The following is a 288,358-nucleotide window of genomic DNA, read 5'->3' as shown; positions in this document are numbered from 1 at the left end:
CAAATCCCGCCTGGTACGTTCGCAAATTGATACTACGACGAATACCGTAAACAATTGGTGGAGACCCTGCCATTGGACGATGAGAGGTTGCATATCACTCAGCACTCGGTTCGTCCCAAAGTCAATAAGAAGAAGTTGGAGAAAAAACGCCCGTACAAACACAACAGACTCAACATCTACAGCCATCATATCACAAACACCACAAACTCAACACCCACAACTGTCAAACACGAACTCAACATTCACAACATAAACATTACAATAACGAAGTATCCAATCAAACTGAATTAAAACTGTCGCGACGGTGAGCGTTAACGAAAAAAAGCCAATCCAAACCCAACCCAACCGCAAATAAATCCGTTAACGCCCACCGTCACACGGTGGTTTTGCCAACCCTTTGTCCCCTCGGAGAGGTCAAAACTATTAATATACTCTTCCGCTTAAGCTGAGCTTATAATTTTCAATAAACCGCAATGTGTATCGGTGGTTCTGTGGTAGAACACTCGCCTGTCATGCAGGAGGGCTCGGGTTCGAAACCCGCCCGATGCGATCGCAAAATTATTAAAAACCGTATATCGTGAACATTTGGCGGAAACCCTGTCATTTGGACGTTGAGACGGTTACCGTAACCTTTAGCACTTGCTCCGTCCCATAAGTCATAAATTCATCACGTACAATCGCAATTCGCAAAAGAAAATTATACTACACCCAATGACAAAAAAAGGGCTCTTTTGGAAAAACCATTTCCCTAATTCCCAGAATCTGCTTTGCTCCGTAAATGCGAACGCAGACAGACCGACAGACACGGTCATTGTAATACCCCTACTAGGTTACATAGCCCCCTCGGAGGGGTAAGAAATGAAACTTATAAAAATTACAAAGTGACACGTTTAAGAAATTAAAAATCAATATTTTCAATTGTCTACTCCAAAGATTTAGTTATGACTACAAATTTTCTCCAAAAAAGTATAAATTCAACTCACGAAAGTTTTTAAAATTTAAAGAATTAACTTTAATTATATTGTTTGAAGGGACTTTTTACCTTTTCCGTTATTGCTATACTTCTATCCTTACGGTGTTATATGAATAAGGCTTTTAACAAGCTAGTTTCAAGAACCACAACGCCAGCTATCGGCCCTTTATGCCACGCGAGCCAACAGCTCCCTACACCCACTATCTCGTCTTATTTTTTATTTTGTTGTCTTCCCCTAGAGGTTAAAGAAATAATGGAACTGTGATCTGTGTCGTCTGCCGCCGCCGCTCCCGGTGCGAGTAGGAATAGTAGGTATGAAGAGGCAGAGGATTCTTCATCGACCGGAGGCTTCGCGAGAGAGAGTGAGAAAGAGACATAAAGGACGAAATTTCGTTGGAAGAGTCATTACTCTGAACGTTTTACGGGCGGGGGGGGGGGAGACAATTTCAGAATTTTCCCTTCCGATGGCAGCAGGTGCTAAAGCGTCTAACCAATGAAAACTGTACACAAGAAAATAGATGACTTTTGACGGGTTGCGTTCTCCTTATGTGAGGTGCTGTGTTTGTTGCTCCTAGCTCTAAGTTTCCTTTGTTTGCATGTTGGTCACATGGTCCAAGTCAGGAATCCGCGGGAAGTGTGTTATTCAATATTCATTAACAATGAACAGGAATCCATACCTCTACTTGGAATGCTTATCGCGGCAGATTTTCTTCTCGATGTGGCTGACTGTTTTTTTGACGTCACTATGTTAACTTAACAAACAACAACGTGAGAGGGGATTTTTTCTCTCGTAGGCGGGGCCAAAGCCGTCAGAGTGATCTTACCAATAACGTGTAAATTTAAGGTTTCTGATTAGAGCTCGACGGAACAGATAAATTAACCCCAAAATTTTAGATTAATCATACAAATTTCGGTTGACCGTTTATTTATGGATATTGTTCGCGGTTATAAAACTATTTAATATGCAATACATAAGTTTTAATTCGAATAAATTTCGGTTATGGATAAAAAAAATAAAACGGATATTTCTTATCCAAATTTACTTATGATTATATTGTCCTGTTTAAATGGTACACGGACAACGAAATAATATTATCACCTTTTTACTGAACTTGTTTCCCAACCGCGCGTGTGTAGGATACGTTAAAGTAAAGTAAATGAAAACTTCACGCTCTCAAATATTTGCCAGTGGACAGTGAAGTGTAACCTATGGCGAAAGTGCAGTAATCCTAATTTAATTTAACACGTGAAAAATCATAATAAACTTAGGCTTTCACGTGGCGTCATTACTGTAGTGGGAACTGCGGAAGTCTGCCGCATTCTCTCTTTCTCAGCCTTTGACCAAATTTCGCCGAGACGTTGGCTTATAAACGAGTCGATACCTCACCCTTCGAACTAATTAAGGTAAATATTTGGCTCGTCAGCTATCCTGTCAACGCTTTTCAAAAATATCTATTAAAATTGGGAAATTAATCATTTCTAGGACGTGGTTCGCGTATAAAACTTTTAATTATCCTCGACATTTTCGCGATCCAGCAGCCAATTCTTTAATGAAGGTGTTTTATCATTAGGGCAGGCAAACATGTTATACAAATCCTTCCGTTTGGCGTTGTAAGGCAGCGCCACGGGTGGACTTTCTTTGAACTATATCATGCCTTATTTTCAGCCTTTCCCCTTACACTGGTTGAAGGGGTTTCCCCCGAGTTTTTCGGTTTCCCTTTATAATAAAAACTTGTCGAGGTTAACGGTAACAGTTATTGTAGGAAGCTGTTGACTCGCGCGACATGAAGGGCTTGCCACCACCCGCCTACGCATTTTAAACCGTTTACCTGAATTAATGGCTTTAAAAGTCGCTCGATGAATTAGGCCTAAGGTGTTTATTATTATTGTTATTGAGTGCAGATTCCCTAAATACTTATTTTCTTTGAGGCTATCGACGCAAGTGCTACATATGATACTCCTTTGTTAACTCCCAATAATCCCGCCCCCTGTGCACTTTTTGAGGTCGATGGAAATGAAGTCTCGGAATTAATTAAGAGCTTACCTATCTCGTCAAGCCCGGGTAGCGATGGTTTTGCTCCTAAGCCCATAAAACGGGCTATAGATTTGCTAATAACCCCTCTTGTTTTCTTAATTAACTTATCGTTTAAGACTGGTGTCTATCCTGATCGTCTCAAAACTGCCTTAATTACAACAATTTTTAAAAAGGGTGATATAAATGACCCGGGGAATTATCGCCCAATTTCGGTTCTTTCATTTTTACCACTCCGAGGTGTGTGTGTGCGTGTGTGTGTGCGTGTGCGTGTGCGTGTGCGTGTGCGTGTGCGTGTGCGTGTGCGTGTGCGTGTGCGTGTGCGTGTGCGTGTGCGTGTGCGTGTGCGTGTGCGTGTGCGTGTGCGTGTGCGTGTGCGTGTGCGTGTGCGTGTGCGTGTGCGTGTGCGTGTGCGTGTGCGTGTGCGTGTGCGTGTGCGTGTGCGTGTGCGTGTGCGTGTGCGTGTGCGTGTGCGTGTGCGTGTGCGTGTGCGTGTGCGTGTGCGTGTGCGTGTGCGTGTGCGTGTGCGTGTGCGTGTGCGTGTGCGTGTGCGTGTGCGTGTGCGTGTGCGTGTGCGTGTGCGTGTGCGTGTGCGTGTGCGTGTGCGTGTGCGTGTGCGTGTGCGTGTGCGTGTGCGTGTGCGTGTGTGTGTGTGTGTGATTAAAGACTAATGCAAGAGAATGCTTTACCACAGAACCACTGACACGTATAGCACTAACTAAATTTCTCCTTTACGCTATTATGAACTTATTAATGTCAAATATTTCTATAATGTTGTTAACATTTATGAATTTCATTACAATTAAAAAATCAATTAATTTTTAACGTCTTTTTGTAATAAAAAAAACGTTTAGAGGATATTTAAGGAAACCTTTAAGGAAAACTTTTATGGAAAATTAAAGACAATTTATTTTATTTTTAATAATAAATATTCTGCTGGTCGGGACTCTGGAATCCAAACGTGAGCCTTTGCTTCTTGTGTTTTTTTGTTTAATCATATTGTCGTATTTAATATAAATTAATAAAAAGTATGAATTAATATAAAAAGTCAGAAATTTGTTAATCCGGTGTTTAATGCAATTTGGCTTGCACTACTCTCCCAATGGAATTCAAAAAAAGTTATTTTAGCTTGCCCAACTTGTCACTTTTTCAAGTCGTATTTTGTCAGTGAAAATGTCGTCGATTGTTTTCGCGCCAACGCTATTTATACGTTTTCGGTGACGCTCTACAATTTTCTCATTGACAATTTTCTTATAGCACCTAGCGGTTAAAATTTAAATTTTCAAAAAACGTGAAACTATTTTTAGATTTAGATGTAATTTTGGTAGAAAGTGTCCCCCGGCACGTATAATGTACAGTACAAATTTCAACTTTCTAGAAAACATAGTTTTTGAAACAAATCACTTTTTCGAGCAAAAAAACACCCTGTATAATATGATTTACGACCTTATTAAAGAATGTCTTATTCATGCTGTCAGAAAAACAATTAAGGAGCTAGTATTAGCGATTTTTTTAATGTGTAATATTATTATATTTTTTATTGTTGTTGTTCTTTTTTGTTGATTTATCCATTAACTATTATTTTAAATAAGTACTGCCTGCCAGGGCTATAAGTCGCTTGATGACTTGGCCCTTAACTCTCAATATTGTATACCTTTTTTGGGCCGCAAATTATAATTTTTTTATTAACTTAATTTTAAAAAAGTAGTAATTTTAGGGGATTAGTAACGTTTTTCTTAAAAATAGTTTTGTCGTGTATCCGCTGACACCACTTTCTAGGCGCGCACCTGCCCCATTCTGAGCATTGACGGTGGGCCTTCGGTAATTGTACCTAGCGGCATCGTAATTAGTGAAATCGTATCAACTTAAATAGTAACAAAAATGAGAACAGGTTTGAAGTATACTTTAAAATTCCCCGTATTGGCGCCTGGAGGCGCCGCGCACTCACTTCGCTCAAGCGCTGGGGCACGCGGTGCCTCCCCAGCCCCATACTAAAAAAACGATGGGCCATCTATAACGCGACCTACAGGACAGTACCGAGCCTTACGCATCAAGTATTTCATTTTAAATTATCAAAAACAACCAAAACCGTGAAAAGGCCTAAAAAAGTGCAAGCTTTTCAATTAAATTAAAACCTGAAATAAGCGTTTGTGGCCCAAAAATACAAAACACCTAGAAAATGAACAAAAACTTAAATTGATTTTATAAACTACCGGAATATCACGTGGAAATTATTAGGACACCGAAACTGTGGTGTCGCCGAACACACGACGGAAATTAGTAGAACGAAACACGTGAAAATGCCCAAAAATGTGAAATTCTTTAATTTAAATAAAAAAATAAAATAATCATTTGCGGTCAAAATACAAAATACCCTCGGCATCTACGTGACAAGGTCTATCAGGTGCAACCAAAATGAATATAAAATTCAATGAAGCTGCTGTAGTTCACTTCACCCATATTTTCTATGATTATCCGAATTTGTAAGTTTTGTAAGTCTACAGGATGACAAAATTGGCTAGATCTAGGCATTTTTGAAGGTTTTGTAAAAAAATTATTATTTTACCGGTAGGTGGCAGGCAAACGTTTCTATGATACGTCTGTAGAACACACTCTAAAAGGCTAGAATACACTTGGCTCGGTCGAAAAAGGATTATATTTCATTAAGATATTAAGTCACAAAGACAATGATGGTACAACCTAAAAAACCGCTAAAAAGAGTGTGCCAGTTAAATTTTTTTGGTTTCTGAAATATAAATGGATATCCGTTAGGCCTAATTTATTTTTGCATCCACGTATTATTATGCACCTAATTAATACCAGCCTTAAACAAACACTCCTAGTTTTAACGTAGCACAAAATTTTGACGTGGTTTGGGAATGTGTTTGCATGAGTCTATAATTATTAGGTGTGTCAGTTATTTGATATACTTACTGTTGATATACTTATTGAAGTGACCCAGAGCTGACGTCATATTTAAAAATATAAACTTAGGCAAAGACCGATAATTAGGCTTTTCTTCTGGTTGAGTCACGGTAAAAAAACCTTCCCCACGCCCTAATGGAAAATTCGAAACTTTTAGCACACGTTTGTAAAGGAATATAACTGGAGCGAATCGTCCTACAGGAAAGCTATTAATTTGTTCCGTGAATTTAAGGACGCTTATAAAGCCTTTTCACACAAGGCGACATTTTTTAAAACATGGGTCAACACGGGTACCAAATCGAAAGCTCCTAGCGAAGCATTTGCACTACGTGCTGAGCATACAAACGCTTTTAATTGACAATGATTCGATATTCGTTGCTTTTATGACCGATGCTTAAAGGGGAACGGTCAAGCTTGCGCGCGTCCGCCACGACATCTGGTGAGAAGTCGGTGAGACAGAAAAACCACGTAAAAGCGCGCGCTGCTGAAGACGCAAAAGATTTGTTTTGCACGCGATTTTAAAAGTTAGGATAGTTCGCAAATCACTCATACGGGGTTAGGGGCGCTGGCGGCAGCCCCTAAGATGGCGACGAAAATTCAAACCCAAACACCTGGCGTTATTTTTCGTTTCAACTTTTTGGGCCAAAAGCTATTTTTTCAAGACAAAAAAGGTACGGGTTAGTATATTGGCCGTTCCTCTTTAATTCCAAATATGTAAATGTATTAATTTACATAAACATCCTTTATTAGTAATATTAATTTTCCTATCCTGCTGATGTTATTCGTTTCTCTCGTCCGCTGATTGGTCAAAATTAGTTTCGGAACAAAAATGGTTCAGGTTCAAAATAAAACAACTGATTTTCTAAGACTCTAAATACTAAAATATGGATTATTCCTAGGACATGATAAATAATATTGGAATTTTACTTACTGTTAGTATAAGTAACATAATAACAATAAGTATGACAATTAACGAGATTTACAACCAAACTGATTTTCATAGTTATTGCGTAATCAAGAGGTTTTCTCAGCACAGAGCCCTCTAGTGTCTAAAATACGCGAGACTTCCGCTAAGCCGAAATATCTGGTTTCCGATAGATAGGCGGAATATTAGGCTAAAATGATAAAAATTAAAAAAGTTTTTCTCGGCGCCACGAGCTCATGTTTTTTATCACGCGTGATTCACACGCGGGCTTCAAAACAAAGCCAAAGCCCCTCGCGACTCCAGAACGTGCTCTCCGATATTAGGCTTAAATGTTTATCAAAACGTAGTCATCCAAAACGTTAAGTCGCGAGTCCAAGTCACAGCTTGAAGAGAGTATCAGTGCCGAAAAAAGGTTCGGTTAGAAAATTAAAGTAATAGGAAGTATCATACTTATTGTCATTATGTTACTTATGCTGTTAGTAAGGCGTAGTTGTGGCGCGGGGTATTCTTCCGCGTTTTGGCGGGAAATACACTTCTGATAATATTAATTATTATAATTTAAAACGTTATTAAATAATTACGTTAACTTTTTTCATAAAAATGCTTTAAGCATGGGATATCATTAACGCTTAGTGGTAATTGTAAGCAAAAATATTTTTAATTGACTGTCAAATTTGCGCTAATTCCTTAGTTTATTAACGCGCTTAATATTTATAATTTATTTAGCCACCAACCTCTTACTCATTGTAACCCGGCCACCTGTTTAAGGCATAAAAAGTCGCTAAATGACTTGGGCCTAAGGTGGTGCCTTGGTAATTAGCCTAGCTGATTATTGATTATTAATAATTGAAATAAAATTAATTGAATAAAATTATTAATTTTGTTTAATTATTATTGAGCGATATTTTCTAATTAAAATCAAACGTTGTCTGAAAGCCAAAATCCTGTAACTGTTTATATGCCATTTTGAGTTAAGCATTTGAAGAGCAGGGACTATACCAGCTAAATATCTTAGAGAATATTTGTGATAAGAGACTGGTTTTCACTAGTGGCATCACTATATCAGAATCGGTAAACCAATACTTGCGGACCCTAAGAGAGCCGTTATTAGAAGTGGGTGGGGTGGCGGAGTAGTTAGCGCTTTCGCCTCGCAGCGAGAGGAGCCGGGTTCGATCTCAATTTGTGGCACTGGGTTAAAACTGGGAACTACTCCTTCCGCGTTGAGTTTGCAAATTATCTCCCCACTGGTTATAGGGTTTTCAGGGCCGTAGCTAGAGAAAATGGCGCCAGGGGCGATCTACAATTTTGGCGCCCCCTAATATAATAATATGGACCAATTTTGGCGCACCTATACCACTGGTTAAATTGGTTTTTCCCCGAGCTCTTCGGTTTCCCCTTCCATAAAAACTTGATAACGGTAATAGTTAATGTAGGGAGCTGTTGGCTGGCGTGGCATGAAGGGCTTGCCACCACCCTGCTACGCATTATAACCAGGCCACCTGTTTATAAGTCGCTAGATGACTTGGACCTGAGGTGGTGCCAAGGGTATTAGCCTAGATAATTATTATTATTACTGGATAAACGTCGGTACAGGTTTCAAACCCGGGCTCCCAGGCTGCAGAATTCATCGTAGACTTTAAATAAAAAGCAAGTAACTAATGTTACGTGGTTTTTACTTTCAAACGCCCAAAATGTCCATCTAATATTCGCCGTCTAGGCGTTTCTCCTCACACGTTTTAGAGTACGCGCTTAATTTCATTATTTATAGTAAAGGGCCATAATTAAAAACGCGAAGAATTCAGGCGCCTAAGTGGTTCGCTGCATATTCGTGGAAATACGTGCTATCACGGACGTTCGTGGGATTAAACAAAGCATTTCCATACGCTTCAGTGAATTTAAAGGGCCGGATTAAGTTTCTTCGTAGAACCACCCCAACCCGAAAAATAATAATAGAAAAGAAATGAAGATGGCGTTAATAGACAGGGCTAAACGTGTACGATTGTAGACGTACTATTATAAGGCGCAGACTGTTTATCCTGCAAGTTTTATCCGACGCGTTTTGTAGCGCTGCCTTAATTCTAAATGCACTGGCAAAAATAATTTAGGCTGTAACTGCATATTTGTCAGCCCCGTTCTTTTCTATGTTATTTCTAGCTTCTAAACGACAAGGTCACAGGCGTTTGGTACGGGAAAGGAAGAGAAAAATCCCTCGGTTGCCATGGCGACCGCATCTGTCGTCGGTGGGGCGATAGGTGGCGCTGTTGATAAGTAGCGCGTAATAGCTTTTCCTCTCGACCGAACTCTTGTCTCGTTTATTTGTTAAGTCGGCGACGAATCGAAAAGAAGAAGAAGGATCATGGAATGGGATGTAACCAAGCCAAGGCCTAAATGCTTTTCGAATTCTTAGGCCTAACGTTCACCCACAGACCCGCTGACCCCGCGTTCGGAGCCGAGGGTTAAACAATAATTACGGGCCCGATGAAAACCATTATTAGCGGAGATCGCTATACGCTTTAATGCGGATAAACCCGTGAGCAAGATACAGAGATTGGGCGCAAGCCCTTCGAGATCAGGCCCAGATGAAACAATAAAACCCCGGGGGCCCAGTTAAAATCGTTATTAGCGGAAACAACGATTTCTGGGATACAATCTTGCCCAGATGCAAGAATCGGGCCCCGGGCCCCAGTAAAACAATCATCCCGGGTTTCATGAAAACCATTATTACCTGTGATAACTTTTCGATTTCGTGGAAAACCTGTAAACAAATTTTAGATTTTGGTGAGAAACCCGTAAGAAGGACATCTTAGTTGCAAGCAGGGGCACCAGAATCGGGGCCCGGGCCCAAGTAAAACAATAATCCCGGGCCCAATTAAATCAATCATCCCGGGCTGAAGTAAAACAATAATCCCGGGCTGAAGTAAGACTATAATCCCGGGCCCAAGTAAAACAATAATCAAGGGCCCAAGTAAAACAATAATACCGGGCCCAAGTAAAACAATAATCAAGGGCCCAAGTAAAACTATAATCCCGGTCTGAAGTAAAACTATAATCCCTGTCCCAAGTAAAACAATAATCCCTGTCCCAAGTAAAACAATAATCAAGGGCCCAACTAAAACAATAATCAAGGGCCCAACTAAAACAATAATCCTGGCCCCAATTAAAACAATAATCAAGGGACCAAGTAAAACAATAATCAAGGGCCCAAGTAAAACTATAATCCCGGTCTGAAGTAAAACTATAATCCCTGTCCCAAGTAAAACAATAATCCCTGTCCCAAGTAAAACAATAATCAAGGGCCCAACTAAAACAATAATCAAGGGCCCAACTAAAACAATAATCCTGGCCCCAATTAAAACAATAATCAAGGGACCAAGTAAAACAATAATCAAGGGCCCAAGTAAAACTATAATCCCGGGTCCCAGTAAAACTATAACCAAGGGCCTGATAACCGTACGATTTCGGAGAGAAGTCCGGAAAAAAGATGCTTTGCTCGTTCAAACCCGGGCTCCACTCGTAATTTGTAGTGGGCCTATCACTATCGAGATTGGTGCCAAATGATTCAGAATGAACTTTAGCCGGTCTCTTATCTCAGCCATCGGGTCGCTTTGGATTGGTCGGAAGTGGAGACTCGATCAAAAGGCCAAATAAATGGCGGAGTCGCGTGTCCGGTGGCACTCCGTTATTTTCTTGAGTCTAGTGTCAACAGAAGGAATTGCGACGGAAACCCTCCTTTGAATTCCTAATCACGACGGCCGAACCAGGAGCCCACCGTTTTCCACCTCGAACAGTCTCCCTCATTTCAAGATTGATCCCGTTTTCTCTTTGTCTATTTAGACAACGGTGATTACCTGGAATCAAGGTCACCATTGCGTTATATGTATCAGAGCGGGCCCTAGGTCGAATGTATTTTCAACGACATTCGAATAAATCCCGTACACTTGAAATTAGGGATGCACCGATATATCGGCCTATTTTTCTAATATCGGTATCGGCCAATATCGGCTTAAACGAAGTCGATATTGCTCAATACCGGTATTGATAAAAACAATTCCGAAAAACATTTCAAAAAAAGAAAATTATCGCCAGATTTCAGAAGCTAGATCATACCTTTTTTTTGGACAGGATGTTACGATTGCAAACAAAGAAAAAACAACGATATGCTCTTGCAAACTTTTTTTCGTGAAAACTTTTAATAAAATGGTATGACAGTGTACTGAACAATCTTTTACAATGATTTTATCATATACACTACTGGTTTGATAGATATATCGTCCGATATTACCGCCGATATATTGGCTGTACCCATATCGGTGCATCCATACTGGAAATCAATTTGAAAACCCTGAACTCTGAGCGAAAATCAGGTCCAAAATCTCAAAATCAGCCTACAAAACCGGAAATCAAATCACCAAGAATATTGTGCTCTGAATTTCTGAAATTCTGTGTTAGTGGCGAGCCAGATTTCCTGTACGGTTCTGATTAACCCAAAATAGGGCGAAACCGGTCTATCGTTGGTAATTCTGGAAATTTGATTTAATTTTTAATTCGTTTAATAAGTTTTTTAATTTCTTTCAATTTTTTCAGGGTTTGGCTTTTTTTGCCATTCTGATTTCTGAAATCCCGTACCAAAAATTTTAAAATGTTGGACCCCTTAATTTTCATTTCGATTGCTTATCTTTCTTCAGTTCTTGGAGAATTTATAAAGATCCTTTTAAATTCGAGTATAGTTACGTAAATAAAAGCCAAAAGGTCCAAACTTGAACGAAAAATCGAACGAGCCAGCGAAGATTCGTGTTTCAAGCAATTACCGAACCCAATCCCATTCGACCGAAAAACCCGCACTTCGCCGGGTTTAGGATTCGGTTTTATCCGTTTCAGTATCTGTCAGAACAGCATGCAGTGTTACCTAACCTAACCTAACCTAACCTAACCTAACCTAACCTAACCTAACCTAACCTAACCTAACCTAACCTAACCTAACCTAACCTAACCTACATGTAACCTAAAATATATTAAAACGCTTCCATAAAAAATCAAAAGGAGTAGAAAGAAAAACTATTGTTTTGCGGTCGCTCAATTGTGAATATTGCGTCGGTCGATTAGATACAAAACCCGCCTTTGGGCTAATTTCATTAAAAACATTGGCGGTATTCGGTCGAATGGGATTCGGCGCAATGGGAAGATACCAATTTTACACATATAATTATTTGTTATTATAGGTAGAAGAAATTCCAAATGCATTTAATATTTATTTCTGAAGGTTTTTATAATGTTTTTCTTTATACGAACCATTCCTACTTTAAATCGATATTTGCCTAGAAATAATCACGTCTGTATTTATGTCTTTTACGTTACCCGTGTGAAAAAAATGAATTGGGACCGTCTGTTGGAATTGGAAGTACGCTCCTAAACCTATCTGTTTCCCCGGCTGCCAGCTAAGCTTAACGATTATTTAGTTTTGTAAATTGATACGAATCACCAGGGAATTTTACCGACCCGAGTGGAAACATTATTTCAAATATTGACCAAGAGATAAAAATCCTTTTTATGTGCTGTCTAGAAAAATGTTCAAATTTAACGAATACATTAACTGATATAATTATAACCAATTGTAATTCATACAACTATTTTTTAAAAGTTAAATAAAAGTATACGTATAAATATGCACCACTAAAACATCATTTTTAAAAAACACACCAGTTTAGATACTTTATCTGTGCCTATAGTCGATTATTATTAGCCAATAATCAATTATAGTACATCAGGATCGCTTTAAAATGTGTTGTTGTATTTTCAATACTACAAAAGTCTCACCAGAAACGATGTTTTAGTTTAAGTTTCGATTATGTACAAATATTTTGTCCAAGAAGACATTTTGGTTTTATTTTCGTAGTGTTTTGGTAAGAAAATGTACAAATTTAGATTTAATAGTAGCAACTTTAGTCAAAAAATAATAAACCATAAAACTAGTGTTGTAAGTAGGAAAGTTGACATAGGCCTTTTTTCCGGAAAACTTTCCGTACTTTTCCGCAAAAAATAAAAAATGATTTCATTTCATGATTTGTCTAATATATTGTTTCCAAATTGAAATAAAGCGGCATTTTGCCTAATTTTTTCGAATCTAAAAGTAAAACTAAACCTCTAGTTTAAACTGATTAACAATGTAATACTATTAATGGTTTGTAGTATGTTTACTGGTATTAGACATTTTATATCGATAAAAAGATAAACACATTAAAAACCCTTAAAAAGTAATTTATGTTTCAATTTATTATTTTTCCGATTTTCGGAAAATTTTCCACAATTCGGAATATTTTCCGGAAAATATGATAAAACCTTAAAAAACCACTTAGATTAAACCATGGTTTAAACCTTGGATTAACCACAGTGTGGTTTAAACAAGCCAACTCAGCCTGGAAAAAAATAAAATAAACACTTAGACTAATATCTCGAAGACGAAGTCGCGGTTGGAACGCCACCTGGTGCGATTACCATAAAAACTAAGCGCGCGTAACAATAAAACTAGGCGTTTCGGGTGGCCATATTAGGTTCGCGTAAAATGAGGCCAGCCAGTCGCGTAAAAACAATGAAAGGAAATAAGAAAAGTTGGCGCGTATTAGGAAGCGCTGGTATCCATCGAGTCGGATCTGGCGCAACCGAGAAACCACGCGATGAGGCTGGAGAGTTCCCTAATACGATGCGCAATAAAGAATCGAGAATCAGATCCTCGCTCCGAGAAAATGGCACGATGGTAATAAGGACGCCAAGAAGAAAGGGAAGTCATTCCCGTAAACCACCAGACGAGGAAACGTCTCGAAGAACTTCTTTCGCCTGGAAGTATCCGGAAGCTGGACATTTTGAATACGCGGACGTCATCGTACACCAACGACTCGACAAACGAAATTTACTTAATCGACTGGTAACACTGCGCGGTTGGGTTCGAAAGGCCGGAAATAAAATGTTAACCGCTAGCCCGGCACTCTCGCGCAAGCCGCCGTTCTAATAACCCGAAAATATAATCCAGCCTAAAGGTTTCTGCTATAAAACCATACGAATAGGAGTGGCCGATAAATAATAATAAGAGAATCCTAGTTTTGGAAACCCAATCTCGAGCAACGGAAGAGCCACGTTTGTGGTTTGGCCATTGGCCTCGTCGCCCGAAAATGGATGGAGGTACTTCAGTTTGCTAATGCAAATATTAAGCGACGCTAGCGCCCTCTTTTATTAGCAGAGAGCAGCGTATAACTAGGCGCGAGGAGGGGGCGCGAACGGGGCGCGGAAAGAGCTAGAAACGAATGAATAATCTTCACCCTTCAAACGGAACAATGCCACCGCGGACAAACTCATTTTGGAATGTCGAGCACGAGTCGCCTGTGATGGAAATGTAATTACTCAGTGGCGAATTTTAAACGAGTCAGATTTCGCGATATTCAAATGGAGACTGTGACATCTAGGGACAATTGATTTAATCTTCGCCTGATTTCTACGCGTGCGTAAAAATCTACCATAAATTATAAAATGATGGCAGAAAAATGCAATCCGAAATTTAATTTCGACGTTAGAAGTGTATTATATTTGGAATAAATTAAAGATTAATCTCAAGAGATAGGAAACGTAATAACTTTTAAATCTACACGCAGACGATTTTAAATTCGAGTATCTTTTTATAATACGGGTCTATGAAATAACAATCTGGAAAATGGTTTTTGGGAATTCGTACCAAAAGCTATAGACTAGGACTTTCCGCAAACGGGTAATTGAAATCGCTAGCTACGGCTTACAGAAAAAGATATATACGTAATCAATTGGAAGCGAGGTTTTAAAGCTGAAAGGTTTAAATCGAAAAATCTGAAAAGTTCGGAAGAATTTCGCGTCTAGCTGTTTTAGGCAGTCAGTTTCCCCCGAGTTATTCAGAAGGGATTTTACGCATCCAATCATTTTAAACTTTGCCAGGATATTGAAGAAGAATAGCATACACTCTTTACATACTGCGGAAGATGGCCAAAAAAGAGCGTACGTTTGTTTACCCGATCAGGCGTGCGTGCGACGCTCATACTCGTCGAAATTCAATCTTTGAGGCTTCCAGAAAGGACGGGTACTGGCGGGGAAGACCAGAAAGAAGAAGAGCACTAGACAAAAAGAGAGGTCCCTATTTTCAAAATCACCGCCAAATCTTCCCTTCCCGCCAGAGTCCTTTTTGAAAAATCCGTGTCCCACTTTTACCTGTTTTGAAATAACAAGAATTTTTTTCCCATCAAAGCTATTCCCCGAAATATTTTTGTTATCCGTAATAATAGATTGCCAAACAAAATTGAACTAGGGGATATTATTTTAACAATGCAATCGAGAGTTTATTTCTACTGACGTCAGTTTTTAAGCCCTTCAAAAAGATATAAATAAGTATGATATCGATAATACAGCTCTGCTCCTGGTAATCCTAATTGAATTCTTGGTGAAATTGGAAACTTATCGTTTTATATTTAATTGGACATTTTCCTCCGTCGTTGAGCCAGATGACAATAATGAAAATAATTATCTCTATCCTTATAACTTCAAAAGCTGTTTTAAATGAAGTGTCGGCTCAGTATGAAGTGCTAGAATAGACAGTGGAGGTGGAGCTGCTCAAGCCACAGTCTTTTCTAAAATCGGGTGCCATTATTGGTGAAGGATTTTCGAAAATGTCATGTTCCGATAAAATTTTATACGGTAGCTTTTGATCATATTTCTTATATGAGAAAATAACATTGATTAAAGTCCCCTTGGTAGTTTCGTGTTATCCCAAAATTTGTCACTTTTAATTATCAGAGTAGCTTTCTGGCGCGAGCTCGGCTGTTGACATCTCGTTTTTTAAGCTCAATAGAAGACTCGAATTTGTTTCTCGTTGACACGGCGCCCGTGGTTTCTGTTTCAGATCGCGTTGGCAAGCTTGGGGTTTGATCAATAGCGTTATTGGACATTGGTATTGTTATGGTGTTCGTGAGATGGTTGAAGTTTTTATTAGCTTGTTGGGTTGCATTTTCTGGATTTTTAAATTAAAAGTTTCAATAGTTGATTTTATAAAATGTCTTTACGCTTGCCCAACTTGTTGAATGTTGCCCTGGAATAGTTCAGCCAATGCCTAAGAATGAGTTCATAAACTCTTTTGTGGGAGAGGCGGGGAGGCAACATTTCAACAAGATGACCAAAGTTATTTTATAAAAGAACCCATAAATTGGTTGTTGATGATAACTATTAAATTAAAGAACAATTTCTATCGGGAATGTGTAAGTCTTTGTTGAGTATTGCTATTTCCGGTCCTTTAACGTTGACAATTGTCCTACGAATTTAAATTAAATTTCAATTGGGCATTGTTTGATGCCAGTTTTCTCGGACTTATCCCGTTCTCTAACTTCCGCGTCGTATGTTGATCTTGATGGAAATGGTGATAATGTGGTAATGTTTCATGCTACCTAAGTATTTTTTCGAGCTTTTCCGAAGCGCTCTAAGGTCGCACCTCCAAGTATTCCTTCTCCGTCGTTCTAACTCCGCGGCCAAATCTGATAATGCGATCGGGTCCCGAGCGAAAGCGCTCGTTGCTTTGGGTTGCGAAATATCCAAAGGTTACATTCCCATTATGACGGTCCGCGTGTTGCTCTCAGTTCCTCAATTCTGGAATGCCAGAATTGGAACAGAAATTAAAGTGGGCGCTCTAATCACGCTACTCGGGAACCTCAACACTAAAATGGGTTTGCGTAATGCGAATAGAATGGTTGTCACAGATAGTAAAATGCACGTCGCGGAGATATCATCTGGCCCAACAAAAGGATAAATAGTATTCATTCCCAGAATAGATCTCGCATCATCAGATACAAAAGTGCCATTGCTGTTAAAAAAGTGAAAATTCCCAATTAGAGTCACATTTGCCATGACCATTAACAAGACTCACTGTCAAACTCTCAAACACGTGGATATTTACCGGAACCATGCAGTGTTTTCGCACGGATAGGGGGGCCTCGGCTTCGAAATAAATGTTTTTTCGATTTCAAGTCAAAAAGTAAGGTCTGAATTTTATTTAGGGGCCCCAAATTCTACTTGGCACAGGGCCCCCAATAGTGTTAATCCGGCTCTGCACACGGTTAATTGTACTTTGCATTTTTCCAGGTAACTTCCATTAAAAACTTAACAACAAAGAATTCTCGAGGGGTCAGCCATTCACCAAAAATGTGTACGGGATTTTGAAATCCGGGATTTCACGCTGGATTTCGAATTCTTAACTTTTGTCCCGAATTTCGAGATTTATCGTCGGATTTCGAGTATTCTCGTTGGATTTCGCGATTTCGCAAATTTTTTATTTCTTGTCGGATTTTGGGTATTTCTTGCCGGATTTCGAGATTTCCCGATAAACTTTGGTAGAGCTGATTTCAAAATATCACGTGAACCATGACGTAGTAGCTTCATTTGAACAAGTCGCGCGGGCATATCGATCTTTATTAAAAGGCGATTGTCATTAGGCGTCCCACTAATCAGTGTTTATTTCTGTTACATACAAAAGAGAGGAAATGTCTTAAGGGCGTTTAGGCCAATTGGAGTTCTCGTTGAAGAAGAATCCGCCGTTTTATTCTTCCACTTTAATTAGAATTTATTCGCCTGACCGACTGACGCGGATGACTAATTATTCTACTCTTCAACGGTTTTGTTTCGCGATTGTTACGAAGGATTTCCGTAGTTTAGTACGCAATGCTACCAATAGATGGCAGACTTGGTCCAGACGAGATGATTTTAGTTTCTGGAGTGTGCTTCTATTTGTCAGTGTTTTGAAAAGAACTGGGATCGTCAAAGGATTATAGTACATTTTTGTCTTCCTTAAAAGGTTTTTTGGATACGCTGAAGATTATTTCGTTTCGTTCTTTTAGTTGGAATAGATCAAAGGGAATTAGCGAAAGGTAACAAAGGAGGGCAAGAACAGAGACTGCATTTTTTCGGGCTACTCTCTGACGGCGGATATTTGACGAGGTTCCAGGAAATCGGTAATTACCACCATGTTTTCGATTGGGTCGAATCCTTTTTGGCTAGATACAATGACGTTATTTGTTAGATAGGATTATTTCGAGCAGTTAAAATCGAATCGAAGCAACGCTATACTCCGTTGCAACCTCAGAGGCTCAGAACGATGGACCAATGAATTAATGCATTTTTATTAACTCTTACGAATCCCTTTAAAATAAGGGAGGAGCGGTTCAATTTTCAAAGCTCACGAGTTACAGATTCCACTTCAGATTTTACTACAAAAAACCTATTTACAAAACCAATCACATCTTTACGAAGAGGGAAAACATTGCTATGAATATATGATGAATGTTATGCGTAGGAATGAAAGACGTCAACGATTAAAAGTACACTATAAGGCAAATTTATTGTTAAAATATTTTAATTGTTAAAACACTTCAACTAAAAAAGCCGTTTTCAAACGCAGATACAAGTCTAATGACACCGGCTACGTGCAGTTCAAGCGAAGAAATAATCCAGGGTAGACACATTATTGAGCGCGATACAAAAGTTATAAGAGGGAAACATAAATATACAAATCTACTGGTTTGGTGTTACAAAGTAAATACTTGCTATAAGTATTATGGTAGGAGGCATTTCCAAAATTTAACCATATCCGGACTAGGTCCAAAATCTCTGTTTAACATCGTCATTTTAAATTTATTTATATTAAATGACTCTATAATGTCAAGATAAATCCCAATTTTAGATTTAAATAAGAGGTCTACTTCCTCCCAAGCGATTGAGTGTGTTGGGTTTTGTTTAATACGCTGAGCTAGGGCTGACTGTTCAAATTTGTTGTTTTTTACATCTATTTTGTGTACATTGCATATATGATGAATTAATGAAAATATATTTTCTGTTTGTATACACAAATCTCTTTTATAACAATTATTGGGTCCACGAGATAATTTGATGAATAAATGAATATTTATGTTCCCTTTGTAACAGAAACCATAAATATTCGCTGGTAAATACGCAAGCCACTAGAGGATGTTTTTCAAAAATTCCGAAATCTTACAGGATATTTGGCCAACAGTAAAAAATATTAATTTTTTCATGTTTCTTTATATCATAAATTTATTCCTTATAGTTGAACTTTTGTTCGTAGTTTTTTTTAATAAAGTATGGCTTAAAATAATATTAGAAGTAATTTCCTTTTGAATAGTTTGTATATCGGTGAATTCTAATAAAGAAATTGTTGTTGAATATTAAAAATATGAACGTAAATGCGGATAATAAGATTTCTGTTCAAAAGTAATAGGCCTTTCTATAAAGTAACATTGGCCTTCTTGTTGCTGCTGCGTTACGGGTGACGTAACGATGACGTTTTACTACGAAAATCTCTGGACGTAAGAGTAAATTCGACGAAGTACCCTGTTTTTGAGCATATACTGAACTGAACTTCTACGTATTTCGTGACGAATGAGCTACATAAAAACCAGTTCAGCAAGCAGAACTTATTTTATAGAAAGGCCGATAACGGTAGTGTTGTTAATTTTCCGGAAATATAAAATGCGGAAAAGTTTCCGCAAATCGGAAAAATAAAAAATTGAAACATAAATTACTTTTTAAGGGTTTTAAATGTTTTTAACTTTTTATCGGTATAAAATGTCTAATATCAGTAAACATACTACAAAACATTAATACTACTAGTAGAGATCGGGGATGGTTAACTTCTATTCAATAGATAAAGCTTTCAAAATTATTCGTAAAACGTTTTGATCAAGTAATTTATATTCCTGTATTATCCGATTAATTTTTTTGATAAATTTGTAAAATTAATCGGAAAAACGACGTTTTTTTCGATAAATAGCTCAATTTTGACGAATAATACATGTTTTTTAATTATTTTCCGAAATATTAACCGGTAAATTTCTTTGTTTACATTTTTCCCGAAAAAAATCAATTTAATCATGGATAATGATTAACCGTCACCGACGTCTAACTACTAGTGTTACATTTCTGATCAGTTTAAACTAGTCTAGAAGTTTAGTTTTACTTTTAGATTCGACAAAATGAGGCGAAAATGCCGCTTTATTTAAATTTGCAAACAATATATTAGACTAATCATGGAATGAAACCTTTTTTTTAGATAAATACGGAAAATTTTCCGGAAAAAACGCCTCGATCTAGAGGTCGGGGATGGTTAACTTTTATTCAATAAATAAAGCTCTCAAAAGTATTCGTAAAACGTTTTGATCAAGTAATTTATATTTCTGTATTATCCGATTAATTTTTTGATAAATTTGTAAAATTAATCGGAAAAACGACGTTTTTTTCGATAAAAAGCTCAAATTTTACGAATAATACATGTTTTTTAATCATTTTCCGAAATATTAACCGGTAAATTTCTTTGTTTACATTTTTTTCCAGAAAAAAATCAATTTAAACATGGATAATGATTAACCGTCCCCGACCTCTACCTCGATCAGTTTCCGTAAAATGTACAACACTAGATAACGCAACTGTTAAATTCGAAATAAGTATTGTTACCTTTTACTTAAATTGTAATGAAATATTCTCCTTTTTAGGGTGGCAGCTGGGTGTAGTTGTAGTTTGAAAAGGAGGCAGCTATCATTAGGGCTTTGATCGCTTCGACGGAAAGCGAAACAGCTTATCGACTAGTCTAATTGGGTAATCCCCCGCTAGGTGTTGACTTTCCCAAAAATCAGCCGTATTCCCGGGAGCAGTTTACGAAGCGGGTAAGACGATGCTATCGAAGAGCTAATTACCAGAACGAAAAGGCCTTGACCAGAGATAGGCTTTATTTCCCGCCTTAAACTAATTGGCAATTGGAAACCAGTTCCATCCGACAGGGCCGTCTTTACATACTGTTGGGCCCCTGGCACTTTAAATTTTGGGGGCCCCCTCGAGTGGCGTAAAAATGGGGGGGGGGGTTAATGTACCCCCTTAATTTTTAGGAATAGCATCATCACTCCTCGTTGAATAGTAAAAAGTGGTGGGGGCCGCCAAATTCACCTTCGAAACTGCACCCCATGAATCTAGAAATTTCCTAAAATATTCGCCTCTGGGAACGTTCGGTGTATACAGTGATTTCAGTATCACGTGGCACAACGTCACCTAGAAAAAATCCCGCCCAAAATGGCGGCTATAGCCAAAGCTACGAATAAAATATATTCGTATATTATATACTCTATAAAATAAAACAACATCTTCTAAAACAACTTATCTATAATTTTTACATTAAAAATATGTTTAGTAATATTTATCTCGGTCACTTTATCTGATTTTACTTATTTAAAAAAAAAACAGAAGTTTTCAAATTAATCAGCCTAAGCTCCAGAGAAGGGGCAAATGTGTATATCTCTTCTAACTTGGTGCCGAATTTTCGTTACAGAAAATTTTCTGTACTCCGAATTTTTCCACCGGCTATCGGCTAATAATTTACAGCAAATTTTCCAACATCGAGCTTACCTATAGCTAGCCCTATACCCCATTATACAGTTTAATTAAACGCAGGCGGCAGACAGTGAGACTGAAACGATGGCATAGGCCTAACAAGCAACAAAGTCGGCCTAGCACCTAGGAATTGAAATAAATAACTGTAAAAAAGTTAAAAACAAAAATAATTCTTATAAACTTTTATATTTAAAAATTAATTACCATTCATGAAACGCATCGGAGAAAAACAATTATCCCATAGTGCTCAAACTATGTAAAAATATTTGTGTATGATAGCAGACGTTACCGACTTAAGTTATTACCATTGAATTGGGAATAATACTGACAACTCAATGGTTATTACATTCTTTTGGAAGTTTATAAAAACAAACTCTCGAAATCCCACGACCACACAAATCGGTTCCATAATCAGCGTGGGAAATAAGGCGGTGGCAGTGGGAAAATGAACAGTTTAAAAATTGCCCGGACCAGTTTATTAATTAAATCGGAGGGGGGTTAGTGGTTCAACCACGGACTGTAAATTTTAGAGGACCGGTATTCCCGAGGTATTTTACGCCCCGTTCACCGATCAGGCTGACGGGAGTCGCTCAAGGTCATAAAAAAAAACTAAAGCGCGTGTCTTTCGGTCGGCCAGATTTCCAGATAACATGCGGGGGGGGGGTCTATCTCCATGCTTGGTACAAATGACCTTGACGGACTCTCTCTCTCTAGTTCGAAGTGATTGATGCTCGGGGAAACCAAAATTCTACAGGAGAAGGCTACGCTTTACTCGTCCTCTAAAATTTACAGTCCATGGTTCACTGGACCACTTAATTAATCCGAGGTAAATATTTTGAAATTGGTAGCTCCGAATGTTATATTATTAGTCTTTGGATTTGAAGGTCTCTGTAATGGCGGCTGGGGCATGTTACTACATTCCAATTCGAATTAACTAGGACTGTGCGAGTAGTGGTTTTAGGCAATCGAGTCGGGTATCTAGTACGATTTTTTTTCCATAGAATATTCGAGTCGATTAATATTGAAGTGGGATATAAAAGACTAGTATACTAGCCTACTAGCCTAATTATAGTAATTAAAAGTAAAATAACAATATACATTTTTTTAAATTATTAATGTACCGTCGGTTCGTATATTGCTTAGGAAGTTAAGACGCCAGCCGACATCCGAAACTAAAACCGCGCAGGCGCAGTACGTATAAAAAACCGTGATCCATCCCCAAGTTCATTCGAGGTATTTGTTGTTTGTACGTCTTGTAGGTACCGTTTATTATTTTTACCCCAAAAAGTTGCCAAAACCATCTCTGAACTTACAGCAGCTTAATCGAGTTATCGGGTACCCGACGATGCAATTTTTGGTATTCGATAATCGACGAGTATTTTCCAATTACTTATTCGAGGTCCAGTTCGAGTACTCGACTTAACAAAAATTCCGAGTAATCGATGATGTTCGAGTACTCGCACAGCCCTAGAATTCAAGCTATTAAAAACGGTTAAGAGTTAAAACACGCTATTCTAATGTAGCAGACGACGTGCACTGGTCGTGGTCCAGTTAATATATTCTTGGCCAGGTGGGTCACTGCTCCACTTTAAAAAAAATCCTTATTTCCCACCCTGTCCATAATGCTATTAAACTTACTTAGAGAAACGTTTCAGTTGAACAGCTAATTCAAATCATTTTGGCCTACTAATATATAAAAATAGGCTGTGTCCGAAAAACTGTTAGTGATGGAAAACAAATTATCGAGGGTAGAAATCAGCTTAGACTAAAAATGCGGCAACGTTGTCCGCCCGTCGTCATAAAATGTCTGAGTGAAATACAAAAATAGGGTGAAGACTTAAGTTTTTACATTCTTTTGGAAATTTATAAAAACCAACTCTTGAAATCCCACGACCACACAAAGCAGTTCCATAATGCTATTAAAATTACTTAGAGAAACGTTTCAGTTGAACAGCTAATAGGCCCTTCAATAAAACATCTTCAAGGAAATCGCCAAGAAGTAATGTATCCGAGAGTCAGGACCCGAAAGATATTGTTTATATAGTGCTTGTTGAAATAATGGAAACTTTTCACCTGTATGGTATGCAACAAGTGTTTCCTTTTAGCCAGCCTAAGCCAGCTAGCTTTTTTTATACATATTAGGGCTTAGAAAAACCCGATATGCTGTTTACAGGTGAAAAGTTTTCATTATTTCAACAAGCACCAAATAAACAGTAACTTTCAGATCCTGGATCTCGGATATATTACTTCTTGGCAATTTCCTTGAAGATGTTTTATTGAAGCGCCCATTCAAACCACTATGGCACTCTAATATATAAAAAGGCTGTGTCCGAAAAACTGTTGGTGATGGAAAACCAATTATCGAGGGTAGAAATCAACTTAGATTTAAAATGCGGCGACGTTGTCTGCCCGTCATAATAAAACGTTTGAGTGAAACACAAAAATAGGGCGAAGATATACCTTCGTTTAGTCATAACTTCAAAGATAAATTTTTAATACTGAATGGTTTGTATTAGGCCCAAGGGAAAGACGGCACTGCCATCCGACCCTAACAGTGGACCGATCTTTAAAGGAAGCGTAAAACTGGAAGTGTGATGGACTGAATATCTATGCCAGGAGTGCCCAAATTTCCAGGATTAAAGATGGCAATTTTGAAGGTAGAGATTGCCATTTTCAAGGTCGACATTGATAGGTTTTAAGCAGCCATTTATTATTGGAAGATTTTTAGTATGTTTTCGAAATTAAAATTTTCAAGGTCTAGAGCAAAGTTTTGAAAGTTGAGATCATAGTTTTGAAAGTCTAGATCACAGTTTTGAAAGTTGAGATAATAGTTTTGAAAGTTCAGATCAGTTTGAAAGTCGAGATCACAGTTTTCAAGGTCGATATCACACTTTTCAATGTCGAGATGGACATTGACTAAAGATCACTCATGTTGGCCTCCTGTCCTAAGAGGACTTACAGCTCTGGCTAAAAAAAACGCTTAATAAGGGGAAAAGGATAGCAATTTAAAATTTTAGTTCATTCCAGAAAAACGTAGTGTCGCCACAATCGATTTCTGATGACCTTCCGTAACGGTAGTTTCTGTAACCTAGGAGCAACAGCACAACACACAAGGAGAACGCAATCCGTCAAAAGTCGGGCATTTTCTCGCGTACAGTTTTCATCATAGCTGCACGCCCCGTGTTGGACTCGGGCTCGTCTCAAAGTTTTTACAGAAATGTTTAAGTGCTCGTCTCGGGCTCAATTTAAGGGAACATATTGTACAGGCTCAGCTCAGACTCAGTTAAAATGACAATATTACTTAAAAATTATATTTTTATCAAAAAGAAAACGGTAGAAAGCAGAGCCAATCTGAGGCCCGTGGCGACAGTTACTCGCGAGCCCTTTAGTTAGCCTCTCCCGTCCAGCTTCCAGGTTAACATGATTTGGCACACCCACGCCTTGTAAACATTGTCCAAGTTATCCCCCTTGAGCCTTTAGAGCGTTTTCAATCCGTCTGATTTGAACCACCCTGTTGTCTCTTTGATGGGCCCCTATCAGTCCTTCGTGGGCGATTTACAGCACTGCCCCGGGGATTTTGCCCCCTCCTGCACGGTCTTGATGAGTCACAGTATTTTTAGATATAACAGGATACGTGGATTACGTGACAAATAAATTTTAAGCTTTAAGTCTTTGTTTTGTGCCCTACGGAATTTTAACTATTGTATAGTATCCTCCAATCCAGGGACGGAGATCCCGTGGGGGCTCCGGGGCCAGTGTCCCCAAAGAGAAAAAAGTAGGCACATAGCCCCCACTGAAAAATATTTGTGCGGAAAGCCCCAAGACCAATTTTAAATTATTGTTTTTAATTTATTAAAATGTATTAATTTGCTACTAAAGAAGGGTACATAAAAATAAATAAACATAAGTTTTAGTCCTATGAAATGTTTAACCCAAAATTTATCCGTCGCGTACACAGCTTTATCAAAATATTTTAATTATCCGAAGACAACGACTTTGAATTAACTATAAATGAATTCATTGACGTTTCAGATTACAGAAAAACATTTTTATAGAAATTAAACATTAATATTACCTATACAAAAAATTATATTAAAAAATCAGCCGCTGCTCCAATCGCTTTTTGTTCCCCTTTGGGTACCCTGGTTTGTGTAAAAAATACCAATACTTAATTAATCCGATCATATGAAAACTGCCATGTCTAACACTTTTCCTCCAAATTAAGAGACTAACTAAATCTACTTTATGCGTTATAACATAAAATAACATCTGCACTAACATTATAAGGTTAAAATATAAAAAGTACCTTTGTAGAGTTTGCTTAGAAAAATAAATGTACCTCCAAAAAACCCAGGCCTCTGCTGCCTCTTAGGTTACAAAATAAACACGGCAGAAGCGTACATAATTTGCCCGTCGGACGCACGAAAGCTCGGAACAATCGCGAAATGCGCGGTTAAAAACGAACTTTTCAAAAATAAACGTGGGTCACGTGGGTGCAAAGGTCCCATGACTCGCATCATCGACTTAACAGCCAATAGAATTCGGTCCAGTCAATTATTTTTTAGGGGGGACTACTATTGATGAGACGCGGAATAATCCGCGACCGGTCTCAGCTCGTATTTAGTCACTTGAGCTCGTCTCGGGCTCGTATCATTAACAACTCTTACGATAAGTCTCTACTCGGGCTCTTTTTTATACTATTTTTGGCACTCAGACTCAGTCTCGTCTCAAAACAATTAAGGGTCTCGTCTCAGCTCCTAAATTAGACAATATATTTCTTGGTCTCGTCTCGTGCTCAAAATGTTATACGTTTTTTTGAATGGTCTCACCCGAGGCTCGAGATTTAATGAAATTTAGAAGGGACTCGTCTCGGGCTCAAAAATTAATACGAATATTTAAGGACTCGGTCTCAAACTCACAAATTGGCTCAAAATTGAGACGAGCCCGTGCAGCTATGGTTTTCATTGGTTAGACGCTTTAGCGCCTGCTGCCGTCGGAAGGGGAAAATTCGGAAATTGTCTTCCCCTCCGCCCGTAAAACGTGCAGTGTAAAGGTTCGTCCAATGAAATTTGTACCCAACACTGTGTTAGCGTGTTTAAAGGCTAGCTGCGTTCTCCTTGCGTTTGTTGCTCATATAGCTGTAAGGCTCATTCAGAGGCTGGAATCAACTCCACCAAATTTCGATATTCCCTTTAATAAGCAATATTATAATTAACCTATTTTGTAGTAGCAGAGGCAGTTTTCTTCACCGGTTAAAATGCGAAATCCTGGGAACTCTTATCCCCCGATGGTAGAATGATACTGTTCAATATTCATAGTAGAAAATAATACCGTTTTGGCGTCAATTGAACCTTTGTATTTCGACGCCTCCACACTCCACTTGGACGGTTTCACTTTTGAATTCATTTAAAACGGCGCACGTTGACATATTAGTAGTTTGTGGCTCGCGCGATTTCGCACGCTCGTTGAAAATGAAAAAAGAAGCGCAGGCTCAAATACTTTAAGCATACGTAACATAATTACTCATAAGTATGCCACTAGCTCTATTTCTTCACTAACGGTTTGTTTCACAGATATTGCGTCATCCGTACCCTACGTAATATTTGATGTCATATTTGGAGTCATCGAATCTCAAATGCCGATTATGTCGTCGTATAAATAGCTCTACTTCTGATAAACCGACGGCCATTATTTTAGTAAACAAACCGGTTTGAACAACCAAGGCTTAGGGGCTAAAATGAACTAAAATATACTGTCAACTGCTGTTAATACAATTAATGTAATTAATTTGCAAATTATTGAAGTTCTCGGAGACTCAGGTTCTAAAAAAAATTTCCATTGTCAAATAAAAAAAGCAGGTTTACTGGAAAAAATAGTTGAAATTCAGGTTGAGCTTTTCTGGGGCATCTACAAGGTTGGAGTCTTTGCAGATTCTTTTGAGCCTAGGCCTAACTCTTCTACGCTTAGTATGGGTTTTAATAACGCTGGTGGAACATCCCACTTCGACTACTGGTTCCATTTTCGGAAAGCGATCACTGAACCGAACCGTATTGGTGATTTTCCTCATCAACTACTCATTATTTAACTTCAACCGCACAAACCGAGCAAGTTTATGATTTTCCATAAAGCTACATTGGGCTGACTAAAATTCCGACACACAAAATTTCTTCTGAATTTAGAGGTTTTCCATTGGCTTAAATACGTATGTTAGTAGCCAATAGTGTAACTCCCAAAAATACAAGAATGAATAAAAAGGTTAAAATCTAACGTAGTCCACCTTTTACTGGTTCGTGGTGAAATAAACCGTTAGTGAAGATTTTTGAATGGAATAAAGGTACAGTGGCATACTTATGGGTAATTATGTTACATGCGCTTTAAGCAAAGGTCTAGGCCAAATTTTTGACGATCACATACCCGTTATTAAGAGGTAAGTATTCAACATCTGCACCTCCTAGTGGCCACATCCTCAACTAGACAACGCCGTTAACATGGGGACCTTATGATAGGCTTATGGTAACAATGATAATCGTCGTTAAAGTGTGAATAGGGAAAGTCAAATAAAGGATAAACTAATATCATTAAAAAGGTAATTATTATCACGGCCTCCGTAGATTGAACAAAGTTCCATAGTACATAGAAAGTCTATTATGAAGGACAAAACAGGTACTCGTAAAATATCCGTTCACTTGTTGAATAAATTTCCGCAAGGCTGCCTGTAAGAGCATGGTTCTCCATTTTTACCGCCCGTTAGCTTAGCAGACGACAGCCATTCGAGGTGGGATTTCGGGTGGGCGGTAAGACCCCCTTTTTGTTTTAAACTCAATTAGCTCCCGCTGCGCGAGGGGGTACTAGTATTAGGTTGGCACTTATCAATTATCCCCAACAGAGGGCAGCACGGTCTCCTCTTTCATCCCTTTAAAGAGACTGTGGATGAGCCTATAGACGAGCCTCCAGACAGCCAGATTTTAATTAGAGAAAGATTGTTTCGGTCCTAAAAGGGATAAAAAAATTAGTAAAAAGGGTCGTTTACCAGCAGAAAGACTGGCTAATACTCTTTTTATACGAGGCTTATATAAGCTGGTTTGGTCAAGGACAGAAGATACATGTTGTCAGAATTTATAGCCCGGTGTACCGGTAAGAAAAGAACCACACCACCGGAGGCCTATCATCAGAATGCCCTACGCCAGCGTCCACAAGCCCGGACAGGTGACAAAACCAGCATGGGTAGCAGAACCCCACTACTGATGGTCGCACCCTCGACGCAAGCCGCTCAACCCAGCAGAAGGTGCAACAATGGGACGACCAGCCCGCCACTTCGCACACAGCAGTGGGATAGAGAACGGATGCTCTAGCAACTCCGGCCGACACCCCACCTACAAAGGCAGGGAGCCAAGCCCTTTGGAGAGAGCTCCTAAAGGGGAACGGCGGGCACACAGCAGCCCGCATAACCCGGCACAGCTGGCACCGGAGATCCCGGTGGGAGCCCAAAAGGCCGGGAGATGGGTCCGCCGTGCCCTCATACGGAGGCCCGCAGCCCCACAGCAGGCTACTCAATCCGCCGAGGCGGCCAGTTTGCCCGGCCCCTCTCCATTAGCCTGGGCCGAAGCCCAGTATCCAGCCCACACCTGACCGAAGTCGGAGGTTGGAGATAGGACCCTTTGGACGGAGCTAACATCTCCCAGTGCGCCACCACCCTTACGGGTTACAAGAGCCGGACCCCGACTCCCCGGTAAAGCCACCAGTTATTGCACACTCCGACCCCTTGAGGGCCGGACAGAAGATACAGGGACAAAATTTCGATTTTAAACGTCTTCATGTTCACCTAGGAGCAACAAACACAAGGAGAACACAGCTATAGCCTTTAAACACGCTAACGAAGGGTTGTGTACGAAATTAATTGAACGAGCGTCACGAGCCTTTACACTGAACGTTTTGAGGGCGGGGGGAAGAATTTTACCCCTTCTGACGGCAGCAGGTGCTAAAGCGTCTAGCCAATGAAAAACGTACGCAAGAAAATCCACGACTTTTGACGAGTTGCGTTATCCTTGAGTGGGGTGTTGCGTTTGTTGCTCCTAGATATTCACGGGGAGTTAGATGTAAACAAACCGCGGCCATTGTTAAGACGTGTTTCACCATGGACAGTATTATTGTAGTTAGTTTTTACCATTTTGATGTTAAATTAAAAATAAAACTACGAGCGTAAATAAAAAAATGCCCATTTGTTTTGAACACTTAAGCCTCGTCAAGAACCGCTAAAATTAGGTGACCGCCATTTTTTTGGCTTACAACTAACTCTCCTTGCGTTTAGGTCGTTTTAGGTGATATATTCCAACAGAGGCCGCCAATACACTTTCTCGTCCCTGTATCTACTGTCCTTTGTTTGGTCTCCGTTTATTAGACCACCGTTAACTTTTTATACTGAAATATAATATTATATGGAAAATCGAATTTTGGGTTACTACACTCGTTTTATAAGCCTCGTATGAAATTGCGTCGTGCCAGATAGTGAAAATTAAGTTACTAAATTAAGATTGAAAAGTGTCGATAAATTTTATATTTATCGGAATAATTAGCGTGAAGCTTGGTCGAAGTTATATTTGGGATGAATAAAAAAAATTATAACTTCTAAATCTCGATGGACCTATTAAAAAAATTATGACTAAATTCAAAACTAGAATTATAAAAGTTATAATTTTTAAACGATCTTTAATTCTTCTGAAATTATCGTACGACCAGAAAATTGTCTCGGAATTATCGGCGAGTACGATAATTATCGTCTTTTGGCGCCCTCTATATAATACTGAAAAGTATCATACGCTCTCGCAGAATTATTGAAAATAAGATTACTATATAGTGCGACCAAATTATTAGCTTTAAATTATCGGCGAATACGTTAATTATTGTCGTTTTCCGATCGTACATTATCGTAGATTATCGTACAATATCGTACATCATTGTATAGTATCGTACATTATCCAAAGTTCTTACCAAATTATCGAAAATATTATTATTGTCGTTTTCCGATCGTACATTATCGTAGATTATCGTAATTTATCGTAGTTTATCGTGCATTGTCGTATATGATCGTACTTTTTGTACATCATTGTCAGGGTCGGGTGCGTAACTAAAATTTTCTGACTATTTCAAAAAAAAAACCAAATTTTGGAGTAAAAAAAATTGGGGTGGCAGGGGCCCGAGAACGCTTACCTGGGACCCGAAAATCCTAGCGCCGGGCCTGATCATTGTACATTGTCATATATCATCGTACATTGTCGTGCATCATTGTACATTATCGTACATTGTCGTGCATCATTGTACATTGTCGTGCATCATTGTACATTATCGTACATTGTCGTGCATCATTGTACATTATCGTACATTGTCGTGCATCATTGTACATTATCGTACATTGTCGTGCATCATTGTACATTATCGTACATTGTCGTGCATCATTGTACATTATCGTACATTGTCGTGCATAATTGTACATTGTCGTGCATCATTGTACATTATCGTACATTGTCGTGATTAACGTACATTATCCAACGTTCTTACCAAATTATCGAAAATATTGAAATGTTTATGATCTAGATGGCGTTAGTGTAGTAGGAGTTGTGCTAGATATGAAGAGGGGAGAACATGGCATTCGGGAACAGGCAGGCGTGGCAAGCACTACCATTCATCGATCATGTATATATATATATATATATATCATATCATCCATAAATAGTTAATGTTAGAACAATGACCTGTTTATTATTACAGGGTCCTATCTCCAACCTCCGACTTCGGTCAGGTGTGGGCTGGATACTGGGCTTCGGCCCAGGCTAATGGAGAGGGGCCGGGCAAACTGGCCGCCTCGGCGGATTGGGTTGCCGGCTGTGGGGCTGCGGGCCTCCGTATGATTGCACGGCGGTCCCAACTCCCGGCCTTTTGGATCACACCGGGATCTCCGGTGCCAGCTGTGCCGGGTTATGCGGGCTGCTGTGTGCCTGCCGTTCCCCTTTAGGCGCTCTCTCCAAAGGGCTTGGCTCCCTGCCTCTGTAGGTGGGGTGTCAGCATCCACTCTCAATCCCACTGCTGTGTGAGAAGTGGCGGGCTGATCGTCCCATTGTTGCACCTTCTGCTGGGTTGAGCGGCTTGCGTCGAGGGTGCGACCATCAGTAGTGGGGTTCTGCTACCCATGCTGGTTTTGTCACCTGTCCGGGCTTGTGGACGCTGGCGTAGGGCATTCTGATGATAGGCCTCCGGTGGTGTGGTTTTTTGTTACCGGTACACCGGGCTATAAATTCTGACTACGTCTTTATTATTACTAACAAACACAATTTACATGTATGTAGTGCGACCTACAATTTAAAGGACAACGCAAGTGACCATGCAGGCGGGGAACTATGTTTTCTTCAACAAGCCGTAAGTAGGTTTTCCAAGGATGATTTTATACAGCGCGAAAGCCTTATTCTCCTTGGTGTAGCCACGTGGCGCAATTTCGCTCTCATTGGCGAATTTTTCGATTTTCTTCGCTGAGTTAGCTCGCAATCAATGAACCCAGGAATTTAGGCCTAGCTTAATTTATTTATTATGGAGAAAAGAACTGGGTTAGTTTCCGAGAGCTGAACTTTGATATTTTCGATTTAACAATGTTTTGGAATAAAATTATTTGTGAATTGAATATTTTTAATAATGAAAGTTGAAACATTAGGCCTTAGACGCTGTAAATCTCTGCCGCTAGCCTCACATTGGATTAAGAAAATTCAACACCACACACACTCCTATATCCCGTCTCCCTTAACAATTTCCCTATCATTATACCCCGACAGAATATTTATCTTTTTTTACTACATTTATTTTGTAGAAGTTTAGGATCCGATTTATCGGTAAGCACGGAGACTTCACTTTCCTCGGCGATTTTCGCGACTAAAGAATGCATGGATTTTGCGTAAAAGCCGCGAGAGGCGCATTTATACAAAATAAATTCGGCAAATATGGTTCTGCTTTTTTTACAGAGGGAAAAGCTATGGCAGATAGCGCATGCGCAGTCGTTCTTTTTATCTATAAGATAATTTACCCCCCTGCATGGTCACTTGCGTTGCCCTTTAACTCGAAATAATCGACGAGTTCAATAATTATCGAACGTCTAGCAAGGCTGCATAATATTATCGCGCATCACACACGGCGCAAGTTGATACCATCTACTCTACATCGTAATCGATTAAAAATCGATTAATCATGAAAAATTTAAACCCGTAAGTGCGTAAGAAAGGCTTTTCCAGGAAAACCCGCGAAAGTAAAATATCCACTAGGTAAAAAAGGAAATTTGAAAATCCAAAATGATAGAGGTGCGTATTAGTATCGAGAAACGAAAGCTTTTAGGCAAAATTGAGCAAAGTGGAAATATTATCGCGGATATTTTCCGATAACGGAACGTTTCTAATGAGACACATTTTCGGGTATCTCTGATAAGGGGAACTAGGCATCCAACGCCATCTATGAATATTCAAAAGCGAAAGATTTATATTCTAAGAGGGGTAATCTATCACTGGACTCTCAAATTCGACCTTCTAAGGCTTCCCAGGACTCTCATCCTGTTTAAAATGTCCACCAGAAACGCTTTAGTCTGTCCAATCACCATTAGGAGTAAAAACCTCGATAGGAAAGTGACCAGTTTAATGATGTTTGCTCATAGTTTCTTATTAAAAGATATCGTCAGGTTTCGCCGTGATTTCGTATACGTTACGAAGTTGCGGATAACTGTCGTAGCTTTTGGGAGGCGGTATTTATTAAATAGCGACTTTGAAGTTTTGAAATCAAAGAAACCGACTTTAAAGGTACATTAAGAAGAGCGTATGTTTCCTAGGCACTCTTTCATTAATAAAGACATTTTGAAAGTAAAGTCAGTAAGTTAATAAATCATAATTAGTTAAATATATTTGGTTTTAAGAAGAACGATTAGTTATTTTAAGGATGACTGATTTTAAAAGTATAGAATACGGTTGATTAATTAACAAATGAGTTAATTAAAGGATGCTAATTGAAGAACGAAGCTTCCGCGTTGGGCGAGGGTCTAACGTAGTTTTACGACGAAAAATCACATTTGAAAACTGAATTATTCACGCTCAATCTGATTAAAATTAAAGTCAATACTTTTACGAACGGGTACTTTATTTAAAAACATCAAAGGAAATATTTTTCTTTAGTCCGTCCAGGGCTATTTAACTTTAGGAGGAAGGACTACCGAAGCTCTCGGATGACGGCCATAAGTCAGACTTTATTTTTCCAAATTCCCCTATTTTTTGTTATTGCGCGGAAGCCTAATCTAGGTTAAATATTGAATAAATATAGCAATAGTATTTTATATAGTTATTTACTGAATTAAATAAATTTTATTATTTTTTTTAATAATTTATCTACCATACCATTATTTACTATTTTTTACGAGCTTTGGTTTATCCGCCATAGAGGGCGTTGTTGAAAAATCAGTATATGATCCCCCCACTTCACTCGTTTAGGAGTGAGAAAGTATGACATATTGTTGGGAAGACGATTCAATTTATAGCATAGCGTCGTAATTCAACCGCCTAAACGTTGAATAACCCTGGTTCATCTGTAGAATGGTTTTAATTAAAACTTAATACTAGTTGTTTGACAAATATCGATAACAGATAAAATACGTGAATAGGTAGAATATTCCACAATGAAAAGTGATAAAAAAGGTCAACCCTAAACAAAATTGAAGAAATTGAAAAACTTACAAATAACTCGTACCAATAAGGTACTCGAGCAAACATAAAGACGCGAATCTCGGACCAAATTGATAAAATGAAAATTAAAATAAAATAGCCAGAAATTTCAACGATTGACCGATTTCGTCCTATTTGGGACTCATCAATACCGTGCGGGAAATCTGGCTCGCGACTATGGAGTACGAGTAATTGACGCGCAGCGCCTCTATGAGCGAGCTCGCGCGTAACTTGGTTAAAAATAAACTACAATTCCCGTTGACGCTAATGAAAATGTAGCAATTAAAAAATCGGTTTTAGAAAAATATTTGATTAACATTTTTCCATAATAAATGAATTTAAAAGAGACCCAAAAAGCCTTAAAGGGGAACGGCCAAGCTTTTCCAAATATGGCCTTATTTCCGTATCAAAAGATTAACAAGACGTTCATAATACTAACACGTACCTTTTTTGTCTTGAAAAAATAGATTTTGGCCCAAAAAGTTGAAACGAAAAATAACGCCAGGTGTTTGGGTTTGAATTCACGTATTTCGTTATTTGTTTCGTGTTACAATTAGCGTTCGCCATCATTTAACGATAGTAATCGGGTTTTTCCGTTTCAAAATACGCGATAGATTAAACCGAGGCTTAAGACTGGGCAAGATTCACCGCCTTAAAATTTTCGTCTACTTTAAAGATACATTGTGAACGGACCAATGGATGAAAAGTTATGAAACTAGCTTTTAAATAAACCTGAAACTTATTTCAAGTCATATTTATAATTCACTGATGACAAAATTCGCGAAAAGTATTAATATCGTTCCCAATTACAACCAACTTTCTAAAATCTCATTTTGCTTTCTAATACGCGCGTTGACAACGCAAACTTTACCTAGATACGGCCAACTTCGATCACGCGTACCGCGCTTTAGCGGCCCCGTAAATCGCCTGAATTTACCGTGTATATATTTTCCCACCAGGCTTTCGCTACGACCAAAATTTAACGTTAGTCAGATAGGAAAAATCCACAAAAAACAATTATTTTTAAATAAATTTTGAAAAACATTGAATTAAACCGAATGTAGGTTAATATTTAACTATTAGTATAATATGTTTTTCATGATTCTAATTTTTTAACGGTGTTTATAAATTATAAAAGAGTTAAACATAAACCAAGAACATCCTCTAGATGCTGCGCGCAACATAATATTATTGTTTAATACTTGAAACTCATGTAAATAAATAAATAAAACAAAAAGTGAAAAGAAGATTCACTGTAACTTTAGGGTAAATATATTATTTTAACATTTTTTATTAAATAATATTAAGTTAAAATACATTAAAAGCGCAATAAATTATAATTTTAGGTTTCAACAAGTTTTAAGCTTTCATCTTTTTAAACCTAGAAGCATGGAGAAAGCACGTGACTGATACTGCGTTCAGTCAATAGGAGCGGACATCTCCATAGAAGAGGAGGGGTTCAAAAATCAAGTGGCTCTGCCGAACGGCAGAGCCACGAACTTAGTCTAAGCGGACGAATTTTCGTTAAAATTGTTTTTTCTCCCTAATGCTTTTCCAACGGGAATTTGTTTTCCTAACTGTGTTGCAATTCGGAGACTTTTTAATAATTTTAGTGTTTGTACTCAACTTTGAATTTTTCATATGATTTTTAGTAAGTTTCCAGGTTTTATTTAAGACTACTTTCATAATTTTCCCGTAATTATTTCGCTCGTAATCTACTTTGAAAATTTTCGTCGATTTTAAAAGTAGATTACGAGCGAAATAATTAAGGGAAAATTATGAAAGTAGTCTTAAATAAAACCTGGAAACTTACTAAAAATCATATGAAAAATTCAAAGTTGAGTACAAACACTAAAATTATTAAAAAGTCTCCGAATTGCAACACAGTTAGGAAAACAAATATATATATATATATATAAAGATTTGTTAATATTAAAGATTTATAAATTTTAAGAAAGTGGAAAACCGAAGAAAAAACATTTTTCCGCGATTTCGCTTGTATTCCCCGCCTTTCGCGATAGTAGGTTTTTGGTCGTATGTAGCGCCCCTATCGGGATTATTCATACACGCACACTAACATTAGATGCGAGGCGATTGACGGGGCCGCTAAAGTGCGGTACGCGTGATCGAAGTTGGCCGTGACCTAGACGAGCCGCTGTTCGATTATCGACATGGCGCGGGAAAAATATTATTTTTGAATGTTATAAAGCGATAAACGATTTTCAAGACGATTTTATATTACATTTAAGTTCATATAAACGGGAAAAATTGTCAGTGGAATATTTCTTATATCATTTGGTAGGTTAATTAACGTGTAATTATCACCCACTTTACATTAATTTCAATGGGGCGGGGACATTATTTTAACCAAGTTACGCACGATCTCGCCACGAGAGGCACTGCGTGTCATTTTTGTTTGAAACCGACAAAGCTTATTACACCGAAAAGAGAAACTAAGCCTAAACATTAAAAATTTCAAACGCGTCGCATAGCAACGGAAAGCCGAATAGTGGTAGAGAAGATAATATCCGAAATGTTAACTTCACAAATATCGTGGAAGATGGCACCATAAATTGCATTGAACAGGTCACATAGGGCGAGTTGGTGGTTTATTAGTTCTACCAAAAGCGATGTCACTTTTGGTTCTACCATAAGTAACATAAGAGGAATTAGTATGACACTTCCTATCGTTTTATTGCTAATTTTCTTACCGACACTGACACTCTCTCCCAGCTCAAAATTGGACTAGCAACTAACTGAATAGTAAATTATCGTCATTTCACCTAGGACGTAATTAGACACTAGAGGCCTCTGTTCTGTGATTGCGCAATAACTCTGTTAATCAGTTGGGTGAGAATGGTTTCTAATTGTCATACTTCTATTATGTTATTTATGGTTCTACGGATATCAACCGTTCTCCGAGGATATCCAGAGATCCTACACATAACTGACGAGCCCCAAAATTCTATATACTAAAATTCCCGCCTTGATGGAAGGACCAAATATTTATCCCAAATTCCTTCTATCTGTTCGTACTCCCAACCACCCTCCCAGAAAGTCCGCCCCTGATTGCGGAAAGACAGATAATTCCTATATACCCTCGCTTTAGCTCTAAGAATTATTAAAATATTAAAAATTATAGGAATAAAAATGAGGTTATGTTTTCTTTGGGGACATTCAGAAATTACGTAATGCACTTTATAGTGGGGGCGCGGGTTCGTACGCGATTAACCAAGCCACTGGTAATTGGCAACAAAAGTCACTAATTGACTTAGGCATTTTTCGTTCCTTGGGTATTAGCTTTCGCCTTACAGCAAGAGGAGCCTGTCCAAGCTTGTGACCCTGGGTGAAAACTCGGAGCAACTCCTCCCGTGTAGAGTTTGCAAGTTGTCTCTTCACTGGTTAAAGGCGTTTTCCCCTGAGCTCTTGCCGAGATTAACGGTAAAAGTGAGTGCGGGGAGCTGTTGGCTAGCGTGGCATGAATGGCTAGATGACTTGATTCAATGAATAGCCAATGTATTAGCCTAGCTGATTATTATTATTTAATAATTATAATAGGGGTTTATTGTACTTGAAATACAAAGACCATGTGTCTTGTGCAATAATAAAATGAAAGTAAAATTAATCAAAAAACTTCATTTATCAATTAAAATAATCAATCAAAACTTCAAAGAACTGCATTTAAATTTAGATAAACACTCAAATTTAAGGAATGACATTTAAATTTCAGAATAATTACAATGAGATTTTAACATGTGACAAACATAGAGTTATTTCATTTGACTTTCAATAACCAAATGTTCAGAAGGAGAGGTCGCTGAAATGTTACTTCATACATTAAAATTATCAATAATTTTAATTAACATATAATACTAGATTTATTTATATTCGTACGTTAGTCTGATAATTTGTTAGAAGCTCTAATAGTTTTATCGATGTAAAACAATATAAAAATGTCATTGGTTATTTGGTTTATGGCACTATTATAATAAGTCAGTTACAATAACCGCAACATAGTACCCTCGGAGGGGTTTTACAATCACCGTGTCTGTCGGTGTGGTGTGTGTCGGTCTGTTCCAAGGCGCCCTATTTTTGTTGTCATTGGGTGTAGTATTATTTTCTTTTGCGATTTGTGATTGTACGTGACGCGTTTTATACTAGTGTGACGGATCGAGTGCTGAGGGTAAGTTACGTTAAACTTCTCAACGTCCAAAAGGCTGGGTTTCCACCAAATTTTCACGGTAGCAGTCTTAATGGGAATTTGCGATCGCAGAAGGCGGGTTTCGAACTCGAGCCCTCCTGCATGACACGGGGCGTTCTACCACAGAACCATGATACATTTTTAACATTTTTCAATTAATTAATTATTCTAATTTTAATATAAAATGCGATCGAGGCTAGGAATCAAACCGCGGTTGTATTGTTAGCAGACGGATGTTTTACCGCTGAGCCACCAACTCTAATCTTCTCTATCATTCAATGATAATAAGGAAGGTTTATTTTTTTAGTTAAAAATATTTAATTGGTCGGGAATTAAACCGGGAGCGCGGTTTTAGGACTTTGATATTCTCTGATATTCTGCCGACGAGCCATTGATCCCTTTTACACTGTATAATAAATTTGTAATATATAAATCAATAACGTTTTCGTAACTCTTTAATCATCAGTAGGTGTATTTTTTTCCTGTCGAATATTTTTAAATGTTATTTTTTTAGGCGTGTATTCTTCCGCGAAATGGTTCATTTTTGGAAGAACCTTTCATTTGTATACGTCATCGTCTGATGTTTATACGGTTTGAGTATATCTACGTCAAGAATTCGTAATTTATTTTTGGGGTTGGTTTGACGTTTATTGATATACGAGCTGTCGTTTAGTCTTAAATATTTAGTCAAGTGGCTTTTTTGTGCTTTGTTATTGGTATAAATTGATGATGCACTATATACATTTTTACTTCTCCGAGGGGACTGTCCCATAGGAGGGGTTTTACAATTACCGTGTCTGTCTGTCTGTGGGTCCGTCTGTCTGGGCTGCGAACGCGTACGCATTTTCGGGTCAAAGTGTAATCACTGCGTTCGCAGTTTCTTGGAACTAGGGAAAAGCTTTTTCCAAAAGAGCCCTCTTTTTGTCATTGGGTGTAGGCTAAATCAATTTTTTTTCAATTTGCGTTAGTATCGGGCGGGATTCCAACTACAGCCCTTCTGCACGACAGGTGAGTATTCTACCACAGAACCACGGATTCATGTCTCGCTTCACTGAAAATTAGAAACTCTACCGAGGAGAGGTATATTTTGGCTTGCCAACTTGTTATTACTAGAGTGAGTCTGTAAAGTCAATTTTTTTGCTTTAATTAATATGTAAACGGCCCCTGGTAAGGATTCCCTTTTAAATAGAAAATTGTATTTGCATTCAAGTCGGATCTGAAGAGTTTATTTTCTTAGAAATGTTTTCATACCTGAAGCGCGAATAAAATAAAGCGTAAAGGCTAACTCGTGTAAGATTTCTAGAGTTATTAAAATTTTCCATCAAAGGCCAGAAGTCCAAAACGCGCTATGACTATAAATCACGTTTTATGGCGGAGATAAGAGTAAATAGCTAAAGCTTAGGAAATGGACAAATTCCGCGAAACGCCTGTGCCCGGGACATTAACAAAAGCCTTTGGTCTTCCGTAGAGTTAAGCCTAGTTTTCATTTCGCGTGATGCGCCAGAAAACGTTTGCGGTAGAATTTCGTTTCGCGGAAAATACGCTAGGAATTTTCGCAAAAGAATTTAAAGTTTTTTTTGGCGCAGGCTGAGCTGTAAGATCTAAGCCTTACTTTATAGCATTGATGAACCAATCGGCGATCTTGACCTTGAAAATGATGATCTACAACTCCAAAATGTTTGTCTTGAAAATACATGGTGTTTCAAAAGGTTAAGCAAAAATTGTAAAGAGTTGTAAGGGGTGAGTGGAGAAGTATGCCTGTTTTCCCATTTTCCTACGATGAGTGAAAAGAGCGCCAGAGAGCTTCAAAGTGTGGCCTACTAGACCCTGGAAGTAGGCTGCAACAAGTGCAAAACCAAGCAGCAGGGACTTTAAATACTGTTTAAGTTTACCTTTTTACGCTGGTTACCTCGATTTGTTTTCAAAGTCCTTTTTTACCTATCACATGAACCCAAAACTTAATGTTCGCATTTCCCTGCTGCTTGGTTTTGCGCTTGTTGCAGCCTACTTCCAGGGGCTAGTAGGCCACACTTTGAAGCTCTCTCGTCGTAGGAAAATGGGGAAAAACAGGCATACTTCTCAACTCAACCCCTACAACTCCTTAACATTTTTGCATAAGCTTTCGAAACACCCTGTATATTAAAATCCAACAATAAAAATTATTGATATAAATAGGGAGATTTTGACATTGAAAATGGTGATCATGAACTTCAAAATAGTGATCATGACGTTGAAAATGGTGATCATGAACTTCAAAATAGTGATCATGACATTGAAAATGGTGATCATGAACTTCAAAATAGTGATCATGACATTGAAAATGGTGATCATGATCTTCAAAATAGTGATCATGACATTGAAAATGGTGATCATGATCTTCAAAATAGTGATCATGACATTGAAAATGATGACCATGAACTTCAAAATAGTGATCATGACATTGAAAATGCTGATAATGAACTTCAAAATAGTGATCATGACATTGAAAATGCTGATAATGAACTTCAAAATAGTGATCATGACATTGAAAATGGTGATCATTATCTTCAAAATAGTGATCATGACATTGAAAATGATGACCATGAACTTCAAAAAAGTGATCATGACATTGAAAATGCTGATAATGAACTTCAAAATAGTGATCATGACATTGAAAATGCTGATAATGAACTTCAAAATAGTGATCATGACATTGAAAATGCTGATAATGAACTTCAAAATAGTGATCATGACATTGAAAATGCTGATAATGAACTTCAAAATAGTGATCATGACATTGAAAATTGTGATTATTACTTTCGAAATAGTGATCTTTTAAATTAAAAATTGGGACAACCCAGAGTTGTATTTATGTGTGATTTTTTAGCCATTTATAATTTCTTGGCTATTTACTTCGCCAATATTTTCAATTAATAATCTTTTCCATCGCTTGCTAATTTATATCGATTAAATATCGTTTTTGTGTCCGGTCACGGCCGTCTCGAGATCTGCTTCGCGCTCATAGCGGCCCAGGCGATCGTACGAAAATCGCGTATGGGAAATTAGTTCAAAAACTTCTCACATCGTTTTCTGGCGCTAGTCTAGCCCCCCCCTTGAGAAAATTCGCAGCCATGTTATCGAATGGGATGAACTGCGCGGAACTTTGGAATTTCAATTATTATCGCGTAATGTGTAATTTTTTTTTAAATATTTTTTTAGTAATATTTAAGTTAATTAATAATAAAAAAGTTAAACACCTCTTGAGATTTTTTAACGCAAAGTAAAGTTTTGAAAAACGTTATTAAAATTTGGTCATTCTGGAGCCAGAAGTCGCCGTCGACGTTTTCTGTATATAAATGTAAACATAAACACGTGGTTCTCCTTACAGCTGTATTTTTGCTATGTAGTAACAGAGAGTGTGAAGTCGCTTCGCTACAGAGAGGCGCCTCTTCCTATCCCCGTAATGTTAAAATTTCGTGGTACGTTTTTTCCCCATAAGAGCGTTGAAGAAGCAGACGACAGTGTTTGCAATTCCCGGACACACGATGGCACTGTAAAATTGCTTATCAAAGAAATTAAATTTTGCTCTCAGTAGGTTAAAGTTGAATTCAGCTCAGTCAGCTGTGATGTTGAATTATTTTAACTATTTAAGTAAAACAGTTGATTTCGTAAGAAATATAAAAAGTAAGTACAAGAAAAATCCCTCCCTATTTCATTTCAATATTAACAACTATACTTTTTTAATATATCAAAAGAAATTCGTGGAATCTAAAGTGGAATATTTTATGGGCTGGCCAAGTCTTAATTAAATATACCAAAACCATGGTAGAACATTGGTGTTTTGAATAGCAGCGGTGAATTAAATATTCTGAAATATAATTAAGAACATTTTCTTTTAGAAGGTTTGGACTTTCAATGGCTTTGCAAATTTCTAAATCTCGTCAGTGAATTGTCCTTTACCTTGCAAAACCCAATGGTTATCATAATTGGACAAATCTTCATCATGGTCTGTTTAAAATAAAGTCATCCAAATTGTAAATTCAATATGAATCTGATGGTTTTAAGAGGCTATTGACTGATGCAGCTCTGTATGCTGCCTGGTATTGTTGAGTATTTGGATGATCTCAATTGTCTCCTTATTGGCGAATGGAACCAAAGTAGTTTGCTAAAAATCTTGACCAATTCTTCCAGTTACTAAGAACTTAAAACCAAAATTATCCTTTATATCATTCCATAGGAGTAGCAAAGACTGAATTGATAGTTTCCACCTTTCAATACAAGGTAAGGTTTTATACCTACAGTTCTGAAGCTACCATATATTAAACCTTTCCAATTTTTCTTTCAGCATTGGTATGTGGATGTATGGATCAGTCATTGCTCTCTTACAGTGTGTTTCATTGTTTAATGTCCTGCTATTGCAGCAATCCAAAAGGCCGTTCATGTGTAAGAGGAACTCTGCTGTGTATGTGCTTTCAATTGTTAACTCTCCTAATCCCAGTTAACAGGCCATTTGAATTAGAAACACTTTGACTGCAAATTTGGGCAGCTAAACTGACTTTCATGTTAGAAAATGCTGGTAACTTGATATGTTTACGTTTCAGCTTATGTGTGCTTTGAAACTTACCAATTTCTTAGTCTATTTTGAAAAAATGTTCTAGGACTGCCCAAGAAACTAGATTGCCTTCCACTATTATGGGATACCGTTTGAAATTGTTCCTTACACTTTTCAAGAGATGTGGAGGATCAATTTCAATGAATGGCTTTTCCACTGATATCCCCATACTTTTGAACAAATTTTGATTGCCTGTTTCTTGGTCACAGACTACAGCTTTGACAATAAGGCCAATACGTTTTAGGTGAGTTACGCAATCATGAAGCAATATCTTCAAAGTCTGTTCGGGACAAGTATCTTTTGTGAGGAAGTAACCAATTGGTGGTTTGAATTTCAGTTTTATGTCATTCACCATGAATACTAAGGCCTGATTTGCGTACTATTTTGACCTTCCATATGGACCGAAGTCTACGAAACCTTCAATGTTATTGTTTTCATTATTGTCAAAATGTTTAGTTGAATGGCTATAATTATGTTCAGTACAAATATATTTAAATGGAATAGAATTGAATAGATAGTTCTGGGTTTAAATTCATAGGAATTGACTTTATCCACTGTAAAAAAAATTTCATTTAAAGCTAGTGTTCATCATTGTGAATATTTTATAGAAATTATCATTTTCTTCGTTGAATTGATTTTTGAGGGCATAATTTGGCATTTGTAGTGCTGCGTTTACCTTACACCAGATTGTAGTTGTAACATGATCTTCAGGTGCATTTTCATTTGCTACTATTTGAATTAATTATAAATGAACATTAGGCAGTAAGAGACCCTGGCGGGATATATTTTTGCCTTCAGTTTACCTAGGGAAAACCGTGGTTTCATTGGAATTTCCCAAAAAAAATAGTAGGTGTAGCTAATGGTGTAAGCCTGTTTTGGGTTTTGATATTCATAAAACAATCGTCAGTGAAATGAAGACCGCAAAATACGTGGTTAAAGTGTAAGTAATCTGTAGTTTTATTTTGGAGCTTTTCACTGTTAACATTTTGCAGGTGGCTGCAAAATGTTAAGTTTTAAGAAATGTTAATGTATTAGAATAGGCTTAATAAATTAAAACGCGTATTCACCGGTCTTTATCCCTTGGAAACTTGAAAAAAAAAAGACTGACGCGTGGTTACCTTTTTATTCGATTTACAATTTTTAGCCGAACAAGACATTTCAAAATAAATTAAACTCGCAAAAATACCAAAAACACTCTTCCTTTTTTGCGTCTTCTCAAAGTCTAATCTAGCGCGTGCCGGAGATACTACTAGCGCCATCAAACGCCCGGGAATTGTGGACATTCTCGGCGAATAAAATCGTACCACGGATTTTTTAAAGAGAGGCGCCTCTCTGTAGCGAAGCGACTTTACACTCTCTGGTAGTAACTTCCAGAGGCCTTTGTTTTGTATTAATGTTTAAAAATTTATTTTAATTTAAGTAGTGAAATAAATGAATTTTAATTAACTAACTGTCACTTGGAAAATCACTATGAATGAAAATAGTGATGGAAACTTGGAAGGTATTTAAATCTGATAAGTATAATAAACCAATGTGAATTTCCCACTGAATGATACACAACTAAAAATTTAGAAAACTAGAATTTACAACTTATGCACAAGTTCATTCACTTTCTCAAATTTTGCGGACAGAGTTTTGGTAATATTTGTGATAATTGGAAGTACAACCTTTCAACAAATTAAATCAGCAATTTCATTCGGTGATTATTATTCAAATCACATTGGATGTAAGGGCATAGAGCAATTTTGGCCACAAGTGGATTGCAATGTTTTTTAAAATGGCAGGTGAATCCCGGAGATAGGGTACAGCTCTCTCTATGAATGTTGTTACTATAGCCATGAACATGATAAAGCTTTGCTGCGGATACCTAAGGTTTCCTCTGTCGGACAATTTTATCAATCCAACTAATGGTGAGTCAGAATTAGGCTGTGATACATTTTCAAGGCACAATTCGCAAAAATGTTTTTCCTCTAGGATTTGTACTACATAACCAGCCAAGTATGCGATACTTGCTAGCCGTAAGGTGCATCTCTGTGTATCTGGGTACTCATAACTTCAGATGGTAACGTAACTTCATTGCCGTTAAAAATAGTTGAAAATCCATCGAGTCTAGTATCAATCATGGCTGATAGATCTGTGAAGCTGTCTTGGGGAACGTTAGATGTTTTAGGTTTTGTTAATGATATAATGCCTCTCTTAAGGTAGGATTCCAAACTGAATATAGTTTCTCTTGCCATTTTCCTGAGAATGCTGAAAAACATTTCAATAGCATCGCTCGTTAAATTTCTTGTCAAGACAAACTGGAAACCAGATTTAAGGAGGTATGACACGCAAGATATTGTAGACAATGAAGTTATTCTAATAGATATTATAGATTCATATGTTTCCTTTGTCAATATTTTCTTTAATTTGCGAATCTTTAGACCTTGATAGTAATAACTTTCCTTAAAATGTCCCACTACAAACAAATCTTGCGTGATGCGTAAGCTTCATTGACCCCAAAATCTTTTCTAGATATGTTCTTAGTCCATAATTTGCATAAACTTTCATCAACTGGAAACTGATGAAATTATACATTGATATTCTTCTTAGATTCACAGAATGGAACACAACAAATTTTTGTGGTGGGCATTTTTGCAAATTAAAAATAGGCAATATTTTAAAACTAAAGTTTGAGAAATGTGAACTTAATTTAAAGAATAATAAAGTCATTTATTAAATAATATGAATAATATTGTGGTTATTTATTTAAAATTCTGATAAAAAAAATGCGAATACTGGTTTGAAAATTTTGAAAAACAAAAGAAACTTTGGTTAGGCTTAGCAATTAACTAATAAAACTCAATATAAGCATATTACTGTAATTAAATAAATGTTTTAAATGAAACTTATTAGATAAAGATCAAATCATAAGATGTATATCCCAAACTTTCCAGAAGTTTTTGAAAAACAATGCAAAAAGGATTAACTAGTTGAATTTACCGCCATAGAAAACTATTAAATATCCCGCTAATTTTTTACATTTAAGGGGGGGCTCAGACAGCGCTCCTAGTGTTAAAAAAAGGTATTCGCGGAAATACATAGGAGAGGAAATCTTTGCCTGGGCCGCTATGAGCGCGAAGCAGATCTCGAGACGGCCGTGGTCCGGTAAACAGCATTTTTTATCGGTCGCTGCTAAAAACGCGGTGTTAGCCGTGCGGAAAAACGGGAAGTGCGTCAACGCAAAGGGCTCCGGTGAAAACTAGACTCGCGCGGGAACATTCCTGGGCTGCCTACCTCGAAAAACCAACTTTGGGCAACGTACACTTTGGGAATCTGTCTCCTAGCAACGCTTCTTAGGGTTCTTTTACGACTCGGTGACCGGTACAATATGACCGATTACGGGTCGTTTTGAAAAGGCGCAGATTGTACCTCATTCCCGCCTTCTATTCTATTCCGCAAAGTTTTTATCGTAGGAACGAGTCGCTTTCCGAGATTGTTAAATGTCCGTTTCGTCGAATGACATTTTTTCTCTCTCTCGGCGTTCTCGGTGGACCGTTTAAAGATACGCGATAAAGATACCCTCTTAAAATGAAATTTCATTCCCATAAAAAACACCGACACTTTTTAAACTTGTGGCTCTAAAAAATTTGCGTTTTTTTTAGTTTAAAGAGTTTAAGGGGGAAGAATACCGTCAAAGCCTTTTTTTCGCTCAAGCTGAACGTTTCTGTTTTAACAATTACATAATTGAATTATATTTTTATTATTAGGCTGAACCTTCCTCTAGTGCTTAAAATAATTTTGATAATTCTAATATTAATAGTTAACGAGATATGAGGTCCTAACTAAATGGTAGTTTGGGCGCTTGCCCAACTTGTTTATCCCCGGGGGTCCGAATTTAAACGTAATAACTTAATTACTTTAAAATTTAAAATTGTAAAAATTACTTTAATCACTAAAGAAGAGGCTGTTCTAAACATACATATTAATTTTATAAGTTAAAATACAAATTAAAAGAGTTCAGCTTGAAAGAGCGCGAAAGTAGACAATGGCCACTGTAGTCTTCCCCCTTAAAGGCTCTGTTAAACGCCCTGTAACGTATTTTACTCTCCCTGAACATATAATGATACCTCGGGCGTATGGTGTCGCCAAAAACTTTCCTCGCTCCGGGAAGGAGGTTGCCACCGATTTCGTAATACCCATCGTAGGGGTTAAACCTCCGACCCGAGCGAGGAAAAGACAGAATTGAGATTCTTGAGAACGCGACTAAGAAGACGCGATGCGGTTTTGAGATGTGTGTGCGCGCCGTGACTTTGGCCCTCTCGGACAAGCTTCCGCGAGACGGAGATGATTTTGTAAATATACTATCTTTGTGTTCGTGTAAATATATTTCTTTGTTGTACATACTTCTGACTTGCTTCTTATGTTTATTCATTATTTTATTATAGTAACCATTTAACTCCCTATTTTATTTGTTTAATGTAACACTTAATCCTAATCTCAATTATTCTAATTAATTACCCATAGACAACTTAACCATATTTAAGTGTTACAGCCCATAGAAACAAAATATATAAAATATGAATAATTAATTTCTAAGGAAATAAACTGATTTAAATTTTACATCGTTAGCGTTTCAATTGATTCTCTGTTGTAAACGTATGGAGGTAAAGACCTTTTTCTCAAACAACTCAATTTCCTAGCTTATCTAATTTTTTTCTGAATACATCGCTAAGGAATTTAATCATTCTAGAGAGAGGGGGACACGGTACAAATTAACGGGGGCCGTGCAGCCCTTTCCTAAGTCTCTCCCTGAAAAAGTTTAGCCATTTTCAGTAATAACGGCTCCCTCGGGGACCCGAAATTGCGAAAGAAAAAGTTTTGTTCGTAATTATTAAAATAACTCAGAAGCAAGAACTACGGCAAAAAGAATATGAACGTCCATGTTACCTGAGATTAAAAGCTGAGAAGAAAAAAGGTCCAGGAGTCTTTGTCGAAAGAAAGAAATAAGATTGATTTCTTTTTCTACAGCCTAAATCTAATCAAATAAAAATATTCGCTGGAGAGCTTTTTCGTATTTATGGAAGAGTTCTTTGTACGTTTAGATGAAGTTCCGGTCTGTACAATCTTTTTATTATTTCAGAAAATAGGGATTTTTGGAGACGAATAATGATCAAAGTTACGAGGATCATGTATAGAAGGATCAGAAAGGCGCGGTTGATTCTAGTCTTTCGATTACTTCGAGGTCAAATACCTTTGCTATAGCTGAGTTGGAAATTGCTTTCGCTTTCGAGATGAATAATAATCAAAACCAAGAGGTGTCAGTGTCCCACCAAGGATCCTTTATAGATGGATAAGAACGGCGTGGTACGTTCCAGTCTTTCGATTCTTTCAAGGTCAAATGCCCATACTTACAATTGTTAGTTGAGCTGGAATTTGTTCTCACCTTGGAGATGAATAATGAACAAATTTACCAGTCAGTGAAGTCCCACCAAGGATCCTTTATAGATGGATAAGAACGGCGTGGTACGTTCCAGTCTTTCGATTCTTTCAAGGTCAAATGCCCATACTTACAATTGTTAGTTGAGCTGGAATTTGTTCTCACCTTGGAGATGAATAATGATCAAAATAACGAGTCGTCAGTGTCCCACTAAGGATCATGTATAAAAGGATAAGAAAGGCGCGGTTGATTCCCGTCATTCAATTTTTCAAGGTTAAATCATCTCGCTAAGTTAAGCTGGAATTTGTCCTTGCTTTGGAGATTAATAATGATCCAAATTACGAGTCCTCAATGGCCCAATAAGGATCATGTATAAAAGGATAAGAAAGGCGTCCAGTCTTTCAATTCTTTCAAGGTTAAATAACCTCGCTTATTTAAGCTGGAATTTGTCCTCGCTTTGGAGATGCATAATAATCAAAATTACGAGTCTTCAGTGTCCGACTAAGGATCATGTATAAAAGGATAAGACGTATAGTTTTTCGACGCTTTCTTAATCGTTGGGATGTTGGTATCGTTAATGTAACACCGGTTTTATCTCGTTCCACTTATCCTCCTATACGGGATCATCGGGCCCTTATCTTCAAAACCAGAGGCTCAACGGTGCATTGGGAGAGTGGCTATGGGTCAACGGGGGCGCATCTCCGATACTCGTTTTTGGAGAGAAAGTCGAAACGCAGTGAGAGAGGTAGCGAGGCATCTGACCAGTGACGTCACTGGCTAGATTTTCCAGAGAGCGATTTATAGGGTGTGCTACGTTTGTCTCTATATATATATATATATATATATATATATATATATATATATATATATATATATATATATGTGTATATGTATTTATATATATATATGTATGTATATTCATATATTGTGTATGAATATTAGAATAGTACATAAACTTATATACATAATTTTTAGTATATTTTACCAACGTTCTAAGTATTAAATCTTATGTATTGAGCTAGTTTAAGAATACGGCCTAATATACAGTATTGATATGAAAATATATACGTTTTGAAAAAAAATATAAAGATTTCCGTAGTGTAATAAAAATTAATTGTAAATTAAAACATTACTTACAAAATACACAATTTGAACAGGAAATGAGGCCACGTGTTTGGTAGAGAATCATAAACGAAACGAACAGATCTATCTCGGATAATAACCATGAACTAGGCCCAATGCCTTTTATGATAAATACCGCCAAAGAAAATGAAATAAATTAAATTAAAAGTTTCGCTCTACTACCTTAAATTAATCTGTTTAAAAATACAGAATGATGTTAAATACAACGTGTTATAACATAAATAAAAATTCAATGTTTTGTTGCATATAGCCAAATTGGGCTACTATAACGATAAGTTGAAAGACCAGTAGCTGTAATTTTCCCTTTTTTACTTTGGCGCCTGCGCAGTGTTGCTATAACCAATATCATTTCCCGCGGAGTCTTGTTCGTTTTCTTCTAACCAACGACGTCACCAGACTAGGGGAGACCCACTCTCCCGCGCGGTTGCCGAAAACCAGTTTCCCGCCACTTTTATATGCGCCAACCTATATGTGCCGCTTGTAAGTACCTTGGCTATGGGTAGTGTATATACCAGAATCAATAACACAACGAGTGTTTTTACCAAAGCGTGCTACACCCGTCTGAATAGTATATTAGCTTTAGTCCCATTCGACCGAAATCCCATTCGACCGAAGGCGGTTTTTGAGGTGTCCGATTCGACCGAATATCGCCGAAACGTGCGGTTTTTATGTGTCCCATTCGACCGAACGCTGCTATATAAATTGGCTTTTGCTATGTTTTCAATTTAGTTACTGAAGTCGTTTGCAATGGAGCGGATAGCTAATAAAGGAGGGTATTTATACATCAATAATAATTATCTTCACCTAGTCAAGAAAAGTAACTGAACCAAAACTGAAATAGTAAACTTGACCAACTCTAACCTAACCTAACCTAACCTAACCTAACCTAACCTAACCTAATCATGGATCTTCGATAGTACATACCTTATAAATAAAATACCAAATCACCCCGCCAATTGGGCTACATTTTAAAATTCTTTCGGTCGAATGGGAATAAACGGTATATTAGGGTCACCCTTTTCGCTGCAACTTTATACCGTAAACCAAGAGCCAAAATTTTGTATTCAGTTTTATGAAAAATGAATTGTAAAATCAGGTCAAGTCGATAATTTTTTGACTTTTCAATATTTCAGGGGTGTCAGTTCAAAAGAGTTTCCATATTTAAAAACTAAAAATTTAAAAGCCCCAAATTTGTAAATTATATTTAATTGATAATTTTCTTTGCAAATATGCATAGCGCCCAGTGATCATATAATTACTAAAATATCTTAGAAAACACTTTAAAACTCCTATTAATCGCTAATTCTAGTCCTATCATTTTTTGATATCTGATCAATAATTATTCTTTAATTTTAAGATTTGTATGCAATAATTCACGTAGAAGTTTTAGAATTGTGACCAATAATTATTCTATAATTTTGAGATTTGTATCCTATAATTTACCTTTAATTTTGAGATTTATCTAGTATAATTATTCTATAGTTTTGATATTCGCATCCTATAATTTACGATTTGTATCCTATAATTTACCTTTAATTTTAAGATTTATATCCAATAATTATCCTATAATTTTGAGATTTGTATCATTTTGTGTTCTTATAATTTGGAGATTTGTCTTATAATTATCACAGTTCCTTTTTTGTAATTTTTAAAAATATTTAAATATTGTCATATTGTAGCTTAGATATTGTCCAACAGCTGTGTATATCGTTGAAGGTCTGTACTATTGATGTGCACATTAATCATAATATATATATATATATATATATATATATATATATATATATATATATATATATATATATATATTATGATTAATGTATATGTATATATATATATATATATATTATGATTAATGTATATGTATATATATATATATATATATTATGATTAATGTATATGTATAGATATATATAATCTAATCTATTCTAATTTTAAGATTTGTAACCAATAACTATACTATAATTTTAAGATTTGTAACCTATAAATATTCTTTAGTTTTTTAGATTTGTAACCTATAAATATTCTTTAGTTTTTTAGATTTGTAACCTATAACCATTCTTTAATTCCTGGAAATTGTCGTAAGGCTCATCGATTCTTAACCACATTTTTGCTCTGAGTGAGTCATACGCTTCTGCATTACATCGTACTTCGGCTCTATACGGAATCAATGTTGAGTGGAAGGCAGGATGGAGCCGTTGCGGAATTCCGCGAACCTTGAGGGAGAGAGGAGTATGTCCGGGAAATAAAACGCGAGAGTGGCCAGACTTTTCAAAAGATTGAATGGGGCTTTGGATTCCTCGTGCCGAATTTGGGCGGGTTATATTATACATATAGACTCCGCGCCATACAGAGAAGCCAGGATAAAGGCGGGGCAGGAGACTGTTGCCCGCGTAAAGATGAAAAAACGGCGCTGAAGGCATCATATTAAGATGCCGCGTGGGAGTGGGTAGGGGGTAAGTTTTGTGCCGATTGCCCGTGAGAAAATGGAAGACGTGAAAAAGAGTTACGATCTGCGTCAGCAATCTCATTTTTCGCTTTAAAAATGAAATGAACTTGGGCCGTTAATGTAAACAAATCTTGTCTCCAAATATATAAAAAAATAATATAATAATAATAACGGAAAAGCAGCGTGGGCTCGTTCTTTATTTAAAATATTGCTTTGACTGGAAAAAATAAATTTTTCACTTTTAATCAAATGATGTTTTTTATAGAGAAAGTTTTACAGCTTCTCGTGACCTTAAAACGAGTCTTGTGTTAATCAAAATAAAAGTAAATAAAAAGGGCAAAAACCTTCTGGAAGCAGTGGCGGACTGTATCGAGGGTGGACCCTGTGGGCTTCTACTGAAGTGGGCCCTCGTAAAAATTAGACATTACTTAAAGCAAGTGGCGACATTATCACTGCCACCTGTATGATGAAAAGGCCCCTGTTATTAGAGTTGGCCATGAATCTATTCGATTCTTTGAAAAAAAGCGACTTTACTGGAGAGCGTGGTGCCATCTATTTATGGCCAAGGAAGCTAAATTTTAAAATAGTCAAATGATAACGTCGTCAGAGAGCCATTGCAGAGTATTATAGTTAGACAACTTATACTCTATTTAGTGGACTTTAATCTAAATAATAATTGCTGTAATTTATGTTATTGATCAAACGATCCAATCAACGCTAGGGGTACCTATAAGTACCGCCTTTTTGATTTAGACGCTTGCGACATCTGTTGAAATAAAAAGCTACTTCACGTCGAGCCGACACTTTCTTTAAACTAAATAATAACCTTATCCTTCTGGGTGGGCCGACGGTAAAATAAATGGGGGGTGGGATTTTAAACCGTCATTTCCACTTAAAAACTGGACACTAGCCAGGGAGGGAACACCGGATTGGTTGGTATTGGAGCATGCGCAGAGACCAATTTTTAACTGTCGCCGAGAGACAAATATCTAAATCGTGAATCTTCGTAGAGCACGTGGTGCCATCTAAGTAAACTGACCGTTATATTTCAGGAATAAAAGCTAGACAAAATGGTTGTTTAACTGTAAATATACCTATAACTTGATTTCTTTAAATTAAAATACAAATTATTAATTGAGATCAATCGTAATAGACGTGAAAAACGGTTGAAATGGCTTCAGTGACAATTAAAGTCACGAAGCGGGGAGGCTGGCAGCCATGCTGTCACGAAACGTTTCTCCTTTTGTCCTACCCCCAAATTCAAAAACCTTTCATAGGCTGGGAAGCCGTTGGAATTTATTTTACCGTCTAATAGCAACCAATATTTGGTCACAGTCCGCTACTGTATGGAAGGTGTGCCTTCTAGCAACACAGACACTCGTCTTGTCTATATCTGCCTTCAATTGGCGGCAGTGCGTACTACAATTCGGAATATCTTAAAACCAAATACTTTACCAGCAAGTAAGTGCACGTTAATCTTTTTTTTAAAGAAAAACGAGAACCACCTTTGGTTTGTGTAAAGACATTAAACAACGCCGAAAAGGTCAAAAAGACCAACAACGTTTGGGGAAACTATAATATTTTTATTTATCTAAAACCGATAAGCGGTACTTCAGTCGATAGCCAAGTTAAGACCTTTTTTATATTTTAGTGTCAAACATTACTCTCATTTTAAGTGAGCAGACATAGCGATTGGATAGAGACAACAAATACTTTAACTAAATAGAGGTACTGTTAAGTAAGCGAAAAAGACGTAAGACAGCCCAAAAAAATTAAAATAACAAGCACATGTATTTCCAAATTAAAATTCAATTTAAGAAACCCGTTTGTAGAAAATGCCCGTATTTCTTAAATAAACTTTCGTTTTGTCAAATCCATGTGTTTCTTCTTAAAAAATACTTAATTAAGTAAAACAGCAGCCAAGATCCCATTTCGAATTCATTAAGAAAAAAATTATTTCCCTAATTACAGGAAACCCGTTCCTACTTAACAAGTCAAAATAAATGTTTTCGTAAGACAATGGCTCACCGGTAAACATTCCGCCTGTTAAAAATATGACACGGGTTCGATTCCTGACCACGACCGTATTTTATATTAAAATAATTAATTAATTTTAATTTTAATTTATAAATATTAAAAATAGTATAAAAGTGTAAAGGAAAACGGACTTTCACTAAACCTGTTTTTCTAAATATCGTTGCAGTATAATATGTGTCAGTGGTTCTGTGGTAGAACACTCGCCTGCCAAGCAGGAGGGTCCGGGTTCAGATCCCGTAGCTATCGCAAATTGATAATAAGACGTATCCCGTGAACATTGGTGGAAACCCTGCCTTTAGGATGCTACGAAGTTTAACGTAACTCTTAGCGCTCGGTTAGACCCCAAAGTCAATGATTATAGTAGAAGATAGAGAGTACATTCGAAACACCGCAACACACGCCTAAATACAGCACAATCATTCTAATAAACAACACTAACAGTCACAAACGCTGTAACATACGTCACTTCACGTCAAAAACAATCACAATACGCAAAAACGAAAACATACTACACCCAATGACAAAAAGAACGGTTTTCGGAAAAACCTTTCGCAAATTTCAAGAAACTGCAAACGCAGTGATTACACTTTGCACCGAAACTGCGAAAGCAGCCCAGACAGACAGACATACAGACACGGTGATTGTAATACCTCTCCTAGGGAACAAAGTTCCCCCTAAACAATATCAAATCATTCCTATATCTCATTGGTTCCCTAAAACTGATGTTCTTCCGCGATTGAAATGCCGGGATAGAAACTAGACGACCATGCGCGCGAATCGTAGAAAAAAATACATTCTTGATATTAGAAATATACTAAGTTAAAAGTTAAAAGGGTAAAATTCAAAAATAGGTCATGATGACAATTAGTTCAACTGGTTAAAACCTTCCACGGGTGTCTCTATACTGGGTGTTTCAGAAGGTTATGCAAAAATGTTAAGGAGTTGTCGGGGTTGAGTTGAGAAGTATGCCTATTTTTTTCCATTTTCCTACGATGAGTTAAAAGAGTGCCAGAGAGCTTCAAAGTGTGGCCCCTGGAAGTAGGCTGCAACAAGCGCAAAAACCAAGCAGCAGGGACTTTAAATATTGTATAAGTTTACTTTTTTCCGCTGGTTACCTCGATTTGTTTACAAAGTCCTTTTTTACCTACCACACGAACCCAAACCTTAATGTTCGCGTTTCCCTGCTGCTTGGTTTTGCGCTTGTTGCAGCCTGTTTCCAGGGGCTAGTAGGCCACACTTTGAAGCTCTCTGGCGCTCTTTTAACTCATCGTAGGAAAATGGGGAAAAACAAGCATACTTCTCAACTCAACCCCTACAACAGTTCATTTCATTCTTGCTCAAATTACATATTTATTCTTGGTGCCTATATCTATACTTGGAACTGCGTCATTGAGGATGTAGGGAACAAAGTAACACTATTATTTGAAACCAGTTTTATTGGTTTAAATTGGCATTTAATATGACCGTTCGTGTATTGATTGAACCGTATACACTTTAAAAGTAGGGTTGTTTTAAGAAATTTCAATGAAAACCCTCGGGATGGTTGCTTTAGTTTAAATTTATTTTCCTTTGGAGAGCCATCCCAAAAGCCGACTAAGAATACGATCACGTAACGGACACCCTTTCTCCTGCGCGAGTAAATAACAAATAGAACTTCTCCATCGAACGAAGAAACTTGTCGGTTATATCAAAAGGAAGCACGTGATCTTTATCCAAACATCATTACAGTTCGGTAACCCATTTAATACAACACCACCCCTCACCTGGCAATATTCTCGAAAGAAAGAAGACCCACTCCGCTATATAGCGACGCTTCTCGGTTAGGTTCACTATTCTCTAGCGCCTGGATATTTACTCTCCGCCGCACGCGAAAGCTCCGCTGCTGGAACACTTTTACAGGCGCCAGTAGGTTAAAAATAGGCCTAACGTTACCCAACACCGCGTATAAAGGCGGAAAAATAAACTAATCTGTTCGTTGCTGATATCAGGTAATTTAAATTCAGACGTTATAATAGAAAGCGCCTTACAAAAACACTAAACTAAGATAAACCACCGTAAAACCGAACTACTTTTATCGTAAAAGACGTCCCAAATCCAAACTAATCCCAGCTGATTTATAGAAAGGAACCCTTTTTCGACAATCTTTTTCAGCGCTACCTTTAAAGAGAAGGTATGGCAGCCGTCTTAAATAGAGTTATAAATATACTTTTAGATTTATGATAGCGCGTGGGTATATGTAGACAGTGGCCGTTTTTCAAAGGGCTTACCCAGGCTGACGTTACGCCCCCTCCAAGAAGCCGAAAGAGTGTAGAAATGAACCGTTTAAGGGGATTTAGAATCAAGGCTAAAACAGAAAATAATAAATTAAATTCCTTTTTAAAGAAGCTGGTATATTTCTACATTATCTCTATATCTAAAAAATAAACTATACGTTTACGGTTTTCATTTGGGATAAAATCTACTTTTATCTAATTTTCATGGTTTAAAAGAAAATTTCCTGACCTAGCAATAGTTAATTTTATAAAATAAAAAGTGGTCTTGCCCAACTTGTTAAAATGTTGCTCTTACGTCACAAGACACAGCTTTATTAGTATATTTTGCGCACGAGCGATTTGCACGCGCGCTAAAAAAACCTATATTCCTCGCGACTGTAGCGCGCGCTAGTAGGCTTGTGAAAGTAAGAGACTGTGACGTAAGAGCAACATTTTAACAAGAAGTCCACGTTAGTTTATAAAAAGAACTATTTGAAAATGGTTTTTCAGGAAATTAACTATCCTAGAGATTTTAAAATGGTTTCAAAAAAAATTTCGGTCGTAAATATTTGAAAATGGTTTTAAAGAAAATTTCCTGTACTAAAGATTTGAAAATGGTTTTAAAGAAAATTTCCTGTCCTAGAGATTTGAAAATTGTTTTTCAGAAAATTCCCTGTCCTAATTATTGGAAAAGGGTTTAAAATAAAATTTCCTGTCCTAACTATTTGAAAATGGTTTTGAATAAAATTCACGGTCTATAGAGATTTGAAAATCTCCGTGTAGGTAATTCTGAATCATAGCACCATAAGACCTTTGATTCATAGAAAAAGATTGGATGTCCCGGATTTTACAGAATACATTATCAGAAAGACCTTGTATAGTTTTCATCCAAAAAATATTAATATATAAAAACCACTTTTTGTTTTCTCTTGAGCACGGGCCTTATGTTTCTCGGGTTCCGAGAAGAAACGACTATATTGTGGTTTATACATACGTGGAAAATGAAATGAGATTCTTTACTGATGGCAACTGGGTGGGTTGTTCGTGATTGGTTTGCTGGGCTGTAGTTCACGTTTCTAGAAAATCATCCCTGGAGGTCAAAGGTCAAATTTACGATAGAGGGCTTAAAATGGGATAAAACATTAGTACGGTCAAAGGATCGAAGTTACTTAAAAAAATCTTTGAGTTTTTTCCTTAAGGGGAAAGTATATTATGGTGACGATTTATGTGACAATTTTGTTGAAAAATATAGCTTTTTTTACACAACGATTTTAATTAAATGTAAGAGAACCACTTAAAATTATTAAAAAATGTAAGTCAATTTCTTAGCCGAACTTTAGTAGAATAGTTTAAACGATGACCATTTGTCACTTGGTAAATCCGAGCTGTCATTTGTTATGTATATTTTTCGCTTTGTACAGACCTGATAATATCTCGAAAAAGAATGAAAAACTATTCATCATGTATTAATATTACTACTTTCAAATAAAATGTTTTACAGTGTAGATAAATTAGTTTCTTATTTTATATTATTTGATTTATGTCAGTTTTGTATCAGTTTTACTGCCGATTATGTTTTTGGTAGAATAGTTCTTTATGGAGATAATGTTTTGATATGTTTTACCGAATTTATTTAGAGATATTTTATTGAATAAACTATTGTTTTGATAAATCTTCAACTCGACGAAAAAAATCGAAACATTATATTTTGACATTTTTCAACTCATTTTTTACGACAATTGTGCAAGATAAATGGAACATTGTTTTGATCCTTACTGTATGGCGTAAGATAAATGGACTATTTATTTGATTCTTACTGTATGGCGTAAGGTAAATGGACTATTTATTTGATCCTTACTGTATGGCGTAAGGTAAATGGACTATTTATTTGATCCTTACTGTATGGGGTATTGGACTACTTATTTGAACCTTACTGTATGGCGTATTATAAATGGACTACTTATTTGAACCTTACTGTATGGGGTATTGGACTACTTATTTGAACCTTACTGTATGGCGTATTATAAATGGACTACTTATTTGATCCTTACTGTATGGGGTATGATAAATTAACTATTTATTTGAGCCATACTGTATGGGGTATGATAAATGGACTATTTATTTGATCCTTACTGTATGGGGTATTGGACTACTTATTTGAGCCATACTGTATGGGGTATGATAAATGGACTATTTATTTGAGCCTTACTGTATGGCGTGAGATATAGGGTTGGGTTTCATTTTATATGGTTAAATCCTTTTCAGAGCCCATTTCCAATTTATAACCAGAATTATTTTATAAAATGTATTCAAAATGGGCATTTAAGGTCACACTTTAGCCATTCTAATAGACTTTGCTTTCTTACTTATTATTACGGTTAGTGTGTATTTTTTGCCGTCGATATATAATTTAATTCAAAGACGATGTTCATACGCCTGCAGGTTTTGACTTTACTCTGGCTAGAACACAATGTCGAGGGAGTCTTCGATCCAAATGGTGGCAGAAAATGTTACTTAATATCCGTAGGGTTTCACTTTTATGAATACGAAAAACGTTTTGTATTTCACCTAAAGTATCTTATATCTTCGATCTGCCTTCATCATTTTGGAAATTGAGTAAAATCTGGTTTTCATTAGGGCAAAAACGCCACGACGGTGAACGTCAACGCGAAAAATTTCCGTTAGGCCTAATGCAATATTTTTGCGTCGACTCTCACCGTTATGGCGTTTTCGCCATAGTGAAAACCAGCCTTAAACTGACCTTTGCTATATTATGGTTGGCGACGCTATAAGCGCGCGGTACGTCGCAATTACATAAATGCTTTGGTTTTAGGGAGTTTCTCTATGGCTTTGAAGCCCTTAAAACGTTGCGGGGCAAAGCCATAAGGCCATCCAAAGGCCCGAGTAATGAACCAGACAGTTTTGACACGTTTAAAGTGGCATTTCGAGTAAGTTAGTTCCATTCAAGCTTCGAGAGCGGGAGCAAAACCGCTACAGCGATGTAAGCGCCCTTAAAACTGAACTTCAATACGCGGATGAAAGAATTTTACAAGCTTCGAACGTATCTGAAAAGCTTCCAAATTCCGGGGCAACTACTTGAAAATAATGTCAAGCGTTGGATTTTTTTAAAGCATTTTCTGACTGGGACGCTTTGAGCAAATAGAAAACTTCAATTGTCTGTGAAATAGCGGATTCCCGCTCCAAATATAAAAAAATGCGATCCCAAGGGCCTTTTCTTATTCGGCCGTTCAATGGGGCTAACCAAACAAATGATTCTCCATTTGTAAAAAGGTTAAAAGGGATACTTAAGGATGACCGGAAAATCAACGAACTGAACTGAACTCTTTAGATTCCTTTGCTTGTTCTAGACTTACTATAAATCGGTATATCATGTTAGGCTGAATAAGTTTACACTCCAGATGAGAATGTTTCTACAAAAGTATACTACACGTTCCACCATAAGTAACATCACAGAATAAGTATAACACTGCCTATTGTTTAATGATAATTTTTTTAAAGAATATTTTATCGACCAGCGCTGACTTGAAATAGCAACAGGACCGAGTCGTATTTTATCTTCCTTGGTGGTGGTGGTCTTAGGTACTCTGCGCTAAGCTAAGCCTTGATTGCGTACTAGCTTTGAAAATCAGTTCGGTAATAATTTTGCTAATTTTCATGCTTAAGCTTATGTTACTTATGGTTCCACTTTCGTTCTGTTGTTAATTCCAGCTAGGAGCAACAAACACAGCACCCCACACAAGGAGAAGGCAACCCGTTAAACGTCGTGCAATTTCTTGAGTACAATTTTCATTGGTTAGACGGTTTAGCGCCTGCTGCCGTCGGAAGGGGAAAATTAGGTGATTGTCTTCCCCCCCGCCCGTAAAACGTGCTGCGTAAAGGTTCGTCCAATGAAATTTGTACACAACACTGTGTTAGCGTGTTTAAAGGCTAGGTGCGTTCTCCTTGCGTTTGTTGCTCATATAGCTGTAAGGCTCGTTCAGAAGCTGGAATCAACTCCACCAAATTTCGATATTCCCTTTAATAAGCAATATTATAATAAACCTATTTTGTAGTAGCAGAGGTAGTTTTCTTCACCGGTTAAAATGCGAAATCCTGGGAACTCTTATCCCCAGATGGTAGAATGATACTGTTCGATATTCATAGTAGAAAATAATACCGTTTTGGCGTCAATTGAACCTTTGTATTTCGACGCCTCCACTTGGACGGTTTCACGATTAGTTTGATTAAGTTGGCGATCATGGCTTAAAGATGTAATGATGACTTAGGTCTAAGGTATTAGCCTAGCTGATTATTATTATGATTATTATGTTGGGAAGAGGATGATAATACTCAAGGTTCCATTATACAGACGATGTTTTCCAGAAAAAATTAGCTTCAGGCTCAGTTATATATATACTATATAATTTTTATTTTCATTTATACATTTATAATATACATATAGGAATTTTTAGGAATATATTATATATTTTTAGAGCATCCAACATCTTGGCTTAAATTGAAGCTATATAAATGGCTTCAATGATTACCGACTGTCTTAGTATATCGGGTCAAATCACAGTCAACAATATGTATATATTTAAATAACGAACGGTAGAATATAGAATATATTTGACCCTACCCTGAAAGAGAGGCCACCCGAATGACTAGGTATATATATATATGAAATATGTGAGAGTAATTTTATAATATTGTGGTCACAACACTGAACCAATCCGAGTCGCGATACCGAAAGATATAACTACAATTAGATTTTTTAAATTGATACGACGATTATCAAATATACTTTTTAGATCACGTTATCGGCGAGGCTGCTTTTCATACCGACAACAATTTCCGACCGCCGGATTTATGAGCTAATGACACCTTATAAGCGTTACAGTCGAAAACGGGCGCGATCTCTATAGACGCATTCACATATTGCCTACAGGGAAATATGCAAAAAGGGGCGAAATCCACCCGAGGTACCTTCCTATTTAATAATGTTTGAGGTAGATGGCGACACTATCAAGTTTATGAAAAACAAACCTCTTTAAAAAGTTATTTATTAATTACTAAATTATAGTACTTTAAATTCTTATTAAAAATATATAATTTTTGTAAATTAAATTAACAATTAATTTTAACAGTAGTTAACACTCTCCGCCATAGATGGCACTATAATACAATTTTAAACTATCCAATCAGGGAAGATAATTTTGTATTTTCAATCTCCACTAAAAACTGAAAACTTTCAACCAATCGTTGAAAATCAAAATTATGACGTCATGTTGCTATCAGAGTGTCATCTACTAACAAATAACGCCATCACCACGTTACCTCGGATGAATTTTACCCCTTTAAAGTTGTCTCTGCCTCTTAAAAATTGTAAATCGATCTATAATTATTTCTGAGCTATTAATTAGTAAAGCTTCCCGAATTCCAGAAACTGTACTCTGTTTTGAATGGTAGTTAAATAACGAATCAAGAGATGGCTGAAATTTCGTTACAAAATGATAGAAATTTACAGTAGGTTGAATCTCTGGTATATTATTCCCTACCTAGGCAGTGGTATCGGATTTTGGTATTATGATCCTAAATATTATCTGTAGGGCGAAATGATTTAAAATGAAATGCAAATGAAGTAAAAAACCTTAGACTGTAACTTCCTTTAAAGCAATATCGATTTGGGCCGAACTTCTTGTTATTATGTTATTTATAATTTTACGTCTCGATTTTTGATAAAGCTCGGCTTCTGTATAAAAAACTGGCACTATGAAAAGCAGCCTAACCACAGATAATACATTGTAACAATAAAATTTTTTCTTATGAAAATATACAAATCTGTCCTTAAAACATTTCTTTTCACTTATATTTTCCATACCGACGTACCACATCCAAAAGGTCTCACGGAAAATCGCGTTTGTACAGGAAGTAAGAAAAAATTAGCCAAAGAAAGAGAAAAAAGTTGGGTTAATTGGAAGTTGTCGTTCGCTTCGGTGGCGCGCACGCAAACTCGTTCTACACCAGCGACCCGCAATCTAATAGCTTCTCTTTTGAGTGGTTCAGCACGCAATTAGCAGCCTGGCGCCACCACTTAATTTAATTACCCGAGTCGCGTGTGGTTTCTTTCTCCGCTGTCACACAATTTCGATCTTTTCCAAGTTACAATGATTACCCCAAAACTTTCTCGAAGAAACAGTAGGATAAATACAACTGTTTTGGGTTTTAACGTATTCCGCTTTTATCCGCACTCGGTTGGAAATTCCCATCTTTGACCTTCAAATTGCACCAAACAGCGCGATAACAAGGACACGTGAGTTTTTCAGTGTAGATTGGAAATCTGTTTTTGAGGCTTTCCCCAATGATTGTTCGTTACCTTCCTTAGACAGAGAAGAGATTTCATACCTCGGGGGAGTCCGAAGAAGCCCGTGATGTCCTGCTCTCGTACGGAGTCAGCTCCAGCTGCTGGGAGGAAATTCCCTCCGAAGAGAAATGTTGACTTCGAACGGCCCTCGACTACAAAAGGAAAAAGATAACACTGAAAAATCCATAAATCAAAATTTAATATCATATATAAGACAACTACTCATAAATCTCTATGTAGTGTCCTAAATATTATTTCCCTTAAAAAATACCATATTTGGTTTTTACAGATCCTCGCCATATCTCTTTCGCCGCTCCGTTGACCCGAGAATTTATTTATCAGGACCATAGCGTACTTTTAAGAAAACGTTTTTTGAACTTGACTATAGGGCTCACGTTCGCAAATAAAATTTCGGTTTCTAAAGCCATGAAATTGCCAAGAATCGTATAATTGTGCGCAACGCCACTCGGTAAAAATTCAATTTAGGCATCGTTCGATCGGTAGTAGTTCCTATACAATCAATACCAGTTCCACCAAATAAATTTGCAACGTATAGGTCTCCGCGAAACGCCGATTTCTCATTAATGCGTCTAGATAAAAGTGTAATTAAGAAGTCGTTCGTTGGTTCCGATATCTAACCATTACGGTAGTTTAATCTGGAAGCCATATCAATTTGAGAAAACCAGGGGCCCATAAGAAAGGGACAAAATGTTTAAATACTACATTGATTAATAATAAATAAAGCAAACTCCCAGGCACAAAATATGTTTGGGTCATCGGGAGCAAATAAAATTGGGCACTTGATTTCTTAGAAACCAATTGATCAATAAATGTTAATGATACATCAATTTTGGCAATCAGGGAGCCCACAAACATTGGTCATTGAATTTCTCCGAATCAGTTGGGTCAAAATTGTAATTGATACAATAATCGATCGGAAATATATCACACTCACGAGGGCAAAACCACTTTGGAAGCCCATAAAATTGAGCACTTGATTTCGCTGAAACCTATCGGTAAGGTATTGTAAGTGAATTGATAGGAAATTTAGAGTCCTAGCAATCGCATTTTCCCCAAATTGTTGCTCTTGACAGGACTGCTGGTACCTTTTGAATTTAGTGGTGGAGTGCATATTTGGTTGTTCCGTCCAGTTGGAGAAGGTCGACGATCAGGCGATAATTACTGCGCGATCTTGTCCACTTACACTATAAGGACTCGGTCTTAAACTCGCCTTTTGTCTCAAATTTGAGACGAGCCTGTGCAGCTATATGTTGCGGAACATATATTGTAAAAATATCAAAAGGAATGTTGAGATATTCATGACCCTCTTTAAAAGCTCCAATTTCGGACGCATAGTACTATAGAATGCCGTCTTGTACATAATTAAAATTAGATTTACAGCGTTTAATCATACGCCATAAAAAGTTTTAATTAAAACAATTAAAGTCTAGACTTAATGCGTTTGACAAACGGCGCCGTACCAGCTTTTCGCCAAAATATGTGACGCTATTTTAATTGTTTCAATTAAACATTTTTATGACGTACGATGAAAAGTTACAGTTCTTATTTAATTAAATACTTGTTTGGAGTATCGAGATATAAATATCCTTCGTACATATTAGGTTAAGAGGTCAAATTTCGAAATTTCTACAGTGTATAATGATATCGGACGGCCATTCGTAAAAGACATTCAACGTCCCTGAATCGCGAAATCCAAGGGGTAAGTAATTTAATAAGAGACCCAGACACTGGTTCCCGGAATTCCATTGATTGGCAACGGAATTTTGAAGTTGATTACCGTAGGATGAAATTGAAATGAAGCGAGCGAAAGAACCTCGATAACAAGGCGACAGAGGGAGCCACCGGAGGAAGGAGGGTGCGGCTTGAAACAACCTTGTAACATATGTCAACGACGAGTTAAACGAGCAAAAGCTCTAGTTTTCTTTTATGAACTAAGAATACAACAGCTGTCTGCAAAACTCGCTCTCATTGAAGTATTCGCTTAACAAGGAACCCCCAACTGCGCGAATCCTCCTGCCCCCATGCCCCCTGCCCCTGTCCCCACCCTCGTGAGCCAAATTAATTAGTGGAACTAAGGTCGGGGGTCAGCCTGGAATCGAGAACAACAATATTCCCAAGACTCGCGAGTGCGCAAAGCCGTCAAGAAATCTTCCAAGAACTTTATTTTAAAAACAGAGCATTCTTAGAAATCTTCAAAGAAAACGAAAGATTTCTTGACAAATTGTCGCTAATTTGTAAACTCTTTCCTTTTAATGACTAGACGAGGAATAATAACTCTTGACCAAAATACCTAATAAGAATAATTGTCAATACACACTCAAAACTTACTGTTGAAAAACAGCAAATCCGGTTTATAATTTACAGCAAGGTGCAGTTGAAGTGGGTTAACAGCGGTTTGTCGTAAAATTTACAGCTTTCTGATGTATTTTGAAGAAAACAGTAGCGACTGTAAAAATTCATATTCGTACGGTTTTTAAAATGACAGTTATATTAAAATTAACAATATGAAACCGTGGTTGACGTTTTACTTCAAAAATGCGTAAAATTTACCACACGTTGCTGTTTTTTTCTGTTATAAACGGCAAGCGCTAGTATATAAAACAACTAATTATTATTTAGTTGTCAAAACATTTTTTTAAATCGCACAAGAAGTTTTAAATATAATAATATCCGATAAAAATATTTTTATATACTCTTTTGTATAAGTAGCACCCCACGCAAAATGCTATATTAATTACAACCCTTGTTCATCGTGTGCTTAATAATTTGAAACCAAGTTAATAGTTTACTTTTCTTTGGTTTTCCCTATAACTCTAAACCACAAAGGCTCGAGCTAAACATGATTATCTAGAGTTGTAGTCATTTCTAATATTTACGAATAAGTTTTTCTAATAAATAATGAAAATATTTTGTCAAGATTTTTGTTATAATAATTGGTAAAAAGATTAGGTGTTTCTATCATGAATTGATTAATAAAATATTTGAAATCTTTTAATTAGGCCTAAATCAATGTGATATTGGTCTGATCCGTAAAATGTTTGATGAAATTATAAGATTGTGATAGGTTCTGTACTAAATACGTTTGATAACTAGGGCAAACACTGGAATTTTACCGTATTAAATACGTCTGGAATGAAGGTTAAATAAACAGCAATACTCTGTAAATATAACTTTATCTTGCTGTATTTTTAAACAGCAGAGTGTCCAGTATATTTAACAGGAAGCATGACAATAAAGAAAACAGTCAGAGTTGGTTGTGAAATTAACAGCATTCTGCTGGCCAGCATCTATGCTGACCGCAGATTACTGTAAAATTTACAATAATATTTTTCTGTGTATAACCGCGCCTGGTCTAAGCCCGGTTTTATAGGCCTCGTCTGAAATGAGTATTCGTAATTGTTTTTGCTTAAAAGTAGAATTTAGATCCTGACGTCTGCTAGTGGGTATTATTTCCGCCTTTCCCGCACGCAGCAATCAAAAGATGCGAATTATTTATGTCAGTCCTTCAAAAGCGCATCAAAAACAGGAATATACGAAATTATAATATACTTCTGTCAATATTGTGAAATGTTTTACAAGGCTTACAGATATTAGTCGTATTGAAATTGTGAATAAAATTAGCCAATAATTATTTGGTGAGGGGGTTGTGGTTAGACATTTCTGATTTTCAGGGAAGGACGTACATAATTAAGTGATTGTTGGCTAGCGTGACTCGAACAGTTTTCCACCAGCTTCCTTCGCATTGTAACCCTGCCAGACGGCATTAAAAATTTGCTCGATGACTTAGGTCGATCGAGGTGGCTTGGGTATTAGAATAGCTAATTATTAAATTTTATAGACGTTGACTTATTATAGACGTAGAATTGCGGTATTTATTGCACGTGGAAGCTGGTTTAGTTAATAACTTTATATATAACAGCGCGGTTTTAGCGAAACCAAACTTATAAATGTATTTTCAATAAATACCACAAATTGAATAACCCATGAAAACTATTTTCAAAAATTGCAACGTGAAAATAAAATACAAATTTTAAAATAGATTTGGTCAAATTTCTAACCCAGTGACAGCGTTAGGTTGTAGGCAAGGAATGCTTTGGCTTACCCTGAAATTTTTAAGTGGGGCCCAAAACCCTATCCTAACCATCTATCCTAATAAATACGAATTATTATTCCTTTTCTTTGGCTAATGGCTGTTTAAATTTTGATCGATTCATGTAAATTATCCAATTATTATTATTATTTATAACATCTTATAATAGAAAGGTGCAAGTTAATTAGCTGTCTGCAGTATCTGGAAGGAATTTATTTTTTTCTTTACCGTCGCACGGCCAACTATGAACATGAGTTACCGAATCGAAGTTGGCTGTGATATGGTAGTCACGTGATTTAGTTTTCCCATTTTAACAAGTTGGTTAAGACCAAATTTACTTTATAGTTCAGCTAGCGACTTTTAATGCCTTTAAGCAGGTGACCGTGTTACAAGCGTAGGAGTAGGGTAGCAAGCCTTTCACGCGACGCGACAATAGGTCCATTAACAAGTTTTTATGGAAAGTGGAAACCAAAGAACTTGTGGAAACCCCTTTTGATCAGTGGGGAGAGAACTTGCAAACTCAACGAGGAAGAAGTGGTTCCGAGTTTTCACCCAGTGCCACAAGTTGGGATCGAACTCGGCTCCTCTTGCTGCGCCATTTTACGTTCTACAGAACATCATTAACAGGAGCATATAAATTGAAATTTTAAGTATAAATCCCAATATTTTGCTAGCTATAGGAAATAAATGTCCCTAAAAATTCTTGTAAGAGTTAAAAATAAATACAAATATGGAGCCCTTTTCTATTTTTGAGGCGTACTTACCGATTTATTATGACCGTTGTTGAGGGTGTGCGTGACAGTGGTCGAAGGAGAAGCCCCGGCCCCGGGTCCGGCCACGCTGGTGTAGAAGGTCTGCGTGCGGTTTCGGTCGCGGGTGCTCCTTTGGCCCGGGCGGTGTCCGTTGCAGGAGAGCATGCGTTTGAAAGCCCGCCGGAACTTGACCGACATGGCGTTGTAGAGGATCGGGTTGATGGCGCTGTTCATGAAGATCATCGTCTTGCAGAACATCAGGAACCACAGCTCCATGTAGCGGTGGTCCGTCAGCGAGTTGTACACCACCAACAGACGGTACGGCAGCCAGAATATCGCGAACACGGCCACCACCACCACCAGCATTTTCACCACCTGCCAGAGAGAACCAAATTGGAAACTTTAATAGCCAGATTCGCGAATAGAGCGTTCTATAAAATCAGTGTGGTGTGCTTTCCCCCCTTTTGAGTTCGGAGGAGGTGAAGGTTTGGCCAGTTTTTCGTGTGAGAGAAAAATATTTATCTGGCAAACCCGTAAGAAATTGAGAGCAGTCGATTTTTAGGAGTAGAGTAGTTGCTAGCCTAGGCTTCACTCATTTCCGGCTTTCCGCGCCGTTTTTCTTATTTTAAATGATTTTTGAATTAAATGTATGATGGAAAATAAGCAAAATAATAGTCCCAAATCCAGGGTTTAAAAAGAAACTTAGATCATGAACATATTCTTCGCCCCAAACATACTTCAACACCTAGGGTCCCTCCTACAACTCCTAAAAGGTACGTCTCTATAATAGTCATATAAAGACAGGACATAAGCCGAATTCTCTTAAACCAAAGAATAACAAAGGTTGCTAGTCCTGCTGAACTAGCTCTATAGTCTGTATGAAACGTTTGGCCGGTTTTGGGCCGATTTTATAGAACGCTCTATTGCGTACGGGCAAACAAAGATTTAGAGGGAAGTTTTTCGAGATTAGATTTTCGCGCTTTTATTTCCTCTAGCTGGCGCCAAATTAGGGGAAAACCTACGAATGTTAAGATTTTTTGATAGAATAATTTGAATTTATTCCGCCAGTGTCTGTTTGTTTATCTCTTAATGTTGACACTTTAATTTTATAAAACCCACTTTTCAAATTTCCCCCTAGACAACGATCTTAATTTTAACTTCATCCTTTCACAATCCTTTTGTTTAATTAAAATTTAATCCATGCCTATACTAAATATATAATCTTTAAAAAGTGTCACAATGTACATGTATTTTAGTTTTGAAATACACTCAGAAAGGCGAATAAAAAGACTCAAAGCGATACTTTTGAAAACTAACAAAATAAACAAATTAATGCATTTTGCTAAATATGTAATTCTATAGGAAAAGCAATTAACTCTAATGTAATATATATATATATATGTATATATATATATGTGTGTAGTCAGTCGCTCACTAGGCACGTACGGTATGCATTTTTAAAACGAAGCAAACACTTTGGAATTCTTGAGGTTTACATCTAAAAAGGTTTCGTGATTTTCCCAGAGAGGTTCCTTATCCCGAACGTGCGTTCTCGACCGATTTCGTTTTCAAAATGTTTTCCCCCATTTCATACGCGTTTTTCAATATCATCTCGTAAACTTTTAAGGCTTGAGTTGTATAGCTTATACAACTTGATTATATTTCGTGACAATATGCAAATGGTTACCCGGTTACTGTTTTATGTAAGGCTTCCAGCCTATTAACAGTGAATAGTTGCGGTACCTGATCTGAGGTAATAATTACGATAGATCAGATATTAGATTATCCGCATATACGTTCACATATTATCAGATCAGTCAGGAATCCATACCTCTACTTGGAATGCTTATTCTGCCGTATCGCGTATGGTAAGATCACTCTGACGGCTTTGGCCCCTTTGCGCGCGCTCCCTTCTCACGTTGTTGTTTGTTAAGTTAACATGTAGTGACGTCAAAAAACCCATCAGCCACATCGAGACGCAAATCTGCCGCGATAAGCATTCCAAGTAGAGGTATGGATTCCCGGATCAGTTGATAAGGGTCAAAATGCAAACCCGACAGTTGAAACCTGAAACTAACCTGAAGTCATTGCAAACCGACTGTTCCACTAACTGCATCTGTTCGATAAATTTTAGCAGATCAGTTCAGCTCGGTTAAATGGTATAATGAATCGAATACAATTTTAAATCATATGGTTGGGTGCGAGGAATATAATATAATAATATATAGTAACCTGATCCGCTTAACTGATTACCTTCAGGTATCTGAGAATTACGAGAATCTGATTCTTATTCGATTCTTACTGAGGGTCTGTTTGAACAACGACAAATATTAGTCACAAAACGGGCCTAAAAACTGACAACATTCAGCAAGTTGTTTGGAATTTCCAGGAAACGATGCCCGATAAATCTTAACCCTCAGTCTTACTAAAAGTACCGCTACATGTTACGATCTAAAAAGGATATAAATTATTTTGATAAAAGCAAAGAAAATGCAATTTTGAGATCAGTCAACAAAGGCTTATAGAAAATTGAAAGGCATACCAAATGAAAAATAACTCTTGCGATGGCAAAATATTTTACGAATTAATAAAATGGAACGTAAAATTTATTATTTTAAATATATTATTGACAGTAACTGAAGGTAGCTATTTAAAATTTTGAGTCATAACGATATCAAGCCAACCTGCGAATTGGCCATTTTGTATTACGGTACTTATGTCGCAAACAATTACGGTTTCCAATCATCAAATGTAATGTAAAGTAATAATGGAGCAACCATTATTATAGTGTTTCTTTGGAAGCTAATACTTCGGCTAATATCGACTGTCGCGCTCCGTTTCGAAACTAACACGAAATAACACTTAAATCGATTTCCAATATCGTTTCACTCCGAATAAAAAAGATTTCTTTGTATTTGTACCTTTGAAACACTGGCGGGAAATGCTGTTCAAGCGAATTGTATTTTAATAGCTGTTTTGTTATATATTCTATATTGTGTAAATTGAAAAATAAAATAGGAATTGTATGAGATAATTCAACCAGTTTCTGAAAGAACTTTGTAAAGCAATAAAACAGGTGACACCAAACACCAAGCGTTGAACGTCCACGGAGCTTTCGAAACTTGTAAAAGCCTACACGTTGGCGTTTAGGTGGACGGAACTTAGTCCCTCAAAAGAATTGCAGCCTCTGGCTATATTCTTTCTTTTTGTAGAAATTGCCCCTATTTTAAAGTCCAAAGTTTCAATATATTTTCCCCGTTTTCTACACTGGAAATCAATAATTACCTGAGATAAAAAGCACGAGAAAGACGAGAGTCAAGAGCCTTTTATCAATACTATCGGCTAAGGTTTATTTTCGATATAAGGTATATATATTAACATTCGAAATGTACGTGTCCCAGTCGTAGAAATCGCTTTCTCGAGTACATGTAGCTTCAAAAATATATACGGAGCTAGAAAGAGTTTTTGCACAACCCTTATCGGAAGGAGGTTGAAAAGGGAAATCCGAAGTTTATTCACTGCGACAAAAGTTTCTTCCTTTGACTTGTAGAGACTTCTATCCAGGATCTAATAAAGAATGAAAGAAAGAAGGGGTGGGCAGACAGGAATCGGACTTGTTCAGTTGCTCAACATGAACTTACGATGTTCCATTCCCCGCCGCGATTGAAGTTTCATAAAAAAAAATATTTCGGAATTGGATAGAAATCGAAAAGTTGTGGTCTGGTTGGAAGCTGTTGAACCAAAATAAAAATGCTATGTGCTAGATGGTAGGACTGGACCTGTTAATGTTTAGTAACGTTTCAGGACACCAGATGGGGATAGGACATCCGCTGCATCGGGCCGTATTGTTAGAGCCACGCTCAAATAAATTGTCTTATTAAATTACCGTTCAGACTATACAATTTTATTGGCACAAATTAGTTGTTTCTATCCGGTAAACCAATGAATTGAACACCCTATGCTGTTCGATATTTTCCACCAAACAACGCTTTTATTTTGGATTTTTGTGGGCCGCTATATTAGGTTTAAGCCCAGTTCACACTATACAATTAATTGGGCCACTTAATTGAAACCAACTAATTGTAAGCAAGAAAATTGAATAGTGTGAACAGAAAAATTATAACAATTTTTCCAACTTTTTCTGTTCACACTGTACAATTTTCTTGCTTACAATTAGTTGGTTTCAATTAAGTGGCCCAATTAATTGTATAGTGTGAACTGGGCTTTAGTCTGCTAATTCCATTAAACGCTAAGCAGACGACGGTCATGCGTTAGTGAAGTTACGGTATAGCTTAATTTTATGAGTTGACCTATCCGAAAAAAGTTGCGAGTTGGTCCACCAAAAGGTGTACCAACGTTTGCTGTTCACATTGCTTAATTCACTGCCAATTAGTTGGACAAGTTTGGTGGCCAAACTAAAGCCCAGTTCACACTATACAATTAAATGGGACGCTTAATTGTTTCCCACTAATTGTATTCAAGAAAATTGTATAGTGTGAACAGAAAAATTGTAACAACAACTCCCACTTTTTCTGTTCACACTATACAATTTTCTTGCTTACAACTAGTTGGATACCATTAAGTGGTTCAATTAAATGTATAGTGTGAACTGGGCTTTACTGTCCTTTAAGAGTTGTATAGTCTGAACGCCCCTTGAGAGACGGCACACTTCAAAAGATCATTTTTTAATTAATTAAAATCTCGGCCGCAAAAAAAGCAAATTTAAAAATCACAGTTTTACGTGTTTAGAAGTGTTGAAACTGTCATAAATTAGAGAAACACAGAATCTATAAAGCGCTACAAATATCGGTGGCTAAAGTGTAACTTAAAACATCTATTTTCTATAATACTGTTTATAAAATAATAAAGCACCTTAATTTCAAATAAGGTCTAAACAAATTTTAAACTATTATCTATTTCACCAAATAAAACCAACCTCATCCATTTATCTTACGCCCTTCTCAATGTATTTAAAAATTATAAAAAATTTATGATTTTGAGTAGGCCAAGTGTAAGATTTTTTTTTAATAACTAAAGTGTCGATCAAAAAATTTCTCTGCACAAATTCGAAAGTACATATAGTTGTATCTAAAACAATTATTCTATTAAAAACCAAACGATAGAGAAACTAATCTCAAAATAGCAATACATAAGTTGTAACGGGATCATGTAAATTCGGTGTACTTTGCCGCACGTTAAATTCGGTGCATATCATTTTATTCTAAAGCTAATTCGAAGCTTCTCAAGAAACTGTAAAAGGAATTATGCTGGACTTTGAAATTGCTGCGCCCAAAGCTATTCTTTATTACTTCGAAGATGTTTATATTGGACCCGCCAAAAAGGCGAAAAATGTAAAAAAGCCCTATGTATTAAAAATATCACGGAAGCTTTTAATGTTGAAGTTTGTTAACAATATCTAAGAGGCATTTCAAACCACGTCAAATTTAAATACAAGTTTTTTTTATCTATACCCCGAATTTAACATGCGGCGAATAATCTACACAGCGTTGGCATAATTATGGTACAAATACAATAATTTTGCATCACGTTATAATGTACCTTTTGTACTATACTGGTACTATTTTTACATTTACATTATTTCTATTACGAAAATAATAAGAATTTCATATTAACTATGCATAAAATCGTCGTCTGAAAGCAAAAACCACGTAACTTTATACTAATTAAATATTAAGCCCACTTTCAAGTGTTGCCAGTAGATACCATAGAAATCGGAATTTCTAATCGGTGCGCGCGTCAAATTTTCATAAATCGTTCTAGTTAGTTATTCCGATTTCTATGGTCGATACCATAGAAATCTTACACTACTACCTAGAATGCTCCGGTCTACGGGAGAACCTGATGCCAGGACATTTTGTAGCAACGACTAATGATTATATAGTCTTTGCTTAAGCTTCAGCCAATCAGCGGCCATTCAGGCATCATGGATTACGGCAAGCCGCTGGCGCCATACAGTAGCGGCGCCAGCAATAGGCCGGGGTAGGCCTGGGCTTACTTGAAATTTTGGTAGGGGCCTCCAAAAGTCGTCTTAAGGGGCCTCCGAATTATTTAATATAAAAAAATTCTGTAATTTGTTTGCGAAATAATTTATTTATTTATTAATTTTCCAATATTCAACGCGAGTGATTCGCTTAACGACGCTGCTGTTTTTATTCCTTTCAAAGGTACGAGTACCTTTTCTTTGACAGTAGTTTATTTTTTAATTTTAATTTTTTGCGAGCGCTACGATATCGAAATTGTATCTTTAATTTTATCTTTACAAATTAATGGTTCTTACACTTACTTTACTTAGTGTACCTAAGTACATTCATTTTCGTAAAGTTGAAAGTTCTGATGTAAGGGATGTACATGCGAAGTACCGAAGGAATGAATGTAAATTGATAGACTGGAATTCAGTGGTATAACTAAGTAAATAACCACTCATTTGTTAAGTGTTATCGGTACACAAAAAGGATCAACACACACTCAGTTTTTAGTAATGTTTAAATTCATAAGTAACTCTAATTTTTTCGTCGCGTACCCATTTTACCCAAACATTTCACCACTTGCTTAAATAATCCACGTGGACGGATTTGAAAAACTTGTGGTGGGGGGGGGGGGCCTCCATAATTCTGGTAAGGCCTCCAAATGGTTGGCCTACCTCCCCAAAAATCCTGGCGCCGCTAGTAAAAGCTCAGACGATTCTTACAGGATCCATCCGATCCAAGCTCGCAGAATTCCCATAGGTTTTTGCTGGATTTTTTTCGCATGAATCACTTCAACGTATTTGGATTTTTATTTAATAATAGTGGTAAGATTTTTTGAACTTTTAGTTTTGTTTTCATGTTTACTTATTATAAGGAATATTTAAATGTTATTGTGAGGAAGATAAATAAGATTTATCGGCAATAAACACCTCGGGTACTCTCCTTGTGAGTACATCCACTCCCCATAAAGCAAAGACACACGAGAACAGTTATCCGCATGTTTTGCAACAAACACTTTAAATAGTTGTCGCAATAAACGTCGCTCTCCTTTCGCTTCTCACATGACGTAGTCACTGATCTGAAATATTTTCGGTCGGGCGGTAACAGGGTTGCCAATTCAACCAGTAACCAAGCCAACTTCAATCCGACTTGTAAGATAGATTTTGCGTTTCACTTTCACCACGCTTTCACAAAAGAAACAAGCCTTTGCACACATGTTCGTCCTGAAAAATTTTATATGTTATAAAGGTAAAATTTTATCTTTTTTAAACTTTTATATAACTTTTACCGCCTAAAATGTGGTCTTATTTTCGGCACCGCTTCAAAACCAAGAGACAACGACTAAATAAAACCTAGCTTTCCATTCTATGCAAATACTCTTTGGGGACTCGCTGATCAGCTTTTATTGAGACGCCTATTAAAAGTAATTAATATAATAATAATAATAATAATAATAATAATAATAATAATAATAATCATCATCAGCTAGGCTAATACCCAAGGCACCACCTTAGGCCTAAGTCATCCTGCGACTTATATTATATTATTTATATAGTGGTACAATAATTTCTATTGTGGTACTATAATTTTTACCCTTTATACAATAATTCGGCCAGAAAAATCTGGCAACGCTGAATCTACATCAAATTTTCTTACACCGAACTTACCTAGACCCATTGTAACAAAGTATACCATTTTGTGGAATACCTGGCTAAAAAAGGCAGCTCACTTCATTTCGCATTTCAACCAAAAGATGTCTCTTTACAAAGTGGTAGGAGTCGAAATTCTTAAAATTGGGCCATCAACTTATAATATATTTATATAAATCTGCGCATCATATGAATATTAAGGCAATGAAGAAATTTTAAACCAAACATGTAATGAATTGTTAAAGAGTGGAAGGAAATTTTTGAATGAGTTCCGTCAGCAGAGTTTTGTTTTAGAAGTTCTTAACAGAAGTAAATAAACCGAGGTAATCAAAACGACCAAGTACATTTTTCTCTCAACTGCCTGAGCTATACCAGAGAAGCATTGAAGAGAAAAATAAGTGATTTATTGGGGCATAAGAGGGTATTTCATCTTAAAATGGGCCCAACCACAAAACAACGTGTTCGAACAGAAGGTCGTTCTTACGCGCGAACTACTCTAATTAAAAACCTAAAGTACAATTAATTTCATCTTGTTCCAACAAAATTTAAAACGCGCGTTTGGCGGCACAGATTGTTGAGGCCGTAAATTTTAAGGCGCTGCCTTTCACGACATTAAAAATGGAGGAGCAAAAAAATAAAAAAAACGGATTGTAAATTATGTTCCTGTCAGGTGGAAGACCGCCACCAGAAACGGGACGTGATTCCGTAACGGAGCGCTGATACCGAGAAATCCCCACTGCTAAATTGCCGCAATTTCAAACAACGGAAAGATGGCAGATAGGGATGCCGCGGGATTTAGCAAAGGCAACGAGACAAAGACGGCGTGGTATCCCAGGATTCGAGTCATTGAACGCGGCTGCGGGGGAGATAATTTAAGCGTCTTCAAAGGCGCCGTAGAAACGGAGGGAAGTTCTAAGAGAAGGGAAAATTTGAGCCATAATTTTCTGGGAGGAAAGACCCCCCGCGGATCCATTCTAGTGGAAAAACGGGAGCAGATTTACTAGAACTCCTGAATTACGAGCTATCTTATAATGGCGCCGTAAGGAAAGGCAGGACTAGCGCTATCTCTCTGGAACGCGCTATATTTCGACCTAATTGATTACGCAGATCGTCTTTTATCGTTACCCAACCCAACAATTTGGGCCCTTCCTCGTGGGAAAATGATACGAACAAAATTCGACACGAGCCTTGAAGGGATTACGTTCAACGCCAAACGGGAATTCGCTCGCAAAATCTCCTTTAGTTAATAAATAACCCTCGATGTATCTTGATATTTTTATAAATATAACAGTGCGGCTACTATAAAAATCGACTATCTTTAAATTTCATATATTTTAACCCTAAATTTAAATTCCGACTCTTTTGGCATTTGGTTCTCTTTATTTCCGACACAAATTTGTTCCAAACACCTAAACCATTTTTATTCTAAATTATGTCACAAAATTGGCAATGTTTTTTCGACGATTTTATATTATTCTTCATTCTACCAACATTTATACTCGTATAAAAGTCGCGAAGATTAACAAAGTATCCCACGAAAATTTGTCACAGTACAATTGGACCACGACCCGATATATTAAGCTACAAAAGGTAATTTCGGCGTGTACGAAGGCGTATCAAAGTCTTAGCGGATACCTCTGTGAGGTATAGCGGCACAAATTCCCTCTGCGGGTCGTCGTAATCGGATTAAATGCTCGGAACCGCAATATCGGAGGGAAAGACTTCTGCGCTTTCTTCGAGTTCCAACGGAGCTCGGCGCCAGGAAAGAGTTTTTCAAGAGGGAGACATACAGCCTGGCCACAAAAAAGAAGCTAACTTAACGCCCTTCTAATTTACAACCGAAAGACGGAGGTCGTAAGAAAGTACTCCGATGTGGTTATAAAAGTGTCTGGTCTAGAGGGTCGTATGAAAATCGCCTTCTAGAGGGGCCCATTCGAAAGAGGTCGTGTTAGAAGTAGTTATCCTCTTATATTCTTAATGTTATTCGATTGAAACATGTGCCCAAGCAGCGAGGGGCAGATCACTCTTCTTTCGGGTGCATACTAAATCTGATTTAATCCGATTAAATTTTAATCCGTTTTCATCCCGATTTAATCTTTTAATCTTGATTTCATCTTTTCAATCTTTATTTAATCACAAGTTAATCTTGTAATCTTGATTTCATCTTTTCAATCTTTATTTAATCACAAGTTAATCAATTTAATCACGATCTAATATTTGGAATATATTTATTTTTTAATTGCGATTTAATAAGCTTAATCGTGATTTAATCAGCTTAATGGTGATTTTATCAGCTTAAACGTAATTTAATCAGCTAAATCGTGATTTGATCAGCTTAATCGTGATTTAATCAGCTTAATCGTGATTTTATCCGCTTAATCGTTATTAAATCCGCTTAATCGTGATTCAATCAGCTTAATCGTGATTTAATCAGCTTAATCGTGATTTAATCAGCTTAATCGTGATTTTATCAGCTTAATCGTGTTTTAATCAGCTTAATCGTTATTAAATGAGCTTAATCGTGATTCAATCAGCCTAATCGTGATTTAATCAGCTAAATCGTGATTTGATCAGCTTAATCGTGATTTAATCAGCTTAATCGTGATTTTATCCGCTTAATCGTTATTAAATCAGCTTAATCGTGATTCAATCAGCTTAATCGTGATTTAATCAGCTTAATCGTGATTCAATCAGCTTAATCGTGATTTAGTCAGCTTAATCGTGATTTTATCAGCTTAATCGTGATTTTATCAGCTTAATCGTGTTTTAATCAGCTTAATCGTTATTAAATTAGCTTAATCGTGATTCAATCAGCTTAATCGTGATTTAATCACCTTAATCGTGATTTAATCAGCTTAATCGTGATTTAATCAGCTAAATTGATTTAATCGTTATTCAGGATTTAATCCATTTAAGAATCTTAATCATGATATAATCCATTTAATCATCTTTATCATGATTTAATCCATTTAATCATCTTTATCATGATTTAATCCATTTAATCATCTTAATCATGATTTAATCCATTTAATCATCTTAATCACGATTTAATCCATTTAATCATCTTAATCACGATTTAATCCATTTAATCATCTTAATCATATATTATCATCATTATTATTACCGTTAATTTATTGGGGCATCAGCCCCAATCCATTTAAGTATAAGCTGGGGCGTTCATTTAGGTTAGATTCTTTTTTTACCTTTGAAAGCGGCAGTTTTTATAACAAAATGGTTTATTAATGTTAATTCATTAAAAAAACAATTTAGATATAATACAATAAAACAATTATCAGGAATTTCACGAATTTCTCAAACGAATGATAAAAAATTATATAAATGTTCCTAGCCTTTTGCTTTTTTTTTCTTAAATATATAAATATTTGTACAATCTTTATTTACCAAGTCGAGAATAATGTAAAGTTTACGTCCTATGAAATTTGCGGGTTTTAGACATTCTATCGACAATTAAGGTTTTTCAAAGACAAAACGGGAATTACATAAATTTAGAGGTATTAAAGCAAAAACTAACCGAGACAAATTCTAATAACGTTCCTCCGCATAATCTCTAGAGGCTCTATAATAGTTTCATAAATTTTAAATTAATATCGATTATTATTCCCAGATATTTGATACTATCAACTCTTTCTGTACAAATATCGTAGCAAAAATGGTTATTAGGATGATGTGTTGTTATGAAATACGGGAGGTCACGTGTAAATGCTTTTTCTACGTCACTATATAGTTATTGAAGGTTGAGAGCACGCGAACTCAACGGTTTTTCTCCGTTGATAGTTGTTGAACGCAGCCCATGTTTTGTAATTCGAAGTCCACGTGCGAAACGCGCGTGCCAATGAAGTACGAAAAAGATTAAAGCTCGTGACGCGGAGAAAAACGTTTTATTCTTTTAATTTTTTATTGTTTTATTTTATGGAAAGAACTATTTTAAGGTTATCCATATTTTGTGGAATCCCATTTGAAAAACATATACATTAATTTAGTTTTTTTCCGCCTTTGGAGTAAGTAGCTTCGCATCTAGGGCTTTATAAATTTGATTAGGTGTGTTTTGCGCAGTAGCATAAGCTTCCGTCGAGGACAATCGCATCATGGTAGGCGATTTTAATATTCGGAAAAATGTATGTCCTTGAACCATGTCTTCAAGGTCATACTAAAATTATTTCGAGAACCATTACGCTTAGAGCAAAAATTCCAATTAGAAAGTTGTTCTTCGTCACATTTTAAGTATTAATATTTTGAAATTATAATTTTTTATTTGAATTTTTTCTCTAAACCTAATGGTTCTCGAGATAATTTTAGTATGAGCTTGAAGACATGGTTCAAGGTCATACAATTTTCCGAATATTAAAATCTCCTATCATGATGCGATTGTCTAGCAAATTTCGATAATTCAGCACGACTTGTTTGGAGTTATTAGCGCTATCTTGCAATTTTCCCTTTGACGACCTTTGCGATTTGGATAAACATTTTCTCGACTTATTATTGTTCGAATCCGATCATGTTCACGCTTCGTAGGCATAAAACGTGACGGGGAAGACTTTTCTAATTGGAACCAACTTTCTAACACTTACGGTTCTCGAGATAGTTTTTGGATGACCTTGAAGACAAGCTTCAAGGTCATCGAGGTTATCATTCTTCTTTGACCCTCTGCACGAGCTACGTAAAATAAAAAAAAATTAATTCCTAGAGAAAACGGTTTCTGAGATATTCGCCCTGGATCGTTTTTTTAGTTTAATCCAACTATCGTCAGCAACCGCTAAAATAAGACCCTTGATTTTGAGGTTACGCGATGAGGAATACCAAAAGTTAAAAAGCATTGGTACAACGATTACGTAAAGTAGCTTTTGAACCCTTTTAAGTTTATTTATCTTTATACCATTTTTTTTCTAGTTTTCTAATTAAAATCAATAAAAATTACAATGTTTTTTTACATCAAAATAAATGGTTCACAATTTAGTAAGTATTCGTAAGCAGTTTCATTTCTACATTTTAATCTTTAGGCGAAGTAATTCGCGGTTTGGAGGGAAAGTCGTGCCAACTGAAATCTGCCTCGAGTCATAGGTGTATGTTTCCATTTTACATTCCTAGCTCTGGTATATTTCCAATTATATTATCTAAAGATAGGCCAACAACAATTAAAAATTAGAATAGAGAACATTTCTCTATTTTGTGAACGATGCGGAGTGGTTACCTAGCAACAGAGCCGTCAAGATAGGGCCCGGGCCCTGGCAAAACAATAACTCCAGGCCCCAAGTGATTATTAGTATTGTAGCTAGAAAAGCCCCGGAGATTGAGATCTTAGCAGGGCTCCAAAGGGGTATTTAACAGGTGGTAAATTTATGTGGTAAATAATGGTAATTAACGATATGGTATAAAATGGGAAAAATGGTAAATAAGGGTTGACTATGGTAAATAATATATTTCCATGAATTATTTACAGAAATTAAAACTTAAACCTACATTTAAGGAGATAAAACCTTTAGGATTTAGAACAGCCTTGTAGAGTAATTAAAATAAAGTTTAAGATCTTCTAAAGTTGATATATTCCTTTTTTAAAGATTTTCTTGATTTCACATATTATTATACAATATAAACCAAACTTTTTGCAAATTTACCACTATTTACCACTGATATTCGCAATATTTGAAAAAAAGTGGTATTTTTGGAACACTGGTTCACTTTAGACAAATATTTTCCAAAAATGTTTTCGACTTTAGAACCAGCTTTCGACATTTTTCACTCTGATTTATAAATTTAAGGGCCGGTCTGTTCCAAGTGGGCCAAGCACGATTTAAGAAAGGGGAGAGAGTAAGCTTCTAGTTAAATGTAAATTGGTACTTTATAAGGGAAAGGATTGGTATGTCACAGGACCCTTCTATTTTTCCATAGCATTTTAAATTTGACATTTCGGAAATATATTTTCTTGGAACGGAAGGGATTTTGAGGAATGTACGAATTCTTCACATATACACGCTTTTCCTTGCCTTTCTCTACCCCTCTTATTTGCCCCCACTCGTCTGCCATTACCAGGGCCGGATTAACACTATTGGGGCCCTTTGCAAAGTAGAATTTGGGGACCCTCAAAAACTTCAGACCTTACTTTTTGACTCTATTAACAACAATTTATTTGGGGCCAAATAAACATAAAATACCAATGTAAAGATTTATTTTGAAAACTGGAGCCCAATAACCACGGGGCTCTTGTGCTATGGCACACTTGGCACCTGCCTTAATAATGCCCTGGCCATTACCTCCGTTCTACGGCGTGTAGCTTAGTTTCGGTTCTTTTGAGCATATGGAGAATGGCTTAAAGAGGCGTCAAGTGGTAGGTCAAGTAGGCCGTTGCCTTCCTGAAAATTTTAAAGGGCCCTCCAAATCATATGAATGGAGGACCAAAATATTCAATATTAGCGGAAACAATTGGTTGATATAACTTTAAAATGCATTGAAATGGGAGAATACAAAATGGAAATTTGAAAATGGAACACCATATTTTGCTAGATTGAAAATGATAAAGGGGCCCCAAAATTCTTCTAAGCCCCCTTCCCCAAGGGAGACCCTGAGAAAATAATTGTAATGAATTAGATATCAGATTATCAGCATTAACGGTCAGATATTATCAGATCATCTGATATGAATCAAAATGCAATACAAATAGTTTAAACCCGAAACTAATCTGAATTTATCGTTACCCGACAGACAGATTGTGAGCAGATTTCAGAAGGGTTACAGTTATAAATTTTATACATTCCCCGATTACATTCTTTTCCAAATTTAATAACCGTTTTAATTGGGTTTAATTTCCACAAAATATCATCCGGGCAGTTGGCAACTAGAAGTGCTACTTGACCTATAATTTACCAGGAAAACCTTCGCGCCGTCACTAAGGTTAAAAATTCCGTTCGTTAAACAAAATAAATATAAACTCAACGTAATTAAAATTTGATCAAAAAAAAGCTCCCACTGAGATGGCTGGCAAAAATACTCGATGGTAAATTTGTCTTTGTAAAATATTCGTGCAGAGAGTAATTTGAAAGATTTATGAAAATAAAAATGAAAAGGCGCAATTTAAACAGGGCAAAAAGTGTCGAGACGCGTTTTTAGTCGTATTTTCTTATAAATAGTACGAAGGCGTATCGCGACTTTCCCCACTGGTATTTGGCAATCAAGCCTCAAGCGGGAACAAGTTTTTATTTTATTTCGCGAACATTTCCTAAAGACGCCACCAGTAAGCGCGCGGAACGTATTTAAAGCGCCCCAGTGAGTTATTTCCTCGAAAACGAATAAACTACTACGTAAGGAAGAAAAAAGTAAGACTGCCTAAACATTTGCACTTTTTCCTAACTAGGTAAATATTTGCCAAGGAACAACTACCGCCCCTGGAGGACGACGCAAAGAGAAGGAAGATAAAAAGATTATACCATGGTGGGCCTATCTGTTCACGAGCTCTTCCACCCGCAACGGCGAAATAAAATCGGCTTTTCTTGAAAGCGTACGTACTCCGGTGGGCCACATTCAAAAGTCTAGCCTATGATTAGGTCTAGACAAGTACCCTGCGGTACCGCAAATGACTGGCTGACTGATAGTAAGACTAGACTCATTTTCAAAAAGCTATCTTTCCTTAATGATGTCTGATGAAAAGTAAGCTCGAATGTCTCTTTGAAAAATGTACGACGCAACGACGAGAGAAAGAAGTAATGATTACGACAATGTCTCCCTTAGGCCCACCTTAACTTACACTTGTTTTCTGCTTCAGTACCGAAATGAAATATTAGTTACGCGTACTAAAGAAATTCCACCCAGCAAAGACAAACTTCAATTTTACATAAAATATACGGTAATTAATTATAACTAAAGCTGCTCGAAGGTTTAAAAATGTTTCGAGGAAATTTTGTCAAGACTCCGACCAACATGTCTCGAATGTGAAATTAACGCTCCCAACGACCAACTGATCAAGTTATTCAGTATTAGTGAGAGCGCATGGTGATAAATTGTTCGAAATTGGTATACAGCTCTGAAAATTAATATACACGTGCCTTGAACTTTACTCTCGACTACCTAAATTTTATTTTTCAAAAAAACTGACTGGAAAAACTTTTCTCCGACTATTCTGCAGATGGCGCTGCACAACACTAGGAGGCTTTCACGTTGGTTTTTAATAACGAAGCGACGCATGATCCGTGCACGTATTGATTGGAACAGAAGCACCATCTTTAGCATAGTCAGATTAAAAATAATAATAATCATAGCATAGTTTTGATAAAAACTTAAGAAAAAAACATATATAGGTAGATGAGCACCTCTAAATTATTTATTTTGTACAAAATATTCTTCATTATTGATCAACTGTTAAACATAGCTCACCACGACCACCAAATATTAGAATAAATATATTTTTGATGCCATATAATAATAATAAAATGTTTTTTACCAACACTAAGACTACCGTTAAGAGCTCACAGCGCTCGTGTGATTTTTCTAAATAACTTATTAAAAACGTTCTATTTAGCTAGAATATTAAAATATTGGGACACCTAGGAATAGGAGCAGGGCCGGCTTGGTGTTTTGCGGGGCCGGGTTCGAAATATACTTGCGGGGCTCTCGACTTTCGGATTTCATAACCCCTATAGCTTTACCCTCACTTTTACACACCCCTGTTTTACCCCCCGTCGTTTTATTGACCAAATATTGCACTATTTTTAGTTTCCAACATTGGAAGATATTATTTTATTTTTCATAGTTCATTTACAGTTGTAACAGTTACTTGTTACCTTTACCCTTTAAAATTGACATCTAGATCTTTTGGCAGAAAAATCTTTTATTAAGCCATCAAACTCTAATGATTTCGCCACTTTATTTTCGATTGACAATAAGGCTAGTGATGACAGTCCATCTTGGCTTATAGTTGATCATAGATAGTTTTTAATTAATTTCAATTTTGAAAAAGATCTTTCTGCTGAGGCTACTGAAACTGGAGTGGGCAACAAAATTTTCAAAGCTGTTACAATATTAGGGTACAACCATGTTATTTTTAGTTAAATAATTTAATTCAAGACTGTTACAGGAATAACATCTTTAAACAACTGAAACTCTTCAAAGAATTCTTCTCCGTCTACATCGTCAATTAACGTCGTTTCAAGATTTTTACAAGAATTTTGTAGATCTTCTTCCGAAATGTTTTTTATTGCACCCCCACCAAATACATCTTTGTGCTCTCTGTACTGTTAAATCTACTTTCCATGGCGGATAACGCGTTATCAACTAATTTTAAAAAATAATTCGTTTTAAATTAATCCTCACCATTGTAAACTGTTTCATCGGGACCTTCATAACTAAAAACTTTCTTTTTTTCCGTGTCCTAACTTCCCTAAAAATAGTTGAATATCCAATTCAACGATAATTTTGAAAAAAAAAGTACAATTTCTGCTAAAACGTTTAGTAGCTACGTCCATTGTCACTTTTTGGTTTTATATTAACTTTGGTCAACATTTCGTACCAAATAATCAAACTAACGATGAAATCAAAAGACGTAAGTTCGTGAAATAAACCCTGAGCCTCGCTCCGAATTTTCACATCTGGAGCTCTTTCTGAAATCTCGCTTACGGCTTTTGAAAAGGCTGGAATTTGAAATCTAACAGCTCTAACCTGCCAACCTGATTAGCCTAGCTGATTGTTATTATTATTATTATTATTGATTGGTGACAAAGTTACGCGTTCGAACGATGATTCAATCGCGCGCACAATTTTATCTTCTTCGACATCCGATGACTGAACGAAGTTCTCTCTTAATTCTTCGTAAACCCTACAGTTTTCGTTGCTTATAAGTATGCCAGTACAATTCCTTTTTTCGAATAATTTTGAAGGCGCATCCTTCTCTTTATCGGCAATTTCTTCATGCTTTCTTTTCTGCGCCACTCGTACACTCTCTTCCCATATATTGGATATTGGAAATGGACATTTGACACCTGCATTTTTGTTACCCTATCTATAACTCGATTTTCCAGGAATTTCCCGTTAAATGCTTGAAAGTCTGAAATACCGAGAAACTAGCGGGGGCCCCGCTGGCCCACTACGCTGCGGGGCCGGTTTATTACAAAAATAATCACCCGCTTCGTTTAATGGTTTCTTAGAAATTTTAGATGCATAATAAAATAGGTGAAATGATCCCACAATTTATTTGAATATGAAAAAAATGATTGTCAAAATCATTTATTTTCTAATATAAAAGGAAATTTGCGGGGCCCCTTAAATTCTAGCTAGCGCGGGGCCGGGTGCGACCGCACCCTTTGCACCCGCATCACGCCGGCCCTGAATAGGAGCCTTATGAATAATTTATAATAAGAAGCGGGCCCGACCTTCAAAAATATCTCGGCGTAAATTATGAAAATTCGCGGTTCTCGCTGGAAGTCCCTACTGGGACAAAATTTAAGAATATATGTAATGTTTGAAACCACCCCAACAAACAAACACACGACTTTCTTTTTAACATACGTTGCCCTTAAATATTCATCAACTTCGATTTACAAATGAATCATTTATAGATGGTGTAATATTCCAAATATTATAGTCCTCTAAAAGATATACAAATCAAAGTATGTTGACGGTGATTTCTTTACTTTGAGCCTCTGTTGATCGTAAAAAAATATATAAATTATTTAATTCAAAAATCATCTAACTCTTGTACAAACTCCGATATTAAAAAGAACCCATCTAGGTTGTTAAAAAAACAAGCAATTGGAAATAGGTGCGATGTTACCATCAGGTATTAAGCTTTATATTATTCCGTCGTAGATTACGAGGTCATATTCCATATCGTCAAAAGTATATAATAATAATAATAATATAATAATAATATAATCTATTAGGCCTAAGGTGGTGCCTTGGCTATTAGCCTAGCTGATTATTATTATTATTATTATTATTAAGTATCCCTTGAGTAAATAAAATATTTACATCAGCCGGCTCGGAATAATTTCGCGATTTTCTTGATTAACCAGGAGTTTCAATAATATCTGACACATGTGCAGTTAGACGAAAAAGCAGACAAGGATTGTACCTACACGTCTGACCATCCTCGTCTGCATGATCTAGGTCGACTTTGACATCAGTGTAGATTTTCCTTTGTTGGGAAAAGTACCACTCAAATAGTTATTTTTAAAACCGATAGATGGCGGTGTGGTTATTAAAACTCGCTATATGGGAATATTTCGGAACCACAGTGTAAGAAAAGAGGCGTGGTTTTCATCCGTAAAACACGACGTGAACTAGGCGCTGCATTCATATTCATTTTTGCTGCGATTAACTATGTAAAATGTAAAAATTTTAAGGATATTACTATTTTCCTAATGTAATATTTTTAGTAAGTCACTAAATAATGAATTTCACCCAGCACTAATTTTTCTTTAGCAAAGTAGTCTGTGAAGATACACTTCTCTGATAAGAGTCTTTCTGGTAATGCGTATCTCTTATATATTTTAGTAATGGTGTGGGATAAGCTAATAGTATCTCAGTTTGAAACTTTTAAAAAACCTTTTTTCTATGAGGAAAAAATATCCCGAGAGATTCAAAGGCAATAGTTTGCTAGAGTGTCTAAGGCTCGAAAATTGCCGCGACTGAGAGGGACCACGCGGGAACTGGATCAAGATAAAACCCGGATATTTTACCCAATTCCGGGACACCATCAGGGAATAAGAAAGCGAGTTAAAAAGTCTTGAAAGCGAGACGGCATCGATATGTAAGAAACCGTCGAGAGATGGCTCTGGTGGGAACTGGGTTCGAATCAGGCCTACTTAATAGGATTCGCGTTTCGTAACCTATTTATTTTTCGCGTCAAAAAGTGTCCGCCCGCCAATTTGACCAACCGTGGCCATTACCGCAGCTGGCATCGTTATATAATAGTAGACAGTAAATGTTTTTAAATCCTAATTTCAGGAAATTAAAGCAAATGTCTTCTCGTGAAGTAGCTCTTTTTCAACAGATGTCGCTAGCGTCGACATCAAAACAAGATGCTTAAGCTACATTTTTACCCAAAAGAAGGGATATAAATGTACCCCTTACGTTGATTGGCTCGTTTTAAAATTTGACAATAACTTAAATTATAGTAATTTTTAACAATATATTTTATATGAGATATATAATTTGGGTTAAAGTCCACTAAATACAGTATAAGTTGTCTAATTATAGTTCTCTATAACGGTTCACTGGCTACGTTATCGTTTCGCTATTTTGAATTTTAGTTTCCTCTGCCATTTATAGATGACACTAGTTTTTTGGAAGAACAGAGTTGCCACAGTTTTTTCACAATCAAATTCCCTGACTTTTCCAGGATTTCCCTGAACATCTCCGGAGATTTTCCCGGACTTATTTTGTGTCAAGATTTTATACTTTTTAAATTACATTTTAGAAAAAGTTTCCTATTTGCCACCAAACTTAAATTCCCTGACATTTCCCTGATTTTAGACTAATTTTAAAATTCCCTGTCTTTTCCCTGATTTTTATACCCATATTCAAATTCCCTGACCTTTCCAGGAATTCCAGGTTTTCCAGGTACCGTGGCAACCCTGAAGAATCGTCTAAATTCATAGCGATCTCTAATAACAATGGCCTTAACATAATACAGGTGGCAAAGATAGAGCAGATATTTGCTTTAAATATCAATCCCCTATGTAGTTTGGTAATGAATTATACGAGAGCCAAGAAAGTGCTATTTTGGTATATTGCTAAGGTAACGAACGTGAGGAAGGTACTCAAAATATAGCAATACTGCAATATTTCAGATGGAATATATACACAATTAATGATATATCATTATTTCCATGTACACAATGGTTTGTGTAAAAGTTTTACCGATAAATGTGTTTTGTTTTTGAATCTTAACTACATATTTAAAATCTAGCCAAACTTTCTACCCTTCCTAATCAAAGGTGACATTAGAAGCCTGTGAAGTACGTGTACCGTTTGAAAAGTATGGTTATATGTATATTTTTCCCCATAGTTACAAGTAAATATCAATTCCTTATATTTTCTAAAACACCAAAGGAAAGGATGGTTCAAATTTCCAATTTAAAAGTTAATCAATTTGAAGGTCAAAGTTTAAGGCGGTTATTTTATTAGTATATTAAAAAAATTAACAACCACTATTGCACAATAAAATACATTTATTTTAATAATAATAATAATAATAATAATAATCAGCTAGGGTAATAACCAAGGCGCCACCTCACAGTGTTTCCAAGTGCCCAAAAAACGGCAAAATTTTAAAAAACGTTATTCTTAAAAATTATATATTTCGAATACAAAATGAACGGTGATTAACCGATAACCAATCTACGCCCTCTAGCTTCCCTTTGGGAGTACAAGGTTTTCGTTTGTGGCATTCGATAGCCCGTAATGGCGTTATTAAAGGGAGTAGGATGCGCCATAGCTTCTCTCTTTTCTCACTCATGGCGCTAGTCTAGAACGATAGTAGAAATACCCCATTCTTCTATTCGAGTGCCCGCCCTGAAGAGGTTTTCTCACTTGAAACCTTTATTGTTTCATATTTAGTGTTTAGTTTTTAAATGCACCCTTAATTAACATATAAACAACAATATCCGAACTATAAATTAATTATTTTCATTATAGTTTGGATATTTATTCAAATATAATTTCTTAATAAATGAGGTACGTGGTTTTAGATTCACGAAAGGTGTTCTAGTAGATATGAAAAATTAAAGCACTACCAAAGCGGGGATACTTTTAGTATTATATTTCCTTAAAAACCACTGTAATTCAAACTACGTATAACACGTGGTTAGGAAAATGAGGGGAGGGAATTATGTATTGCCCCAAATTCCTGAAAACGTTAATCATGTCCATGGGCGTCTTTATTTTTTGTCTACATTCAACTTTTGTGTTCAGAAACCGCGTTTCAAAAGCCTTCTAGTAAACATGCCAATAAGTCCTTTCCATAAATATGGTAAGTTTCCCTTCGCGGCTTTTGGGTGAAAGTCGAGTTTCAAAATATGGCAATTAATTAGTTTTAAGTTATTTTATGCTATAAGATTTTCTTACATTTCCAAGATAACCGTTTTTAAGGTGAAAATCCTAATTTACTCAGGCGAGACCATTTCGGTAGTCCCGCTGTAGGAAGACAGTAGGAACTAAGGGGGAATTTTACAAAACCACCATCGACAATGGCGGCTATAGCCTGACCTTTATAAAACCACGGAAGATGGTGTCACTTCACTGGATAAAAGGTGAAAGGGATCGAGTAATGAAACTAAATAATCGAAATGTTTTCGAAACGTGCTGGATATCAAGAATTTACGTTCCGCACGCCTAATTTACCCGACAACATTCCATTTAGAAGGTGATTTTTGAACCACTACGTACGGAGATATATATATATCGATACGTTGTAGACTTTACCCATTCGATACGTCTGCCCAGTATCAGGGGATTTACGAGCAGTCACGTACGTGGTATTTTCCGATTTTTTGGGGGCCTACTTTTTACTCCCAGATAAAAAAAAATCCCCTAAAAAGAGAGAGAGAGGCATGATAACGTTTTTCCGAGCGCGAAATCATTTTATTTTCGGTTATTTTAACTCGGTTTTCCCTTTGGTAACTTGGGAACGGTGTGCGCTGACCGTTTACCATTGGAAGGATAAATGTCTTACTCGGCGGTTTTAACCCGCAAACTTTCTCTTTTATTTTGTACAGGTATCCCTCGGGTTGGGCTAGACTTTTTGACGACTTTAGATGAGCGAAACGGGGCTATTTTATGACGTACTAAATCCGCTAGGCGCCGCTCGTGGTGTTTCACGATAAATTACGTGACCGAACAGTCATCAGACCATTATCCTTACACCTAACGAATTTTCTGTCCTTAAAAATTGCCTTAATTACAAGCGTGTTAGATAAACTGGTGACCGTAGTTTTAAATGCAAACAGAATTTGTCAATAATTTTATCGAACTGCCTAGGTTGACCAAAATAAACTAGTGATTCAACCTACTGTAAATTTCAGTCAAAATAGACCATATTTGTAAGTTCACTAGCGCCATCTCTAGATTAGTTGCTAAAAAATCTACCCCCTTTTTCTAAAGAACTATTTGGAAATTAATTATGGTATTGGCGACGTAATCAATGCTAACTATTACTATAAGTAACATAATAACAATAAGTATGGCAATTATCGAGATTTACAACCAAACTGATTTTCATAGCTATTGCGTAATCAAGATGTATTATCAGCACAGAGCCCTCTAGTGTCTAAAATACGCGAGACTTCCGCTAAGCCGAAATATCTGGTTTCCGATAGATAGGCGGGATATTAGGCTAAAATGATAAAAATTAAAAACGTTTTTCTCGGCGCCACGACCTCATATTTTTTTATCACGCGTGATTCGCACGCGGGCTTCAAAACAAAGCCAAAGCCACTCGCGACTCCAGAACGTGCTCTCCGATATTAGGCTTAAAGTTTTATCAAAAAGTAGTCATCCGAAACGGTAAGTCGCGAGTCCAAGTCACAGCTTGAAGAGAGTATCAAAAAGGTTTGGTTAGAAAATTAGCATTAAAGCAATAGGAAGTGTCATACTTATTGTTATTATGTTACTTATGCTATTACGTCAATAAGTAAGTGTCAGTGGGCACTTGTCAGACAATGACGAATGCCGTTTGAGGTCAATTGGTGTTGAAAAAAAAATGATATTTTGGCACTTATGACCCATAACACCAAATAACTTGTCGTCACATCGGATTATCAGAATATGTTCAGATTCAGAACAAGAACAGAGACACCTGGTGGGGATTATCATAAGCAACACCAAAAACGCGTTGACATTTACAAACGAGATAGTTTGGGCGAAACCGGCGATACAAGCTCCGTTTCCTCGAATAGATCCAACAGTTCAAAGTGTCGCGTCTGACAAATCGTTCGTGGTAGGCCACGCTTTTGAGCGACTTTTGGACCAAGCCTACTTAGTGTCGCTCCACGTGATTAATGACTCCAATTTCACATCTGGCAGCCTCGTTCCAACAGAGAGGAACGTGGAGGGGCCAAGGGAGACGCTGTAAAAGGGGTTAAATACCGCCCGGTGTGCACGCAGGGGGGCGTGGAGTACTCTAGTTACGGACAGAATATATTTTAAAAGGTTGAGCGGATCGACCAGACTCCGAGGCTTACCGCGGCCTGTCAACACTCAACAGCTAGGACTCGGGTTCTTCGTGGGATATGGCATATACGCTTCGCCGGATTTTGGCAGCACCAAAAATTGACTGACAAGAATGTAGGTGTCAGTGGTTTTTTTGGGGGGTAGATGACGTGACCTCGATACACCATTATCGGCGCTTTCATCCCTCGCGCTCTACACCAATGGAAAAAAATAAACGCAAAAATCTGAAACCAAGGCTTATAGGGTAAATGCATTATTTTTAACTTTAAACTGCAGTCAAATACAGGGTGTTTCAAAGGTTATGCACAAAATTTAAGGAGTTGTAGGGGATATATTTCTCTTCCCATCCTACTTGTACCTTTGCAGGCTCACGATGATTTTTCAAAAGACGTTTCGAAAGAAAAAATAATGAGGATGCACTTCGTTCTTATACAGACTTTGTGAAACGTTTTCATTGGAAAAATATGGCGGATGAATAGGTAAATATCTCTAGGCAAAGTAATTTTAGCATTTTTTTGGTCCTGATGCAAAGTATACTTGCGCGGTTGGGCGATGAAATAGCTCCCATTAAAAACTGCCTCGACCCTGCTAAGAAACCAACACAAGGAGAACGCTGCTAGCCTTTAAACACGCTAACGCAGTGTTGTGTACAAATTTCATTGGACGAGCCTTTACGCTGCACGTTTTAATTTCCGAATTTTCCCCTTCCGACCGCAGCAGGCGCTAAAGCGTCTAGCCAATGAAAAATATACGCGAGAAAATGCATGGCTTTTGGCGGGTTGCGTTCTCCTTGTGTGGGGTGTTGGGTTTGTTGCTACTAGGTGGTCAGTACATAGGATCCGGGGATAGCCATAGGGGCAATGATCCTCCCAAATATTTTTCTGGAGGGGGAAATTACATTAGTCGGTTAAAATCTAATAATTGAATAATTAAAAATATTATTAGTATTTAAAGAAACATTTGTTTTGCATCATAATATATTTGAAACTTAATGAAATCGTTCCTATTTTTGCATTAAAGATCAACTTAAATCCGTCTATTGAATTTCGAAATACCAAAGATACTAAATCTTTTCCGTTTATTTGTTTTGTTACAGATTTACTGAACCCCCCCCCCCCCCCTCAGACCACAGGGTTAGAGCTAAGCGGAAAAGATAAATTTTGATTATCCTCTACTTGGAATGCTTGTCTTGCCGTATCGTGCATGGTAAGATCACTCTGACGGCTTAGGCCACGCCTACGAGAGAAAAAATCACCTCTGCGCGCGCTCCCCTCTCACTTGGTTTTTTGTTAAGTTAACATAGTGAAAATTATTCCTAATTTAATTTAATGGCTCTTGTTTCACTTAAAAATGAAATGTGATCACGCGTCGAACAAGAATAGACACGATCAGGAATCCATAGCTCTACTAGGAATACTTATCGCGTATGGTAAGATCACTCTGACGGCTTTATCCCCGCCTACGAGAGAAAAAAATCCTCTTTGCACTAGTGTTCGGCAGTCGATTAATTTTTATCCATGAATAAAATAAGCTCGGATATATTTAAATAATATTTAATTAAATAACCAATAGTTGAATAAAAATTGTAAAATGTTTAAATAATCGAAGGTGAATAAACCTATTATTTAAATAAAACAAATAATTTTTAAATAAATACCACTTTTATTCAAATTAATGCTTGGTTGCGTAAAATTAAGTAGGTTAAAATGATATTCGTTTTACCAACGTTTTTTTAAATAAATCGGAAAATTTGTGGAGAATGAATAAACAATTCCGAACACTACTCTGCACGCGCTCCCCTCTCACGTTGTTGTTTGTTAAGTTAACATAGTGACGTCAAAAAACCATCAGCCACATCGAGACGAAAATCTGCCGCTATAAGCATTCCAAGTAGAGGTATGGATTCCTGTTATTATTCATAAAAATTTCGGTTAACTGTTTATTTATGGATATTATTCTGGGTTATTCGATAATTTTCGGTTATGGATAGAGACAAATAAAACGGATATTTCTTCTCCAAACCACGAGCTCTACACAGGGTTTGAGCTGCTTTGTCGCTCCCACATTCTCCTACGTTCCTACGCCAATGTACGGGGTTCGTTTGTACGTCGTACTTATAATATATGCTTCTGATTGCAGTTAACTCCAATATTCTAAAATACGAAGAGGAAATATTGAAACGAGAAATTTCTCTTAACGTCAAAATCAGAAGTCATAAAGGAACTTCCTCGTGGCCATTGTCCTAGACGCGAGTAGGCGTCGAGGCGGCTTAGTTCCGGCCAGAGACGACAGATGGAGACGTAATCTGGCGTCGCGGAGTGCCCTCTACCGCCGAGAGATAGAAAAATATCCTATTTCTTTCGTCGGTGGCTGTAACAATGCCATCTGTCGTCCGAAATGATCTCTCAGGCGCGATACTTCCAACCCGACAAAAGGAGTCCAAATCGGAGAAAAATGTTCGCCGGAAAGTCGGTGACGCGAATAAATATGCAATATACGCTCTAAGAAGTCCCCGCCCCTAAACCACTCACCCCTTTTTATATATTATCCGCTTTCCCATTTGGCCGATATACAATCTGCGGTCTTTTCAACACGGCGAGTTCGAAACATTAGACACGCTACTTTTGATACGTTTGACCTTTCGCTTTTAACAGGGAGGAATAAATCCTTTCACGTTTTGAGGACTAATGAGTTCATCGCCTGCTCTCAGTCGACACTCTCATTCGTTATATCGTACAAGTTCGTTAATACGTTACATTTTCCCATAGTCTACTTTTAAATAGAGGAGCGCAAATATCATTTTTTGGGGTCGAATGGAATACCAAATATTTGTTTTCTACTCACGTCAAATATCAAATCGAATATTTAAAACTTCGAATATTTGGTGGATATTTAAATCGTCCAATAGTTAGGACGAATATTTAAAACGTCCAATAGTTAGGACGAATATTTAAATCGTCCAATAGTTGGGTCGGATATTTAAAACGTCCAATAATTTGGTCGGATATTTAAAACGTCCAATAGTTGGGTCGAATATTTAAAACGGCCAATAGTTGGGTCGAATAATTAAAACGGCCAATAGTCTGGTCGAATATTTAAAACGTCCAATAGCTTGGTCTGATATTTAAAACGTCCAATAGCTTGGTCGAATATTTAAAACGTCCAATAATTTGGTCGGATATTTAAAACGTCCAATAATTTGGTCGGATATTTAAAACGTCCAATAGTTGGGTCGAATATTTAAAACGGCCAATAGTTGGGTCGAATATTTAAAACGGCCAATAGTTGGGTCGAATATTTAAAACGGCCAATAGTTGGGTCGAATATTTAAAACGGCCAATAGTCTGGTTGAATATTTAAAACGTCCAATAATTTGGTCGGATATTTAAAACGTCCCATAGTTTGGTCGGATATTTAAAACGTTCAATAGTTTGGTGGGATATTTAAAACGTCCAATAGCTTGGTCGAATATTTAAAACGTCCAATAATTTGGTCGGATATTTAAAACGTCCAATAGTTGGGTCGAATATTTAAAACGGCCAATAGTTGGGTCGAATATTTAAAACATCCAATAATTTGGTCGAATATGGAAAAAGTCCGATAGTTTGGTCGAATGTTTAAAACGTCCAATAGTTGGTCGAATATTTAAATCATAAAATAGTTTGGTCGAATATTTAAAACGTCCAAAAGTTTGGTCGAATGTTTAAAACGTCCAATAGTTGGTCGAATATTTAAAACATAAAATAGTTTGGTCGAATATTTAAAACGTCCAAAAGTTTGGTCGAATGTTTAAAACCTGCAATAGTTTAATTTATATTATTCCGTTGTTTTTATTGTTATATGTAATGTTATTTTAATAATTAATAGTAAAAATTAATATATTAATATTAATTAATCTATTACCATTAATAGTAAAGTATTTTTAACATTCTCGTTATAAAATTTTCCAAAAGTATATCTAGAAGTTGTTCGAAATTGGCAAAATTTGGTAACTGTGAAAATTGGCCTTATACCTATGTAGAAATGCTTCCTTTACAGCCATTACTTCCTCTAACTTCAATGAAACATTTCCATTAAAATTTTCGAAAACTTTTAAGAAACTTACCAATTTAAACTATATAATTATACATTTTCGCATTCAACCTTATGTATTACAAAAGGGTATCTTCCCATTGCGCCAAATCCCATTCGACCGAATTCCCATTAGACCGAATTCCGCCAATGTTTTTGATGAAAAGACGGGTTTTGTATTTTTCTAATCAACCGACGCAATATTCACAATTGAGCGACCGCAAAAAAAATAGTTTTTCTTTCTACTCCTTTTGATTTTTTATGGAAGCGTTTTCATATATTTTTAAGTCGGTTAGGTTAGGTTAGGTGACGTGAGGTTAGGTTAGGTAACACTGCATGCTGTTCTGACAGATGCTGAAACGGATAAAACCGAATCCTAAACCCGGAGAAGTGCGGGTTTTTCGGTCGAATGGGATTCGGTGCAATGGAACAGATTCTTACAAAAGTAGCGTTTTTAGAAAGAATTAAATATATTTCGATCCAGATACCGTCGTATCAGTTAAAATAAATAATTTTTTACCCTTACCCTATAATAAATCTTAGTGTTATTAATTTTCCGGAAAAATAAAATGCGGAAAAATTTCCAGAAAATTTTCCGCATATCAGAAAAATAAAACAATTGGAACAAAAATAACTTTTTAAGGGTTTTTAATGTTTTTAACTTTTTATCGATATAAAATGTTTAATAGCAGTAAACCAACTACAAAACATTAATAGTGTTACATTGTTAATCTGTTTAAACTAGTCTAGAGGTTTAATTTTACTTTCAGATTCGAAAAAATTGGGCGAAAATGTCGTTTTATTTAAATTTGCAAACTAATCATGGAATTAAAACTTTTTAAATTTTATCCTGAAAAAAGGCCTCGGAAAATATTCCGAGCGGGAGATTTTTCGACTTACAACACTAAGAAATCTAAAGAAGCGCTAAGAGTTCGCTTTCCCCTGGACACGTGTGTATTGTAAGTAGAACACTTTTACAGGCGTTAGTAGTCTTCAAATAGACCAAATACGTTATATCGGTTATGAACGCTACAATAGCCGACAAAATAGTTTTTATTCACTTAAATTCCGACAGGAGGTGGGGGGGGGGGGGAACCTACGGTCCACTATCGGTCACTCTCGTCCGGAGCAAACTTCATTCTTCCAGATGAAAGGACCCGTGCCAGGCGACAAAAAGTACCCGGATGACGTTAAATAAAGGATAAAATGGGTGAACGTCACCAACACAAAACCCGCTTCGATTGAGCCAACACTTCAACGTCGACCTTCGAAAACTGAGGGGTCATGCCAGAAGGAGGAGCACCGGCGGGGGAGACACACTTCCGTAAGATTAAAAGTCGGAATTGACCGAATTCTGTGTCGTCCACCAGTGGGCGTTAGTGGTCCAGCCATATAGAAACCAGAAAGTTTCTCGTTCCCACGATGGGCATGATCTCTTAACGTCATTCTTTCGCTCCCGTTGTACGAGGCGCTGTCAATGAGGTTACGGATTCGCGAGGAACGTAGCTGGCTTTATCTCCGGCGCATTCGTATTGAGAGAGTCTCGCGGGCACTTGTCTAAAAAGAGTCTCTCGATGTGACTAATGGAAGTGGCTTCCACGGACGAAAAAATATCCCAGAGAAAGGAACGGAAGAGTGCTTAAAAGCTAAAAAGGAGTCTTTTTCGCCGTACATTCCCGAATAATAGCTCGTATATCGTTAATTAATCCCAAACCGGAAGAACTTATTAATTCGGCGCTTCCGTCCTCCACCTACGTCAGGGGCGATAGTACAATAGAATCAGGGTTGCGATAAGCGACGGCATACGCCCAAGTTTTAGCCAAAGACGGATTTTTCTGTTAACAAGGTTAACCAATTTTCATTATGGAGTTCCCAAACCTTTTAGATTTTTATACGACACTTTAGGGTCTTATTACGAAAACATTTTAGATGTTTTTGATAAATGGATTTTTATTTTTCTTACTCTCAATTTACTTTAGTTTCAAATACCCTGCCTTCTTAGGTAAATTTTAAAGTTGGGGATTTGTAATATTCTAAATTACTGTTACCCGCGACCATTGCTAAATAATGGGATTAAAGGATTAATATTAGTTTAGAATTAGGTATATTGGATGACACCAAAATGGAATACAAATTAAAAAAATATTTTAATAGAAATATTTTAAAACTTAAAATTTAAATTTGTGCTTAGCTATCTCAAACATTGTAAATTACAATAAAATCTATAAAAAGAACATAGCAACCAAAGACTAACGATTGGAAAAAACCTTTGATTTTTCTATTTAAATAAACACGTTGATTTTTCTACGTAAATTAACACTCTGATTTTTCACTGCGACTTGAGTTGTAAATCATTATCACTGTGTGGGCGTAATTATTTTAAAACAGTGGAATTTAAAGAAACGGCAGGCGATTAACGCCATCTACGGATCAATTAACGAAGTTCCGCGAATGTTTATTAATATTCAATTTCGAAAACTTTAGTAATCCCAGGTAACATTGATATATAGAGAGGTAAATTCTTATATAATGCGAGCCATGACTAATAGAAATGTTATGGTTTCTAGAATGCATAAGGATATTGGTCAAAAACACTTTAATTACTTAGGTCCTTTATTATATAATAACTTGGACTTACACATCAAAAACTCCATAAATATTTTTATATTTAAGAAACAAATATGCCACTGGCTTTCAATTTATGGATATATAAATTTGTATAACTTTTTATCGTTTATGTAATGTAAAGCCTATCCATGTTATATATATATATGTGTATGTATGTGTGTATATATGTATGTGTATATATGTATATATATATGTGTATATATATGTATGTATATGTATATATATATATATTCTTTTTTTATTATTCAAAATAATATTTGCTCTCTTCCAAAATTTGTATTTAGTAAGATCTCCCTCAAAGGAAATTTTATGAATTAATGATAGACCCCTGCCACGCACAAGCCAATGGGCTTATGTGGCGTATAGGGGCGATGTATTATTTTCCTAACCTTAATTTTGTATCTAAATTCTTCGCATCAATAAATTAATTAATTATTATTATATAGAGAGGTGAAGTCCATCGCAGACAACGCAATCTTGCGCGGAGGATCAAAGGCTTAAAGCGAGTCCAAAATTGTATTATTAAAACAACTCGAGGTGACACGACGGTGCGGTGGAAAGCGCAGACATCTAGACCAACAAACATCCAGTTGACAGTGGATTTTAGAGTGCAAAAAAACCATTTAAATCGTTCTTTTCCGGAACATTAAAAGTGGTTCATTCCACGCCACCTCCGATTAGTCATTTTAAGAACGCGAATAATCCCAGAAGCGCGTCTTCCGGAGGTTCACGCTTTTCCGATTTTGCATAAACGCGAAGACGAAGCCGAAAAGCGTCCAGGTTGAAATAATGAATCTTTAATGAAGGCACTCTCGACGCGGAAGAATTCGAATTCGAAGGAGCCAAGTCTTAACGGGCGAAGTTGAAGAGAAAAGTCAGGAATTTCTTATTAAGGAAATGGCCCCCGAGTGTTTAACGGCTTAAATTAGCCCGTTTTCTCGGTATAAAGATTGAATTTTAACGGCCAAGCGAAAATTGCATCCATAAACGCAAAAAAAAGCCATTAGGAGTAAAATACCACCCTCATTAGTAGCTTGGTTTTCCTTCGCGGTGGATTAAAAACGAGGGATTACCTACGGACGATCTACTAGAGCTTCAAAAGGGTACCGCCTTTGTCAATTAGAGCAGGAAACTATAGAGGTATACACTTGGAATGTCTAAGGTTCCATTGGGACGGTATTACGAAAGCGCGTCGAGAAAAAGGCGAGGCTTAACTACGTCAAGTGTAAGACGTAACACGACACTTCAAATTCATTGGCTCGAGGTTTGAAGCGAAAAGAATGCGTCGTCATGGTAACAAATAGGCGATCTTCCCGCGCAAAAAAGACTTATAAAACGATGAATTTATAAACATCAATTTGTTATCGTACTTAATATTTTAAAGTAATTATAACGTTCTTCGCGAAAGAAGCGTAGTGATACCTAATTTCAGGTATTTGTATGGTTATAAAAGAGATAATCGGGTAAGCTAATAATATAATAACCCTGACTAGGCTTAATGACGAGTTTTCGTAGAATTAGGGTAGTGAGGCGCGAGGGTTTTTCTCGTGAGATTTCCCGCTACGAGCTTCATCACGGCCGTAAAAATCTTCCTTAGACATTCCAAGTGTATACCTATATAGTTTCCTGATATCAGTCTAAAGTATCGAGCTATTGTCTCGAATCACGATCATCGATCACACCGATTAGTGATAGCATAAGTGTATAATATTTTAACATAAGTGTGACACTTCCTGTTCTTCACATGCAAGAGTATTACTGAAGTGGGGTGGCGGAGTGGTTAGCACTTTCGCCTCGCAGCAAGAAGAGCCGGGTTCGTTCCCAGCTTGGGTGAAAACTCGGAACAACTTTTTCCGCGTTGAGTTTGCAAGTTCTCTCCCCACTGCTTTAAGGGTTTTCCCCCGAGCTCTTCGGTTTCCCCTTCCATAAAAACTTGTTGAGGTTAACGATAATAGTTAGTGTAGGGAGCTGTTGGCTCGCGTGGCATGAAGGGCTTGCTACCACCCTCCAACGCATTGTAACCCGGCCACCTGAATGGTGCACAAGACCGACTGTATTACGGACTTCGTCGCCGTTTTGTGTCCGCTTGCTCACGCGTCACGCGTAGCCTTTGACAGCGTCTCGCTAGGGGGAGATTTTCTTCTTGTGATGACGTCAGTCCGTTACTAGCTCTCAGTAAAATATTCCCCAAAGTGACCAACTTATGGAAAAATATTATAGACTTATGGTGATAGCTAATATTGTTTTCTTATTGAAAGTTTTTTTTTTTCGTTTCAGGTTTGACGTCACACTGCTCATTGGTTGGTCATCGAAGTCATTGGCTATTGGGGTCGTTTTTCGAATAATGGTTAAAATATAATATTTCCAATAAATTTTAAGTAAAATGAAGAGTCCCAAAAAAAATAAACAAAACTTTCAAACATCAATAGAACATAAACTTCATACGTCACCTATCTGTTCGGTTTCCATAGAAACCGTTTTCTATTTAATTTTTGTTTCTGAACGCAGCCCAGGATAGGAGTCTCAACTTTGAAAGGTTCGATAAAGTTTCAAAATTTGTAAGGAGGACGAAAGTTCAACTTGTGGTGGCGACCGTCTGGTTTCGATTCCGACCCGTTATACATATTTTTTTTTCGAAATTTATTTTAATTTCTATTGGCTACCGTTTAGTTTCGGCCACGCACGATGGATAGCGTAAAGTGTAGATTTTAAATTAAATTTTAGTTTGACAATAATTGCAACGTACGACTTGGCACGTAAACTTAGGTTTGTTAACGACGAAACGCTAGTTGAATACTCTTAACGCGATGAACTCTACGTTAATAGGATTAAAATAAAAAGTGACCGATGATTCAACGCTATTCGTATAAGAAGAACTCTATCTGAGAAAATTCACCACTGCATAAGTATCATAATAGCAATACGCATGTCAATTGCTCAATCTAGGTTTAGTTCTCAGTGCAGAGCTCCCTAGTGACTAAATATGCTCGAGTGCAAGTGAGAATGTCAGTGTGGAAAAAAGGTTTGGCAGGAATTTAGCGTTAAAACCATATAGGAAGTGTCATACTTATTATTATTATGTTTCTTATGCCGCTGATATAGCCGTATAACTGTATTTCGCTATGAATCGTGGGATGTAGAATGTAACGCTATTCACACTTCACAAGGTTTTAAACCCTGTATATGGCGCCACCTATATTTATGGGCTTTCCTTTCGACAATGGGTTCTTCTAAGTCTATACAAACATCGAAAAATGGAAAAGTTCGAAGTTGGAAAATTCCAATTCAGCCTCCCGAATTTCAAAGGAAAAATATCAGATGGAATATGTTTCTGAGAGATTGGATAAATTTCTAGGTAAAATTCCTACGAGAATTTCCTTTGAAATTTTTCCAGTAACAAAGAATAAGATATTATTTTCTATTGGGACGCCGCGCATCCCGATAACCGAATCTCACTTGTCGTAACGAGAAAACCAAACAAAAAAACTGTCTAATCCACTCCTGATATTTAATTTTAAGGCTTCACGTCTAGAGCGATTCGCGTACTACTAGAGGCGTAATCCGGCATACGGCGCTACCTGAGAGCAAAAGTCAAGTAAGTCGAGATACGTGACTATTGAAAGAAATTCAAAATAAGAATCTTTGAGTGTTTTCAAATTAAGGTGACTCGGTACAAAATTTTCAATATATATTTTTCACTCTATTTTTATAAATTTTCATTATTAGATTATCATTGTTATTATGCTAGATTTCGAACTTAAAGGGGAACGGCCAAGCTTTTCCAAATATGGCCTTATTTCCGAATCAAAAGATTAACAAGACGTTCAATATACTAAATCGTACCTTTTTATACTGGAAAAAAACAGATTTTGGCCCAAAAAGTTGAAACGAAAAATAACGCCTGGTGTTTGGGTTTGAATTTTCACCGCCATCTTAGGGGCTGCTGCCAGCGCCCCTAACCCCGTATGAGTGATTTGCGAACTACCCTAACTTTTAAAATCGCGCAATTTAGGCTTAAGTCTCTTATAACTGGAACGCGCCGCGCGTGCAAAACAAATCTTTCGCGTCTTCAGCAGCGCGCGCTTTTACGTTGTTTTCCTGCCTCACCGACTTCTCACCACGTGTCGCGGCGGACGCGCGCTTTTCGATTTCCAGAAATTTCTTTATTTTATTAAAAATTAACCACTCAATATTTTTTGATGCGGTTTTCGCCATAAATTTTAGTTTTTAATGGGCTATAGGGCTATCTATTTGGTTAAAGCTTGACCGTTCTCCTCTAAAACTGGTTTTTCCCAAAAAGGGGTTTTCAGACTTGCTTGACTCTTCCTCTAAGGTAGCGACGGGTTCGGCACTGTTTACTTAATACGCGAAGAATCGTGACGGATGTCTGTAAAATTTTAAATCTTTCCCGAGGAGGCGGAATATTCTTAAGAAAACGGCTCTTCTCGATGCGAAAACGGGTTGACAGACATCGGTGACGCTTCCAACATATTTTCATCTTTTTACCGGATGTATTAGAGCGCATCTAGCCGTCGTGACGTTAAAATATATCTTAGAATAATAAAAAAATACGAAGGCTCTATCGTATACGCGCGCAGGACCCGGTGAAGGTTGCGCCAACTAAAGCTTTCGAAGCTTAGATGTGGATTTTTACTCGGAGCTTCGAAGCCTCGAGAATTTTTTAGCGTCGTTAAAAGTGGGTCGTCGATCCAAGAGGATATCCGTTTTGACTGACAATGAGGGTTTAAGGAAAAACCGGTTCTTTACTCGACGAAACTTTCTTCATAAAATGAAAAGGGTATTTGCTTGTTAGCGAAAGAGGAAGTGCTGCTGGCATGTGGTACGGGGAAAGATATTTTAATCAGTGGCGTAGTGAGGTTATTTGGCGCCCAGGGCCAAACTCCAAAATTTTCGCCCCCTCCCCCTCCTACGCCGGCCCCAATTTCCAACATAAAATTCCTTGTTTTTAAATGAAACCTAATCATTATCAATAACAAAATAAATATTAAATTAATTGATACATTAAAAAAATTTCAAGTTTCCAATATCCGCTTTAATACTTTAGGCGCCTCTTTGGCGCCCCCCTGACCGTCGGCGCCCGGGGCGTATGCCCACCTCCCCCCCTCACTACGCCTCTGATTTTCATTGGCTACTTTTATGGGCTAGTTTGGCTTAATTAACTTAGATATTTTAGTTGAATCCGCGATACAACTTTTCTTATACTTAGATACCCTAGGATTTAAACCGTCACGGCCAAACATTAATGCAGCTATCGCGAGGGGCTGATCACTCCCCGTAATCGGTGTACAAGCCTATAGCTTGGACTGCACTAAAAGGATTACGTAAGTGAGTTCAGATTTAACACTACCAAAGGCTGTACTCATTTACATTTTTATGTAATCGGTGTACAGATTTTCAGAGAGTGGTTAGCCTCTCGAGCTATCGCTAAAAGGATATTGTAATCCGCCATTTTACAAGATGTCACCGTAGTTCAACCAAATACTAATCATAATATGCTGGATGTCATCACCCAACACAAAAATTTGCGTTTAAATATGCAAAACATCACGACAGTTATCGCTTAAAGGATATTAAGATGGCGTTGGAATCCAACACAACCAAAAGGTCTCATCTGTGCGATGTTATCACCAAACACAGAATGTTGCAGTTAAATATGGTACAAATTATGGCAGTTACCGCATAGAGATAGAGTGTATTTTAGTTCGCCATCTTCCAAAATGGCGTTGTAGTTCAACCAAATACTAAAAGAATTCACTTGCCGGATGTTATCACCCAACATAAAAAGTTGCAGTTAAATATGGTAAACATTATGACAATTATCGCTTAAAAAATATTTTAATCCAGCATTTTCCCAGATGGTGTCATAGTTCAACCTAACTCAGTAAATATCAACCGAATTGGATAAATACAATGGCATAACTGTGACAGAAGTGTTTTTACAGGCTTCTATTTGAATAGTAGGTTAAACCGTAGAAATTACAGGTCCAAAAATAGAAAACATAAGTTCCCTCTAGTGAAAATTACTTTATCGCGTTCATTTTAATGGCATCAATTGAAACAAAGTGCGCCTATAGGTCCAAAAAAATAGTATACTTCATTAAATTTCCGAAAGCTTTTTCGTTAATAATAAAATCGATTGGGAGTACTTTATACGGATTAAACGAAACTGATTCAAAGTGGAAGTGAAAATATGCTCCAGACAGGAATGAAAATTGAAAGCGAGACGGCTCATAGTTTAGAGACGAGAGAAATAAATTCTCTAAAATCAGACAGATATGAAGAACATCAAAAATCTAGGAGACAGGCGGATCGAAAATTCATACGGATGGGAAGGAATTGTTTAAAAGACGTTGCCGAAAAAAAGTCGAGCCTTTTAGCGAAACCTGGATCTCGACGACCGGGCCAGAAGCGACAAAAGAGGACAATAGAAAAGGGATCTAATCGAAGCTTTCGAAACAATCATTAACGGAAAGCGTGAAAGGCTAAAAAAGTAAGACAGTCGTTAACCAACGCGTTATCTTCTCGAAGGCCGGAAGAGCGGACTACTTTCGGGCTCGTAACCACTCCACTTAAGCGCATATTAATGATCCCGGTACCCACCAAAAAAAATATTTCCTCCTTCTGTCAAAAAGGACAAATAAACTGTAGCTATTGGCTATTATTTTTGTCGCTCTACTGGAACCCTAGACACGTACTTCTGGAATTGTAGATTGGTATCACCGAGACGTCATCAACTCTATAGGAATGTGTTGCAGTGAGATACGCGCTAACTGAAAACGATAACTTCTAGGCAAACCTCTATTTGCTCTAGTAACATAACTATCTATGCTTATTTACGAATAAATGGTCGAGATTTTAATGATACTTAAAGGGAATTTAACATGCAAAGCGATCTGTAAGATACTAACAATTTTAGGGATTACCTCCGCAACGAACAACAAGGCGTCGAAAATGTCAAAAACCATAAAATGGCCGACAGAAATACTAGAGGTTATATTCCCTTTAAAGATAGCATAAAGTGGGACGTTCGTAATTTCTACAACTAATTTTTCGTTTTTGCCGTTAGAAGCGTTGTTGATTGGCCTTAACTATGAAAGTCTTAAGAAGCCTCCATTCTTAGCGCCTTCCGCTTATTTTCAAGATGATGCCCCAATCCTGAACAACAACTTAGGAAGATATTTCCTATCGATTAATATATCATATTATCATTGCTTGACCTAAGAGTTTCAGAGATATCAAATGGCTAAGTTTTATCGACCTCCGATTACCCAAATTGATAATTCTTATCGATTAATTATCATTAACATTTCTTGTCCTAGAGGTTTCAGAGATAAAGGGACTTAATAACAATTGAATGGTGTCTCAATTACGTTTCTATCAAGCGCCTTTGAGACGAAATCGACATTTTGCGGCGACCCTTTCGGAGATGGCTGCTACGACAATTTTTCGGAAAATTTAACGATGGGGGATGATTCGGTGTAGAAAAAATGGTGAACGACACGACAATTTGGTGAAAGACTAATTGAAGAATGTGTTTTAAAGGTAAACACGGCTTTTGAGTAAGCGTCTTGCTGGAGGGCAATTCGTTGTATTGACTTTACGGCAGAAGAAATACATAAAAAGGTCGTCCAACAAATCGTCTTCCAGCCAACTGTTACATTCCCCGAAAGTTAGTCCACCCAAAAGACTCGTTCAGCTTTAAAAATAATTCTTCTTTCACGGCCACCATCACCAACCGCACCATCGCCATCAACCTATATCGAATCATTTCCCAGCGTTAAAGTTTGGTCGTAAATAAAATCGCCAGGTGACTTGGGTGGTGCCTTGACTATTAGCCTAACTGATTTATTTACACCACCACGAACAACATCAACACCAACAACAACAAGCATGAAAATAACAGCCTCTTTGGCCTCTATATCCAAAGGGAATGAGGCTAAAAGTACGACCTTTCACGTGACATCATCGTGTCTATAGTGGAAAGCTAATGGCATCCCTCTGGCAGACAACACGCCGTCCTCTTGATTAGTTTTCTAGCGACCGCAATTCAGAATTCCGGCCGGATTTGAGCATCAGGAAATTCGAAATAAGAAGAGACCGGCAGATATTACCTCGAATATCTGGATCGGCTCTTTTCGGGAGTAAAATTCTCTAGCCCCTTCCTTGTTGGTATTTCGGATGAAAGCAGATTGATTTTGCGAGCGGGAATATTTGGAAATAAAATAGAAAGTGCAGTTTATTTCCTCCGGCTTCTTATCGAGAAGGGAATTGCGGGAAAACCTAAAAGAAACCGGAAAACTTGACGTCCAGACTTCTCTTTCCGCGGATGTAAACGATCTCGTTTCTAAAATATATAGGCTTCAAACTTCTTAGTTAGCAAGCTCAATCTTTTATCAGATTCTGACGCTTAAAGTAGAGGTGTGGTCCAATGATAAAAAGACTTACGCGACACGTTAGAGATGAACTTAATCGCTACTACTATGGAAGAGTAGACAAAGTTTTCATATTTTAATTAATATATTTACTTAGATAATTACTTCCATGGCGCAGTGTACTGTCCAAATTACATTTCGCCAAAAATCTACGAAATGTGAACAGGGCGCTTGGTCAAATTTAAATTAAAACTTGACTACGTTAGCTTTTTACAATCCAGCTCAAAGCAGACTCCTGCCCCGGTGGACCTGACAGGTGAAGGACCCTAGTGAACCTGACAGGCGAAGTAAGGCCGGAAACCCGACTATTTTGGGAGTTAGAATATAGACAGAATGCGGGTATTCCAAAATTAAAGTGTCAGAAATAACCTTTCCTTATATTGGACCCAAACATTGAAAAGGATGATTGGAATCGCCGAAATAAAACTTACGTTTTCTGGACTTTCGTATAAGAAGGAGCTATTTATATATTTTATTCGCCGGCAAGACTGCTTTGAGAAAGTTATTTCGGAGATTTATCTTTCGGTGAGAAAACCTGAGGCGGATCCTTAATAAAATAAATGACGCTGTCGTTATAGAACCATTTGGGGACTTGGTTGATGCTTTTTCGTTTGCCATTTCCTGAAAGAATGCCATTCGAACAATAACAGCCAAAAATGGGGTACTTAAGGAAATGACTTAGTTGTGTGCCTCGACCCTGCGCCCCCAAACCGATGGCTGCGGTTGCTTCAAAGACAAACAGCCACGGAAAAAGAAAGGTAATAAGGATTTAAAACTAAGGTTTCGGGATTTACGTCGCTGTTGACACACACTTGTTGGACGTGGATGGCACTAGACCATTACCGCCATTGGAACGTATCTACAGTTGATTCTTAGAGGTATACGTACCCGTTCTTCGCTCATTTCTTAATTCCATTGTTTTATAAATAAAACTAAACGAATTTAAAACATAAAATAATTAAGTAATTTATCAATATTAACATATGTAACAGAAGTGGGCCAGAAATAACTATTTCTCAATGAGACCTTGTTGCAAGGATATGACGTAATTGACGTCACTTTCCAGTCAATAACGGTTTTATGGTCATCGAAACTAGTTCTGGCGGGGAGAGAAGGTAGTTAAAACCAGTTTTACTTGACGTTAGTCCGTATTTTCTTTGGTGAAACAAGCTCTCATTTAAATTTTTAATACAGAGATGTTAAACAGAGGCACACTTATGATATTAAATACAAATTTCTTGTGTATTTGGGAATTTTACTTACGCCATTGCGCACACGTGGTAGTCTCAACCCTCAGGTGGGCGTCATTTCACAAAATTGGTAATGGCCAAAGTCGACGCAAAACATTGAGTAATAGAGAGGTTAAGCAAAGCTCATTCTCCATGGTTTTCGTTTCGCGTTTATACTTCGGACTCGGAACCTTTTATAACTTGAGATAATGTGACACGTAGTATAATATCTATAGCTTTTAATTAAAAATATTGAATATTACATCTTGCCTGATAGACAAATCGAGGGATATTTATGGTAGGTTGTTCCCTTTCTAGCAACGTGCGTTTTAGCAATCGTAAATACTAGGTTTAAATTGAGATGTTTCTAAGCCTTTTTTATTATAGGCGAAATCTCGGCGAAATCGGACTACGAAGACATATTTAAAGTAAAACAGGGAACACGAAAACCAATGTTTGTGTTTAAACAATGCTCACAGCGCGTTTTAGAGTTGGTTATTTTCGTCATGTACCCGGGTTTAGCAAATATTTCTAAAATGCGTTAAAATTCTATTGTAATTTTAAACGTTTTCTTTAGCAGTCAAAGTGAAATCACAGTCCCGACATTGTCGTTCAAGCTTCTAGAGCGTCCTGCTTAACCTCTGTATTTGTTTTCTGAAATAGTTTTAACTCTATCCATCGTAATATATCCTAAGTGACACGGAAGCCAAGTGTTTTTAGACGCCATTTTATATATTGCTCTACTAATATTCATACGTTTGAAATCTGACTTTGAGATGGCACTGCGGTATTTCAAATGGCAGAAAACATTTACGTTTTGAAGTGTGTTATTATGACAGAACTGTTAAACTATTTTATTTTCCGTCGAATGAATACTTGTTCGGAAGACTTTTAATATATCCGCGAGTGTTCTACGCTTAAAGGGCAACGCAAGTGGTCATGCAGGGGGGGGGGGAACTATGTTTTCTTCAACAAGCCGTAAGTAGGTTTTCTAAGGATGATTTTATACAGCGCGAAAGCCTTATTCTCCTTGGTGTAGCCACGTGGCGCCATTTCGCTCTCATTCGCGAATTTTTCGATTTTCTTCGCTGAGTTAGCTCGCAATCAATGAACCCAGGAATTTAGGCCTAGCTTAATTTATTTATTATGTAGAAAAGAACTGGGTTAGTTTCCGAAAGTTGGACTTTGATATTTTCGATTTAACAATGTTTTGGAATAAAATTATTTGTGAATTGAATCATGGACACTGTATCTCTAACCGGACGGGAAAAGCTGTAGCTTCCACCATACAAAATTACCTGCCGCCGCCACCGTCCATCTGTAAGGGGGCGAGGGGGTGGAGAATTTTAAAAATTCCGGGCTGTCAAGGCTATATAACTCGTCACGTGATCAACAAAACGTTCCGTTTGAAACTGCGGGTTTACATTCTTCGATTTCATTAAATTAGTTTTATTTAGGAGGTAATTTTATATTGTATTTTAACGGGTCCGTGTCAAATAGACTTATGGACTAAATATCAGTTCTTTAGTTAATATGGTACGTTTTTAACAACATTATGGTTAAAAATTATTGCAGTTTTTTTCCTCCTCCTTCAATTCCATGATTCCATAAAAATTGTCATCCAACTGTTCAAGTTTTTTCCCCAAATTAGATTTTCTAAATGGTTCAAAACAGTAGTACATAGACAAGGCTTAGCATAAAATTAATCTAAAGTCATTTTTTAAGTTTTTAAAAGCCATAATTCGTTTTATAAAATTAAAAATTAATAGTACCTACTTTCCATTGTAAGAATGCTCCATTTGAAATACCTTTTACTTTAAAATTAAACTTTCACCTAAATTTTCCGATAATCCCGTGGCCCGCGCAATTTTAAACAGATAGCGGACGCTTACACTTCCGAATGACCTTGACGGCCCTGAGAATCGAATACGGCCGACTATTTGAGCTAACACGAAGTAGGACGCAAACGGACAGTGGGGGGGGGGGGGGGGGGATACCTTTTTAAACTGCTTTTCCCGTCCGGTTAGAGATACAGTGTCCATGATTGAATATTTTTAATAATGGAAGTTGAAACATTAGGCCTTGGACGCTGTAAATCTCGGCCGCTAGCCTCACATTGGATTAAGAAAATTCAACACCACACACACTCCTATATCCCGTCTCCCTTAACAATTTCCCTATCATTATACCCCGACAGAATATTTATCTTTTTTTATTACATTTATTTTGTAGAAGTTTAGGATCCGATTTGTCGGTAAGCACGGAGACTTCACTTTCCTCGGCCATTTTCGCGACTAAAGAATGCATGGATTTTGCGTAAAAACCACGAGAGGCGCATTTATACAAAATAAATTCGGCAAATATGGTTCTGCTTTTTTTACAGAGGGAAAGGCTATGGCAGATAGCGCATGCGCAGTCGTTCTTTTTATCTATAAGATAATTTACCCCCCTGCATGGTCACTTGCGTTGCCCTTTAACTGAATTTAGATAGCGAGAACTTACGGCGGTATCATTTCGCGTGGCTCGTTTTAATAGAATATAAATCAGGGTGGGTTGGGCGCGGGGAGATCGCTAAATCGTGACTTTATCTCCGCGCCATTAATTTCGAAGGGTCGGAACGCGTCGCTATTTACCAGATAAACACACTTCGTAACGATGCCTAAAGTTATTACGGCTCGAGTTTCACCCCGAAAATTTAGAGACGCCGTTAGAAATCTCCTCGAAGTAAATGCCAGAAGTAAACTCCGAACACACGCGGGTAAAGCTACGGGCTCTTTACTCCGAGGAGAGGTTAAGTAGACTATCATAAGTATAGATCTCTTTCGCTAGACAGTTTATCAAGATGGCGACCGTCGCTCAAAATCAGGCCTTAAAATAATGACCTTTAAACCGCCAAACCACAGCTATCAAGAAAAAAACTTTGTCTTAGACGTGTACATTTTTGAGAGCCCTACGACTTTATAAATAATCGGGCTGATATGATTTTGTTAGTTTACCCCTCAAGCATGTTCAAATTCGACTCAACATTCTCTCCAACCCTATATAAATACTTATTGGCCGTTTAAAAAAAATTTGGTCGGATAAGCTTGAGACGATAGGGCAGCGGTGGAAAAAAATGGAAGGTATATTTATATATCACGCAAATGTTTGGGTAGTTCTTAGTCTCATGGGCCACCCCGTAGAACCGTGCTTACTTCTTCGGTTAGTGAGCAATAGTTTAGCCAAGGCCAACTTTGATCTCGCGCTGTTCGCTGTACAGCGGCCAAACCCAATCGCCTTATTTTCATGAACCAGGATTTTCCCGCTAGGTGAATTTTGGCGCTCCAACCACACAGATTTTTATATTAGCTTAAACGGGTGTTATTAACGCGTCTTATACGCTTAATTTAAAATACCACATATATATATGCCACTTTTGCAATTAAAGGTTACATGTTAATTTATTAATATTTACAAGTTATGTCCAAGGTAATTGCGTAAAAATGACAATAATACAATTTTAATATGAATAAGTTTGAATTCCCCGCCTTTGGTCTGTATAAAAAAAACTATTCTGAGCAAAATATTCCGCTAGAGGCGCTCAACTCATACAGATAACTTTAGCTCGTAGGTTAACATAGATACTTCAACGAATGGGTTGGCCACTATAACGCGAACAGCGCGTGATCAAAGTTGGCCGTGGTTTATTTTACGATAACTAGAGCTCGGCGGAACAGATAAATTAACAGCAAAATTTTAGATTATTAATAAAAATGTCGGTTAACTATTTATTTATAGAAATATTTCGCGGTTATAAAACGATGTAATATGCAAAAAATAAGTTTTCATTCGCTTTTCAGAGGCAGATTACTCCCTAGGTTATTACGACACCCTCGTATGATTAAGTCTGATTGAAATAAAATTAAAAGCTGTGGTGTATAAAGATTAAAAATGATTAAATCCTGATTAATTTTTTAATCTTAAATAAAACATTCGTGTGTAGATATAAAATATTTAGTAGTGTACAAAATAAATTACTTTTTATAAAATATTTTTGAAAGTCATTGAGCTTCATCGTTGTTTGGATAAGATCGAAGTGTAGTTTTTCACATCAGCAGTGAAATATATTTTTTTAGGCTAATACCCAAGTCATCTAGCCTCTTTTAATGACTTTGATTCGGGTTGCCGGGTGACAATGCGTAGGAGTGTTGTAGCAAGCGCTTTATGCCACGCGAGCCAACAGCTCCAGGCACTAAAGCCTGGTTTTCACTTGGCGGAAAATCACCGACAGAAAGTTCGACGTCGGTGATATGGTTTTCGACGTTTCGCTCACTGTCGGCATTTTAGCATTTTCACTTGGCGTATTTTAGGGCGGAAATAAAGCGTTTTTTTTCTGGCAGCGAGTTCGTCGTTTTCCGTCTGATAGTGGAGATTTAAGCCTAGGCCTAAAAATGGATGATTTATCTGATCATAATAGTGAACTATTGATTAAAGCTCATGTAAGCATTTTAAATTTAATGTTATTTTACATGATCTATCGTGTTCAAAGAAATATGAGTTATGAAAGATCGGTTTGTGTGAAAGAAACATACTGGAAAAGAAGGCAACAAGGGTATCAAAAAAACACGTTCCAAAATTCACAGAAAAGCACGTGGCCGAGTTCCGGATGCAAGAAGCGGGAAATTAACCTTCCCCCTGACGTCACAGTCACCTTTCGAAAATGGTTTTTGATTGGTTGAAAAAGAGCGAAATCGCCCAACTGAGCGAAAAAAATTGAAATGAAAATCGCCACACAAAACCGAAAACCGACGGAATTTCCGCCCGGCGTCGACGGAAATTTTCGCCCATTTTCCGTCGACGCCGGGCTTTTTCGCCCAAAAACCGCCAAGTGAAAACTAGGCTTTAACCCCAGCAAAGTTTTTATGGAAAGGGCAAACCGAAGAACTCGGAGGAAAACCCCTTTAAGCAGCGGGGACACAACTTTCAAACTATACGCGGAAGGAGCTGTTCCGAGTTTTCACCCAGTTGGAATTGACGAATCCCCTCGCTGCGAGGCGTAAGTGCTAAACACGTCCGCCATTTAAAGGGGAACGGTCAAGCTTTAACCAGTTTATGGCGAAAACCGCATCAAAAAATATTGAGTGGTTAATTTTTAATAAAATAAAGAAATAAAGGGAAATCGAAAAGCGCGCGTCCGCCGCGACACCTGGTGACAAGTCGGTGAGACAGAAAAACAACGTAAAAGCGCGCGCTGCTGAAGACGCAAAAAATTTGTTTCGCACGCGCGGCGCGTTCCAGTTATAAGAGACCTAAGCCTAAATTGCGCGATTTCAAAAGTTACGCTAGTTGGTGGCGAAAATTCAAACCCAAACACCTGGCGTTATTTTTCGTTTCAACTTTTTGGGCCAAAAGCTATTTTTTCAAGACAAAAAAAGGTACGTGTTAGTATATTGAACGTCTTGTTAATCTTTTGATACGGAAATAAGGCCATATTTGGAAAAGCTTGGCCGTTCCCCTTTGAATGGGATGAATCTACGTCACATGCTCGATCGATCCAATAGTTGTATCGTAGAATCAGGGCCGGCGTTAGGGGGGGGGGGGGTAAGCGGGGCAAAAGTACCCCGGGCCCGGGCCTCCGAAAGGGGCCCGCCGGAACGGGTGCCTAACTAAAATTATCTGACTATTTCCCAAAAACCAAATTTTGGAGTAAAAATTACCTGGGGCCCGAAAATCCTAGCGCCAGCCCTGTCGTAGATTTAACCTAATTAGTAAATATACCTATAGAGAGTATAAATTTGACTAAACGTTAGGCGTAGTAATACAGACGATAAATACTGAACCGTGGTAAGATGTAAGCTTCGGCAATTTAGTGGTAAAATCTCCTACATGTAGTGACGTAGATGGATAATTCTAATACAATGTACAAACCCAAAGAAAATATTCCGTTTAATCAGCTTGAAAAGTAAACAAATGTAAATCTTTTGACGTTGGACGTCAATAAGTACTGTACCAATTTAGTGCCAATATTGGGTGCGTTTTGACTAACGAGAGCATCCGTCGGGACATTACAAGGACAAGGGGGAATTTCCCGGATGGAATCAGAATTCTTCCGCTTCCGACGGTTCCCCTAATTAAACAAGAACAAGAAGTTAATTAAACTTGAAAGCGGGAAATACGCGCCACCAGTTACGGGGAGATTGGATTTTCCGATCTACTTGCCTCTTTACATACGTTCAACAATATATTCCCAATTCCCGGTACTTTCTTCAGGGCCTTAAGGCCCCTAATTCTAAGTAAGGTTGTCAATTCACATATTTTTTTGGTCGTAAACCAAATTATCAGATTAATTAGAAATCGGGTTTCAATTATAATTATGACCTTCAATTATGACCTGATCCCCCATAAGTCGTATATTCTAAGGACACTAATTTAATTTATCAATCGATAAAAGGTCCACCTATCTCAATACGAACGTGTTGATATCCTTTTCGAAGCGTTTGAAGTTAGTCCTAGAGAGCTTAAGCCGTCGAACGTAAAAAAATGGGCTTTCACGCGGAAAAACACCTTCACATTTGAACGCACTTCCTTTCGTAGGAAGCTTTAAAATGATTTGTCGCTTTTGAAGCTACACGAAAATTCACTCTGTCGAAAGTTTTAAAGAATATAATTTGATCCAATATTAGCTGAAAATATTTTTCACTAACACGCCGGAAAGATTTAGGGAGCTTTGAGGTTCTTGAGTAGCGAAGCGGGTGCCATCCCGTCCTGAACCTTATTAGGAAAGCTACTTTCGGGATAAGCTAATTGACCCGATTGCTAACCCCCTCGTTTCCCTATAATCCCTAATCCCTGCCGTCGAACTGAGTTTCTCGTTTATAACATTAAAACCCTTTTCGATCATACAGCGACGCCCCAATTAAAAGAGCTTAAGGCGGCGCCATCTATCGAAGACTTTCAAAGTTATTTAAAGGACGAGGAATAAATACGGGAAATAAACCTCACCCGATATCGAAGTTAAATGGTAGACGACCCTCGTATTTCTAAGCTTTTAATCTCGGGAAACATTTCTATCTGATATATACGAGTTTATAACTTATACTAGGAGCTAGACAACGACGTTACCTGGGATTAAAAGCTTAGGAGTGGGAGGATCGTCTATACCTTCGTAGTAGTAACGAATAAGGTTTATTTTCAGCGTATATTCAGTTAGGCCTTCATGCATAATTCATGACGAACCTAGCGAAAATAGCTAAGGTCCAGACTTCAGCGTATATTATACAAATCGCTCTATTAAACAGTAAAGCCAAGTTCGCATCAGAAGACAATTGAGGGGTCAACTTAAGGCGGATGCACACATAGCCTTCGCGCGTGAAATTCTCTGGCAAATCGCGTCGCGTCGCGTCGCGTGACTTAAATAAGATGGAAGTCGTGGCGCATGGGCGCGTGCGCGAAAATTCGCAGGCGAAATCGCTTGCAAACCGTATGTGTGTTTGGGTCTTTATTCAACAATTTTCTGGTTTACCGAATTCCCATTGCGTGGAAATATAATTTGGGTGATCTTTAACGCGCTGGGTCGCAATATTTCATTTGGTTTGATGCGCATTTTCAAATTGGGCGAATTATTGGAAAGTTAGAGAAACGACATTTTCAAGGAAGATGTCAACGGATGTCGCCTAGTGTGAACTTAAAACTGGCACCTTTCAATTCAAATCGCGAACAAATGCAAAACAAAATAATTTGATCATTTAAATTTGTTAAATATTTGCATTTAAAGATAGTAGTCCTATTTTCTGATTACGTTACTATACAGCCATTTGCCCAATTTCCAAACAAATACGGTTATCCACATTGAGTAATAAATCACGTCAAAAGTCGTAATTTCTATAAATGTAATTATTTCAAAGTTTTATTAATTAATGTTTTCTCTTAATTTATATTATTTGAAACATTGATAATTGAAAACCGCGCCGATCGAAGAGAATAAATAGTAAAAAATTCGAAGTAAACAGAACCTTTTTTTAGCTCATTATAAGATTGAATATAAACCAAATTTGTTTAAGGTAAAGGTAATAATGTATTTATTCCTACTTAGGCGACCTAAAGATAAGTAGATTTTAAGTTACGAAAACACACGAAAATAAATGTAATCCCACAATACAGACAAATCTCCTAATGTCAGTTAGATTGATTCTTCCAAGGTATATATAAAGAAATCTTGGGAAAATAAGTTACGCCATAAGCTTATCATTAGGTCCCCATAAGTAAAGTTCTAGCATAGAAGCTAGAACCCCATGTTTACGGCATTTCCATGTGATAAGAAAATGAACGTACGACGAGAGGGCAGTAGCGACATCTTCTTTTTCAAAATTTCTAAATCTAAAATATTATCTTACTTGGTAGAGCAGCCACGCTCGGGTTGCTAAATGTCACACAAAACGCGTCTAAATCTCAAATTTGAAAAATAAATACCTTCAGAAACACCACTCTTATTTCTAGTAGCCAGTTTTAGCTTCTGATAAATCATTTTGCAACGATGATTGTTAATTTTAAGTTTGTAAGTGATAAAATTGTGAATAAGCCTTGGCTACGGTGCTAAGGCCTCGTGGCGAAAATTTATCCCACGTGGTTCTAACTTGTAAGTTTAAAAACGTTCGCGCACGGCGTGCGCGCATTCATAATTCATTTCGCGAAATTTATTTCAGAAATACATAGTTGAGGACGTAGCCACTAGGAGATGCAGATTTTGAATACCTACCTCTTAATAACGGGTATGTGATCGTCAAAAATTTGGCCTAGACCTTTGCTTATGGGGACCTTATGATAGGCTTATGGTTAGGCATTAGAGCCAGAAGACCCGACTTCCTATTATTAATTCAATTTAAATTAAGTGTAATTTAATTTATCTATAACGCATAGTAAAATGTTTACATTCTGCTTAGAGAACTGAAATAAACCAATAAGAAATAAATTGTATAAATAATATCAGGAACGTATTTATGGTACTGAAAACGTACCAGTCAATCCGCTTGATGCCTAGGCCCTACTAAAAATCGCTATCTGTCGGGTGTACTTGATTTAAAATATTTTTGTGCACAATAATTAATAACATACTCATTATTTCGCTTTTATGATTAATTATGTTAATTTAATCGCAGGATTAAGTTTTTATTAAACTTTCACTAACAAATTCAGAGTTAAATCGAATGTTTCCGTAACAGGGTTGCCACAAAATTTTCAGATTCAAATTCCCTGACTATTCCCTGTTTTCCCTGACCATTTTAAGAGATTTTCCCTGACTTATTAAGGCCAATTTTTTTTTTTATATTTCACTTTTATCAGAAGTTAATAAATTTAGATGGACTTATATTTCAGTTAAAAGGTTATTGTAATGTTGAAAAAATTAGCCAAACATTCAAGGAACTCATTGATAATCACAGAATTTGTTATAGATCTAGATTTAAATTACCTTCAAAAAGTGCCAAGATCAAATTGAATTCCCTGACTTTTCCCTGAATTTTTACCAATTCTTAAAATTCCCTGATATTTCCCTGACTTTTTAGGCCCATTTTTAAATTCCCTGACTTTTCCCTGATTTCCCTGTTTTCCCTGACGTGTGGCAACCCTGCGTAACAGTAATAAACATATTTTATCTGCAAATAAAAGAAATCCTTCTAACAACTGATACTGATGGAGTGATTCAATTGGCAAAACTGAGAGTTTATTTTTGATAGTAGAGTTTAGGCTTGGGCATGATTAGACATTGATCTAGACTCGCCCCAAGGCTTAAACCTATTCGGCCTACTGGTTAGTCGGGCCATGGGTCATGGTAACTAATATAAATAATAATAACAATCAGCTATGCTAATAGCCAAGGTACCACCTTAGGCCCAAGTCATCTTTCGACTTTTAATGCCTTTAACTCAGGTGACCGGGTTACAATGCGTAGGACGGTGGTGGCAAGCCCTTCATGCCAACAGCTCCCTACACTTAAAATAATAATCAGCTAGGCTAATACCCTTGGCACCACATTAGGCCTAAGTCATCCAGCGACTTTTAAAGCCATTAATTCAGGTGGCCGGGTTACAATGCGTAGGAGGGTGGTGGCAAGCCCTTCATGCCAACAGCTCCCTACACTTAAAATAATAATCAGCTAGGCTAATACCCAACGCACCACCTTAGGCCTAAGTCATCCAGCGACTTTTAAAGCCATTAATTCAGGTGGCCGGGTTACAATGCGTAGGAGGGTGGTGGCAAGCCCTTCATGCCACGCGAGCCAACAGCTCCCTACACTAACTATTACCGTTAACCTCGACAAGTTTTTACTTACTATAACATTTTTCTGTAAAGGGGAAACCGAAGAACTCGAGGGATACCCCTTGACCACTTTGTAGAGAACTTACAAAATCACCTAGTGCCACAAGCTGGGATCGAACTCGGCTCTTCTGGCTGCGAGGCGAAAGTGCTAACCACTCCGCCACCCCACGCATTTCAACGTTCTCAATGGTCTAAATACGTTTTTATTCCTTCACAACAGTTCGAAACCCGTTCGTGTCTGGTAAGTAATAAAAACGGATTTTCGTCGAAATATATCCATTTCCAGCCTCGTACTTATTTAAGCCCTCTGTTAAACTGTTAACGACACCAGCGCCTCAAAAGGGAAAATAATACAAACAATCCATCCCGAAATCTCCGCTAAAACAAATAATAGGCCCCGTATCTATTCCGTAGAGATCGCGATGAAGCTGCGAGATCTCCGTCTATTTTTAGAAAGCCGAAGAAGATTCGCCTCCAGGCCAGACTCGTCCAAACCGAGCGAGCTGCCGAGAGGTTCGCTGTAAAATGAGCGGAAGAGGCTCAAAGAAAAGGATGCCGATGCGAAATTAAGCGCTTCCTCATCGATCCGAGATGGCCTCGCCAAAAAAAAGCGCCACCCGATTCCTTCCAGATAAGAAGGTTAGAAATTGGAGACCCGACCCCCAGCTGAAAAAGATCCTCCAAAGAAAAATTTTAGAATGTTCTCTGATCAGATTTTTTATATTACATTTTTTCTTATATTACTTTTCCGCAATGCAATTAAGTTACTATATATGTAATGTATATAACGTCATGTAATGGTATGTAATGTATGGTAATAAAATTTAATATAATGTTATGTAATGTATGGTAATAAAATTTAATATAATGTTATGTTATGTAATGTAGTAAAATTTAATATGTTATGTTATGTAATGTAGTAAAATTTAATATGTTATGTTATGTAATGTAGTAACATTTAATCAAATGTTATGTTATGTAATGTAGTAAAATTTAATATGTTATGTTATGTAATGTAGTAACATTTAATCAAATGTTATGTTATGTTATGTTATGTAGTGAAATTTAATATAATGTTATGTTATGTAATGTAGTAAAATTTAAACAAATGTTCTGTTATGTAGTAAAATTTAATATAATGTTATGTTATGTTATGTAGTAAAATTTAATATAATTTTATGTTATGTAATGTAGTAAAATTTAATATAATGTTATGTTATGTTATGTAATGTAATGTATGGTAATAAAATGGAATGTATTTGAATGTAATGTATGGTAATAAAATGGAATAAAATGTTATGTAATGTAATGTATGGTAATAAAATGGAATAAAATGTTATGTAATGTTATGTAATGTAATGTATGGTAATAAAATGGAATAAAATGTTATGTAATGTAATGTATGGTAATAAAATGGAATAAAATGTTATGTAATGTAATGTATGGTAATAAAATGGAATAAAATGTTATGTAATGTAATGTATGGTAATAAAATGGAATAAAATGTTATGTAATGTAATGTATGGTAATAAAATGGAATAAAATGTTATGTAATGTAATGTATGGTAATAAAATGGAATAAAATGTTATGTAATGTAATGTATGGTAATAAAATGGAATAAAATGTTATGTAATGTAATGTATGGTAATAAAATGGAATAAAATGTTATGTAATGTAATGTATGGTAATAAAATGGAATAAAATGTTATGTAATGTAATGTATGGTAATAAAATGGAATAAAATGTTATGTAATGTAATGTATGGTAATAAAATGGAATAAAATGTTATGTAATGTAATGTATGGTAATAAAATGTAGTAAAATTTAATATAATGGTATATAATGTTATGTATTGCAATGTTGTAAAATGTAATATAATATAAGGTAATATAATGTATAATAACGTAAATTAACATAATAATATAATGTAAAATAATGTAATTTAATATAATGTAATATAATGAATAATAACGTATTCTAATATAATGTAATATAATGTGTAATAACGTAATTTAATATATTGTGTAATAACGTAATTTAATATAATGTATAATAACATAATTTAATATAATGTAATATTTATAATGTATAATAACGTAATTTAATATAATTTAATATAATGTAAAATAACGAAATTTAATATAATGTAATGTAATGTATAATAACGTAATTTTATATAATTTAATGTAATGCATAATAACGCAATCTAATATAATTTAATGTAATTCAATATAATGTAATATAATAAAAGGGTTGTATATTAATATACATTTATTTTCATATTATTGAGTTATTATTATTGATAAACTATGAATTCATAATTATTACCCATATTTTTAAATCCTTTTTTTCCGATTCAAGTTATTCAAATGAACCAAGCTGTCAAAATATTCAAAATGATTTAAGTTATAATAATAATTTCTAATATTTAACTTCTGATAAGAATGTTTTTACGTTATTAGATTTAACGCATAAAAATTAAGTTCCTAAAATATATTTTTTTTCGATAACCAATAAATGGTATCGTCCTTAAATTTATCAACCCATAAAATAAGAAGTAGACTAGACAGGTAATGAAATTAACCGCCTAATTAAAGAGATTCCAATAAGCGTGGTAAACTAAGTAATTTATTACCGAAAATCCGAGCGAAAAGATTAAAGCGAAGGTTAAACAACCTATATGAATTTGGTCACGAAAAGTATATAGACATGATACATTTTCGTAAAAGTAATCGAAATCTATGCCTAAAAGCTCAGTTTTAATTACGTGGTTTCCCGATAATAATTAAAAGCCAATTAATCGTTTATAAACCCATCTTTATCTCTCTTAAATCGTAATTAAAAAAAGTATCAGCCCGAGATAAGCCCCTGGTAAATCCGAGAGCTCATTTTTCATAGTAATCAATAAAAAGGGAAAGAACTATATCTGGAACGTGGAATATTAAGTGAGCGGTCGTTGATAAGGCTAAGCCCTGCATTGCGCTTCTCAATGCTAAAATATGATAATTCGAAAATGTTCGTTTTTAGAAAATATGCACTTTTTCATTGATTTGGGAAACCTGTAAAGCTTAGTTTGAATTAGTGTTGTAAGTCGGAAAATTTTCCGCGGAAAATTTCCCGCTCGGAAAATTTTCCGGAAAATGACCGAGACCTTGTTTGCAAATTGAAATAAAGCGGTATTTTCGCCTCATATTTTCGAATTTGAAAGTAAAACTAAACCTCTAGACTAGTTTAAACTGATTAACAATGTAACGCTATTAATGTTTTGTAGTATGTTTACTGATATTAGATATTTTATATCGATAAAAAGGTAAAAACATTAAAAACCCTTAAAAGGTAATCTATGTTTAAAATTTTTATTTTTCCGATTTGCGGAAAATTTTCCGCAATTCGGAAAATTTTCCGCAAATCGGAAGATTTTCCGTATTTTATTTTTCCGGAAAATTAACAACACTAGTTTCAATTAACTCAGATTATCAGAATGCTTTATTATTATATAATAATTATTATTTATTATATTAATTTTTTTAATTACTATAATCAAGAACGTAATTAGCTCTCTAAGAACCTTGAAATATAACATTGGCTCCTGCTGCCTTGCTGTTATACTTTTCATGATGGTCACAACTTTAAATCTGCAGGTAGTGCCATCTGGATGTTGTATTTTCTTAATAAACCCTTAATGTGCTATAAAATATGCATATTTAAATTTGTTTATATACAATATATTTTTCCAAATTTTCAATACTTAAAACAAAAAAACGATTTTTAACCATAGAAAACTTTACTGCTATTAAAAATATTTCATATACTGAAATGAAAAATGTTAATTATTAATTAATGAACATACACCTAGCCATTGACTTTGCACTCAAGCTCATAAAGAAAATTTATATTTCTAATTTATAAAAAATATAATTATTCTAAACTATATTTTGGTCCAAATAAGTGGTTACGTAAAAATTGTAATGTTTTGATGAAAATATTTCTTTTTTTTTTGGAAATCGCACTTTATTAGCACTTAAATTATCGAAAATTGGCCCATTTTCCTAATTTTAATCACCATTTAATTAAAATTTCTGAAATATCTAAGATACAATATTTTCGCACGGAGATGGCAATATCCGGAGGCCTGAGAAACTTGAACCGATAGTTTGGACAGTTTCTAAACAAGGGGAAAATTATTTTCCATCGATTTTTCCCTACTCTATTTCTCTTTTTCATTCCCTTTTTGTTGGCCGAACACAATGGCGAAGACTGACACCCGCTCTTCAGGCGGCTAATCCGGCAGCGGAATTATGTCATGGAACCTGTGATTAAAATAATTCCAAGAAAACATTTCTTTTCACGGCAGCCTTCTAAGCTCCTAAGATCCTCTCCTCGCATAATGTTCCCCTTTTATGGCGGTGAGGGAGAGAAAGCCCCGCTATTATTACAGGCTCTCTTACGGCAATCATCAAAACAGAGGTTATACTTGCAGTTACATGTTCTCTGTTAACGAGAATACTTTCTTCGTTAATGATAAAGTAATAATAATAATAATAATCAACTAGGAAGTGGCGTAGCTAGGATGGGTGACACCCGGGGTGAATATCATGCTGTGCTACTCTCTAGTTTGTGTAAGTTTTAATTTTTTTCATGGTCGGGTGACACCCGGGGTGGATCACCCCCCCCCCCCTAGCTACGCCACTGCAGCTAGGCTAATACCCTTGGCACCACCTTAGGCCTAAGTCATCAAGCGACTTTTAAATCCATTAATTCAGGTGGCCGGGTTACAATGCGTAGGAGGGTGGTGGCAAGCCCTTCATGCCACGCGAGCCAACAGCTCCCTACACTCACTATAACCGTTAACCTCAACAAGTTTTTATGAAAGGGGGAAACCAGTGGGGAGAGAACTTGGAAACCCAACGCAGAAGGAGTGGTTCCGAGTGGAAGAGCTGGAAATATGGAAAATTATGTCAGAAAATGAAACACGCGTATCTTTTCGGAAATGATAAATCAGAAATTAATTTTATAACGTAAATCATTTATGGGTTATTAATTGTGTACCAATATATCAATTTGGTGAACTTGAGACTTTAAAGCATTTCATTTAGTTGTTGTTTTTAGTAAATGGCCTTAAGCTTTTTTAAAGGGAATATAACCACAGGTATTTGGTGTGGAACACCAACGTTTCCAGCTCTGGCCACTCTTGCCTTTGACTTTAAAAATGTTTGGCGCCACTTTACAGGTTAATTTGAAAAACTGAAGGGTCTTCCATAAAGATTGCTTTGCCGGTTATATTCCCTTTAAAAATGCCTATCGAATTAAAAAAATTAATTCAATAATAAAGGAGCGCTGTGGAATTTGATAGCATTTATTGGCTATTAATTTTTACTAATTACTTCGCACAGGCCTGACAAGCGAGGCGGGAATCCGGTTCAAATGACCGGGGCCCGTGCAGCCCGCGTGGGCCCGGGTTGGTGCAAACGAGGTACACTTATACCTGGTTTATCTCTGAAAACGTTTAGCTATATCCAGTAGTAAAGGCTTTCTTAGGGCCCAGAATTTATATTTTGCCGGGGTCCGGGCCCGCTATCGGCGGCCCTGAATTCATATCAGAAGTTTGTAATATATGTCCTACTACAGACGTATCCACGCGGGTCATTAAAAGGTACGTTGTTGTGGAGGTTAACGGTAATAGTTAGTGTAGGCAGCTGTTGGCTCGATCGCGTGACATGCAGGGCTTGCCACCACCCTCCTACGCATTGTAACCCGGCCACCTGAATTAAAAGGCTTCAAAAGTCGCTTGATGACTTAGGCCTAGGGTGGTGCCTTGGGTATTAGCCTAGCTTTACCTTCTCAGGCTCGAGTCATATTTCAATTGTTGTTAATTTATCTCGAATTGGTCTAGATGTAAAATGTTAATGGCTTTAAAAGTCGTTGGATGACTTAGGCGTAAGGTGGTGCCTTGGGTATTAGCCTAGCTGATTATTATTATGTTGAAATTTCATTATTTACTTGTAAAAAGTAAACGAAAGCGATATAAGCTCCCTAAAAATCCATAAATAAATTAAACAAATTGAATTCGATAATAATATTTAAATGGCCACAGAATCAATTGAAAAATGCAGTCAAATTTCTAGGTAGCTCCTCTTCGACCGTTAGACCTCTGCCGAAAAAATCATTATTGGAATTTTACAAGTTCTGTTTCAATTCTAACTATTCGAACTCTCTTTGCACTGACCAAAACGAATTTTAAATCCCCAAAATAAATTAAAATTTAAAGTGACCAGTTTCGAATGTGAGATTGATCCCTCAAGGAACAGGTATATTTGTAATTCACCTCAATTGCGCTGGATTGTTTTAAGATTCCAAACCTTTTGAGAACGAATATATCGAATTAGAAAGTTTTAAAATCATTTCCGAGAAAGCTCTTAGAGAATTTGATTTGTTCCCCGGCTAATCCCTATGAATACTACATTAAATGATTAGTTAATGCAATCCACGTTGAGAATCGTGACAAAGCGCCGCCATTGGAAGCCAACCTTACCATCAAATTTCCTGGGATTTAAATTACATCTTCTATAAGGAATAAAATTCAATGATTCCCTCGATAATTTTCACAGTTCTTGGAGCCGCGTGCTTAATTTTGGTAAGCCGGGTTTTCTAAAACGTAGATAAATATTACTTGAAATGCGCTCCCTCTAAGGTAATTTTTTCGAAGCAGATACTATTTACGTTTTGTAGAAAAGGAAATTATACAGTCGATGGTGTGTTAAATCAATTAATTAGGCCTCAAATGGTCTATTGCATAATAAAATGCTGTAAATGGTTTGTATTCAAAAAGTTTGTTTCAAATAAACTATATTTTTAAATTTAAGTTATAATTTATGTATAAATAAATAAAGCTCACAGTTTATGGTTAGTTACGAAAATTATACTTTAAAGTTGTAACATTTTCCATAGCAAACAACATTAATTTTTTTGCTATGCAAAATATGTTTTGCGTAAAATTTACCGTTTACCATTTTTTTCGTGAAATTTACTATATTTAAACCTGCAATTAAAAATGTTTCCGTGAAATTTACTATATTTAAACCTGCAATTAAAAATGTTTCCGTGAAATTTACTATTCCATTTTTCTGTGAAATTTACTATATTTAGGAATGAAATTTACTATTCCATTTTTCTGTGAAATTTACTATATTTAGGAATGAAATTTACTATTCCATTTTTCTGTGAAATTTACTATATTTAGGAATGATATTTACTATTCCATTTCTCCGTGAAATTTACTATATTCAGGACTGGAATTTACCATTTTTCCGTGAAATTTACTACATTCAGGCCTAGAATTTATCATTTCTCCGTGAAATTTACTATATTAAGGCCTGAAATTTACAATTTTTCCGTGGAATTTACTATATTTAGGACTGAAATTTACCATTTAATAATGTAAGTTACCATATTTACACGCAGATTCAAATTTGAAATAATGGCAATAGAAGAAAGATAGGTGAATTAATTTGATATTAGTAACCAAAATATTATTTTTACTTTTAAAACCTTCACAACCAAGATTTTCTCAAAACTGCCAATTTTTGAGTTAGCACGCTTTCGCAATGAGGTGTTTCGGGAGAAAGGTACATTAGATTATATAACTTCGAGGCGCCAAACGTGACTACCTTCGAATTTGCAATCCTCCTCCGTTTGTATCTCTTTCCTTTTCCGCCAATTTATCGAGTGCTCGAGCTTTCAGGATGGCTGGCTATCCGTTAATTAAGTCGGATAATTTTCTACAGGTCTCCAAATTGGAGCTAGTGTTAGCGGGGGCTAATTGGAACGAGGCGCGAGGTCTCACTTCGAATTCAATCGTTTGAAGTGACGTCGCTAAAATGAATCGCTTCGATGGCGACATTCGCCTTTTAAGATCGGCGAATTTTTATCTATTTCTTCAAATGGAAAATTACGTTTATTCGATCGGGCCCAGATATTGTTAAATAAAAGACCAGTCTGTTCTTTTAAGGTGCTTCCCTTGATCGCCAGAAAAACGGGTCAGACAATAAAAAAGATTAAGCAATTCTTCTAGGTCGAGGTAATGAAATAAAGCATTCCGAAACAGGGGATTTAGTTCAAAGGTACCGCGTTAATTGAAATGATTAAAAGCATCGCTGCGAGAAAAACTCGCATCAAGGACTTAATTTCGTTGCCGGTATTTGCCAAAATTCTATAAAAAAACCGTTTCATTTATACTAAGTCGGTGAGAATAATCATATGTTAAATTCAGTGCCGTTGCCAGGGGGTACAGGGCCGAGAAACGTAAAGTTGTACGAATAAAATGAGCTTAAACACCCGACGTTAGCTCGGCAATATTCCAAATATTCCGATGGTTCCTCTTGAAACTTGATTGATATCGCGTAATTAATGACTTGTTAAAATGTCGACGCTTAATCTAGTGTCGAACTAGACCTTAAGCCGCATTTTAATTTGATTTGATTTCCAGCCTTGACGAATGAAATTTAGAGAAACTCGCCATAAAGTTGGTAAGATTTGATTAAACGGAACCAGAAGTAAATGAACCGAAGTTATCAGACTGCTATACTCTCCATGTTGGAGGCGTTTTCCTTATGAAGTAACATTTTGACCTCGTATTTGAAATTTTGCGCGCTCCTAGGCCGAAAAATAAACTTTAGGTTTTTATGAAACCATATTTTATACATAGAAATAGTTGTACCCTCAATTCTCAAGCGTGATTTATCGCGTTAAAAGATGGGGATGGAAATTAGCTTTTATTTGACTCGATTTTCTCATCATTTTCATAAGGAAAACGCCCTCCGATTCTGAGCGTTTTTTCGATAACTTCGGTTAATTTACTTCTGACAGAACTAAATGATAATAATAATATTAAAAAGATGTATTCGTGTAAATTTGGCTAATTTTGTTGTACTAAAGTTATTTCGACCAATTTTCTCAATGTATTTAACCCACTCAAGTCGAAACTAAGTTGAACAAATTTATAGGATCATGCGTAGAGGCATTAAACAGAGAAGATTAGGTTAATTCCACTAGCTGTTTAACGCTCTTCGTGGCTCATCGAAAGTTATTTGAAGTACATTTCACGTTGAAAGAAAAATAACTATAAAATAAACGGCAAATACCATTACCATTCGTGTACTGTCGGATTTCATACCTCAAATAACGACTTGCATATGTATTATTTGTCAGAAACTACTTTCCTCCGCCTATTAAAAGTAATGACCGAAATTGCTCGCTTACATATACGTAATAGTGTCATACGAAGTGGCTGGAATCTCAAATTTCCAAACACAATAATAGAAAATTTAATACAAGAGCCATCTTCCGCATTTCGAGTCAATATAGTGAATTTAGTCGTGTATATTTAGTCATATCTTATCATCCCGGTGGAATGTGCAATTTTAAGGGGCCCGTCGATCGTTAGCGTTGAATCTAAATGATGGTTTTAATTCGTAATACCGTGGACGGAGAATACTTTAAAGGGACCGGGTAGCGGCTCAAGTTTCCTAAAGTACGTCAAAATAATAATAATAATTATAATCAGCTAGGCTAATACCCAAGGCACCACCTTAGGCTTAAGTCATCAAGCGACTTTTAAAGCCATTAATTCAGGTGGCCGGGTTACAATGCGTAGGAGGGTAGTGGCCAAAGACTATATATACGCTTCGCTAAATAGACTGGCGTGTTCAATGGCTCAACTTGCATACGATAGCAGACGCTGGTCAAAATTTTCCCCGCGCTTCAGCAGTGCTACTAGAGGCGCCTTTAACGGCTGGTCAAAGGCTTCTCCCGTGTTTCGAAAGTGTTAACAGGTTTTTTGTATGGAGACGCCTGTCTAGTAAGCGAAGCGTATATATAGTCTTTGGTAGTGGCAAGTCCTGCATGCCACACGAGCCAACAGCTCCCTACACTAACTATTAAAATCATATTTTGTAAATGACTGGATAAAACTTCGACCGAAATCTTTTTAGAACTAAACCAATTTCAAAAGAAATAGCATTGAAACTATTAATGTGTTAAAGTATTAATGTATTAGGTGGGGTGGCGGAGTGGTTAGCACTTGCGCCTCGCAGCAAGAGGAGCCGGGTTCGGTACTAACTTGAGGCAATGGATGAAAACTCAGAACCACTCCTTCTGCGTAGAGTTTGCAAGTTCTCTCCTCACGGGTTAAAAGGGTTTTCTTCGGTTTCCCCTATCCACAACAACTTGTAGAGGGTAACGGTAATAGTTAGTGTAGGCTAGGAGCAACAAACACTAGGAGAACGCAGCTAGCCTTTAAACACGCTAACGTAGTGTTGTGTACAAATTTCATTGGATGAACCTTTACGCTGAACGTTTTACGGAAAGGGGGAAGACAATTATTTTCCCCTTCCGACGGCAGCAGGCGCTTAAGCGTCTAGCCAATGAAAAATGCACAACTTTTGACGGGTTGCGTTCTCCTGGTGTGGGTGCTGTGTTTGTTGCTCCTAGGTGTAGGGAGCTGTTGGCTCAAGTGGCATGAAGGGCTTGCCACCACCTTCCTACGCATTGTAACCCGGCCACCTGTTTCAGGCATTAAAAGTCGCTAGATGTAGTGATGCCTTGATTATGTAATAAGGTATAAATTTATAGCCTTAATTTATTAATTTATTTATTAATTAATTGATTTATCAATATATTCATTTCTTTAATAATTAATTAATTAATTAATTAATTTAATTGTTAATACATTAAAAATGAATGAAATATTTCAAAATTTTTATTAAATAATAATATTTTTAAAAATATTTTACGCAAAATAAATGTAATATTACCGACGAACAAACTGTGATCTAGAATTTAGATTGCGCGCTTGGTTCCTTATAGAATTTCAGTTTAAATATTAAACATGTTAGCAATATAAGCTTAAGACTTTAAGCCTAATATGTTTAACTCATTAGAGCTTTGTGTCTTCTGGTTATATAATATAATTGATAAGAAAATGGCGGAACATAAAATAAAGATACCTTCATTACCAATTGCATTAATATTAATAATTAATACAATAATTTCATATAGGTTTCACAACAAATATTTACATAAAATTCTTATGTTTATTATACGAATTATAAATTCAAATCGCTCGATTAAAAAATACATTTAACGAATTTGGGTAGAAAAGTTTCGCGATTATCCCGGTAGGAGCGCTGACGGGTGATGCCATTCGAAAAATGGGGGTTTTGCTTATGATTCAAGTCCCGCAGTTTGTTCGTCCACGCTTCAGCTTCATCCTTTTGGTTGAACTTACGAAAATCACCTTCCCCCACTTCGCGGAAAGTACTAAGTCCCTCTAGAGTATTCTTGGTCCATTAATATAGAACGGAAAAGCGTCATTATATTAGTTGTTATCCTATGAAAAGCTATATTATTATTTTCCGTTGTATCGACTAATTACAATAAATTAGGATGAGATAATTTACCCATCGGCCTAATGATTAGCAAACTTTGACTTTTACAATTATCGGGGTTGGGGAGCGTCCACGAATAGAATTAGAAAGTATAGCGGCCATTAAGCGATGGCCCATTTTGGGCCTTCATATTTTTATTAAGGATTTGCGGAAGCAAATTTAAGCCTCTGTCGAGCGAAAATTTCGCCATTCGCCAAAAATAACAAAATTTCCCATTTCTGTGTAAAAAACCTAATTGACGAGGAATTATACTAAAAGCGGGCTTATAAGAAAATCCTCGGGGCCTCATTTTCCACAAAATTAATAAGCGAAAAAGTACAAGATATAAGAAAGTAAAAATGAGATAAAAAAATTAATGTAATAATCAAATTATTAAACCTCCATTTGCAACGGCGCAATAGGTTTTTAATCAGCGCCACCAGCGGATAAAAAGTGAACTATACGTGTTTCCAGTCCAAAATTGAGAAATTTAGAAATTTCCCATTTCTTTAAAGAAAATATTTGGTCAATTTGTGACCTACTAACCCCTGTAGCAAAACTTCGTTGTTCAAAGAGAAGTTCATTTAGGGGGTATAACTTGAATTAAGAATCTTTGGGTATGTTTCATAAGCGTGTCAGCTAGGAGCAACAAACACAAGGAGAACTCAGCTAGCCTTTTAACACGCTAACGCAGTGTTGTGTACATATTTCATTGGACGAACCTTTACGCTGAACGTTTTACGGAAAGGGGGAAGACAATTTCGAAATTTTCCCCTTCCGACGGCAGCAGTCTAACCAATGAAAAATGTACGCATGAAAATGCACGACGTTTGACGGTTTGCGTTCTCCTTGTGTGGGGTGCTTTGTTTGTTGCTCCTAGATATCAGTAAGTCAAAATAATTACTGAGCTGAGTGGATCGACTGACGTTGAATTGAAGTCATACTGTAAAAAATACACAACTTAAAAACCAAATATCACATTCCACTTTGATGGGCACCATTCACAAGTCAGTTCATTTGAAAGGCTTATGACAGGAGTGCCAATTTCATTTCTCAAATGAGCGCTTAAAGAGAGGAGTGCCAATTTCATTTCTCAAATGAGCGCTTAAAGAGAGGAGTGCCAATTTCGTTTCTCAAATGAGCGCTTAAAGAGAGAAGTGCCAATTTCGTTTCTGAAATGGGTGCTAAACTGTGTAGGGAATGACTGACCCTTGGATGTGGATGTCTGGGTACGTAAAAGGTATTTGGGGGTTCGTAGCCGGGATGACACATTTACTGGGGCTGAATTCCCGGCCATATTCCTTGGCGACGTCTCCGTACGCATCCAAAATAACTTGAAGATTTGCAGCTGAGTTCGAGACCCCAGCAATGTCGTCAGCGAAAAACAGCGCTTCTATGATGACTCGAACCGTAGAGATGGACGGATGGATGGATGGATTAACGAGCATCCTTTGTCGAGACCTCCGAGTCGGCGTTCCAGGGGAAAGAGGTAATGAGCGAAGAGTAGTGGCGATTTGGATCGTCCTTGTTTCAGGCTGACTTTGCTCTCAACGAAATAATTTCGTGCGTTTTCCAGATTATACCGATACGCTGTTGTCCTATACGGGGCGTAGAGATGACGAGCGTAAGGAATTGGGATGCCTAGCTCAACGAGAGTAGCGAAGAATTTTGTTCGTGGGCTTTCCGGAGATCGAGAAGGGCAATGAGCAATTGGTCGTTTTCTTTTCGAGCTATCTTGATCCAACGAGTGATATGAACCCCTCCGATCTCTTCGGAATCCATTCTGAAGTTCTCCGATAATTCGATGATCTTCCACCAACGTTTGCAGACGGTTCTTTTGAATCGACAAGTACAGTCGGAACAGACAATGCGATACTGCAATGGGCCAATACGAATCCTATTTTGAGTCGGTTTCCCAACCATAAATTCGCAAATACGTTTCTATGACTATTTTAAGTCGGTTTCCCGACCATAAATTCGCAAATACGTTTCTATGACTATTTTAAGTCGGTTTCCCGACCATAAATTCGCAAATACGTTTCTATGACTATTTTAAGTCGGTTTCCCGACCATAAATTCGCAAATACGTTTCTATGACTATTTTAAGTCGGTTTCCCGACCATAAATTCGCAAATACGTTTCTATGACTATTTTAAGTCAGTTTCCCGACCATAAATTCGCAAATACGTTTCTATGACTATTTTAAGTCGGTTTCCCGACCATAAATTCGCAAATACCTTTCTATGACTATTTTGAGTCGCTTTCCCGACCATAAAGATGAAACTGACGTAAGTGATAGACAAAGGATGAAATATCCTTCTTTGTCTATCACTTATGTCAGTATTTTCAAATTTATGGTCGGCAAACCACTCAAAATAGTCTTGAAACGTATTTGCGAAATTATGGTCGGCAAACCACTCAAAATAGTCTTGAAACGTGTTTGCGAATTTACGGTCGGCAAACCACTCAAAATAGTCTTAAAACGTATTTGCGAATTTATGGTCGGCAAACCACCCAAAATATTCTTGAAACGTATTTTCGAATTTATGGTCGGCAAACCACTCAAAATAGTCTTGAAACGTGTTTGCGAATTTACGGTCGGCAAACCACTCAAAATAGTCTTAAAACGTATTTGCGAATTTATGGTGGGCAAACCACCCAAAATAGTCTTAAAACGTATTTTCGAATTTATGGTCGGCAAACCACCCAAAATATTCTTGAAACGTATTTTCGAATTTATGGTCGGCAAACCACTCAAAATAGTCTTAAATCGTATTTTCGAATTTATGGTCGGCAAACCACTCAAAATATTCTTGAAACGTATTTTCGAATTTATGGTCGGCAAACCACTCAAAATAGTCTTAAATCGTATTTTCGAATTTATGGTCGGCAAACCACTCAAAATATTCTTGAAACGTATTTTCGAATTTATGGTCGGCAAACCACTCAAAATAGTCTTAAATCGTATTTTCGAATTTATGGTCGGCAAACCACTCAAAATATTCTTGAAACGTATTTCCGAATTTATGGTCGGCAAACCACTCAAAATAGTCTTAAAACGTATTTGCGAAATTATGGTCGGCAAACCACTCAAAATAGTCTTACAACGTATTTGCGATTTTATGGTCGGCAAACCACTCAAAATAGTTTAAATTCGGGGTGCTTCCCAAAACAGAGCGTCGGATTTGGTTTCGTTCTGTTCGTACGACGCACAGTGGGGCAAACTGAGCCCAAACCTGGCCAAAAGTCAAAAAAATAAATCGCACGTATGAATTTCATTTTAATTTATAGTATTTGTTTATAAACCACCGCACACTTTACCGGTGTTTGATTTTTGACTGTAAAATTTTATTATCTACCAGGCTCCTTAGAAGTAGTAGAATGTTTTGAGAAATTTTAAGTAGGAGTTTTGGCATAGTTTTTGGTATACATTCAGGCTTGATTTAAAAGGTAAAGATATTTTTTTGCAGACTTTAGTTTTGGAAATATCAATACCAAGTAGATATCGATATTTTCGAGTTATGAAACTATTATACAAAGCCGCGTAATTCAAATAGTGTGAATTCTGGAAAACGACGTTAAAGGTCTTAAACTAATATATTCCTTTTAGAATTAATGTGACTTTTAGTTATGAATTCATGTAGATTAAGTTACAATTTTTGATTTAAGTTCATGAATGTTCATTATTTCTCACGATATCGATTAAAAATTTTGCCAATATTTGCCTATTTTCTATTTTTTGTACAGATTTTCAAAAGATATATGAAATTAAAAAGGGTGTCCAATTTAAAAATGATCCATGGCGATAACATCAAAACCGTTTCCTGTGCTAATTTAAATTTTTGTGGCACTTAACACGTGTTGGGGGACAATAAAAAATGATAACATCGATGACCTTGATCTGATCGCACGATGAACGAACTCAGTAAATAAATAGTTAAGTATTGAGTTTTAACTGTCGTGTACTCGTGTTACCGTGACTTTAACCGACTATGTGACTGTATCGATAAATAAGTGTTTGATCTGTTGTGGAGTGACTGTTTCTTACCTATCAGCGAGTGTTGAAGGTCGGATTCAACGAAACGGTTAATCATATATATTCTGATTTTATTATTGCTCATAAAATATTGATTGATAAATAATTAGACGTAGGAAAATTCATCGAATAATAAGTTGCGAGAAAAGAAAAAATGAAGTAGAGGTGTAACAATCTTGGCAAGAAAACTCTATTGATAGTGAGCCCGGACTGGTGACGTGCGAATGTAGAACGCTAATCGATGGGCCGTGACTACTTTTAACAAATAGACTACACTAACGTCGTAAGTTTCGTCCACTTATGACCGCTGATACTGGACAAACTATAGGAGCTAGGGAAAAATGGAAATGGACAATTTTGCTCCTTTGATCAAGCTTATCAACATGTTTCAATTTGAAAAAAAAACTGTCGAAAGCCAAATCCCATAGAAAAAGTGCGATGTCCTTTAAATGTTCCTTAACTATTTTCCCATGAACATAAAACATCCATTGCAATTATTTTCAGTAATAAAAGGTTTTAAAATGTTAAAGGTGTATCAATTTGTTTAGGGACATTTATAGTCGGATTATTTACGGTAAACAGTCGCGGTTTTAAAGCCGGTTGACGTCGGACCGACCAAAAATGCGCTAGGACATTTCGGAACAAAAAACGATGTTGCCCGACCGTCGGGGGATTTCTACATTGGAGTACATTTGTCGACGTCAGCCTGACTCAGATTTGTTACAAAAACTAATATCTAAGAAGGGCTTGACTTTGGCTCTCAAGTAGCGCTATACTTAAGCTATTAAGACAGGTAGTCAGGTATCCCACGCCACGTTCGAAGAATGAGAGAACGACCGGTCAACAACCCGTTCAGAGACTCGGTAAAAGTGTCCGTGGACGAGCTAAAAACCTCAAGTCGTCGAAAGACGGATGCAAATGACCTATTGATTTTCGCAATTAGGATTCCGACTTCGATAGTGGTCAGATGTGACTCGGGTTTCAAGCGGTTTTTGATCTTCAAAGAGAGTACTTAAGAAAACCAAATTATAAAGCTCCATTAGAAAACTAACCGCTTTCAAATTTCTGAAGCTTTTTTTCACCATAAAAGGAAAACTTGATATCCCCTAGTCATTACTTAAAAGTTAACTGGTGAAATCTTGGTGGTTATATCATTAATTAAGCTATTTTTAAACTGTGTAAAATGAAAATAATGTTCTTGCTCGGAAACTAGAGTTCTTCATTAATATTAAACAGACAAAAAAAATGGGGAACATTACTTGATGGAAAAAGACAAAAAAAAACCTAGACAGCTAAAGCATTTTTAAGGAGGGCTATTTTGCATTTTAAACAACTAAAACCAGCGACTCAGCATTCGGGGCTCTTTATTTAATATTCAGAAAAAAAATTAAACAAGATGCTTATGCTACTATAAGAACTTATCACCTACCATCTATATAGACTTTATTACGAAAATAAACTGCGTACTAACAAAAAAAAAGATGGATTCCTCAATCCTATGAAAAATCAACCACTTTTTGCTTAATTTAACAACTGTATTATGTACATGTTTTTATTGCCGTTTCCAGTGCTTAAAACCGTGTTTAAAATGGGTTGATTGCCAGTTTTTGAACAATTAAATTTAAATAACTTCGAAATAAAAATGGTTTCAAGCGATAATGTGGCCGTGATGAATCTACATGAACCGAATCTATTACTTCCAAACTTAAAAAGAATTAAATTGAAGTGCAGGTTAAAAAATTGATGAAAGATAGAGAAAAAATACGTAGTATGAAACAGCGCAAACGTTTTATGGAGAAGATGTAAAAAAGTTTTATCCCGAAAAGAACATCCTATTTCTCTTTAAAGTAAGAAAAAAACTGTAAAGAGTTATAAACCTCGTTTTCAGCATTTTTTTTCTCGTTAGCAGAAACAGAAAAATATTAAAATTTAAAAGTTAGAGACTTCTTTTAAGATGCACCAATACGCACATAAGAAGGGAGAAGACCCTTTTACCGGGGTGCCGCCATTGTGTGTACATTTTTAATAATCTACTTGTTACTAGATGGCGCCATCAGTTTACAATCTGAAATAACAAAAATGATAAAACCTGCGAAAGTCTAATTTAAATTGTGGTTATTTAAAAGCTGCAATTTTGAATAACTATATTTTCTAAAATATTTTATATAAACTTTCAGCTTGAAATAGCACTTAAATTATATAATAAATATAATAATTTAATGTTTTTTCTTCCAAATTTTGCGCCAAAATATCCACGCTGGTGTCATCTAGTGTAGAAATACGAAATAAAACTTTATACTCGATGGCGGTTTCTAAAGGTTGGTTTCCCTGTATGTAATATGCGAATTGGTTTATTCAAGAAAAACACAGTTTCCTCTAGGTCGGGGATGTATTTATTTATAGTTAGAGAAAATGGCTAGGTTGAGATGATTTTTGGCGATGAGTTTCTTCCCACAAAAATATCAAATCATCCCAAAGTACAGATACATTCTTGATTGTTACATTAGATAAAACCAAACTCAATGACCTTGAACCCTGTTCTCAAAGTCAATCTACAACTATCTCGAAAACCGTTGGGTTGACAAACTCCGTTCCATTAGAAAGGGTCGTCTCATCGCATTTTATATTCAAGTGGCTGTGAACCGATATAAATTGCCCAATAGGAAGCCAAGAAAATAAACACCAAAAACAAGAAGGTCAGAAATAGAAATGTCCAAAAGATCACGCTTAGGTGTTAACAATTTCGAAAGTACTTGTGATACGACAAAATAACTCTGGTAAGATCTTATGTTATAAAAATTCGGTTGACCTTGAACAATGTCTTCAAGGTCATACAAAATGTATCTCGAAAACCGTTAGGTTTAGAAGGTTGGTTCCAATTCGAAAAGTGTTCCCCATAACTTTTTAGAGGCAAATTTATTAGAACCGACCTAATCTGAGCTTAATTGAAATCAATTTCAATTTTGATAATTAGTCATTGAACATTTTTACTTATGATCTTCTTGTTTGTGGATTTAATTTCCTTAACTTCCTATTGAACAATTTACAATCGATTCAGAGCCACGTTACCATAAAATGCGATGACGTACACCTTTCTAATTGAAACCGAGTCTCTAAGCCCAACGGTTCTCAAGATAGATTTTGAATGACCTTGAGGACATGGTTCAAGGTCATTGAGTTTTGTTTCATTTAAGACCCCCTGCGCGTGCTATACGATCTGAAAATATAAAATTCCTTGAAAAAATAGCTTCTCAATTATTAGCTCTTGATCGTTTTTTAGTGGACACCCTGTATAGCCAATGTGACCTACGTTAATTGTTTAAAATATATGAGAAATATCAACACAATCAATGATAAATCGTTAATAATAATAATTATTATAATAATCAGCTATAGAAGCTGGTTTCGCACTTATATCTAAATTTTTTCAAATTTGATCGAAACTTTGCCCTGTAGGAAGTAGAAGCCTGAAGGATGACTGTAGAAAATCACGAAGTGCACTCTGTTAAATAAGTCTTCGGCCGTTGGTATTTTGGCACTTATTTGCGATTATCTCAAAAACTATGAATGATAGCAAGTTGAAACCAATTATATTTTTAATATTTTACTAATATCTTTCATACCTATGTCTTGATTCACGTGTAGCAATTCCATATCCGCCGGAAACGCCAAATATCGTTTTTGACAACTTTTTAATAATGATGTTACGCCCCTGAAACCTGCATTTTTGGATTCAAAAGGGTCGATTCATATATAGAAAGTGCCATTTTTATCCAGCTACGTCGATCGGCTGCTAAGATATGGCCTATCGAAAATTCGGGTCTCATTCGGAAAATTCTAAAATGCTCGAGGCGACCGAGAAATAATATCTTATTGTTGAGGAAAAAACAACTTTCGTCGTTTCATTGCGGGTAACACAATAAGCATATATATTGATTTAACGAGTTGTTGGAACGCTGTTCCGGATTTATAATATTGATTAATTAGGCATTTTAGAATTTTCCGAATGAGACCCGAATTTTCGATAGGCCATATCTTAGCAGCCGTTCGACGTAGCTGGATAACAATGGCACTTTCTTAATATGAATCGACCCTTTTGAATCCAAAAATGCAGGTTTCATGGGCGTAACATCATTATTAAAAAAGTTGTCAAAAACGATATTTGGCGTTTCCGGCGGATATGGAAATGCTACACGTGAATCAAGACATAGGTATGAAAGATATTAGTAAAATATTAAAAATAAAATTGGTTTCAACTTGCTATCATTCATAGTTTTTGAGAAAATCGCAAATGAGTGCCATAATCCCAACGGCCAAAGACTTATTTAACAGTGTACAACCACTGCTGGATGATGGAGAACGGCAGCACGTATTGAGCGCGAACCTAGATGTAGTGCGGTGTCGAAAGACTAATTTACCGTTATAAATTCCCGTTCAACCGTCTACAGAGCGTTGCTTAACCTCTTTCATATCTCCAATAGGGGATTTTTCAAATGACAGAATCCATTTCGGAATGATCGGAGCGTAAAAGCCGAATGAGGTCGGAAATCTATCTCTCAGGCAACGATTAACTGTTGCTAAGAGCGAACTACATCGGCTTCAAATCTTTCCTTAATCTCAAATACTTCCGCCAGATGTCTTTCTATAGCAAGCCTAAAAATTCGTGTTCTTTTTACTCCCTGCAATTTTATTTTTCGCTCGTAATAGTTTGAGTGTTTTCAATTTGATTCGCCCGAACTGAAAACCGCTTAAACCAAATTGAAAGCCATAATGTACTAGACGCCCGCATTTTTTGAACTAAAATCGCGTGATGAAATCTCCGTTTTCGAGCAAAATACACAGACGCGTAGAAAGATAAAATTTCACGTGCGAGAAATAATGAAAACACCCCTCTAAAAACGCCCCACATTTTCCATTCGGAAATGAACGTTGTTTACTTAGCCGTGTTCAGTGGCAAAGCTGATGGTTCGCAGGGCCCGCGGCGCGGGGGGGGGGGGAGCTCACCATAAAAAATTGAAAAGGGGGGCCCCATAGAGATTTTGTCGGGGAGGCCTTTGAGTTCTCAGCTACGCTACTGGCCGTGTTACCGAAAATACGTATAACCAGAAGTTGATTATAAAACTTTTTCTTAATTTTTTATTTCGCCTATTTTAATAAAGAGTAACAAAAAACAAAAAGAAACCACAAAAACGAACTGGTTTAAAGGGTTTTTCTTCGGTTTCCCCTTTCCCTAAAAACCGGCGGAGGTTAACAGTAATAGCAGATAGTGTATAGTATTCCCGTAATGTTAAAATATCGTACACGCTTTTTGGACCATACGGGAATTGAAGAGAAGTTCAGGAACCCTATACGCGATGTCGCTAGTGGTCACTTTTCATAGTTTTGAACGTCTGGAAATGGTTTCATATCATTTTAGGATGTTGAATTATTTTGTTAATAAAATAAGTAAATGTAAAATTTCATTGGAAATATAAGAAGTAAGTACAGCAAAGTTTACTAGTTTTTAATATTTCAATATTGAAAATATTTTTTTTTTCATTAATTCAAGAAATTTATGAAGAACAGCCTAAAAGACCAACGCCTAGAGACCAGACGTAGAGGAGGTAAAATAAAAATTATATTTGGAGCGGAATAAATTATGAAATATAAATATCAAATGCATAAATATTAAGAAAAAGTATCACATAAATTTTTTTTTGGTATTTTTAACAAGTTTTCTATGATTAATGTAGAATCGTGGTCTATATCTTGTTTTTTGAGGGAATTTTGTATGCAAAACCAAATAAAGAAATGTATCATTTTTTCTTAGACTACTTTATATCTCTATGGTGATACCGGTGGCGCCATCTCTTATCCGGGTCCTATATGGGCATTTTCCCGCCAGAAAAATTATTAACTTTTTGAAAGAGAGACGTATCTCTATACTAGCGGTTCCCAATTTGTTTTGGCTCTGGAACCCTAAATTATCCACCTAATTCTGGCGGAAGCCCAACTCACTTTTATTACTTATCTTAAAAGACTCTTGACACAAACAAAGATGGCCGCGCTGCGAATTCTCGGAACCCTTATTTCGGTACGGGGGTATACAAATAAAGATAACGAATGTGACCCTTCCCCGGAACACCTTTTGGGAACCGCTGCTCTATACCATGCACTCTATGGTAATAGGGAGTGTAGGGAGCTTCTGGTTCGCGTCGCATGAAGGTCGGGCCCAAGGTTGGACGAACTGCTGCTCAGGTGCACTATTGGGTCGGGCCATAGCGTCAAATTTTCGGTTCTGGTGTAAGTGTTCCGGCCGGGCCCCAATAAAATCGAAAATTTTCATAAAATGATAATTTTAACTGTACTATTTTGACAATGGTGTTTGAATTTTACTTTATGGCGAAAACGTTGAATGTGCGTAATTTTTATAGAATACTCGCTTTAGAATTTCTAATACTACGAAATAATAAGACTATATGTAACATAAGTAAGTACTCATAAGTATGCCACTGTACCTTTATTACATTCAAAAATCTTCACTAACGGTGGACTACGTTAGATTTTAACCTTTTTATTCATCCTAGTAATTTTGGGAGTCACACTATTGGTTACTAACATATTTATGTAAGCCAATGGAAAACCTCTAAATTGAGAAGGAATTTTTTTGCGTCGGAATTTTAGTCAGCCCAATGTAGCTTTATTGGAATTTATAAACTCGCTCGGTTTGTGCGGTTGAAGTTAAATAATGAGTAGTTTAGAAAAAGAAAAGGTTGGGGAAAATGACCAATACGGTTCGGTTCAGAGATCACTTTCCGAAAATGGAACAAGTCGTCGAAGTGGGATATTCCACCAGCGTTTTTAAAACCCATATCAATTAGCCTAGAAGAGTTAGGCCTAGGCTCAAAAGAATCTGCAAAGACTCCAAAATTGTAGATGAACCGGAAAAGTTCAACTTGAATTCCAACTATTTTTTCAATAAACCTGCTTCTTTTATTTGACAATGCAAATTTATTTCAGAACCTGAGCTCCGAAAACTTGTTTATTTGCATTAACAGCACTTGACAGTATATTGTAGTTCATTTTAGCTCCTAAGCCTTGGTTGCTCAAACCGGTTTGTTTACTAAAATAATGGCCGTCGCTTTATCAGACGTAGAGCTAATTACGCGACGACATAATCGGCATTTGAGATTCGATGACGTCAAATATTACGCCTGATTTAAGGCATTAAAAGTCGGTCGTTGACTTGACTCTAAGATGGTGCCTTGGGTGTTAGACTATTTATTATTATTATTTTATCTTTGTTGACTTTGAAAAGGTAGAACATCCCATCGTCTGCTAGTCGGTAGTAGTTTCGGAATTCAGTATTTTTTGGACTATTTTCTTTTAAGTCCAAGTCGGAGCGAGGCGAGAGTGTCAGTTTCGAAAAGAGTTTCAGTCAGAAAATTAACATTAAAACAATGGAAAAAGTCATACTTATTGTTAATATGTTACTTATGATCAAACTATTGTAAATCACCAATTACTAGGGCTGTGCGAGTACTCGATCATCATCAAAGTTCAAAGAGGGGTTTTTACAACTTTTTGGGGGGCAATAATCGGTACCTACAAGGTTGTGGAAACTGTGGTTCATTTAAATTAAAAGAATATTTTCCAGCATTGAAAGTTACTTTACACTGTTTTTAAATTTAATTTCATAATTACTTGAATAAAACCCGCTACTAATCAAGTACTCGATAACCTAAAACCACAACTCGCACCCCCCTACCAATTACGAGTTTTCACGAACGCTCAACCTTTGAGGATATCAACATCGAAAATATTACAGAAATCTTTACTTTGTTAATATTGATCCTAGGGGCAAAAGTTTGGCCAGGTTTAAAATATGAGTATGAATTTTCAAAACAAACCATTGTATATTTAACGGACAAACCAAAAATATCATAAAAATATCGTACCTCTTTTTTCGGAGGTTATAAAAGCCATATATATATATATATATATATATATATTACACCTCTTACTGAATGCTCACGAACCTTTGAATGTAAAGCCAACATCATCAATTCGGTGCAGGATGATCGTCTCATTTTTATTTATATTTATGAAACAATCGAGTAATTCAAATCTTCTTCGTACCCAGGCTTCTTCTGTTGCGTATAAATACACGAATTTAGCGCCTTAGCAAACGGAAATTATTTCAACGCCCAGGAGAAAGAGAAATGGAAGCAAAAAAAGGCTTTTGGAAAAAACAACGCCGCAGAATCGTAGGCCATCGAAGCGTGATGGCTGAGGGTGAAAGAAAGGAAAATGTAACACCTTGCCGAAAAAGCCAGGAAACGAGGGGATAAATCCCATCAGAAATACGATGTTGGCTTTCTCTCATTGCAAATGCGGCCCACTAGGTTCCAGGGAAAAAAGATGCGAAGCTGCAAATGGTGCTCGTTTATTCTCCACGAATGGTAAGGGTCGTTTTCATTCCTACATTCCAGGACCCCAAAAAAAAAATATATATATATATGAAAAATGAGGGGTCTAATGGGGGTTGGGGTGTGATTTCCATTTCTTTCGCAATTGATCATTGAATCAATGTTTCAAATTCTTATTATATTTGAGAAGGCGGTTACTGTTAATCTCGCCGTTACCCAACGTTAAGAAACAAACTTGAACTATAGTGTCTTTGATTTTTTTAACTGCAACGTGGATTGTGAGCGTAACTAGAGTTCAATTGATATCAGAGACCTCTAAAGGGATCAAAAATTGTAAGGATTTCAGTGGGGATGCTTAAATGTAACAGAGCAACTGTCACGTGGAAATTAAGCTACGAAAGGTAACACGAAGAAAACAAGGTTTTAACTAGGGCACATCAATTTCCAATATTTACAAGCATCGGTTAGTTGATTCAATAAGATTCAGCTTACAACAAATGTCTCAAAACTTCTAAAATAATGACAACACGCTTTTGGAAGCTGCTTCTCAAACGAAAAACGAGTCGTTTGGAGTACATCGGTCTTCTGTTGTACAGTATAATAATTAGACAACCTATACTATTCTAACATACCTTTATTAACCTATACATGTATTATAGCTACCATAAAAATTTATGATTAAACGTTATTGTATTTTTATGTGAAGACGACATTTCCAAAGAGCTAATTAGCAGCCATGATATTAAATTTCAATTGTAGCTAGGACAGCCTGTTTCTAAGACTATTATAGTGCCTATAGCGGATTGCTTTAAGCTTTAATACGAACTTCCGGAATTAACGAAATTGCCATCAATACAACATGCCATGTTAAACGTTTGTTCACAAAAACCTACATTTTGTCTATGTTCAGACGATTGTTAGCGTGGCTCAGCCAATCTCCCTCATGCTCGAAACGGCAGCTCCTTCCTCTTTGAGTTAAATCAGCTAGGTATCTTATTGGTTCCTTTAAACTGACGTTTTTCGACGGGATTGAAGCCCCTTCTCGTGACGGGAGAAAAAAAAACAAGGATCATGCACATCTCTGCCTGTTTACATTTGAAAGTTTAAAACTTTCAAATGTAAACAGGCTTAGGTTTTGTTGCGGATAATATCCCGTCGGGAGAGCTCTCCTTCTAAAAACTTCCAGCGGACTGAAACACCGAAGTTTTGCGCATTTTTATTTGCTTATGATTCGGGTACGTGTCTTCTCATGAAAAAAATTGACAACATGGTTTTTCTTAGTACAACTAGCACAAGCTCAATTTTATTTTCAAAAGCACAACTTGAAATAATTTTTGCTCAGCACATTTATAAATTATCACTCCGCTCAGTTCAAGTTCCTTTCTTCAACTAAATTCTAACTAGTGACCTCTCGCCACTCGTCACTCTTCTAAGCCCAAAACTTTCCACGATTGCCCTCTCCTCTCTCTACCCCCTCCTAACATTCCGCGCCTGACCACTATTTGGCCATAATAGGGTAGGCCAGATTCCCGCTCATTGTTTGGTAGAGAGAGGAAATTTTATTTGCAAGCCCCAGTTCGCGCTTTTCCATATTTCACAACATTTCTCCATTTCTATCATGCACAAAAGCTCAAAACAAAAAGTACAAAAAACAAAATACACTAAAAATTATTTACCGTAATTATGAAATCTTAATATACATATACAATATTTTCAAAATTTAACAGGTTTATCTGTTCAGAGAGCCGACTGCGATATAAAAAAAACTTTACCTGACACTACTAGCGGAGGTCAAGCGACCCCCGCTCGTCCATCATCTACGTCCCACGTAAATCAATTTCAACTAAAAAAATATTCATATCTCTTAGCCAATTAGATGGCGTCGACATAACGTCCGTCCGTCAGCACGCATGTAGCTACGAGCGCTTTAAAAAAAATGGCGCTACCCGAGTTCTCAATTTTCGATTCCAAAATAATTTATTTTAAAATTAGGAATGATTTATAATTTTTTTCGAATATATTAGTATCTTGCTATTTGAACGGCCTTTTCAAGGAACCTAACGTTAAATTAGGGTGTAATTTTCCTTTAAACATGGTAATTTTCCCTATGTATAACTAAATACTTTCTTCCTTAGCTCCAAATATTTAAATCGAATGATTTGTGTACACATCCTTTTCATTACACAAAATTGATGATAATGTTAATTTGAAATTAATGTAAATCGACATATTTTGTAATAGATATTTCAATTATGAGTAAATTTATCCGCCCAGTTTTAGTGTGAACGACAATGCAACAGGTTGGCGCGTGGAATAGGCCCTAAGATGGGTATCAAACAAAGTAGCACCATGTTTAAGTGAAATAAAATAAAATTAAATTAAGTGAAACAAAAAATGAAATGAAACCTAATCCAATTAAGAGAAAAATTAAACGAAACCTAATCAAATGAAATGAAACATAATCAAATGAAATGTAACATAATCAAATGAATTGAAACATAATCAAATGAAATGCAACATGATCAAGTTAAATGAAACATAATCAAATGAAATGCCACATAATCAAATGAAATGCAACATAATCAAAGGAAATGCAACATAATCAAAGGAAATGCAACATAATCAAAGGAAATGCAACATAATCAAATGAATTAAAACATAATCAAATGAAATGCAACATGATCAAGTTAAATGAAACATAATCAAATGAAATGCAACATAATCAAATGAAATGCAACATAATCAAATGAAATGCAACATAATCAAATGAAATGCAACATAATCAAATGAAATGCAACATAATCAAATGAAATGCAACATAATAAAATGAAATGCAACATAATCAAATGAAATGCAACATAATAAAATGAAATGCAACATAATCAAAGGAAATGCAACATAATCAAATGAAATGCAACATAATCAAATGAAATGCTACATAATCAAAGGAAATGCAACATAATCAAATGAAATGCAACATAATCAAATGAAATGCTACATAATCAAATGAAATGCAACATAATCAAATGAAATGCAACTTAACCAAAAGAAATGCAACATAATCAAATGAAGTGCAACATAATCAAATGAAATGCAAAGTCATCGAAAAATCGCGTTATTGAACCAAGTATGTATACAGTGGGTCAATAAATCACAAAATGGAAGTCAATTGTCGGAAACGAGCTTCAAATTTGCTATTATATGCCAAAATAAAAATGCCCTTTTGCAAACAGTGAATGGGTATGCGAACGTGTGATAAGCGTCGACACCAGCCAACTCAACCAGAGTGGCATAATTTAAAAGTCGATAATAGAGAGACTAAGCGGAGTACATAGAGACCAATAAATGATTAAGTGTCGACTATAAAAGGCCTAAATGAGGGGGTCGACTTTAATCCTCCTCTTTTGAGAGGAGCCGCCTAATATTTACATTTTTAAAAGGGGGGAACAGATTATTTCAATCCAATAGCTCCGGATGACAATGACGAATCGGTCTCCGTTGCCAACGCCTTTTCTTGTTTATATTCATTATTACGGGGCTTTGGCCGTTGAGCCTTTTCGCGAGATCCTTTCGCTACTTTCTATGAATGATGGGCGATACATAAAAGCTCCCCATACCAAAAATATGGCAACTTCGATTTCGTCATTTCTGATCAAAGGACGCCGATTCGCAGCCGAAATATTGCGCTTATTTTACGGAATTTAATCCAATTAATATCGAAGGTACATACAGGGTGTTTCGAAAGGTTATGCAAAATTTTGAAGGAGTTGTAGGGGGTGAGTTGAGAAGTATGCCTGTTTTTTCCCATTTTACTAAAAGAGCACCAGATAGCTTCAAAGTGTGGATAATAGCCCCTGGAAGTAGGCTGCAACAAGCGCAAAACCAAGCAGCAGGGAAACGCGAACATTAAGGTTTGGGTTCTTGCGATAGGTAAAAAGTCCTTGCTGCTTGGTATTGCGCTTGTTGCGGTCTACTCCCAGGGGATAGTAGGCCAGTAGAAGGAAAGTGAGGGTGTGGCATCGATCCCGGGTTCGGGTTTGGGTTCGGGATCGAAATCCGGGATTTAAGGGATGAAATGGGGGTTAAATCATCGAAAAGTCAATGTATTTAGGGTATTTCTCGCGACGATTTGTTTTCCCGTATATCAACATATTGTGTCCAGGCCAACTTGTTCATTTATCTACGCTTATCTCGAAAGATACTTGAACGTATATCTTATCAAGTTTTATCGTACGGAATAAGTTGAAATGATGTAAAAATTGATAACCTAGGCGACGCGTGCGCAGATTACCCCGGGGGACGCGGTTAATTTGAATTGAAGTGTTTTGACGTCATGGAATATTCGTTGTTAAAGTAGAATGGAAATATTTTTAAACTTCATTTTAATATCATTGTAGTATGCTTGACACTTGAACCAATCTCACGAGTATTTCTTAAAACGAATATCTCGATCGCGTTTTATCGTACGAAATAAGTAGAAATTATGTAAGTTGTATGATACTTGATAACCTAGGCAGGAAGATAGCGCGCGCGTGCGTGGATTACCTGGGAGGCGCGGATTGCCCGGGCGCGCGGTTAATTTGAATTTAAAACATGGATTCCCTCTCCGAAATAATTCATGTACCCAAAATTGGACCGCAAGTTTTTTTCTTTTAGGGGAATCTCTATGGGAGTTTAACATTACAATAAAGCTAATAGGTCCAGTTTGGGGTACTTTTGGTCCGAAATGGGATACATAGGGCCGAAAATGGTGACTTTGGTCGTTTTAAGGGTACTTTTTTTCTATTTTGGTCCATTTTTGGGTACATCAGAAAAGCAGTTGGAAAAACGAAGAGCCTTATTTTTTTTTTTCCCACCCATCTCCAAACTCCAAAAATTTATTGCTTTAATTTATTTATCGCTTCCGTAGGTATAAAATAAGATAAAAACCACTTACCTATATTTTAATTACGGTAAATTAAAAATACTTAATTAGTGTACTAAGTTACGTTTAAAAGAACCTTTTGTAACAATTCCAATATGTAAATATAGGTATAAGGATTGAAAAAATACTTAAAGTGGTTTTACTGATAAACTCTAAAGGAATTTAACTTTAAAGGGTATCTTAGATTATTGTTTTTAATTTTATTCAAGTTGAAAACGTATTAAGAGTCCTTCAAAGTACTATAAAAGGATTTTATTTACGAACTTAATTCATATTTTCTTCAAACTTTCAATTCGCTTTTATTACTATTTAAATACGGTAAAATATAATTCTTATACACAAATATAGTCAGAAAGATACTATAAAACACTAAAATTAAAATTAAATTAAATTTGTGTGGATAAGATTTGTAAATATCATTTTGAAACTAATAACTTTCACGCTTTATTTAAGTCAAGCCAATAAAAACAATTACCTATATTTTAAATACGGTAAAATATAAATACATTTCCGATATGTAAATAGGTAGAATAACACTATGAAAAGTTCCTTTTTCTTCTTTTAATACGACAACACACAACTCTGATACGCAAATATATAAAGAAAATATAAAAAAAAATTTACTCTACGTTCGATACGTTAAAATACATTTCCGATACACAAATATAGATAAAGAAATACTATAAAATGTAAAAAGGAAGAAAAATACTACACATTAACCATTATGAATTTAAGCTTACAACATCCTTCACGTATAGAGCATAACATATATGTTCAGAGTTAACTTGTTTCCTCGTTATCTTTATCGCATGTGTTTTAAATAGCGTATGGAATAAGTTAAGAATGTACTGAAATGGTGTATGTTTAAACCTCGTAGAATAAAGAGTAAAACATATGTTCAGAGTCGGCTTGATTACTAAAGCGAATAACACAGAGACGTTTCCGGTGTAGTCACGTAGGAAGAAAAATACTACAACACTATATACTCTACATTCAACACGTTAAAATATACTTCCGAAATGCCAATATAGGTAGTAAAATACTACAAAATCTCTATACTTTACCTTCAATACGTTAAATTACATTTCAATATGTAAATATAGGAGGAAAATACTACAAAAGCCTCTTTTCTTGGCGTTCAATATGTTAAAATAGATTTCTGAAATGCAAATGTAGGTAGTAAATACTGCAAAATCTCTATACTCTACCTTCAATACGTTAAATTACATTCCAATATGTAAATATAGGTAGTAAATACTACAAAAGCCTCTTTTCTTGGCGTTCAATATGTTAAAATAGATTTCTGAAATGCAAATATAGGTAGTAAATACTACAAAAGCCTCTTTTCTTGGCGTTCAATATGTTAAAATAGATTTCTGAAATGCAAATATAGGTAGTAATTACTACAATTTAAAAAACGTTGGTAAAAAGAATATCATTTTAACTTATTTAATTGTGTTTTTTACCCAACCAAGCATTTATTTGAATAAAAGTGGTATTTATTTAAATAACCAATAGTTAAATAAAAATTGTTAAATGTTTAAATAATCGAAAGTGAACAAGCCTATTTTTTAAATAAAACAAACAGACTTTAGAGTTGATAAGATTTGTAAATATCATTTGAAACTAATAATTTTCACGCTTTATTTAAGTCAAGCAATTACATTTTTAAAAATGAAAGAAGTTAAACAATATAAAAATTTGTAAATATTGTAAATATTTTTAGGTAATAAAGAAATTAAGAAATGTTTTAATTAAAATATCTTTCATTTTCTACTACATTTTTAAAAATGAAAGAAGTTTAACAATATAATTATTCTAATATAATTTCAAAATCAGGTATTATTTAAAGTACAAATGCATAATTTAGTGAAGCAATTCTTATTTAAATACTTTTATTTAATTAATTTGTGTATCTGAAATGTATTTATTGAAAAATAAGTGGGTTTTACTATTTATCACGGTTTTATATATATATATATATATATATATATATATATATATATATTGGAATTGTTACAAAAGGTTCTTTTAAACGTAACTTAGTACATTAATTTATTTTGGAAGTTCAAAACGTATTAAGAGCCCTTCAGAGTACTATAAAAGGATTTCATTTACAAACTAAATTAATATTTTCTTCAAACTTTCAATTCGTTATAATTCGAATTTAAATGAAAACATCATGGATTATAGGTGCGTAATCTACTATTAGACCGAACGGATTAAAAAATACTTAAAGTAAGTGGTTTTACTGATAAACTAAAGGAATTTAACTTTAAAGGGTATCTTAGATTATTGTTTTTAATATTATTCAAATTCAAAACGTATAAAGAGTCCTTCAAAGTAATTTAAAAGAATTTTATTTACGAACTAAATCCATATTTTAGAAGTTAGTTTGTATGAAATACTTACTAATACCTGAAAAATGGACTTTAGAGTTGATAAGATTTGTAAATATCATTTGAAACTAATAATTTTCACGCTTTATTTAAGTCAAGCAATTACATTTTTAAAAATGAAAGAAGTTAAACAATATAAAAATTTGTAAATATTGTAAATATTTTTAGGTAATAAAGAAATTAAGAAATGTTTTAATTAAAATATCTTTCATTTTCTACTACATTTTTAAAAATGAAAGAAGTTTAACAATATAATTATTCTAATATAATTTCAAAATCAGGTATTATTTAAAGTACAAATGCATAATTTAGTGAAGCAATTCTTATTTAAATACTTTTATTTAATTAATTTGTGTATCTGAAATGTATTAATTGAAAAATAAGTGGGTTTTACTATTTATCACGGTTTTTTATATATATACATATATATTGGAATTGTTACAAAAGGTTCTTTTAAACGTAACTTAGTACATTAATTTATTTTGGAAGTTCAAAACGTATTAAGAGCCCTTCAGAGTACTATAAAAGGATTTCATTTACAAACTAAATTAATATTTTCTTCAAACTTTCAATTCGTTATAATTTGAATTTAAATGAAAACATCATGGATTATAGGTGCGTAATATACTATTAGACCGAACTAATTAAAAAAAATACTTAAAGTAAGTGGTTTTACTGATAAACTCTAAAGGAATTTTGGAATTTTCTAGAATAGCAAAGTAAAACTAAAACGTAAACCAAGTTTAAAACGAAACTAATAACTGGGAGAAAGGTTGAAGTAAGTAATTTTTTTGATTTTTCGTTTTTTAATTTTTGAGTTCCCTATATTATTATAAACTAAATTAAATATAATTTATGAAAATTTGTGATAAAAGATCTGCTCCTTCGTGTTTTACATATATTTAAAAACTCGAGATTTTAATGAATTGTTTTCAAAGCATGAAAAATATAGCAGATCCTTTGATTTTAATTGTAGTTAGTAGTTACTTAAAAAAAAAGTCGCTAGCTGACTTGGAGCTGGTGTAGTTAAATTTTAAAAATGTGTATTTTAAATTTTGTTTGTAAAAGTTTTTTTTGAAAAAGTTTAGTATTATAGTTTAAATTTATTAAATAAAATAAAATATAAATTATACATTTGGTTTAGTATTTTACTATTGCAAGTAAAATTAATAGTAATTTCAATTACTTTTTTAGTTTTTTTTTGACAAATATGCAAACTATTTAGTTATTTCAAAAACAAATACGTCGAATTATTTGGTATTCGAAATACTATTGGTTAGTTTTTATATCTTTAATTTTATTTTTCAGAACAATTTCTCTTTGTCTAGCTTCTTCTAACTTTAATTTAGATGGCCTTAAAGCCAAGTATTTAACAAATTTTGTAACCAAGTAGATGGAGCTTTAAACAATTTTTCTCTCATGTAGTCAAGGAAATGTTCAAATATACGTGTATTTGGTCCGCGCCAGCCCCGTCGGTGCCCCATTTCACATTTCAGACGTCGACGGAGGCTCGGGGCACCATCAGGGCGAGGGCGCGGACGCTGGGGCACGGGCGCCACCCGCGTCTCAATGTCTGACTATCATCTCGCAGTTCCATACTGGGCTATTTGACCATCAAAATGACCAAATACACGTATATTTGAACATTTCCTTGACTACATGACAGAAAAATTGTTTAAAGCTCCATCTACTTGGTTACAAAATTTGTTAAATACTTGGCTTTAAGGCCATCTAAATTAAAGTTAGAAGAAGCTAGACAAAGAGAAAAAACTTTTACAAACAAAATTTAAAATACACATTTTTAAAATTTAACTACACCAGCTCCAAGTCAGCTAGCGACTTTTTTTTTTAAGTAACTACTAACTACAATTAAAATCAAAGGATCTGCTATATTTTTCATGCTTTGAAAACAATTCATTAAAATCTCGAGTTTTTAAATATATGTAAAACACGAAGGAGCAGATCTTTTATCACAAATTTTCATAAATTATATTTAATTTAGTTTATAATAATATAGGGAACTCAAAAATTAAAAAACGAAAAATCAAAAAAATTACTTACTTCAACCGTTCTCCCAGTTATTAGTTTCGTTTTAAACTTGGTTTACGTTTTAGTTTTACTTTGCTATTCTAGAAAATTCCAAAATTCCTTTAGAGTTTATCAGTAAAACCACTTACTTTAAGTATTTTTTTTAATTAGTTCGGTCTAATAGTATATTACGCACCTATAATCCATGATGTTTTCATTTAAATTCAAATTATAACGAATTGAAAGTTTGAAGAAAATATTAATTTAGTTTGTAAATGAAATCCTTTTATAGTACTCTGAAGGGCTCTTAATACGTTTTGAACTTCCAAAATAAATTAATGTACTAAGTTACGTTTAAAAGAACCTTTTGTAACAATTCCAATATATATGTATATATATAAAAAACCGTGATAAATAGTAAAACCCACTTATTTTTCAATTAATACATTTCAGATACACAAATTAATTAAATAAAAGTATTTAAATAAGAATTGCTTCACTAAATTATGCATTTGTACTTTAAATAATACCTGATTTTGAAATTATATTAGAATAATTATATTGTTAAACTTCTTTCATTTTTAAAAATGTAGTAGAAAATGAAAGATATTTTAATTAAAACATTTCTTAATTTCTTTATTACCTAAAAATATTTACAATATTTACAAATTTTTATATTGTTTAACTTCTTTCATTTTTAAAAATGTAATTGCTTGACTTAAATAAAGCGTGAAAATTATTAGTTTCAAATGATATTTACAAATCTTATCAACTCTAAAGTCCATTTTTCAGGTATTAGTAAGTATTTCATACAAACTAACTTCTAAAATATGGATTTAGTTCGTAAATAAAATTCTTTTAAATTACTTTGAAGGACTCTTTATACGTTTTGAATTTGAATAATATTAAAAACAATAATCTAAGATACCCTTTAAAGTTAAATTCCTTTAGTTTATCAGTAAAACCACTTACTTTAAGTATTTTTTAATCCGTTCGGTCTAATAGTAGATTACGCACCTATAATCCATGATGTTTTCATTTAAATTCGAATTATAACGAATTGAAAGTTTGAAGAAAATATTAATTTAGTTTGTAAATGAAATCCTTTTATAGTACTCTGAACGGCTCTTAATACGTTTTGAACTTCCAAAATAAATTAATGTACTAAGTTACGTTTAAAAGAACCTTTTGTAACAATTCCAATATATATATATATATATATATATATATATATATATATATATATATATATATATATATATATATATATATATAAAAAACCGTGATAAATAGTAAAACCCACTTATTTTTCAATAAATACATTTCAGATACACAAATTAATTAAATAAAAGTATTTAAATAAGAATTGCTTCACTAAATTATGCATTTGTACTTTAAATAATACCTGATTTTGAAATTATATTAGAATAATTATATTGTTAAACTTCTTTCATTTTTAAAAATGTAGTAGAAAATGAAAGATATTTTAATTAAAACATTTCTTAATTTCTTTATTACCTAAAAATATTTACAATATTTACAAATTTTTATATTGTTTAACTTCTTTCATTTTTAAAAATGTAATTGCTTGACTTAAATAAAGCGTGAAAATTATTAGTTTCAAATGATATTTACAAATCTTATCAACTCTAAAGTCTGTTTGTTTTATTTAAAAAATAGGCTTGTTCACTTTCGATTATTTAAACATTTAACAATTTTTATTTAACTATTGGTTATTTAAATAAATACCACTTTTATTCAAATAAATGCTTGGTTGGGTAAAAAACACAATTAAATAAGTTAAAATGATATTCTTTTTACCAACGTTTTTTAAATTGTAGTAATTACTACCTATATTTGCATTTCAGAAATCTATTTTAACATATTGAACGCCAAGAAAAGAGGCTTTTGTAGTATTTACTACCTATATTTGCATTTCAGAAATCTATTTTAACATATTGAACGCCAAGAAAAGAGGCTTTTGTAGTATTTACTACCTATATTTACATATTGGAATGTAATTTAACGTATTGAAGGTAGAGTATAGAGATTTTGCAGTATTTACTACCTACATTTGCATTTCAGAAATCTATTTTAACATATTGAACGCCAAGAAAAGAGGCTTCTGTAGTATTTTCCTCCTATATTTACATATTGGAATGTAATTTAACGTATTGAAGGTAAAGTATAGAGATTTTGTAGTATTTTACTACCTATATTGGCATTTCGGAAGTATATTTTAACGTGTTGAATGTAGAGTATATAGTGTTGTAGTATTTTTCTTCCTACGTGACTACACCGGAAACGTCTCTGTGTTATTCGCTTTAGTAATCAAGCCGACTCTGAACATATGTTTTACTCTTTATTCTACGAGGTTTAAACATACACCATTTCAGTACATTCTTAACTTATTCCATACGCTATTTAAAACACATGCGATAAAGATAACGAGGAAACAAGTTAACTCTGAACATATATGTTATGCTCTATACGTGAAGGATGTTGTAAGCTTAAATTCATAATGGTTAATGTGTAGTATTTTTCTTCCTTTTTACATTTTATAGTATTTCTTTATCTATATTTGTGTATCGGAAATGTATTTTAACGTATCGAACGTAGAGTAAATTTTTTTTTATATTTTCTTTATATATTTGCGTATCAGAGTTGTGTGTTGTCGTATTAAAAGAAGAAAAAGGAACTTTTCATAGTGTTATTCTACCTATTTACATATCGGAAATGTATTTATATTTTACCGTATTTAAAATATAGGTAATTGTTTTTATTGGCTTGACTTAAATAAAGCGTGAACGTTATTAGTTTCAAAATGATATTTACAAATCTTATCCACACAAATTTAATTTAATTTTAATTTTAGTGTTTTATAGTATCTTTCTGACTATATTTGTGTATAAGAATTATATTTTACCGTATTTAAATAGTAATAAAAGCGAATTGAAAGTTTGAAGAAAATATGAATTAAGTTCGTAAATAAAATCCTTTTATAGTACTTTGAAGGACTCTTAATACGTTTTCAACTTGAATAAAATTAAAAACAATAATCTAAGATACCCTTTAAAGTTAAATTCCTTTAGAGTTTATCAGTAAAACCACTTTAAGTATTTTTTCAATCCTTATACCTATATTTACATATTGGAATTGTTACAAAAGGTTCTTTTAAACGTAACTTAGTACACTAATTAAGTATTTTTAATTTACCGTAATTAAAATATAGGTAAGTGGTTTTTATCTTATTTTATACCTACGGAAGCGATAAATAAATTAAAGCAATAAATTTTTGGAGTTTGGAGATGGGTGGGAAAAAAAAAATAAGGCTCTTCGTTTTTCCAACTGCTTTTCTGATGTACCCAAAAATGGACCAAAATAGAAAAAAAGTACCCTTAAAACGACCAAAGTCACCATTTTCGGCCCTATGTATCCCATTTCGGACCAAAAGTACCCCAAACTGGACCTATTAGCTTTATTGTAATGTTAAACTCCCATAGAGATTCCCCTAAAAGAAAAAAACTTGCGGTCCAATTTTGGGTACATGAATTATTTCGGAGAGGGAATCCATGTTTTAAATTCAAATTAACCGCGCGCCCGGGCAATCCGCGCCTCCCAGGTAATCCACGCACGCGCGCGCTATCTTCCTGCCTAGGTTATCAAGTATCATACAACTTACATAATTTCTACTTATTTCGTACGATAAAACGCGATCGAGATGTTCGTTTTAAGAAATACTCGTGAGATTGGTTCAAGTGTCAAGCATACTACAATGATATTAAAATGAAGTTTAAAAATATTTCCATTCTACTTTAACAACGAATATTCCATGACGTCAAAACACTTCAATTCAAATTAACCGCGTCCCCCGGGGTAATCTGCGCACGCGTCGCCTAGGTTATCAATTTTTACATCATTTCAACTTATTCCGTACGATAAAACTTGATAAGATATACGTTCAAGTATCTTTCGAGATAAGCGTAGATAAATGAACAAGTTGGCCTGGACACAATATGTTGATATACGGGAAAACAAATCGTCGCGAGAAATACCCTAAATACATTGACTTTTCGATGATTTTACCCCCATTTCATCCCTTAAATCCCGGATTTCGATCCCGAACCCAAACCCGAACCCGGGATCGATGCCACACCCTCACTTTCCTTCTACTTAGGCCACACTTGGAAGCTCTCTGGCTCTCTTTTCACTTATCGTAGGAAAATAGGAACAAACAGGCATACTTCGTACAATCTAATCTTCTACAAGTTCCCTCGTTCACGTTTTTAAGAGGATAACTTAACCTCTCTTTTAAAATTAGAACGACACGTTATTGTGAAAATTTAAAATTCTTTAAAAAATTCTTGACTTTTCTTAAAATCCGAAATCTTTTAGAAAGCCCGATCAAGATTTTGGATTTTAAGAAAAGTTACTAATTGTTAAAGGTCAGGAAACCCAGTTAAAACGAAAACCAGAAAAATTTCCGAAATTCAACTAGAAATTAAAAATTTCGAAAGACTCACAAAATCCGAGAAAAATTGTATACCCAGATTATTATATTTATGCAATACATATACTTATAAATTCTTTCTGTAGTACCAAATGTTGCAGATTAATTTTTTTTAAATAGAAACAACGAAAATTTGTACATTCTGCGTAAAAACACAAAATGCCATTTTGGTTATTTTTAATAATAATAATAATCAGCTAGGCTAATACCCAAGGCACCACCTTAGGCCTAAGCCATCGAGCGACTTTTAAATCCTTTAATTCAGGTGGCCGGGTTACAATGCGTAGGAGGGTGGTGGCAAGCCCTGCATGCCACGCGTTCGAACCAACAGCTCCCTACACTAACTATTACCGTTAACCACAACAAGTTTTTGTGGAAGGGGAAACCGAAAACACCTTAAACCAGTGGGGAGAGAACTTGCAAACTCTACGCAGAAGGAGTTGTTCCGAGTTTTTACTCAGTGCCACAAGTTGGGATCGAACCCAGCTCCTCTTGCTGCGAGGCGAAAGTGCTAACCACTCCGACACCCCACTTCATTTATAGGCAGGTAGTTACAGGCAGTTATAATAATAATAGTAGGCTAGGCTATAACCTTTACACCACCTCAGACCAAAGTCATTTAGTGACTTTAAATGCCATTAAATCCGGAGGCCGTGTGCTAACCATTCCGCTACCCCACTGGTTTGATAAGCGTAAAAAGGCTATAAACAAACCGCTTCAACTAAAATGAAATATTCAGGAACCCGTTACATATTATTATGACAATTTTACATGATGTCACGGACATTTAAGTACACACAATCCCCCCGATGAATTAACTATATTTTAAATTTTAAATTTTAAAAAATTCCAATCATAAACCCAAGATGAATTTTTAAAGTTACCTGGTTTTGGAAATAAGGTAGCGAAACAATTAACGGTTCTACTACCATTGTTTTACTTTATTCCGTAACAAAATAATCTGCCACTCTTCAAAATTACAGTTCGGAAGTTACCATATTTTGTAGTCGAGATGGCAATCCCGAAAACGCCCTTTCAATCAGAACGGCGGGTATTCAAACGTAATTCCCAAATCCCGCCCGAAAAGTAAAGAAATATATATAAGCGAAAATAATCTTATATTCATTAGACGGCCGAATGGTCGGCCATAATGGCTTTAGCAACAAAGGGGAAGACGGACACGTCCAAATAGGGAAAGTGAGCCTACTGACCGCTGCGAGGTTAAGCTCCCCGATTTAGCAGCGGACGCGACTAAGCTTACGCGGAACTTGGCCGGCGTTACGTCAAGTTAAAGTGACAGCGCAAAGCATTCCGTTCGAAATGTTCACGAAGGCTTCGCTTAACCCCCTTATTACCTAACGTTTATAAGTTTGAAGGTCCGCCAACGGGACGATAGAAATAAACAAAAGAATGTTTTCGGGTTCCATCATGATGGAATATTCGCCGCCTTTTGGAACTACGGACGATTGAAAGGCCTTTTCGTGGGAAAGGAAAGTTTGGGTCCCCAACGAGTGATAGAAAGTCGAGTGGACTTGACAGTATGGTAGATCGAGGCTGGTCGCAAAAGCGGCATCTATCGGCGAGGGGAGAGGCGACCCTACTTGTCCGTGATCCTTCCTACAGCCTACGCTATCATTCAGCCATCATTCGGAAGTTGGCGGGAGAACCAGGGTGCCACCAACAGCGAGGTTAGTGCCTTTGTACACCACTACGGCGGGAACATCCATTATATATCCTAGATTTACGCGCGCGAGACAGCGGCCAACAGAACCTTATCCATCAAGGGACTCGCGGCCGCCTCTCAATAATAATGGCGACAGGAAGGGGAGGGTCTGGACTACCCCTAGATTCGCGAACGGTAACCTGAGAGCCACTTTTAGACTAAACTCGTCGACCTTGTAGTCCGTAACGCGCTTCGTAGGTCATCCTCGGGGCGCGTCCAAGTAGTGGTACAGTGGCTGCGAGGGAAAATACCAATTCATTTGGTCAATGAGTCGCGCAGCTTCTCGATAATCAATTTTCTGGGTTCGTTTTCTTCCCTAAGATAGTCCCGTTTTTTCCTCGAGGGACAAATTGAATAGCTATTGATAACCATTGACCGCTTTCTTTGTCAGGCAATATACCGCACTTAATATATAACAGATAAAAGGTGTTTACACCAAATGGATGCTCGGCTGAAAATTAAAAGAAAAGAAACTGTTTTGGATCTGTGCGAGTGACGCCAAGAAAAAGAGGATCTCATTTCTTATGTGCAGAAAATGATGGTTTTTTCTCTTTGTTTAAGAATTTTGAAAAATAATGGATTTGTGCCTAATAGTTTGACGTACAGCGTAGCCGACCACCGCCGCCGCCGCCGCCGCCGCCACCGCTACCGTATTGCGCGTAACTCTTCAATCGATAGCGTTCAGAAGGAAAATAATACATCAATTGATAGGAAATTACAACCCAGTGGTTTAAATATGGGGATAAGACATTGTTCATTTGCTCCTTTTACTGATTGTATCGACTTCCAACTTGAAATCTACGCATTTTATTCACTCAAATTCATAATATTGTGGTTGGTTATCGTATTGGTTTGTAATAAACTAATTTTTAAGCTGAAAATAGTTTATGGGTTAATTATCTTTAAGGTCAGTGTGACTCAAAAATTGTGGTTAAGGAACAGAGCGATTGAGATAGTGTCTTTCTATTTGTTAAACGACAGGATGATTGAAATAGAGCCGCTTTATGGTCAAAATACCACTTAGGTTGCTAGTGTTGCTAATTACCTTAATGTACAGAGTAAATGAACAATTGTTTTAAATGTAACTTGAATATGCAAGATATACAAATAGAGAATTAAAGTAAAACAATGGTAATAGGACCGATAATATTAATAAGAAAATAACGCAGTACTTCGGCAGAATGTGGTTACCATATTAAGACTTATAAATTGAAAATATAGTTGAGCAATAGCAATTAATTCAATTTCTCGTGTCGGGCAACTTTAAGGTAATTATGACTTTTGAAAAATGAATTAACAGAAAGTACCTCACAAAAATACCTATAGCTTCAGAACGTCGAGATACATTTTAAAGCTTGTAAAAGATAAAGTTTCTATTCCATTTCTATATTGTCTAGGATACACTTAACCCATTACAGGGTTGTTGCGTGTACTCAAATGTCAGTGACATCTTGTTTTTGGTTTTTCGGACATAAATCAAGTTAGTGGCGGATGTATGGTTGCAACGATCTCGCCAAAAAAATAGCTATTCCCCATAAATCGATGTGCCACGCAACTACTTTTTCATCTGAATGTTTTTAGAAAAAGGGGAAACCTATTGTTCTATCCCAACCAAAGATTTATTTTTAGCCACTTTGAATTTCATTTCAATATTGAATTTTCTTTTTATCGGTAAACCAAATAAATTGCGTTAATTAAAAATACGCTTCTATTTAAAGAAGATGACAGTATTAATATTTGGTTAAGCAACTTAATTTTTTAAATCATTCAAATATATTATATCTTTTCAGTCAGTCAAACAAAATTAAGTAATCAAAGGATACCACTACGTAAAGTTCGAATACCCAATAAAAGTGTTTTAATTTACGAAATAAAATGTGACTCTGTCATAGGTCGGCGAACGTGTTAAACACGAGACGAATACAATAGAAAGGGACTCTTAAAACAACGACGATTGTCAGTAATGTTATACAGCTGTTATTTCGAACCTAGCACAATGGGTGCGTTCAATAACGCTCATCCAAAACATCGGTGAGTAATCGATGCCATCATTTTCTAACTGTACGACATTTAGCGTTTCCGGTTTGGGCGTCATGATGCCCATTAGAAAAACCAGCTAGCAGAAATTTTAGATGACGTGACGTCATACGCTTTGTTAGTAGATTTCACTGCCAGGTTTTAAAACACCGGTGACTAAAATTGAAACCCGTTCAACCACCTCTGACACCATGACCTCATCAAACCAAAATCAAGCAAACGCCGATTTCCAACTGATTTTCGTTACTGAACGTACGCAATACGTCGGACTCACTGCCGACAACGACATTTATTGGGGAATTGGGAGCAATGCTAAAAATAAGCTCAACATAGTCATTATTTCTAAGTATAACTATATTATTGGTCTTACGCAATAGCCGAAACAACCGCCCCTTGCTTTAAATAATTTGAATTTTAATTGGTTTAGATAAAAGGAACCATTCGTATACAGGGTGTCTGCATTTGATCGGCCCAGGCATTTTTCTCAAAAAATATACTTTCTAGAAATATGAAATTTTCGATATGTACTCTCTCCGGGGAGATCGTTGTTATTTGTAAATTTCAATAGGCAAGTTGTAGAGCATACTCGAAAACCTTTAATGGAGTTGGTATGGTGGAAATCGGACATTTCGTCACTGAAATAATTGGTCATGAAAAACCAACCAATTTGAAACTTTTCGTCTACCACGTAACGTTCAAAAACTAACACTTCTAAAACCGTGAACAATTTCACGGTTTTTCTGAAATTTACAAATAACCACGATCTCCCCCGAGAGAATACATACTGAAAACTTCACATTTCTAGAAAGTATATTTTTGGAGAAAAATGCCTGGGCCGATTCAATGAAGACACCCTGTATATCTTGAGCGTCCTATTTCCACGTTAGATATTCTTCAAATAGACCATTGCACATTCCACCTTCTTGTTTCTCTACCTTAAAATAAAATCATAGAAACAACCGTAACGTGAAACTGAGTAGAGGAAATAATTAAGGAATTTCTGGTTTAAAATAAATTTAGAAAAGGGCCGTCATTTGAATCTTTCTCGAGCGTAGTTTCCTATTTCCGAGTCCGATATTTTAATTAACATTTCAGGCGCGTGTCATTTTCTATCTCTTCCTAAAATAAACTTAAACGGAAGAAGCCTTAGGGAACAATCGCCGTAGCGAGGAAGCCCTTAAACGCGAAAGGCGATCCTCTCGGAAACTTTCGCGTTAAATTCTTTTCCGACTCCTTTCTTTTAGATTTAATCCCGCTCGTGAACAAACGGAGGCTTTTACTGCCGGAGTCGATCTTTCGCGATAAAAGGAAAGCCCGGAGAAAAGAATCGAAGACGGGATGGATTCCAACAAATAAAAAGAGATCGGACGTGGACAGCTGAGAGCTTTCGGAGGATTTTGTAGTTCGTTTTTATCGAAACCTTGTCGCCTTCCAATCGGCAAAAACATACTGCGAACGCCATTGAAATTATGAAATTGACGACAAAATAAGCTATAAAGTACCGCCGTCTAACAGAAACGAAACCGCGAAATGAACTTAATTCCAAAAATATATTGGGCATTGTTTTTTCCCTACCCCTGTTGCCATGGTTTTTAATCGATATTCAATCACTGAATTTGAATTTGGATAAATTAAATTTCCAGATTTCATAGAATTCTTAATCCTCTTACCAGAAGTTATTTATTTATTTTTTTATCAGTTGTGTTAATAAAATTACAATGCGTGGTCTAGGCCTATATAATCGAAACATAATTATTCGCTCTAGATTCAGTGGCGATTTTACGCCTAGGCCCATTCGAGGAAGCGTGCAAAACGGGGACCAAAATTGCACCGCGTCTAAGGGGCACCGAGTGTTCCAAACGCGACAACAATAATACATATCTTTCGAAAGACTTTTCCATCAAAAATGAAACGTGAACCTTCGCAGGTTAGAAGTCATTTCCAATGGGAGCTACTTTCCCGCCAAATCACGGACGAATCACGCTTCGCACTTTCCAGCGTGTATAACTCCGCCTGACGATGTAAAACGTATAGCTTATAATCCATATTTTTCCATGTCACGTCACTTGGAATGTCTAAGGAAGATTTTTACGGCCGTGATGAAGTTCGTAAAAATGGGCGTGTCTTAAAGCGGGAAAACTCACGAGAAAAACTCTCGCGCCTCGCTACCCTCATTCGACGAAAACTCGTCATTAAGCCTAGTCATGGTTATTATATTATTAGCTTACCTGATTATCTCTTTATAACCATACAAATACCTGAAATTAGGTATCACTACGCTTCTTTCGCGAAGAACATTATAATTACTTCAAAATATTTAGTACGATAACAAATTGAGGTTTTTAAATACATTGTTTTATAAGCCTTTTTTGCGCGGGAAGATCGCCTATTTGTTACCATGATGACGCATTCTTTTCGCGTCAAACCTCCAGCCAATGAATTTGAAATGTCGTGTTACGTCTTACACTTGACGTAGTTAAGCCCCGCCTTTTTCTCGACGCGCTTTCGTATCACCGTCCCAATGGAACCTTAGACATTCCAAGTGTATACCTCTATAGTTTCCTGGTTATATTTTTTATCAACCAGCCAACCAGTGTTGCATGTTTGCCAGATAAAAGATAATAATGAGCCGCCCGGGTTAATGTAAAATAACTACATAGGTAGTATTTTATAGAATGATCTATTCGCCATCTTGTAGGCGATTTTCTAAGACACGGGTCAATTGATTGCGTAGTACCATTGGAGTTTTCGTAAAACCATTTAAGACCCCAGCGGTACAATGAACATCCTCGTAAAGTTTGAGCCTTGGTAATATTTGATGATGAGTTGGGACAAATTATATTTTCAGTGTTGTATTACGTATTTCCGTTTATGTATCAAAAAGAGCCGTAAAGTAAAGCGATAAAAGATGTTAAAAATAAAATGTTTGTAGTGTAAAAATAAGGAGCGAAACAATATGGCTATTAAGACCCTTCCTAGGTACCCCCTCTGGTGGAAAAAAAGGAAAACTCTATAAAACTGTTTTTATACGACCGAAAGGTTCAATAAGTTGTTGCTCCGGTAGCCCGGCAGGCGGCACTAAAAATAGAAGTTTCGTTCTAACGATCGAGGCGGGCGTTAAGAGAGGCAACTATGGAACAAAAGAAGGTAACAGAAGCCATCGGGGAAAAACTAAAATTTAACAACAAACCCGTATCGGCCGGCAGCTACGGTAAGATCATATATAGAAAATATGAAAGGCGTAATCGATGTACCGTGCCAGAAGTTCGTTGCATCTAGGAGCAACAAACACAACACCCCACACAAGGAGAACGCAACCCGTCAAAAGTCGTGGATTTTCTTGCGTACGTTTTTCATTGGCAAGACGCTTTAGCGCCTGCTGCCGTCCGAAGGGGAAAATTCGGAAATTGTCTTCCCCCCGCTCGTAAAACGTTCAGCGTAAAGGCTCATGACGCTCGTCCAATGAAATTCGTACACAACCCTTCGTTAGCGTGTTTAAAGGCTAGCTGCGTTCTCCTTGTGTTTGTTGCTCCTAGGTTGCATCAAACACAAGAACAACAACGCTTTTGAAGCCTATCGAAAGAACGTATTTCAAAGAAGAGCCAAACACATGCCATGGAATCTACAAAAAATGTACCGGGCGTTTCTGACACCACTTCAATTTAATTTTCATGGGGTAAAAATTTCTAAAGAATGCGAGTTCTAAAGCGCACCGTCTAACTGGTATGGCTAGAGTATAGCGCCAATTTGATTTCGGTCGGCGGCGGCATTAGGTGAAAAACACACGGCGGGGCGGGGCGCACCGATTTTTAAAAAAATCCTAGGCGGCCTTGTTTTTTTTCGGCGGCGGTGGCGCGAAGGGGAATAAATGTCTCTCTCCCCTTTTGAAAATTTCTAAAAATTCTTTTAGGTCAAAAATGGGAGATGCATAGTTTAAAACCCACCCCAAATGAAATCCTGGATACGTCCTTGAGGCTTAACCACGATCTAAAGTTACGTGGCACACGATTCTTTAAGGTTAGGTTAGGTTAATTTAGGGTACTGTATGAATATTCAAGGTATAAAGGTTTCAAAAAACTTTGCTGATTGGGTTTCTGGTGATTTTCTACAAGCTACCGAAAAGCTCAGATTTTTTGGTATTTCAAGCAACCTATCTTTAGATTTCACGCTTGGGAAACTACTTTGGGTTGCCAGGGGAATTTTTTACAATAGAAATGGGGTGTAGCTAGACCAATGCAGCCTATTCGAAGCTTCTGGGCCCATTCAAATAGACAGATTAATCCAGCGACGTCAAATACTTGTAGGGAAAACTTGTGGGACGTAGCTTTATTCTGTACAATCTACAAGTTCCCTCGTTCACGTTTTCTACGTCTGGCTTTGCCTGCCTATTTGGGGTGGTAAAGGGAGCCGGATTCAATCCCAGCTTGTGGCACTGGGTGAAAACTCCTTCCACGTTGAGTTTGCAAGTTATCTCCCCACTGGTTAAAGGGGTTTTCCATAAAAAAAATAGTTTAGGCTAACGGTAATAGTTAGTGTAGGGAGCTGTTAGCTCGTGTGGCATGAAGGGCTTGCCACCACCCTCTTACGCATTGTAACCCGGCCACCAGTAATGTGAGCAGTCCATTGCAATTTATAGTGAAATTCTTTACAATTATTGCGTGGTGGTTTCTGTACAGCAGACATCTTTGATATTCGGGCTTAATTATTTGAACGTTGGATTTCAACGGAAGCCCGAGCGTAAAAGGTGTCTCCTTTATAGCAACCCCTGTGCAATAATAGCCCTTTCTATAAAGTACCATCCCGTCTTCTTGTTTTGATGTTGCTGCTGCGTCACGGGTGACGTATTGATGACGTTTAACTACAAAAGCCCTGGACATAACACTCCATAGTTTTTGAGCATAAACTGAACTAAACTTTTACGTATTTCATGACGAGTGAGCTACATAAAAACCAGTTCAGCAAGGGTAGCTTATTTTATGGAAAGGCGTATTGTGAAGAATTTCACTATAAATTGCCATATATATCATTGCAATATAAATTATGTTTCTCCAAGATTTATTAGTATATTCTTCGCACGCTCGATTTGCACGCGTGCTAGAAGAAGCTATATTCCTCTGGCGACTCTAGCACGCTCACGTAGACTTGTAAAAGTAAGCGTATATAAAAATAACTATTCAGAAAAGCCGTTAGAATTTATTGGAGGGTCGGTTACCAAAGCTTTCTAGAAACTGTCGTATGATAAATGGTAGTCCAGCAATGATTTTAGAGATGGCGTATGCTACGAAAGGCTGGCCTTTAACGGGTCGCAGTGAGAAATAACTGGTGGATTAACCGGGGAGTTGGGGTTCGGCTCTATAGTTAATCCATAAGGGTGGTGGCGCACTGGGAGATGTTAGCCGTGATCAAATGGTTCTATCTCCACCTCCGACTTCGGTCGAAAGGGACCGGAAACTGGGTTTGGGGTAACGGAGATGGTTCAGGCACCCTGGCGCGAGGCGCTGTGACCTTTTGGAGCCACCAGGCCCCTAGCCACGGGGGGGGGCAAATGCCCCCTCAAATGACATTTTTATTTGCCCCCAACTGCCCCGTCAATTTAATCCATTCCACCTCAAGAATATTATCTGCCCCTTTATCTTTATAAATTTTTTAAACTTCTATTCGTTGAAATTTTCCTTTTGGACCACTTGTCTTTGTCTAAGGTTATCGTTATCTATAGTTCACTATTTCTTAATAAAATAAAAGTTGTAGAATGGTTTTTTTGTTGAACACCAAAAACATTTCACGGTGTCACTTAGAAATTAGGTAACGAAAAATATGTGCCCCCTCACAAAAAGCTACTGCCCCCTTAACGAAATTGTTCTGGCTACGGGCCTGGTAGAAACACCGCGCTTCCAGTGCCAGCAGTGTAGGGTTGCGCTGGGTTGCAGTGTGCCCGTCGTTCGCCTATAGGAGCCTTTTCTGAAGGGTAAGGCTCTCTACACATATGTAGGTAGGGTGTCGGCTGGCTGTGCGCGAAGTGGATGCTGGTCTCCCCATCGCTGCGCCTTTTGTTGGGTGCGACTGTCAGCAGTAGCGCTCTCTGGCTGCCCCTGCCTTTTTGCACCCGTCTGCGCTGTCGACGCAGGCATAATGATAAGACCTCCGCTGTTATGAGCTTTGTTTTTGGAGCACCAGGCTCTAATTTCTGATACACATGCTACGACCGGTTGAACCATTCGTATATTATCTTACCAATCTCGCTTATTCAATTTACTAAGTTTACGTAATTGTGAATTGAAGAAATTTTGTATGCAATTCGATTTACAACAGATATAAAAAAATAAGAATATACATGGGTTTTGTTTTCATCAAGGCGCGAGGGCATAAATATTTATAATATTTCCATTGAATTTACCGATATTTGCCGTGATTTATTTTGTAATATCTTCTTGTATTTCTCAAACATTTGCAATATATCTTAATCATTTTAATATTTCTGAATCAGTTTAATATTTCTGAATCATTGTAATATATCTGAATCGTTTTAATATTTCTGAATCGTTTTAATACTTCTGAATCGTTTTAATATTTCCGAATCATTTTCATATTTCCGAATCATTTTCATATTTCCGAATCATTTTCATATTTCCGAATCATTTTCATATTTCCGAATCATTTTCATACTTCCGAATCATTTTCATATTTCCGAATCATTTTAATATTTACGAATCATTTTCATATTTCCGAATCATATTAATATTTCCAAATCATATTAATATTTCCGAATCATTTTAATATTTCCGAATCATTTTATTATTTCCGAATCATTTTAATATTTCCGAATCATTTTAATATTTCCGAATCATTTTAATATTTCCGAATCATTTTAATATTTCCGAATCATTTTAATATTTCCGAATCATTTTAATATTTCCGAATCATTTCAATATTTCTCCAATATTTCCAATATTTCTCCAATATTTCTCCAATATTTCCAATATTTCTCCAATATTTCCAATATTTCTCCAATATTTCCAATATTTCTCCAATATTTCCAATATTTCTCCAATATTTCCAATATTTCTCCAATATTTCCAATATTCCTCAAACATTTCCAATACTTTTCAAACACTTCCAATATTTCTGAATCATTTCGAATATTTCTCAAACATTTTGAATATTTCTCAAACATTTCCAATATTTCTCCAAAATTTCCAAAATTTCTCCAATATTTCTCCAATACTTCCAAAATGTCTCCAATATTCCAATATTTCTCCAATTTTATCCAATATTTCTCCAATTTTATCCAATATTTCCAATAGTTCCGACATTGCTATTTCTCGATATTTCCAATACCTTTACGAAATTCGAAAGATTTCTAATAATAGACGTTAAAAGAAATTATTCGCTCCAAAATAAAAACCGTCAAAAGGAAGGGTTTTTAAATTAAAAACGCGTGAATCTCGATGATATCGCCCATTTTTTCGTCGCACGTGTAATTATGTATTCTGATAATAAAATAGAATCACGTGGGCTTAGCAATATTTATCTGCATTTGTCTTAGCCAATAAGATTATCCCTTCCGAGCAAGCACGCGCCAATTTACACAATGAACCGATGAAGATTTTCAAATCAATTTATTTTAAGATCTATTCTCGGGATTACTTTAATTTCTTGTACATTTCTAGAGTTGTAGAAACAATTATTTCGATTTCTCGCAACTTCAGACAACACCCGACCTCTTAAGTGGCTATGCACTTCAACAAGGCTGCGAGGCACTACGTAGAGACGAAGGGTAAGATAATAACATAATGGGAAGTGTGTTATTATGAGAAGGAAAAACAGATCCAACACGTGATACCGCTTTCAGAGCCTGAAGAAGTTTGAATAGAACCTTTAGCTCGAACGTCGAGGGCGTGAGCTCTGTATATTAACACCCTTCAGTCGATAAGAGAGTGTAATGCTTTCCAAATAAAATATAAAAGATAAATGCTTTCTGGATGATTTCAGCTTCTTGTAGAACTTGGAAGCGAGCTCGCCCCGAAAGCGTACAGAGTGCGATATAATTATATAAGTCAGTAGAGCGTGGGCCTGAGTAAAACCCATAAAAATCTGAAGGTCGTAAAACATCTCCGTAGAATTGCCTATAAAAGGAAGCAATGAGATGAACCATGCCCCGACAGATAACTAGCTTCGATCGGATATTTTTAAGAGGGTTCCGCGGGAGGAAATGTTGCGAACTTTCTTTTCAATTAAAGTCAATGGATCGGCACGGAATCGAACCTTCGCTTTATCCGCTATTTGTCCAGCCTTAAATTCCACCGAGTATTGGATACAACGAAGAAGGTCTGATACGATATTCTTACAAACCTAGTTTACACGTTTTTCTCATTTTCCCGCTCTGCCTTTCAGAGATGGCCGGGGAAAAAAACACTCGTCTAGAAGGAGTCTACCAAAGGCGCAGTTTTATTGAAAAAATCCAGCAAAATATAGTATTGGAAAAATTGATAAATAGTTTTGGAAAACTATATTTTTAAGAAATAATAAAAAAACAAAAAATGATAAATAACTGAATAACGTTTTTTTTTTTTATTTCAAATTTATATGGAACATTCCTCGTGCAGGGGGACATTTACTAGTGTAAAATTGAATGACCTTCAACCATGTCTTCAAGGTCATTCAAAAACTATCTCGAGAACCGTTGATAAGAAATTAATCTGATTAGTTTTAATGTGACTAAATCAAATAAATACTGAATAGTTTACAACGGTTCAATTATGCCACCGTCGGCTACGATACATGATTGAGCTCGTCGGAGTTCAATTATTCTAAAACTAGTTGTCATGACAACCAATCTTACAGAAATCCGGTTCAATTCATTAACCTTCAATTTCTCGGCTTCTGGTTGGTCAAATTTGGTCCAATCAAAGTTATTTGAACTAATAATATGACGAGCAACATCATTCTAATTGGAACCAAATCCGTAAGCCCAACGGTTCTCAAGATAGTTTTTGAATGACCTTGAAGACATGGTTCAAGGTCTTTCAATTTTACATTAGTAAATGTCCCCCTGCACGAGGAATGTTCCATAGAAATTTGAAATTCTTAAAAAAATGTTTTTCAGTTATTTATCATTTTTCGTTTTTTAGTGTAGTTAATTTCTTTTGGCTTGCGTGACATGAAGTATAGTATTCAATATAATACTAATAAGCCTGGTTTTCACTTGGCGGAAAATCAACGACTGAAAGTTCGACGTCGGCGATATGGTTTTCGACGTTTCGCTCACTGTCAGCGTTTTAGCATTTTCACTTGGCGTTTTTTTTTGGGCGGAAATAAAGCGATTTTGTTTCTGCCAGCGAGTTCGTCGGTTTTCGTCTGATAGTGAAGATTTAAGCCTAGGCCTAAAAATGGATGATTTAACTGATCATAATAGTGAACTATTGATTAAAGCGCAGGTAAGCATTTTAAATTTAATGTTTTTTTACATGATCTATCGTGTTCAAAGAAATATGAGTTATGAAAGATCGGTTTGTGTGAAAGAAACATACTGGAAAAGAATGCAACAAGGGTATCAAGAAAAAAAAACACATTCCAAAACACAGAAAAGCACGTGGCCGAGTTCCGGATGCAAGAAGCAGGAAATTAACCATCCCCCCTGACGTCACAGTCACCTTTCGAAAATGGTTTTTGATTGGTTGAAAAGAGCGAAATCGCCCAACTGAGCGAAAAAAATAGAAATGAAAATCGCCACACAAAACCGAAAACCGACGGAATTTCCGCCCGGCGTCGACGGAAATTTTCGCCCATTTTCCGTCGACGCCGGGATTTTTCGCCCTAAAACCGCCAAGTGAAAACCAGGCTTTACTATAGTAGTACCGATGGAGGATTTTATCAGAAATCTACAGTATAGTAGGAGTTTTTTTTTACAAAATTGACCAAATAGGGTTTTAACATTAGAGTATAGCAGCGGAAACCTTTCTTCCACTGTATTTAAAGATATCAAATCTAAGAGTCTATCGAATAATTTAAAGGTTGCAGTAAAAGCTATAGATGATTTTAGTAAAAATAGGAGTTTCTAACAAAAATGACTAAATATGGGCTTTGTCAATGAAAAATCTTTCTTGTGATATGTTTAAAGAAATCAAATGATGGCTGATTACTTAGTTGCAATCTACCGTAGCAATAAAATAATGCTTCGTATAATTATTCCATAAAATCTTGTAGAGGTTAACGGTAATAGTAAGTGTAGGAAGTTGTTGACTCGCATGGCATGACGGGCAATTTAACCGGCCACCTGAATTAAAGGCAATAAAAGTCGCTAGATGACTTGGACTTAAGGTGGTACCAAGGGTATTAGCATAGTTGATAGTTATTTTGATTATAATCTTATGGAAGAAAATCAAAATTGAAACAGTTAGGCATCTGAAATCTGTCAGTTTATAATGAGTCCCGATTAGTTTCGGGTTTAAACTATCTGATTGGCACTTTGACCCGTATCAACTGACAAGGAGACGACCGGAGGTGTAACGCACCGATTTGGTTCAAACTCGGGGGTTTGGTAGACCTTCATGTAACTTGAAACACCCTAAAGCGAAATGTCTCCATAGGCAACCAAAAATGTTTTTGACAATACAAAATGGAAATTTTCCTATTGAATATAACATGGGAATCTGACCAAATGTAAGGGTACCCCTGTAAATATTTTAATCAACTTCGAACTTTTTCATTATTTTCTTATTTATATTTTCTATTTTTAGCATTTTCAAAAATTAAAATTTTTTACAGGGGGGGGGGGGGTACCCTTAATATTGGTCAGATTCCCATGTTATTTTCTACGGGAAAATTTTCATTTTGTGTTGTCAAAAACATTTGTGGTTGCCATGGCAAAACGGTTGCCTATGGAGACATTTCCCTTTAGATTGTTTCAAGTTACATGAAGGTCTACCGAACCCCCGAGTTTGAACGAAATCGGTGTGTTACACCTCGGGTCGTCTCCTTGTGAGCTGATAATATATATCTGAACTTAAATGCGAAAACTCTGATTTCTCACAATTATTTTATTGGTTCAAATAACGAAATTGTTTTTGATGATCACTTGGAAGCACTATACTGCTAATGTTATTCTGATTTTATAAAACAAGTTTAGGAAGAAATTTTAAATTAACTTAATTTTCCATTAAGAAGAAAGATAGATTGCATTTATGTTTAAAATCTTTGCAAATGGCCTAAGATGTTTTAATTTCTTAAATTGTTATCCGTAAAAATAAAACTTTTACAATCAAGAAAGAACCCTTAACCAGTTATTGTTTAATTCGCAGAAAAGGGTAACAAGATGGTCCAGGCTATAATAGAAGCTCCTCAACCTGACGAGCACCTCACAGCTAAATTCCCTATAGCCTTAGTCAACCACTGAATTGTCCTACATAGTAGTACTTCAAATAAAATTTAAATTGCTTAAAAGTCGAGTGTGGAGCAGCTTTATTAATTTAAAAGTAAAAGTATACTCTTTCAGTCCCAGAACAGTCGGAAATAATATAGTGTCAACTTATTTTTTTTTCGAAATATTTGTACCCCAGCTATATAATATTAAAATTATAATAATCAGCTAGGCTAATACCCTTGGCACCACCTTAAGCCCAATTCATCTAGCAACTTATAATGCCTTTAAACAAGTGGCCGGGTTACAATGCGTAGGAGGGTGGGGTTTTGAACATAGCCTCCATTTTGGTCGCAAATCTATTTATCAATAGGTTAAAGCACGGGCAACGTCTTGTAACGTAATGGTGTCACCAGCGATGTCACTAGAGAATAAACAATCTCTTTCCCATCTTCAGAGGGAATGTTCAAAGCTAAAAAGGCGAAAGTGTCTCCGCGATTACGAGAAAGCCAAACAAAGTACAAGAAAGTCCAATTTATACCCTTAACTTCTGACACAGGGAAACCTTTTAATTTAATTAATGAGGGGGGAGAGGCTAAATTGCCCCACAAATTTCTCCGACACGACAAAAATAAGATAAAAAGGCGAGGGTCGCCACTTAATACGATAATAATATTGGGTACCAGAGCAATCATTTATTTAGGATTGATCAGATTCTGCGCGTGACTTTCTAGCCACGCCCTCAGTTCAGCTCACTTCAGTTCAGGCCCCACAAATCCCAATTTTAAAACATTAAAAATCAAAAAGTTAATTTATTATGAACAAAAGTATATAAAATGTCTCCTAAGAAGGAAGTAGCTATCTCCATTTACTGTTCATGTTATTCGTTTGAAACACGCCCCTTCGACGGGTGTCACTAATTACCACCGAAAATATGTGGATTATAAATAAGTAAATATCGCTGTTTCTACTTTATGTAGAGAAACGTCTGGGGGCTCTTTGGAAAGAATACCTCCACAAAAATAATATGCAGTGAAATATATTGCGCTAGAATGATTTGGCCGTGAGCAAAGCCGGTAATAGAAAAACCACTACAAAATGACATCACAAAAAATGAATAAATACGCTTGTTCGACGCGTAATCACGCTCAGAAACTAAATCTAGTTCCATTTTGAAAATTGGATTCGCACTTATAGAGTTATTGAAGAAAAAGTGACAACGCTAAATATGAAAATTATTCCTAATTTAATTTAATGGCTCTTGTTTCACTTAAAAATGAAATGTGATCACGCGTCGAACAAGAAGAGACACGATCAGGAATCCATAGCTCTACTAGGAATACTTATCGCGTATGGTAAGATCACTCTGACGGCTTTATCCCCGCCTACGAGAGAAAAAAATCCTCTTTGCACTAGTGTTCGGCAGTCGATTAATTTTTATCCATGAATAAAATAAGCTCGGATATATTTAAATAATATTTATTTAAATAACCAATAGTTGAATAAAAATTGTAAAATGTTTAAATAATCGAAGGTGAATAAACCTATTATTTAAATAAAACAAATAATTATTTAAATAAATACCACTTTTATTCAAATTAATGCTTGGTTGCGTAAAATTAAATAAGTTAAAGTGATATTCGTTTTACCAACGTTTTTTTTAAATAAATCGGAAAATTTGTGGAGAATGAATAAACAATTCCGAACACTACTCTGCACGCGCTCCCCTCTCACGTTGTTGTTTGTTAAGTTAACATAGTGACGTCATAAAAACCGTCAGTCACATTGGGACGAAAATCTGCCACGATAAGCATTCCAAGTAGATATAATTTATTCATTTGAGCGTTATTTTACACTGAATATTATTTTCATGAAGGTATTTTTTCCAAAAGCCCACAGTTAATTGCATCTAGGAGCAACAAACACAGCACCCCACACAAGGATAACGCAACCCGTCAAAAGTCGTGGATTTTCTTGTGTACGTTTTTCATTGGCTATACGCTTTAGCGCCTGCTGCCGTCGGAAGGGGAAAATTCGGAAATTGTCTCCCACCCCCCCGCCCGTAGAACGTTCAGCGTAAAGGCTCATGACGCTCGTCCAATGAAATTCGTACACAACTCTTCGTTAGCGTGTTTAAAGGCTAGCTGCGTTCTCCTTGTGTTTGTTGCTCCTAGATTGCATAGAGAAAACGGCCAGAAACGTTTGATTGGGACTGTTTAATCACCCTATACTTTTATCGTAAGATATATATTATATACTTCTGGTACAGTGACTATTTCATAGCTGGTGCGATCTTGGCGAGTTGGGTTTTTCCACGTTAATTTTTTTTCTATTTCAAGTCAATTTAAGGTTGTACACCAAAAAATTAACTTATCTCATTTTTTAAACGAATCTTACTTCCAAGCTTTAAAATCACAATGAAATACTGACACTCGCTTGCTTTGAATTTCCCTATTAACACGCGTCATAAAAGCCAGAACGAGAGTCGACGTTATGGAGTGGCGACGGAATTCGCCGAGGACTTCTAGCTGTACGAAATTGATTAGCGGCTCAAAGGGGAGGGAGGCTCCTTAAGCATCAATCAATCCTCGCGGCTCCGAAATTGAGGTCCGGATATTACGAACGGGAACGTTCTGGCTTCCGCTGTGGTCTGCAAACGTTTCCTCGAGCTAACTTGTTGTCGACGGAATCCTACCTGAAGTTCACGTTAAAATGATTACGGGCTTTGCTTAACCTCCCTATTAAGAAAACCTTTTACGGGGATAAATTGCTCAGGGTCCCGATTAGTGACACACGGAGATCGAGGGGCTAGCCACTTCGAAAAAAAAACTCAAGATTTGTGATTTCCAAATATTTCCAGCGTATTTTTGGATTTCCCGATATTTACTATGGATTTATGCATTTCCCGATATTTACTATGGATTTATGCATTTCCCGATATTTACTATGGATTTATGCATTTCCAGAATATATTTCTTGGGATTTCTTGAGATTTCCAATATTTCTTGGGATTTCTTGAGATTTCCAATATTTCTTGGGATTTCTTGAGATTTCCAATATTTCTTGGGATTTCTTGAGATTTCCAATATTTCTTGGGATTTCTTGAGATTTCCAATATTTCTTGGGATTTCTTGAGATTTCCAATATTTCTTGGGATTTCTTGAAATTTCCAATATTTCTTGGGATTTCTTGAGATTTCCAATATTTCTTGGGATTTCTTGAGATTTCCAATATTTCTTGGGATTTCTTGAAATTTCCAATATTTCTTGGGATTTCTTGAGATTTCCAATATTTCTTGGGATTTCTTGAGATTTCCAATATTTCTTGGGATTTCTTGAGATTTCCAATATTTCTTGGGATTTCTTGAGATTTCCAATATTTCTTGGGATTTCTTGAGATTTCCAATATTTCTTGGGATTTCTTGAGATTTCCAATATTTCTTGGGATTTCTTGAGATTTCCAATATTTCTTGGGATTTCTTGAGATTTCCAATATTTCTTGGGATTTCTTGAAATTTCCAATATTTCTTGGGATTTCTTGAGATTTCTTGAGATTTCCAATATTTCTTGGGATTTCTTGAGATTTCCAATATTTCTTGGGATTTCTCGAGATTTCCAATATTTCTTGGGATTTCTTGAGATTTCCAATATTTCTTGGGATTTCTTGAGATTTCCAATATTTCTTGGGATTTCTTGAGATTTCCAATATTTCTTGGGATTTCTCGAGATTTCCAATATTTCTTGGGATTTCTTGAGATTTCCAATATTTCTTGGGATTTCTTGAGATTTCCAATATTTCTTGGGATTTCTTGAAATTTCCAATATTTCTTGGGATTTCTCGAGATTTCCAATATTTCTTGGGATTTCTTGAGATTTCCAATATTTCTTGGGATTTCTCGAGATTTCCAATATTTCTTGGGATTTCTTGAGATTTCCAATATTTCTTGGGATTTCTCGAGATTTCCAATATTTCTTGGGATTTCTTGAGATTTCCAATATTTCTTGGGATTTCTTGAGATTTCCAATATTTCTTGGGATTTCTTGAAATTTCCAATATTTCTTGGGATTTCTTGAGATTTCCAATATTTCTTGGGATTTCTTGAGATTTCCAATATTTCTTGGGATTTCTCGAGATTTCCAATATTTCTTGGGATTTCTTGAGATTTCCAATATTTCTTGGGATTTCTTGAGATTTCCAATATTTCTTGGGATTTCTTGAGATTTCCAATATTTCTTGGGATTTCTCGAGATTTCAAATATTTATCTAAACTTATATGTTTGGTAGATTTCTCAAACTATTTTTAATATTTCTGGTTATTTCCCAATATTTCCCATATTTCTAAGAGTTTCGCGAGATTTACAATATTTCTAGGAATATCGTAAGCTTTTTAATATTTCTTTGGTAGATTTCTGGATATTTATCCGAATTTTATTTTTGGGTATTTCTCCAAATTTATATTCGGGGTATTTCTCCGGATTTTGTTTCTCATAGAGTTCTGGATCTTTGTAGAGTATGGGTTTATGTTTCTGGTTGTTTTCTGAATATTTCTCCGGATTTGCGTTTCTGAATATTTCTCCGGATTTATGTTTCTGAATATTTCTCCGGATTTATGTTTCTGATTAGTTTCTGAATATTTCTCCGGATTTATGTTTCTGATTGGTTTCTGAATATTGATCCAGATTAATGTTTCTGATCGATTTCTGAATATTTCTCCAGATTAATGTTTCTGATCGATTTCTGAATATTTCTCCCGATTTATGTTTCTGATCGATTTCTTAATATTTCTCCGGATTTATGTTTCTGATTAGTTTCTGAATATTTATCCAGATTAATGTTTCTGATCGATTTCTGAATATTTCTCCAGATTAATGTTTCTGATCGATTTCTGAATATTTCTCCCGATTTATGTTTCTGATCGATTTCTGAATATTTCTCCGGATTTATGTTTCTGATCGATTTCTGAATATTTCTCCGGATTTATGTTTCTAATCGATTTCTGAATATTTCTCCGGATTTATGTTTCTGGTCGATTTCTGAATATTTCTCCGGATTTATGTTTCTAATCGATTTCTGAATATTTCTCCGAATTCATATTTCTGGATATTTCTACGGATTTATGTTTCCAGTAGATTTCTGTATATCTCTCCGGATTTATAATTCTGGATATTTCTACGGATTTATGTTTCCAGTAGATTTCTGTATATCTCTCCGGATTTATAATTCTGGATATTTCTTCGGATTTCTGATATTTATCCGGATTTCCCGAGGTTTTCAATATTTTTCTGAGAGCTAGATGTTTGCCCATAACAATTCTTTAAGATTGGTTTCTAAAGAATTTTACGTAATTTAAATATTTTGCTATACCTATGCCTACACGACGACCAGGGAAATGTGTTTGAACAATACTTAAACGTGTGAGCTGAACACAAAATTGGTGGTTATGCACCCTGGTTTACCGCTAATTATGTACCTCCTTGTATACTGTTACCGACTTTTCCTTAATTATAAATTTATACAGGCTGGAAAAATTGTGTCTTTTTCGAGTTCTTCAATATTCGATCGCGAAGTATAAAATGATCAGATAAGTTGCATCGTTGTTTAGCTTAATGGACGTAATAGAGTTTAAGCACCCTACGTTATGAACGGGAAAGTATAAGCTTCTACTGTAAAAATTTGGGGAAACAATTTTCAACGCTAATGCATGGTATTCAGAAAATCTGAAACGGTAGTCAACTTGGGTTATTATTATTCGCAGGCTACGTACGAATATAGAAATTAATAAGAAATAAAGCAAATTACGGGAAATCCGAAACATATCGGAAATTTCGGGAAATCCGTGTATACATATCAAAAATAGTTCTAGGGAAATCAGGATAAATATAAAAATCTCGGGAGATCCGGAGAAATAGAAGAAATTTCGATAAAATATTTCTTCTTAGTAATTTCGGAAATACTAGAGAAATATCGGAAATATAGAGAAATATCGGAAATATAGAGAAATATCGGACATATAAGAGAAATATCGGACATATAAGAGAAATATCGGACATATAAGAGAAATATCGGAAATATTAGATAAATATCGGAAATATTAAAAAATACCGAATATTTTAATAAATATCGGAAATATTAAAAAATACCGAATATTTTAATAAATATCGGAAATATTAAAAAATACCGAATATTTTAATAAATATCGGAAATATTAAAAAATACCGAATATTTTAATAAATATCGGAAATATTAAAAAATACCGAATATTTTAATAAATATCGGAAATATTAAAAAATACCGAATATTTTAATAAATATCGGAAATATTAAAAAATACCGAATATTTTAATAAATATCGGAAATATTAAAAATTATCGGAAATATTAAAAAATATCGGAAATATTAAAAATTATCGGAAATATTAAAAAATATCGGAAATATTAATAAATATCGGAAATATTAATAAATATCGGAAATATTAATAAATATCGGAAATATTAATAAATATCGGAAATATTAATAAATATCGGATATATTAAAAAAATCAAGAGAAATATCGGAAATATTAATAAATATCGGAAATATTAATACATATCGGAAATTTTAACAAATTCGATAATATTAAGAGATATTGGAAATATTAGAGAAATATCGGAAATATTAGATAAATATCAGAAATATAAGATAAATATCGGAAATATAAGATAAATATCGGAAATATAGAGAAATATCGGAAATATAGAGAAATATCGGACATATTAGATAAAGATCGGAAATATAAAATAAATATCGGACATATAAGAGAAATATCGGAAATATTAGATAAATATCGGAAATATTAGATAAATATCGGAAATATTAAAAAATACCGAATATTTTAATAAATATCGGAAATATTAAAAAATACCGAATATTTTAATAAATATCGGAAATATTAAAAAATACCGAATATTTTAATAAATATCGGAAATATTAAAAAATACCGAATATTTTAATAAATATCGGAAATATTAAAAAATACCGAATATTTTAATAAATATCGGAAATATTAAAAAATACCGAATATTTTAATAAATATCGGAAATATTAAAAAATACCGAATATTTTAATAAATATCGGAAATATTAAAAAATATCGGAAATATTAAAAATTATCGGAAATATTAAAAAATATCGGAAATATTAATAAATATCGGAAATATTAATAAATATCGGAAATATTAATAAATATCGGAAAATATTAATACATATCGGAAAATATTAATACATATCGGAAATATTAATACATATCGGAAATTTTAACAAATTCGATAATATTAAGAGATATTGGAAATATTAGAGAAATATCGGAAATATAAGATAAATATCGGAAATATTAGATAAATATCGGAAATATAGAGAAATATCGGAAATATAGAGAAATATCGGACATATTAGATAAAGATCGGAAATATAAGATAAATATCGGACATATAAGAGAAATATCGGAAATATTAGATAAATATCGGAAATATTAGATAAATATCGGAAATATTAAAAAATACCGAATATTTTAATAAATATCGGAAATATTAAAAAATACCAAATATTTTAATAAATATCGGAAATATTAAAAAATACCGAATATTTTAATAAATATCGGAAATATTAAAAAATACCGAATATTTTAATAAATATCGGAAATATTAAAAAATACCGAATATTTTAATAAATATCGGAAATATTAAAAAATACCGAATATTTTAATAAATATCGGAAATATTAAAAAATACCGAATATTTTAATAAATATCGGAAATATTAAAAAATATCGGAAATATTAAAAAATATCGGAAATATTAAAAATTATCGGAAATATTAAAAATTATCGGAAATATTAAAAATTATCGGAAATATTAAAAAATATCGGAAATATTAATAAATATCGGAAATATTAATAAATATCGGAAATATTAATAAATATCGGATATATTAATAAATATCGGATATATTAAAAAAATCAAGAGAAATATCGGAAATATTAATAAATATCGGAAAATATTAATACATATCGGAAATATTAATACATATCGGAAATTTTAACAAATTCGATAATATTAAGAGATATTGGAAATATTAGAGAAATATCGGAAATATAAGATAAATATCGGAAATATAAGATAAATATCGGAAATATAAGATAAATATCGGAAATATAAGATAAATATCGGAAATATAAGATAAATATCGGAAATTTAAGATAAATATCGGACATATAAGATAAATATCGGAAATGTAAAATAAATATCGGAAATATTAAGAGATATGGAGAAATATTGGAAGAAATTTCCGGGAATATCGTGAAATTGAAAAAGCTCTAATGCATTGAAAATATTCGGAAATCAAAAACCTGATTTAAATTATTTTTCGAAGCGTACGATACAATATGTTTGAATTTTGTACACCTTTTTTACGCTCATTCGCCGTTATCTAGGTCTGTTTACCTAATTTTAATAAGCCAATTTATTGAGATGTACTAAGCGGAAATGCGCCACAAATAAATATATCGGACTATGAAAATATTGGTTTAGAAATAATCTATTCAATTTTTAAGCTTTAGGAATATTCTCGCCAAGTTCCGGGTTCAAGTCTTTTTCAAATCGTCTTCAATACTTCCCGGAGGCCAGAAACTACTTTTTTCATACGCACGACAAAGGGCATCCTCTAAAGCCCGTCGATAAATGGAAGAGTAGAAGACGGTAGAATCTGCCTTTGAATTCCACAAAGACTATATCCTTACAAAATAGAAGTTTGAGGAACTGCCTCTAAGCCTTTGCGTAAACTTGATCTTGAAAGGGGCCATAAATAAGAACAACGAGTGCCGAAAGGCGAAATGGAATCGAAGAACAGTGTCTGCGAAAGAATGATATACTAAATTAAATTTCCGCTCTTCGCACTGACACATACGAGGCGTCACCTCTACAGATAGAGCCAACAAGAAGAAATGTTTGCGAACGATCAAAAACTGCCTCGCGAGAAGAAAAAGATCCGTGGAAAGTGATGACGAAGAGCCTTCTGATAGCCGCCGTGTTCTCCGCCAAAGTTTTAATCAGATTACGCGGCCTCGCTCGTAATCGGAATAGTTGATCTGGTGGACAGGAGTCACAGGACGCCTGTAAACCATCAACAATTTATTCATTTTTTAGAGTATTACTCGATTTCGAGATGCTCACCACTTCACATTTTTTTGAGCAGTGATTACGGATCGATTAGGGAGTAATTATGGGTCGATTATAGATGTACTACAGTGATTAAGGAATGATTATAGAGTGACTACAGTGATTAGGTAATAATTACGGATCGATTACAGAAAGACCAGAGCGATTTCGATAATATTACAGTGTAATAAATTACGGATTGTTTACAGAGTAATTACATAGTGATTACGATGTAATTAGAGCGTGACTACATTAATTACAAAGTAATTACGTAGTGGTTACAGAGAAATTACGTAGTGGTTACAGAGAAATTACGTAGTGGTTACAGAGTAATTACATAGTGATTACGATGTAATTAGAGGGTGACTAAAGTTATTACAGAGTGACTACATTAATAACAGAGAGAGTAATTACGTAATGATTACAGAGTAATTACGTAATGATTACAGAGTAATTACGTAATGATTACAGAGTAATTACGTAATGATTACAGAGTAATTACGTAATGATTACAGAGTAATTACGTAATGATTACAGGGTAATTACGTAATGATTACAGGGTAATTACGTAATGATTACAGAGTAATTACGTAATGATTACAGAGTAATAAGTAATTACGTAATGATTACAGAGTAATAAGTAATTACGTAATGATTACAGAGTAATAAGTAATTACGTAATGATTACAGAGTAATAAGTAATTACGTAATGATTACAGAGTAATAAGTAATTACGTAATGATTACAGAGTAATAAGTAATTACGTAATGATTACAGAGTAATAAGTAATTACGTAATGATTACAGAGTAATAAGTAATTACGTAATGATTACAGAGTAATAAGTAATTACGTAATGATTACAGAGCAATAAGTAATTACGTAATGATTACAGAGTAATAAGTAATTACGTAATGATTACAGAGTAATAAGTAATTACGTAATGATTACAGAGCAATAAGTAATTACGTAATGATTACAGAGTAATAAGTAATTACGTAATGATTACAGAGTAATAAGTAATTACGTAATGATTACAGAGTAATAAGTAATTACGTAATGATTACAGAGTAATAAGTAATTACGTAATGATTACAGAGTAATAAGTAATTACGTAATGATTACAGAGTAATAAGTAATTACGTAATGATTACAGAGTAATAAGTAATTACGTAATGATTAAAGAACGTAGAATTGGCGAATACTTATATGTTTCGTCCGACGATTAAACTCGGGGTTGCGGATCAGCTTAGTTGTACCGGCATTGTCGATTCGGAGAACCGGTTGACCGCGGGAAGCTTGACGTTGTCTATGTACCAAGCGAAGAGCAATTAGCCGACATCTTTACGAAGGGTCTTCCACCAGAAACTTTCATTCGTCTTCGTCAGAAAATGAATTTTGTCGCACTATCCCACGTCTTCATCGAGGGAGAGTGTTAAAGTTTAATACGATGAGGACTCTTGACCCGTACTACATCTACACTGTAAGATTATCAGTAAACGTTTTTTTTTACTAAAAATCCGATAATACGTTTTTTTAATTGTATATATAATCGCATGTAACGGTTGTTAATTGGTTCAGTTTTCTCGTTCTCATGTAACCTTGTACATATGTAAAAAAACAGTTTCGTATTGTTATATGCGTCTTCATCACTTGGAAGCTTTACTATCTACGTTGAACAATTACTTCAACAATTACAGAGTAATAACGTTGTGATTACGGAGTAATTACGTAGTGATAACGAGTGACTACTTTTATTACAGTGTGATTACGATGATAGCTACTGAGTTAATAGAGTGAATTGTGATTACAGAGTGACTACTTTTATTACAGTGTGATTACGATGATAGCTACTGAGTTAATAGAGTGAATTGTGATTACAGAGTTACTACTTTTATTACAGTGTGATTACGATGATAGCTACTGAGGTAATAGAGTGAATTGTGATTACAGAGTGACTACTTTTATTACAGTGTGATTACGATGATAGCTACTGAGTTAATAGAGTGAATTGTGATTACAGAGTGACTACTTTTATTACAGTGTGATTACGATGATAGCTACTGAGTTACTAGAGTAATTAGTGATTACAGATTGAATATAGGATGGATTTCAGAATGATTACTAAGTGATAACCTCGGTGGTTACAGAGTTTACGGAGTTATTACAAACCGATTACCGTAATCGTTTCAGCCGGATTACGGGTAGTGGTTAGCTCCTCGCTCGATTCATATTGGATATTCTGAGGGAATTCTGAATCGATATTATTGCGTATTTTATCCCTTATTTTAACGTTTTGGGGACACAAGTTAACAAAACAAAAATGCGGATTCAAAACCTTATTCTTGTCATGTAGCAGATCCCCGGAGGAAACGCCATCGGGGGTAATGCGAACGTATCAAACAAAAATAAAGCAGATTCGCGGACGGGAATATTCAGGAACGGAAAACCCCTGAAATCAATACAGGAGTGCATTCGTTTTCCAGGCTTTGGTTTATCGTAGTGTTGTAAGTCGGAACATTTTCCGGAAAATGACCGAGGCCTTTTTTCCGGAAAATATTCCGTATTTTTCAGAAAAAAAAATAAAAAGTTTTCATTCCATGATTAGTCTAATTTATTGTTTGCAAATTGAAATAAAACGGAAAGGTAACACTATTAGTGTTTTGTAGTATGTTTACCGTTATTAGACATTTTATATCGATTAAAAGATAAAAACATTAAAAACCCTTAAAAAGTAATTTATGTGTTTCAATTTTTATTTTTCCGGAAAATTAACAACTCTAGTTTATCGTAGAGTTAAGTCGGAAAATTTTCCGGAAAATTACAAAAATCAGAAAAAAAATGTTTTCATTCCATGATTAGTATAATATTGTTCGCAAGTTTAAATTTCGCGGCATTTTCACCTCCGAAAATAAAACTAACCCTCTAAACTAGTCTAGAATTAAAAACCTTAAAAAGTAATATTTCTTGAAATTATTAATTTTTCCGATTTGCTGAAAATTTTAATTTTTCCGGAAAATTAACAAGACTAGTGTATCGTGACAAATGTCCGGGGTAATCCCGCATGTACATATTTTTCACTGACAGAGGGAAAAATAAAGGTTTTAAGAGTCTGGCTAAGTTTCGATGTTAAACATAAGCCGGTTTCCAAGCAAACTAGGTTCGATAAAGAAATTCAAACTTTTCAACTTTGTTTACTATGTTTCTAGTTTTCATCTCATTGTTATTGGAGACAAAATCGTGACTATTACGGGACATTGTTGCCCAAAGGGACATCCTCCTAATATATATTTCAATAACAACCTACGAAATTCGAGAGCCCGCGGACATAAGGACGGTGGAACTTCATACTTTAGTAGCCCATTCATAGCTCATAAAGAGGGGGCCATTTGACTTGTCTCGCGCCCGCCACACCTGCGGCCGCCTTTGCTACAAATTTCAACGTATAAAAATAGCAAGTCGAGCCTAGAATAGCGAGTCTTATTTGGTCCCCCCCCCCCCCGCCCTTAAAGGGAGTATAACCTTTTCAGAAATTTGGGGCAATACATAATTCCCTCCCCTCCTTTTTCTAACCACGTGTTATACATAGTTTGAATTACAGTGGTTTTTAAGGAAATATAATACTAAAAGTATCCCCGCTTTGGTAGTGCTTTAATTTTTCATATCTACTAGAACGCCTTTCGTGAATCTAAAACCACGTACCTCATTATTAAGACATTATATTTTAATAAATATCCAAACTATAATGAAAATAATTAATTTATAGCTCGGATATAGTTGTTTATATGTTAATGAGGGGGGAATTAAAAAATAAACACTACATATAACACAATAAAGGTTTCTAACGAGAACACGTCTTAAGGGCGGGCACGCTTCCTCTAATAGAAGAATAAACGTTTCTATAAATTCCTAGCTTAACAAGTCAAATATTTTCACAAAGACAACAAAGCGCTACTTTTGTGCTTTAGTCCTATTCGACCGAAATCCCATTCGACCGAAGGCGGTTTTTGAGGTGTCCCATTCGACCTAATTCCGCCGAAACGAGCGGTTTTTATGTGTCCCATTCGACCGAACGCTGCTATATAAATTGGCTTTTACTATGTTTTCAATTTAGTTACTGAAGTCGTTTGCAATGGAGCGGATAGCTAATAAAGGAGGGTATTTATACATCAATAATAATTATTTATTCCGTCTTAATCTCAAAATGAAGTAGCACTCTCCCTACTAGATGCAGTAGCTATGAATTTAGCTATGCCATTTTAATATCTTTGTACTATGCATTTATTTGAAAATAAAATGGAATGAGCATGAATTATATTTTTATCTTCACCTAGTCAAGAAAAGTAACTGAACCAAATCTGAAATAGTAAACTTAACCAACTCTAACCTAACCTAACCTAACCTAACCTAACCTTACCTAAACATGGATCTTCGATAGTACATACCTTATAAATACAATAACAAATCACCCGGCCATTTGGGCTACATTTTAAAATTCTTTCGGTCGAATGGGATTTTGGTCGAATGGGAATAAACGACTTTTGTAGGACTTGCTCATTCCTACTTGATATTTTCTGAAGCGTCACCCATAAAGTCGATTTTCAAAATAAAGCTAACGTAGCCTAAGTGAAGATATTATTATTCAAAATATAGTAAGTCCTTAACTGAACTATTTACAAAATTAATGAGATATAGTTAATTAACTATTTATAATGGTTTGTATAAAACTATAACCGTTAAATGAGTAGGATTTTGATCAAAAATCTACTATTTATCCAGAGAACTAGGTTGGCCGGTTTGCCAGATAATCCTTTCTTTAGCCTCCCTGGTTCATGAAAAATCGGGCCAAACCTTCAGCCTTTCTATACACAAAAGTAAATAACCACGTAAGTAGTATTTTATAGAATGGTCTATTGGGTGTTTCTAGACTAGCGCCATGAGCGAGAAAAGAGAGAAGCTATGGCGCACCCTACCAAACCAGGAGGGTTCTACTCATTGAATTGGGAATAATACTGCTAGAATTATAATTACGATTTCGGTTGCCATGGTTACCTGTTCTGATAAGACTGTACGAAATTCATCTTTATAATTAGGCGGTAGCGCCATCTATATTTTGTAAAGTTCTATGGCTAAAAATAAATAATTATTAGCTAACTCACCGTAACTTGAGTTAAAAAGGATCGTGTTGACAGAATAAAATTATTTTTAAACAACTTCAAAGGTTTGTTTGTTACGAGAAATCATACATTTCAATTTCGCATCAGATTCGCGAAAAAATTCAATTGCAATATAGTTTCCACGACTAGAGACAGATGTCGCCACGGTAGAATGATAAAGTTGATAAAGTCTCCTTATGGAACGAAATTGGTCCCGCGCCAGCCAGATTTAGTTGTACCTCTATTTATTCCCAACTCAATGGCTGTACTCCGTTAAAGAAGGGCCAAACGAAAGACGGCCTTTTTCCGAGTCCCTGGCCAAACAAAACTGTAAACGCGCTCAATATAGGTTTCCGATAGTGCGCACTCGGTAATCTTCGGCTCGCAAAACGAAACGACGCCGAATCTTCGGATCTAATATAAGAGCGACGTCAGCGTAAACTATTCAAGAGCGAAACTTCATATCGGCTGCCCTCAAAGATCATTTCGATCACTGAAAAGGCAGCCAGGGTTGGACGTGTCTGACGTGTTCGCGCATTTCGCTCGAGGCCGCAGCGTTCTTTCCAGGCGCATCACTAGGCCTTTCTATAAAAAAAGAGCTACGCTTTCTGAACTTGTTTTTATGAAGCTCATTCGTCACGAAAATGACGAAATACGTAGAAGTTTAGTTCAGTTTATGCTTAAAAACAGGGTGCCTCGTCTAAATGACTCCTTATGTCCAGGGTTTTTCGTAGTGAAACGTCATCAAAACAATAGCAATATCAAAACAAGAAGGCCAATGTTACTTTAAGGCCTATTGGTTGGCTCTACTTAAGTTTACAGGTTTCGTGTTTAGGGGGGCGTTCACAATGTTATGTAACCTAGGGTAATCATTTAAGTAATCAGGTGTACAGATCTTAGGTAATCACGAAAAATCACTTAAGAAAATCACTGAAAATCAAAGACAAAAGGTGATAAATCAATGGAAATCACAGACAAAATGTGATAAATTAATGTAAATCACCGAAAACTTGTGATAAATCAATGGAAATCACCGAACACGAGTGATAAATCAAAGGAAATCACATAAAAATTGTAATACATCATTGATAATCACAGGAAAATTGTGATAAATCAATGGAAATCACCGAAAAAATGTGATAAATCATTGGAAATATCATAACTTGTGATACATAAATGTAAATCACAGAAAAAATGTGATAAATCAATGTAAATTACATAAAAATTGTAATAAATCACTGATAATCACAGAAAAATTGTGATAAATCAATGGAAATCACCGAAAAATTGTGATAAATCATTGGAAATCACATAAATTGTGATAAATAAATGGAAATCACAGACAAAATGTGATAAATCAATGTAAATCACAGACAAAATGTGATAAATCAATGTAATTCACAGACAAAATGTGATAAATCAATGAAAATCACAGAAAAATTGTAATAAATCACTGATAATCACAGAACAATTGTGATGAATCAATGAAAATCACAGAAAATTTGGGATAAATCAATGAAAATCACAGAAAAATTGGGAGAAATCAATTGAAATCACAGAAAAATTGGGATAAATCAATTGAAATAACAGGACATCTTTCTAAAATCAATAATCCGGTGTACAAACCTGCTAATAGTGACTACCCCCTCATGTGTAAGAAGTTATATTTTAACTATATTTTATGTTTAAAAAAAAAGTTATATTTTAGTGAATTGAAGGGAATATATAATCCAACGGGTTCGTTACGAAATACCCTAACAATTTCAGGTATTATTTCCGGAAAAACCACAAAAGAGCGTCTGAAATTGGTCAAAAGTCATAGCAAGAAGTGTAACCCTTTGAGGAGGTGACAAAAATACTGGATATTGTATTATCTTCAAAGGACAACCAACATTATTGTACAAACTTACATTATTATAAGGTTAATGGTATTATTCAAATTTACGACGAATATGTTTTCACATGGAGAAAATGTACGGAGAGCCAGACGAGCGTATTTCTTGAAAAGTAGTTGATGCGCTACTAAATTATTTTTACCCTGAAGATAACGAGTCTGCTCTCCCAATTTTAAATATTTTCACTAATAAAAGTAAGCTTATTCGCGTGACGTGTAGAAGGCGCTAGCGTCGTAAAAATAACTTTCTGCCTCAAAGACATAGATGAATCTCCTTTCCTTTCCTCCGTGTTATTTGTTCCTTAATTAAAAGGAATATATCAAGCTCTCCAGGAATGTGAGTAAATTAATTTCTCACTTTCCAGCCAGGCTGGAATTACAGTAGAACCCAATAGCCTGAGAAAACATTTTCATTTTGATGTTTTCAAAGAATTTATGTTTGGTAAACTTATTAGTGTTAATTCTAACTACATTGGCGTTTTAGATTAGTTTGAAAAAGTCTTTAGTTGATTTCAAAAATATAACTACTTGATTATCAAAAGTCAAAATTGAGGCCAGAGATTCCAACAGTAGACCGGTTTCGCCCTTTTGGGGCTCATCAGTACTGTGTAGGAACTCTGGCTATCCTCGGAAATCTGCCGATATCAGTAAAACTAATAAACATTAGTAAAGAGCGTAAAAGATGTATGCTGAATAGCGACCGCCATGCAATAATCGGTGAAGAATTTCACTATAAGTTGCAATGGACTGCTCACATATAGGGCACTCTGAATGTTTACTACTTGATTATAAAATTAATCTTTTAGTCAAATCTAAAGCTAGTGTTGTGCCGTCACGAGTTCTACTTTATCACAAAATTTCAAAAGTCAGAAAGAGTCCGCAAGAGTAGATGTATTTGGGAACGCGGTTTAACATCTGAGTGTGCCGTCCCATATTTATTGCTCTAAGCTTCCAGCACGACGGCTTACCCTTTGCCCGTGCTAGCGTCTATATTCCTTTTAAAAAGTACGCATCAGTACCACCAGTGGCCGAACTTTTTAGTGTTAGTGTTAAACACCAAATGACCTGAGGTTATATTCCCTTTAATGGAGTCAGGATTTTACCAATTGATAGCTGAACGAGAAAGTATTTTGGAGTTTGGTGACTTGTGAAAGACCCCCTATACACTCTTTTATATCCTTATTTGTGAGAGCTGCCATTTTATTACAGGTCTGATTTCTAATAGTGCATCCAAGGCCGCTTCACGTGGTCAAGTGCACGCGACGTCTCGAGCTGATGAACACGTGCAGGCGCCCTTGCCTATACTATTTTAAATTAGGCCTGTAATGAAATGGCCGACTTCGTAAAAGAGGATGCATGGGGTGATAGGAATGAAGTTATAAAGAACATTGGTCAACTTGATGTAAGGATGGCTGAGATGTGTAAAGGAAAAGAAGTTGAGCCGCCTAATAAGACTTTTAATACGACTTATATTTTTGGGGACTTAATATTTTTGTGCGTTTTTTATTTTTTATTGTTTTGCGTTTGTAGAGTGTTTATTGTATGACGACTTAATAGTTTAAATGTTATAATTTTCGTAACTTTTCATAACTTTAAAACGCTAAAATTGTAGGCTGAGCTCCGGCCCTGTGTCGGAGCCGCCCTGTTATAAAAGGGTGTGTAACTACGGCAACTAATAAACCTGTAAACCTTATACTATCGACATTCTTAAGGCAAGAACCTTATTCTCCTTTTTAATTAAAAATCAGAACCCAAATTTATAGGTATATATGTATTATATTTATATAATGATGTATTTCATAGCTCGGTGGACATTCATCTAAAAATACTTGACTAAAAATAACTATATATCTAAATTAAGGCTTATAGGCTCAAATCACGACGCATAAACCCGTTAAAAAATCCAGTTGAATATTCTAATAGGCCATAAATTTGGAAAGCCGTTGAGTAGAATAACCATAAATATTCTAGCCTTCCCTAGCTACTGAATAAAAGTGTATAAAGATATTCGTCTCTATCCAACAAACTCCGTTGAAATCGCTAAGCCTAATACCCCCTACGCTTAAAGATTGGGACAGTAAAATAAGCATATTCTTCGGGTTTGAACTTGCTTTAAAAAGTGCGAATAAAGCTCATCAGTTTAAAGAGAGTTTTAGATGAAAATGAAAAAATATTTAAAGAAGTGAAGGCTTCAAAAGTATGTTAGTTTTCGAAATATACTGAAAGCTTTCATGGAGTGACGCGAGATCTATCAGTACATTTTTTGAATATGAAGAATAGTAAGTGTCATACTTATGCAACAATACAGGTTATAGACTTATGGTTATTCTTTTCAATCTTTTTATTTTTCTATGAAATTGAAATTATATATATACTTTATACGATTAAAAATTTAGCTTATGACATAAGTATACATCTACATTGTGTTGAGTATAAAAAAAATGGTTTTAATATGATACTTTGGTTCGAATTTTGAGAGTATTTTCCTAACTTTATAACTACAGTATCTGTTCTATTATATTACTTACACTATACCATAAAAAGTAAAATTTCGACAAGTCAAAAATTTTGAAGTGGAATTCTTCAGATACTTAATTTGGGGCTTTTTCGTAACTCGAAAAAACCATTAAAATAAATGAAATAGCAATAAAAGTCATAAGAAAATTTGAAAATATTTGAAATGGGCAAGCATTGGGAGCAGTAATGCGTACGTTAAGAAGAGTCTTAATAAAATCACTTTTGATGTAAACACGGAAACACTTTTTACCCGCACACGACCGAATTTAAATACATAAAAAATTATTTTTACCATAGCATCAAAGTTTAATAAATGGCGTAGAAAAATACAGTCGCAAAATCGCACTAGAATATTTAACTTGGAATTTAAGAAAAAAACTCTTTGGTGACCACTGCACCGATGCAAAGCACATTACCAAGACTGCGCAAGCACCAATTACAATTAACAAAAAATATAAAATATTTAAATTAAAACAAAAGATTAGTAAATAAATTTAGAATAATTATATATTAAGTTAAGAAACAATTGAATTTAAGAATTTGAGTTTAACATAAGAGAGATAACTTACTAAGTAACATAAATATTTTAATTTTTGTTCCACGTGAGCAATAAAATAAATTAAGTTCGACATACATGCAAAAAGCTAGCAAACTAATCAAATATTTTTAATTTTAGTTCCGCATGAGGAAGAATAAAAATATTTTAATTTTAGTTCCACGTAAGGAAGAATAAAAATATTTTAATTTTAGTTCCACGTGAGGAAGAATAAAAATATTTTAATTTTAGTTCCACGTAAGGAAGAATAAAATATTCAAATTTTAGTTCCACGTGAGGAAGAATAAAAATATTCCTATTTTAGTTCCACGCGAGGAAGAATAAAAATATTCCAATTTTAGTTCCACGCGAGGAAGAATAAAAATATTCCAATTTTAGTTCCACGCGAGGAAGAATAAAAATATTCCAATTTTAGTTCCACGTGAGGAAGAATAAAAATATTCCAATTTTAGTTCCACGTGAGGAAGAATAAAAATATTCCAATTTTAGTTCCACGTGAGGAAGAATAATAATATTCCAATTTTAGTTCCACGTGAGGAAGAATAAAAATATTTTAATTTTAGTTCCACGTGAGGAAGAATAAAATATTCAAATTTTAGTTCCACGTGAGGAAGAATAAAAATATTCCTATTTTAGTTCCACGTGAGGAAGAATAAAAATATTCCAATTTTAGTTCCACGCGAGGAAGAATAAAAATATTCCAATTTTAGTTCCACGCGAGGAAGAATAAAAATATTCCAATTTTAGTTCCACGCGAGGAAGAATAAAAATATTCCAATTTTAGTTCCACGTGAGGAAGAATAAAAATATTCCAATTTTAGTTCCACGTGAGGAAGAATAAAAATATTCCAATTTTAGTTCCACGTGAGGAAGAATAAAAATATTCCAATTTTAGTTCCACGTGAGGAAGAATAAAAATATTTTAATTTTAGTTCCACGTGAGGAAGAATAAAATATTCAAATTTTAGTTCCACGTGAGGAAGAATAAAAATATTCCTATTTTAGTTCCACGTGAGGAAGAATAAAAATATTCCAATTTTAGTTCCACGCGAGGAAGAATAAAAATATTCCAATTTTAGTTCCACGCGAGGAAGAATAAAAATATTCCAATTTTAGTTCCACGTGAGGAAGAATAAAAATATTCCAATTTTAGTTCCACGCGAGGAAGAATAAAATATTCCAATTTTAGTTCCACGCGAGGAAGAATAAAAATATTCCAATTTTAGTTCCACGTGAGCAATAAAATAAATTAAGTTCGACATACATGCAAAAAGCTAGCAAACTAATCAAATATTTTTAATTTTAGTTCCGCATGAGGAAGAATAAAAATATTTTAATTTTAGTTCCACGTGAGGAAGAATAAAAATATTTTAATTTTAGTTCCACGTGAGGAAGAATAAAAATATTTTAATTTTAGTTCCACGTGAGGAAGAATAAAAATATTTTAATTTTAGTTCCACGTGAGGAAGAATAAAAATATTTTAATTTTAGTTCCACGTGAGGAAGAATAAAAATATTCCAATTTTAGTTCCACGCGAGGAAGAATAAAAATATTCCAATTTTAGTTCCACGTGAGGAAGAATAAAAATATTCCAATTTTAGTTCCACGTGAGGAAGAATAAAAATATTCCAATTTTAGTTCCACGTGAGGAAGAATAAAAATATTCCAATTTTAGTTCCACGTGAGGAAGAATAAAAATATTCCAATTTTAGTTCCACGTGAGGAAGAATAAAAATATTTTAATTTTAGTTCCACGTGAGGAAGAATAAAATATTCAAATTTTAGTTCCACGTGAGGAAGAATAAACATATTCCTATTTTAGTTCCACGTGAGGAAGAATAAAAATATTCCAATTTTAGTTCCACGCGAGGAAGAATAAAAATATTCCAATTTTAGTTCCACGCGAGGAAGAATAAAAATATTCCAATTTTAGTTCCACGTGAGGAAGAATAAAAATATTCCAATTTTAGTTCCACGTGAGGAAGAATAAAAATATTCCAATTTTAGTTCCACGTGAGGAAGAATAAAAATATTTAAATTTTAGTTCCACGCGAGGAAGAATAAAAATATTCCAATTTTAGTTCCACGCGAGGAAGAATAAAAATATTCCAATTTTAGTTCCACGCGAGGAAGAATAAAAATATTCCAATTTTAGTTCCACGTGAGGTATAAGACCACGATAAATGTGGCGAAACATTACCATCCATGTATCTTTAATCATTTCCACGGAGTATCCGAACAAGATACATTTCAAGGCTAAGAAAAATAGATGGGAACCTTCCCTATTACTCTGAAACGGTCGCGCGAATTCGCTCTAGAGCGGCTCGAAACAAAAAGATAAAAAATAAAAATGTGAAAACGGTTGACAGACACCATCATCAAGTAACTTTAAATGTAAACAAACGCCGTAAATTGTTGAAGACGGAGCTGACAAATATGGCGCCGCCTGGGACAGTTCCTAAGTTTGGGCCGACTCCAAAGTGAATTGAACGCGGAAGGACAAAGCCTGTCAGTCGCCTCAAGGTCACAGACAACGCTTCCGCTTTCAAAATATCGATCACTCAGATTGGATATCCCAACGTCGAGAGCAGACGGGGACTTAGGATGATAAGTCAGTCGGTGGCGAGATAACGAGAAAATTCCAAGTACCATAAAATTCAGATGATTCAAAATTGGTGCCTATTAGTAGCGTTTCTTATTCCAAATAAGTAATGTAATAGTTTAAGTAGGAAACTTTCTACTAATGTTCTTAAGAATTTTATTTCAGGTACCGGTGCTAGAAAAATCTTATTGGAGGGCTAAAATGCTTTCAATAAGATAATAAGTAAAACAAGCCCATTTGAAGGATCTTTCTGAAAATTGTAACGCTTTCAACAAGGAAAACCACGTTTACTTTGACAAAATGATGGTAAATCATTGAAGCAACCCATTCAGTTCTGAAGATATTTTTTGTCGAATATAAAACCGAAATGGTGACGTTTATCGCCGTCACATCAACCAGGCAGTAGATTTACCAACGAGGTGTTCGATTACGCAATCACTATCAATAAACGAAATCCCCCCAATGTCATACTTACGCGTATGCCACTTCTGATATAACCTAGCTGCAAGTCTAATTAGAGGTCGGGGACGGTTAATCATTAGCCATGATTAAATTGATTTTTTTCGGGAAAAAATGTAAACATAGAAATTTACCGGCTAATTTATTTCGGAAAATGATTAAAAAACATGTATTATTCGGAAAATTTGAGCTTTTTATCGAAAAAAACGTCGTTTTTCCGATTAATTTTACAAATTTATCAAAAAATTAATCGGATAATACAGAAATATAAATTATTTGATCAAAACGTTTTACGAATAATTTTGAGAGCTTTATCTGTTGAATAAAAGTTAACCATCCCCGACCTCTAAGTCTAATCAAGCCAGGCCTATCTTGCCCTCTCAAAAAGGATCAATTAAACAATTAATATCGCCGATATCAGGCAAATTACGGCGAGGGGATCATTTATCAATTGTTATAGTTAACCATATATCAGTGATCCGCCAATTGCCGGCTATAAATTTATCCTCCAAACGATTATCGGCGGCAATTAATTTTAATCATCCTTATTGGCAACCAAACGGAATAGGCCGATGCATATTTGACACGGGAGAAGGTCCTTTCTCGGTGGTCACGCCACAAGACGTGGAATTTTCAATACCCAACTACCCAACAGTCTTACCCGATGCATAGCGCCCACAATCTGATCCTTACAAATTTTAAGTTATCTAAAAAATAGCGAATCATTTTCTTTTTGATGATAATATTTTTGGGATATTTCACATAAGACATCGTTTAAAAGGAGTATAACCCTAGCAGGAAAGGCCAAGCTTCCGTAGATACCCACTAGTGGCGCGACAGTCTAGAACGTAGAAGAAAATTCCAACTTCCCATCCTATTACGTCGTAGAGTCCGACGCCGCCGCGGTTCACGCCGCCACGCCGGCTTTTCCCTTATTTTCGGCGCGCCGCCGCCGATAGGTGATTTTTTCAGCGCGCCACGCCGCCGCCGACGTTTCTTCGGCGCGACGCCGTACTATTTTCCTGTTCTCTAAAAAAATCCAAGGGCTCTTACTCTAGTCATTATAATTATTGTTCAATGAATGATTTATAGCAGAAATTCTATGAAAGAGTATAAATAAATATATTTTAGTCTCTGGTCTCTCTTGGTGTATTTACTCTATTATATTTGTTTACATTGTTTGTGGGCCTTTTTAATGATTTCGCTGCAGTGGTGGATACAGAAAAACTGAAAGGGGCGCTAAATGACATTTTCAGATATGAGTGTAATAACATATAATCAAATCACATGCAAATCTTATGCGTCAAAGTGGGGCACCCCCCCCCCCCCCTCCACTGCATCCGCCACTGTTACGCCGGCCAGCGCCGCCGCCGCTGGTTAAATTATCCTTACGCCGCCGCCGTTGCCGCCGAAGGCTCTAAAAATGAGCTGATCATTTTTACATCGGCTTCCGACTCCATTACGTCGTCGAGAAATATTATTCAGAGATTTTTCTACTACGTTATAGAAGAAGGTCGCGCCCCCAGTGAGAATTGTCGGAAGCTTGACCTTCCCTGAACCATTAATATTAAACGTTAGTTTCTCGGTAAGCAATTTGCACAAGAAAAGTATATACACGACATAGAACTTTTCGGGGGAATGGAGCTGATAAAAGCCAAAGGTGTTGTCTTACCTGTACCCTAGAGTTGTTGGAACTGTTGTTTTTCTTGGAGTCTGACGTGCAGACGGCTCCGTTCTTGCTACTTCCTGGTGTCTTGGGGAACTGGTTCGAGAAGAGGATCATGGCTATCAGACTGTACAGAACCACTGACAGCAATAAAGGCAGCAAGTAGAACAACACCAAGTCAGCGAAGAACAAGCCCAAGTAATACTTGCGCGACACTTTGAACGTGCAAGTCTCCAAATACTGCTCTTCGTAACCCTGCGAATTGAAAATACAAGGGTTGTAGTAAATGAATTTGTATGTTTGTTCAAACCCACACCATAAGTTACGACCACAAGTTTAGAAATAGTTTAAATAAAATCCAACCAGCGATTCGCTAAGGAGTAGTAATACGTAAAGACTGGACGTGCAAGCTACTCTTTATTTTCTCCGTATAATGGCTGGTTTTGAAAAGGTAAAAACGTGTGGGGTTGAGCCGTGGTTTCCACTAGTGGGTCACTGAACTTTGGAGATATTTTTTGCGTCACCATTTTTGCATTTTCAACAACTAAAACCAATCCTATAAGGAAAAATTACTTTTATAAATTGAATGTCGAAACTATACACTCTTTTACATCCTTATTTGTGAAAGCTGCATTTTATTACGGGTCTGATTTCAAATAGTGCACGCAAGGCCGCTTCACGCGGTCAAGTGCACGCGACGTCTCGAGCTGATGAGCACGTGCAGGCGCCCTTGCCTGTACTATTTTAAATTAGGCCTGTAATGAAATGACCGACTTCGTAAAAGAGTGTATAGTTGACTTGGTTTGAGGTCAGTATGGATTGTATAGTTAGCTTCTTTGGCTTCCAATTTTAATGATGCGTTTATTGCGCGTGCAAGTAGCCAGAATTCCTGGGAGTCGCTGCGCTCATAGAGATGCCAAACTCTATATCAAACCTTTTTTCTTAAAATTTTTGCCGACCTCAGCGCCGCCTGTACATGAGGATTAATAGTTTTCGGCTAAGTAAGTTGAAACTGAAATTTCACTACAATTTATTACGATAATTTAAACATGTAAGTATATTTTAAACAAATTAGTATATTTAAATTCATAGGGATGCACCGACATTAAAAAAATATTTTCAGAAAAACATTTTGAAGTAAAACTAGTAGTAAAACTAATGATAATATTATATTTTATTGGCCGCGCCACGTACACCAGACTTCAGAAGGTAGATCATACTTTTTTTTAGACAGGGGTTACGAGTGTAAACATATAAAAACAACGATATTCTATTTGTGATTGAAAATATGTATCACGTAAAATGAAAAGAAACATATTCGGATATGCTCTTTTTAAAGAAAAATTAGAATAAATGGTACTGAACCGTCTTTTACAATTATTTTATCATATACACTACTGTACCCATATCGGTGCATCCCTAATAAAATCCATAAATAATTTTTTCTTTCCAATGTTTCCCAATAATTATTAGAAAGTATTAAAGCTATAGCTGCTGGTGTTAGTCTGTTACTTGTGTTATCATCCATGAAACATGACTCCTCAAAATACATTGCGCATATTTTACGATTATGGTATAGGCAATCTATATCTTTCTCAAAGGGTCAAAAAGATCGCGTCTACACACATTTCCTAACCATTTCTTTGAACTGTATTTGGTAAAACACAAAATTGAAATACAGGCCTTATAAAAATATCTAAGATTATATCACACCGTTCCTTTTCTTTTGAAAATTTTCTTTAAAGTATTACAATAAAGTGCTAAACAATTGGTCCCAGTATTTTTAAACTATTTTACGAAGTTAAATTCGAATTAAACTTTTATCTCAGGTACGATCGGCTCGGGATAACTGGTTTTTAAGTTTCTTATTTTGCTCGCGAGAGGCGCTTATCTTTATGGGTATGACGTCAGTTCTAAGTCATTTCACATTTATCCAACATTAATTTTTTCGACTAACTAACTCACACATAGAGTTATACCATAACAGAATTAAACTACACGATTTAATGCCAAATCCTTTAAAGGAGCATGAACTAAACCGAAAAAACGTCTGCAAAATTACGTACCTAAAGTAACGCATCAATCACCTCTAGTTTCTTTTAAACTTTGTAGATATGTGATATTTGTTGATTTACGATAGTCCCTTTAATCATATAATCAAGAGCTAAAATTTTTGCATAAATTGTTGGGCTAGCACGAAGTGCTTAGTTTGAGTTTAATCTCCATACACATTGTTTTGATTGAACAGTACTAATTTATAATATTAATATTAAATAACATTTTTAATGTTATTTATTTTATCACAAACGTTAGACAAAAATGTCGAATTTTTTGTCACATTTACAATTGAATAGATAATTAAATAAATTAAAATGAGGAGATTATATTCCTTTAGAAATGTTAATTAGCATTTTAGGCTGCAGTACTAGTGTTTTTGTAAAGATCATAAGTAAATTTCTTGGTCGGTTAAAACGCGAAATCGAGGTATAACGTGCCTTCAAATGTCAATAGTACCGTTACATAAAGCTGCTGCCATCGGAACTAATACACTTATAGCTTTGTCGATTTGACTCGCGTCGAGTGCTCGAAATCGCTCTAATCAACGTTGCATGTTCCATTCGCTCTAGTAAATTTTCACGCGTTCCAACTTCCATTTACCGACATGCCGCTTTCGACGGATCAAAGTAATTTGGCGTGTTCCAACGCGTTCGGTCTCATCCAAACCATTTTTTTTCGTGTGTTTGTACTCAAGAATAATAAGAGACACGAAAATCACTGATTTTATGCCCCCCCCCCCTTTCGTAAATATATTCATAATTTAAAAATTTGGTTTTTACAAATGAAAAAAAAATATGAATTATTGATCGAATTCGGGTCATTTAGGGTAATGCAAGTAATTTTGGATACATGCTACTAACATTGAGTAAAAACGAATATATTAAGGAAAATACATAAATGTATGCTAATAAACTAAGGTAAATATGCCAGGGAAAAAGTAAAAACTTGGCTAAATGCGATTAGAATTTGGTAAATTTGTATATATTTGGGTAAATGCGAAAATATTTGGGGCGAATATATTTGGGTAAATGCGAATATATTTGGGTAAATGCGAATATATTGCGATTACGGGAAATGATCAGTCTCTCGAAACGTGTTAAATTTCTTTGTCGATCGTGTTGAGATCAGACGTTTTTGACGTAGCTAATTTGCTACTTTAGACTTGAATAAAGCGAGTTCTTCCAAACAAAGGTGTCGAAGTTCCACAGGCTATTTAAAATTAAATTTGACGTCTCTCAAATAACAAGCAGGAATAAAAACAGGGCTAATAGGGGGCGACGGAGACGCAAAAGTGTAAAGCCTTAGCAACCGACAGATATTTCAAAAAACGTCCACGTCCTTTTACTTTCAACAATAGTTTTAAAGTGTCAAAATGTCGTTTTACAAAAACGCGTTGAGGAAAATGGCGCAAAATTATTGTTTTAGTCAGTGGTTTTCTTTAGCCTAACGAAACGGTACAGCGCTTTTGTTAGGCCTCCAGCCATTTTGATGTTAAAGTTAAAAGATGCTGACAGGGGCAGGGGCGTTCGGTGAGTTTTCACGATAAACAAAAGACCAAAAAAAAACAGAAAATAGAATATTACGAATTACGATAGCCTATTATATTATTATATTAGTATATTATATTATTATATTAGTATATTATTATATTATTATATTATTATATTATTATATTATTATATTATTATATTAGTATATTATTATATTATTATATTATTATATTATTATATTATTATATTATTATATTATTATATTATTATATTATATTATTATATTATATTATTATACTATTTTATTATGATAGTATGATATTATTATATTATATTATTATAGTATGATATTATTATATCATGAAATGAAATGAAATGAAATGATTTTATTTACAGTGCACATCAACAGCGCAGAATGCGCCAACAAGGATATACACTTTGGAATGCGTAACAAAACATTGATAGTATGATATTATTATATTATTATATTATGATAGTATGATATTATTATATTATTATATTATGATAGTATGATATTATTATAGTATGATATTATTATAGTATGATATTATTATATTATTATAGTATGATATTATTATATTATGATAGTATGATATTATTATATTATGATAGTATGATATTATTATATTATGATAGTATGATATTATTATATTATTATAGTATGATAATATTATTATAGTATGATATTATTATATTATGATAGTATGATATTATTATATTATTATAGTATGATATTATTATATTATTATAGTATGATATTATTATATTATTATAGTATGATATTATTATATTATTATAGTATGATATTATTATATTATTATATATACTGATGTGGCAGCCTATACAATCGACGATAAAATTTTGAGTGTACGGATCTTGCAGTCAATTTTTTTTAAAGTTACTTGGCTTAATTAAGCGCTGAATATATTCTTTGGAAGAACGTGACACGTCGGCTAATGTGGGCTTTTGGCAGTTTCGCTACGATCGACAGGACTGCGCTTTGATTGAAAAGGCCGAAACTTTCAAGGTAAGTGCTGGAAGCGGTAATTCACGTCGAGGCTTTGATTAAAATCAGCGTCTACAAAGTTAAGAGAGAGTCCGAAATTAAAAAGAATGTAACGTCTCTCAGAATTTATGGAAAATAATTTCGTCCTTCCAACACGAGATCGTAATTATAGTAGAACTACAGTAGCTGCTATGGTTGATTTTAGTAGAAATCTACCGTAGAATAAGACTATCCTACAAAAATCACAACTTTTTGGGTTTTGTCAACGAAAAATATTTAATTTTGATTTGTTTTAGGAAATCAAATAAAGCTTCGGATAATATAAATGTCAGAATTATAGTAGCACCATAGTAGCACTGATGGAGGATTTTACCCGAAATCTAGCGTATAGTAGGAGTTTTTTTACAAGAATGACTAAATATGATTTTAACATTAGCGTACCAACGAAAACCTTTCTTTCACTGTGTTTAAAGAAATCAAATCTAGAGTGTATCGCGCAATTTAAAGGTCAGTATAAATCTACCGTAGAATAGGATTTTCTAATAAAAATTACTAAATATGGGATTTGTCAATGAAAATTTTTCACGTGATATGTTTAAAGAAATCAAATAATGCTTCGTATAATTTAGAGGTCAGTATTATAGTAGCAATATAGTAGCAGCTAGCTATGGCTGATTATTTAGTAGCAATCTATCGTAGCAATAAAATAATGCTTCGTATAATTATTGCATAAAATCTTGTGGGGGCGGTTGGCTTGCAGGGCTTGCCACCACCGTCCTACCGGCCACCTGAATTTAAGGCAATAAAAGTCGCTAGATGACTTAGGCCTAGGGTGGTGGATTGGACGCCTAGCTGAATATAATTATTATTATTATTAATTAAAATATGAATATTGCGGGAAAATAAATTAATGAATCACCCCGTTGACGATGTGTAAAAATTTTCACCCTATAAATTTCATTTATACAATATTTAAACCTTTTTTTTAAAGAGAAAAAATGTTTAGATTCTAAACAATTTGTTTTTAAAATATTTTTTGATTGTTCATGACAAAAAACTTATAACCTGTAACATTATAAAAAGTGCTTTTAGGCATGTTATGTCATAGGAAATAAACATTTCTTGAATTGAATTGAATTATTATTGGCGGTTATTTAATTACATTCGACATTTACCTTTCAAGTTCGGAAAAGTGTTAGTTAAAATATAACAACTTTAAATTAAATATCAAATTAAAAGTGGTCAAGTCTAAAGCTAGTTTTGTCTCGTCAGATATCCTACATTACACCAAAATTTCACTTTTCCGAAATTTTATAGTCAGAAAGAGGAGTTGAACAATTTTCCAGAGTCAATCCAGACAATCCTCTTCTAAAATGTATGCCACGAGGAACAGAAAAATGAAATGTTAATGTTCCACGTCAGAATACCTGGGGCTAGAGCTCAGGGGATTAATCTTAACCGCGAATAAACAGGCTAGGCCTACGTAGTGAAAGGTTTTGGATGTCTAGTTCAAGATAAATAATTTGAAGAAGGCAAATGGTGGTAAGGTCAGTATAATTTTATCAATAGGATAGAATACTCTCGGTATTTTGTGCAACTCGTTCGTCAATTTCAGGCTGAAAAACTCTTACTGCGCTATTTTGCGACCTCTATATTGCGAAACCCAAACCATTTATGGTACCATAAGCCTATCATGAGGTCCCGTTAAAGGGGAACGGTCAAGCTTTAACCAGTTAGATAGCCCTGTAGCCCATTAAAAACTAAAATTTATGGCGAAAACCGCATAAAAAATTATTGAGTGGTTAATTTTTAATAAAATAAAGAAATTTCGGGAAATCGAAAAGCGCGCGTCCGCCGCGACACCTGGTGAGAAGTCGGTGAGACAGAAAAACAACGTAAAAGCGCGCGCTGCTGAAGACGCGAAAAATATGTTTTGCACGCGCGGCCTGTTCCAGTTATAAGAGACCTAAGCCTAAATTGCGCGATTTTAAAAGTTAGAATAGTTCGTAAATCGCTCATACGGGGTTAGGGGCGCTGGCGGCAGCCCCTAAGATGGCGTCGAAAATTCAAACCCAAACACCTGGCGTTATTTTTCGTTTCAACTTTTTGGGCCATAAGCTATTTTTTCAAGACAAAAAAAAGGTACGTGTTAGTATATTGAACGTCTTGTTAATCTTTTGATACGGAAATAAGGCCATATTTGGAAAAGCTTGGCCGTTCCCCTTTAAGCAAAGGTCTACCATGTTAACGGCGTTGTCCTGGAGATAAGAAAATTAACGTACGACGATAGGGCAGTAGCGCCATCTTTGTTTTCAAAATTTCTACATCTAAAATATTCTCTTACTTGGTAGAGTAGCCACGATCGCGTTGATAAATGCCACACAAAACGTGTCTAAATCTCAAATTTGAAAAATAAATACCTTCAGAAACACAACTCGTATTTCTCATAGCCAGTTTTAGGTTCTGATGAATCATTTTGCAGCATTAAGTGTTAATTTTAAGTTTGAAAGTGATAAAATTGCGAATAAGCCTTGGCTACGGTGCTAAGGGCTAGCTTGGATATTATTAATCCCAGGGGCTAGCGCCGGAGGTTTAAAGATTTATCCAGCATGGTTCAGAGTTTAAAAACGTTCGCCTTCTAACGCGCGAAATTCATTTGGGGAAATGCCTAGTTGATAACATAACCACTAGAGGGGGGAAATTGGGTTTACCTACCTCTTAATAACGGGTATGTGATCGTCAAAAATTTGGCCCAGACCATTGCTTATGGGGACCTTATGATAGGCTTATGATGGTACCAATTTTATTAATAAATTTTAATTATATCCTAACATTAAAACATAAATTATATAATATATTAATATATGTATTAATAGATGGCGTACTGTAGTGTAAGTCTTTATTAAGTCAACCATAATTTACGCGCAACAATTGACTATTAGTTCCAATAAGAGTCATTAAATGGCGTGACAAGTCAGTGATATTTTCCCTTATATGTACTCAATTTCCACCAGCCTGGAGCTGATGACAGAGACAGACCGGTGTCTGTCTGAACAAACAAACTACTAGACCACAATCTAGATTGCGCGCGGGTTCATTTAGTAGATCGGGCGACCGATAATTTGAAAGATTTACATTCAAATTTTAAACACGTGCACAAAATGAGCCTAATATCTTTAGCTCGATATCTAACGTAGTTAGTAGTGGTGTGTAGTGATGTTAGTCGGGTAAATACCCAGTGGGTAGGGTATTTGTAAATAGGTATTTACCTGGGTATTTACCCCATGCCTTGGTAAATACCCAAAACTAGGGTTTTTATGATTTTTTTTTATTATTACGGCATTTTTGTGTATTTTACCAAACTTTCCTTTACATGTAATATCGGAATAAGTGGCATAATATCCCTAACTTCCCTAAGTGTGCCAATAAGAGCCTTTCCCATAGAAAATATTCAATGATAGCTTGTTCTACACAGACCAAAAAAAACGTAGGATTTGCGAATTCCGTTTTAGTACCATATATCGTTTTTGTAGTGTTCTCACCGCAGATGCCGCTTCACGAACTCAGACATAAATTAAATTTCATCACTAAAAAAGTTACGTCATTTACGTCATTTCCGTTAAAAAAGGTAAAGTTTATCTTATTGACACACTTAGGATAATTATGCCAATTATGGTATCGGTCGAGTGGAGCCATATCTGTTACCTTCCTTGTCTACGTTATTGTTACTTTGTAAAATTTAATGAGCATAATTTGACGTGTTTGCGGGTTGTTTTTATTACCGTACTCTTAATTGAACAAATTAAAAACAAATCAAATAAATTAATGGTGTTTATAAATACCTGGGTATTTATGTATTTTGGGTATTTACCCGGGTAAATACCCTGCGTTATAAATACCCGGGTATTTTACATCACTAGTGGTGTGCGAGTACTATGGAACGCCGTTTATGTCACAATCGACACCTTTTTGTCTAGTGAAATTTATGTCTAGTAAAAACTTCCTACCAATCGAAATTCAAAGAAATTTAAATTCACCAATCAGAAGGTCGGAAAACAGGGTTGGCAAAAAACCGGATTTTTTTAAAATTGAAAAATCCAGTATGGTTAAATCCGGCTGTAACCGGTGGTTTAAACCGGTTAAAACAATTAATAAAAAATGATCAAATTGCTTATATCAAGCCCTCATTGCTCAAATTTCCCGATTTAAAAATTACGTTTTTGCGCGTGACAGTACCTTTACATTGTGAGGTATAGCAGACTTATTTACCCGCTTTTATACCCTAACATGGCAGCGTATTTTCACGCGCAAAATTAATTTTAAGATACCCTAATTGCTTATATGTTAGCTCTCATTACTCGCGACAAAAAGTGAAGGTTAAGTTTTGTCAATGTTTCTAATTAATTTCTCAATATTTTTTTAATAAAAAAAGTGGTTTTAACCATGGATTTTATTTGGTGGTTAAATCCGGCTTAAACTAGGGTAGTTTAATCCAGTCTGGCTGGCTCTTGCCAAACCTTTTGGAAAAAAGTACAAGACTTTTTGAGGCACATTGTAAAATGTCTAGTCGAAATTTGTGTGTAGTTATTTCTAAATTTGTCTAGTAAAGTTTTCCACCAATCATCATCGTGAAGAAAAAAGAAATCACCAATAAGGTGATGCGGTTTTGGGCTCATTATTTATGCACAATTGAGAACCAATAATCGCCCGATTATCGAAAGGGAGGACCGGAGGCGTAACTATCAAACGTCGTTACACGATAAAAATTAACACTCACTTTCTACTAGACAAAATGAAAATTACAAGACACAACACATTTGTCTGGACATTTTTCCATACTGTGTCTAGTAATTTTTAGGAGAGCTGTCATTGGCCGCCCAATTGTTTTTTTTTCTTTCAAAAACATTTTTGAATTTTTTTTCCAAATTTTTAAAAGGCGGAGAATCTTTGGCCGTCGCCGAAAAATGGAACGCCGCCGAGGATTTTTGGAAATCGGTACGCCGCGCCGCCGTCGGGTGATTTTCGCGAAACGCCGGCTCCAACCCAAATCAAATCGGTGCCAAGCTCCACGCACACGCTTCATATTTGGGTGGAAAAGTTTCGCGGTCGGAAATGCAATTTAACGAATGATAATTTTCCATATGATTCCGGTCCATAAGGTTATTAGTCCACGGTAAAGCCACGAAGGAAAGACAGAGTAAAAACCATTTTATTTTTTAATTTAAAAATCCAGTATTTTTAATCCGGATGTAACCGGTGGTTTAAACCGGTCAAACATAATAATAAAAAATGTTCAAATTGCTTATAACTAGCCCTCATTACTTCGAAAATGCTCAAAAATTTACCGATTTCAAAATTACGTTTTTGCGCGTGACAGTACCTTTACATTGTGAGGTATAGCAACTTTTTAGCAAGCTTATTCACTTGCTTTTATACCCTAACACGGCGGCGTATTTTCACGTGCAAAATGAATTTTAAGATCCCCAATTGCTTATATCTAGCCCTCATTACTTCGTGAGACGACGTAGCAGACGACAAAAAATTAAGGTTAAGTTTTAGTAGTTTCGTTTTGGAATAAAAAATGCAGAATATTACATTCTGTATTTTTTAAATAAATAGTATTTAAATTTTCAATATTTCTAATTCATTTCTCAATAATTGTTTTAATAAAAAAAAGTTGTTTTAACCATGGATTTTATTCGGTGGTTAAAACCAAATTAAACCCGGATGGTTTAAACCAGTCTGGCTGGTTCTTGTCAACCCTGAGTAAAGGTGTATTTTACCTTGTAGTGTAACGTTTTGGTTTTGGTAAGAAAGAGCCACGGCGAGCAGTAGACGATGGCAAAGATCCAGACGCTGATGATGATTTTCTTGGCGCGGTTGACTGTGCAGATGGTCTGGGCTTTCATGGGCTGGCAGATGGCGATGTAGCGCTCCACGGTGAAGGCCGTGATGGACAGCGCCGAGGCGTTGATGCCCATGTACTGGAAATAGATGAAGAACACGCAGCCCAGCCAGCCCCAGATCCACTCGTCGCCCAGCAAGTAGTAGGCGAAGATTTCGTTGGGGACGGAGAAGAGCAGCACCACCAGGTCGGCGCACGACAGGCTCACCAGGTAACAGTTGGTCGGCGTGTGCATGCCTCGCGTCTGCATCACCACAATCACCACCATCACGTTTCCCAGGACGCCCACCACCAGCACGATACCCTGAAGACGAAAACGGAACAAATTAGAAAACATACGAAAAGTGTATTCGTTACAGCTAAGAGCAACAAACACGAGGAGAACGCAGCGAGCCTTTAAACACGCTAACGCAGTGTTGCGTACAAATTTCATTGGGCGAGCCGTTACGCTGAACGTTTCACAATTTCCGAAATTTCCCCTTCCGATTGAGAAATTTAGAAATTTCGTATTTCTTTAAAGAAAAAACTTGGTCAATTTGTGACCTACTAACCCCTGTAGAGCTATTCAAGTAGCAAAACGTCCTTGTTCAAAGAGAAGTTCATTTAGGGGGTATAACTTTAATAAGAGTCTTTAGGTATGTTTCATAAGCGTGTCAGCTAGGAGCAACAAACACAAGGAGAACTCAGCTAGCCTTTTAACACGCTAACGCAGTGTTGTGTACAAATTTCATTGGACGAACCTTTACGCCGAACGTTTTACGGAAAGGGGGGAGAAAATTTCAGAATTTTCCCCTTCCGACGGCAACAGGTGCTAAAGCGTCTAGCCAATGAAAAATGTACGCAAGAAAACACACGACTTTTGACGGGTTGCGTTCAACTTGTGTGGGCAGTACTGTGTTTGTTGCTCCTAGGTTACAGAAACTAAATTTTATCATTATTAAAAAGCGTTCAACCGGAAGTATATAACAACCGTGTAGAGATAATTATTAAATCTCACTATACTGCTAATGTTATTCGTTTATAACGTAGACCTTCGCAGGCTCCTACTATTACTTTAAAATAGTTTTTGGAATAAAAAATAGTGTGGAGCTAAATACATTTTACATTGACTTTCTAAGCCTATTCCGTTGAAAAAATATAGTTTATAATAGGTGGTTTCTTTTCCCCTGTTCTTGGACTAAAAGTGTACTCTTTTTAACCTAAAACGTTTTATTCGCCTGTTCCGGGGATGAGAATTACTCCGGCCCATAAACTATTCGCTTGTTCCGGAGTATTAGGGCTACTCTTTTAACTTCTTCTGAAAAGGAGGTGTAAAGGAGTAAATCGGATTTTGTCGTCCGCTGGCCATAATTTATCTGCTAAAAAGACTACAGGCAGCCATTTTGTAAAAACGTTTTTACTCCAACTCAAACTATTCGCCACCCCAGAATCGGAGTAAAATGACGTCATATTCTTACTCTTCTTACCCTACTCCGAAATCCCGGAACAAGCGAAAAGAAACCAACATATAGTAAATAATATCCCTAGATAGAAATTTGTACATTAAAATCGATAAAAATGCGGTAAATTCTAGGACGTTAATCATGTATACAACAGTAGCGGCGCCAGCAACAGGCCGGGGTAGGCCTGGGCCTACTGGAAATTTTGGTAAGGGCCTCCAAAAGTCGTAGGGTCTCCAAAATTTAATATATGGGCCTCCAAATTATTCAATATCAGAAAATTCTGTAATTTGCTTGCGAAATAATTTATTTATTAATTTTTCAATATTCAATGCGAGTGATTCGCTTAACGACACTTCTGTTTTTATTCCTTTCAAAGGCACGAGTCGCTTTTCTTTGACAGTAGTTTATTTTTTAGTTTTAATTTTTCGCGAGCGCTACTATATCCAAACTGTATCTTTCATTTAATCTTTACAAATAAATGGTTCTTAAACTTACTTTACTTACAAGGAGACTACCCGAGGTGTTACACACCGATTTTGTTCAAACTCGGGGGATTGGTAGACCTTCATGTAACTTGAAAATCCTAAAGGGATTTTATTCAATGGGCAACGGTTTTGCCATGGCAACGAAAAATGTTTTTGACAACATACAATGGAAATTTTCCCATTGGAAATAAAATGGGATTTTGACCGATTCCAAGGATCCCTGTGAAACATTTTACAAAATAGAAAAAAAATTAAAATACCAAAATTATAAAAAAAAATTGATAACAACTGACGAAAAAAATCAAAATTGATCAATTTTTTTAAATTTTTCTCACAGGGAAATTGGTCAAAATCCCATGTTATTTTCAATGGGAAAATTTCCATTTTATGTTGTCAAAACATTTTTCGTTGCCATGGCAAACCCGTTGCCCATTGAATAAAATCCCTTTAGGATTTTTCAATTTACATGAAGGTCTACCAAACCCCCGAGTTTGAACAAAATCGGTGCGTTACACCTCGGGTAGTCTCCTTGTTAGTGAACCTACGTACATTCCTTTTCGTAAAGCTGTAAGTTCTGATGTAAGGGATGTACATGTGAAGTACCGAAGGAATGAATGTAAATTGATAGACTTGAATTCAGTCGTAGAAAAAAGTAAATAACCACTCATTTGTTAAGTGTTATTAGTTCTAATTTTTTCGTCGCGTACCCATTTTACCCAAAAATTGCCCCACTTGCTTAAAAAAAATAATCCACGAGGAAGGATGTGAAAAAATGTGGTGGGGGGGGCCTCCATAATTTTGGGGGTACCTCCAAATGGTTGGCCTACCTCCCCAAAAATCCTGGCGCCGCTACTGGTATAAAACCGCGATTTAGTTGGAAATTCTTTCCTATTGATAATGCTTCGAGCCTAGGACGGTTCGGTTCATGTTAATTCTCTAGTAAGAGCTTCTGCTAACCTCATTTTACCGAATGGATCGAATGTTTTGAATCTCGGGCAAATTTTCTTTAAAAATCTAAAACTACACACTTTTAATACTCATTTTTCACGCGGTATTTTAAGAGGATTTGTTCCTCGTGGATTTTCAAGCCAATTTCTAAATTTTGCAAAACACGCGCGTTACATTCTGAAAACAATGTTGATGAACTTAAAAAAAATTAAATTAAACCTTGAGACCGAATGGACACGTGACTAAACACAGGTAGAATAAAACGGGAATAATACTATGAATTTGTAAATTGATTTGGGTACATTGTTCGAATTTCATTCGTCCGAACGGTGGTACAAATGTCCGAATGATCATTTGTCCGAATGCCGGAAAACAGGATCGTATGTCCGAAAACGTATTTCATTTGCCCGAAAACTTTATCACAACTTTTGTTGGTGATTTAGTCGTTCAATGTATGTTAACTTTACTGGCGAATTTCATTTGTTCGAATAATCGTTTGTCCGTTTTTTCGAACATTAGGAATTGGTTGCTTTTTTTAAATATTGTTAATATAAGAAAATAGTAACATTAACGTGAACCTAACCTAACCTAACCTAAAATATCCACAACTTTGTCGTAGGTACGTTTAACGGACCCTCTCGGATTGGAAAAGACACGAGACTTCAGTTCCACAGAAACAGAATTCTTGCACTAAAAAATCCGGACCAAAAAAAAACAGCAATAAGAAATACTAATTTAGCGACAGAATTCGGACAAGTGATGCTACCAATTCGGACGAATGAAATTCGAACATTTGTTCCACCGTTCGGACGATTGAAATTCGAACCAATGTACCTACCCCTGTAAATTGTACGTCCTTATTAATAATTTAAACTAGCTATCTCCAGCAATGAGAGCTCTCTTTGGCGACCCGCAATTCCAGGGAACTGGGCCCGCTATTGGCGCTATTGGCCACACCGGCGTTTGTATACGGAAGGGAGGAGCTGCAAGATTTTTACCCAGATCTATCAGAAGTTAAGATACCCTTTAAGCCAAATTTGTAATTTAAATTAATAAATTATTAGGATTTTAATTGGTATAAACGACGCCAATTTGACATTCGAACCGGGGGAAAAACTAAGAAGCTTTCACACGTATCATCATCAACAAAGTATTTTTTTAAAAACCCGGAACTCTTGGTGAAAGTTTAAAACGTTGCGGAGAAGAGAGGCGAAAGGGGACAAGCTGTCATTATCATTACAGAGCTGCGGGGCGGGGGCGGCGATCCATCTTTCCAGGAGGAAATGCGTCTCGCCCCAGCCAAAGAGAGAAGAGCCATTTTAGCCCAAATTTCGCGTGTCCCGTCTCACGGAGGATCGAAAGAGGGTATGGGCCAGCCGTAGAGATGCCGCTGGAGGGTTTCAAAAGCGGGAGAGCCCCCCTAAAAAGCAGAGTGTTCAATTTCGGCGAGATCTATACGGAGTGAAAGGCTACTTTATCCGATGGATTGAGAGCAGTCTTCTCCGTCGAAGTAGAAGCGTCAATTTTTTTCGGGATATTTTTGTGTTGACGCTATATTTCGCCTCGGTTCAATACTACAACTGGATATAAAAATTGCATTTCTTGCAAAGGCTAGGGAAAGGTACATTCAATGTCACGCGGGAATTTGCATGAGCTTTAGAGTAAATCCGACTGCTTTGGATTTCGCGATATAATTTCATGTACTCTACCAACAACAACAAACCAGCGAATGACTGGAAAATCTGGGTATCTCTTCATCTATTTTGTTTTTTCTTCCAAAAAATTCCAAATTTCATAAGTTTATTACATATATTTTATTGGAGAAGTCTCCGCTTAATCCATTAAAATGACACAGTCTTCACGGCTCAAAATGTACCACCTGTATTACCCGCTTAAGCATCTTAACTGTAATAATTAAACTCATTTGTAGGGTTTCATAACACCATGATTTTCTCAACTGTATCTAAATTCGATTAAAGGGAATATAACCTCAGGTTTTAGGTGTGGAACACCAAACTTCGACCATTTCCCGCTCCCTCCTATGACTTTAGATATTTTTGGCGCTGTTTAGTGACTTCCCGCCAAAATTGCTTACATAAAAAAGCATAAAAAAACATAAAAAACGACTTGAGGTTATATTCCCTTTAACGTATTTTTAAACCATCTGCGGATAACAGTTAGCTGGTTTAAAATAATCTTAATAAACAGATAAAATAAAAAATCCGAGATAACAGATCAGAAAGTAAACGTTTTAAAAATGCTTTTTGAAAAAGTAGGTTTAAAATTTAAAAAAAAATGTTTTTATTATTCACTAATATAAAAGGAAAATTAATATTGTTCAAAACTCTGTAGCGTTTAGCCTTTTGATTATCTATTTTTTAATTTTGAGATCAGTTAAGAAATTTAGATTTAATTAGATCATAATATATAAAGGAAGGTGAACTTGTTATCTTTATAAAATGAGAGTAATGAGAATGAAATAACGATATTTATTAACAGATAGAAATGAGAAGCGCTACTCTTTAAGGAATATTCACTTATATTTAAATCATCTTACCTCCGATTTAATAGTTTTTTAAATTATTTTTACTTCAATTTTTCAGAAGGTATTTATTTGGAGCAAATAACAAACAACAGTATATATCAAGATAAATATTGACATCTCTTGAAAAAAAATCATCTTAGAAATATTTAAAGGGAATATAACCTCAAGTCGTTTTTTATGTTTTTTATGCTTTTTTATGTAAGCAATTTTGCCGGGAAGTCACTAAACAGCGCCAAAAATATCTAAAGTCATAGGAGGGAGCGGGAAATGGTCGAAGTTTGGTGTTCCACACCTAAAACCTGAGGTTATATTCCCTTTAGTAGTTTAATTCAGGCTGCGTTCAACAACCTTCTGATTCATACCCTATTTTTCATCAGAAAAACCGAAACAGTTATTGAACCAAATTAACCCGTTCTACGATCAGTCTGTTCTGATATGTATCATAAAGGTCACGCGCACGTAGAAGATTTCTGCTGGCCGCCATTTTGATTAATTCTTTTTAAACGAGTTTTGAGCGTTTTGGCGTTCAACAACCCTTTAAGCAATCGGACCGCACGGTAACGCAATCAGAAGTATCGAGTTATTTGACGATTTTAGTTGTTGAACGCAGCCTCGGTGTTCCAGTTCCATTAATTTAATGAAATGTTCAAAGCAGCCTATCTGCCTATATGATTCACAGGCGTAGAGTGCCATCTAGATTCTAGAACTTATAAAATTCCATCGAGACAAGAATTTAATTAGAAATGTTCCCGTCATTTCGACCTTTTTGGGAGCGGAGGCTGATATGCCTTTTAAAATTATTATCCAAATTAATTCACTTTAAATAGGTTTTGGAGAATTTAGATCGTCCAAATGTCATACAATATTTAACATAATTACAAGGGCGCACTACAGAACGTTTTAGAGATATTATCTACTTCTGATAATATTTAAAATAATTCTAATATTTTAATAGACTGCATCTAGAATTTATTAACAACGAAAAATGAAAACACGAAAACAATGAAGTTACGATCCTATTTCAAACCACACGGTTAAAGTGTTATTACCTGAAAAATCGTTCCAATAATTTTGTAACTCAAAGAGTAAAATATGGGATCAATGTAAATGGGTCCGACACGACCGGGGTCGATCTCGAAATAGCTGTCGTTCGCCGAACTATTGGTGAAATTTTCGGCGAAAATGTCACCCTCGAACCACGACATGTCCGAAGAGTTGGTTCCGTTCGGACCCGACGCTAAATCCAAACCACCAGCGAACGGTACCATCGCGGTAGCTGCGACACCAAACACCGCGCGAAAGAAAGTTACGGGTACAACTACCTTTGGAACGTAATCAACGCGAGATTAATCCAATACAAATCCATTCTGAACACTCGAAAATACGCGATTCCAGTAATTTTAATTGAAAATGTTGAAAAGATTCGATCGGTTTTCCTTCAAAGCGAAAGGTGAAAAGGGACTTTTTGGCGAAACTTTTCCAAGTTGAAGATAAGAGTTGAAAGTTTCGTATAACGGGTGGGGTGCTTCGAGCTAGAACCTATTTACACGAAACGGAGGAGACGAATGCACGCTATCCTCCGGGCACACGAGCGGGGGGAGAGCGCACGCGACCTACAGCGACCCGAGCGGGAAACCGGGGAACTGAAATCGCCTATTGGGAGATTTTTGCGAGAGACGGCGAAAAACGTCGTTGAGTTTGACTTTCTCAGTAAATCTATTTTTTTTAACAAATAGAAACCATGCCAATTTAGAGAAAACTACATTACAGTAAGTAATTTAATTTAATTAAGATTATGATTAAAATTATCGCTATGCATGGTTGTCGGATTTAAATCAAGAGGATATATCAGTTATTTAAACCGCGAATTATAAAAGTATTTTTAAAAATGTACAATATAGTGTCAAAAGTACTGAAGATCAATTTAAACTCAAGTTTACATTACTTCAGCCCATCAGTTTTAAAAGAATTGTCGAGAAAAAGAGTTAAGCATATAAAATGTTTAAAATTCCATAAAATGGAAAATAATTTAAAAAAATAAATATATTTTTCGGTTTAAAACAAAATCAATAGCCCTGCTCTCATAGCGTCTCTAGAGCCCTCTCAGAACTAAAAAGGTCCTCTGAGAGTACCCCTAGAACGTGTTAGAACGAAACTCGTCCGCTGTGTCGCTATGTCCCCCAGGCTTGGTACCTAATAACGTCTGCTTCTACAGCACCTCTCAATATTTTCGATGGCTACCGAAAGAGGGCGTAGTGATAGATTTCGGTCACGAACAATCTGTTTCAATAATAAATCGTAACACCTAGGAGCAACAAACACAACACCCCACACAAGGAGAACGCAACCCGTCAAAAGTCGTGGATTTTCTTGCGTACGTTTTTCATTGGCTATACGCTTTAGCGCCTGCTGCCGTCGGAAGGGGAAAATTAGGTGATTGTCTTCCGCCCCCCCCCCCCCGCCCGTAAAACGTTCAGCGTAAAGGCTCGTGACGCTCGTCCAATGAAATTCGTACACAACCCTTCGTTAGCGTGTTTAAAGGCTAGCTGCGTTCTCCTTGTGTTTGTTGCTCCTAGGTAACACGCTTAAAGAGAAATATGAACTACATTTTTATATTGTCCGCTAACACTAGCGCCAATCACATCTAGCTTCTGTTAAACCTGCTGCCTGAAATGGTAAATTCGTGGATCCATCGTAAATATGGAAGTTCATACTTCCTTTAAGATTAGCAATTTGGCACGAGTTGTTTCTAGGATTTGGAACTAACGCGTTCAATTACCTGTTCCGAACATTTTGGTAAAACTAAATAACTTCTAAATGGACTTCAGAACCAAGACGTTTTTAAAATGGTGCAACGTAATAGCATAAGTTCACAATATCATAAGTGTTACACTTCCCGTACTTTATTGAGAGCTATTTACAACACCGACTCTACCGCGGGCTTCGTCACCTTAATGCGTTCACTCGTTCTCGTGTATCAGCTAGTTTTCTTCTTGTGAATAGCTTTCCCTAAAATATTTCCCAAAGAGACATATTTACGGAATAACATTATACAGGGTGTCCACTAAAAAACGATCCAGAGCGAATATCTAGGAATTTAAATTTTTTATGTTACGTAGCTCGTGCAGAGGGCCAAAGAAGAATGATAACCTCGATGACCTTGAAGCATGTCTTCAAGGTCATCCAAAAACTATCTCGAGAACCGTAAGTGTTAGAAAGTTGGTTCCAATTAGAAAAGTGTTCCCCGTCACGTTTTATGCCTACATAGCGTGAACATGATCGGATTCGACCAATAATAAGTCGAGAAAAATTTTAGCAAAATCACAAAGGTCGTAAAAGGGAAAATTGTAAAAGGGGAAATTGCAAGACAGCGCTAATAACTCCAAAACAAGTCGTGCTACATTATCGAAATTTATCTCGAGAACCATAAGGTTTAGAGCAAACATTCCAATTAGAAAGATGTTCTTCATCACATTTTATGTATTAATAATTTGAAAAAAGTTTTGAAATCATCAGGCGGTGTAAAACCGGTGGTAAATTTTCATCGCTATTCGTACATCCGAGTATAATTCACCTAGGACCAAGAAAGAATCTAAGGGGACTCACTCATTCCCTTATTTCGACACGGTAGCTTTCTGGACTGATGCTGTACCTGCTTTCTGACCTAAATCCACTAATTTATTTGATCCATTTCAATGTACAAACTACCCTTTAGCAAATATTTCCATCTTTAAACGACCGCGTCGCGCCGCCTAGCGGCATCAAAGTGAGTTAAGAACGGTGCAATGTGATCGGGTTTTCAAATCCTGTGAGAGCCTGAAAAACTAGAAATACAACAACATTTGCCATTCCGATTTTCAATTCCTCAAGTGGCACCAGATGGCGACGGTAAATATTAGACATCACCTATGCAGATGAAAATCCGGCAGTCTATGAGCATCTAGCGTTGGAAACTACGGGACTCTATTTAATCTGAAAAAGCTTATCACAATAATGTTCACCATATTTTTATACTGGAAATACAAAATATGCTATTTCACTTTAGATTTTCTCAATTTTAGTACGCCTTGCCACCAATATATGGCAGACGTTGACTAGACTAGTCGCTTTTCGTTTAGACTTGCTGGAAGCACTTTCGAGAAACGTTTTGTCTGTTGTTATTTACGTTTTGGATATAGTCTAAAATTGCTTTTTTTTTGTACAAAACTAGTCAAGTAAATAAAAACTATAGTTGTAGTAAAATCTATACTTTAAAAATCGAATAAAATCTAGATAAATTTTACATTTTTAATTTCACGCGAAAAAGGTTAATCATATTCAGGGCCGCCAAGAGCGGGCCCGGGACACGGGAAAAATATTAATTTCAGGCCCCAATACAATCAGTCGTAACTATTGAAGATAGTTATCCATTTGAGGAGATAAGTATACCAAGTTTGTTTCAAATCGGGTAAACGTACTTAGATATTGGTCCACACTTTGCTTATGATTGGATGCGGTTGCCACTTGCCATCTATCAAACAAAATTGGAACTTTCTGGATTTTATCGACGTATTTCTTTATTCCAAAACACTAGCACCATCTATTGTAATATTTTAAAACTAAAAATATGAATTATACAGGATAATGTGCAAAAAAAGATCAAGACTTAATGAGAAAGTCTTGAAGTATTGAAAATGTAATAACTAATATAAAATAGAATCTATAAGGCGCTATACAAATGGAGAAAGATGGCTAAAGTGTGACTTAAAGGGAATATAACCTCAGATATTTGGTGTGGAACACCAACGCTTGCAGCTCTGGCCACTCTTGCCTTTCGCTTTAAAAATGTTTGGCGCCACTGTACAGGGAAATTTTAAAAATTGAAGGGTTCTTCCATAAAGATTGCTTTGCAGGTTATATTCCCTTTAAAACATCTATTTTCAATAATCTATAACTATAAGTCTTAAAGTTTGTCCTTTTATTTATTTATTTATTTGTATGTCATGTTCCTAAAAACTCGAGAACGGTCAGCTCTAGAGCTTTGAAATTTTAACTCAATGTTCAGGGCCTGATTTCCAACTAAACGCACATAATTCCAAATACCTGACATGGTTATTTGTATATCATGTTCCTAAAAACTCGAGAACGGTCAGCTCTAGAGCTTTGAAATTTTAACTCAATGTTCAGGGCCTGATTTCCAACTAAACGCACATAATTCCAAATACCTGACATGGTTATTAATATAATTCAATTTTCAGTTTTATTTTACTCGACTTTGGACTTTCACCTCTCAGCTGGAGGTTTTGACGGGAAGGGCTTCTCTTAGTCGCCCATAGGGGAGCGTCCATAAATTACGTGAGGCGTTTAGGGTAGGGAGAGGGTCGAGCTGAATCTCACCCAATCTCACGTGGAGGAGAGGGGGGTTTCGGCAAATATCACGTATTTTTTCCCCCGCAAACGTATTTACACTAAACATACGAATTTTGAATAATCTCACGTGATATTAGGGGGATGTTGAAAAATGTCGCGCATTTAGTGAAAATTTTCCTACTTTGTTGTTTAGTCTTTATTTAGTACCATTGATTCGGAAATATAACGCTGTCAAAATTATATTGTTAAAAAGGAAAAGATTTGTAAAAATATGTATAATTTAAAATTAGTAAAAGGAATTCAAATGAATTCAGTCGGTCATTTGAATTTAAAGTCGGAATAGCTCTCCCAATAGGTCTTTCTATAAAATGTTCAACGGCCGGTCTCCTGTTTTTTCAACGTCACGCAACGCCAACTTCACTAATAAAAGTTGGCAGTACTATTTTATTTCCTCTTGGCAGCCACATCCAGTGAAGAGCAAACTTTACGAGTTATTGTTAGGCCTAACAAGTGCAGACGGTGGATTAAGGTTTAATTTCTCTTTTTAAAATTTAATAAGAAGGTCGTATTTTAAAGCTTTTCATGAAAACTTATAGGTAAATATATTTATTTTGTTGGTTTCAATGCCTATTCTAAATATAGGCTTATATGATACGTTTCTGTTATGTAACATTGATTCCTAGCATATACTTGTCAGGGCTTACTTTATGTGTCAAATTTAAATGAATGTAAAGCTAAGTATGACTGAAAAATATATTGGTTTTAGAAATTCATAACGGAACGAAAAATAAGCTGTTTTGGTAATGTAAAGATAACTGGTTCGACTCTGTCAAAATAAAATTTATAATAAATCATGAATTTGCTATTTTCATAGTATAAACATGAAATATATACCTGTTTGAGGAATTAGTTGCCATTGTTGCCACCACCCTCCTACGCATTGTAACCCGGCCACCTGAATTAAGGGCTTCAAAAGTCGCATGATGACTTAGGCCTAAGGTGGTGCCTTGGGTATTACCCTAGCTGATTATTATTATTTATTATTAAGAAAAATGCAGCCTTGGCGAAAGGTTTATGGAGAAATTTGTAGTATATGGCCTCGACTCCTGCCTTCTACAACGAAATGTGTTCCGGATCGCCTGGCTTTGGTCTATGCTGAAACCGTAAACCCGAAATTTCGACTCAAATCCTTTTCTAACATGCATTGCTTGTTATTTTTATATGTCTAAAACTATTTGTCCAGGGCGAAATCTAAAACCACCACTGGATTCCTGACGTCGGAAACCTGTGCCTTATATATGTTTCGATTTAATTCGGTTTTTATTAAGTGCTTAATCATTAGTTTAAAGAAATTCAATTTTTTTGGCGACGCTCTTAGCAAATTCCCGTTTCGCGGTACCGGTTACTTGGGGAGCGGCAACGGGGTAAATGGGGGAAACGGAGACGGTCCATTCGTAGAGAAGGGAGAGAGGGAATACGAGACGGGAAAGGCGCCGGGGCACAGCGGAGAGAACAAATACAGCAATTACAAAATTCTTAGTAATTTTTTTTTGTAACGAGATGGCGTTGGGAGCCCAATAAATAAAAATGACAAGATAATGAATTCGGCAAATTTAAGTAATATAAATTATTTGATATAAAAAGCAGATAAAATGTTCGAACTGAAGGTAAAATTAAAATGAAAATGTTTTATAAAAATCATTTGCGGAACGAGATTCGAACACACGCCCGTCAGATTCATGTGCGCGTCCTTAACCAACACTCGTCAATAATTAAAAAGTAGAGAAAAGCATCTAAGTCTTAACGATTAATTGAGAACGAAATAGCAAGAAATAACAAAATTACAATTACATACGGGTCAAATCGCTAATTATTTTATTTCACAAACTCAATTTGCAACTAGATTTTGTATCATTTATGAATTATCTTTAAATTTGACTAGAAATTAAATACTTCGTTAAGTCTTCGCTGTTCTAAATGTATGTTTTCATATGAAACCAATTATTTCGTTCCATTTAATCTTTTTTCTCCTTCTGAAAAGGGGACATACATTATACAAAAACCAGTTCTACGAACTGAAAAAACAGTGTTTATTCTTGTAAGTGTTACGGCTAAGAAGGGACAGACATTAAAATAAATTTAGAATTCATGTTTTTACGTAGACAAGAGCGATTTTCGAATCGCACATCACAATTATTTTTCCACTCTTTAATTTTGTATATAATCTCTTAACGTTTATAAAGTTATTTTAATGTCAGTCCCTTCTTAGCCGTAACACTTACAAGAATAAACACTGTTTTTTCAGTTCGTAGAACTGGTTTTTGTATCATCATGTTTTTATCTTAAATGGGAGTTTCCCTGGGGCATTCAAAAATATCTCTAGAACCATTAGACTTACAAACTGGAGTCAAATTAACTTCAAATAGTTTCGACCCGATAAAAAGAGGAAACTGCGCTTATAGAGATACGAATCTCCGCCGAAAACGCAAGAAGAAAAATTCAGCCATCAGCGACGCCTTGCGGCCGGGAGGAAGAGGAACTGCGAATTTTGGACTCAAAAATTTAATTAATAAATGTCTCATTCTTAAAATATTTTAAAATGTCTGGAACTTTTTGTTCAGCACTTTATTGTAACACTTTCAAAGAAAAATCACGTATTTATTTAAGATTCCAAAAGTGAAAGATAGGTGGGATATTAAAATGAATAATTTTTACTAGGCCTATATTTTCAAAATACAGTTCAGAGAGATAAAAGTTGCTACAGACGTAGAGAAATGGCTAGAAAATGTAGGGAGACTCGATCTTTTTGAGAAGGATAGAGATTATAATCATGAAAAATGCGCTCTGTGTCATGAGATAAAGATAATATAGATTTCGTACCCTAGATTGCAATTTAGCAAGCTTTCCAATCGAGGGTTTTGTAACGAAGCAATTACCCACTTCCGGTAGGTAACCTCCAAAAAATTGGCCTCCGTCGCTGTTCGGTTTCTGTAATGAGCTATCCATAGTTGGTTACGGTGGTAATTTTTCGGAGTTTCGGTAGGAAGTGGGTAAACGCTACTCGCGATTGAAAAATACGCCCCCTTTGGTTCGCTATTAGTTTTTCCTCATCGTTATTAGTAAATTTGACTTTATAAATAATGATACTTGCATTTTAATATAATTTTTGCATCGTTTGCTTATATTTTGATAGTTTATTTAAGAAAAAATGTTCTTATGACTTTTTAATTTGACTGTAAAAGACGCTAGATTATAGCGTAAGCCTATCATAAGGTCCCCATAAGCAAAGGTCTACCATAGGGGCCCATGTTAACGGCTTTGTCCTGGAGAGAACAGTAGCGACATCTTCTTTTTCAAAATTTCTACATCTAAAATATTATCTTACTTGGTAGAGCAGCCACGCTCGGGTTGATAAATGCCACACAAAACGCGTCTAAATCTCAAATTTGAAAAATAAATACCTTCAGAAACAAGTTATGTTATTTCTAAAAGCCAGTTTTAGGTTCTGATGAATCATTTAAGCTTGAAACTTATTAAATTGTGATTAAGCCTTGGATACGGTACTAAGGGCTCGCGGTGGAGATTTCTCCCGCGTTGTTCTAAGTCTAAAAACGTTCGCGCACGCCTTCTGCGCATTCATCATGCAACGCGCGAAATTCATTTGGGGAAATGCCTAGTTGAGGATGTGGCCACTAGGAGGTGCAGATTTTGAATACCCACCTCTTAATAACGGGTATGTGATCGTCAAAAATTCGGCCTAGACCTTTGCTTATGGGGACCTTATGATAGGCTTATGATTATAGGCGTAACCTCGGAAAAAGCTGGAGCCGTTACGCCACCTAGACTTGTTTCGGTCGTTAATAATTCACCGGTTTCAAAATTACGTTTTTGCGCGTGACAGTACCTTTACATTGTGAGGTATAACAGGCTTATTTACCTCCTTTTATACCCTAACCTGGCAGGATATTTTCAGGCGCAAAATGAATTTTACCATCCACCTTAGGCTGACATTGGTTAGTCTGGTATCTTGGTATGTCATCGTTGAACGTAAACCCAGAATAAATTTTTGACGCTGTTAGGTAACACGACAACCATTTTCACATTTGATATACCGGGTATAAATAAAAGTAGATCCTGTGATAATAAATCAAAATTTATTTTTTCTACGTATTTGAAATTTTCAGGTCATGTAGCTCGTGTAGGCGGATATTTGAAACGGAAAAGTTTATGACCTTGAACATGTCTTCAAGATCCTTCAAACATTATCTCAAATTGTTGAGTTTAAAAACTTGGATTCAGTTAAAAAAAAAAGTGGGCGCCAAGTGGGTGGCAGAGTGGTCAGCATTTTCGCCTCGCAGCAAGAGGAGCCGGGTTCGATCCCAGCTTGTGGCACTGGGTGAAAACTCGAAACAACTCCTTCTGCGTTGAGTTTGCAAGTTCTCTCCCCACTGGTGTAAGGGGTTTTCCCCGAGCTCTTCGGTTTCCCCTTCCATAAAAACTTGTCGAGGTTAACGGTAATAGTTAGTGTAGGGAGCTGTTGGCTAACGTGGCATGAAGGGCTTGCCACCACCCTCCTACGCATTGTAACCCGGCCACCTGAATTTAAGGCTTTAAAAGTCGGTCGATGACTTAGGCCTAAAGTGGTGTCTTGGGTATTAGCCTAGCTGATTATTATTTATTTATTTTTTACATTTTAAGGTCAAATGGGTTTGACCTCATGCCCCTTGTTCCAATCAGAAGCCGATAAATTAAAGTCAAAAACCAGAAAGTAATGGTGACAATAATTCCCAAATAAAGGGTTTTTAAGTAAGAAATTACTCGCGTTTTGTAAACGAAATCTTCTTGATAAAATTATCATGATAGGGGACTTTTTACAATGGAATGTCGAATGACCTTGAATCATGTCTTGAAGGTCATTTAAAAATTATCTCGAAAAACATGGAGTTTAGAAGCTTTGTTCCAATTAGAAAAGTGTGCGCCATGACATTTTAAGGTCAAATGGCTTTGATCTCATGCATAGTGGCCAATCAGAAGTTGATAAATTAAAGGTAAAAACCAGAAAATAATGGTGAAAATAATTCCCAAAAGACCAAAATGAAGTGTTAATAAGTAAGAATCCACTTGCGTTTTGTAAACGAAATTTTCGTGATAAAATTATCATGATAGAGGACATTTAACAATGGAATGTCGAATGACCTTGAATCACGTCTTGAAATTCATTTAAAAATTATTTCGAGAAACTTTTGAGTTTAGAAACTGTTTTCCAATTAGAAAAGTGTGCGCCATGACATTATAGCTCAACAAAAAGCTGAAATGGTGTGACTTGTTTTCGGCGAAATCATCCGTAATTCCCAACAACGATTGCAACTATTTTATAAGCTACTAGGCGATTCCAATTAACAGTAAATATTACTGGAAACATTGAGACACAGCCTAGACATCGGTATGTTAGCCATTTTTTAACGCCAACCCTCGCATTAGTACCAGAGCAGCTCATGTCCACGAAACCAATGTTCCTACCATTAAGGATTAAAGGCGGATTTCATACTTATTCACACACTTCAGTTTGGTCTTTTGGAGCATTATTTTCACCATGTTCTTCTGGTTTATGCCTTAAATTTATCGGCTTCTGATTGGCCAATGTGCGTAAGGTCATAGCCATTAGACCTTAAAATGTCATGGCGCACACTTCTCTAATTGGAACCAAGTTTCTAAACTCAACGGTTCTCCAGATATTTTTTGAATGACCTTGAAGAATTGGATTTCACGTTATTCCAGTTTCTTAACTATTCACGTTATTCCGGTTCCACGTTATTAACGTTCCACCTTATTCAGTTTGCACATTATACACGTTCCACGTTATTCAGTTTGCACCATGGAAATTATCGCATGGGAAAAAGGGGGAGGGGGGCCTTTACTGGGGTTATTCGACTATGGGGAAAAGGGTACCATGGAAATTATCGCATGGGGAAAAGGGGGGCGGAGGGGGGCCTATAGGTTCGACTATAGGTCTTTGGGACGAGAGAGAAAGAGACGAGTTTTTGACTGCTCCGAGATCGCCCAAAACCCATCTGCCGATTTCGACAGATCAACGGATCGAGATCGGAGCAAATTTTTGCGTGTTCCTTTTAGATTTTTTGGTAAAATGTCAAACCAAGACGCGAAAATTCAAATTACTAGCAGACGAAAAACAACAAAGCGCGGAGCCGGGAGTATGCCAATGGAATGTTCCCTTTGCGGTTTTACTCAAGTCGATTGGGGCGAGATCAAAGACGTCAGAGACAGATTCGTAGCGAATCTCGAGCAATCAAATGGAAAACGCTATTATACTCCGCCTGAAAAAATCCTGGCAGATTGAAGCATAGGTCTAAATAATTTAGCCGCCAAAAAAATTTAACATTCAAATAATCCCCATCTTGCCCTCTATCTAAAAAAAATTATATAAAAAAAATCGGGTGGGGGAAGCTATACTGAAATTTAAGTATTTAAATTCCGACAAAAGGCGATGCCCATCACGTCAGAGTAAAAGAGAAGGTCAGCTTAGAGCTGGCCTAGATATTTCTGAAGTTCACGTGTGAAGTTTACGCGGTTTGGCAGCGACTTCAGGTGGTCCGGGAGAGCAGCACCGGCCCCCGTCATAGGTGGGGATCCGGACGACGGGACCAATAAAACTTAAACTTGGCTTCCAGCCTAACTGTCTCGACGATCCCAGGTTCAAGCTGTTCCTTGATTATTAAGTTGTATTCTTGGAGTAGAGCGGGGTTCTTTCTAAGCCGCTGGATGAGGTTCTGCGTGCGAATATAGGCGACCCTATAGTTGTCGCCAAGTTCTGAGACGGTAGACTTCCAGGGTAGCGCAACGGTAAATCGCCCATCATTGTAATGCTTGTTTTCCACTGACGCGCGCAACGACGCGTTTCTCAGCTTTGAAACGTTCAAAGGTTTCTACGCGCGTAAAGAAAATAACATTATGACGCGCGAGAGTGGAAAACAAGCTTAAGTTGTTGATTTTTCGAAGTCTTCAATAATCTTGTTACCGGTGGTAGAATCTTCGTTTGAGTCTTTAACGCCGAATGACTCGATATTCCAAAACCTCTGAAGCTGGTTTGACACCTCTTCTTCTTGGTCGACGACGCATGCTGAGACTCGCATGATCGCTTCTGTGTTTATTCCGTAGGTTGAGGAACCTACCGCTGTCGGACCTTGTAATGTATACCCGAAAATTGTTTCGAAGCTAATTAGTGTTGGACCGAAGCGTTCTATTTTTCTATTTTCTGACAAAACGGCTCCGATATAATCTGCGCCAATGAGAACATCGATAGAGGACGAGTTACTTCGCTTATTTTCAATACCTATAGCGTCTGCCATCACCAGCTTTCTATCCTTGAACTGTTGCGCGAGTTCCGCGCTTGGAACTGCGAATACTGATCCGCATATCTCCGGAATCTCGTATTCCTCTAAAGTAACCTTCTGATAGGGGTCGTGGCGACTCCTTAGAGTGAGGAGTACCTTCTTTTTCTTGGTTCGTACCGCGTTGGGAGAACCGAACCTGTGTAGGTCGAGGGTTTGTTCGTTGATTGTTTGTAGGCCAAGCTGTCAAGATATATTTTCTTTGACAAATGTCACGTGGCTTCCCGTGTCTAGCAGTCAACGTACTTGAAGAGCTTTACCAGCTTTGGAGCTCTGAGCATCCGCTACTGCTGTCTGTAGTAATATGGTACCAGTCAGGGGCGGCTTAAGGGCCGGGCAACCCGGGCAACTGCCCGGGGCGCCGTTTTGAGAGGGGCGCCAAAATTGAGTTGTGCGCCTTTTTAGTTTACACCAAGAATTGGATTTGTTTATAAAAATTTTAAAGAAAGCATAACATAATTTGAAAAATCTTGAGCTAATTAGAAATACAAACCGTTTTCCCAACCAAAATGTCCAACATCGTCGATGATCGGTTTTTTTGCGACTATTTATTTTAAAATAGTAAATAAATCATAAAATTACGGTCCATAGTTCTGACGGGATAAAGCATTTTCCTGGGATTTTCATTATAAACCAGGGTATATAATATGAAGAAGAAAAAGTGGTTGGGCGATACTACAAGAATAGAAGTGTGTCAGAATTTTTAGCCCGGTGTACCTAGCAACAGGGGGCATACCACCGGAGGCCTATCATCATAGTGCCCTACGCCAGCGTCCCCAAGCCCGGACAGGTGACAAATCCAGCATGGGTAGTAGCGTGGGGCTAGCCAGTAAGAATTTGCCTGTACACCGATTACGTAATCGTTAATGAGTCAGATGATTACGATGAGTACAGAATGATTACGATGAGTACAGAATGATTATGATGAGAAGATAATGATTACGATGAGTACACAGGCAACCCAAAACTTTAAAATTGTTACAGATGAGTAATTGAGTACAGGATAATTCCAATGAATAAGAGTGATTACAGATGATTACGCACTTTACAGATGATTACACGTGATTACAGATGAGTACGCGTTATTTCATAATGATTACGGTGATTACAGATAAGTACGAAGATTACAAATGATAACGGGATTAAAAAAGTACAAAAGATTACAGAAAAATACGTAATCATTACAGTTAGGGTGTACACCGATTACGGGAAGTCGATAGCCCCTAGGGTAGTAGTACCCTACTACTTATGGTCGGACCTTTGACGCAAGCCACTCAACCCAGCAGAAGGTGCAGCAATGGGTGGACCAATTCTCACTTCGCACACAGCCGTGCGAGTAAGAGTGGATGCTATAGCAACTCCTTCCGACACCCTACCTACGTAGGTAAAGAGTCATACCCTTTGTAGAGAGCTCCTAAAGGGGAACGACGGGACACAGCGGTCCACATAACCCGGCACAGCTGGCCACGGAGATCGAGGTGTAACTCCATAAGGCCGGGAAACAGGACCAACGTGCCCTCACACGGAGGCCCGCCACCCCACAGCAGGCTACCCAATCCGCCGAGGCGGCTAGTTTACACGGACCCTCTCCGTTAGCCTGAGTCGAAGCTCAGTTTCCAGCTAGCCTGGCCGAAGTCGGAGGTGGACATAGGACCATTTGATCAGAGCTAACATCTCCCAGTGCGCCACCGCCCTTATGGGTTACAAGAGCCGGACCCCGACTCCCCGGTAAACCCACCAGTTATTGCACACTCTTACCAATTTAGGGCCACAAGAATAGAAGGAAGCCCAAAGTAATACAGTACTTCTATGTACTTGCTTGCTATTTCGTTGTCCATTTATCCAGCTTTATGATAAATAAACTAGCAGGCCAATTTCAAGAATTCTATTTGTTTCTTAGACTATTATGAACCTGCATTTAATATTCTAAAATGCATTTAAATCGTTTTCGATGGCTAGTTCTTAAGCAGTCTATCTGTACGATTTAATCTGTCTTGTGTCCGTGGTTACCGTTAGTCTCTTCTATTTTACGCGCACGCGCAGAAAGCCATTTATTACTTTCAGTTAAATAGTTTTTGTTAGATAGATATTAATTAGAGTCACGTTGAATTGAATTAGGATGTCCGAGAAATAGAAGCATTCTGGTTCTTTTTATAAAAAAAAAAGTAAATTAAGAGAAGCCGTTAAAGCAGAAAAGCTCATAAGTGTAGGCCTTAAAAAAACCCGTAAAAAGTTTCTTAATTAAGTTGTTAAAGCAATTAATGTAATGAATAAAAGAATTAAGTTTACTAAGAACAACCCGTGAGTTAAAAATAAAAATATCCAGGGATTATTTTTATCTTTAACTCACGGGTTCTTCGTAAACTTAATTCTTTTATTTCACATATTAACCGTGATACTATTCAGTATGGACATTATAATTAAAGTACTTAAGGTATACTAGTCTTGCCACCTTACCTAGTGTTTCAAGCTCCATGTAAAATGACCCTGTACCATAAAGAAGGTATTAAATACGTTTACACAAAGTATTTAGAAAGGGATTAAAGGGATTATTTATTGTCAGGAAAACGGTAAATTTATAATTTATTTAGTCTCAAAATAAGAGGGGCGCCAAAAATCCCCCTTGCCCGGGTGAAAAATATTTCTTGAGCCGGCCCTGGTAACAGTATTAGCCTTAACGCCGGCCACGCTAGCCGCTACCCTTAAGCTAGTCGAGCCAGTCTCATCCGTATTTATCTGCTCCGGATATAGAGCCGTCTCGCAGATCAGATGATGATGCCGACGACCGCACTTTCTGCAGTTCATGGATCTTGGATGAAAGTCTCTGGACTGATGACCTTCGCGCAGGCATACGAAGCAGCGCCTTTTCTTGATAAGGACATTATTTTTATCCTCTAGGGACATTTTGTCGCAAATAGAGGTTAAATGATCGCTGGCGTCGCAAAACAGGCAGTGACGTGGCGTATTTCCTACGGTTGGAGCGCGCCACTTGATAGCGGTTTCTCGGTAGGGCGTTGGCTACGACTGCGATAAGTGTCGCGCAAGCTGGGTCTCTCGGCCGACGGCTTTAGGAACTTTCGCTCCGGCTCCGATTTTCCCAAAACTTTCGCGCGCTCTCGACTGGCGATTTCCGTTTGTAGGAATGACAAAAGATCTTCTATTTTGAGGTGATTGACATTGGAGTAAGCTCTACTGGAGGCCAGATTGATCTCCGCGCGGAGGCGCTGTGTTATGATGGGGCATAGAAGGCTACCGTACGTATCGTTGAGCAATCCTAACGATTTGAGGCTTCGAATTTGAATTCTACATGAATCGTGTAATTTTCGTAAGCCTTGAACATCGGTTGCTTCCCTAACTTCTGGTAGCTTCAAAAGTTTTTCCATATGTTTGCCTATTAAAAGCGCTGAACTCCCAAATTGAACTTTTAAAATACTGATAGCCTCATCGCAATTTGCAGCTGTTGGAGCGAGCCCTTCTATTGCCCTAGCGGCGTCCCCTTCCAAAAATGATTTTAAATAGTGATACTTAGCTCCTTTCTCGATGTCGCAGTTATTGTGGATTTGACTTTCGTCGGTGCCCCAAAAGGTTTGCCACTCCGTGTGTCTACCGCTGTAGTGACGGATCTGTAGTTTCGGAATTTTTACCGTTTGAGGACCGTTATCAGAGTTCCCGGGTTTCGGCACCAAAATGTGACTTTGAAATACAGCAAAGGGGGCGGGAGGATATAAAAGTTTACTGAAAAATCTAAAGGCCTATCTAAACAGTTCGTTTGTCGTGACAACGCGTTAAATGATCGAAAACTTATTTAAAAACTTTAATTCTAAAAGAGGGGAAAATTAACTGAAGTAAAAAAGAGTTACAAAATTATAGTATCGCCGCGATTTGGTTATAAACGTATGGAAATGTAGTTGAGTCCAGAACTCGCGTGATCAGAATTCGGGCGCTGTTGACTCGTTGGGGTGAGAAGAGAATCTAACTACGTTTTTTGACAAAAGGGACGCCCGCTAGGAGGTTTACAAAAAATGGTGCAATCGTAATTTTCTTGGAAAACACTTGGGAACGGGCTAAAGTTCGCCCTCCTGGTAGGCTAAAAAAAAGGGGAAGCAAAAGGAAGAATTTCGTTCGAATAGGTCAAAAAAGACCTTGAATTATACGGTTGACAATGAAGTAGCGGCTCAAAATGTATCAGCTAAAGGCGACCAAAAGTAAACAAATTTAAAGAGTACAAAAATGAAAAAAGAGGGTTTTGTGATTTAACAATAATTTCAATCGATAATTTAACGTTTTTACACACAATCCTTAGGGATTGTGTTTATTACGATCACCTACTGTGTAGCCGCCGCCGCCGCTGACGTACACACGATTGCTCGCGGTACGTTAGTGGTACAAAGGCGATTGATATCTCAATCGATAGGCACTATTATAGCCTCGACGGGATTTTCGTAATTTTGGGATCGGAGCCCGAGAAGTTGGGTAAATGCCCAATTTATTATTTTTTGTGGTTTCGCTTTGTGTGGTTGATATTTTATTTAAAATTAAGTCCGATAACGTTAAAAAAATATTATTGAATAGGTTAGGATTCAGTTGACGTACAACTTTAGTTATATCAGTAAATATTAAATTTAAGGATAGTTTTCAGGTTAATTTACGGGACCCCAATTTTCGCGGTTTTATATTTTCGCCTAAAAGTCTTATAACGACTGCTTTCGATTTGGGCGAAAATTTTAGGAAATCGTGCCGATTTTAGTAGGAGGGATCTACAGTTCTTTAAAATTCGCCACTCCCGCGCAAATAAATTAACGAGAATCACTCGTCCGCCGTTACATTGAAATTTATATTGTTCGGGATAACCGTGCTAATAAATTGAGGAGTTGAGTGAAAATAATTCAATTCAAGGTTCAATGAAATATAGATTTTATTCTGGTCTTTAGACCTTAATTACAATTCCAACCTAGCATCAGTTCAAATACTTTTCTACACTTATCTTATTGTAGCCACTGAATAATTTTCTAACCATTAACATACACTTTTCAGTATCACACTTTAAATGAAAAAAATAGTCTTACGTTGTTCTTCCGGTCGTTTTGCCTTCGGTCTTGAACACGCACTTAACACAATATGGTCCAACACAATAACGTTAAAATAATTCACTCTGACTCGAACAAAACACATGGACTCTCCTGAACTTTGGCCTCGGCTCTCGTTTCACCGGCCCCTCTGGGCAGTCCGACAGCCTCTCGAGTCGTCTCTGATACTTTTTTCTCTAATCACTAATATAACCGGCACGGCTTTATATATCGCCCCCGTGTTGACTTTAAAAATATAATTTAAAGAGAGAAAAAAAAAGGGGGGGTTGCTAAAACAAAGGTGGTCTCTCCTGACCTTGAATAGAACACTCGGCTTGACTATAGATGGCGCCAGGTTTGCGGTCTATAGTTCAAGCCCGGGGTTTTCAAAATAGAATTAGGGCGACTTTCTTGTGTCGTATAATCTGAACCAAAATTAACAAATTTAACAGATTTTTGAACGAAATTTGGTTGAAATCGTTATAGTCTACATAACGTTCCTTAAATTAAGTCCGATTTTCATGAGAGATACATTTTTGAATAGCTGTGGTTTCCATATAACCTAGGTTTGCAATTACGTTGCTTAATTTTAATTCTAAGCGAGGTTTTTTAGACCCCCGCAACTTCCGACATTGTAAATCCGCGTGTCTATTGAGTTCTAAACGCCAGTCTCCCTCTCACATTTTTCAAGGCTGTTCGCGATGAGCTTTCAGCGTATGCCCAGAAGTAACAATAAGTGTAACACTCAACGTTTTACGCCCTTTTTACGCACGTCGTACGACAGGAAGAAGGTAAGTAAGATTTCATCAAAAACCACAAGTTTAGTTTCTTCTAGGCCCATTCCAGCTTAGGTTGCAGTCGCGTTGAAAAAAGTTAATTTTAAGTGAGTTAATTAGCCATTTCGCGTCATACCTGAATTCTTTACGCGCTGACACTATATTCGCATTCCATTGAAAGCCTGCCTGAAATAAGAATAACGTATGACCAGGCGCGTAATAAATAAGTGTGACCCTAAATACTTGTTATGCCCAGAAGTTAAGAATAAGTGTGCCACTAAATATTTTTATGACCAGCCGCCGTACACACGATTGCTCGAGGTACAAAGGCGATTAATATCTCCATCGGCAGGCACTATTATAGCCTGGACGGAATTTTCATAATGTTTGGGATCGGGGCCCCGAAAGTGAGGTATTTTTTAAAAAAATACGCAGTCTTATAATTTTGGATAAGGTTGACTTTTAAATTCCGTTTCTCTTTTAATCCATATTACTTCTATACCTCTACACTGTGTGCAAGTTTAGTAATTTAAACGGAGGGCGCTAGATCCCCCTTTTCTGATTTTGAGCGTTGATTTACGCACTCTAATTATTACCGAACTAAGTGACATAACAAATTGATTTCTTTTTTAAAATACGTATTTATCTTACTTTTAATGGTGTGCTAGGTTATGGCGCCCTAGAAAAATTAGGGGCCCTTGGGCGCCATTTAAACCACATTTCCGCTGGCGTTCCTTTTTGCCTTACGCAGAGTGCGTAACTTACTTCTCGATGCCGCGTATGACCAGAAGAAAAGAATAAGTGTGTCACTTACTCAGAGTGCGTGACTTACACATAGAAGCCGTGTATGGCCAGAAGTATCAAATAAGTGTGACACTTACTTATTGAAGCCGTGTATGGCCAACGCTAGAGATAAGTGAGTGTGTATACCGATAGGGGGAACCCGCGGGCGGGGGAAACGGGGGTTAAACAGGCCCCTGTGGGGGTAAGCATTCCACCCTTTCCCCCCATTTTGCGTACATTTTCGGTAGGTCAAAAGGTTAGCTGATTTACGAGGTCAATAGGTTAGATGATTTACGATGTTATACCCCTCATAAAACCTAGGTGGTAACTCCCCCATTTTAGGTCAATAGGTTAGATGATTTATCACCCTATTCCGCAGGTGGTGTGGACTGACAAGATGTTATGCAAACAGCAATAAACCGTTAAATAGGTCCGTAAAAACCTATCCGTCATAGTGAATGTCGGGCCTAGGGCACCTGTCTTTCGAGTTGGTAATAAATAGTTCAATGGGTTTTCGCCGACAAACACTTTCCGCCCGACAAACACTTTTCCGCCCATTATTTTCCATCTTATATATGGCCCCCCTAAGGGTTGTAAAAGGGTACCGTAAAATAGCGGGTGGTCATCGCTAAAAGTGTTTTGGAAAAAAAGAGCAGAGTGTATACAAATTATATGGTTTTATTTATACATTCAAAGTTACAGTACATTAAGCGGATGAAAAAAAAACGCTTAAAGATAAAACAATTTATTTTTAATATATTTATGGTTTGTAGATACCATAGCGAACAAATTGTAAAAGTTAAATACACAAAACATATTTTGGTTGGCAACTGTTTCTATAAAATCTTCAATAATTTTAAATGCTGTTACGTATTGGACGCGTAGCGTACCAGGGTATGATACCTTTCATGTTCATCCGATAGAAATAAATTGTTTGGTGCATATGGTTCTTTATACAATATTTCGTAAATTTTACGATAATTATCGGTTATAACGTAACCCATTAATTCAAAGAGTTTTTGGTTCACTTTAAGGAGTTGAATGTGCGAATTAATGAAATATTTTAGTCTGTCCAATTCTCGAGTTTCAGGCGCTTTGATTACGACCGACGCTTCGGATATCGTACTTTGCAAGGTTAATTCTTTTTGGTCAGACATGGCGGCGGTCACTAGCGCATAAGATAGCGGGAACGGCGATCGAAAGGGCAGCCGTTGGGGGTCATTTATTTGTTCCCAGTGCCCGTATAAATCGTCCCAGGCGCGCGAAGACATCTCAAAGACATGGTGTGTGATTTTATTGCATAGAGCTACAGATATATCGAGCTCAGACGTAAAACCCGTAGTAACGAAAAGCTCGGATGAAAGTGAATACCGAGGGTTAATGTTCCGCTGAGTCGGATCAAATTTAGACATTTTAGTGGACCCAGGAACGTTATCTGCACAGGATCGTTTAGACATGATGCTCGAGAAACGGGTTGTAGTGTACTCACGATGGATGATGGGGGTGAATGCCTTATATATAGATAATAATTTGATGACGTAATCAGGATGACGTAATGGGTTGACTCAATGACTCACGCGATTTGTCAAATTTTGCGGTGTTATGTGTATAGCGACGCCCATATTGGTAAACCAAAGAGATAGAAATTCTACAAGTCCCGGTAAAGGGTAGACAATAGGTCAAATGATTTATCGATAGTTGGAGGATCCCCCCCTTTAGCGTCCCTATTAGGTAGGGGTGGTGGAATCATCTGACATGATGTTATGCAAACAGCCAGTAGCTATAAACCCGAGTAATTGGCCTACTTACCTAAAGGTCAATGGGTCCCTCATTATTTCTCAACCACTTGTCAAAGCCCTATCCGTCGCTATCAAACACTTTTCTCAGCGTGCGAGTGGAATCTTTGGTGGTGTTATGTAATAAATCCAAGTAGTTCAATGGGTAGAGCCCTTTGTGTATCTATTCATAACTATTTTCACCGACAAACACTTTCCCCTTGTAACATTATTTTCAAACACTTTTACTACGAGCAAAGCTATCCGTCTTACGGAATAACCCCCCCCCCCTAAGGGGCAAAAGGTAGTGAATTGCCCTTAGCCACGTACGTAAAATAGACACAGCGGGTGTCCCCCCTTGCTAGCTAAAAGTGTCGTTTTGGTAAAAAGAGCCGAGTGTATTATAAAAACGGTTTATTTTTCTACGACATTCTATGATTTGTAGAGACTATGGCGAATAAATTGAAAACGTGGCCTCCAACTTTTTACATCAGGTGTGGATTCTTAGCGCTAAAATGGTTATAACAAACGAGTGTTCCCACCAAAAATGTTTTTTTTTGCGCGTAGAATTTTATGGAGGCCCATAAACTAGTAGCGGGAATAGAATCTCTTAACTATTTCAGTTTAAACTACGAGGGATTCTCATAGATTTTTGTTTTTACATCCCAAATGCCCCTACGTATGGGGGGGCAAAGTGTGTATGGGGGTCCTAGTGTGTATGGGGTCCTTTTGGGTATAAAAACCCAGGGATTTGGTCCCTTAGACATCACAACTCTGTTCTTTTTTTGTATCCAACCAAGTCCACTAGAAATCCATCTCCGCTGTTCTCGGATGAGGACGTAGCCATGTAAGTTTTTATCAATTTTTATATTTTTAGCTTGGTGATCTATTCCAAAATTAAATGGTAACCCTGTATGAGTAACAATTTCAATATGCAAGATACTCGAGAATGGCAAAATAGTCTATATTTAAATTTAAAGTGCGAAAACTATATTTGTATAGTCGAAATGTATTTTAACATATTAAAAGCAGAATTCATCTTTCTGACAAGAGTCTTACCCATCATATATACACCATCTAATCTGGAATCTATGTTTAACAAATGGATGAATTCATGTTTACGAAAGGTTCTTTTTAAACGTAACTTAGTACATTAATTGAGTATTTTGAAATATTTGAATATCGGAATTTTTTTGATGTATTAAAAGTAGAGTTAAGATGTTTTTATATTATTTTCTATGTATTTGCATATCTGAACTTGCGGCTCAATTTTGGGTATATGCACCACTTACACGCTAATGATATTAAAATGAAGTTTTAAAATATTTCCTTTAAATCCTTTTAAACGAGTCCCTCTTTTTAAATCCGCAAAGTACTGAACGATTCTATCTTATGTATTAAAATAGTTCTAACAATCATATCTATTAGTGCAATTACAACATTTGAGAAAGACACTTTTCCCATTGTGAAAGTGGAATCCAAAATAAGAATCACTTTAAATTTAAATATAGACTATTTTACCATTCTCGAGTAACTCTTTTTTTTTTCTTTAAAAGCTGAAGAAATATTAGAAACGACATCAGTGATCAATTAATTGTTTCCGAGTATGACAGACGATTTTTGATATTAAAGAGTCATTTTTCAAAAGTAAGATTGTTTTAGGTTATTTTTTAAAGCTACCTTAGAAATCACATTATTTTTATATATAATTATTTAGTTGTAATGTTAATTCTTAATTACTGGTAGCCTTCACTAGAAACTATTATAAGAATTATATATGAATTTATAACCAAGCGTGTATTTACCACTAGTGAATGCAATATCTGTCGCGATAAATATTTCTGGGTTCAGTTAATGTGATGATTCAAGTGAAAAATTTGTATATGCTAAAGTTATTGGATTGAAGGAAACTTCAGTGTTTTCAGGGCGATAATTAAGGGAAGTTGCCTTACAATATAGTTGAAAATTATCTTTTTAAGTCTGTGTTCACCCATTGAATAGGTTAGGAAGTGCAAAAATTTCATTTAGCAAGCTTTTCTTAAATTTTGGGTATCCACCCTATATCATTTAAAAGCTCAAGCATTGTTTTTATCAAGTTAATTTTAAACATATCTTAAAACCAGCTTCCCTAAGTCTGACTAGCTTTGTAAGGTAATAATAAAATAGCTAAATATTTTTTGGGTTTAATAATTGTGCTTCTTAGTGAAAATTTTACAGATATTACAGTATTAGGTTGGCTAATTTTTTTCACCTGCTACCATTCTCAACGGGTGAACATAGAATAAAAAAGATAATTTTCCACTATATTTAAAGCCAACTTTCCTTACATTTCACTATGAAAACACTGAAGCTTCTTTCAATGCTATAACTTTATTATGTACAATTTTTTCCCAGAATTACAATTATTGAATCGAAAAAAAATATGTAACCACCTTAGAATTACCCAACACAGGTATTTAGAAGAGATGGTGTTCAATTTAAAAAAAATTACTTTTTTTTTGGATCCACCCTATATCAGTTATATAAAACCTGAAATTATTTAATTTTTTTTATTCTAATTTAACCATAACTTTAAAAACCTTGGGGGGCAAGTCAGAATAGATCCGTAGCGTACTAATAACGTAGATAAATATTTCTGGGTTCAGTTATATGTAGGGAAGCTTGTTTTTAAGATAAGTTTAAAATTAAGTTGAAAAAAAAGCTTGAGCTTTTAAATATATGATACAGGGTGGATACCAAAATTGCAAAATAAAATTTAATAAAAGCTTGCTAAATGAAATTTTTTCACTTCCTGACGTATTCAATAGGTGAACAACGACTTAATAAGATAATTTTCAACTATATTTAACGGCAACTTCCCTTAAATTTCACCCTGAAAACACTAAAGTTTCATGCAATCCAATAACTTTGACTTTTGAAAATTTTTCACTCAGAATCATCACATTAAATGGGAGCCACTCTGTAACGTAAAATTAAAAACTCAAGCAGTTTTTTTCCCCAAATTCATTTTTAACTTATCTTAAAACACGCTTCCCTAAGTCTGACTAGCTCTGTATGTTAATAATAAAATAGCTAAATATTTTTTGGGAGTCAATAATTTTGATTCTGAGTGAAATATTTTACATATATAACAGTATTAGTTTGGCTAATTAATTTTTTTTCATCTGCTACCATACTCAATGGGTGAACATAGAATAACAAAGGTAATTTTCCACTATATTTAAAGCCAACTTCCCTTACATTTCACTATGAAAACACTGAAGCTTCTTTCAATGCGATAACTTAATTACATGCAATTTTTTTCCCAGAATTACAATAATTGAATCGAAAAATTATCCCACTCAGCTTATCAGACTTGGGCAAAGTGGTTTTTAAGTGATGGTGTTAAATAATAAAATATACTTCAGCTTTTGAATAAGATTTTTTTCTATCCAACCTATATCCTTTATATAAAAGCTGAAATAATTTATCCATTTAATTCAACAAGCATTAAAAACCCCGGTTCAAGTCAGAATAGCTGTGCAAAGTACTAATAACGTAGAAAATGTTTTTGGGTTCAATTGACCTGATGAAAAATTTTCATATGTTAAAGTTACTGGACTGATGGAAGCTTCAGTGTTTTCAGAGCGAAGTCTTAATTACATGTTCTAAGTTTTTTTTAAAACAAGTTTATTTCTAGAAATGAAAAGGACATGTTTTATCGAGGCAAACTTTTTCCGTGTGAATGGAGAAATGATAATTAAAGAGTTAGCTATTTACGATACGGAAACGGAGAAGCATAACGTCTGGACCTTTAAACCACCATATCCATATTTCAGTCTTACGGAAGAAGATAAATGGCAGTGTAGATGGTTGTATTGGAACATTTGCGATCTCCGTTGGGACGACGGACGGGAAGACTACAGCAGCCTAGGAGCCATCGCAAATTATATAAAAGAACAAGGGTTCACGTTTTTTTTTGTAAAGGTTTAGTAAAGGCCAAAGTTTTATCGGGTTTCATAGGAGTTAACGTCAAGAACGTCGAGGATTTAGACTGTCCTAAATTATCTACCATTCTTTGTATAAGTGCTCCTAAACATTGTCATTTTCACCGTGACCCTAATAATTGCGCCGTTGTGAAATCTCACAAAATCGCTGTGTGGTACCGAAAAATCGTGTGTAAGAAAATATAAGTCGTTTTAATATTATTTTTGCTACTTTTTCATCACATTGGTTTTAGGTTATGTCTGTTTTCTAAAATTACGTTTCTTAAATAGCGTAACGTTTTAAAGTTGAATAAAGAGTTTTTCATTTTATTTTAATTTTAGTGTTTTTATAATATATTTCTGACTATATGTGTATTGTTTAACTTCTTTAATTTTTAAAAATGTAATTGCTTGATTTAAATAAAGCGTGAAAATTATTAGTTTTGAAATGATATTTACAAATCTTAACCAATCTAAAGTCCATCGTTCGGGTATTAGTAAGTATTTCATACAAACTAACTTAATTAAGTATTTTTAGAAGTGAAGAGAAACACATTGTGAAAAACCAAATGAAAAGAGACTTTAAACGGTTTTAAAATTCTTAATATATTTATTTAAAAAATCCAACGTTTCGGAGGAACTGTTCCTCCTTCTTTCATCCCAGCATGTATCCCCTTTTATCCTGGTTTCTCTCCAAAAAATAGCCAAATATCTTAAATCAGTAGGTCTCGATCCTATTTATCACCCACCGCCCAAATTGTCAGCTTTATTATGTAATAACAAAGAACCAACTGGCCTCCTCGACAAGGCCATCATTTATAAAATCTCCTGTGATTGTGGTGATTATTACATTGGGCAATGCCGTCGCCCATTTCATCAAAGGCTTAAAGAGCCCCAAAAAATATAAACAACCCGTACAATAATTCTCCCCTTAGCGAACACCTTCGTGCTTTTGGGCCATAATGCTAGGTGGGACTCAATAGACATACTAGCTCAACCCAAAATTACATAAAACGCATTTTAATGTACGCGAATCCATCGAAATTTAAAAAAATAAATCTGCGCAATGTTTAAACCGTGACGATGGTCCCTTTAACTTATACACGTTTTCTCCACTTTTTAAAACGTGTTTATGGGCCTCACCCTCTCACACAGTACTTAAATATACTGGGCACTTGAACCTATATCACGAGTATTTCTTAAAACGACTATACATCTAAACTCTAATGATATTAAAATAAAGTTTAAAAATATTTCCATTCTACGTTACTTTAACAACGAATATTCTATGACGTCAAAACACTCAAATCCATGTTTAAAATTCAAATTAACCGCGCAAAACAATTAAATCTATGTTTTCATTTGATTTTTAAATTAACCGCGACGCGCCCCCAGACCGCGCCCCCCGAGACATCCGCGCCCCAGACCGCGTCCCCCCAGGGGAAATCAGCACACTTTATTTTAATATCATTGTAGTACTTAAATATACTGGGCACTTGAACCTATATCACGAGTATTTCTTAAAACGACTATACATCTAAACTCTACTTTTAACGCGGGCAAAATACAATTCCGATATTCAAATATTTAAAAATACTTAGTGAAAAGAGACCCTAACCGTTTTTAAAATTCACAATATATTTATTTAAAAAATCGAACGTTTCGGAGGAACTGTTCCTCCTTCTTCAGGGATTTTTACAAGTCTGACATTACGATGGTAAAACTTTGGGACGAGAAAATATTTATGCGCTTTATACATATCGTGGAGGCTACTGTTCTTTAGCCGCGAGCGTTTTTTCGCTAAGGCGAGTCGACCCCGTCGAAGTGTTATATGAGCAACGGGCTCGATATCGTCGTTCACGCTCGAGGCTACTATTGTCGGAATGGTGGATTCTGCGAGAGGAGGAATTGGTTTGTTGTGTGTGTGTGAGAGGGTGAGGCCCATAAACACGTTTTAAAAAGTGGAGAAAACGTGTATAAGTTAAAGGGACCATCGTCACGGTTTAAACATTGCGCAGATTTATTTTTTTAAATTTCGATGGATTCGCGTACATTAAAATGCGTTTTATGTAATTTTGGGTTGAGCTAGTATGTCTATTGAGTCCCACCTAGCATTATGGCCCAAAAGCACGAAGGTGTTCGCTAAGGGGAGAATTATTGTACGGGTTGTTTTTTTTTGGGGGCTCTTTAAGCCTTTGATGAAATGGGCGACGGCATTGCCCAATGTAATAATCACCACAATCACAGGAGATTTTATAAATGATGGCCTTGTCGAGGAGGGCAGTTGGTTCTTTGTTATTACATAATAAAGCTGACAATTTGGGCGGTGGGTGATAAATAGGATCGAGACCTACTGATTTAAGATATTTGGCTATTTTTTGGAGAGAAACCAGGATAAAAGGGGATACATGCTGGGATGAAAGAAGGAGGAACAGTTCCTCCGAAACGTTGGATTTTTTAAATAAATATATTAAGAATTTTAAAACCGTTTAAAGTCTCTTTTCATTTGGTTTTTCACAATGTGTTTCTCTTCACTTCTAAAAATACTTAATTAAGTTAGTTTGTATGAAATACTTACTAATACCCGAACGATGGACTTTAGATTGGTTAAGATTTGTAAATATCATTTCGAAACTAATAATTTTCACGCTTTATTTAAATCAAGCAATTACATTTTTAAAAATGAAAGAAGTTAAACAATACACATATAGTCGGAAATATATTATAAAAACACTAAAATGAAAATAAAATGAAAAACTCTTTATTCAACTTTAAAACGTTACGCTATTTAAGAAACGTAATTTTAGAAAACAGACATAACCTAAAACCAATGTGATGAAAAAGTAGCAAAAATAATATTAAAACGACTTATATTTTCTTACACACGATTTTTCGGTACCACACAGCGATTTTGTGAGATTTCACAACGGCGCAATTATTAGGGTCACGGTGAAAATGACAATGTTTAGGAGCACTTATACAAAGAATGGTAGATAATTTAGGACAGTCTAAATCCTCGACGTTCTTGACGTTAACTCCTATGAAATCCGATAAAACTTTGGCCTTTACTAAACCTTTACAAAAAAAAACGTGAACCCTTGTTCTTTTATATAATTTGCGATGGCTCCTAGGCTGCTGTAGTCTTCCCGTCCGTCGTCCCAACGGAGATCGCAAATGTTCCAATACAACCATCTACACTGCCATTTATCTTCTTCCGTAAGACTGGAATATGGATATGGTGGTTTAAAGGTCCAGACGTTATGCTTCTCCGTTTCCGTATCGTAAATAGCTAACTCTTTAATTATCATTTCTCCATTCACACGGAAAACGTTTGCCTCGATAAAACATGTCCTTTTCATTTCTAGAAATAAACTTGTTTTAAAAAAACTTAGAACATGTAATTAAGACTTCGCTCTGAAAACACTGAAGCTTCCATCAGTCCAGTAACTTTACCATATGAAAATTTTTCATCAGGTCAATTGAACCCAAAAACATTTTCTACGTTATTAGTACTTTGCACAGCTATTCTGACTTGAACCGGGGTTTTTAATGCTTGTTGAATTAAATGGATAAATTATTTCAGCTTTTATGTAAAGGATATCGGTTGGATAGAAAAAAATCTTATTCAAAAGCTGAAGTATATTTTATTATTTAACACCATCACTTAAAAAACACTTTGCCCAAGTCTGATAAGCTGAGTTGGATAATTTTTCGATTCAATTATTGTAATTCTGGGAAAAAAATTGCATGTAATTAAGTTATCGCATTGAAAGAAGCTTCAGTGTTTTCATAGTGAAATGTAAGGGAAGTTGGCTTTAAATATAGTGGAAAATTACCTTTGTTATTCTATGTTCACCCATTGAGTATGGTAGCAGATGAAAAAAATTAATTAGCCAAACTAATACTGTTATATATGCAAATATTTCACTCAGAATCAAAATTATTGACTCCCAAAAAATATTTAGCTATTTTATTATTAACATACAGAGCTAGTCAGACTTAGGGAAGCGTGTTTTAAGATAAGTTAAAAGTGAATTTGGGGAAAAAAACTGCTTGAGTTTTTAATTTTACGTTACAGAGTGGCTCCCATTTAATGTGATGATTCTGAGTGAAAAATTTTCAAAAGTCAAAGTTATTTGATTGCATGAAACTTTAGTGTTTTCAGGGTGAAATTTAAGGGAAGTTGCCGTTAAATATAGTTGAAAATTATCTTATTAAGTCGTTGCTCACCTATTGAATACGTCAGGAAGTGAAAAAATTTCATTTAGCAAGCTTTTATTAAATTTTATTTTGCAATTTTGGTATCCATCCTGTATCATATATTTAAAAGCTCAAGCTTTTTTTTCAACTTAATTTTAAACTTATCTTAAAAACAAGCTTCCCTACATATAACTGAACCCAGAAATATTTATCTACGTTATTAGTACGCTACGGAACTACTCTGACTTGCCCCCCAAGGTTTTTAAAGTTATGGTTAAATTAGAATAAAAAAAATTAAATAATTTCAGGTTTTATATAACTGATATAGGGTGGATCCCAAAAAAAAGTAATTTTTTTTAAATTGAACACCATCTCTTCTAAATACCTGTGTTGGGTAATTCTAAGGTGGTTACATATTTTTTTTCGATTCAATAATTGTAATTCTGGGAAAAAATTGTACATAATAAAGTTATAGCATTGAAAGAAGCTTCAGTGTTTTCATAGTGAAATGTAAGGAAAGTTGGCTTTAAATATAGTGGAAAATTATCTTTTTTATTCTATGTTCACCCGTTGAGAATGGTAGCAGGTGAAAAAAATTAGCCAACCTAATACTGTAATATCTGTAAAATTTTCACTAAGAAGCACAATTATTAAACCCAAAAAATATTTAGCTATTTTATTATTACCTTACAAAGCTAGTCAGACTTAGGGAAGCTGGTTTTAAGATATGTTTAAAATTAACTTGATAAAAACAATGCTTGAGCTTTTAAATGATATAGGGTGGATACCCAAAATTTAAGAAAAGCTTGCTAAATGAAATTTTTGCACTTCCTAACCTATTCAATGAGTGAACACAGACTTAAAAAGATAATTTTCAACTATATTGTAAGGCAACTTCCCTTAATTATCGCCCTGAAAACACTGAAGTTTCCTTCAATCCAATAACTTTAGCATATACAAATTTTTCACTTGAATCATCACATTAACTGAACCCAGAAATATTTATCGCGACAGATATTGCATTCACTAGTGGTAAATACACGCTTGGTTATAAATTCATATATAATTCTTATAATAGTTTCTAGTGAAGGCTACCAGTAATTAAGAATTAACATTACAACTAAATAATTATATATAAAAATAATGTGATTTCTAAGGTAGCTTTAAAAAAATAACCTAAAACAATCTTACTTTTGAAAAATGACTCTTTAATATCAAAAATCGTCTGTCATACTCGGAAACAATTAATTGATCACTGATGTCGTTTCTAATATTTCTTCAGCTTTTAAAGAAAAAAAAAGAGTTACTCGAGAATGGTAAAATAGTCTATATTTAAATTTAAAGTGATTCTTATTTTGGATTCCACTTTCACAATGGGAAAAGTGTCTTTCTCAAATGTTGTAATTGCACTAATAGATATGATTGTTAGAACTATTTTAATACATAAGATAGAATCGTTCAGTACTTTGCGGATTTAAAAAGAGGGACTCGTTTAAAAGGAAATATTTTAAAACTTCATTTTAATATCATTAGCGTGTAAGTGGTGCATATACCCAAAATTGAGCCGCAAGTTCAGATATGCAAATACATAGAAAATAATATAAAAACATCTTAACTCTACTTTTAATACATCAAAAAAATTCCGATATTCAAATATTTCAAAATACTCAATTAATGTACTAAGTTACGTTTAAAAAGAACCTTTCGTAAACATGAATTCATCCATTTGTTAAACATAGATTCCAGATTAGATGGTGTATATATGATGGGTAAGACTCTTGTCAGAAAGATGAATTCTGCTTTTAATATGTTAAAATACATTTCGACTATACAAATATAGTTTTCGCACTTTAAATTTAAATATAGACTATTTTGCCATTCTCGAGTATCTTGCATATTGAAATTGTTACTCATACAGGGTTACCATTTAATTTTGGAATAGATCACCAAGCTAAAAATATAAAAATTGATAAAAACTTACATGGCTACGTCCTCATCCGAGAACAGCGGAGATGGATTTCTAGTGGACTTGGTTGGATACAAAAAAAGAACAGAGTTGTGATGTCTTAGGGACCAAATCCCTGGGTTTTTATACCCAAAAGGACCCCCATACACACTAGGACCCCCATACACACTTTGCCCCCCCCCCATACGTAGGGGCATTTGGGATGTAAAAACAAAAATCTATGAGAATCCCTCGTAGTTTATCTGAAAAAGTTAAGAGGTTCTATTCCCGCTACTAGTTTATGGGCCTCCATAAAATTCTACGCGCAAAAAAAAACATTTTTGGTGGGAACACTCGTTTGTTATAACCATTTTAGCGCTAAGAATCCACACCTGATGTAAAAAGTTTGGGGCCACTTTTTCAATTTATTCGCCATAGTCTCTACAAATCGTAGAATGTCGTAGAAAAATAAACCGTTTTTATAATACACTCGGCTCTTTTTACCAAAACGACACTTTTAGCTAGCAAGGGGGGACACCCGCTGTGTCTATTTTACGTACGTGGCTAAGGGCAATTCACTACCTTTTGCCCCTTAGGGGGGGTTATTCCGTAAGACGGATAGCTTTGCCCGTATTAAAAGTGTTTGGAAATAATGTTACAAGGGGAAAGTGTTTGTCGGTGAAAATAGTTATGAATAGATACACAAAGGGCTCTACCCATTGAACTACTTGGATTTATTACATAACACCACCAAAGATTCCACTCGCACGCTGAGAAAAGTGTTTGACAGCGACGGATAGGGCTTTGACAAGTGGTTGAGAAATAATGAGGGACCCTTTGACCTATAGGTAAGTAGGCCAATTACTCGGGTTTATAGCTACTGGCTGTTTGCATAACATCATGTCAGATGATTCCACCACCCCTACCTAATAGGGACGCTAAAGGGGGGATCCTCCAACTATCGATAAATCATTTGACCTATTGTCTACCCTTTACCGGGACTTGTAGAATTTCTATCTCTTTGGTTTACCAATATGGGCGTCGCTATACACATAACACCGCAAAATTTGACTAATCGCGTGAGTCATTGAGTCAACCCATTACGTCATCCTGATTACGTCATCAAATTATTATCTATATATAAGGCATTCACCCCCATCATCCATCGTGAGTACACTACAACCCGTTTCTCGAGCATCATGTCTAAACGATCCTGTGCAGATAACGTTCCTAGGTCCACTAAAATGTCTAAATTTGATCCGACTCAGCGGAACATTAACCCTCGGTATTCACTTTCATCCGAGCTTTTCGTTACTACGGGTTTTACGTCTGAGCTCGATATATCTGTAGCTCTATGCAATAAAATCACACACCATGTCTTTGAGATGTCTTCGCGCGCCTGGGACGATTTATACGGGCACTGGGAACAAATAAATGACCCCCAACGGCTGCCCTTTCGATCGCCGTTCCCGCTTTCTGATGTGCTAGTGACCGCCGCCATGTCTGACCAAAAAGAATTAACCTTGCAAAGTACGATATCCGAAGCGTCGGTCGTAATCAAAGCGCCTGAAACTCGAGAATTGGACAGACTCAAATATTTCATTAATTCGCACATTCAACTCCTTAAAGTGAACCAAAAACTCTTTGAATTAATGGGTTACGTTATAACCGATAATTATCGTAAAATTTACGAAATATTGTATAAAGAACCATGTGCACCAAACAATTTATTTCTATCGGATGAACATGAAAGGTATGATACCCTGGTACGCTACGTGTCCAATTACGTAACAGCATTTAAAATTATTGAAGATTTTAAAGAAACAGTTGCCAACCAAAATATGTTTTGTGTATTTAACTTTTACAATTTGTTCGCTATGGTATCTACAAACCATAACTATATTAAAAATAAATTGTTTTATCTTTAAGCGTTTTTTTTTCATCCGCTTAATGTACTGTAACTTTGAATGTATAAATAAAACCATATAATTTGTATACACTCTGCTCTTTTTTTCCAAAACACTTTTAGCGATGACCGCCCGCTATTTTACGGTACCCTTTTACAACCCTTAGGGGGGCCATATATAAGATGGAAAATAATGGGCGGAAAAGTGTTTGTCGGGCGGAAAGTGTTTGTCGGCGAAAACCCATTGAACTATTTATTACCAACTCGAAAGACAGGTGCCCTAGGCCCGACATTCACTATGACGGATAGGTTTTGACGGACCTATTTAACGGTTTATTGCTGTTTGCATAACATCGTGTCAGTCCACACCACCTGCGGAATAGGGTGATAAATCATCTAACCTATTGACCTAAAATGGGGGAGTTACCACCTAGGTTTTATGAGGGGTATAACATCGTAAATCATATAACCTATTGACCTCGTAAATCAGCTAACCTTTTGACCTACCGAAAATGTACGCAAAATGGGGGAAAGGAGGAATGCTTACCCCCACAGGGGCCTGTTTCACCCCCGTTTCCCCCGCCCGCGGGGACCCCCTATCGGTATACACACTCACCTATCTCTAACGCTAATCGCGTGAGATTTGAGGTTTAACTTGGAAACTTGATGTAGTTATTACGATGGGCATTGCGGATATTTAACCAGACTTCATTTTAATTTAACCAAGGCTTATCATGTTTTGTGGAAAGCAAAGATTACCGGCCGTTCAGGAATAAAAAAAACTGGTAGTCAACTAGTCATCTTTTCAATGAATTTTAGGCCCCAAGAAGGCACCTTTTTCGTAAATTGAAGGCCTAAAGTAGGCATCTTTTCTTAAATTGGAGGCCCTACGTAGGCCTATAGTTCTTAAAATGGAGGCCCCCTAAGTGGGCCTAAAATTTTTCAGCGTAGGCACGTGCCTACTCGTGACTACCGCTGGCGGCGCTACTGAAGAGTGACCACTATTGCCTGCCCGAATCATGAACTGCTCCAGCTCCAAACTCGTCAGAGTAAAGACTTTTTTCGCGGTGACTACGACAACTTCGAACAGTATCTGTTGCAAATCGACTGGTCGGAACAGCTCAGCGCCCAGAACGTGGAAGCCTGTTGGCTTAACTTTCGCAGCGTCATGAATCGGGGCATTGACCTATACGTTCCTTTTCGACAGTTGCGCCCACCTCATCCTGCTCTCTTCTCTACTCGATTTGAAAAATCACGCCTTCATAAAACCAAAGCCTGGCAACACTATATCAGCACCAAAACCCGTCAATACTCATCCTATAAAAAGGCACGCAATGCCTCCATCAATGCTTCCCGAAACTTCAAACGTAAGTTTGAGATCAATCTCACTGACAAGATCTCAACAAACCCAAAAGCCTTCTACAGTCACATCCAGGACCGGATTAACCAATAGGCCGAATAGGCCTGGGCCTAGGGCACCAAGCCTACAAGGGGCACCAAGAGGGTTCGAAAAAAATAAAAGTACAAAATTTTAATCATTTGCTTTTCACAAAATATTTTCCGGAGTAATTTTAGTAAATGCGTCCACCCCTATGAACCAAAAACGTTACTACTAAATCTGGCAGCAAAATGAATTTTCCTTCCATTTCTCAATTATAAATTGAGGAAGCGCCTAGCTCGCTTCGCTCGCTATTTAAAGGGGGCACCAAAATTAACTTGGGCCTAGGGCCCCATAAAGTCTTAATCCGGCCCTGGTCACATCAACAATCTCCGGAAAGTCAAATTCACGTTGACTGATATGAAGTGTCCAGACGGGTCCTTAACCTCGTCGCCCACCGATATGGTCACCGTCTTGAATACCCATTTCGTCACTGTTTCAACCCGCGCAACACCCCCAGCTCCATCCCATACCCTCATCTCTCCTGGAAGCTCCTGTCCGTCACTATTGGACTTTACCTGCACCCCAAGTCTGGTCCTTAAGCAGTTGCTCGCTCTTAAACAATTCCAAGTCCCTGGTCCGGTTGGGCTTCACCCCTTCATGCTCAAGCGTTTGGCGGCATCCCTCGCTTTACCTCATTCCACGATCATAACCAAAAGCTTCGAGTCTGGAATAATACCGCAGGATTGGAAACAATCCTTCATCACTCCTATCCACAAGGGAGGAGCCCGCAATGATCCCAATAACTTAAGGCCAATTGCCACCACGTGCCATGTCACCCGCATTAGCGAGAAATTAGCTGACGAACCATTGCGAAAACACCTTGACGACTCGAATTTCTTACACCCATCCCAGAACGGGTTTAGGGCCAAACACTCCTGCACTGTGCAGGAGTGTTTGGCCCTAAACCAACCAACGACAAGCCACCAACGATGTTATCACATTGATGGCTCCCCCCTTCCTAAGCCTGACGCTCCCATTCATGATTTGGGACTATGGATAGATCCCTCCTTAACATTTAGTTATTTTCATAGTTATCTCCATCTTTTTAGTGTCACAACTTTCGGGTTCACTCTTTGTATGTATATATCCTTTTTTATATTATATCTTTCTAGTACCCTATCCCTATGGTCACAGAATGTTTCCTGTAAGGCTACACACAAGCTATAACTAGCTTCGTAGCCATATTCTTTTATTTCAAATAAATAAATAGATAGCATAATCGCCGTGGGCCGTGGCATAATGAACAGAGGGACCAAAGGGACGCAAAAATTCGTAGCCATAGAAACCGAGAGCCTTCAACTGGAAAACCAATTTCCCCCTTCTTGTCTCTCCCTTTATTCCACCCACTCGTGGGAGACTTAATTAGCGTTAATTGAAAAAACCGTCTAAAATTTAAACAATCAATATGGAGGCTAACCAAAACTTTCTAACTGTGCGTTTTACAATCACAATATTATTTAAGTTCTCGTCAAACAATTTGAGAGGCGTAGCTTAGATCTCTTTTGGGGCTCTTATAATCATTTGCGCTCATAGGGGGATATCTAGCCTATAAAGATCGGTTGAAATTTGGGGCCCCCGCATTGCTGGGTCCTTGTTTACCCCACTGCTTAATTTGATCCCTTATCGCGACGTCACAACCGGAAACAACAAAAATCGTTCAACGACTGGTACTTTTTTTCTGATCAGTAGGTTGTTGAACGTAAACCAGGCCCGTAGCCAGGGTGGGGGGGGGGGGTCACAACGGGCGGCGCCGTACTGGGATTTTTTCGCCCGACCTGGCGTTCCTCGAACCATGGACTAATTAATGTTAATTAGTCCATGCTCGAACTAAATCTATAAAGACGGCACTGAATTATACTACTCGCCCCTCCTAAATTACGGTTCGTCCGGTCTACATCTATAGCCTGGCTACGGCCCTGCAGTAAACCATCATGTAACTAAAAGTATAAAAGCACGTGGTTTTAGCTTAGATAACTAATGTATTTATTTAGGGATAATCACTATGCTGACTGCTGCAACCATTTTTAACGTTGCCCACAATCCCCCACACGCTATTTCCCCTTAAAAAAATCAAATCAGCCCGGAATCTCATTGTCTTTTGAGAACTGGTAAGGATTTTCTACCTATCTTCCCTCTCCTCCCTGGGGAAAATTCGACGATGGCCGCGGCCCGCGGATTATTTTATTCATTCTCCCTAAGTAAAAATAAATAGTCTCGATTAAACCACCACGTGAAACACCAAACTACGTGAAATATTTGGAAAATGTTTTCAAAATATTACAGAATACAGTTAGATTTCATAACATTGAATAACATCGTTTTAATAAAACAATTTACATGTACATTTTATAAAATGTAATATTACAATTACTTTCTCTTAAAACAAATAAATACTAGGTGTGTAAATGTATAGATAACATTCAGTAAAGCTATTTTAAAATATTATCTGGTTTACGCAAAAATTACAATTAACAGGCACGATTTACATTGTAATTCCATTAAGTTACTTGAGAATAAAATGAATTTGAGAATTAATTCTCTACGAAATATGTAACCATTTCAAACTTGATAGTTTGTTGAGCGATGGTTAGGGAACCTGAATCACAAACTACAAGTTAAATGGCAGTTTTAAGCACAATTTTTAATCTCAATAATTTAAAAATAAAATAAGTCAAATATGTTTACCCTTTTTTTTAATTTAAGGCTTAATTTAAAAGTACAAGTTAAAATTACAGATGTAACAACACTTATAAAATTGAAAATTTGCACAAAAACAGTTGCATTATATATTTATGCAAAACTTTGGCCGAAAGTGAGAGTAGAAATTGTACTTTAAAGTTGAATTATTTTGATACAGGGCTTTTGTATTTTTTTGAAGATAAGAGTATTAAAATTAGCTTTGGCTGCTTTGCAACGATATACATATTGAAAAAGGGTGTCCTCAACATATGAGATTAATCATTCTGTTCACACTACGGTCATTTTACATCGGCGGTGCTTGAGCAGTGTGCCTCGATGGCATAGGAGGAATATTGCGAAGCCTGTAATATTCCGTCAATTGTTGAGGAACTTCCGCTAATACTTCCTTGGCCAAATAAGAAGGGTCCAGCTGAAATTAATAAATTAATTATTTTTCTAGAAAACCCTTAGGCTGAAATATTATCAATAAAGAAATTTCAATAGCCAAGGTGTTAAATTCCATCTCTAACCTGCTTAAATTTATAATATGGAACAAATTGCACGATATCTCTCATGGCTTGGCTGCCATCCGGTGCCTTCAACAGTTCACCATCTCCATCAAGGAAGTTCATATTGGTAAAATCAGCTCTACCAACACCCACGATGATTATAGACCTAAATAATATATGTTAGACACAAAACGAATTTCTTTAATCTGTAGGTGGATTATAGCATGAATTTAAACTCATGAGAATAGAAATATTTACATGGGAAGGTGGGAAGCACGAACGATCGCCCTGGATGTATCTGGCATATCTGTTACTACACCATCCGTCAGTATCAATAAAATAAAATAATTTTCAGGAGTGGACTGCTGGTGAGCTTGTTGGGCAAAGCGGGCCACGTGGCCAATAACTGGTGCAAAATTTGTAGGTCCGTAAAGCTGAACCTGCATTAGGCAACTTTGATAAGCCTGAACTAATCCTTCAACCCCTGAAAAAATTACAAGAATATAGTTTATTACAGAAAAACCAAAGTTATTTGACTAACCTGCGCAAAATGGATTAGACATGTTAAAGTTAAGGGCAAATTCGTGGGAAACTTGGAAGTGTGGTGGAATTTTAGCTCCAAAACCAATAGCAGGAAACATTTTATCACTAAAATTATTAGTCAGAATTGTTAAAGTACTAGTGTAACTTTCTACATTTCAAAGATTGCGTATACCTGTCATAATCCTGAACAACACTGCCAACAGCCCAAATAGCACTAGTATACTCGTTAGGTTGATGTGGGTGAATGTAATGCAACGAATTAGGTTGCCGGGGATCTCCGTTCGAGGCAGTAAAATCTATGGCAACCTAAAAATTAAACAAATTAGCCATACATATAGTAGTAACTCTCTTTAAAAATTCTGAAACGTACTGTAAAGTTAATTTGAGTTCCACCAAATACGTAGTCTAGAAAACTATGTGCTTTTGTGATCTAAGAAACAAAACATGTTAAAATAAACTACAGAAATTCAACCCAGATGCGAGTAAAAATTACTCACTCTGCAGGAAGTCAAAATTAGTTTCCCGGAGTCTTTGTATTTACTCCCTTTTTTCTTCTGTTTCTTTATATTTATCAATGGAAAAGTTTTCTGAAATCATTGAAGAAACATATAATTTAATAATTATACTCAAAACAGCTCCAACATTCATTATTTCAGCCCATCTAGTTTCTGGAAAATTTTAAACTAAACTAAAACACACCTAATTTAATATTTTAATTAAATTATGGACAGTAAAACAGACTTGCAGCTAGCCTACTGAACACTATGCCTACCTTACACTTTTGGGACATGTTATAGAGAAGCCAAAAGTGGCTAAAATATTGGGTAAAACCATAAATAGTAGAGTTATTAGCCCAATAACATGGTACTTTAGAGTGAATAAATGGCAATTACCATTTGAGATTGTCCCTCCAACAAATCTCCCAGAGTAATTTTACATTCTCCAATGTAAGCGTGGCTGCCACTTGATTCCCAGTCGTAACAGGTAACCTGTGTAAATTTCAATTACTTTAATTAATAAAAACCAAGCTTAAAGAGCCACAATGATGTTTGAATTAAGTTTCTCAAACAAGTTCCAGAAATAGGCTAACAAAAATCCATAAATATGAGGAACTTGTTTTTCACCCAGATTTTTCTAACCAGAAGTATGTAATAATCTCATGAGAGAAGTGTACATCTAGGTCATAACAAGAAAACATCTACTTTCGCAGGTTCTAATTAAGTGCTTGTTCAGTGTCGTTGGCAAACGTCATAACTAAGCTACACATTGAAATGGCTGCCATGATATTTAATTTCATGTCACAGATCATGTGGCAAAACGACACATTATCCTACGAAATAATCACGAGGCTTAATGTCATGGCTGACCTATATGCGTTACCATGGCAATGAACAAAAGCCACACCCACGAGCAAACTATAAATGGGTGTGAAATTCCCAGCAAATAACACAACATTTATATTTATTCATAAAGCATATTTTCCATGATGTAAAAGATTCAATAAGTCACCATTTCTTTCAAAGGTATTTTGAAAAAGCAAATCGCGAAGGTACATGTTTCAAGTGAATAAGGAGATGGATACTTGGCTCTCTAAGCCATACATTGTATACTTCTTATTTCAATTATAATATCAAAGTTCCCCTTACAAATATTTCAGTTTCCGTATTACTGCCACCTAGAACATGAGACAAAAATGGACAAAGACTGAATTAATATCTCAATCGAAATATTATGGAAATATATTCAAACCTAGTGTTTGTTGTCGAATTTCAAATGGCCTCCAAGTTGGATTTAAGTTACTTCGAATGTACTAAAAATTACATGAACAATTGTAATTGTTATAGCAATATTAAGAAAAATAGACTAATAGTTATACTTCAGTCCGATGAACCATTTGTTTTTTCCCATCAATTCCCGCTTTATAGAACTCCAAAAAGGGATCAGATTTTCCAAACCATTCCTTATTGTCAAGATTCTCAGCTTTGAAAGAGAATTTTACAACCTCCCGGCTGTTAGTGTCTACTTCTTCAGCGTAGACCTTTAATATTAAAGAGGCTATGTCAAGAAATCTGGAGGCAGGCTTATTTAAAAAAAAAAGGTTACCGTAATTGTGCTAGTTCCAATTTTGGAGCCATTTTTATAAAGCAGTGGTTTTGTAAAGGCAGCTGATGAAACAATCTAACAGAAAAAAATTTATAAGACAAGAAAATAAACATTGCTGTAGATCTATATTTTACTTGCACAATTTTTGGATGCCTGTGCAAAAGCCAGCATCAGCTTTGCAGTTATTATATATATGTATAAATAAATAAGTCAAAAACAAATAACCTGTCCAAGTGTACATTCCATCACTCCGAGAAAGTCGTCATCGTCTAGTTGAGGGGTGGCATTATCAATATCAAAAACTTCAAATCTTAATTTCTGAGTTTCTTCAAAGAAATAGTCTAGCTTTATTTTACGACTAAAGTCGGGGTTCAAATTGTTTCTTATATTCTCCGTACGCCCTTTCTGAAATGACAAATATTAAATTAAGCGGGTAACATTTTACAATTTTTTTGGTTTTGCAACTAACCTCAATCCACCGATCAGTACACTGCATAGAACAACGGACCATAGGATCCGATTTGGATAGCACATCCTTGTCCAAAAGGTTTCTACATTTTATGGAAAGTTCAACTTGCGTCACACACGCAGCGGTTCCTCCTGGAACTGGTCCACCCAGAGCAGACATATTTGGCGGAAAATGTGTAGCACTAGGATTTGGCACAGATTGGTAGCCTGAGGATATTGTTTGTTGAGGGTATCCAACTGGGGGTAATTGAGGAATGTTTGCTAAAGGACCACTTGTATGATAAACTGGAGGCGCACCATAGGCCATAGGAGCCGAAACTTGAGGATTATACGCTGGTGGAGGGGCTTGTCCCGTTACGTAGCAAGAATGATCTTGCATTTGGGGTACATAGCCTCCATATCCTGGTTGATACACTGCTTGAGGATTTATCTGTGGTTGTCCATGTACCGGATACATATATCCACCAGGAGGATATGACATTTATGGAATTATTTCCTTAATATTTAAGCTTCATTCAACTACTACTACTTAAGCTAACAAGAATGATCAAATAATTCCACTTACTAGCGTTTAATTCCTTTGCTTTAGTGTCTCAAGCCTTGCTAAAATCACGACGTCTTCTCCGTTTACAAAACACAAGATGATAAAACGTTATCGGCCTACATCCGTAACTAGTTCATTATATTCGTTTATTACAGCGCTGTTGTAATCTCTTGAAATCGTGAAATAATACCGTATATTTTACATGAAATGTGCATGACGTAAAAAGGATGACAGCCCCCTTCTGCGTCATCAGTAGCGCCCGCACTGGCCGCACATCATGTCAAGGTCGTTTAGACTCTCGTGACTTTCCGCCACTCACCCCTCCGTCGCCTTTGGTTCCAGTAAAGTCCGGGAATTCGAGTAAGCTACGCAACGGTGAACTTTGATCTATTTGGCAATCGTCCAGAAAATACCTTTAAAATGTCGTTGTAGACGCACGGACTATCACACGCAACATTAATTTTTCTAAAGTTAGTAACGCATAATTTTGCTGATCGAATTGACACTCGCACGAAGTATTTAACGGTAATTTATTATAATTTCAATAATAAATTTAAATTTTCTAATAAATTGGAAAAATGCAAATACTTAAAGCTTTGTAGGCAGTTGTTTCATTATAAATAAATTATGCGGTAGTGTAACACTGAAAGTTATAATCTAAGAATGCCATGTGAAAAACCTAGCATGATAACAAGAATGGTGTTCATAGTAAAGTGAAAACCACATGGGGGAAGGAATGGTTAGGTACCAGAATGCTAATAACCTGTAATTGCTTTGGGGATCATTGAAAACAATGCCAATGAACACACCCATCTAAATTTATTGTAAAAATTTACTATAAATAATTTTAAACCACTTTTGTAAAAAAAAAATTATTGTACAAAAGTGGTTTAAAATTATTTATATCTAGTTTTATGTACAAGACTGTCCTTCATCACTTATTACTATAAAAAAATAAAAAATAAGGGTTATGTATGAAATATTAACATCTTTCTAACCATTCAAATTTGTTGTTGTGCGCTATATTCTAGAAGCTTTTATTGAGAAATTGTTATTCCATGGTTACTTTGTATGGCTGGAATATAGTCGTAAAAAGGCAGTGTCCCAATTATCTCAGCATAACATACAGCATAAATTATAAATCCCTGATGAACCATTAAGGTTCTTCCCGACACCTATATTTTGGGTATACGTATAGAATAAGTCATCAACTAATTGTTATAATGCATTTCAGACTCTGAAATCAACATGTCTGCTTTCCCACGTAATGGGGGTGGATATCCCATAGGAATTCAAGGTGCCCCTCCCAACTATCCTTTCCCTGAACCTAGCAATTCCACCGGAGAAGGTCCCATTTCGGCGGGATACCCCGCACAAAGACCTCCAGGATTTTCACCAGCATCAAGTGTAGAGCTTCCAAACTATTCAAATCCAAATAGCCCCCAAACCATCACCGCTCCTCAATATACTTACCCTCAACCAGAGCCTTTTTCTCAAGGTATTGGATCTTTTTTTTTCCAAAACTGATATACATTGTGCCTTTCACTGGGTATTGAGCCAAGTGGAACGCTGGATAGTTATTATAAAATTGCACTTAATGTTTTTTATTTATAGAAGCTTTTCCAATAATAATTTTTATTCAAGTAGCTGATAAAAATATTTTTATTTGTAGAACTTTTGTTTAGATGATTTTGTTCTTACATTCCTTTTGTTTTCTTAACTGAAATGAGTAATTATATTTGTAAATTTTACGGTATCTTTTTTGAAAATGAGCTAATATTGTATTTATACCTCATAGACACTCAAGGTAGTGCTGGTACAACTCCAGTTGTTGGCTACCCTGGACCCCCACCAACAGGACCTCCTCCCATATACCCCGGCTCACCATCGAATGAAATACCACAAATGCCTGGTGAAAATTCATGCGCAACACAAGTTGAATTGTCAATTCGTTGCGCTAATTTAGTTGATAGAGATGTTCTATCAAAGTCAGACCCCATGGTTATTGTCTTGATGTCCTTTGGTGGACGATGGGTGGAAGTAAGACTTGCTCTAGATAGTTCAAACTACAACTACGCAAAACCCATCAATTCATCCTTATCTAATTTAACAGAAAGGCCGAACCGAAAATATACGAAATTGCTTGAATCCGGAATTCAGCCGCAGAATACGACTGGACTACTTCTTTGAAGAAACACAAAAACTTCGCTTTGACATTTACGATATTGATAACACCACTACCACTCTATCAGATGATGATTTTCTTGGAACTATGGAGTGTACTTTAGGACAGGTAATTGTGTTTTACTTCCCTCACATCAAATTTAACCATAAATCTATAAAATTGGTCCATAATTGAGAAATGTTTTACTGATGTATCACACGAGATAAAATTTTCCGCTCACGAGACTCTGCCAAAAGCTAAGTGTGTACGAGCAACAATAGGTCAGCAAGACTTTTGGTCTGCTGACCTTCAGTCTCCATGTGATTTTTAAGTTACCATGTTGGGGGACTGGAGGACCAAACTGTTGATTTCAGATCCGCTGAGTATGGCACTGGTCTCCAATGTTTGCCACAACTAGTAATCTCAGGCCTCCAGTCTCTGCAGCGACTTTCGGTCTCCATTTCCCACCTCCAGTCTCAGCAGCACCTTTCACTCTCCGGGCCTCCAGTCTCCATAGGAATTTCAAGTCTATGGCTTCGGAGGTTGGAGACCAGAGCCATTCAATGTAAAATAGCATGAATCCTACTGTAGAGTCTGTGTTGCAAGTAGCTCTCACAAAGGAGACATACATCCTGTAGTGTGACCCACCGATTATGTTCAAACTCGGGGGATTGGTAGACCTTCATGAATCATGAAAAATCCTAAAGGGAATTTATTCAATGGGCAACCGTTGTGCCATAGCAACGAAAAATGTTTATCACAACACAAAATATTAAATTTTCCCATTGAATATAACATGGGATTTTGATCTCAAATTGATCAACAGTTAATCAATTTTGATGTTTTTTTTGTCAATTTCTATCTATTTTTTCTATTTTTGGCATTTTAGAAATTTGTTAAAGTTTTTCACAGGGGCGGGGTGCTAGGAATCGGTCAGAATCCCATGTTATTTACAATGGGAAAATTTCCATTTGTTGTTGTCAAAAACATTTTTCGTTGCCATGGCAAAACAGTTGCCCATTGAATAAATTCCCCCGAGTTTGAACAAAATCGGTGGGTTACACTTCAGGATGTCTCCTTGTCAGTAGTAATTTGTGTATATTCAAAATTGGAAATGTATACTCAAGGACCAATTTTATAGATTTTTATTTTATAATTTTAATCCTTCTAGATTGTTACATCGAGCCCATTAACCAAAGCCTTGCTTCAAAGAAATGGAAATAAAATGGGAAATGGTTCAATTACGGTTTATGCAGATGAGGTTGATCATGTAGGAAACAGAGAAGTGATTCAGTTTAACTTTAAAGCTGAAGGACTTGACAATAAGGATTTTATCGGAAAGTCGGATCCTTTTTTGGAATTTTGGCGGCCTCGTAGAGATGGAACGTGGCAAATGGTTCACAGAACTGAAACAATAAAAAATAATTTAAACCCAGTTTGGAAACCTTTCGAGATAAGACAACAACATATTGGAGGCAGCAATTTGGATACTAATATTTTGGTAAAATAATAATGATGACATAGTTTTTTTTTAGTGTTTGGGTCCAAACTGATATGATATCAGTAACAGTTACTAATATCATGATTTTACCAATTAATCAGTTGGCATCTAAAATACTGATTAATTGGAAGAACCTACCAATACCGATTTTCTCAAATATGAGATGGTGCCGCTAACTTTGATCAATATTAGTTTACAATTGCCATATCTGTAAAAAAGTCGGTATTGGTATTAGTTGTAACTCAAAATCAATATTATGATATCAGCCAACATTTGTTTCTTTTTGGTCTGTTATACTTTTCGGTTTTTAGATTAAGTGCTATGACGAAGATAAAGACGGCAGTCATGATTTCATAGGCGAATGTCAAATGACTTTGAAAGACTTTTTGGATGCTCAACATCAACCTGTGGGTTTGCTATATTCCTAAATGATGTTTTTATTAGTTTCTGAAGATTTTTATTTCAATCTTTAGAAAGCGTGGCCTTGCATTAATAACAAGAAGCAACAAAAGAAAGGGAAAAACTACAAAGATTCTGGGACTCTGATATTAACTTCTGTTAGAGTCACAAAATCTCACAGCTTCTTAGATTACATCTTTGGCGGATTGCAGATCAACTTCACGGTTGCGATTGATTTCACGGCTTCCAACGGGGATCCCCAAACCAAAAATTCATTGCATTATATTCACAGAAGTCACCCAAATGAGTACACAAGCGCAATTTATGCTGTTGGAGGCGTAGTACAAGATTATGACAGCGATAAATTATTCCCAGCTTTGGGTTTTGGAGCAAAAATTCCTCCTCATTACGTCGTATCTCACGAGTTTGCTCTAAACTTCAACATGTCTAATCCATTCTGTTCCGGTAATAGCTTTTAAGCATCATCAAAGTATAAAAATAAACTTTTAAAAAAATAAGATTTTCAAATAGGTGTTCAGGGCTTGGTTGAAGCCTATCACAATTGCTTAATGCAAGTTCAACTGTACGGCCCGACAAATTTTGCACCAGTAATTAATCACGTAGCTAGGTTTGCCGAACACGCCCATATGAGACCAACCCCAGAGGTACGAAGGGTTTTCCACTCAATAATGTTGTTACGTTCAATATTGTAACGAAATTACTATATTCAGCTCTTTCTGCATGAATAAGCGCTTCAATATTTTAGAACAATAGTATTAATAAAATATTAATGACATTAATAAGCCGTAACTATATCTGGCATTTTAAATGTTTTTAATATTGTGCACAAAACACTGATTATAATGCTATGAGCCTCCCGTTTTAGAATTACTTCATATTGCTAATTTTAACTGACGGAGTTGTAACTGATATGCCCGCTACAAGCAGAGCTATTGTGAGGGCGTCTTATCTCCCGATGTAAATAATTTTGAAATACAACGAGCATATTGCAATGGACAAATATAAATCTCAAAATATTTCAGGTCCATAATCATAGTGGGTGTGGGGAAAGCGGATTTTTCCAACATGAATTTTCTTGATGGTGATGGTGGGGTATTAAAATCTCCAAATGGAACTCAAGCATTGAGAGACATTGTACAATTCGTACCCTACTACAAATTTAAGACGGTAAGAATTACACTCTAGTGCCTTGATTATTTACCATTGGACATTCTATAAATTTTATTTTTCTTAGGTTGATTCTTCATTCCTGGCAAAAGAAGTATTAGCTGAAGTTCCCCAACAGTTGACGGAATATTACCGACTACGAAATATTCCTCCAAAGAGGCCTATACCTCAAATCATTGCCCCAACGTAGAGGAGTCGGGTTTTCAATGTAATAAATTTATCACGTATTACCATATCTGTGAATTCTCATTTTTCTCTCTAATCCCATTTCGTGATGCAAATTATATTTTCTTCACTCTAAAGCCCAGTATTTTAAATGTAATTTATGATGATAATATTAAGTTTTCAAAACCATAAATGATACTCAAAAAGATTTAAAAATTAAATGCTATTTTTAACTGCCAGCAGTTGCAGTTTTGAATCAATTGATGTATACTGATTTTAAATACTCCGATTTGAGAAATTTGAATGACACAGCCTGAATATACTGATATTATTGGATGAAATTCTACATATTTTTAGATTGAAAGAGAAATTTAAAACTTCAAAGTAGAGAACGAAACATATTGAAGATATAAAAACTATAAAAAGTTAAATGTAGATATAGATCCCCTATTTTTAGAATTAGCTAATTAGATCCCCATTTAAAGATTATAAAACTTATAATATATGCCTGATCTCAACGTAAATTTTGGTTTTATCCAATTGTCATTGGTGCTAATCTATTTATTTGCTATAAGCAGTATTATGTATCATAAAATGTATTAACTTAACGAATTCAGTAACTCTTACAAAAATATTACAAAAAGTAGCTGGTTCAGAGCCTTTCAGAAAATTGCTAAAATATTTGTAAACAAACGATCAATATATAGTACCTCATAAAATTAATAATCTAACCATAATTAACTTAGAATAATTTTTTCATAATATGCAACTACGAAATTAATACAAATTTTCTTAGAATTAGTACACACACCCAAAAGTACTTAGGAGAGAGCTTATAAGCCAGTGAGATTATAAAGTGCTTTTATAGAAAGAGGTACAAGAGGTTAAATTGTTTCCTTTTCATTCATGAAACGTTTGTTGAGCGGCAAGCGTGAGCTAAATATCTGATTTTTTATAAAATTTAGCTTTTGAAAGACAATTTTATACGAATTGCTTTTGAATTATTGGAATTTTCTTGGAATAATGGAAATATTATGTAAGATTTTAAATAAAACATTCATTGATAAAGCATAATTTTGGTTCTTAGTTTATGTAAGAATCTAATGTACACAAAATATTTACAGTAACTTGTACAGTGTATTACGCGTTCTGTGTCAAAATACCAGGAAAAGTAAGTTTTATGTTAGATGGTAGATGATAGCCCAACTGCCCCAACCATATGGAGATAAATTCAACATTCATTAACAGGAACCTTTCAGCCGAAGTACAGCGTTTTATCTTAATAAAGATAAACTCTCCATTTTTTTATTTATTTGAATAGTTTATGGTTCTCTTTAACTTCAAATTGTGTATTTTTTTTGTTATATACTAGTTTTGACTGCAATAGAATTTGACCTTGAAGGATTCGAAATGGTTTGTAACTTCTTTCGACTATCCGTAGACGCTCACGTAAACGTCATTAGACTGTAATCGTCGGAGGAATCATTGTCGTTCGCGTAAACGTCATTAAAGGGACTTTCAAGGGGTGGGGTGCATTTGGCCGACTGCTCATATGTCCGACTACTCATTTGGCCGGTTGGGGTTCATTTCCCAAACTTTTCATATCTCCAACAGTTCATATATCCAACTTTTCATTTGACCAACTGCTCATTTCCCCAACTGTTCATTTCGCCAACTAGTTTTTTTTACGGAGTTGGGGAAATGAATAGGTCATTTCCCCTAGGAGGATGGATTTCCCCAACTGTTCATTTCACCAACCGTTCGTTTCTCCAAATACTAGATAGGGTTGGCGAAATGAATAGCTCATTTCCCCAACTCTTCATTTCGCCAATTGTTCATTTCGCCAACCGTTCGTTTCTCCAAATACTAGATAGGGTTGGCGAAATGAGCAGCTCATTTCCCCAACTGTTCATTTCGCCAACTCCCAAAAAGTAGCTCGGCAATTCCTACTTCTAGTAGAAAATTACAGAGGTAAAACGACTGCAGAGGAAATATATAAAGTATTACCTTTTCGAGCGGTAGATTTGAAAAAAACTTAACCCGGAAATTATAAATGTATACACTGGGAATGTCTAAAGGGGAGTTCAGACTATACAATTTTATTGGGCCATTTAGTTTGGCCAATGAACTTAGGCCAACTAATTGGAAAGTGTGAACAGAAAAAATTGTAAAGGTGCTACAATTTTTTCTTTTCGCACTTTCTAATTAGTTAGCCAAAGTCCGTCTGCTTTAACTACTATTCCATCCTTTCATTAGAGACTCTTACGTATATAGGAAAGTGACCACGAACGCGTGAAAATATTTTTATCCCGTCCGAATAGCTGTGAAAGCAGACGATATTTTGTTCGATGTTTCCTAATGATTTTTGAAGTCGTTCAGTTACACATTGGGTAGGTCTTCTTAACCTCTATATTAATTCAGTTTACGGACAACACAATCATTTTAATTTCCGGAAACATGGCTGGAAAAATGTCAAAATATAAAATTACAAAATATATACAACAGCCCTATTTATATCAAAACAATGAGTGCGTGTGAGAAAAATGCTAGGGGGTAGTCATTCGTAAAAATTTATGTACACCTGATTACTGATTTTCGTAAAATAATCGGCGATTCCCAGTGATTGCTCAGTATTTTTCGGTTATTTCCAGTGATTACTCACAATTTTTCGGTGATTTCTGGTGATTATTATAAGAATAAGCCTATCAACCCTAAGTTTGAATCGAAAGGCAGTGTTGGTTCAAGCAAACGACTGGCGAAAGTACAGCGCTAAATCCACCCGGTGGCGGAAAAGAGAAACGTAACGCGTAACGCGTCCCGCAAAAAGGCCGCAATGCATGATGCCAGCTTGGATGAATAATAAAAGCTAACGCTTAAGCGTTAGCTTTTATTATTAATGAAAGATAGCAGCTGCTTTGTTAAGAGAGAGGTGCGTAGAGAGAGAAAAGTGGAAAGAAGAAGCTTCAATTTATCTCTACCAGGTGCCGATACTATCGCCTGATTTCTTCTTTTTCGCTCGTCCAGTGGTGGTACAAAGGGCGCTATTATATGCGCGTTTCAGACTTAGAGTTATAGGCTTATGTTATAAGGGAATTCCCGTGATTACCTATGATTTGTACGCCTGATTACTTAAGTGACTACCCCCTTGTAAAAATGTGACTATCTCGTACCAGCCATGACTTTTAAAATAAAAAATAGGACACTGGTTCACATCAGACCATTATCAGACGCTCAATTATCTTTTCGCGATAAACATTGCGCATGAAAATCCTTTATTAAAAAAAGTTTTTATTATCCATGGGACCTTTTCATTAAAGACTCAATTTTTAAATATTTCTATACCATGGACTTATTAGGTTTTAAAATTAGTTAATATATAAATATTTGGAATTACCAGATAAAACTAAAAACGTTCTTCGTATATCTTCTAATCTTTTAATAAAGTGAATTTTCTTTATCTTGTAATACCACTTACCGTTTAATACTATGTAATATTATGCGTAATATTTTATAGATGTATTTTTAATAAAAATTCAGATTTTGAAGCTTATCGTATTATGTGTGATACCATAAGTCTATAATACTTTAATATAAGTATGACATTTCCTATATTTTACGCGCGAATGTTTTAATGGGAGCTATTCACAAGAGAAACGCTAAAACGGGCTTCGTTACCGTTTTGCGGACACTTGCTCCGGCGTCTTCGTAGCCTTTGACAGTACCTCGCTAGATTGCGATTTTATTCTTGTGATGGCGTCACTGTGTGAATAGCTCTCACGAGGAGCTTACCCGAGGTGTTAATCACCGATTTTGATGAAACTCGCGGGGTGTGTAGACCTTTGGGTAACATAAATTTTCACCAAGGTAAAAGTTACGTTGCGCTTTCGTATTGCTATGGCAACCGAAAATGATTTTGACAACTTAAAATGAAAAATGAACATTTAAAAAAGCATGGGATTTCTCGGTTTCACAGGTTACTTACTGTGAAAATGTTTCAAAAATAAAAAAAGTTCAAATCTCAACTAAAATGCTAAATTTGAACTATTTAGGGTGAAATTCATCAATATTTGCAAAATTTTACCCAAATAGTGTGTTTTGTTTTTATATTTTTAGTAGATTGAGTAAATAAGTCATTTACGTTGTAGTCGTTCTATGTAATATTGTTTTTTTGGTTTTTGGATTTGCCTTAATTTTTTATTTGTATTTCTATAACATTTTGATTTTGAATTTGTATTTTTATGAAATTTATATTTCTGGTGAGCTTTCTTGGAATATTGAGCTTCCCTAGGGAATATTTTTGAATTTGTTTTTCTATGAAATATTTTATTATTGATAATCGTTGTTTTGAGATATACTTTCTTAATTTTTTTTATTTCTTGATTGGAGTACTATTTAATTGTGTTGTCAGTCACTTACGAGGACCAGTTTCGGGGCGATGTAGCGAGTGTCTATAAAAGTTATTTTTACTGAACGCCTTTCTTCCAGGGGCTTCCCTTTTCGCTTTGTAAACAAGTGTAAAGTGTTATTTTTCAATAAAATTAATTATTATTTTACCAAAGTAAGCCTTATTTACTCCATTGAAAGTGCAATTCTATTTTTTTCATTTTTATAAAATAAAATCAATACGGAGGATTTCACCTATGTTTTATATACAGTAGACGAAATGTAGGTATCTATCACCATAAGTGGATCATTCTCTCTAAGTAAACAAATTCCCGGTCACAATCGGGTATCATAGTCTGGGTTTCGTGACGTCAGAGCTTGTATAGAGAGCAAACTCCAGAGATAAAAATTTTGAAAATATTTCGGCGGAGGCGCCACCGAGTGGTCAAGACGGCAACTAAAGGGGCGTTTATTGAACAAAACTCTACCCTTGGCTCTGAAACTGACCTTGAACAAATATGGTATAGGTTTTTTGGGGGGAAAAATTCGAGGAGCCAAACCCCAAAATTTATCTCTCTCTCGACCCTCGGGTCCGCGCGACCGTCGAAAACTTTCATATCCCAATTTTCGTTTCTACCCTCCAGCAGTTGTATCTTTATGCGGTCCACTTTTCAAAACCGGCCGATCTCGACACCTTGCCCATGGGCCAATAAAAGCTTTTATTGGCCCATGCCTTGCCTAGAAAGTAATTTTGAAAACTCCCACAAAAATACGAGGTCGCCACTATGCAGAACGTAAATATGGACTCACTTTTTAGAAAACAAGTGTGGTCAATACCGATTTTTTTCGGTGATATAGAGATATTTCACTTGTATAGGGGTCTACGTCACCAGTGCTTTTTCGTATTGAGAAACCCGCTCAAAATGGCGACCATTACACTGCCAAAGCTAGGGAAAGCAGACGACGTGAAATATCTCTATAGTGCCTTTAAACAATGTATTCATCCGCGTTTTACCTCCATGAAAATGACGCCTTGTCAAAGCCGCCTAGATCTTTAGGTGTGGAATTTAATTTCAATAGGTAGGGTAGTTTCTGAGAAACATCGTTACAGACATACAGACATTTGACTCGCTAGAGAAGGAGCTTCGACAAAACACAAGTCCATTTTTTTGCAAGTTGTAATTAACGAATAACATTATGGAAAACGTTGAAATATGTTTTTTTTTCTTCAAAATTGTGGTATTTTGGATGTGAACGAAAGGGTGGTTTTTAACGAAAAAATCTTTAAGTTATAGTAGTTTTCGTTATTAATTAGTGTTTACGAAATTACAACGAAATTGATAACTTTTTAGTTTTTACTTTACCTTATCTTATAGGTTTTCTTCAGTTTATCTACTTTCGGTCCTTCATCACTTTTGGTAGTTTGACAGATTTAATTTAGTCAATTTCAATTGATTTAAGACGATTGTAGTCGAAACCTATAAGGGACTTGGCAGTGCTACGTCACAGTTTTTTTTTCAATAGTTTTTATCGTGGGGAGAAAAATATGACCACAATGGCGGCCATGGCCAAAGCTACGGAGTGCCAAGTCTCTATTTTAAGTAAATACTGCTCTTTTTATCCAATTTCGTTCATTTTAGTAAATACAATTAATTCAACATGATTCTATTCAATTTCATTTATTTAACCCAAATTCCGGTTGTTTAACCAAATTTCATTAATTTTATTTAATTATAGGCACGTTTTTGGCTGTTTTACCAAAAATTTTATCATTTTACCCAATTCTAACCGATATTAGTTGTTTTAACACAACTTTACCCAATTTTTGTCATTTGGACGAATTTTGATTATTTTACGCAAATTTTATCATTTTACCCAATTTTAGCCGATATTAGTTGGTTTAACACAATTTTATTAAATTTTATTAATTTTTGGCTGTTTTATTAAATTTTTTCATTTTACCCCAAAATGTTATAATTTTATCCCATTTTAGACGATATTAGTTGGTTTAAAGGCCGGTTTTTGGGCAAGGATTTCGTTACAGACCGAAAATGATTTTTACGAAGGACCTCGGTGGGGTGAGGTGGATACGAACCGACTTTATTTTTGCTTCCCCTACATTTCAAACCCCGAAAACTTCGAGAGGGACCCGAGACGAGACCCAAAGCGATACGGAAAGGACAAAGGCCTAACGCACTTTATCTTTGTAACATATTTGCGAAATAGCCTAGAAAAAAAAACGACGCGATTCTGTGAAAAAGGGGTAGTCAAACATGTATCAAAATAGATAAAATAATGGCGGAATTCAAATTATGACGAAATTAGATCCAAATAGAATAACTAGGGAAATTTTTAAAAATGCGTGCCAATTATAAAAGTCAAGTCAGTTTTATATTGTATACTCACTTTGATAATTAACAAAATATAGCTAAAATTAAATTAACCAAATATAGCTTTAATGAAATTAACTAAATATAGCTATAATTAAATTAACTAAATATAGTTAAAAATTATATTGGTAAAAAGTATTTCTAGATACTAAAATAAAGTATATGTATTTGGTAGTTCTATACAACATAATGGAAAAATTATGTTGGAACATTAATTTATTGTGCACGAAAATTGTCATATTTTGATAAGAATAAAATTACAATATATAAAAATATTTAAATATCAATATAACAAAGAACAAACTAATCGAAATCACTATCTTCCGTATCTCCTTCTGAATCTTCAACCGTCGAATTCTCTTCACAAGGCGGAGAAGACGCGAGGGTCGACCAAATTTTGTTCACAAAGCTAAATTGGAGAAAATGAATAAAATAAAGTAGTGTGCCATTTTTTTACTCACTTGTATGTTTTAGCTGTGTAGTTCTTTTTTTCCCAATTTTCGGTTGCTATTTTTGGCTTTCTGGGTGAGCGTTCCGGATGAAAACGGCCTATTCACATGTTCGTTCCAATCTAACACCGAAAGATTACATCTGGATGTTGTAATGTATCCGTTTATCTAAATACATCAGAGCGGTATTGTTATAGCTCTCGGTAAAGCAAGTATCACGGCATCCCACAAAATCCTCGGCGTATTTATAGAGGGTCATGCTTTTCAAATATTTTGATAAAATTAATATCGCTACTGGGTCATTTACAACAATGTAACTTGGAATGTATTCTGAATCTTTGCAGTGCGATTCTTCAGCACATTTATGTAATCCCTGAAAATGATCGACGCAGTTTTCTATAAGTCTTTTTAGTTTCGCGGGACAGGAATCACAATTGTCCAAAGCCCAGTATACGTGGTTTTTGATGACTTAGGCCTAAGGTGGTGCCTTGGGTATTAGCCTAGCTGATTATTATTATTATTTATTATTATTTTTATCCTCTAACTGTGGGTGCCACGTTTTCCCTAGATTAATTTTAGTTCCCTTTCCGATTTTGATCGCGTCTCTATGTAAATTTTTTACCCCGTGCCACCTATCTGGGATCTCTCCATAATCCTTTGTTAGCCAAACAAGTCCAAAACATTTTATATTTGAGTTTCCGAATTCCTGCATTATGTGGACTTGGACGTTGTCCCGGACCTTCCCATGGAAAATTCCTGGCTGAAATACATGGCATTTGGAAACAATATTGGCAGTAGTTGTCTCCGTTGTCGTTTTTCCGAGCTGACGGGCCCGCATCCAAAATTGTTCCTGGACTACATTTTCTGTTGTCCGAACATCTTTTATGTTTCCGCGCTCTACTATTTCCTATAAAAAAATACTTTATTCAAATGGTTGAAAACTTTTCAGTTAATAAACTACATGTAGCAAAAAAATAAACAATCGTGAATCCGTAATTACCTTTGGCAGCCTCGAAGTCCCAACCTTTAACCTCAAATAATTATCGTATTGCTTTTTCTTCGTCCTCTCGGAAGGTCAATGTCATTTTCGTCTTCTTCGTTGGGATGACCATTTTCAACTGAAACCGTCCTGGGAGAAGCGACCTTCAACCTTCAACATATTAAAATTTACGATGTCTCTTGGACTTGATAGGACTGGCTATAAGCTTTATAGTTGCCGCCCTTGCCAATTTCGACGTTCCAAGAATTCAGACTTGCCCTCTGTTGGAAAAGAGTGCTTTTCCGTTTTACCCCGAAGAAACCCTTTTAGACCCAACCATAACTTTTTCCCAGCGAAATTACAGAATTGTCTTCAAAATAGAGTCTTCGTTCGTGTTTTCCAGATCGAACGCATTTCTCTCCCGTGTTTTTCGATTGTAAATAGTTTCCCTTCCATATCTTTTATCTAGTGAAATTTTATAATTTTGTTCAAAAAAGTGCGATAAGGGTGGGATGAGCATTTCGGTTTCACTGTGAACATTCTCTTCCGCTCACAGTCACAGATCTTTAAAATTTTGTTTCATACGTCACTTACGCGCTTTACTCTCGACTTAAAATCATGGATGTATTTACGGGCCAAAAAAATGGAAGTCGGGTATATCAACATGAGGGGCATATTTATCTCAGATATAATACTAAGAATGGAAACGAATATATGCGATGTTATTTTCGAGATGATTTTCAATGTATGCAAAGAGCGGTGTTACGCGTAGGAAAAGACCGCTTAGAGCTTACAAACAACAAAGGCCACACTCACCCGGTCCCGGATAATAATATGAAATTCAAACAGGAATTGAGAACCAAAGTGACACCGGAGATTAATATTTCAAATCGAAACGCATTCGATCGCGTTCGAATGAAGTAAGTCCATTTTAATTAAAAAATTCTCACCTATTACCCATTTTAATTTTATTCCTTCCCGTATTAATACTAATATGCGCCAATTCTCCGGCCGCTTCACACGGTAATATTTAGTCCTAAAGCGTTTTAATCCGAAACGAAAAGTGTTGATTATGTGAATTTTTAATTAGAAGGTGCGCTGCTGGTTGCGGGACATGGTAACGACCGAAACATTGATCCACCGGCCACTGCACAGCCCCCTGCACAATTTCGCCTAGTGAGGGCGCCAAATGGGTTGAGATTAGAACTTTTAGGCGCTCCTCAACAGGTAATACATTTCTAAATATTACATTATTTTGTAATTTTACTAACTAGTGATTTATAGCAACATAACAACGAACCAATGCTACGCGCAGAAATTATTCGTGCGCCAGCAGCTGTACGTGCGCCTGCAGCTCTAGGTGCGCCAATTCTACATGCGCCAGCAGCTCTACTTGCTCCAGCAGCTCTAGGTGCGCCAGCAGCTGTACGTGCGCCTGCAGCTCTAGGTGCGCCAATTATACATGCGCCAGCAGCTCTACTTGCTCCAGCAGCTCTAGGTGCGCCAGCAGCTGTACGTGCGCCTGCAGCTCTAGGTGCGCCAATTCTACATGCGCCAGCAGCTCTACTTGCTCCAGCAGCTCTAGGTGCGCCAGCAGCTGTACCTGCGCCTGCAGCTCTAGGTGCGCCAGCAGCTGTACTTGCTCCAGCAGCTCTAGGTGCGCCAGCAGCTGTACGTGCGCCAGCAGCTTTACGTGCGCCTGCAGCTCTAGGTGCGCCAATTCTACATGCGCCAATCCTACGTGCGCCAATCCTACGTGCGCCAATCCTACGAGCGCCAATTATTGCCGAACCCGTTATTCCAGAAAATGAAGAAATAGAAGTAAAATTATTTATTTTTTTCTTAGGAAATAAAAATCTATAAAAATATTATTTTTATAGGAACATATATGCCGCATATGTTATTCGAATGTTCCAATAACAATGGTGGTTCCGTGTGGGAATACGGCTTGCCGTACGTGTCTTGAAAGGGTTCAAGGAATCTCAAGAATAAATGAAGAGAGATCCCGATGCCCATTCTGCAGATGCCTTATTCGATCAATAAGGTATATCGTACTACATCGTATTACACGCATATTACATGTATTTCGAATAACAAACCAACGTGTACACGTACTACACGAAGGTTACCCCCTCGCTTTCCAATTTGACTTTATTTTGTCTTGTTGTAAGATTTTCCTTAAAAGATCTTTTTCTAAAAATCCGAAACATTGTTTGAAATGCGCAGGTGCAACACGCGCTTCTTCAATTTAACACGCGTCTTTACTTCGAAAAGGTCCATGAGGAAAATATCTTGGCAACTTGACGCACTTGTTATCACTCTAATCTCCTGGCCGCTCGCCTACCGCGTTTTCCCGATTGTTGAGAAGAGACGACATAGCTTGCCAAAACAAAAGGTAGGCTCGTTGGGCCTGGGCTTAGGTGAGTGCCAAACGTCAAAAACTCGCCATGTGTTTTTGTGCAGGTGCTCTCGACAAATAACTTGAACACGTGATGAAATTATAAATTAAAACATAAGCGAAACACTGGTATATGTGATAATGAAAACTTACCTCCATTCTCAGGGTGACTTTCTTACACTTTTAAGTTTTTAACACTTCATCGTTTTTCTTTTAAAGCAACGCGAATCATATGTAAATAAAGGATTTTCATATGCGCAATGTTTATCGCGAAAAGATAATTGAGCGTCTGATAATGTTCTGATGTGAACCAGTGTCCTATTTTTTATTTTAAAAGTCATGGCTGGTACGAGATAGTCACATTTTTACAAGGGGGTAGTCACTTAAGTAATCAGTCGTTTTACCTCTGTAATTTTCTACTAGAAGTAGGAATTGCCGAGCTACTTTTTGGGAGTTGGCGAAATGAACAGTTGGGGAAATGAGCTGCTCATTTCGCCAACCCTATCTAGTATTTGGAGAAACGAACGGTTGGTTAAATGAACAGTTGAGGAAATCCATCCTCCTAGGGGAAATGACCTATTAATTTCCCCAACTCTTCATTTCACCAACTCCGTAAAAAAAACTAGTTGGCGAAATGAGTAGTTGGCGAAATGAACGGTTGGAGATATGAACAGTTGGGGAAATGAGCAGTTGGTGAAATGGAGCATTTATGGTTGGGGTAATGACAAGTTGGGGAAATGAGCCTTTCCCCATTTGGCCGACTGCGCATTTGACCGATTGTTATACTATAGCCTGGTAAAGTATCATTTGTATCATGGTGCCCGCCCTCGTCCGCTACTTATCACATTCCCACATATAAAAAAGCGACGTTCGGAGGATTCGGCTTACCGTCTGGCTGCTCGTATTGACCAAACGCCACAGCAGTTGGCGAACTACCGTCGCGCTTGCGAAGAACTTAGCCATCGTTTGGCCAATGGCGAAACTCACCTCGCTATCCGCAACAATGTCGTGGTTTCTCTAGCGTATGACCAATTCGCAGCCTCGGGAAACGCGCCACGGCCTCCAGGACCACCTCCGGAATATGGGCTTCCTTATCCGGCTAATGGCGTCTACAAGCCGCTTCAACACGGCGGCCCACATTCGCAAAATTATCTCCAGCCAAAAAACTGGGTCCCACCCAGGGCCGTAGCTATAGAAAATGGCGCCAGGGGCGAGCTGCAATTTTGGCGCCCCCTAATATAATAATATGGACCAATTTTGGCGCCCCTATACCCCATCGCGCGCACGGCACCCGGGGCGGCCGCCCAGCCCTAGCTACGGTCCTGGTCCCACCGCGCTTTCGCCACTGACTTCGGCGCGGCCTACCTTGGTGCGCTCTCTCTCGCTGACATCCCATACTAATGATCTTGACAATATCCTCTCATCGACAGTAACTGATCTCAACCCTGACGCTCTGCCGTTTGTCCCTTATAGCTGTTCGGCTGTGTTATCTTTACCGTCTCCTGATGATTTTTATCCTCGAAACTGTGCGCCTTGTGCTTTTACCTTTTTAGCAACAAATACTGGGTCTTTGATTACCCCAGTAGCACACGGAATCCGATTTCAGGTCGGATAAGGGTCGCTGAGTCGGGAAAGGGTCCGCGTCGTATGACACGCTTTATGCCGACTTAATGCCGATTAAACATTTTGTTTATTTTTTTCCTAGCAGTCGGCCCGACGTTATATTAAGGGGCTGTTAAAAACCTGCGACTCAGTTTTTTAAGTCAGATTGTGCTTGCTATGCCAACGCATATACGACGGTCGGGCCAACGATATTTGAAGTACATTTTCCGGACTTTTTGGAAGTCAGGCTGCGCACTTCATGAAGACCCAATATCGACTTGTGCGTTTTTCTTCCATTTTATGTAGAGGTTGGGTCGACGACATTTTAAGCGGTTTAGACAACATAAATTCTAGAAATGTTTAGGGTCGGCTTGTGCACTTCATGCAGACCCAATGCCGACAAGTGATTGTTTGCTTCGATTTTATTTAGACGTCGGGCCAAAACCGACGCCTTAATGAAGTGAGCCACGCCGTCCTTTTCGGATACTTCGCTTGAACTTTTAGCCTTGAACACTTTTATAGTTTGTATAGTCCAGAGATTTTCCGCCCCCTCACGTGTGCCGTTAATTTCCGCCCCCTCCGACCAGCCCCCTTAAAGGGAGAGTGACCGAAACAAGTTAGCAAGCCAAAATATACCTCTCCTCGGAAGAATTGTCCTTAGTGGTATTAATTTCTCGAGACGACCCTTAAAGATATCTCCGCAATTCAGAGTGATTTACTAAAAACGTAATCCCGGTTCAATACCGCCCGGTATTCAATTTTAATTTTAATTAAAATAATTGAGACGAAACAACTGAGTTTAATTTATTCAGAACAATATAAATTAAGTAGTTACCACAGTGAGTTAGACGTACTAAAACAATGCACAATTGAATTTAACCCTATTTACAGAACAAGTTTATCAGTTAAATATAATACGAAGGAAATTTTAATGAAAGAAATATCTACAGAGGGTATTTGTATTTTTCTCGCTTACGAAATACTTGCCGCATCTTTAACGCTCATTTTATTTCAACACTCGCCCTTGATGAAGATACCGTAGAATAGCTATATTCGACATCTGGTAGTGGACGACTCGTAGACTTCCTGTTGACGTTGTGACACATACCGCATGAAAAAGACCAATACCATCCAACTTCCAATATCTCGCACACCCAGGAATAGGAATCGTAGATGTCCAAATATCCACACCAATAAAAAATGTATTAACAAGAAGCGAAAAACTTACCATTCACAAATCACAGAAAGCCACTTGACTAAACGACAGCTCGTATATCAAAAAATGACCGTAGACGAAATAGTTAGGGCTCTTTATAAATAAAAACAAACGAACCCAATTGATGAACTTCATTAAACATCTTAATCCGTCGAGAAAACGTTTAAAATAAATTACGAAGTAATGACCACCCAGTTAACAAGTTGGCAAGCCAAAATATACCTCTCCTCGGAGGAGTTTTTAATTTTCAATGAAGCGTAACTGTATCCGTGGTTTTGCGGTAGAACGCTCACCTGTCGTACAGGAGGGCTCGGGTTCGAATCTCCGCCTAATAAAAATATTATACTACACCCAATGGCAAAAAGAGGGCGTTTTTGGAAAAACCTTTTCCCTGATTCTAAGAAACTGCGTACGCAGCGATTACACTTTGCTCCGAAAATGCGAACGCGTTCGCAGCTCAGACAGACAGACCCACAGACAGACAGACAGACACGGTGGTTGTATAACCCCTCCTAGGGTACAAAGTCCCCTCGGAGAGGTAAAAACCAGACCAACATAAGTGTAAGAGCACGATGTATATACAACTCGAAATTTTCTTCATAAATGAACCATAACGCTTGGAAACTAAATACGCTAAACACACAATAGATAAAAATATACGACTGAAAAAACCAAATAAATCACAAAAAACTAACTAGGTGGACCACCCACGGGTTCTACCCTTTAACCATCTGATCTCTGCTGACTGCGCTAAAACAAGATTTGACCTTTAAATTTTCATACGTAAAATATTTAGACTTTAAAAACTATTAATATACTCTTCCGCTTCAGCTGAGCTTATAATTTTCTTAGAACCGTAACATGTATCGGTGGTTCTGTGGTAGAACACTCGCCTGCAGTAAAGAATTGGTGGAAACCCTGCCATTTGGACGTTGAGACGTTTATCGTAACCCTCGGCACTCGGTCCGTCCCAAAAGTCAATAAGAAGAAGTTGGAGAGAAAATACCCATACATACAAACCAGGGGCGTAGGAATGTCTTTATTTCAGGGGGGGCAAACCGATAAAACTCCAAGTCTTCCCCCAGTGTTGAAAAAAAGACAAGAACCCTCCAGATATAATTTTTTTTTGTTATTGTTTCTCTTTTTGGGTGAGAATTTCTACGGGGGATCAAAGTTTTGTAAATTTTAGGTAATTAAATGAAATAAAATTTCACTTAACTATTCTCAGTTTCTCACTGAAAAAAAAAGAATCCATTGAATCCAAATACATGATAATTAAATAAAACGTTTTTATTCAAAATCAGAATATAAACACGCAATTTTGGTATTTCCCAAGGTGCAGAGGAGATACCATAGACAGTATAAATCCCTAAGGGATATATACTGTCTATGGAGAGACAGGACTCTTGAGCGCCTGTTTTATTTAACAATATTACGAGAACAGTGCGATGTTGCGGTGGCGCTGGTGTACCGACGCTAAACCCTATTCACGACTCCAATTAATTAAAACTGGCCGATTTAAAGGGGTTGGCAACCTGTATTGCTACGCGAAGGTGAGGTTATTTGTGCGATAATTTTGCCACCTCATTGAAGCGGGAAACATTATCGCACAAATAGCAAAACTTATACATAAAACCGTTTTTTTACATAATAGTGTTGATATTAGTAGTAAAACCGGGTACCCGACACATATGAAAAAGTATATCACGAAACTAACCTAATACTACTTTAGAAAAAAGACTTAAAACTCCCACATTGTCTAAGTTATGTTTTGAAATAATTTTACGAAAAGTAAGTAGACTTAGTAGGCTACTAAAATACTAAATGACATTATGTATATTTTTGGATTTTGACCAAGGTACGACGTCCCCGCCCGATGGACTATGGTATGAATAAAAGCAATTTCCAGGGGGGGGGGGCATTTACATGGGTTGCCCACCAGGCCAAATTCCAGGGGGGGGGGCAATGCCCCCCTGCCCCCCCCCCGGTTCCTACGCCGCTGATACAAACTCATCACCCACAACCGCCATAACGCAAACTCAACATTCCCACACTACACATAAACATTACAAAAAACAAACTTTCCAATAAAACTGAGTTGAAACCGTCGCGACGATGAGCGTTAACAAAAAAAAACAACCGCGGGCAACCCAACCGCAAACTCATCCGTTAACGCTCACCGTCACACGGTGGTTTTGCCTCCCTTTAAACTGCAAACACGGTTTATAACTTCGCCCCGGTAACGCGTTTGCAGCACACAGACACACAGATATACAGACAGACACGGTGATTGCAAAACCCCTCCTAGAGGACATAGTCCCCTCAGAGGTAAAAACACGTTGGTCTCATTCGATAGAACTCTTTGACGCGCACGCAGTGCCGTTAATTTCCGCCCCCTCTGACCAACCCCCTTAAAGGGAGAGTCACCGAATGGTACGATATCGTACGCCACGAAAATTGTAATACGCCCTAAAAATTGCGATGAAATCATCGCACTGACGACGCCTTCAACTAATTTCCTATTTCTCGCAAAATTACATTCATGGGTATTTTTATTATTAATTTGCGAATTTACATGACTTTTGGTGCCGAAACTACCCAAATGTTTGATATAAATTTCCTAAAATAAACACTTTGGTATCCCAGTTTAAGAATTTCTATAAATCATATTTCCACCGATTTCCACTAATTTCAATAATTTAAAAGAATTATGTTCGTCGTGTTTTGCTTACCTATTTCAACTTTGATACTTTCCGTCTATCAAACGATAGGAAATCACATGGCCTAAACAGCTTTTGTATTGGTTTGCCCACCCGGGTATCCTGAGGGTGGTCGGTGGCCACTCTTTAACATAGGATGGTAAATTATATATCAAACGATAGTAAATCACATGGCCTCAATAGCTTTTGTATTGCTTTGCCCACCCGGGTCTCCTGAGAGTGGGTGGCGCCCAAGTTTTAATCCTCTACTTACGATGGTATTTTATATATCTAACGATAGGAAATCACATGGCCTCAACAGCTTTTGTATTGGTTTGCACACCCGGGTCTCCTGATGTAGGCGACATCCACTCTTTAACTTAGGGTGGCAATTTATATATCAATTAAACGATAAGATATCACGTAGCCTCAACAGTTTTTGTATTAGTTTGCTTAGCTGTGTCTACTAAGGGTGTATGGGTTTGCCCACCCGAATACACTGATGTGGAACTAATATTACGGCCTGGGCCGACTTGTTTTAACGGAAATGCTCTGCTTCTTGCTTCTTCGTCGACAGCACCCGGATGTTGTGACACGTGGTCCTCCCTTTCGTTTGTGCCACCCCTTCTTTAACACCAATTTGTGGTGTTCCCCTCGTTCTTTAACACTAACCCCATAAAAGGGAGAGAGTTGAAATGAGAGATAAAGCGGTACGGACTTCGAGCCAGTTGAGGTAGAACAAGCAGTGGAACAAGGAAACAAAAATAAATTTTTGTAATATGAATCGTGTACCCGTGTGTAGGTGCTGGTTTGCTCAGATTGTTTATAATGGTCGTCGGACGCATACCTTTACACCCTGAAGAGGAGGATTATTTATCAGATCCACATTCTTCCGACGAAGAAGAATTGGAAAATAACATCGAAGACCTGACCCATTTAGATATTGAGGAAGAAGACTTGTGAGTATTTTATTATTGTTTTAAGAATTCGTATATATATATATATATATATATATATTTATATATATATACTTTTTTTTTGTTGAAATTTTAATTAGAGATGAGACTACCCAGACACCTAGATCCGAGGTTGTGCCGCCAAACGTCTTTAATGTAAACGGATTCAATATCATTTCAGCCATTCGAACCTTTCTGTTACCAAAGGTTGAATCGTAAGACGATAATGTTAATTCGTGAATGGAAAAACTCGAAGATATCGTCGCAGTCAACACCTATCCCAAGTATGTTTCCTTAATATTGATCGCGTTGAATACGTTGCTATATGATTTATCTCTACCCTCCCGCTCTTTCTATATCGTGATTTAGCCCAACTCGGAATGCCGAATGAGTATTCTTCCCACACGAAGATAGCGTCGAACCACGTCCGTGGTCGAACCAAATGCCGATGGTTTTGCGTAAGGGTTTTTTTTATTGTTATCGTTATTATTATTAATAAACAACACTAATTAAGTTTTCATTTTATATTTAGTGTTCAAACTGCTATTTTCGAATTTTATTTAAAACGTCGAAATTTACGGGAAAAACACGCGGAGCTTCTCCCAATGATGTATAACCTCTTTTGAGCGACCTCGACAAGGAAATCATACATGTTAATGCAATTATTACAAATGAATGCATCAACATGTTGGACCTGTCGTATAATCTTTAAAACTAGTCTAGAATAAGAACTCTTAAATTGTTATATATTTTTCGGTTTTTCTTTTCCGGAAAATTAATAAATCTAATTGTTTCTTTCAATCTTAAATACTTACGAGTCTCCAATCGATTTAGCCCTATAATTACCTATGTTAAATTTCAATTTTCTATTGTAATTAATGAATACGCTTTTTGTAAGGTACTAACGGAATTCCTCCCAAACACGAATAACCCCCTTTTAAATTTATATTTGATTAGAAAAATGTCTCAATATTGTGTACGTTATTATTGCACGGTAGTTTAATGTACATAAGCATTTTTACTCATTTCTCGCTATTCATTTTTTGATTTAGCGTTTATACTGTTTCAGAATAGTTTTTTTTTGGTTAAAGGTATTTTGCGATTGGGTCCAAAAACTATAGTTATACACTACCCAAATCGGGCTCTTAAACAATGTGACTCGTAGAAAGTCAAGACAACCATAACAGAGTGTAAAGTCACTTCGCTACAGAGAGGCGCCTCTTCCTATCCCCGTAATTTTAAAATTTCGGGCAAAAATAGGGTACACAGATGCACGTATTTTTTTTATAATTCCTTGCATGATAAGAAATTGAATTATTATTATTTTGGCGGAAATAAGTATTTAAAATGTACATAAAGCAAGGGTATTTTACTATAAATCCGAAATATTCAAGTTTTTTTTAGTGCAGTAGAACTAATGAAGGAACGTATTAATATGAAAAATGTGCGAAAACGCCGCGACGTCTAAAATCCAATGAATGTAAAATATAATAAATAGAACTGCCTCAGATCACACGACGACGAATATCAAGCGTTCCCCTTATGGGCGGCGCCCCAACCCCATTCTTGCTATCACGATGGGCCTTCTAAAACGCGACCTATAGGACAGTACCTAGCCAAATGAGCGGTGAAAACTGTGAAATCGTACCAAGTGAAAGCGTAACGTTGTGGAATTGTAACCTAGTAAAATCGTAACTGGACGAAATAGATTAGGTCAGGTTAGTTTGTGCGCGCAAGTCAGTCGTCGGGTGTTCTACGTTATCTAAAAATTCTAAATCAGGAATTTTTAGTAAAAATCCATTGAAAAATCTAAATTTTTAAAGTTAAATATCTCCGCGAATATAAATTTGCGCCGCATAATTAATTATTTGATACCTTGGGCCCCAAGGTATCAAATAAATATAACACTTGGTCGAAAATCTCGTGTGTCTGTGTACCCTACTTCACCCAAATTGGCTAGTACGTTTTTTCCCCATGAGAGCGTTGAAGAAGCAGACGACGGTGTTTGCAATTCCAGGGCACTACAAAAGATCAACAAGACGTTCAATACATAGAGATGGAAGTAAGTAGAGGAATTATTGAATCTGGCAAAGTGAAGACCGCGCGTGCGGTCTTGCGCGTGCTCTGCGTTAAATTGCGAAAATATGTGGCGTCATCTATAGCCGCGATAAAATAAAAACGTAAATAAGGCAACCACCAACCAGCTGGTTGTCACGTGGTGGAACTCTACGAGAGAAAAAGACGTTTTAGAGTAATAATTTAAATTAATAGTCGTAACGTGGTGAGTAGATATTTTACTTATTTTTCTTTAATATCAAGTTTCATTAATATTTTTTATAATTTAATAGAAAATCTAAACATTTTGCCCAAAGAGAGAATTGAATTCAAGGCTGCTGATCTCATTGTCCCTGAAAAAGAATTAGCTTGGTGAGCTTTTTCCTAACAAGTTCTTTTTGTAATTGATGATTGATGTCTCGGCTTATTTTCCTGAGTCTTATGTTTACATAAATTTTTATGATCTTTTTCATTAGAACATTTACGTGGTGTTGGGAGCCAAGCTCATCATCAAACATATGTTCATGTAAAGTTGGAAAAGTATCCACTGCAACTAACTGACTCAGCACCAAACATTCGATTTTCAAGTTTATGTTTTTAGCCGCAGTTTTTATTGGTATGAAATACCTCACTGCTTTCTCGGTTAAACTGCAAATTTTAACAACACTAGCAGAAGGACGACATAATCCACCATTATCCTTTAAAAGTAATAGAAGTTTGGTTTGGTCAATTGCGCGATAGTCATGATTTCTTAGTGGGGAATTCTTATCATCCAAAGCAGCTAAACATGTTTGGCATTTAAGTTCCCTTTTTAGTTTTTTTACTACAAATCCACTCATATAATAAATTATATTATCTCTAAAGATGTTGGATGTTGATGTTTCATCAGTAAGGAATAAAATGAAATTATCTAATTCTTCCTCTAGTGTTTCGGGCAAAATGAGGATGTCCTTGCTTGGAACTGTAATCTCGCATAAATTTGGAACATGAGTATTATCCAATGCAATCACGTTACCACTTTGTGAAGTTTCAATTTTTGTAACTAAAGTGTTTTTGTACGCAGCTGTGAATTGTCTACAGGTGGGATTGTTGTTCCACCCTCCTCTCTGACGAATTGTATTAAAGTACAATTCTAAATGGTCCTGAGAAAGCTTGTAGGTTAGAAGGTACCTTTAAAGTAAATATTTAATTAAAAACTTTATGTTGATCAAAATAACAATTTTTACTTTAGTGGAGCATTGGGTGGAACAATGTATTTCTCTGCGATGCTCAAAACACTATGAATTGTCACAGCAAAACCCATAATAGCCGTTTTTCGTGTGCTTTCGAGAATTAAGTTGCCATCTTGGTCTGTCAAATTGAATAGAAGGTCTTTTGTCTTCAAAATGTCACTTTTAGTTACTTCCATGTTCGAAAGCCGAATTGGTGACTTGAAACCTTTAGCCCAGGGATTTCTTGAGTTTAAAACATCAAACAATCTGTGCAAGAAAATTAAGTAAAAACATTGTTAAATTTTCTAGAAAAACCTGCCTAAAATTAAACACTTCTAGGTACCGATCAATTGATGATATGAGTTTGGATGTTGGTTTACATCCCTCAAATATTGGATCACCAGCCTCTCTCAAGAAGTCTAGACTCTTTGCCACTGAACTGCTAACTGTTTGTACCGCCAAGCTAACCTTCATTTTTTGCGTTTTAAATTTAATGTGAAATTTGGAAAGTTTGTTGGCCAAGGTTAAACCCTCAAATTCTTGGTAGCCTTGAAGGGTAGTGATGTAAGACCACTTGATCAGCTAGTAAATGCGTAAGGTTATTAGGAAAGTGAACCACATTTTTAAAGTATTTTTCTTACTTCACCAGTTCGCCGATCTATCAAGATACCAAAGTGCTCAAATAAATTTCTAAAAAGTTTGATCATATGGCAAGCGTCAAGGATGAAGTGAACCGTTTCACCTGGATCCGCTGGAAGGAAAATATAAAATATAGTAATGTTTAAATAAGCAGTGTTGGGTAGTATTTTAAATACTTTTTCAGTATTTAGTATTTTTTTTAAATACCTTTAAAGAAATGTATTTAGTATTTTATTTTAAATACATTTTTTCTTGTATTTGAACAAAATACTGAATATTATTAGCGAAAATACCATCAAGTTGCAAGTGGAAGAAATACATGTAATTCATATTCACCCACAAACTCGTGATAAAATTCCGCTTATCACACGTGGTGACTTTGGAGTAGCGAGTACTCTAGTCTTACGAGACAATCCGTCTTTTATACAGCACGTTAAAGTGGAATATTCTCAATCTTTCGATTATTCTGGAATTTTTTCCGCTTTTCAAGAAATTACAGTATTTTGAGTATTTAGTATTTTAAAATACTAAAATAAAGTATTTTATTTTAAATACTTTACGTTAAAAGTATTTAGTATTTCATTTTAAATACCGAAAGTAAAGTATTTTACCCAACACTGACAATAAGATGGCGCACCCAGATGCTAATTCCCTCTTGAAACACTACTTTTAGGGAATAGACCACCTGGCCCCCCATGTAGTGAAGAAAGAAATTCATAAAATTTTCACTTTCTGGGTGCGCCAACGAAACATTTTTTTGTTTGTACCAGGATTTGGGAAATGGCATTCAATGATTTCTTCAGTTATTATAATACCAAGTGATTGAGCCATGGTAATATTGCTCTTGAGTCCGTCACAAACTAATGCTATACATTTGGCACCTGTTTTTTGTAGTTTAAATAGGCATTCTGTCACAAGATTCTTAAGCAAATAGCTTGGGGTTCCATGGACAAGGAAATATCCAATAGGTACTTTCCAATGCCCATTGATGGCTACCGCCATAAAAACCAGTGCTGAAGTGGCAATTTCATCTGTATCTTGTGTGTCATGATCTAACCCGACATTTACGTATCCAGAAAATTCCTTGCCGGTCCATTCTGTGTGCTTTCTTATAGACATTTCGTCCAAGGATAGAGCCATCAGAAGTGAGTGTTCAATTTTGTTAACCTCATTTTTTATGTATTCGAAGCTCTCAAAAGTAAATCCTGGTTTACCATCAACTTTATTTGACCATTCACGTAGTGTGCTGGCATGCGGAAGACATAGATGTTTTCTTAGAAACTGGTATGCTTTTGGCGAATAAAAATGCATTGTCATAGCAAAACTTCGAATTAACTGAGGATATTTTTGCTTCTTTTTATTTTTTAGTCCTGTTTGGTGCAAAAATTTAAACAACTCAATTGAAGTTGATCCAAATCTCTGTTCAATGTCGAGCGCATTTTCTTCTAAGAGCAGATTTTTTCTCGTAATTTGATGAAGCATGTGCTTCAGAGAGGACAATTTTAAATCTTTTCTTTTCTTTGCTTGTTTAGCTATTTTGAGTTGTTTCCGAAGATTTTGGACTTTGTTCCTTTCAATTTCTAAACTTCTTTGGAGCGCTAAGCAGTGCAAAGATGTTTGAGTTGATTTATTTTGAACCTCCACTGTCTCCATTGTTCCAGTTTGAATCTCAAGAGTTTCTTTTTCGCGAATCAGTATTGGAGATTCAATACCACTGAAATATGTCTGTAATTCATTAACAGAATATTTGTTAATTTTAAGCAGGCAAGTATTAAGTTCTGCTTCAATTGCCTACATGATCGTGATTTGTTTTTTTCCCTAAGGACTTAGCATTTTCAATATCCGTTGTTTCAACACCAAGAACTTCAATCATTTGGTCATCTTTAGTAAAATTCATTGCAGTAAATTCATTAGGTGATTTGTCATTTGAGGTCTCCACTTCCATCCCTACATACTGCGAATTTCAAAAAATGTAATATAATTTCAATTTATTTACCAAAACAGTAAAAACTAATATATTTATTATTAGGGCGGTGCCTACATTATTAATAACATGGACACCAGTTAGGATAGCTACATGGAAGTCATTTGGACACTGACTTTTTGACCGAAATCAAACGTCCCTGGACAACTACTTACTTCTGTGAGATCGTCTGTTTGTACTTCCAACTCAAGACCACAGAAGTATTCATTTGGATCCAAGAATGCAGAGATTTTTGAAAAATCTAATGTCTCTGAAAGATTCTCAGTACTAGGAAGTGCACTGTTGGTTCCAGGCATCTCGGAAGAAGTCTCCATGTCATTGTGCCTGCTATAGCTCCGCTATAAAGCCGTTTATTATGTAGCTATCTATTACTACTTTAATTTAACACTAAATAATTAAATACTTTTGTTCCAGTTTTATTAAATTTTAGTTTTAAATCCGAAATTCTTTTTTCCAAAAAGACAGAAGGAATTGCGCATTCTTTCAGTTTTTTCCGCAGTTGATCATGACTCCCCTTTTTGCTAACGCGAAAGTCATCATCTTTGAAGTGTTTTCCACACACAAAATGGTTATTACCAGGTTTGAAGTTTAACCGGTTTATAGCATTTAGCCATTTTTTGCGTTGATGTATGTTAGATTGAGGAAATCTTAACCATAAAAAGTTTATATGAAAAAATATTGAAAATAAACATAACAATTGAAACTTATACTTATGAAAAGATATTTTGTCATTCTTAGAACGACTTTTACAGTTTGCAACAGCACATTTTTTACCCATTTTAGATATTAAAATTCGAATATTTCCAAAATCAAACTTTATTTACTGAATTTCAATCCCTTACATTTTGCGTCAAACCTAAAAAGTTTGGGTTTAGACTACGTACGATTTGAATTTCCTACATTTTTTAATTACTCCACTACTCGATAGATCGCGCCACGTATTTTCGCCATCTAGCGCAGAGCACGCGAAATGACGGGGAGAGATGAATTTTCCGACTCAGGCACGCGCTCTTCCTTACTATCAATAATTTGTCTAGGTTATTCTTATTCTAATGTCTATGGTTCAATATGCTTACACGTACCTTATTTTGTCTTGAATAAATAGTTTTTGGCCTAAAAAGTTGAAACGCAAAATAACGCCAAGTATTTGGGTTTGAATTATCGCCGCCATCTTAAGGTGTATCGCCAGCGCCAGCATCACCTTAGTGAGCGATTTGCGAACTATCCTAACTTTTAAAATCGCGCAATTTAGGCTTAGGTCTCGTGGGTAATTCTTCCTGGTTGGCCGGAAGTAGTGGCGTACTCCTGTTATCCCAAGCGTCTGGAAGGCAGAGTTTGTGGATGGCCGTTTGAGGAAGACCACCAATCCCCCAACGGGTGGTCGGAATACTTCCGAAACGGGTGTCCTCACCCATGTCCCCACGTATCCCCCCATTGGCGTGGCTGTTACACATATCTCGCCCTGATTAATCAAATGGACGAGAGGACTGAATTGCCCCACACGTCACAATCGAAAAAAAAATTCTTCACGTAGAGGGGGCTCGAAATAGCAAACAACTTTTGAATTTGTATGTTAAGTTGAATCTTAATGTTGCTGCGGTACAGAAATAACTGTGATTGAGCATGTTACTTTCCTACATTAAATTTAAAATTTAATTTAAATCAGGTGACGGGTCTTACCAAAATTCAAACTACAGCTAACTAGGTGATTCGCGCGTGATCTAGTTAATATTATTTTGATGGGCCATATATTAGTGGAGCGGTGGGGATAAATCATTATGGTGGGTGCAGATATAGACCGTACAGTTATATCAGAAATACTGCACATGTATTTCTGGCTATATAACACACAAATTTTGAGTGGGCTCCTGTCCCTTAATCCTTAGAGCCGCGCGATTGGCCATATAAAGAAAATAATATGAATAATCAGCTAGGCTAATACCCAAGGTACCACCTTAGGCCCAGCTTGCGACTTTTAATGCCGGTTTATACTAGCAGGGGGTAGAAACGTACGCGAAATGCGTTGTCTCATGCGATTCCCTAGTGGGAGAGGTGGGGGTGGAAGTTTATTCTGAAAAGTTTCAGCGGGTTCGTCTGCTTCGATATATGGACCTCGTGTCCTCGTTCGGGCCTCGGACTAAAAATGGATCACGCTTATTGTCAAAAGAAACAACCCAAATCTAAAAAGCCGAATGGTTAGTATTACAATTAATTATCATCGATGTAGTCATAAATTGTTGGTTTTAAATATAATTTCAGGGGTAAACTTTAAAAAACGCTTCAAAATTAATATCTTTGCCCAATGAAGAGATTGAATCTCCTGATTTACCTTTTGTAAAAATAAGTTTTAAATGCTTAATTTCAAATGTTTTTCTTTATTTTTATTCTTTTTAAACAGCTTTGCTTAGAAAAAAAATTAAGGCTAGAGGTCGGCGGAACGAATAAATTAACCGGCAAAATTTCGATTAACCATAAAAAGTTTGGTTAACTGTTTTTATGAACATTTTATACGAATAAACAACGATTTAACATACAAAAATAATCGTTTTTTTTGTATATTTTTTGGATAATTTGCGGTTATGAATAAAAATAAATAATTGGATAATTTCTTATTCAAACGCCGATCTCTAATTAAGGCAAATCCAATAAAAATGATGACAAATGAAGCATTCCATTACTTGTCCATATTTACAATTGAAGGCACCAACGTATTAATAAACTTCGCTACAATTTCAATTTAACCCAACTTATAATCATGGGCCAAATAATTATTTGGCCCATGTTATAATTAAAGATGATTTGTGATAGTTCTTACAACTCTTGAATTGGCAAGATTTTCCAATATTTAGTTTACACCTTGGTAAAATAAAATAAAACTTAGTTTAATATTATGTCTGGTTAATGTAACTTAAATCAAATACCTTTGAAATCCAATCAGTAAAATAAAGAAAATTTACGCTTCAAACACGGACTGTAAAATTTACAGTCCATGCTTCAAATCAAACTTGGTCGAACCCTCGGGCCTCGTCCTCCAGTCCCGATTTTTTTTGTTTAGACTGCCAGCAGCCAGCACCGACCGCGAATACGAGATTTAAAACTGAACCGAACTGAATTTTTCAGACTTTTTACCCCCACGCTATGACATTGCCCCCCGCAACTAGGGAATCACATGGTTAGACCGGAGCCCGTAGGAATTTCACCGCATTTCCAATTTAGGGTACGTAGTCTAGATTATCTTTGATACTGGGTAGGAGGGTGGTGACAAGCCCTTCATGCCACGCAAGCCTATAGATCCGTACACTTACTAATACCGGTAACCTCAAAAAGTTTTATGGAAAGGGAAAACCGAAGAACTCGAGAGAAACCCCTTTAACCAGTGAGGAGAGAGCTGGCAAACTCTACGCGGAAGCACTTTTGGCGGAAGGAATTGTTCCGGGCTTACACATCTCTCGTAAGAGTTATATTATACACTTCAGCTTCCACCCATCAAGTTGTATTGCCATTTAAATTTATAGTAATTTTTGTTTGTTGCTATTCAGTCCCTTAGCCGGTTAGTATTATATGTCGACAACTATATAGTTTGTAAACACCATGTTAAGACCTTTTCACACGAGCCAACTTTTTAAATCAAAATGCTGAGTACATTTTTGGTGGATCAACTCTTCGAACTTTAATTCAAACGAACCATAGACAGTATATATCCCTAAGGGGATATATACGGTCTATGCACGAACCAACTAGTTGACTCAACTCAAACTCTCAAAGTTGACTCATCTAGTTGGATCAAAAAGTTGGCTCGTGTGAAAAAGCCTTTAGAATTGTAAATATATGCAATATTCGTTGTAAATTAGTTAGGTTACTATAATCGTACCTAGAATTGTAAATAAGTTAGGCTACTGTACCTGGACTAAAATATTTTTGTACAGTATCACTTGAAATTCCCTCTTCTATATTTTTTCTCATCGATTGTGCTCCCATCTGGTGAGCCGCCTCGTTACAAAGAGGCTGTATTTTTATATACAAGTCTACAATAAAATCTTGAATCTTGTAACTTACGGAATAATTTCCTAAAGCATTTGACATAAATCTTTTGATTAACTAGTTAACATCGGCTACATCATATTTCAAAACTACCGCCCAGAAATGGAGCTTTACGTCGTACCTCCCAAAATGTAATTCCTCTTGGAAACCCCTACATTGATTAGGAGTTTTACCTCTGCCGTAGAATTGTCAGCAGTTGGGGTTATGAGTAGAGTGACTAGTCCAGAGTCCATAAAGATAGAAAAGAAATAGAGGGAAGATTACCGCGTGAAAGTCCCCAACGTTGGTAGGCGTTTCGCATAAACGTCATTTTCATGTGCATGCAGCTTATTCTGTACTACAGGAGGGAACGACTCATAATTTCGAAAATCACAACTCCGAATACAAAATTCCCATAAATTCCCATATCGCCGAATTCCCATTTCTCCGAATTCCCATAACTCCGAATTCCCATTACGTAGAATTCTCATATCTTCGAACCAAAACCCCGAATACAAAATTCCCATAACTTCGCATTCCCATAACTTCGCATTCCCATAACTTCGCATTCCCATAACTTTGAATTCCCATAACTTCGAATTCCCATAACTTCGAATTCCCATAACTTTGAATTCCCATAACTTCAAAATCCCATAACTTCGAAATCCCATAACTTCGAATAGTAGTTTTTTGGGTACGGAAATGCTAATTATTATTCTCAACTCAATGGTGAAGTTTGTTTTCGTTGTAAAGCTCTCTTGCGGAAGTGAATAGGAGAAAGCGTGTTGATTTCAAATAAATGATGAAAAAAGGACTATAATTAACGGAAATAATGGAAAGATTCAATAGGCCATATCATAAGTAACATAATAACAGTAAGTATGACAATTAACGAGATTTACAACGGAACTGATTTTCATAGCTATTGCGCAATCCAGATGTTTTATCAGCACAGAGCCCCCTAGTGTCTAAAACAAGCGAGACTTCCGCCTAAGCCAAAATATCTGGTTTCCGATAGATCGGCGGAATATTACACTTAATTGATAAAATAAAAAATAAAATTCGGCGGCACGAGCCCAAATGAAATATGTTTTTTGGCACGCGTGATTCGCACGCGGGCTTCAAAACAAAGGCAAAGTTCCTCACGACTCCAGAACGGGCTCTCCGTTTTTTTTTATTATATTCTTAAAGAAAATTATTCACCAAGGACGGTAACTTCAAGAGAGTATCTTTGTCGCAAAAAGGTTCTGTAAGGAAATTAGAATTAAAGCAATAGAAAGTGTCCTACTTATTGTAGTTATGGCACCTATGGCTATATCTAGTTATATATTTGAAACTCAGGTATTATAAATATCATACGTCTATAATATTATTGAATAAGTATATCGCTTTGGAAAATATTTTACTAACGTCTCGTAAGAGCTAATCACAGAGTGACGTCATCATGGTACGAAAATCGCCCGGCTAGACACGATAAGGAGCAGACGCAAAACGTCACCGAAGTCCATTATAAAGTCTCTCGTATCTAGCTCTCAGTAAAAGTTTTGCATGTAAAAGGAAGTGACAGACTTATGTAAAATATGTACTGGTGAAATAACATCACCCGAGTTCAACTGATAAATTACCTATACTTGAAAATTATCATTAATGATTATTTGTAATTTAAGATGAAATCTTGTCACATCAGGGCCGTGCCGAGCTTTCGTGGAGCTTCGATTTGCACCCCCCCCCCCCCCCCACTTTCCCCTTGTCTGCACGGCCCTGTGTCCCATATCAACTCATTCTAATAATCACCCCGGTAATCAACCCCGATCATTGGCAATTTATTTGTTGAGAATTTGGAAGACGTTTTATGGACGATATTTTCTTTGTGTGGTCAGGCAATAGACAAAATTTAGACGCTTTTCACCAATCTATTAATAATATTAATTCGAAAATTAAATTTACTTTAGAATTAGAAAACTCTGGTTGATTATCGTTCTTAGATATTAATATTGAGAAAAAACAAAATGGCTTATGTTTCACGATGTACCAAAAACGTTTCTAAATTTCAATTCCAATCATCCTCACCAGGTGAAAACATCAGTGATAAAGGGTCTAAAAAGCCACATTGAGAAAATATCTGATAATCCCATTTTAGATAAACAAATTATAACGAATCAATGAACAAGCTCGGACTATCCTAAAAGTTTGGTGACTTCTATTCTGAACCAAAATATAGTTCAAAATTTAAAACCAGTTGATTCTGAAAAATTAAAAACATTGGTTCTCCCATACATGAAGAACACGACGGAAAAATTAAAACGTATTTTAAAACCATTTGGTATTAATCTAGTTTCGAAAACCACTATCACATTAGGAAAACAACTTTCAAAATTAAAACCAAAAATTTCCGAAGAAAATTTACGAGGTGTAATTTATGAAATTCCCTGCTCGTGTTCTAATGTATACATTGGAGAAACCAAACGTTCAATTACCGATAGAATTAAAGAACATAAAATTTGTATAAAGAACTGTGATTTGACAAATGGTATTGCGAAGCATATTTGGGAAAATTCTCAAACGTTACACTTTTTACTCCTCCTCGAAAGGAGGTGTAGAGGGAGTAATCTAGCTTATATATAAAATTCATCTGCTTAAATTTCATTTCACGAAAACATAACGGGTTTTGAAGCTTTTAATAACGAATATCCAATTGTTAAATGCTATTTTATGACTATAAAAGTTGCTTGATGACCACTAAGGTGGTGTCTTGGGTATTAGCCTAGCTGATTATTATTATTATTATTATTATTATTATTATTATTATTATTAAATAAATAAGCCCGGACAGACCCACAGACATACAGACAGACCCACAGACAGACACGGTGATTGTAATACCCCTCCAGGGTACAAAGTACCCTTGGAGAGGTAAAAACCATTTAATACGTTTTTGCTTAATTAATTAATAGACCTTCATTCAAAAAAATGCTATTTGCAAATTTGTTACTATCTAGTTTATACCAATTAATGTGTTATTGCACAGTAGTTTTAAAATATCATGACTGATGACGCGTCTATATCTAAAATATATTCAAGCTAGAAAGGTTTGTTGATTTAATAATAATAATATTTCGCAAAATAAAACTCTGCAGGCAACCACAGAGGCCTATACGTGGTGGTTAGATTCCATTAAAAATTAGATTAAAGATTTGAAAGCTCTACAAAAAAGGTTTAAATAGATAAAACCAAATTAAAAAAAAATTAAATTTAACATAAGAAATTAAGAATTTTGCGGAAGCCAAATGCCAAAAAAGAATTCCGATACTCAAGAACGAAATAGCGGAATTGAATTCTGAGTGACATTCTCCCTGATTCCAGCCCAGCACCGTAACCAGGATTTTATTTCGGAGGGAGCACACAATGGGAATCAAAAAAAGCCATACGTTTCGGGGGAGGTGGACTTGCCCCTTGGCCCACCCATCTGGCTATACCACTGCATGCTCCTCTCTATTTGAACTCTGTTTGAACCCAAAAACGAACCTTTTTCTATTTGACTAGGCAAAAACCTAACTTTTCACCCTACCCCTCTAAGACCGAGGGGTAAGACAGTCTCATATAATCGGTACACCGAGTTTGTGCATTTAGCACTGTTAAAGGTACATATTTTCAAGAGTTCGCGAGTTCCATTTAGCACTGTCAAAGGTACGGCAGTGTACACCGAGTTCGCAGAGTGTCTTACCCCTCGTCTAAGACGACGCACTTAATTACATACGTTCCTGATTTCCATACGTGACAAGTCACAACGTAACTAAAACCAAAAAAAGAAATGCCATAGCACCCACTTAAAGGAAGAAACAACTGGACCATGATTATCCAAATTATAGTTCGAC

General features: G+C 36.1%; 4 protein-coding genes and 3 long non-coding RNA genes across 15 annotated transcripts; 4 read left to right on the top strand and 3 right to left on the bottom strand.

Annotated features, from left to right (window-relative positions):
- Positions 1-61,865: 61,865 nt before the first annotated feature.
- LOC149927275 (thyrotropin-releasing hormone receptor-like) lies at positions 61,866-215,130 on the bottom strand. Of its 2 annotated transcripts, none has more exons than XM_090158211.1 (5): positions 215,082-215,130; positions 205,083-205,508; positions 194,731-194,979; positions 67,372-67,734; positions 61,866-62,648 (listed from the first exon to the last, which is right to left on the bottom strand). In XM_090158211.1, the coding sequence occupies exons 2-5, from the start codon at positions 205,470-205,472 to the stop codon at positions 62,532-62,534; spliced, it is 1,119 nt and encodes a 372-aa protein (XP_090014337.1). In that variant the 5' UTR covers positions 205,473-205,508; positions 215,082-215,130; the 3' UTR covers positions 61,866-62,531. The 2 variants fall into 2 exon arrangements, with proteins under 2 accessions (XP_090014337.1, XP_090014336.1); XM_090158210.1 differs by lacking the exon at positions 215,082-215,130 and adding an exon at positions 211,674-212,135.
- Positions 166,982-167,810, top strand: LOC149927276 (uncharacterized). The gene is made up of 3 exons (XR_016473738.1): positions 166,982-167,105; positions 167,449-167,656; positions 167,723-167,810. It is a non-coding gene; the product is annotated as an uncharacterized LOC149927276 (long non-coding RNA).
- A 7,838-nt stretch (positions 215,131-222,968) lies between the features above and the next one.
- On the bottom strand, positions 222,969-229,289 carry LOC149927274 (uncharacterized). Its single transcript, XM_090157840.1, has 4 exons — positions 229,206-229,289; positions 226,356-227,005; positions 223,629-223,731; positions 222,969-223,565 (listed from the first exon to the last, which is right to left on the bottom strand). The coding sequence occupies exons 1-4, from the start codon at positions 229,287-229,289 to the stop codon at positions 222,969-222,971; spliced, it is 1,434 nt and encodes a 477-aa protein (XP_090013966.1).
- Positions 229,290-247,959: 18,670 nt separating this feature from the next.
- LOC149927273 (copine-3-like) lies at positions 247,960-252,431 on the bottom strand. 2 transcript variants are annotated; one of them, XM_090159351.1, is made up of 15 exons: positions 252,107-252,431; positions 251,543-252,037; positions 251,299-251,478; positions 251,074-251,148; positions 250,847-251,008; positions 250,720-250,780; positions 250,617-250,645; positions 249,864-249,959; positions 249,468-249,557; positions 249,341-249,400; positions 249,143-249,276; positions 248,969-249,075; positions 248,686-248,911; positions 248,449-248,593; positions 247,960-248,348 (listed from the first exon to the last, which is right to left on the bottom strand). In XM_090159351.1, the coding sequence occupies exons 2-15, from the start codon at positions 252,020-252,022 to the stop codon at positions 248,223-248,225; spliced, it is 1,971 nt and encodes a 656-aa protein (XP_090015477.1). In that variant the 5' UTR covers positions 252,023-252,037; positions 252,107-252,431; the 3' UTR covers positions 247,960-248,222. The 2 variants fall into 2 exon arrangements, with proteins under 2 accessions (XP_090015477.1, XP_090015476.1); XM_090159350.1 differs by having other exon boundaries at positions 251,543-252,431.
- Positions 252,294-258,538, top strand: LOC149927272 (copine-3-like). 3 transcript variants are annotated; one of them, XM_090159347.1, is made up of 12 exons: positions 252,294-252,445; positions 253,320-253,583; positions 253,884-254,125; positions 254,199-254,378; positions 255,421-255,750; positions 256,062-256,157; positions 256,224-256,614; positions 256,681-256,814; positions 257,036-257,127; positions 257,193-257,337; positions 257,405-257,545; positions 257,860-258,538. In XM_090159347.1, the coding sequence occupies exons 1-11, from the start codon at positions 252,313-252,315 to the stop codon at positions 257,525-257,527; spliced, it is 2,130 nt and encodes a 709-aa protein (XP_090015473.1). In that variant the 5' UTR covers positions 252,294-252,312; the 3' UTR covers positions 257,528-257,545; positions 257,860-258,538. The 3 variants fall into 3 exon arrangements, with proteins under 3 accessions (XP_090015473.1, XP_090015474.1, XP_090015475.1); XM_090159348.1 differs by lacking the exons at positions 252,294-252,445; positions 257,860-258,538 and adding an exon at positions 252,495-252,610 and having other exon boundaries at positions 257,405-257,844; XM_090159349.1 differs by lacking the exons at positions 252,294-252,445; positions 257,860-258,538 and adding an exon at positions 253,758-253,814 and having other exon boundaries at positions 253,494-253,583; positions 257,405-257,844.
- An 18,362-nt stretch (positions 258,539-276,900) lies between these two features.
- Positions 276,901-279,193, top strand: LOC149927271 (uncharacterized). Of its 5 annotated transcripts, XR_016473877.1 has the most exons (8): positions 276,901-277,001; positions 277,106-277,245; positions 277,556-277,619; positions 277,693-277,795; positions 277,861-278,124; positions 278,180-278,404; positions 278,490-278,614; positions 279,153-279,193. It is a non-coding gene; the product is annotated as an uncharacterized LOC149927271 (long non-coding RNA). The 5 variants fall into 5 exon arrangements; XR_016473880.1 differs by having other exon boundaries at positions 277,556-277,783; XR_016473879.1 differs by having other exon boundaries at positions 277,556-277,787.
- Positions 279,194-279,222: 29 nt separating this feature from the next.
- On the top strand, positions 279,223-280,934 carry LOC149927270 (uncharacterized). The gene is made up of 7 exons (XR_016473987.1): positions 279,223-279,311; positions 279,374-279,624; positions 279,722-279,763; positions 279,848-279,944; positions 280,012-280,243; positions 280,303-280,451; positions 280,509-280,934. It is a non-coding gene; the product is annotated as an uncharacterized LOC149927270 (long non-coding RNA).
- Positions 280,935-288,358: the final 7,424 nt, after the last annotated feature.

This window comes from Leiobunum rupestre, chromosome 9, assembly GCF_980474605.1.
Source record: "Leiobunum rupestre chromosome 9, qqLeiRupe1.1.hap1, whole genome shotgun sequence".
NCBI classification, from domain to species: Eukaryota; Metazoa; Arthropoda; class Arachnida; order Opiliones; family Sclerosomatidae; genus Leiobunum; species Leiobunum rupestre.
The sequence above is the reverse complement of the archived record's forward strand: the minus strand, read 5'-3'. Positions and strand labels throughout refer to the sequence as shown.

What these genes read in the sequence shown, in the direction of transcription:
- LOC149927275 (XM_090158210.1), bottom strand. Translation starts at nt 211,892, where the DNA reads ATGGTACCGTTCGCTGGTGGTTTGGATTTAGCGTCGGGTCCGAACGGA. An exon ending in CCAACAACTCTAGGGTACAG is followed by an intron (nt 67,735 to 194,730) that starts GTAAGACAACAC and finishes TCTCTCTGGCAG; the next exon opens with GTGGTGAAAATGCTGGTGGT. An exon ending in ACAACGGTCATAATAAATCG is followed by an intron (nt 62,649 to 67,371) that starts GTAAGTACGCCT and finishes TTCCTTTTGTAG; the next exon opens with TCGAGGGCCGTTCGAAGTCA.
- LOC149927274 (XM_090157840.1), bottom strand. Translation starts at nt 229,289, where the DNA reads ATGGGCCTAGAAGAAACTAAACTTGTGGTTTTTGATGAAATCTTACTT. An exon ending in TCAAGTGGCGCGCTCCAACC is followed by an intron (nt 223,732 to 226,355) that starts GTAGGAAATACG and finishes CGCCCCGGGCAG; the next exon opens with TTGCCCGGGTTGCCCGGCCC. An exon ending in AAGCTGGTAAAGCTCTTCAA is followed by an intron (nt 223,566 to 223,628) that starts GTACGTTGACTG and finishes ATATCTTGACAG; the next exon opens with CTTGGCCTACAAACAATCAA.
- LOC149927273 (XM_090159350.1), bottom strand. Translation starts at nt 252,022, where the DNA reads ATGTCATATCCTCCTGGTGGATATATGTATCCGGTACATGGACAACCA. An exon ending in GTTGTTCAGGATTATGACAG is followed by an intron (nt 249,076 to 249,142) that starts GTATACGCAATC and finishes TAATAATTTTAG; the next exon opens with TGATAAAATGTTTCCTGCTA. An exon ending in GTCTAATCCATTTTGCGCAG is followed by an intron (nt 248,912 to 248,968) that starts GTTAGTCAAATA and finishes TAATTTTTTCAG; the next exon opens with GGGTTGAAGGATTAGTTCAG.
- LOC149927272 (XM_090159347.1), top strand. Translation starts at nt 252,313, where the DNA reads ATGACAGCCCCCTTCTGCGTCATCAGTAGCGCCCGCACTGGCCGCACA. An exon ending in TGGAGTGTACTTTAGGACAG is followed by an intron (nt 254,379 to 255,420) that starts GTAATTGTGTTT and finishes TAATCCTTCTAG; the next exon opens with ATTGTTACATCGAGCCCATT. An exon ending in GTCTAATCCATTCTGTTCCG is followed by an intron (nt 256,615 to 256,680) that starts GTAATAGCTTTT and finishes ATTTTCAAATAG; the next exon opens with GTGTTCAGGGCTTGGTTGAA.